This window comes from Myotis nattereri, assembly GCF_964212035.1.
Source record: "Myotis nattereri genome assembly, chromosome: 3".
Classification (NCBI taxonomy): domain Eukaryota; kingdom Metazoa; phylum Chordata; class Mammalia; order Chiroptera; family Vespertilionidae; genus Myotis; species Myotis nattereri.
This window is the reverse complement of record NC_138077.1, coordinates 81,370,982-81,659,339: the sequence shown is the minus strand read 5'-3', so window position 1 is coordinate 81,659,339 and position 288,358 is coordinate 81,370,982. Positions and strand designations below refer to the sequence as shown.

Here is a 288,358-nt window from a genome sequence, read left to right as displayed (position 1 = left end):
CGAAGTTTCAATTGCACTGTACATGCATGCCCTATGAGGACATTCCCCATAGTGTATGTAAACCAATAAGTATTTATTGAAAGATTTAAAAATCCTGTATGTGAACTCAGCATGACTTATCAAACCACTTTAAGTCCATTTTAACTTGCAGCAAGCCACAAAATGTGAATTAATACATGTCATAAAAATTCACAATTAGTAAACCTTAAACTTCTATAAAGAATTTACCCCCAGTGATCCCATTACAAAACCTGCCATCTGTTTAGTAACAGATTTTTAGAATTGGAAAACCTGGATGCACTTTTTTAACTTGAGGAAAAAAATTCATCTTTGATAATTGCAAATTTCTAAGCTTTGTCTTTTCTTACCTTAAAGGCTCAATCTCAAGATATAGTTCCAACAATAGGATTCAGCATAGAGAAATTCAAATCATCCAGGTAATTCACTTTGTTATATTTGTGACTAAGAAGCTGTGGGTAAAAATGATAATATTAGATCTTTCTAGTCATTCCTCCTATTCTTAGAAAAAGTACTTTGTTTTTTCAGGAGTCCATAGGTATTAAAATATTTATACCAATTCCTGTGGATTATTTTTTAGAATTTAGACCAGCCGTGGGCAAACTACGGCCCGCGGGCCGGATCCGGCCTGTTTGAAATGAATAAAACTATTGAAAAAAAAGACCGTACCCTTTTATGTAATGATGTTTACTTTGAATTTATATTAGTTCACACAAACACTCCATCCATGCTTTTGTTCCGACCCTCCGGTCCAGTTTAAGAACCCATTGTGGCCCTCGAGTCAAAAAGTTTGCCCACCCCTGATTTAGACTTTAGACAAATGTTGATAACCTCACTAGCAAAGAAAACATTTTTTTTATGTTACTCATTACAAAATCATATTTCTATTCAACAAATTTATGTTATAGCATTTGTACTTGAAAATTGGCCCAAGTTGAATATTGTATATTCAAAAATGACTTCTTTTTTTTTTTTTTAAGATTTTTTATTGATTTTTAGAGGGGGAGGGAAAGAGAGAAAAAAACACCAATGTGAGAGCAGAACATTGATCAGCTGCCTCCTGCACGCCTTCTACCAGGGACTGAGCCCACAACCAGGACGTGTGTCCTGACTGGGAATCGAGCCAGAACCCTTCAGGGCATGGGAGGGCACCCACCCAATTGAGCAACACTGGCCAAGGCTCAAGAGTGGTTTCTTTTGTTGAAAGCGATTTAAAAGTTTAAGTAAAAGTTACACTTTAAAGTTAGTAGCTTATAATATAGTCATGGTTTTTTTGTTGTTTTATTTTTTTTAGTTTGTCTTTTACAGTGTTTGACATGTCAGGTCAAGGAAGATATAGAAACCTCTGGGAACACTATTATAAGTAAGTATAATCATGAATGTTGGGTATGTCATAATAACAAATAATGATTCGAAATCCAAGTGATCGCATGGGCTGGGTTGCAGTGTTTATTTTTTATATACTAGTGCATTTTCTAATTTTATTAAAAGGACAGTCATACTTCACATTATTTCTCATATGCATGAAATCTTTTATAACTTTGGGCTTTTGCATGTGTTCTTCTCCCTCTCTCTCTTTTTTTTTTTTTTTTAAGAATAGTTTATTGGCCCAGCTGGCGTGTCTCAGTGATTGAGCATTGACCTACAAACCAGGAGGGGAGGTCAGGGTTCAATTCCCAGTCAGGGCACATGCCCAGATTGTGGGCTCCATCCCCAGGGCGGCGTGCAGGAGGCAGCCAGGTAGTGATTCTCTCTCATCATTGATGTGTCTATCTCTCCCTCTCCCTTCCTCTCTGAAATCAATAAAGATACATATATTTTTTTAAAAATTGTTTATTGCCCTAGCTGGTTTGCTCAGTGGATAGTGTATCAGCCTGCGGACCAAAGGGTCCCAGATTCAATTCTGGTCAAGAGCACATACCTTGGTTGCAGGCTCTTCCCTAGCCTGGGCCCTGGTCGGAGCTCATACAGGAGGCAACCAATTGATGTGTCTCTCTGACATCGATGTTTCTCTCTGTCTTTTCTTCTCTCACTCTCCCTAAAAATCAATGAGGAAATATCCTCGGGTGAGGATTAACAAAACAAACCAAAAAAATAGTTTATTGGTTTTTTTAGAGAGAGAGGAAGGGACAAGAGAGAAACATTGATGTGCAAGCATAACATTGATCGGCTGTCTCCAGCACGCCCCCTACTAGAGATCCAGCCTTCAACCCCGGCATGTGCCCTGGAATCAAACCAATGACCTCTTAGTGCACGGGTGATGCTCAACCAACTGATCCACACCAGCCAGGATTGCTCTGTTTTTAACACCTAGTTCTACTATACTCTGCTGCTTAAGGTTAATATAGTCATACTTTAAGGCAGGGGTGGGGAACCTTTTTCTGCCAAGGGCCATTTGGACATTTATAACATCATTCACAGGCCATACAAAATTATTAACTTAAAAATTAGCCTGCTATATTTGGTCAGACATTTAATTAACTCACCCCTCATGCCTTGACAGGGCCAGACCAAATGATTTCCTGAGCATTATTCAGCCTGCAGGCCGAATTCCCTACCCTTGCGTTAAGGACTTGCTCAAAAGTCGCCTCCTCTATGAAATTTCACGATTTTGCCCAGTTATTCTGTCCCAGTGCTCACACAGTAGTTTCACATCTCTGTAATCACACTTATTACATCTTAAAGTCTCGTGAACTCCTCTTCAAGGGCAGGCATTATTTTTCCTTCAGATTATTTCAAGGCCAAGTATAATGCTGGGTGTATGCGTCAGTAAATATTTATTGAATAAATTCAGTTAAAATAACAGTACTCTTGACCCATTTGTTCTATAAGCAATTCTAAAGATATTTGTCAGCATATGCAAATCAAGCACTTGCTACTCACATTAGATTAACAGCTGTCAAGTTACTAGCATCCAGATGTGTTACACCCTCTCAGGGTTTCTATTCAGTGTTAAAATGAATTCATTAACTTCTAATATTACTAGGACTCTTCATTTAAAGGCAGTATAACTCGCTTTTAGAATCTGAAACTTGTAAGCAATATATCTTGACTAAATGCCTCTTATGAATACTTGCCTTGAAATGGTGTGTGATGACTGCCAGATCAGATTTTGATTTAGATTGGTTAATTTTTCCTGCTAATATGAGAACAGACATTTTATTTCTCAGATAGGAACCCAGAAGATTTACTTCAGATATTTTTTCAATGAATATTTTAATAGATTGAAGTCCTCTTTAAATCAAATATTGATCCAGAGGACCTCTGAGGTAGAGGGAAAAGTGTATTTCAGATCTGAGGGTCAGTTTGGAAAAGGGAAAGTGGCATGTGTGGTATCTTGCATTAAATTTCCTGGGGAAATGTGAGTTTATTATTATTTTTTTTTTTTAAGAAACCCTGAGTTTTCAGTATAGAAATTTTAATTCCTGCTTCAATTAGTGGTTTTAGAAAAATTATTTTTAAAATTAATGTATTTTCCCTGGCCAGTGTGGCATAGTTTGTTGGGCGTCATCCCATGTACCAAGGTTGCACGTTTGATTCCCAGTGAGGACACATGCCCAGGTTGCAGGCTTAATCCCGAGTAGGGGGCATGCAGGAGGCAGCCAGTCGATATTCCACTCTCGTATCGATGTTTTTCTCTAAAAAATAAATAAAAACATGTTTATATAAATAACAATTACATATTTACTTTAGCTACTTTTTAAAAATAATTTTTATTCTAATTACTTTATAAAAAATAAAAAAATACGTAGAAAATAATAAAACAAGGTAACTTTTTTTTATTTTAACTCCCTTCAAAATTTTTTTGGAAGAAGTTACTGGATTCATGAATATTATAGATAAATTGTAGGTTAAATAGTGAAATGGTTACTATCGAGTTTACAAAAATAGTAAATTTATTTTTTGTGTCTCTATACTTTTTTGATTATTAGAGAACAAGTGCATTTTGAGCTATTAGACTAAAAGATTTAAAAGATTGTTTTTGAAATATACAATTTACACTTTACATAATTGAGGAAGGAGCCTTCTAATATTATACACTATACATACTTCTTGTCCTTTTTCAGTTGACATTCTATAAGGGAAATCAGGAGAAACACACAAAGATTGTAACTCTAATGGCTGCCTATTATTATTCATATACTTGCGCCAAAATTTGCTCAATCGTTTTTTTATTTGGGTAGGAAGGCTATTCTCAGTTTTTGAAGATTATAAACAATCCCTCAATTAACATCTTATTGCATAAATTTTTGTCACGCTTTGTTTTTCCATAGAGTAAATAGCAGAAATAAAATTACTGTCTCAAAGTGATTGACTGTCTTTAAAGCTCTTGAAAGATATTTCTAGTTGTACCAGTGTAGTATATGACTGTGATAATCTGCATTTATTTTTTTAAGTGACAGGAGAAAGTGGTATTCAAAAGTTGTGTTAGCCTGGCCGGTGTGGCTCAGTGGTTGAGCGTTGACCTGTGAACCAGGAGATCAGGGTTTGATTCCCAATCAGGGCACATGCCCGGTTGTGGGCTCGATCCCCAATGTGAGGCATGTAGGAAGCAGCCGATCAATGATTCTTTCTCATCATTGATGTTTCTATCTCTCTGTGAAATAATACAAATATATTTTTTTAAGTATTTTTTAAAAGTTGTTTTAGTTTTATATTTATGTGATTAATAATGATATTGAACTTTAAAATCTTAATTTATGACTGAATAAGTGATTGACAAAAAAATATCAATGTCCCATAAATATATGAAAAGTTATTGAACTTCACTAGCAATTCATGAAATGCAAAGTAAAATAATATACTGTTAGAATTGCAAAAATTGAAAAGAATGATAAGGACCATGCTGAAAGAGGGTAGGAAAAATGCTGGGAGTAGTATACATTGATACAGCATTTCGGAAGGGCAGTTTATCAATGTTTATCTAAAACTTTAAATTTTATATATACTCCTAGAAATTTTATTCCTAAGAACAGATCTTTCAAATGTTAAGAAATTATAAAATGTATTTAGAAGAATGCTTATCTTGAAGTTTTTCATAATTATGAAAATTAGAAATAACTTGTAAGTCCAATGATAGAAGATTGACAATATTTGATAGCACATCATGCAATGGAATACTTTACAACTATTAAAAGAAGGGGTGAGGAGGGAAATCAGTGATTTTTGAAGTGCCACTGTGATCTGTAAGTGAACCCTTAAACTAGTTCAGTGATTAGCTATCAGCTTAAAAAATAAAATAGAGTAAAATAAAAGCTATTTGTAAGTATTGTTTCAGGGGACCTATTTCAAATATATTTACATATGGTTATGTGTCTGTTGCATCTTAATGTAAAATGTATGTCTCACTATGGTTATGGTAAAAATTATTTGAGAAACACTAATGTAGAGCGTTAATGTTTCATATAAAAGTGGTTCAAATTATACAGTGAAAAAGGTCAATGTACATATATATCAAAAAGGCAGTGTATAAAACAGGAGCATTCCATTTGTATAGATGTAGATATTGACATGTGACTATACACAGTGTCAAAATTGATTTACACAAAAAATTAATAATGGTTATATCTGTATAATGGATTGTGGTTTTGTAATTTTTTTAAATTATGAACTAACAAGTCATTAAATTTACCCTATTATCATCTAAGTGAAAATAAATTATGTTATAACCACTAATGATTAATATATTAATCACTCATATGAACTAATAAGAAACAGTACCAAAGCCTATAATGATAAATACACATAGGATATGAAGAGATAATACACAGGTTACGACATGCAAATGGAGAGCAAACATGGGAAATTGGGTAAGTTTATCTTATAATTTTTGTCATTCTTTATATTATACAGAGATGGACAAGCCATTATTTTTGTCATTGATAGTAGTGATAGATTAAGAATGGTTGTGGCCAAAGAAGAACTTGATACTCTTCTGAATCATCCAGGTATGTGTGTGTGTATGTGTGTGTGTGTGTGTGTGTGTGTGTGTGTGTGTGTGTGTTTACATAGGATGTTCTGTCTTTGGTGTTGGCAGAAAGTATTGCCTGCACTATACAATTAACTTTTCTTAAAAACTTTATGCATAACTCATAATATCTTTAGCTATAGCACCATATGTTTTTTAAATTGCAAAGCTTTTTGCAGTGTTTTTCAGGTCGGTGATATTTATTTTCCCCCAAATAAAAACATCCTTTTTTCTGATTGTATAAATAACTAGAGGCCTGTTGCACGAAGAGATTCGTGCAAGAGGCCTTCCCTTCCCTTGGCTGCCGGCACCGGTTTTCCTCTGGCCCCCGGGACCCAGGCTTTCGCACTGGCTGGGCTCTGGCCAGAGCCCCACCCCCCAGGCATCAGGCCTCCCGGCTCCGCTGATCCCGGGCCGTGAGGACTCATGACTCTGCCGATCCTGGGGCCGTGAGGACTCATGACTCTGCCGATCCTGGGCCGTGAGGACTCATGACTCTGCTGATCCCGGGCCGTGAGGACTCATGACTCTGCCGATCCTGGGGCCGTGAGGACTCTTGACTCTGCCGATCCTGGGGCCATGAGGACTCATGACTCTGCCGATCCCGGGGCCGTGAGGACTCTTGACTCTGCCGATCCCAGGGCCATGAGGCCTCCCGGCTCTGCTGATCCCAGGGCCGTGAGGCCTCCCGGCTCTGCTGATCCCAGGGCCGTGAGGCCTCGCTGCTTGGCAGGCTTTGGGTACGTTTGGCTTCGCTCCACCGCTTGGAGCCTAGTATGCAAATTAACCGCCATCTTTGTTTGCGGTTAATTTGCATATTGCCCTGATTAGCCAATGGGAAGTGTAGCGAAGGTACAGTCAATTACCCTTTTTGACTTTTATTAGATAGGATATGTGTCAATAGCAAATTATGCAGATAGAAAGAAAGAATAAGGAAGAAAGTGAAAATCCATGTATCTCAATACTTATCAAAATGATTTTGGTTGCCATCTTTTCATGCATGTATGTATGTAAGTATGTGCAATCACAGCATTTCTTACATATTTATTGTGGGAACTCTTTTAAAAATTCTTTCAAGATATCAATATTAATCATTTGGTATTTTTCTTTCAGACAATTATATATGCCATACCATACATCTATATCTACTATCTATATGACACGCACACAGGCACCAAAAATAGATTGAACTGGGGCAAAAGTAGATTTACAGTTGTGGGTACTCAAAACAGTTTATTCTTATATTACTAGAGGCCCGATACATGAAGATTCGTGCAAGAATAGGCCTTCCTTCCCCTGGCTACCAGCACCGCCTTTGCTCTGGCCTGGAGCCACCTCCCACCTCTCGCCTTGTCACATCAACTTGCATATTCCCTCCTTATTGGCTGTGGGCCCTGCCATCTTCATTGTGAAGTGGCAGTTAATTTGCATATTACTCTTTAATTAGATAGGATTATTTATTAACTAGAGCAGTGATGGCGAACCGTTTGAGCTCGGCGTGTCAGCATTTTGAAAAACCCTAACTTAACTCTGGTGCTGTTTGTCACATACACAAATTTTTTGATATTTGCAACCATAGTAAAACAAAGACTTATATTTTTGATATTTATTTTATATATTTAAATGCCATTTAACAAAGAAAAATCAACCAAAAAAATGAGTGTGCGTGTCACCTCTGGCACGCATATCATAGGTTTGCCATCACTGAACTAGAGGCCAGGTGCATGAAATTCATGCACAGGTAGGATCCCTAGGCCTGGCCAGCAATCAGGGTTAATCAGGGCCTTTCTTCCAGCTGCCAGCCAGGGCCTTCCTTCATTCCTCGCCGCCCCCTGGTGGTCAGCGCACGCCATAGCGAGCGATCGATCGCCCGGTCTCCCTGTCAAACTCCCGTGGGGACACTTTGCATGTTAGCCTTTTATATATATAGATTATTGTATTTCCATACAAACAACTGTATTACCTGCTTTTGTCCCACCCTGTGTAGGGTTGGGGACTATGAGGATTGTCATTGTTATTTACTAAAATGGGATTATATTTTATACACTTTTCTGCATCTTTCCATTCTCAAGTAACACTAATAATGGAAATCTTTTCAAATCAGATTGCATATATTGCATCTAGTTATTTTTTAATGGTGTCTAATATGCCATTCTATGAGTGAATCACAGTTTATTTACCTCTTGATGGATATTCTTTCTTTTTTTCACACTACAATGTTCTAGTATGTATTGTGGAACTCAACATTTCTAGCCTTACTCAAGCCTGGAAAAAAAGGTTTTTTTAATCTTTATTATTGAAAGTATTAGGTATGTCCCTCATTTTCCCCCACTGATCTCTTCAAGTCTTCCCTGCCACCTGCCCCAGGCCTTCACCACCCTATTGTCTGTGCCCATGGATTATGCATATATGCATGCAAGTTCTCTCTTTTTTTAATATATTTTTATTGATTTCAGAGAGGAAGGGAAAGGGAGAGAGAGATAGAAACATCGATGATGAGAGAGAATCACTGATCGGCTGCCTCCTGCACACCTCCCACTGGGGACTAAGCCCACAACCCATCCATGAACCCTGACCAGGGGTCGAACTTTGACCTCCTGGTACATAGGTCAACACTCAACCACTGAGCCATGCCACCTGGGCTGCATACAAGTTCTTTGGTTGATCTCTTCCTACGTACCCACCCCTGTCCCTTCCCTCTGAGATTCCACAAGAAAAAAAATTTTTTAAGTGGTCTTTGTGCTAGGACTTTTAGAGAAGCATGGTTGTTTAAAGGAAGTATGGATATGTTTAGAAATGAATCAGAAATAGTGTGGTGTGCCTTCTAACAATTCTTGCTGTTTAACCCCAATACCTTTGGTATCTTTATCACACAATCTCAAGCTTATTCAGATATTTTTTAGGGAAATTATCCAGCCTTACTCTTTATGTGACTTTTTCACTTAAAAAAATTATTGGTCTTTTATATGGGTTGGGAATACATTTTTTTTCATCTTTATTATTGAGAGTATTACAGATGTTTGTCTTTTTTCACCCTCATCACTCCCTTCCACCCAGTTCCCAACCCACCCCCGACCTTCACTGTCCTATTGTTTGCGTCCATAAGTAAAGCATAAATGCATATGTTCTTTGGTTAATCTCTTACCACCTCCTGCCTTCCCTCTGAGATTCATTAGTCTATTCCATGCTTCCATGCCTCTGGTTCTATTTTATTCATTAGTTTATTCTGTTCATTAGATTCCTTTTTCGTTTAGTTTGGTTTTTAGATTCAATTGTTGATGATAGATACCTATTTATTGCCATTTTATTGTTCATATTTTTTTATCTTTTTCTTCTTCTTAAAGAATACCCTTCAACATTTCATGTAATACTGGTTTGGTGGTGATGAACTCCTTTAGCTTTTTCTTGTCTGTGAAGTTCTTAATCTGGCCTTCAATTCTAAATAACTTTGCTGAGTAGAATAATCTTGGTTGTAGGTCTTTTCTATTTATCACTTTGAATATTTCTTGCCCCTCCCTTCTGGCCTGCAAAGTTTCTTTTGAGAAATCAGCTGATAGTCATATGGGCGCTCCCCTGTAGGTTACTAACTGTTTTTCTCTTGCTGCTTTTAAGACTCTGTGTATTTAACTTTTGGCATTTTAATTATGATGTGTCTTGGTGTGAACCTCTTTGGGTTCCTCTTGTTTGGGACTCTCTGCACTTACTGACTTGTAAGGCTATTTTTTTCACCAGGTAGGGGAAGTTTTCTGTCATTATTTCTTCAGATAGGTGTTCAATATCTTGCTCTCTCGCTTCTCCTTCTGGCACCCCCATGATGTGAATGTTGGTACACTTGAAGTTGTCCCAAAGGCTCCTTACACTATCTTCATATTTTGGATTTTTTTTTCTTTTTGGTCTTCTGCCTGTGCCCTGCCTGGGGGCTCACAGCACAACCTATAGAGTGATCTGCAGATGGCTGCTACTTATGTTTGGCTTGAAGGTGCCCCGGAATGACGAAGCTGTGAAGCAAGGCAGGCTGGTGCTAGTGCCAGGTCTTGGGCCTCTTATTGCGAGATATGGGGTATGCTGGCGCCAGCTGCTACATGTTTGAGAGATTTTAGGAAAATCTAAAGCCTGAGCCAGAACAGGCCATTCCTTCTTTTCCCTGATTTGAGGATTTTTTTCTTTGTCACTAATTTTTGACAGCTTCATTACCAAGTGCCTTGGAGAGGGCCTCTTTGGATTGAGGTAACTAGCTGTTCTGTTTGCTTCTTAGATTTGAGGATCTAGTTCTTTCCATCGATTTGGGAAGTTCTCATCCACTATTTGTTTTAATAGACTATTCCATGCTCTCGCTCTCTCTTCCTCCTCTACTTTCCTATGATTCTAATGTTAATTTTTTTATGGAGTCAGGGAGGTCTCATAGGGCTATTTTGTATTTCTTTATTCTCAGGTCTCTCTCTTCTTCCCTCTGCATCATTTCTTGATTCCTGTCTTCAATATCACTGGTTCTTTTCTTTAACTGGTTGGTTCTGTTTTCTATGATCATTAGCTCACTCTTAATTTCTTGCTTCATTTCCAGGATTTGTGCTATATTCTTTTTTTAATTCAATTTCTTTGGAGAAATACTCATTTTGTTCATTGATTTGTTTTCTGAGTGAGCTGAATTGCTTGTCAGTATTTTCTCACATCTCATTGAGTATTTTCAGAACTTCAATCTTGAAATCTGTCATTCAACTCACATAATTCCATGTGTTCCAGCCTGTTTTCTGGGGATTTTTCATTTTCTTTCTGGTCATTGTTGTTGTGGTGGTTCATGGTGTTCACTGTTCTCTTTTGTTTTCCCATTTATCTCTGAGGAGGCCTTTCTACTCTGCTCCAGTAGATGGCGCTGAATTGTAAGATTTTTATCCTCTCTGGCCTCACAGTTTTGAGCCTCTGTAGCTTCCTTAGGGCTGTACCACCTTGGCTGCTTGGGGGTGAGGTTTGTTTTTCCTTCACAGTAATGATGACCCCTGACCTCCACAGGTCCAGCCCAAGCACCCCTTCTGGGGTTCAGTCACAGAGGGAAACTGTGTTTCTGCTGCAACAGCTCTTGGCCTACAGATAATACGCTCCTGGAGCCAATTCCAAGGGCAACAGGAAGTGAGATTTGGGAGTGCAATCAGTGCCAGGGCTCTGCTATTTATTTTATTTGTCTGAAAGCCCACAGCCAGTCCCAGCTGTAGGGAGCAACTCTGTAGGGAGGATGTCTGCTGACTCGCAGCTCATGCATGCTCAAATCTCATTCACAATGCACCCCCACGGTTCAGACACTCTCTCACTGTTTATGTGGGTGACCACACAATGCCGCCACTCCAGGCTACTCCAACAGCCAGCCACTTGCCAGGTTAACTCTCTATTTGTCTGACTGGCTGAGGAAATTGCCCATAACTGCTGCTGCCAGTTCCCAGCTGCGCTGCAGACACGCTGCTGCTGCTGCTATGCTGTAGCCGTGTTCGGCTTCTCTCACTTCTCATCTCCCCGCTTATTCCAAGGAGCCCACCTTGGTTGTTCCAGTGTGCAGGTCTCCCCAGCATGCATCCGTGTTGAGCAGGGACTTCTTTGTTGAATTATAGGTAGTTATTTTGTTAACATGTTAGGGGGAAAGGAAGATGTGCCCTTACACCGCCATTCCTCTGATGTCGGTCATCTGTTTTCTTGACTGGTGATTTCTCTCGGAATATGTGATTCCACTCTTAGCTAGTAGGCTTTGTGCTGAAAAAAAATCCAATGATAATCTAATGGAATTTTCTTTATTGGTTGCCATCTTCTTTTCCTGGCTGAATTCAGCCTTGAGAATTCTTTCTTTGTCATTAATTTTTGACAGTTTTAATATCATGTGCCTTTTTTGGATTAAGATAATAAGGTGTTTTGTTATTGTCTTGGATTCAAGGATCCGGTTATTTTCATAGGATTGGGAAGTTCTCATCAACTATTTGTTTGAATAGGCTGTTTCCTTTCCCTGCTTTTCTTCTGGTTTACCCATTATTCTTATACTAGAGGCCCGGTGCATGAATTTGTGCACAGGTGGGGTCCCTCGGTCAGGACGGTGATCGGGACTGATCGTGGCCACAGGAGGTTGGCCTGCACGGGAGGAACCATTGGGGCCAGCCGGCTGGGGGGGTGGGGGGGCTGCAGGAGGTTGGCCGGCAGCCCCGATCAGGGTCATCAGGGCCAGCCGGCCAGGGGGAGGGACCGCGGGAAGTTGACTGGCCAGGGGGAGAGGCCACGGGAGGTTGGCTGTGGAAGTGCACTGACCACCAAGGGATAGCTCCTGTGTTGAGTGTCTGCCCCCTGGTGGTCAGTTCGCATCATAGCGACCAGTCATTCAGTTGTTTGGTTGTTCAGTCACTTAGGCTTTTATATATATAGACTAGAGGCCTGGTGCATGAAATTCGTGCAAGGGTAGGCCCTCGCAGCCCTGGCCGCCTTGGCTGCCTCTCAGCCCTTGCAGCCCCAGCTGCCTTGCACCGCCCTTCTCCTTGGTTGTTCTGGAAGGTCGTCTAGACCAGTGGTTCTCAACCTTCCTAATGCTGCAACCCTTAATACAGTTCCTCATGTTGTGGTGACCCCCAATTTCATTGTTACAAATTAAACATAATTAAAGCATAGTGATCACAAAAACAGTATGCAATTATATATGTTTTCCGATAGTCTTAGGCGACCCCTGTGAGAGGGTCATTTGACCCCCAAAGGGGTCGCGACCCACAGGTTGAGAACTGCTGGTCTAGACAGTCATTCCACTGTTCAGTCATTCGGTCAATTTGCATATCACACTTTTATTATAGACTAGAGGCGCAGTGCACAAAAATTTGTGTACTCGGCGGGGCGGTCCCTCAGCCCGGCCTGTGCCCTCTCGCAGTCTGGGACCCCTCGGGGGATGACCACCTGCTGGCTTAGGCCTGCTCCCCGGGGGGATTGGGCCTAAGATGGCAGACATCCCTCTGGCAGCCCGACAGCCCTCGGAGGATGTCCACTTGCCAGGGGGGAGCAGGCCTAAGCTGCAGTCAGACATCCTTAGCGCTGCTGAGGAGGCAGGAGAGGCTCCCACCACCACCGCTGTACTGGCAGCTGTCAGCCTGGCTTGTGGCTGAGCAGAGCTCCCCATGTGAGAGCGCCCTGACCACCAGAGGGCAGCTCCTGCATTGAGCGTCTGCCCCGTGGTGGTCAGTGTGTGTCATAGAGACCAGTCATTCCCAGTCTTTCTGCCGTTAGGGTCAGTTTGCATATTACCCTTTTACTATATAGGATAGAGGCCTGGTGTATGGGTGGGGGCTGGCTGGTTTGCCCTGAAGGGTATCCCGGATCAGGGTGGGGGTCCCCACTGGGGTGCCTGGCCAGTCTGGGTGAGAGGCTGAGGGCCGTTTTCAGGCTGGCGGGCAACTGAAGCTCCCAGCCTCTTTTTTTTTCTTTTTTCTTTTTATTCTGGGTTTTATTTACCTTCTATGGCTGTCACTGGAGCTGAGAGCCAGCTCCAGCTCTGAGGCCCAGCTCCAGCTTGAGGCTTCAGCTGCTGAAAGCTGGTATCTGGGGTTTGTTTACCTTCTATAATTGAAACACTGTTGCAGCTCCAGCTCTGAGACCTTGGCTGGCTGAAAGCAGGTATCTGGGGTTTGTTTAGCTTCTATAATTGCAACATTGTTGCTTCCAGAGCTCAGAGCTGGGCCGTGGTAGGCGGGGAACCTTGGCTTCCTCCATCACTGGAGCAAGCAAGCCTCATGTTCGCTTCAGCTGCGTGGCTGCCAGCCACCATCCTGGTTGGCAGTTAATTTGCATATCGCCCTGATTAGCCAATGGGAAGCGTATCATAGGTACGGTTAATTACCCTATTTGTCTTTTATTAGATAGGATTGCTCTTTCTAATGTAATCAGATCATTCTCTTAGAGTGCTTTTTTTTACCTCTCGATTCTCTTCTTCCACCTAAGTCATTTTTAGATTTGTATATTCTATGTCACTAATTCTTTCTTCCATCTGGTCTCTCTTAAGCTCACTAGTTTACCCTTCACTTCATTTAGTGAGTTCTTCAGCTCCAGAATTTCTGTTTGATGCTTTTTTATAGTAGTTCATTGATTTTTTTTAATCTTAGTTCATTCACTTGCCTTTCTGAGTTTTCTTGTATTTTGTTGAGATTTTTGAGAACTGAAATCTTCAATTTTCTGTCATTTAAATTACATTCTTCTCATGTCTTTAATTCTATTTTCTGGAAATTTTTCTTTCTGAATCCCCTTGTTATCTTGGTTACTCAGTGTGCTTGATGACTTACTTCTCTGCATGGGCACCCCTGAGGAATGAAAACTGTTTTGTGTTGTGTGTTTTTTAACCCCCACCTGGGAATATGTTTTTATTGATTTAAGAGAGAGAGAGAAGAAGGAAGAAAGAAAAATATCATGTGAGAGAAATGTTGATTGGTTGCCTCCCACAGCCTTAGGTATATGTCCTGACTGGGAATCAAACCAGCAACCCTTTGGCGCACAGGATTACACTCCAACCAACCCAGCCAACAAGCCAGGGCAAAAACTGCTTTTTGAAAAACTTTAGACTTAAACTTAGAAGCCCAGCGCATGAAATTCGTGCAGTGGGGGTTGGGGTCACTCAGCCCAGCCTGCGCCCTCTCGCAGTCCGGGACCCCTCACTTCTTACTACTCGCCTGCTTGCTGCTCCTTACCACTCAGCTTGCGGCTCCTCAGCACTGCCGCAGATTGGGAGGGGCTCCCGCCACCACCACTGCGCTTGCCAGCCATGAGCCCGGCTTCTGGCTGAGCCGTGCTCCCGCTGTAGAGTGCACTGACCACCAGGAGAAGCTCCTGCATTAAGCCTGCCCCCACGTAGTCAGCGCACATCATAGCTGCCGGTCGTTCTGGTCGTTCCACCATAATGGTCGCTTAGGCTTTTATTATATAGACTAGAGGCCCGGTGCACAAAAATTTGTGCATGGGGGGGGGGGTCCCTCAGCCTGGCCTGTGCCCTCTCACAGTCTGGGACCCCTTGGGAGATAATGACCTGCAGGCTTAGGCCTGCTCCCGGGTGGCAGAGGGCAGGCCCAATCCCTAGGTGCAGCCCCTGGTCGGGCTCAGAGCAGGGCTGATTGGGGAGTTGGGGCGCCGCCCGCTGTCATGCACAGAGCAGGGCGGATCGGGAGGTTGCGATGCCACCCTCAGTCACGCTCAGGGTAGGGCCGATTGGGGGGTTGGGGCACCGCCCCCTGTCACACTCAAGGCAGGGTCGATGGGGAGGTTGCGGCGCCACCCCGTCACGCACAGAGCAGGGCCAATCAGTGGGTTGGGGCTCCGTACCCTGTCACGCACAGAGCAGGGTCGATCAGGTGTTGGGGAGCTCCCCCCTGTCACGCACAGAGTAGGGCCGATAGTGGAGTTGGGGCACCGCCCACTGTCACACACACAGCAGGGCGGAGCACGGGGTTGGGGCGCCGCCCTCTATCACCCATAGAGCAGGGCCATTCAGGGGGTTGGGGCGCTGCCACTGTCACACTCAGGGCAGGGCCGATTGGGAGGTTATGGCTCTACCCCATCACACACAGAGCAGGGCCCGTTGGGGGGTGGGGGCGCTGCCCTCTATCACCCACAGAGCAGGGCCGATCAGGTGGTTGGGGCGCCGCCACTGTCACACAAAGAGCCGCAGGGCGATCAGGGGGTTGGGGAGTTCCCCCCTATCAGGCACAGAGCAGGGCTGATCAGGGGGTTGGGGCGCCTTCCCCTGTCACGAACAGAGCAAGGCAGATAGGGAGATTGTGGCCCCGCACCCTGTCACACACAGAGCCACAGGGCAATCGGGGTTTGGGCGCTGCCCCCGTCACGCTAATCCCGGTGCCGGGAGGCCTCTCAGCTCCGCTGATCCCAGTGCTGGGAGGCATATTACCCTTTTACTATATAGGATAGAGGCCTGGTGCACAGGTGGGGGGCTGGCTGGTTTGCCCTGAAGGGTGTCCTGGATCAGGGTGGGGGTCCCCACTGTGGTGCCTGGCCAGCCTGGGTGAGGGGATGATGGCTGTTTGCAGCTGGTCACACACCCTTCAGGGTCCCCACTGGGGTGCCTGGCCAGGCTGGGTGAGGGGCTGAGGGCTGTTTTCAGGCTGGCGGGTGACTGAAGCTCCCAACCGCTCCTTTTTTTCTTTTTTTTTTATTCTGGGCCAGCTTTAGCTGTGGCTCCAGCTCTGAGGCCTCTGCTGCTGAAAGCAGGTATCTGGTTTGTTTGGGTTCTATAATCGAAACACTGTATCAACTCCAGCTCTGGGATCCCGGCGGGCTGAAAGCAGGTTTCTGGGGTTTTGTTTAGCTTCTATATTTGTAACAATGTTTCAAACTGCAAGCTCAGAGGCCGGCAAGGCAGGCGGGGAACGTTGGAGTCCTCCGTCACTGAAGCAAGCAAGCAAGCCTCATGTTCGCTTCAAGCTGCCTGGCTGTCGGCCGCCATCTTGGCTGGCAGTTAATTTGCATATCGCCCTGATTAGCCAATGGGAAGGGTAGCGGATGTATGGCTAATTACCATGTTTCTCTTTTATTAGATAGGATGTTACGCAGGTTGATAAGTAGAGGTATTTCCTTTGTTTTCCAGAATGTGGTACTGAAGCACAAGTTTTCTCTTACCTGCACTGCTGGGGCTCCTGGGATCTCTGTGGATGTCACCTCCACTGGTGGAAAAGGCTGCATATTCCCTTTACCACCTGGTCAGCTCAGTCTCGGGGCTGCACTCCTGGGTATAGCAAGTGGCAGGGTTTGAACCTTCTTTGATTCCTTGCACTACTTTCCTGAAGCCAGAAGCCCCCAGCTGCCTCTATCAGGTGATTCTGCAATGGGTGAGGGATGGGTGGGCGGGATGAGCGGTTCGTGCCTGTGGTTCTGCTCTTCCTCCTGAATTTAGACCCGTGTCTACAGACTACTTAGGCTGGAATGGTGTTTTTTCCCCCCAGCTCTTTCGACATTTGCCTAGTTGAGGATTAAAGTGCCAGATAGGACACGGGGTTAGGGTGGACCAATTCCTGCACATGCAGAATCCCTTTGTTCAGTGCCAGCCAGCTTCAAGCACAATGATTTTTTTTTGTACTGTTTCTCTGACCCTGGGCTCAGCCTCGGTGTGTGCCAGCCACCCAGGTCTGATTGCTGTCTCTGCCCTCGAGTCCAGTCTGCCCAATGGGGGCTGCACCCCAACCCTTCACTGCTATCATGCCTGCTGGGGTCCCATCACTTCTGTCTCTGTCCTTCTCCCTACCATTCTGTCTCCACTGTTTGCTAAATTAAGTCCACCTTCAGCTGTCTCAGTGCACAATTCTCAGACATGTTTGTGTTTTAAACAGAGAATCCTTGGTTGAATTATAGCTGTCCCACTTCAGTGAGAAAGAACTGGAGATCCTCTCATGCCAACATGATGCTGGCCTTACCAGTTTTGGTTTTTTATTTTCTTTATGTCCTCATCTGATTTTGTATCAGAGATATAAAGGCTTCATAAAATGAGTTGGAGATTATATACTTCTTTTTCTCTTTATTTTTTATTTTTGGATTTGTGTAGAATTGCTCTTATTTCTTCCTTAAATGCTAGATAGAATATAGCAGTGATATACCAACATCAGTATTTGGTGTGTGTGTTGAAGGAGTGAGGGGCGTGAATTATGAATTCAAGTGCTTGAATGATATAAGACCATTAAAGTTATATTTATTCTCCGGTCACTTTTGGTAATTTGTGACCTAATTTATTAATGTACTATCTAAGTTGTCAGATTTATTGGCATAACATTGTTTATAACATCCTCTCCTTATCCTTTTAATGTCCACAGGATCCATATGACATATCTTCTTTCATTCCTGGTATTAGTAATTTATGTTTCCTCCCTCTCTTCTTGTTCAATCTTTTTAAAAGTTTATTGGTTTTATTAATTTTCTAAGAACTTCTGGCATTTTAAATTTCCTTTTTTGTCATTATTCTCTCCTCTTGATTTATTATGAACTGTGTCTACTCCCTTGTATTTCATTGTCTCTTTTTCAGATGGAAGTGGAAAACATCGATTTTATCCCTTTTCTAATATAAGCGTTTGAAGCAATACATATTCTCTAAGGATTTAGCTACATGTCACAAATTTCAATAACTTTTTTTTATTATCTAGGTCAAAGTATTTTCTAACTTACCTTGTGAATTCTTCTTTGACCCTTGGAATCTTTAGTAATATATTATTTAATTTCCCAAATAATTGGGAAATTTGTATGTCTCTTTTGTTATAGATTTTTAATTTAATTCCACTTGATCAAACAACGTTCTATATGATTTCACCCTTCAAAATACGTGGCCCAGTATATATGGTCTAACTTGATTTGTGTTTCATCTATGGTTGTGGATTTCTTTGTATTTCCCTTTAATACTGTCATATTTTGCTTTATGTGTTTAGAACAGTGATGGCGAACCTATGACACGCGTGTCAGAGGTGACACGCAAACTCATTTTTTTGGTTGATTTTTCTTTGTTAAATGGCATTTAAATATAAATCTTTGTTTTACTATGGTTGCAAATATCAGAAAATTTCTATATGTGACACGGCACCAGAGTCAAGTTAGGGTTTTTCAAAATGCTGACACGCCAAGCTCAAATGGTTTGCCATCACTGGTTTAGAAGCTTGTTTATTAGATACAAACACACTTAAAATTGTTTTGTCTTCTTGATTAATTAACCACTTATAATTTTACTGCCTTTCTTTTTCTTTGATGATACCCTTCATCTTTTAAAGCTACTTTGTCTGATAGTAGTATAGCCACGCCAGCTTTCTTTCACTTACACGTAAGCATGTTTCCTTCCATCCTTCCATTTTCAGGTAGTTAGTGTGTTCAAATTGTGTTTCTTATAAACATCATGTAGCTATCTTTCTTTTTCTTTTTATCTATTCTGACATTCTCTGCTCCAGAATAAGTTCCAGCTGGACTAATAGAAATGTAAAAATTACACTATTACAGTAGCAGAAGAAACTATGGGAGATTTTTAAAAATAATTTTGGGGCAACAGAGGATCTTTCTAACTATAATACAAAATCCAGAATCCTACACACACACAAAAAGGAAAGAAGGGAGGAAGAGGGGGGAGAGAGAGAGAGAAAATATGAATGACTATGACTCCATAAAAAGTTTTGAATTGCAAAATGGACCATAAGCAGTCAAAGGCAAATGACAGACAAGAAAAACTATTTGTATTTCATGTCATAACTACAAGACTTACTTCCTTACTACTTAAACCTTTTCTACAAATCAATAAGACAATAAAGACTAATAGAAAAATGGGGACATGACATGTCAAACTTGTTCATAAAAAAGGAATTATAAACATATTTTGAATATATAGATTCTTGACTTTTCTCAGAACAATGTAAGTAAACACATTCTCATAGTACTTTTTACCTATCACTGAAAACACTCGTATACAATGTTGTTTAAGTGTGAATTGATACCATTTTTAAGGGAAGGCAGTTCTGTAGATAATAGCTATCTGTCAGAATATGCAATTTATATATCCTTTGACCCAGTAATTCCATTTCTCAAATTTATCTAGTAGACATACTGGCCCATTTACAAAATGTTCTGCAGTTTATTCATCACAGCATGGTTTATAGTTGTAAAATTGGCAACAACATAAATATATGTCAGTTGAATCCAGTTAAATAAATTATGATATATAGCACTAAAAGAGAATATTCCACAATAGTTAAAATAAGAAGAAACTGCACTATATGTACTGATAATGAATAGTCTCCAAGATATGAAATGAAGTGAAAAGCAAAAGGTATAAAAAGTGAGAATAGTCTGCTACTATTTGTATAAATAATCTACACTAATAAAAGAGAAAAATGGTAATTGGCGTACGACGCTACCCTTTTCATTGGCTAATCAGGGCTATATGCAAATGAACTGCCAACTAAGATGGCCGTTAACTGCCAACAAAGATGGCGGTTAATTTGCCTATGTAGGCACAATGCAAGGAGGCGAAAGGGAAAGCAGGAAGAAGCCCCCTGCCACTGACAGTGATTAGAAACCCAGGGGGGAGCTAAGAGCTGGGGGGCAGGGCAAAGGCGGCCCTGGGGCCGCCTTTGCCCTGCCCCCCAGCCATGATCGGAGAATCAGGCACCTTTGCCGCCCTGGCCAGTGATAGCAGGAAGTAGGGGTGGAGAGGCAATGGGAACTTGGCACAGTCGAAGCTGGCAGTCTGGGAGCTAGGGGTCCCTTGCCTGGGCCTAAAGCGGAGCCCACAATCGCGGGGCCGCTGCAGCTGCGGGTCCCCGCTGCCCGGGCCGGACGCCTCAGCCAGAGGCGTTAGGCCTGGGCAGGGGCGGAGCCTGCAACCGCGGGGAGCTGGGGGTCCCCTGCCCAGGCCTAATGCTTCGGCCAGAGGTGTTAGGCCTGGGCAGGGGAAGAGCGGGAGATTGCGGGGAGCTGGGAGTCCCCTGCCCAAGCCTAATGCCTTGGCCAGAGGCGTTAGGCCTGGGCAGGGGCAGAGCCTGCAACCGCGGGGAGCTGGAGGTCCCCTGCCCAGGCCTAACGCCTCAGCCAGAGGTGTTAGGCCTGGGCAGGGGCGGAGCCTGCAACCGCGGGGAGCTGGGGGTCCCCTTCCCAGGCCTGACACCTCTGCCGGAGGCCTCAGGCCTGGTCAAGGGGCCAATCCGGTGATTGGTGATTGGAGGGTGATGAGGGTCAACTCCTCTGGCTGAGGCATCAGGCCTGGGTGGGGGGCGGAGCCGGGGATTGGGGGGATATGATGGTCCCCTTGCCCAGGCCTGAAGCCTGGGTCAGAGGTATCAGGCTTGGGCAGGGGGCGGAGCAAGCAATCAGAGGGAGATGGGGGTCCCCTGCCCAGGCATGATTCCTGGGCCAGAGGCCTCAGGCCTGGGCGGGGTTCAGAGCCAGTGATCGGGGGGAGATGGGGGTCCCCTGTCCAAGCCTGACACCTCTGGCGGAGGCGTCAGGCCTGGGCAAGGGGCCGATCAGGCGATCGGAGGGTGATGAGGGTCTACGCCTCTGGCCGAGGCATCAGGCCTGGGCAAGGGGCAAAGCCAGCAATCGGAGGAGTCTGGGGGTCCTCTGCCCAGGCCTGACGCCTGGGCCAGAGGCATCAGGCCTGGGTGGGGGCAGAACCAGTGATGTTGGGAAATGAGGGTCCCCTGCCCAGGCCTGACGCCTCTGTCAGAGGCGTCAGGCCTGGGCAAGAGGCCGATCCTGCAATTGGAGGGTGATGGGGGTCAACGCCTGAGGGCTTCCAGTATGTGAGAGGGGGCAGGCTGGGCTGAGGGACACTCTCCCACACACACACACCCAGTGCACGAATTTCGTGCGCCGAGCCCCTAGTCTATATATATAAAAGCCCAGCAACTGGAACAGCGGAACGACCAGAGTGACCAGAACAACTGATGGCTATGATGCACACTGTGGCAGTCAACCAGCCTGATCTGGGCCCCAATGCCCCCCATTCCCACCTGTCTGGCCCCCAATTGGCCCCTAACACCCCGATCAGGGGCAGGGTCAGCTGGCCAACCACCCGCAGCCCCTCACCCCCCCCACACCGGCCCGGCCCTATGGGCCCCCATCGGGACAGGCCAGCCAGGCCCAACCCATGCACGAATTTGTGCACCAGGCCTCTAGTCCTATATTTTTTAAAAAAAGCCTAATATGCAAATAGACCAAATGATGGAATGACTGGTCGCTATGACACGCACTGACCACCAGGGGGCAGTCGCTCCATGCAGGAGCTGCCCGCAGACCCTAGGCCAGCCAGGGCGGGTGCCAGCGGGGGCCCCTCGATCGCCCCACTGGTCACCCCGTATATCGGCCCTGATCGCAAGCCAGGCCTAGGGACCCTAACCATGCACAAATTTCATGCACCAGGCCTCTAGTCATATATAACTATTTACAAACATATAAAATATTTCTAAAAAGACTCCATATAATGGATGCTATGGGTTGCCTCTTCTAGGGAGGACAAGTGAATGGCCTGGGACAAAGGTGAGAGGGAGATCCTTTTACTGCACACCATTTTGTGTCTTCTGAGTTTTGAACTATTTAAATGACTTATCTATTCAAAACAGGGAGAAATGTTTCATACACTGTAACAAGTAAAAATATCTTCTTAAAATATTTAGCTTATTACTTATAATACTGTGACTAAAAACTAAAATTGGGATGCAGTTCGTCTTCCTCCTAGTTCTAGTTTGCCTTCTTTGTGTTGACCGAAAAACAGAACAAACTACGTATTTGACCCTTCTTTAGGTGCAGCTCAGTACCTGCTTAATGAGCCCCCAGATCCACTTCTCTTGTCTTTGTTTTAAAACTCCAACCAGAAGGCTTGGAAGAAGTATTTTTTAAATTCTCATATCACTTAAATATGCCTGACAGTTTATGTCTTTAAAAGTTTATATATGTGTGGTATAGAAAGAAGTGATCAGAAAACAATTTTAGTGGCTTTCAATTTTAATGAATTAGGGGGAAATGACCATAAGGCTGGAAGTATGATGAAAGTCTTATTTTCTATTTCAGATATTAAGCACCGCCGAATACCAATCTTATTCTTTGCAAACAAAATGGACCTTAGAGATGCAGTGACATCTGTAAAGGTGTCTCAGTTGCTGTGTTTAGAGAACATCAAAGATAAGCCATGGCACATTTGGTAAAGTTGTAGATTTATTTTTCATTTTATCATTTTGAAAAAATCTCCAAGCTTCGGTGTTTCTTTTCCAAACTCATTTTATAAGTGATCTAACTTGGTAGGATGTAAGCTAAGGATTTTGTTTTATAGAATGTGGCGTTGCAGGTATTTATGAACCTATTACTGTTAAAACCTTTCAGATCTTTTGGGGGATAGAAAAATATAAATAACTCTTTATAAGAATAAACAGCCTACTCACTCACCAACTTCAGCCATGCTGATTTCTATACACTGAATTAGCCAGCTACAATCCCATCTCAAGGCATTTCCACTTGTTACTCCCATTGTGTAAATCATTTTGCAAAATAATGTTCTTGGCTTGCTACTGCAGTCCCTTCAGGAGAGGGACCTCCCCTCATAATTGTCTAAAATATCACTCTGCCTTACCCTGCCTCGCTTTTTCCTTATTAATTTGCTTTTTCTGTTGCCATGTGACCTCTTTTTCTTGTTTTCTTGTTTTCTGTTTTACAGTCTGTCTTCTTACACTAATGCATTAACACCATGAGACTGGGGTTTTATTTTCACTCTGCAACCCCTGAAATAGTAGTACATGGTACTTAGTAGGTTCGCAATAAATATTGTTTATATGAATAAATATAAATGGAAATATTAACCTTGTTTGAACATACTAATAAGGTTGAAATCATAAATAGTATCTGAACTTATTTTACATTGTTTATTAGATAGTATTTTTTAGTGCCTGCTACTGTCATTAAGCTCCCTCTATCCACCACCTACCTCCCCACCACTACAAGATTCCCTTCTCGCTTTTTATAAGATAGTATCTATGGAAAAGGCAGCACACAGAGGCGGAGAAATCCACTGCCTTTAGAAGAAGAAACAGAATATGAAGTGAAGACTTAGTAAAGCTCAGAGAAGAACGTGAAGAGCTAACCTTGGTGCTGAAAGAGTAATAGTACAGAAGAGAGCTGAGAAAACCCTTGAAACTCCTCAGTATTCATGATCTCTACCCAGGAGTGAAACACTGCATATCTCAGTTAAACCCTCCTTACTCCGGAATCAGAAGAAAAGTTGGTGTGTCCTAAATGCTTCTTCACTTGGAATTTTTTTTTTAAATATATTTTATTGATTTTTTATGGAGAGGAAGGGAGAGGGATAGAGAGTTAGAAACATCGATGAGAGAGAAACATCCATCAGCTGCCTCCTGCACACCCCCTATTGGGGACGTGCCCGCAACCCAGGTACATGCCCTTGACTGGAATCGAACCCGGGACCCTTCAGTCCACAGGCCAACGCTCTATCCACTGAGCCGAACCAGTTAGGGCTTCACTTGGAATTTGAGGTTCTGTGGTATTTTGTTGATAAAGAGAGGAGGGATTTGGGGATAGAGAAATACCGTAAGATGTAATCTTTGCGTTTCTCTATATCATTTAGGTAAATCATATCTAAATTGGTAATATCTAAAGTAGAATAAATTTTTATTTTTCCATTGTATTAAGTATTGTGAGTGCTTTGATAGAAAGCATAACATTCAAAAACATGGGTGTAATTAGTAAAAGATGCAGTCCTTTTTTAAAAAAATATATATTTTATTGATTTTTTACAGAGAGAAAGGAGAGGGATAGAGAGTTAGAAACATCGATGAGAGAGAAACATCGATCAGCTGCCTCCTGCACACTCCCTACTGGGGATGTGCCCGCAACCAAGGCACATGCCCTTGGACCGGAATCGAACCTGGGACCCTTGAGTCCGCAGGCTGATGCTCTATCCACTGAGCCAAACCGGTTAGGTCAAAGATGCAGTCCTTTTAATTTTGAAGTAGAAGTTAATTTTGCAAGTGGAAAAGTCTCTACTTAAAATAATTAATCCTTGAAATTTAAAAAATTTATTCAGTTGTGACATCTAAATATTTTTCAGTGAGATACAAAGTAATATCCTGATGCTATAAAGATGTGGAATATTATATTTCCAGTTGCTGTGTTTTTTGTATAATTTATAGGAGAATGCCAAGTATTTCTTTAAATTTGCCTATAATTTTGACTTCTTAATTCAAACTGGACAGTTCACTAAATTTTCATTACTGCTTCATTTGTTTTAAGTTTTTTTTTAATGTTTTTGCAATATTTTTTAAACCATGTATAAAATTGAAAATACATTTATCCTTCTTTTACAATTTTAGAGATAAAGGTAATGTACAGTGATGTAGAGATAAAATATTGCATCTCGCCTTCGGTACAAGTAAATTTACTGGCAATAAAAGTTTATAGAGATGTATAGTCAACTCTGATTTTCAGGATCTGATTGCAGTATTGTTCTTCCTGTGTGTTCTTTGACTCAGTCCCTGCTGTGATATGTGTATAGTTTTGCTTATTTACTACCTTGTAAGAGAGACAGATAGTAAAAGAGGTAAATAAATGTATAAAATTTCAGCTGGGAAAAGTGAAGAAAAATAAAGTAGGACAATAAAATAAAAATGATAAGAGATACTCCCTCTCTGGAATCTAATTGAAGTCAGGGAGCAGTTCACACAGGTGTGGAGGAATAGCTTTCCAGGTGGACAGGCCAGCAAGTGGCTCTTGGATGAGGATGTACCTGGTGTATTTCAGGAATAGTAAGAAGTCCATGCTGACTGGAGCAAGAGATCTAGGGCCTTGCTGGACGTGGTGAAGACTTTGCTTTTATTTATTTACAGGTCTTATCATTTATTTGAAAAGAAAGTAAAATTCAAACCATTGGAAATTAGTAGGAAAAGATGCAGGGTTTTAGTAAGGTAGTGACTCCTCCACCAAAAGGGAAGGATTTCCTCATTATGTTACTTATTTGATACTGTAGTTTTACTTGGGACTATAGGTGTATGATAAAATCAATACATTGATCTTTTTTTATATAAATATTTTAGTTACTGATGTTTTGCTGTTGATATGGATAATCCACAGTTTGCTTTGAGTAATTTTGTATCATGGTGTTTGTTTCTGTCTTCCTATTTTAAAATATGTCATATTCTTAATCAGAAATTTCTGATTTGATTAGAATCAAATTAACTCCTTTAGGTTATTTTAGTACATTTTAAAATCATGCTTCAGCACACTAAAAGAAACCCTAATTCAGAAAATCTAATTATGTATACTAATTGCTATTACATGATTATATTTTGAAAGGAAATAACTACTGGATCAGTGAAATGTTATGAGAAACTGTCAGTCTATGTCTTGGAAAAAATTGATATTCAAAAAATCCTTTCTATTTTATTGTCTTAGTTTATAATTTAATTATAATTATTTATAAAATATCACAATAAGGATTTAAGTTCATTCTAAGACTGTGAAAAGACCCCTGCTTTATATACATATCTCAAATATTTCATTTCCTTAATAACCATATGAAGTCAATTATAATATCTCCCCATTTTACAGATGCTAAAACTAAAGACAGAAGAATTAAATAACCTAATTAGATTCCTGAAACCAATAAGTAAAAAACTATTATTGAAATCTACTGGGATTTTTTTTTTTTAAATTTCTACCAGTTTACCAAAGTTATAATTACAGGTTTATACTCTGTAGATATAAAACTCCATTTCAAAAAAAGTCACTGCATCCTGTGGCTAAATTACAACCTAAGTCAAGTATTTCTAATAAATAACTGCTCTTTAGTCATTGGGGCTGAGCAAGATAGGAAGGGGGACTGTGTAAAACTTTTCCACCACTGGAAAAATTACTCAAAGTAATGTCAGTCTGAGTACTGTTCCTAAAATAATAACTTTTTATTGATACACTTTTCCAAATGTCATAAAAATTATGTTAATATAAGTTATGGATAATTTTCTTGCTCCAAGATGCTCAGACTTTTGTTTTTTTATATACATTCAGTTTCATTGCTTAACCAGTTTTGCTCAGAGATGTGTTACTAGAATATATTGATTTGCCACATGGAAAAATTGCAATTATTTATTTTTATAGTTCTACGATGTAATGAAATAGATATATTTAGATGTATTTCTTGTGGATTTTATTTCAGTGCTAGTGATGCCATAAAAGGAGAAGGATTGCAAGAAGGTGTAGACTGGCTTCAAGGTACATCACAAAATACTGTCCGTCTTCAGCCTGTATTTCCTTTCCATTGACATTTTTCTTTCCTTTTATAACATTTTATTTTTATTATATCACTGCCTTTTTCTCCTCTTGTTTCCATTTATTTCTGCTGTCAGAAAATACACTACAGTAAGTATCCAATACCTTGGTTCATTTACTTCTATTACATTTTTCTAAAGGATTTATTTAAAGTGTTTGCTTTTTACAGTCAATATAGTGACAACTGCAGAAATATTTTTAATTTATAGCAATAAATTTCTAAGAGATCTGATAATGGAAAGCACATTTGAAGTTTGGGACAAATGCTAGCCTTACTGTCAATAATTAAAATAAGTTTGCATGGCATATATTTAAAGAATGCCCTACTCCATATATATCTTAATCCTATATAATAAAACCCTAATATGCAAATCGACTGGACAGCTGAACGACCAGTCACTATGATGCACACTGATCACCAGGGGGCACACGCTCAATGCAGGAGCTGCCGCCTGGTGGTCAGTGCACTCCCACAGGGGGAGCACCGCTCAGACAGAAGCCAGGCTCATGTCTTGAAAGTGCAGTGGTGGTGGCGGGAGCCTCTCCTGCCTCCACGGCAACACTAAGGAGCAGGGAGCAGGCAGGGCGGTAAGGAGTGAGGGGTCCTGGACTGCGAGAGGGATTCCAGACTGCGAGAGGGCACAGGCTGGGCTGAGGGGGATCCCCCACCCCCACCCCCCTAAACAAATTTCGTGCGCTGGGCCTCTAGTTTATATATAACATATTTACACAACTTTTAACACTCATATTGAGAATTGTAAATACTGGTATTCTATTGATTTGTATATAGCAGCTGTATTTGTTATTCATCAAAAATAGCTATCATGTTGGTATAAGCTTACTATATCAGGAATAAATTAAGATATATTATTTTAAGGCAGGGAGGGGGGGTTAGAGATCAACCAAAGGACTTGTATGCATGCATATTAGCATAACCAATGGACACAGACACTGGGGTGGTGGGGGCTTGCCCTGAGGAGGTGGGAGTGGCAGAGGGGAGGGAGGCTCAATCCGGGAAAAAGGAGCATATGTAATACTTTAAGCAATAAAAAAAACAAAAAGATATAGTATTTTTCCTAAGTTTACATTGTCTACTAGTTACAGGAATCGCTGGAAGCACAGTGGCCCACAAAGAGCAGTAAAATGAATGAAACCGAGTTCTTTAGGTTCAGGACACTGAGAGTCAGGCCAAGAAATTTTTGCTTATGAGCAGAACAACTAAGGGTCATTCCTATTAGGCATCTCCCTGCTCTTAATAAGGGTGAACAACAATATATTATAAATTCAGGTTTTAGTCTTGGGCTACCAACTCTTTCTACCCTAATCTTTTTTTTAATTCTCACTTGAGGATATGTTTTTATTGTTTTAGAGAGACAGGAAGGGAAAGAGAGAGAAACATCGATGTGAGAGAGAAACATTGATTAGTTGCCTCCCGTGCACACCCCAGCTGGGGATTGAAACCACAACCTAGGTATGTGCCTTGACCAGGAATGGCACCTGCAACCTTTTGGTGCATGGCAAAATGCTCCAACCAACTGAGCCACCAGGCTAGGGCTCAACTAACATTTTGATTACCGCTATGTGTGATTCTTTTTCCTCTTCTGCATGTCATGCTGAATCTTTGAACCAAATATTAAGTTTATGTCTGGACAAGCTTACTATATCAGGGAATAAATTAAGATATATTTAGCTGCTTACCCATACAATGACATAATATTTCTTTGGTTAAAAGTACTAAGTGTACATCTGATAAATATTTTTCATGTATTAGTAAAATATGGTATTTTAATTAACTGCACAGGCTATTATCGGTTTTTCTCATTTGTAGACATCATGACAGTTACCAATAAAGTGCAAAGAACACCCTGGCCAGTGTGGCTCAGTTGGTTGGAGCATCATCCTGTACACCAAAAAGTTGCCAGTTTGATTCCCAATCAGGGCACATACCCAGGTTTGGGGTTCAATCCCATATCGGGATGCATGTGGGAGGTAACCAATCGATCTCTCTCTCTCTCCCCCTCCCGCCCCCCTTTTTCTCTCACTCTCTTTCCCCCCTCTCTCCTTTCCTCCTTCCCTTCCTCTCTAAAAAAATAAAAAAGAAAAAAACTAAGGAAGTTAAAACAGGAGAAACCAAGATGGCGGCATAGGTAAACACCTGAAATTGCTGCCTTGCACAACCACTTCAAAAATACAACTAAAAGACAAAACGGACATCATCCAGAACCACAGGAAGGCTGGCTGAGTGGAAATTCTACAACTAGAAGGAAAGAGAAAAGCACACTGAGACTCAGAGGAGGTGCGGAAATAAAGTGCAGAGGTATGAAGGCGCACTGGAAAGGGCTGGCAATTGAGGACACGGTTGTCTTTTTCAATCAGGAGGGAGTCTCAAGCTCCTGACTGCTCTGAACTCCAGTTCTGGCTGAGTCTCTGGGGACACAGACTCATACAGGGAGAAACTGGACTGTCTGGAAGCGGGTGGAACTCATGGGCGGCTTTCTCTCAGAGGTGCTTGCAGCGATTACCATGGGACCCTGAGACGCGGGGTCTCTTAGGGCAGGGCTGAGGATAAGCCCTGGCTGTTTGCTCCACCCTGTTGATTCCCTGAGACCCCGCCCCACCCAAGCTGCTAGCAGAGGCTTTTGCATATGAAAGGCCTGGCCCTTTGCAATCTAAAATTACCTAACAAACTGCAGCTGGGTCAGAGAGACCTAGAACTTCCAAAAGAAGGCCCAAGGCCCCACAGCAGCTTGCATTGCTTCACAGCTGGGCCTCATCTGGGCACCTCCAAACCCTAAACAAAGAAGAGGAATCTGCAGATCTCTCCGTAGCTCCTGCTGGGTAGCCTCAGGCAGAGGCTAAATTAGCACCTCCTTAGACATCCAAGAGCCAGTGTACCCAGTGGTCAGAGTGGGACCATCCAGATTACAACTCCTCAGATCCATAAGGGACACACTCAGGAGGCAGACTCAGTGAGCATCAAAGCCCCACTGAAGCAAGTCTTGCCCTATAAGGTTGTCTCCAACACAGAAGTTCTCTCACCGTAGACACAGCTGATTCTCACAATCAGTTGGCCTGGAGGTCAATTCATCCCAGTGATACCAACTACAATCAAGGCTTAACTACAACAAGACTGTGCACACAGCCCACAAGGGGGTGCACCAATAGTGTCCACCTCAGGTAATCGGGGAGGGTGAGCCACTGGGCCCTATAGGACACCTAGCACACAGAGCCACTCTATCAACACAGGGATGCAGCCAAAATGCGGAGACAAAGAAACAGGTCACAAATGACAGAAATGGAGGAAAGCAAACTACTGGATATAGAGTTCAAAACCACTGTTAGAAGGTTTTTCAAGAATTTTCTTGAAACCGCGATAAATTTAGTGAGACCCTCAATAAGTCTAGTGAGACCCTCGAGGATATGAAAAAGGACCAACTAGAAATTAAGCATACACTGACTGAAATAAAGAATATTATGCAGAGTTACAACAGTAGACTAGAGGATCACAAGAATCAAAGATTTGAAGTATGAAGAAGTGAAAATCACCCAACCGGAAAAGCAAAAAAAAAAAAAAAGAATCCAAAAATATGAAGGTAGTGTAAGGAGCCTCTGGGACAACTTCAAACGAACCAACATCCGAATTATGGGGTTGCCAGAAGAAGAGAGAGAGCAAGATATTGAAAACGTATTTGAAGAAATAATGACAGAAAACTTCCCCTACCTGGTGAAAGAAATAGACTTACAAGTCCAGGAAGCACAGAGAACCCCAAACAAAAGGAAGCCAAAGAAGACCACACCAAGACACATCATAATTAAAATGCCAAGAGCAAAAGACAAAGAGAGAATCTTAAAAGCAGCAAGAGAAAAACAGTTACCTGCATGATTGTCAGCTGATTTCTCAACAGAAACTATGCAGGCCAGAAGGGAGTGGCAAGAAATATTCAAAGTGATGAATGCTAAGAACCTACAACCAAGATTACACTACCCAGCAAAGTTGCCATTCAGAATTGAAGGTCAGATAAAGAGCTTCACAGATAAGAAAGAGCTAAAGGAGTTCATCACCACCAAACCAGTATTATATGAAGTGCTGAAAGGTATTTTTTAATAGGAGGAGGAAGAAGAAAAAGGTAAATATAAAAATTAATGAACAACAAATACATATCTGTCAACAAGTGAATCTAAAAATCAAGTGAATAAAAAATCTGATGAACAGAATAAACTGGTGAATATAATAGATTCAGGGGCATAGAAAGGGAGTGGACTGACAATTCTCGGGGGGGAAAGGCCTGTGGAAGGTGCGGGAAGAGACTGGACAAAAATTGTACACCTATGGATGAGAACAGTGGGTGGCAGGGGTAAGGGAAGAGGGTGGGTTGGGAACCAGGTGGAGGGGAGGTATGGGGGAAAAGGGAAAAACTAATAATCTGAACAATAAAATTTTTTTAAAAAGTTAAAACATTAAAAAATAAACTGCAAAGAACATTCTAGTCATAATTTTATAATTAAGTGAAACTTAATTGAGAACCTCTAGTGATTCTAGAATAACTATTAGGATTTTTCTGTGAACACACCAAGTTATTTTCTTGGATTGTGGTAAAGAATTAGTGAAAGTTAAGGAACTGATTCCCACATAAACATAGGTTGCAGAGGAACATTCCAGAGAAGACACCAAAAGCATATTTTCAGCCTTAATTCTTATTTACATGTGCGTATTGCTCACAGTGAAGATATAGCATCGATCAAACTCCACTGTTGTTCATAAAGTAATTCAAAGCACAGTAACCACTAAAAATAGGTTGATACAGTCATCTGAATTTTACATCACAGACCTCTCCACTCTATCATAGTTCTCTCTTTCCTTTATTTTTATTTTTATTTTTTATTTTGTAACAGTGAGGCCACTAGGTGTCAGTAACAATCCAACATCACTGTGCCACTTGCCAACTCTGGCCTTGTCACCTAATTTTTGTGTCTGACTTTCCTGATTCATTATCTTTGCATCTTACTTCCCAAGTCTTTATAAGGAGAGTATGTTGTTGGAAATACTTTTGTGCCCTTGTGTTGCCATATTTTTTTATGTAACTGTTACAACAGTTTTCTGCAAGGTTAGCTAGTTGTCCCAATTTTATGTAGGCATCATGGAATAGTAGTTAAAAAGCAGTTGGGCTTTTGAGTGTAGAGATTCATTCCACTACTTATTATTAACTAACATCTCTTTTGTAGATAATTGTCTTCATCTGTAAAATTGAAAAAATAAATGTAAAAATTGTGGTACAGATTTAATGAAACACTGTATGTGTTAAAATCACTGCCATTAGAAAACACTCAGTAAATGTTAAATGTACCCTTTTACCTAAATGCTCTATTTAATAACGAAGGAAACTTTGTACGTAGATTAAAAAGTATGTTGGTTTGGTTTTGAATAGATCTTCTGTTCATATTTCTTATGTAATAGCAAATAGTTTGCAATTTGATGCTCCTCTCTCTCTGGATTCAAAAAAAGGCAAAAACCTATTTTATAAAATAGCTAACAGCATACAAGAGACTTGTCTGTGCCTTTAACTAACTTATTAGCCAAAAGTTTTTATGTAAATCTATCTGTGAAAGATATTCTGAGTTTATCTCTTCATGTTACTTCCAAAATTCTAAAATTTCCAAGCATTATAAACAAGAAGGCCCTTGGACCAATTTCTTTCCTTTTTCTTTTTTTTTTTTTTTGAAAATTGACTTTCCTATTTATTTTATTGTTTTATTTTGTTTTTAATTCTTTATTGTTGAAAATATTACGTATGTCTTCTTTTCCCCCATTGACCTCTCCCAGCCCGCTCCTGCCCCCCAGCACAGACCCTCACCCCCCTACTGTCTGTGTCCATGGAATATGCTCATATGCATGCATACAAGTCCTTTGGTTGCTTTCTTATCCCTCCCCCTGCCCCACCTTCCCTCTGAGGTTGGATGGTCTGTTCAATGTTTCTATATCTCTGAATCTATTTTTCATCAGTTTATGTTGTTCATTATATTCCACAAATGAGTAAGATCCTAATATATAAAAACCCTGGGTCAGAGGCTCGGCCAACCAGAAGTCAGTCCTGCAGTCAGGACTGGGTTGCCATGGCAACCCAGTGCTGCCTGCTTCCCCTGCAGGTGTGGTGCCCCAGCACTAACTGCTGAGGGGGCTGCGAATCAGGGCCAGAGAGGGGCCTGAAGAGAGAAACAGGGACTGATCTGTTGCCTCTGTGGCAGCTTTTGATCAGCACTTGCCTCTCTCTTTCTCTCCCAGTCTGGCCAGCAGCCACACCTCCATTTCTCTCCAGGCCTCCACCTGGGCTGCTGATCAGCTCCGCCTTTCTGATCAGGCCCCGTTGATAGGTCCAGAGATGCTAACTGGCATAGGAACTGACCAATCAGAACAGAATTTGGGTGCTATGAGGAGCAAATGGCTGCCTAGGAGGTGAAGCTTTTGATGCTGACTGGCATAGAAACCGACCAATCAGAACCAAATGTGGGTGCTGTGAAGAACGAATGGCTGTCTAGGAGGTGGAACTTTTGACACTGACTGACATAGGAACTGACCAATCAGAACCAAATTGGCCAGCAAAGGAGGGAAGTTGGGGGCGAGATCAGGCCTGCAGGAGAGGGCTGTTGGGGGCAAGATCAGGCAGGCAGGGGATGGTAGTTGGGGAAACCGGGCCTGCAGGGGAGGGCAGTTGGGGGCGAGATCAGGCTGGCAGGGGCGGGCTATTGGGGGTGAGATCAGGCCAGCAGGAGAGGGCTGTTAGGGGTAATCAGGCAGGCAAGCAGATGCAGTTATGGGCAATCAGGCAGGCAGGCAGGCAGGTGAGCAGTTAGGAGTCAGTGGTCCCAGATTGCAAGAAGGATGTCCCCCAAGGGGTCCTCAATTGGAGAGGCTGCAGGCTGGGCTGAGGGAACCCTCCCCCCACCCCTCACCCCCCGTGCATGAATTTTGTGCACTGGGCCACTAGTTATGTGATATTTATCTTTCTCTGACTGGCTTATTTCGCTTAGCATAGTTTTATTATTTAGAGTTGAAGGCTGAAATTTTAAAGATAGAATATTAAATGAAGCATTTTATGCCATGATTCCATTCTTTTTCGGAAGGATCCAGTATGAGTTTTTAGTTAAAAGTCCTTTTGAAAGCTTAATGTAGTGGATGAAAATATCCTCACACCATGGCACATCATTAATAACAGTCACCACTGAAAGCAATGGGAGAGTCTACAAACTTCATGAGAAGAAAAGGAGGTTTCGTGAGAGGATACGGATACAGAATAGCATCAGACTTTTTCAGTAGCAACCCTTGGAAGCTGTAACATGATAGGGCAGTGCCTGGAACAGTCAAAGAAGAAAGTGGGATTGTTCTCAGGCTGTATCAGTGACTGTGGAATTAAAACATCTTCAGCCATGCAAAGTCTTAAGAATTTACTTTCTGTACCTTTTACTAACGTAGCCACTGAGAGGAGTGCTCCTCAAAAACAAGGGAGTAAGCCAAGGGAAAAAGGGTGGGGGGTCCTGAAAGAGGAAAATAAGCACTAGGGGGCGGGGGGAATCCCCTGGATGATAGTGGAGATCCTAGAATGATAGTGAAAGATCTCTTGTGAAAATAACTGGGCAAGCAGAGGAAACTGGTCCAGATTAGAGAGTTTGGGAAGGCTGTAGTGAAATGGATGGACTCTGTACTGTGCTTCATAATAATAAGGATTTAAACAGTGTAGAGTAATGGGATTGAAGTGGTATTGGGTACATAAAAAAGCAGAGAGGCAGAGCTGGAGATAAGGAACAATTCTTAACTCCAGGGAAAACAAATGTAGTTGAAGACAGGAAAGGTAATCGAGGTATGCTACCTGTCTCAGCTGTGACCAGCACTTACAGACTCATTATATTGATGATGACGACATTACTTGGTTAGGAGGATGGGAGTATTGAAAGCATTATGTGGGTTGCAGATAGCAGCATAGAGATACTTAAGAACTGAGGCCTCATATTAAATGGAAGAAACTGGTATTTCAACAAGTAATACAAATATTATTTATTGAGAAAGAGGTAATGACCTAAAAGGGAGTTGGAAGTAGTTGCCTATGAAAGGGACGGAGATGAGGCAAGGGACTACTAATTTTTATACATCATATAGAACTAGTTAACTGGCTCAGTGCATATACAACTGTGACAAAAATAAAAACTATAGTATGATTTGTGCTTTTTTTAAAAGTATGTACATAGATTTCTACTGTGTTATAGATTTGTCTCAGGTTATGTTAAATAGATTATGTCCTGTAGAGACCGATAATGTCTTTCTGTTTTTGTTATCAGATCAGATCCAAGCTGTGAAGACATGAAAAGATAGTATTTGGAAACCTCAACAATTGTCAATTCAAGGAATATATCTTAAGGCAAACTGAATACATTAATATTTTTAAAGATGTTGGTGCATCTAAGAATACTTTATAATCTGCTTTCATTTATAGACTCTGAATAAAGTTTATAAGAATATAAGACTTAATGTATGCTAATCTGGCCATTAATTATATGAAAATAAATCCTCAGAAAGGATCCCCAGAATATCAACCTCTTGGTAAAGGTCTACACTTACTCGTAATGAGAATGTTAAAATCCATCTCAATAGCTCATCGTGAATTATGATATCTTTAATGTATTTTTAATTGTCTTAAAAAAAGCTTATAGCATGACTGCAATGGGATTGTGCTTGTGAAAAAGATCTTTAAATATTTATAAGGGACCATGGGTGATAAATGTATATTAGATTTTTACTATATGTCACCATCAATAAAACATAAAATGTAATGTACCAACTAGTGTGCTTTGTTTATGCTGAAATAATGCTGTGTTAATATGGTATTTGGTGTTTTACTGTCAAATATTTGTCAACCTGAGACCAAGTTATGCTGAAGTTATTTATCCAGTGAATAAGTATTGGATAGCTCTACACCTGTAGTAGTCTGGCACCATCCTACGCAATGGTGATAGAAGATAAATTAAACATATTCCTTATCCTCAGAGAACTTAAAATTTAATGAGGCAGAATTTTAGAATTTTTTAATATATATAATTTTTTATCTCATTGCTGAATGAAAATATTTTATCCTAAGACTAGGTCATTAAAATTGATGTGCAATTCTTCAATAATTATAACTGACTTTCTTTAAAATTCCTCCAGTTTACTATAGCACTTTGTTGAAATAGATTGTGACTGACCAAACTTTTTTTTTCTGAACAAAAACTGCTACATAAATGTTCTTTAGAATTTTAGACATATCTCAGGTATCCACAGTATGCAAATTGTATTATTCTCAAAACTTAGAGACCACTTAGAATTATGAACTCCAGAAGCTTTGATTTTAAATTAATCACTGGGAAACTGTAGAAAGCTGCGGTGTCAATTCTGGAAAATATTGCATATAAAGAAAAACTGGAATGTTTGATGTGTAACATCTTAAACATACTTAGCTGTGGAAATGATATAAAACAGAGGCAAAAGGTGAGCATTAAAGATGTGACGTAATAACCGGTAGTGGTATGTTCAGAAATTTGAATAAAATAATTTTAAAACTACAGTAAAAGTTCTGTAATATACTTTCTCACAGTCCTGAAATCCCAGTGACTTGGAATTTGTCAAGTTCAAAGTTATCCAGGATATTCTACTGGTTCCGCATTTTCAGCTAGCTTGCCAGCCTTTCATAAACTGTTTTGATGAGGATAAAAAGTGAGACTCATTAATTGAGTGGACTCACATATAAAAAGGACATTATGAAAACACTGAATGTGATTGAACAAAAAAACTAGTATTCTGTAACTATTTTAGGAGGATGCAGTACAGTAACAACACTAATAGTTACTACTCTGTGATCACTACATTTTGAGCAAAATATCTCACACATGATTTGTATCACTTAATTCTCACAATAGCCTTATGTGAGACGTTACATTATTTGTTTTATAGATGAGAAAACTGATGCCTAAAGAAGTTAAGTCATTTGGTGAAGGTCACAGAGCTAGTAAATGGTGATGCTAGGAATCAGAACCATTCTGTTTAAAGCAGATGATTCAAGAAACAAGAATATTACAGATATTAGAAATATAGGGGTGTCTGCCATAAAAATAGTTAAAAGTATTGAAAAGGTTCTCACTGTGGAAGGAGACCAGGATGGGGATGGGAGGTGGTCAGAGATAAGGGACTAGTTTTTTGGTTTTTTTCTTTTTGCTTGTTTTAAGTCTGTTAACACTTCAGATTTTAAATTGTGGGCATAAATGACTGATAAAAATAATTCTTAGTTGATAATTAATTGCTATCCCACAAACTAGCTCGTACCTATGCAAATATTTAGGCAAAAAAGAGAATATTTTTCCTTTGATTTCATGTTCTCCAAATATAAATATCAATTCTTACTCTCAACTTTTAAGTCAAGATTATGTAGAAGCAAGTTGGGCAACAATAGCCACACGATGCCATGTAAGTGTGTACTAGTGTAAGCTGAGGTTATTGGGTTTGTATTTAACATACAATTAATATTTACTGCATTCTAAAGCTCAAGCAGGTGCTTTTTCATGTTTAGGCATCACTGTAACAAATTTTACTTTATAAGCTCTCCAATTCAATATAACACCTCATAAAGTGTTCAAAACATCCTGTTATATTTTTGCATTTAAATATTTATATATGGCCCTATTCAGCTTGTGCTTTGTAAATCATGAAAGGGCTGAGTTTTATATATTTGTTTTCATTTATAGGTTGCCAGCTTAAAATTAGGAATTGTCTCCTGATTCCTCAAGTCATTTTTTTCCTTTGGAATTTTTGGCACACCACATTGTTATTTACTCTTGCAAATAGCTATGACAGATACATTCTGCATGTAATTCTCGCACATTTAAAATACTGTAGTATTTTAACTGACTTTGTACATATTTTCTGCTTTCTGATTATTCCCTCAGTTTAAAAAATAAAAGTGATATTAAAATTTCACTTAAATGGATGTTAAAATAGGTTCTTATTTCTGTGCCTGAAAAAAAAAATACTATAATGATTGGAAAATGGTTATAGTACTATTCTGTCTGGGAGAAAGCTGCCCCTCCTGCTCTCGCCCTGATGCCAGATAATTCAGTTCCTCCCCATATGTCCTCGGTGCCTTTCAAGCTGCTGTCCAAGCACTGGAGCTCAGAGTGAGTGAGTCTAAGTTTGTGCTTCGGCCCTTTAATAGGAACTTCCTGGGACTCCATGAGCCTCTGTCTCCCTCAGCCTCAATTCCCACTGGTGTTTATAGCCAAAAATTATGGGGACTCCTCTTCCTGGCACTGACACTCTGGACTTGGGGCCTGGTGTAGGGCTGGGACCTTCACTCCTCAGGAGGAATCTTCACAGCTGAGATAGCCCTCCTGATCTTTATCCACCACGTGTGGGTGGGGGACAAGACTATTTCAGGTTTCCATCCCTCCTACCGTCTCAATGTGGCTTTTTTAACTCCCTTGTTGTAGGACTTCATTCAGCTAGGTTTCAGGAGTTTCTGAATGATGGTCGTTCTGTACATTAGCTGTAATTTTAGTGCCGTTGTGGGAGGATGCAAGTACCACATTTACCTATCCTGCCATCTTGACCAGAAGTCTAAAGCAGTGGTTCTCAACCTGTGGGTCGCGACCCCTGAAAATACATCCTGCACATCAGATATTTACATTACGATTCATAACAGTAGCAAAATTACAGTTATGAAGTAGCAACGAAAATAATTTTATGGTTGGGGGTCACCACAACATGAAGAACTGTATTAAAGGGTCGCGGCATTAGGAAGGTTGAGAACCACTAACGCATTTTTTTTTAATATATTTTATTGATTTTTTACAGAGAGGAAGGGAGAGGGATAGAGAGTCAGAAACATCGATGAGAGAAACATCGATCAGCTGCCTCCTGCATGCCCCCAACTGGGCATGTGCCCACAACCAAGGTACACGCCCTTGACCAGAATCGAACCTGGGACCTTTCAGTCCACAGGCCGACGCTCTATTCACTGAGCCAAACCAGCCAGGGCCACTGAAGCATTCTTTAAAAAAAAGAAAGTAAAAAGGAGAAGCAATAGATACTATATGCAGCCCCAAAGCCTGGCATTACTTACTGTCTGGTGCTTTACATAAAAACTTTGCCAACCAATATCATAGATGATGGAACTGAGGCAAGAGAGGTTACAACTTGCCTACAGTCATAGTGCAAATAAAGAGAGAACCCCAGCTTTGAGTGTAGACAATCTGGCTGCAGAATCTGTATTAACTTCTGAAGGCTTATCAAAAAGCTATAGACTCAAATGGCTGAAAAGTCATGCTCTTTTCCCCCCAATAAGATTGACATAGTGGACTTCTAAAGTCTTTTTCCTTCCTCTTCTTTATTAATCCTCACCTGAGGCCATTTTTTTCCCCACTGATTTTTGTGGGGGTTTTTTAGAGAGTGGAAGCGAAGGGGGGAGAGAGAGGAAGAGAAACAGCTAGAAAGAAACAGCTGTGTGAGAGAGACACATCGATTGGTTGCCTCTCACACATGCCCCCACCAGGGTCTGGGATCAAGCCTACAACCAAGGTACATGCCCTTGACCAGAATTGAACCCAAGGCCCCTCAATCCGCAGGCTGATGCTCTATCCACTGAGCCAAATTGGCAAGAGCTTTCCTTCCTCTTTAAATGGGTGGCAGCAGATGGCGTAGATTCTGAAACAACAATTGTATTAATGTATTTAAGTGAATCACAGAAACATTATCCCCATGCATCTGGCTTAGACTTTAGCTTTCATGATTTTTACCAATATTTTGAGGTAAATGATAACTAGTGTTGATGGTCTTGAAATGTATATGGTAAAATATGGAAACATTTATCATTCAGGTTATTCATGTGCATTTTAAGTTAGGTGACTGACCACAAGGAACAAACTATACCTAGAGAAATACCATCCTATATAATAAAGAGGTAATATGCAAATTAACCCTCACACCCTCACAAGATGACTGCCTACGACCAGGTTGGCAGGGGAGTTAGTGAGGGACAACCAAACGACTGAACAAACTAGCTGTGGGGGGCGACCAGGCTGGCAGGGGGGTTAGTGAGGGATGACCAAACAACTGAACAGCAGGCTGCGTGGGGCAACCAGGCTGGAAGGGGGGTTAGTGAGCAATGACCAAACGACTGAACAGCAGGCTGCATGGGGCAACCAGGCTGGCAGGGAGGCCATGAGGGGCAACCAGGCCGGCAGGGGGACAGTTGGGAGCGACCAGGCTGGCGGGGGTGGGGGGGGGGCGGCAGTTGGGGGTGATTAGGCCAGCGGGCGATGGAGGGGCAGTTGGGGGCAACCAGGCTGGTGTGGGAGACAGGGGTGACCAGGCCAGTGGGGAGGGTGCTGTTGGGGGCAACCAGGCCAGTGGGGGAGGTAGGGGCAACCAGGCTGGCAGGGAGGGGGCAGTTGGGGGTGACCTAGCTGGTGGGGGCGGGGGGGCAGATAGGTGTGATCAGGCCAGCGGGGAGGAGGGAAGTTAGGGGTGACCAGGCAGGCAGGTGAGTGATTAGGAGCCAGTGGTCCAGGATTGTGAGAGGGATGTCTGACTGCTGGTTTTGACCTGGGATCGGGCCTAAACCGGCAGTCGGGCATCCCCCGAGGGGTCTCGGATTGGAGAGGGTGCAGGCTGGGCTGAGGGGGACCCCCTCCCCGATGCATGAATTTCGTGCACTGGGCCTCTAGTATATCCATAAAAGACTAGGCACAGAAATCTCAGCATATCTATCTCTCTCTCTCTCTCTCTCTCTCTCTCTCTCTCTCTCTGTCTCTTGTGTGTATGTGTGTGTGTGTGTGTGTGTCATTCTCTTGCAAAAGTTCATAAGTCCTTTCAAATATTTCGTGAAATGCCACATTGTCGTAGTAAAATGCTAGTAAAATGGGTTTATGTTTACTCCAATTGAATGAAGTCACTAATGTTGGAGTCAAAGCCAAGTTTACATTCAGGCTCTGTTTACTTAGGCTCAGTGCAGTGTAACAGTGTCAGGATGCACCATCCTGAGGTCATAAGAAGCTCACACTTCACTCACTTCAATGATTACAAACTTTTCTCCCTGGGCTTTCTTGGGCAGATTTATAGACATATCTTACAAGCATACCTATTACTCTTACTATGTTCAGAGTTTGCTGTTTCATTTTTAGTTGTCTGTAACTTTTTTTTTAGAGTATGTTTATTAAAGCTGGGGACAGTGAGACAAAGAAGGGCTTTAGGGTAGAACAAGCAATGGCAAAGAGCCTAGGCCTGGCTGCTTTGGCTCTTCAGAAACATTATGGGAAAGAAGTGAGCCAAGGTGGGGCTGTGGTCAGCTCTCTGGAAATTCAGAGAAAAGGGGGCCTTGGGAACAGGTTCAGGGAGGTGACCCCTTGAGGAGCTTCTGCTGCCAATTGCTCTCCAGGTTGCCAGTCTCATGGGGTTCTTTAGAGTTTAGGAGATGGATGCCTGTGGGGAAGAAGAAAGGGAAGGGAAAGGTGCTGGAGTGCTCCAGGGAGGGAGAGCGAGCCTATAACTCTTAAGTGTGATACATCAGTCTTCATCAGCTCTTGCCATTCCTTAGAACTTTAGTCTGCATTTTTGAGATCCTGGATTATTAGTATCTTAAATACTGTCCACTAATTCAGAGAGTTAAATTTATTGTTTCACAAAATACCATTAAAATTGTTCTTGTTTGTATTGTGAAACCACATACTGTGAATAATTTCATTTAGCAGGACAAGATTTTTAAAGAACAAGTAACAGCGAAAAAACCAAGATGGCAGCATTGGTAAACACCAGAAATTTCTGCCTCGCACAACCACTTCAAAAATACAACTAAAAGACAAAACGGACATCATCCAGAAACACAGGAAGGCTGGCTGAGTGGAAATTCTACAACTAGAAGGAAAGAGAAAAGCACTGAGACTCAGAGGAGGTGCGGAAGTAAAGTGCAGAGGTATGGAGACGCACGCAGAATGGGCTGGCAAATGAGGACGCAGCACATGTGGAGCAGGCTGGCAGCTGAGGAAGCGGCGCACGTGGACAGGGCTGGCAGCTGAGGACGCGGTTGTCTTTATCAATCGGGAGGGAGTCTCAAGCTCCTGACTGCTCTGAACTCCAGTTCCGGGCGAGTCTCTGGGGACCCAGACTCATATGGGGAGAAACTGGACTGTCTGGAATCGGTCGGAACTCAAAGGAGGCTTTCTCTCAGAGGTGCTTGCAGCGATTACCGGGACACTGAGACCTGGGGCCTCTTAGGGTAGGACTGAGGAGCAGCCACAGCTGCTTGCTCGGCCCTGTTGATCCCCTGAGACCCCACCCACCCAAGCTGTGCGCAGAGCCTTTTGCATATGAAAGGCCTGGCCCTTTGCAACTTGAAAATTACCTAACAAACTGCAGCTGAATCAGAGAGACCCAGGACTTCCAAAAGAAGGTCCAAGACCCCACAGCAGTTTGCATTGCTTCACAGCTGGGCCTCATCTGGGCACCTCCAAACCCCAAACAAAGAAGAGGAATCTCTCCATAGCTCCTGCTGGGTAGCCTCAGGCAGAGGCTAAATTAGCACCTCCTTAGAGAACCAAGAGCCAATGTACGCAGTGGTCAGAGTGGGATCATCCAGATTACAACTCTTAAGATCCATAAGGGACACACTCAGGGGGCAGACTCAGTGAGCACCAAAGCCCCACTGAAGCAAGTCTTGCCCCAGAAGGGTGTCTCCAGCACAGAAGTTCTCCCACTGCAGACACAGCTGATTCTCACAGCCAATTGGCCTGGAGGTCAATTCCTCCCAGTGATACCTACAACAATCTAGATTTAACTACAACAAGAATGTGCACAAAGGCCACAAACGGGTGCACCAAGAGTGTCCACCTCAGGTAATTGGGGAGGCTGAGCCACTGGACCCTATAGGACACCTAACACAGAAAGCCACTCTATCAACACAGGGAAGCATAAAAAATGCAGAGACAAATGACAGAAATGGAGGAAAGCAAACGACTGGATATAGAGTTCAAAACCACACTTTAAAGGTTTTTCAAGAATTGTCTAGAAACCGCCGATAAATTTAGTGAGACCCTCAAGAAATCTAGTGAGACCGCTGATAAATTTAGTGAGACCCTCAAGAAATCTAGTGAGAACCTCGAGGTTATGAAAAAGGACCAACTAGAAATTAAGCATACACTGACTGAAATAAAGGATATTATGCAGAGTTCCAACAGCAGACTAGAAGATCGCAAGAATCAAGTCAAAGATTTGAAATACGAAGAAGCAAAAATCACCCAACTGGAAAAACAAAAAGAAAAAAGAATCCAAAAATATGAAGATAGTGTAAGGAGCCTCTGGGACAACTTCAAGCGCACCAACATCCGAAGAAGAGAGAGAGCAAGATATTGAAAACATATTTGAAGAAATAATGACAGAAAACTTCCCCTACCTGGTGAAAAAAATAGACTTACAAGTCCAGGAAGCACAGAGAACCCCAAACAAAAGGAATCCAAAGAGGACCACACCAAGACACATCATAATTAAAATGCCAAGAGCAAAAGACAAAGAGAAAATCTTAAAAGCAGCAAGAGAAAGACAGTCAGTTACCTACAAGGGAGTACCTATATGATTGTCAGCTGATTTCTCAACAGAAACTATGCAGGCCAGAAGGGAGTGGCAAGAAATATTCAAAGTGATGAATAGTAAGAACCTATAACCTAGATTATTTTACCCAGCAAAGCTATCATTCAGAATTGAAGGTCAGATAAAGAGCTTCACAGATATGAAAAAACTAAAGGAGTTCATCACCACCAAACCAGTATTATATGAAATGCTGAAAGGTATCCTTTAAGAAGAGGAAGAAGAAGAAAAAGGTAAAGATACAAATTATGAACAACAAATACACATCTATCAACAAGTGAATCTAAAAATCAAGTGAATAAATAATCTGATGAACAGAATAAACCGGTGAATATAATAGAATCAGGGGCATAGAAATGGAGTGGACTGACTATTCTCCGGGCGGGGTGGGGGGAAGGGGGGTGGGGCGTGTGGGAAGAGACTGGACAAAAATTGTACACCTATGGATGAGAACAGTGGGTGGCAGGGTAAGGGAAGAGGGTAGGGTGGGAACCGGGTGGAGGGGAGCTATGGGGGGAAAAAAGAGGAACAACTGTAATAATCTGAACAATAAAGATTGAATTAAGAAAAAAAAAAAAAGAACAAGTAACAAATATTTCCAAGATCCTTATATCAGCATATATTTTGTGAATGTTAGAAGTTGTTTTTTCTGCCCTGACCAGGTGGCTCAGTTGGTTGGAGTGTTGTCCCATACACCAAAAGGTTATAAGTTCAATTTCTGGCCAGGGCCATACCTAGGTTATAAGTATGATGCCCAGTTGGGGTACGTACAGGAGGCAACTGGTTAGTGTTTCTCTCTCTCTCTCTCTCTCTCTCTCTCTCTCTCTCTCTCTCTCTCCCTCTCTCCTGCTCTTTCTTTCTCTTTCTCTCAAAAAATCAATAAAAACATATCCTCAGGAGAGGATTTTTTAAAAAGTTGTCTTTTCTAATATTTTAATATGAAAGATCTATCACAGGACTAGTTTTTAAATGCTAATGATTAAAACGAGGTGTTGGTGCCCTAACCAGTTTTCTCAGTGGTTAGAGCATTGGCCTGCAGACCAAAGGGTCCCAGGTTCAATCCCAGTCATGTACCTTGGTTGCAGGCTCCTCCCTGGCCCAGGCCCTAGTCGGGCTCATGCAGGAGGCAACCAATCGATGTGTTTCTCTTACATCAATGTTTCTCTCTGTCTTTCCCTCTCTCTTCCACTCTCCCTAAAAATCAATGGAAAAATATCCTTGGGTGAGTATTAACAAAACACACACACACACACACACACACACACACACACACACACACACAAACATTCACACACACATATTCACACACACACACACACACACACAAGGTGTTAGCTTTAGAGGCAAGAGGCAGTATTTTTCTGCTATTTAGATCTCTGGATATAGCAAGTAAAATATTCAGTATTCGTCTCAGATCTTGTCTTTGTGGGAAATGGGAAGAAACTTAAGGAATAGTTCTTTGTAAAAAGAGATCAGGACAAGCCTGGGGCTTCAACTCCGTGCTAAGTAGACAGCTTCTTAATCTTTCTATGAATAGGGCTTGTCCTACAGTGGAATAGCATTCAGGCAGCAACTGTGTTTAAGAAGCTTGCAATTATAGTTCCTTTTAATATAACATCAGAATTACCAGCACCATAGAGAAGACCTTATTTAGCTTTAAAGGTTATATAGTACTCTGTCTTTAACTTAATTATATCCTTAGTTTCATTAGATTCATTTAAGTATGTATTTATGTATTCCACCTCTCAGAAGCACTGAGAAAGAGTATCTACATCCTAAGGTCACTTCATAACAAAATGAAAACCCATAATACTAAGGGTATCTTACTCAGAGAAAACCTTGAAATTATTCAGTTATCTTATTTTTTATTTTTTTTTCTTTAGTCCTACTTCAAATTGTTCTTCAAAAGGCCTAAATTAATATCAGTATATATGCATCTACTAAGATAGTCCACTAATCAGCTGCAATCAGAAAAGAATAATTTAATTGTGTAACTACCAGTGTAAACTCTTTAATTACAAAGAAGGAACCTAAATCTTTATCTTCTATTACTTACAGAGAATAGTATCGAGTGGGAGGGGTTAGGGCAGTGGTGCCCTGGATAAAGCTCTGTCTGATCTAGGCTAACTTTCAGAAAAGTCGGTATTTAAGACAGCTTTCAACTCTGCGTAGCCACCGAAGAGCAGATCTCTCTCTACTAGTACATGTGCTTAACCCAGTAACCCTAGGGCACAGCCTGGAAGCAGAGCGTGAACACATTAGGGATTGACATGGCTCTGCATGATAATGTGAAGCTCTTCTCAGACTAGATTATTTTTAGAAAAATGTCTTTTTCTCAAAACTTTTCTAGGCTTTGACTGTTTATTTTAAAAGAGGTGTGCATGAGCTTGGTGTGCAAGGGCAACAACTGTTTTGACTATTTCAATATTTATTATAATTCTTTATTGAGGAAGCTGATGCATTTCATCTTCCTTTCTTGACTAGTGACCTCAGCTACTCTTGTCTTAAATATTCACTCACCATCTAAGATCCTGTTCTGCTGATTTCTATCTGAAGTGTTTTCTAAACACGTCTATTATTAGTTCCTAGGGTTTCCTGTGAAAAGTCCTAACTTATTCTATTAAATTGAACCACGTGTCATTGCCATTTTTGTAGGCCCAAAGTGGCTGATGATAGCACTTTTATATAGTTAAAATCACCTAAAAACATCTCAATGGCTTAATTCTCCAGGACCAAGGAATTTCATTGGTAATACAGGCAGCCAGAACCTAGCCTTGCCCGGAAGAAACCTCTGGTGAACAATATGACTACAATACTTTGTCATTTCATGCCTCAAACCTAGCTTCTAATCTAAGAGATTTCTTAGCTCTTCCAAGTATTGCTTTAGACATGTTTTATGGGCCATTTCAGATTATCACAGGCTCAGCATCTCTTTCAGCTGCCACTCCTTGTGGGCACCAGACAGTTACTTGTAGGTGTAACTTGATTGTGCCTCATATCTCTCATTTCCTGTTTTAGAGCTTTCCTATTGTTGCTCCCTTGTCCCCGCAAGTATCATTCATACATAAGCCCATCAGGGGAACCACTGACCAGTGGGAGACAGGAGCCAGTGAATAAATTCTTCCTGCTTTCTGTTTCCCATCAATCATAGATGGTCTTGAGACCCACTATATATAACTTCTGGGGTGGTTCCTCTGAATCTAACACAGCCATGGGCAAACTACGGCCCGCGGGCCGGATCCGGCCCATTTGAAATGAATAAAACTAAAAAAAAAAAAAAAGACCGTACCCTTTTATGTAATGATGTTTACTTTGAATTTATATTAGTTCACACAAACACTCCATCCATGCTTTTGTTCCGGCCCTCCAGTCCAGTTTAAGAACCCATTGTGGCCCTCGAGTCAAAAAGTTTGCCCACCCCTGAATTCTAACAATTAGTCATACTTAGCAGCAACCAGCTCCGTAACACATCCTCATATTACCTCTCTCCTGACCTGCATGCATCATTCTCCTTTTCCATAACCTTACTCCCTACTACACTAATAGCACAGAACCCTTCTGCCCTAGCAGTGCTTTCTGAGGAACACAGGTAATGTCCCAACACTAGTTCTCAAACTTTGATCAGGGTCACTAATGATAAATACATACGCTTAAGTTTGAGAAGCATTCTCCTAGAGCTTCTTTTTTCTCTTTTAAAATAGATTTTATATTTAGCACAGTTTTATGTTCACAGCAAAACTAAGAAGATACAAAGATTCTGCACAGATTGCTAACCCCAGACACGCACCGCCTTCCCTACTACCTGCACCCTGGTGTCCTGGAATGTTGAAGCACATAAACATAACCCAGTTGATCAAAAGCCACCTTAGAATTTATGGTTCTGGGTAACATGGAATCAGCACACTCCACCCTATCTCCCCCACTGAATGCATCTACAAACCCTATGCAGACCAGCTATTTGAATGCATGGACCAGCTACTTGAGGGATGTGAGAGGTAAAAAGTAGCAGGCACATTGAAAAAGCCCAGGAATTTAACATGCCACCAGGTCACCAGTGAGTTTGACCATTTTTGTCCTTTGGTATCCCCTCTAGCTGGGCTTAAGGCTGCTTAAAACCCACAATTGGTCGTCTGTGCAGACAGAGCTCCAGGAGAAATTCTCTACTTCCAGCTCAGAGTGAGCAAGGAGTCTCCTGGTAAGGAAATACTCCATTTTTCTTTTCTATATTTTGTTGTGCACCAGCCCCCAAACAATCTGAGGGTGTCAACAGCAGCAACAGCAGCAGCAATGGGGAACCCACGGACAGCTCAAATTCTGAGTAAGGGGAACCATACTCTGATCAGAGGAGCTGTGGTCCCAAGGGAATGTGGTAAATCCTCATTACTTGTGTTCTCTCTGTCTTCCCACTGCTTGGCCCAGATAGGACACATTCACCGGAAGTGTGTGGCAGAGTGGGGTACGTTAAGCCCCAGCTTTTTAGATGGAAGATCGAAAAAGGGGAACCCAGAGAACTGGAAAGATTGAAGGAGGGAAGAGATCAGCAAAGCAAGCCCATGAAGTTGTTTATGGATTCTTAGCCTTACCCTCAGTGTGGGTCTGAGTCTAAATAGCCTACAGACTTTGAGAATGAATTAGTTTAGAATATGACCCAAATCCAAAACTGGCCACTGGGTGGCACATACATGGCCTAGATCTGAATAAAACTGAAAAGGTCTTTTTTAAACAGATTACATTGAAACTACAGCTCCAACAAGGCTGGTTAGAACTTTTGGCCTGAATCCAGGTTGAATGACTGCTAAAACAAAATTCTCAACAATCTCCATTTTATTTAAATAAGACACGGGCTCCCACAAATTAAAACTCAAATGCTCAGTATACAGTCCAAAATTACTAAATATACAAAAAAAAACACAAAGCAAAACAAACAACAACAAAAAAAAACAGGAAAAACACACAGGAAATGAAAAGACAGCCGAGATCAATGCCAACATGACACCAATATTGGCATTAGCTAACAAAGACTTTAGAACAGCTATTATAAAAGTGCTCAAAGTAAAGGTGAACATACTTGAAATAAATGGGGAGATAGTCTCAGAATAGAACTAGAAGATATAATAAAGAAATAAGTGAAAATTTTAAAACAAAAATACAATAATGAATAAAAACTCACTGCATGGGTTCAATCACAGAATGAACAGGGGCCTGTGGGACAATATAAAAAAAGTTTGGGTTCTCGTTATTGGTGTCCAAAAAGCATAGAAAAGAGTACAGAGTATTAAGAATATTTGAAGTACTAATAGCTGAAAACTTACCAAATTTAGTGAAGGGCAAAGCCTACAGATTTCAGACGCTCAGATTGAAAGCAGCCAGAGAAAATGACACATTACATATAGGGAAACAACCATTCAAATGACTGCTGATTTCTCATTAGAAACCATTATGTTTATAAGGAAGTGGCACACCATTCTTAAAGTACTTAAAAAAAAAAAACCTGTCAATCCAGAATAATATATTCAGCAAAATATCCTTCAATAATGAAGGTGAGATAAAAACACTGTCAGAGTAAGAAAAGCAAGAACACTTATTGCATCAAACCTGCGCTAAACAAAGTTCTTCAAATAGACGGAAAATGATACCAGAAGGAAACAAAGGACATCTTGTGTTCTTTAAAATTTGTTCAACAGTTGAAAACATTGTGTTATGGGAGTTTCAATGTATGTAGGTGTAATATATAAGACAACTACAAAATAAAGGGAAATAATAAAGGATCAAATATGGTGCTATCATAACTCTTGAATGGGAACTATAATTTCTAAGTAGACTGGGAAAGTATGTTTATTATAATATCTAAAGAAGCCATACTAAAGAAAACTACAAAGAACTATAGTAAAAAAAAAACAACTAAGGTTAAAATGGAATACTGAAATACATTCAAATGATCCAAAAGAAGGCACAAAAGGGGAAGCAGAGTAACAAAAAAAATTAAGGGAAAAACCAGGAAACATATAATAAAATGGTAAACCTAAATTTAGCATATCAATAATACATTAAATGTAAATGGTCTAAACATACCAATTAAAACAAACAAATTAAATAAATAAAAGCATTACCAAACTATATACTCTCCACAATAACTCACTTCAAATATAATGATATAGGTAAGGAAAAAGGTGGGAAAAGATTTACTATGCAAACACTAATCAAAGAAAGCTGGAGTGGCTCTATTAATATCAGACCAACTAGAGCAGGGGTCCTCAAACTACGGCCCACGGGCCACATGCGGCCCGCCGAAAACATTTATCTGGCCCGCCGGGTGTTTTTGCCGCAGCTGCCTGTCCTGCGTAGCAGCCGACTCATCCCGGGCCCGCAGTGCGCATGTGTGGAATGTCTGAGGGACAGTGAACTGGCCCCCTGTTTAAAAAGTTTGAGGACCTCTGAACTAGAGCAAAGAAATGTACTAGGAATAAAGATGGGCATTACATAATGATAAAAAGGTGAAACCACTAAGAAGACACAATTTTAAATGTGCATTTACCTAAAAACATCTTCAAAATACATGAAGAAAAATTGACAGGGCTGAAAGAAATAGATCCATTATTATAACTGGATACTTTAATACTACTCTCCCAGTAGACAGATGATTGTCAAGGAATAAAATAACTGAAAATATCATCAACCTGCTAGTCTAAATGACAATATATAACGCTCAACCCAACAGCAACAGAATAGTACTTTTTTTTTAAGTGTATGTGGAATATTCACCAAGACAGACCAGAAAACAAACCTTAATCGATTTAAAAGATTTGAAATCATACAAAGTATATTTTCTGATCATGAAGGAATTAGACTAAAAATCACTAACATTTAAAAATCTCCAAACACTTAGAATTAAACAAAACACTTCTAAATAATTTATAGATCAAAGACAATGATTCCAGGGAAATTAGAAAATATTTATAACTAAATGAAAATGCACCAAATCAAAATTTGTGGGATGCAGCTAAGAGCACTCAAAGAGAAATATATACATTAAATAAGAAGGGTAAAAAAATTTTCAAAATAATCTACATTTCTATGTTAAGAAAATAGAAAAAGAGAAGCAAATTAAATCTAAAGCAAGCAAATGGAGAGAAGCCATAAAGATTTTAGCAGAAACCAATGAAATTGAAAACACAATAAAGAAAATTAATGAAACCATAGCTGGTTCTTTGAAAAAACCAAAATGAAAAACTACCATAGCTTTGAAAGGAATTCTAGGCCTTGGGTGGGCCTTGCTTTGATTCACACGTTCTGTTGTCCTCTAATCCTGATTTACTTATTAGGTGATTCTCCCTGCAAGAAATAGAAGGCACTCTTATAACATAAACCAGCCTTTTATTTTTAAAAAGATAAAAAACTAAGAAAAAGACTCACTGGCAGGTTTGCACTACTATAAGACATATTCTAGCCCTAACCTGTTTGGCTCAGTGGATAGAGCTTTGGCCTGTGGACTGAAAGGTCCCAGGTTCGATTCCAGCCAAGGGCATGTACCCTGGTTGCAGGCACATCCCCAGTAGGAGGTGTGCAGAAGGCAGCTGATCGATGTTTCTAACTCTCTATCCCTTCCTCTCTGAAAAATCAATAAAGTATACTCTTTTTTTAAAAAAGAAATATTCTAGAAGTATGAGCAGACTGTTGAACCTCAGAGCGAAGTCAAGGGAGCGTGGATGGGAAGAGATCAACCAAAGAACTTGTATGCATATATGCATAACCTATGGACACAGACAATGGGATGGTGAGGGCCTGGGGGGATGGGGGGAGGGACAGGAGTGGGCTGGAAGAGGTTAATGGGGGGAAAGGAGGACCTATATAATACTTTAAAAAATAAAGATTAAATATAATAATAAAAAATATTCCTCAGGCTGAGGGGAAATGATATCAGAGGAAAACTAATTCTTAGGAAGTAATAAAAACCAGTGAAATGGTAAATATAAAAGACATTTTTTTCTTTAATGTCTTTAAAGTACAAGTGAATGTTTAAAGCAAAAAGTATAGCATATTCTCATGGGTTTTATAATCTACATGTGTAACATAAATGACACTATGGCTCTGCAATATAACTGACAAGGGAATCATAAAGGACCTAAACAGTTATAAAATGTCTATGTTTTACATGAACTGATACAATATTATTTCTAGGAGACTGTAAATTAAGGATGTATATTGGCATCCTTAGAACGACTGTTTTAAAAATGTAAAGAGGTATGTTTTAAAAAGCCAAAAAATTAAATTTAAATTCATTAAGTAACCCAAGTAAATATCACCCATTATGGGACAAATTAAAATCATGTACCACCAGCCACGAGAATATCATAACATGAACTGTAATCATTTTGCCAAGAATGCGTAGCCTGAATCTAACCACAAGAAAACACCAGACATCTACAAATGGAGGGATGTTTCTGCTTCAACCCCCCAAAACTATGGCCTGAAATATTCAAAAGTGTAACCGTCATGAAAGTCAAGAAAAGACTGAGAAACTTGTCCAGAATGGAGACTAAAGAGGCATGACAACTCAGTGGGACACGTGATTCTGCTCTGACGGACATTAATGAGGCAGTTGGCAAAACCAAAATGGGGTCTGAGGATAAGATGGTTGGGTATAGCAATATTAATTTCTTATTTTGAGGGTTGTATTGTGGTCATTTAGGATTTTAGGAGATTGCTCATGTTTGTCAGAGTTACACATCAAAGTATTAGGGGTAATGGAACATGATTTTGACAACATTCTTCCAGATGACTCAGGGAATAAAAGAGTTCCTTTGTACTATTGTAATTTTTCAATAAGTGAAATAATTTCAAAATAAAAATTATCTTTAGATAAAAATAATTTTATATGAAATAGTAATCTAGAGCAAATGCCATTTTACATAAGAACCAGAATAGGCTGAAACCAGTTTGGCTCAGTGGATAGAGCGTCGGCCTGCGGACTGAAAGGTCCCAGGTTCGATTCCGGTCAAGGGCATGTACCTGGGTTGCGGGCATATCCCCAGTAGGAGATGTGCAGGAGGCAGCTGATCGATGTTTCTCTCTCATCGATGTTTCTAACTCTCTATCTCTCTCTCTTCCTCTCTGTAAAAAATCAATAAAATATATTTAAAAAAAAAAAAAGAACCAGAATAGAATACAGTAAATGCATAATTTATTTTCAAAAAGAAAGTCTGAGCCCTAACCAGCTTGGCTCAGTGCCGTGGTCGGCAAACTGCGGCTTGCGAGACACATGCGGCTCTTTGGTCCCTGGAGTGTGGCTCTTCCTAAGCCTTAGGAGTACCCTAATTAAGTTAATAACAATGTACCTACCTATATAGTTTAAGTTTAAAAAATTTGGCTCTCAAAAGAAATTTCAATTGTTGTACTGTTGATATTTGGCTCTGTTGACTAATGAATTTGCCAACCACTGGAGAGTGTCAGCCTGCGGACTGAAGGGTCCCAGGTTGGATTCCGGCCAAGGGCAGATGCCTGGGTTTGGAGGCTCGATCTCCAGTAGGGGGCATGCAGGAGGCGGCCGATCAATGACTCTCTCATCATTGGTGTTTTTATCTCTCTCTTTCTCTCTTCCTCTCTGATATCAATAAAGAAATATACTATATTAAAAAAAAATTAAAGAAAGTCTGAAATTGTCTCACTCTTATAAAAGTCAACTGCCTAAATATGTTGATAATTTCAAACAGTATGGGAAATGTGACTGTGTACTTATGATTTGATTTTAATTACAGAATTCTTGATCTTTGTAGATTTAATATTAGACAATACAGTACTGCTGCCAATTTTTAGGGGGTGAGGGGCAACACCTTAACCACTAATCATAAGGATGGACCAGGTGCATTTTGGATTTTACAATACTGCTATCAACCTGACAAGCTTTAGAGTGAATACTGTGAGAAAGGCAATTTGTATAAGAATGTCAAACAGCTGTCAAACTGCTGGATTCTTGTATACACTTGATTTTGGTCCTAACTTAGATATTTGGTTAGTAGTAAGACTTCTCTAGCCTGACTTACTGGTTTAACCTGTCTCAGCCAGCAGTTGGCAGCTGTAAACATGTTATGTAGCTTGCTTCAGGATCAGAGCAGCAGTTTCTCTGCCTGCATATTTTTCATACATTATTATTGTCATCCACTTTTTACTTGTGCAATTATTTTAAAGAACGTAGCAAAGAGTTCACTTAAAAGCAGTTTTATATTAACATACCAAAGCCATTGAATATCTTTGTTACACATAATATTTGATGATTCAAAATATAATAGCACCCATTTACTGCAGTATTTCCTCCCCAGTTCAGACAGAAACAAACTATTGTTGGCCCATATTGTGTGCACTCATACGGGGCCTTGATGTTGCTTTTGGCTACTGTGAGATTCCTAACATAAATCTGTTTCAATAGGTGTTTTAACTGGTTGTGGTTGTAGAATTTTCTGACCCATGCTCTGGAACTGTGATTTGTGAAATCTGTCAATGAACCCACAGTATGTATTCCAATCACCAAATACAGGGCGTGGAAGCAGTCGATAAATGTATGTTAAGTGGGTGAACGTCTGAAAATAACCTCTCAGATGGGGTATTGTTATTTGTTTGTCTTTTTGTTTCTAGATATATATTCCTCCACCAACTTTCCTAATCAAATTTGGAGCACCTACCACGCGGTGGTTCTCAACTTTCCAAATGCCGAGACCCTTTAATACAGTTCCTCATGTTGTGGTGATCCCCAACCATAAAATTATTTTTGTTGCTACTTCATAACTGTAATGTTGCTACTGTTATAAATTGCAATGTAAATATCTGATATGCAGACGTATTTTCAGAGGTTGCATCCCATAGGTTGAGAGCCGCTGCGACTAGAGGAATAAACACTAGGTCAATCATCTTCAGTTTCTAGGTCGTTATTCAGAATTTTCCATTATCTTGGTTTTTTGTTTCATTTTGTTTTCTGAACTGCAGACTGATTAATAGACTTTTCAGTACATATGTAAATTTTTAAGTTCTCTAACTACCTTCCTGACCTCCTAAGGAAGAGTTTTGCCAGTAGCCACTTGTTAAAGTTTATTTTAAAGATACATTTTTTTTTCTAAGCTAGATTGTGTTTTATTTAAGCTACAGAGACCAAATACACCTACATAATGTCCTCAAATGGTAGGGAGAACTGGAGTGAAATGGCCGAATGCAAAATGAATAAGTTAATTATGTTCTCCTCAGGCTGCATGTGGCTGATAGTGTTGTAGGGACAAATTCTATACTGTGTCAGCTACTTCACTTAATGATGTCATTTGATAACTGATGTACATGACTGATCATTTGAAATGGAGTTCTTGTCTAACCAGATGAAAGTTGAATCATCATTTTTTTATTTACTTAAAATTAATATCAATTGTGAGGTTCATAAAAACGATTATTTAGTGCTTTCTAGACTTGATAATTCAAAGTAGTATGCCAATACATTTACCTGTATGAGAAGTAAACCAAATGATATGTGAGTATAATGGAAACTGACTGCCTAGAGGTGCTTATTTGTGGAACTGAAAGAAAAATAAGTAGAAGATAGAATATAGAAGTAAATGAAACTTTTGAATGGTTAATATGAAATCAATTATAAGAATTATCTTTTTACTTTGATATTGGAGTCAAAATATTCCTATTGTAAATTCTTGTCTTCTGTTTTATTTCTTTTATTAAGTAACATTTTTTTCTTTTCCAATGAACGTTGACAAGAAGGGGTGAAGAAAGAGTTCAGTTGCTATAGGGTGCTTTTGTTTATTATTTGCAAAACCATTTAAATTATAGTTTGATGAATGTTTTTAAAGCCTTCAAAATCAAAGTGGGATCATTGAGATATGTACTTGCTACATTTCTTAAAAACATCAAAATTACATACTCCATACTTATCCTACATACAGTAACACTTGGCTTTATAAGCTCCATGTGGATTTTTTGTTACTACATTTAGCAGTATTTTTAAGTAAATTTTTAAAAGTTTGTTAATGATATTGTTTCATAATGAAATATTGAAGATTTCTATAGATGAATATGTCAAGTTTATATTCAGCACCATATTCAGTACTTCACCCCAAGTGATAAGCAAAGTGAATAGACTTTTTCTTCTATACAAAGAAAACTCACGTAAGGGAAATAATGCTAATCTCAATTTTAGATTAGGCGAAGTCCCCCTGTGGAAACTGTGGTCCGTCTTACATGTCAGCAAGTATCATTTCCAGCTGCTTTCTCTGTCTAATCAAAACATTTGCTCACAAGAACAGCTGCTTCTATGCCTTGTTTTTAAAGTTTGCAACAAAATGAACTGAGAACAACATGTACATAGTAAGAAAACTCAGGGTTCTGGGACATGTATGTTCTAAAACTTCAAAATAAGAAAAAAGGAAGTCAATTCATAAGCCAATTATCTGTTTACTCTAAAGCTTTATGTTTCATGAAACCTAAATAAAATGTATAATCAACACTGATCTAGTGCACTTCAGAAATGTATAAAATAATTGTTCTTTACAGAATATATCCTTTTAAAATTGTATGTCAGATATGCATAATACCGTATATAGCTTATGCACTGAGGTAAAATATTTTGGAAAAACAGGATGTAGAAACTGAATTTCTCATATAGTAATACTTTATTATTCTGAGTCATTCTTTATGTCATGCTTATGAAGCTCCGTTAATAAAAATTAATATGCTACATGACTTAATATTTTAGATAGCATTTGACTCAAACAAAAGACACATTGAATTGGTGTAAATAACTACTTTGGAATACATCTTATAATCTAAGTTTGCTAAAGAAACCCTTCTCTTTATATGTTTCAGAATACATTGGTTGGTATTAGTTAAATTTGCACTATTTGAGAAGTGTGTAATTGTTGATGTTAATGTCATATTTTCGTAAAGAACTCATTTTTTTGTAAGTATCATCATCATATCAAGTAAAGGAAGGAATAATTTAGATCAATTTAACACATCTTCATTTTAGCATTAAAAGATGTGTGTTTGAAAGATCTCAATCTCCACATATTCTAGAAATAAAAACCAGACAAATAACACAATAAAATTTCATGCATCCCATAGAAGTCTGAATAACCATTACTTAAAAATGTTGCCATCTGCTCTCATTGAAGCAGCAAGACTAAGGCATTTCCCCCTTACAATCACGATATTCAGAATGTAACAAAATGAGAAATGCAAACATCTCCCTCCCCCCCTTTTCCTATTTGCTGTGATGGTTCTTAATAAAAACTTCAGCTACACAAACAAAGGAAAGGGGAGGATACTCCCCCACCCCACCTCCTAATTGAGCGCTTAGATCCAGTAATAGCTTTTTGCTGCCCTGGGCAGCGTGACATTGCCTCGTTGGCCTCGCACAGCCATTATCCTAGGAGGCAGCTAGTGAAGTGTCCCAGTCCATCTGCTTGCTTTTCATGGGCTGGTGCTTTCCTTGATGTTGACAGCTGTCTCAATATTCCTGGGCCACCTGCCACATAGTAAGTACTGTGCTCTGCGATAGATACAGAAGTTTATCCCCCCGATGGGCTTTTCAGAACAAAAAGCTTAGCATTTCTAAACTCCACTTGCATCCGTGTTTAAATGCTTCCGGGACCAGCCCTCTCAGTATTCGCCTACTTCTGAGGTGTATAGTGTTTGTGCTTTGGGAGTTACAGTGTGAGGGGGTTCAGGTTTCCTGCCATAAGCTATAGAATTGCAGGCTTTCTGTGGAAGTCACAGTGGTCACAGATAAAGAGAGCATACTGACAGTTATCTCCTCTAGTAGCCTTCCCAGGGACCTAGACCAAGTGGGGGTCCATCCTCTATATTCCCTTAGAAAGATTTCCCCTTTCAGACCCTCTTTGCTCATGTTTTCTCCATCAAACATGCTCCTTGAGAGAAAGCTTGTGGTCTTACTCATTATTGTATCTTCAAAAATGAGCATGCATCTGATACAGAGTTGTCACTCAGGGACAGATCTAAGTTTTGTGGGATCTGAAGATTTTTACAGTGGGGGAAGTCATTTTTCAAGAAAAAGGATATAAAATTAAAAATAAAAATTAGATGATAAAGTGGATTGAAAAATAAATCATGCAACTTACCAATTTTAAAAGATTGGTTAATATCACAAGTATCAGAAAGTCTAGAAAACAATATTTTTTCCATTAACTCTCCTGCCTACCTCTATAATACTTTTTCTTATACACACACTTTGACTAATTATAAAAAGAACGTTTATCAAAATACATTTCATTTTTAAAATTGAGCTATCAGGTGTGAAAGTGTATATACATTTTATTGAGACACCCTGCATTTTTGGTAATACACACTTTGACAGATTTTCATATGATGATTTTTAATATCATTTCCTAAACATATAATGGAAAGAATTCAGTCTTTCCTGAAGTTTGTTGAGCATATTTATTATTGGTAGAAGGGCTATGTAAATATGTAACACTATATACTCACCCTCTGTTTGTGATACTGCCACAGGTTTATGCCTACAGACGAGAATTCTGATAAATTCTATTTTACACAATTTTTATTTAAAAGTTTGGTGCACTTACAGTTATAAAACTAGTGTATGCTGCATTATTGAGCATGTTATTGTTATGAAATTATATCAATTAAAAGTGGTTCTTCCTTTTCTTCTTCTTCTTCTTCTTCCTCCTCTTCTTTACCTTTCAGCAAAAAAAAAAAAAAAAAAAAAAAAGTGGTTCTTCCTCTTTCAGTTTTGTCTTTTGATGCCTATAATAATTTTCCACAAGTCACCTTTTGCTATTGTATATTTCAAATCTTGTTTCACCGCTATTACCCACATATTTTCAGAGTTAGGGGCCTTACAATATGTTTATATCTTGAACAGGATTCTTGGTCCTACATCTTGGGTGGAATGCTCTGTGCATTGCACAGAAATAAATTGGAATTTATGTAGTAACTTTGGAGAAGTTTACAACCACATAAATATATCCCGCCAAATCCAAACTAAATGTTTTCCCTACTGAAATTCCCCAGCAGGCCCCAAAATGCTTCTACTAACTCCAATACCACCTGATCCTCAGAGCAGTGTGATGGAGGGAAAATCCAGTAGAGATTGTGATCTTAGTCAACTGCAGTTAAAACATTTACTTTTGTGAATTTCACAAAACACACGTGCATGTGATCACTTTCCCGGGTTCACATTGCAAAAGTCTGTGCTAATGAGGGGCCTTGAACTTCAGCTTCATCAACTTCACAGTAAGTGTGCTTCTCCTGTTGGGACTCACTAAATGTCTCTGAACAACGGAGTGCAGACAGCTGGGCTAAATTAGCATCTCTCAGGTCCTCACAACTCTACAACATCTTTACAGACTTCCTAATGCAGTCTCAGAATTGAGTGTTCAGAAATGCTTTTTCTGAGTTCACAATATAAGGATGTCCGTCATCTAAGAACTGATAAACACTAGACAAGTAAATAAACAAAAACTTAGTAGCCACTGTTTTATGGCTTTAAGACAGTTTCCCTTAATGGAGGCTTGGCACCATGCGTGTTACAATTCATTTAAGCACTTTGTTCTACCACAGAATGGAAATTAGGTAATCATTATTTCTTTCATGAATTAGTTCCTTTTCAGAAAAAAAAAAATATCATGGGTCTATATTGGGCCCAACTGTTTAGTTTAGGGACCTCTAATAACATTTACATTATCTTATATGGTTGCATACTATCCATTACTGGAAGGGATTCTAGCTGGATGACCATTCACATTATTTTCATATTCATACTCTCACCACCAGCACTGCTGAACATTTCTATATGAAGGACTTTACACGTCAAGATTCTGATGCCTTCTCACTTAGCAAGAATAGTGACTATTGAAGAAATATGACTATTACAGCATTTTCCTTGAGAGCTATTTTTTAGAAAAATTCTTTTTAAAAAATACATCTTTATTGATTTTTAGGGATAGAGGAAGGGAGAGGGATAGAAAGACAGAAACATCAATGAGAGAGAAACATCATTGGTCAGCTGCCTCCTGTACACCCCACCACCGGAGATTGAGCCCACAACCCAGACAGATGCCCTGATCAGGAATCAAACCAGTGACCTCCTGGCTCATGGGTCAATACGCAACCACTGAGCCACATTGGCCAGGCAAGAAATGATTATTCTTAGAGAAATATAATTTTAAAATTTATTTTATTGATTTTTTAGAGAGGAAGGGAGAGGGATAGAGAGTTAAAAACATCAATGAGAGAGAAACAATGATCAGCTGCCTCTTGCACACCCCCCACTGGGGATGTGCCCACAACCAAGGTACATGCCCTTGACCGAAATCAAACCTTGAACCCTTCAGTCCGCAGGCCGACGCTCTATCCACTGAGCCAAACCAGTCAGGGTGAGAAATATAATTTAGAACTGTAATTCGGTAATTACTCTTACTAGCTCACACCCACTTTTATCCCCAGAAAGACTTTGTGAATAATCCTCTCTCTGGATAGGCCTTAGGGATAAGGCCTGCTTTGGTCACAGTACAGTGGGGGAGACATCTGGTAGTCATTTAACATTTTGTGAGGAGATAAATTATTCTCTGGGCCTTCCAGCTGGAAGAAACAGATCATTTCGTACTCTTCCTTGCTTCCCAGGCTTCCTGGTAAGTGGGCCTTCAATGGAGACTCCCTCCTAAAATAATAATAATAATGGAGACTCTCTCCTAAAATAATAATAATAAAATGGAGATTCTCTCCTAGAATTGGGAACTTCACTTGTCTTATTCTAATGTATTATTCTAGCTTTTTCCTATTCTCCCAGACTTTCAGGGAAGGAGGGAAGATTTGCAAAAGAGAACACAGTCAATCTTGAGGGATAGTCTGAGATAAACCCAGCTGAGGGAAAGTGGGCGGGTTTAACTTGGATGGGTTAAATGGAGCCAGAACAAATTAGGGGGAGTGCCTTGGGCTCGGCTGCAGTTAGTACAGTGGTTCTCAACCTTGGCTGCACATTAGAATCACCTGGGAATCTTTTTAAAATCCTGATTTCTGGGCCTCATCCTCCAGAAATTCTGTTTCTTTGTTATGGGATGGGGCCACAACATTAGTAACAAAGAAACAGAATTTCCAGAGATGAGGCCCAGAAATCAGGACTTTAAGAAGATTCTCAGGTAATTCTAATGTGCAGCCAAGGTTGAGAACCACTGAGTTAGTAGAAGCTGAAGTGCTTCTAGGAGGCAGCTGTGGGTGGCAGAGAGGCTCCACAGCCACCAGCTGGTGCTGACGTGACCTGGAGCTTCCAGACGGCCAGTCTACTCATAAACAACCCTCTCCTCCTCCAGCACTCCAATGCCAGCGGTGGGATGACCCTAAGATACATGGCTTCCCCTTCCCAAGTCAAAACTGCCTTGGACATTTCCTTTTGATTTCATCCTCTATAATAATAAAAACATAAAATGCTAATTAGACCGGACATCCCAACCTTCTGGACAACCTTCTGGACAAAGGCGGGGCTGCAAGGGAAGCCTGGGTCCTGGGTGCCAGAGGGAAGCTGGTGCTGGCAGCCGGGGGAAGGAAGGCCTACTCTTGCACGAATTTTGTTCACCAGGCCCCTAGTCTTACCTAATAATAGGCAAACATGTAAATTAACCATCCCTCCACTATGCTCACCAGTCAATCAGGAGAGTATGCAAATTAACCCAACAAAGATGGTGGTTAATTTGCATATGTAGGGGCGAAGCGGTGGAGCCGCGAAGACTGAAGGCTCCAGCCGGAGCAAAGGCCTGGGTCCTGGGTGCCGGAAGAAAATTCTCTTCATGCAATGGGCCTCTAGTATATAATAAAAGGCTAATATGCAAATAGATGGAACAGCAGAACAACTGAACAACCAGTCTCTATGATGTGCACTGACCACCAGGGGGCACATGCGGAACATGGCGGACGTCATTCGCAGCGGGATGATGGAGCAGGTGAGCGGGGGCACCAGACCAAGGCAGGGCACCGGTTGCTGTCATTAGGGCAAGCCTCTGGTGGTTACTGGAAATTCTTTGCTCCTGTGCACCACGGTCTTGCCCAGCACTCGCACCCACTGCCAGCGCCTAGTGCCAGTCCCGATTGCTCAGCGCTGTCAGCAGGTGCAAGCGGCGACTGCCAGCCCTGATCGCCCCTGAGGGCTTCTCCGCCTCCCCCTGCTCCTGAGGGGGGTTTGGAGCAGCAGCCACCGCTCACACCCACTGATGGCACCAGCCCCACTCACACCCGCTGCTGGCGCTGGCCCCAATTTCTCAGCACTGTCAGTGGTGCGAGTGGGGCCAGCACCATCAGCGCGTGGGAGCGGAGGCGGTGGAGTGGTGGCAGCCGAGTGGTGGCAGCGGGAATGGAAGACAGGGGATGGAGACCATGGTGGGAGGGGCCAGGCGGGGGCGCAGAGGATGGGCTGAGACCTGCCCCTGTGCCCACCGCAGTCTCTTGGCCCAGAGTTCCTTTCAAGGTGCACAAATTCATGCATTGGGACCCTAGATTATTTATATATGGTTTTTAGTGAACAAGCATGCCATATCACGTCTCTGATTTCTACACCTTTTAGGGGTAGTTTGGCTTTAAAACAAACCAAAACAAAACACCTGGGTGAATGGGCTACACTGTTTTCTGTACTGGTGACTAGGGTTTTAAAAACCAAGAAAACCCATACTACTGCATTCATGAAATGTCAGAGCAACAAATGCTACATGATACCATTTATATGATGAATCTGAAATAGTCAAGTTCATAAAAGCAGAGAGTTGGAATGGTGGTTGCCAAGGGGAAGCGGGAACAGGGAGTATTAGTCAACGGGTACCAGGTTTCAGTTATGCAAGTCCTAGAGCTCCACAGTACAGCACAGTGCCTGTAGTTAACAATGCCTGTTGTCTACTTAGGATACGCTGAGAAGGCCTAGCTTCTATGAAGTGTTCTTATCACAAAATATAATAACTAATAATAAATAAGGTGGGAGGAAACTTTTTTGAGGTGATGGACAGATTGATTTATAGCATAGATTGTGATCTCTAGACTCATCAGGTTGTATACATTAATTAGGTACAGGGTTCTTTTTTGTACTTATAAATTTTTTCATAAAAGCTAAAAAAAATCCATACTACTTTATTGTTTCAGCACTCACAAGTTTGACTCACACTTGTTTTGGTCATGGAGTGTGGGAAATTTAAAGCACGCCTGGGTTAGGAAAGTTACTCCCCGCGTACAGTAGGCCAGCCCAATAGGAGACCTAGACAGGCCCCCCACCCGCCGAGGCACTCCGGTGCGGGAGTGCACCAGGTGCTCTCACAAACTTCAATCATAAACCTTTCAAATGTCTGAAAATTCCTCGCAGTGACTGGGGGTAGAAAACATATCAGTAATAGAAAGTCAAACTTGAACGCAAAGCCTAAACTCCTTTGTGCCAGATGCCGGGAGACCTGCGTCGTCGCGGTGGCAGGTTCCTGGGTTAGTTTCAGGCCAGCGCCTCCAGCCGCGACCCCTACAGCCCCGGCCGACCTACGCGGGGACGCGGAGGGGCGGAGTCTCGGGGGCGGGGCGGGGCGGGGCCTCGGTGCTACAGCGGGCGAGGGGAGGGCGGGGCCTCGGCGGGGCGGAGCCTGGGGCGAGGGCGGGGTCTAGGAGGGGCGAGGCCTGGGGCGAGGGCAAGGTCTCGGAGGGGCGGGGCCTGAGTGGGGCGGGGCGGGCAGCGGCCGCTGGCTCCTCCCTGGGGCGGGGGCGGGAGGAGGAGCCGCCGCGCAGCGCGAGGAGCTGCCGCGCGGGGAGTGGTGGTGCTAGCACCTCTCCCGCCCGGGATGGACGGTGCCGCGCCGGCCGCCGAGGCGGTGTAGCCCTCGCCGGGTCCCGCGGCGCCCGGCCGGGCTCCCAACTCAGGACACCGCCTCGCCCGCTCATTCCCCGCAGACGGCCCGGGCCCGGCCGCCGCGCCGGGGTGATGTCCGGCGGCCGTAGGAGGGGCGGCGCCCCCTGGCACAGCTTCTCCCGGTTCTTCGCTCCCCGGAGTCCTTTCCGGGACAAGGAAGAAGAGGAGGAGGAGAGGCCAGGGACGGGCCACCCGCCTGCCCCGGGCCGGGGCGCTGCCAGGTGGGAGTCTTGGGGGCGTCGGGGGAGGGGGTCCTGCGCTGACCTGCCGGACGGGGCTCCCAGCCTGACGCCCGCCGCCAACTGCACTTGGACCGCCACTTTCTGTTCTCCTTTCTCCGCTGCTCAAGTTTCCTCCTCCTCCTCCTCGCCCGGTTCCCGGGCCGCACCTCTCTCGGGTTTGTTAAACGTGGATGAAGTTGGTGGCGCGCAGCCGGGTGCGCACCCCCTGGGCCGGCGCAGTCCGCTCTCTTCCCTCCGCCCCTCCCGTCCGGGTTCGGTTCCCGGTCGGCGCCCGAGCCTGCTCGCCGCGTCCGGGGCAGGGGCGCGCCCCGGTGCCCCGCCGGTCCCGGGAGCAGCCGTGAGCCGGCGAGCCTCCCCGGCGTGGAGGGGCGCGTCCGAGCGCTGGTGCGGGGAAGCCTCCGAGCGCTTCCCGCAGCTATTATTTTGCCGGCTTATTTAAATGTTCTCAAAAACGATTAAAAAAAAAAAAAGAATTGTGATACCGGGTCCCCAAGACTTAATCAATTTATAAACACCTCGCCTGTTTTATTTACCATTGCCGGGACGTAAATGATGCCGCCTTCTTTCGTTCTTTCCCATCTTTCCTCGGAAACCTGCCCTTTACCAAACAGCCTCCAGGAACGGTACTCGAACTGCCTTGGTTTCAGTAATGAAAACGTGTTCCTTCCCTGTAATCTTTCCTCCTTCCTCCACCTGCTATAAAATCTATGTGCTTGGTTTTGGGGGGCTGTTGTGTTGTATTTGACGCGTCTCACTGAAAGAAAAACAAAAAACAAAAAAACAAACCAAACCTTTTCCCGAGTCTTTTCCCCGTCATTGAGGAGGGAGAGGGGTTAAAGTAAATACAACTTCCCATTTTAGATCGTTGGTGCGAAGAGAGGCTGAAACGCCCTCCCCGAGCCTGCGCTAGGCGAGTGTGTAACCCATGTGATTACAAGGACGGGCCCCAGATAGCTTTGTGCGCTTCAGGTTTTAAAGACTTGGAGGGCTTCAAGGAAAAGCGGATTTCGAGAATCAGAACCCCCTGACTGAGCTGGTCCCATTAGTATTTAGTTTTGTGATTTGATTCTAGTCGGCTATGTGTTCCCCAGTTTCCCTGCTTGTGGACCATTTGCATTCTGGCCACCTGTTGATAAAATCCCACATCTTTCCAAGAAAGCTCCTACTAAATTGGTAGACTTCTCGGGGGAAGTTCCTGCTCTTATTACCCTGACTGTTAATGGAGAATTTAAAATTCAAAGTTACACAGTAGTTAAAAATAGTTTGGAAGCCTGACTGGGCTCCACCAGCATGTCAGATCTGCTGGTGTGGGCAGCCTGCCTGTGGTGCCTGGCATCACTGGACAACACTGAACAGTCAGGTAATGTGGGAGAGGAGTTTAAAAGAAACCCCAGGTAGACTCCACAAACTGGGAAACTTGAGCCCTGTTAGAAAAGAATAGGTGGGCGGATTCAGGTTCATATCAGAATTGCCCTGAAACCCTGCCTGCCTTTCTCCGGGATTTGGGCTTTTAGGCACTTCTCACGTCTAATCTCCTCTCTGGAGCTAACCACTCTACTACAAACTAGTCTCTTGCCTACTTGCCACTTCCCTATTCTCATTGTCTCCAGATAGGCACAGACTGGCTGACACTGAAAATGTTAATTGTGCTTATTTGAACACTAATTTTGTCTTCATCTTTTATAGAGTTTGCCAGATGTTATGGGGAGAGCAGATAATCCTTTGTGTGGGTGTTTTACCTTTTAAGAGAGCTTAAATCTTTCTTTTCAAGGATATAAACACAAACAAAGCCTTTATTGAAAGTTTAATGAAACAAATGGAAATGCTTAGTGGTACCAAATGTCCTAGTAACCCAACACCCCGGTGTTAACAAGATTGGAAACAGAATTGCGATTTGTCACTGTGATCTTATTTCAATCTGAAAGGGTATTTTGGCTGTGTCTCTGAGAGGCAGTAAAAACTTTTAGTCCTAATAGGGGCCAGGTTTACCTTATGTGCTGGTGATTTTAGAGGCAGAGGGGTCCATTTAGCAGACATGCAGTATCTGGGAATAGCGATGCACAGCTTCCATGGTGTGCTGTAAGTTATTTGCTCTCCATGTGCTGTGAACACATCATTTGTGTGTTGAGTTTGCTGTTGTTCTAGTCCAGTGGTCGGCAAACCGCGGCTCCCAAGCCACATGCGGCTCTTTGGCCCATTGAGTGTGGCTCTTCCACAAAATACCATGTGCAGGCGCGCACGTACAGTGCAATTGAAACTTCGTGGCCCATGCGCAGAAGTCAGTATTTTGTGGAAGAGCCGGTATTTTGTGGAAGAGCCACACTCAAGGGGCCAAAGAGCCGCATGTGGCTCGCGAGCCGCAGTTTGCCAACCACTCTAGTCTCATTAACCTTAAGCAATTAAAGAAACATGTTAGCTTGAACACTGTTGTATATACGAATTTAGGTGTGGGCATTCCAATTGCTCGTCAGCCCTCATATCTTGGGTGGTTGACCAGATCCAGAAAGTGCTTATATTTTTATTTTAGATTATACAGGAGTTGTCAAGAGTAGGCTTACAGTTGTTCATATGGAAAATAATACAATAATAAATAAATAATAACAAGAATACATACTCTGTTTTGCATATTCACACCTGTAAACTTACTTTCGCCCACGCCAGTATAGAAATGAAAACTGCAATTGAAGTTTTACATAGGAAACTTGAAAAGTCTGAGTTCTGTGGCTCCCAGTTTGAAAATCACTGCTGTAATGTTTAGCCCAGTTTATGGCACACAGGAACATACTCATTAGAAGTAATAAGGGAGAATACGGAGGGCTTCATAGTAGAGGTTTTAATGGGGCCTTCAAGGCATTAGTGGTGTTTCTATAGGTAGAGAATTGAGCCAGGAAGATAGAGATAAATTGGGAACAGGTCTTCTAGGCTGGGCAAGGGCTAGCAGGTGGTTACGATCTGTTAGAGGCTATGCACATTAGTGAGACAGAGTGAAAAAGGTGGTAAAAAGTTAGATTGAAACTGGTTTGTAAAGGTCTAAGAGATTCTCAATTAATAATTTAGAGAATTTTTTTTGCCTGGCTGGTGTGGCTCAGTGGTTGAATGTCAACCTATGAACTCCAGAGATCACGGTTTGATTCCCAGTGAGGGCACATGCCCCGGTTGTGTGCTTGATCCCCAGTGTGGGGCATGCAGGAGGCAGCCGATCAATGTTTCTCTCTCATCATTGATGTTTCTATCTCTTCTCCTCTTTTCCTTTCTGAAATCAATGAAAATATATTTTTTTTTAAAAATTGGAGAATTTTTGCAAAAGCCTGTTAAACAGATACTGCTAAAATGTGAAATTTGGAGGATAGCTGCCTACTAATTTTCCCCGCTTTTGAGAAAATGCTCCACGCTGTTTCTTTTGCTATCTATAATAATAATAAAAGCATAATATGCTAATTAGACCAGACAGCTGAACGACCTTGTGGACATCCTTCCTGATGAAGCTGTGGCAGCGGGGGCAAGGCAGAGGTGGTTAGGGGTGATCAGGCAGGCAGGAGAGCAGTTAGGGGTGATCAGGCAGGCAGGTGAGCAGTTAGGGGCGATCAGGCAGGCAGGTGAGCAGTTAGGGGCGATCAGGCAGGCAGGCGAGCAGTTAGGGACAATCAGGCAGGCAGGCAGGTGCGTGGTTAGGAGCCAGCGATCCTAGATTGCGAGAGGGTGCAGGCCGGGCTGAGGGAACCCCCCCTCCATGTACAAATTTTGTGCACCGGGCCTCTGGTATCATATATGACAGACCTGTTTATGATGAGCTCTATGCAATGTTTGCAACTCAGGAGGGGGAAAGGAAGGTGAGAACAGCATTTTTCAAGGGCTGACTGTGCACTTCTGGACTGGTACTTTTACTTAGAGCATGTCATTTAAACCTCACCCTCAGCCTGGAAGGTTGGAATGCTTACCACTATTCTGACAATTAAGGAAACTGAGGGCGGGACAGTTCTTACGGTAGACACTGTTGGTGGTTGGGTGGAGCAATTCTCTTTTTTGTTAAATTTTTTTTATTGATTTTTGGAGAGATAGAAACATCAGTGATGAGAGAGACTCATTGATCAGCTGCCTCCTGCACGCCCCCACTGGGGACCAAGCTCTCAACCCAGACATGTGCCCTGACCAGGAATCGAACTGTGACCTCCTGGTTCATGGGTCACCACTCAACCACTGAGGAACACTAGCCGGCCTGGAACAATTGTCTTTTGAACTGGACTCTTCTGTCCTTGGCAAAACATTTGGCATCTGTGACCCCACCCACTAACTGCCAGCAGCATCCTCCAGTCATTGGAATAATCCTGAACACCACCCAGGTGGGTGGAAGAGAGTGATTTACCCCAAATTATGAGAGGAATAAGGTCCAGGGAGGGGTGAGATTGGAACTTAGGTTTTTCTAACTGACTCCAAAGCTCCGATATTTTTTCTCACACCAGGCTTCTGAGCTCCTTCAAAATGCATTAATATTTAAGTCCATTGGACCTTTATTTCTTTTGCTGTAGGATGGGTGACAGTATGTACCATTTTAGATATGTTCTTTTGGGCTGTTCCTTTGAGTGTCCCAATATAGTGTTATTGATAGAAGGTAAGACAGCATCACTAGACTCAAAGATGGACTGTGTCATATTTATCCTGGTGTCTCCTTTGCCTAGGTCGGGTGAAGAGTGAATCTCTGTTTGTTGGTGGAGCATTAAAGCACTTAGGAGTGGTTTTCAGCTAGGGGTAGTACACACCCCATCTTTAAGCATTTAGAAACATGGAGGATCTTAAATGTCTCCAGACAGTGTTTGCCTCTCAGTTTAAAGTTCAGAGAATTTTTGCTTGTCACCATAGGTGAGGGTGTTAAATGGGTAAAGCCAGGATGCTAAATGGCTGGTTATGTAGGAGATATTCTTATAAAAATGGTCACTAGTGCCCCTGATGCATGAGATCTGTTGGCCTTCAAGTTCAAGTGTTGACCACAGCTTCAGTTATATGAGGAAGGGAGGTTTGTTCTCTGAATGTTCACGGTGACTCTATTTCATAGACTTGAAAGCATTTTAGAAGACTAGAGGTGTGGTGCACAAAATTCGTACACTGGTGGGGGCGGGGGGGGTCCCTCAGCCCGGCCTGTGCCCTCTCGCAGTCTGGGATCCTTCGCTCCTTACTGCCTGCCTGCTCGCTGCTTCTTACCACTTGGCTCGCTGCTCTCTAGCACTGCTGCGGAGGTGAGAGAAGCTCCTGCCACTGCCGCTGAGCTCGCCAGCCATGAGCCTGGCTTCTGGCTGAGTGACGCTCCCTCTGTGGGAGCTCACTGACATTGAACATCTGCCCCCTGGTGGTCAGTGCGCATCATAGCGACCGGTCATTCTGGTCTTTCCACTGTAACAGTCGCTTAGGCTTTTATTATATAGACTAGAGGCCTGCTGCAAAAATTTGTGCACCAGTGGGGTCCCTTGGCCTGGCCTGTGGGATCGGGCCGAAACCAGCTCTCTGATATCCCCCAAGGGGTCCCGGATTGCGAGAGGGCACAGGCCAGGCCGAGGGACCCCACCGGTGCATGATTGGGGCCAGGGAGGGACATGGAAGGTTGGCCAGCTGGGGAGGGACTGCAGGAGGGCTCCAGGGCATGTCTGGCCTGTCTTGCTCAGTCCCGATTGGCCAGACCCCAGCAGCAAGCTAACCTATCGGTCGGAGCTCTGCCCCCTGGTGGTCAGTGCACATCATGGTGACTGGTCGACTGTCTGCCCCCAGTGGTCAGTGCACATCATAGCAAGTGGTTGAGCTGCCTTAGCATATCATTAGCATATTACACTTTGATTGGTTGAATGGATGACTGGACACTTAAGCATATTAGGCTTTTATTATATAGGATAGGGTAATCAGTAACTAGTTTAGACATATCTATGTGATGTTGAAAGACCACATCAGCAGTCCAGACCTGCAGTAATTAAAGGAGACTAGAAAATTCTAGAAGTACTCAGTGGTGTGTTTTTCTCAGAATCTTGAGCTCCCAGGTTAATGGAAAGTACAGAATCTACTCTTGGCAGCAGAGTAGAAATATAGGCTGTTTTAGAGAGTTGAAACTGTGGAGGTTTTTTTCCTTTTGGGGTTAGCAGGGTGTATGCCAGATGGCTAATTTGAAGATTCTGTTTCTTGCTGAGGGCATTCCTTGAAAACTAACTCAGTTGTTCACTAGATGTGTTACAGAGTGTACATGTACCTCCAATTGGCCTGCAGTAAATTTACTCAGAACTTCTAACTATATTAAAACAATTATAACATTTTTGGGTAGGGTTTTTTTTTCCCATTAAGAAGGTAATAGCAAATTTTGTAAAATAAGAGGAAAATATTATTCTCTCAAGATAAAATATTTCTTAACTAGAGTTCTGATGAATATCACTGAAGCCTAGATATGCTAATACAACTATGCTAGCAAGAAAACACGGGTTGATGTAAAGTTAAACTCGGGAAAATAATCTGGGCTATCTCCCAGATTATTAAAAGAGCATCAGCATGAAATAAAAGTTAAAGAAGTCATATTTATTTTGAGTCATTTCAGTTCATTAATTTGAGTGGTTGTTAGGGTCTAGTATGGTGCTAAGCAGTGGGGATACAAAGAGGAATGAATGACCAAAACTGTCCTCAAAGAGGTATTAGTTCATGGAGATAAACATGTGCATGTCTTTTCTCAAGATGAGCTCATTTTAAGCCAAACATGTTTTTGGTGTGTGTGGCTTGTTTGGTTTAGAACATACTGTCAAATATTGTGTGAGAACTTCACTGAGCTTTCAAAATATTTTCTCACATTATTAAACCATTTTCCCTGAGCATGGTTTCATTTGGATCCTTTGCCAACCCAGTACAGGGGGCAATGTGATGGAACTGTGCCCGCAGGTGAGGGGCAGCTTTCCCTCTGTCCCTCCTGCCTGCTGCTCCTTGACGCTGCAGGCTGAGCCAGTCCTGTAGATGGAGGCAGACAAGCACACCCTTTCAGGAATCAGCATGCCAGGGGAGTGGAGATCCTTACACTGATAGCTGGATGTTGATAGAGAAACAGATTGAAGTTTTGCGACCAAAATAACTCAATTCTTAGTATTTATTTAGTTGGCAGTATTGAATGGCCAGGTAATGGCACAGTTCCAGCAGGACTGCGCCTCACTGCTGAACCCCTGAGAGTACTTAACTGGAAGTATCCCAAAGCAGTGGAACAGCTGTTTGCCTGGTCAGGTGTTTTTTTGCCTAACCAGGTTAGCGATGACAAAAACTAAACCACCAAATATATATCTTATATGTGACGGAAAGACTTCGTTTTCTTTTCCCCAAGAAATAAAATGGAGAAAGCCTCTTGAGTGGCATTCTTTGAAGTAGAAAAAAAAAAAAAAAAGCTAAACCACCCTTTCTTGAAGCCTTAATAAGACCCAAACCCTGTGCTTGGGGCTTTAAATACAGGGTGGACAAAGGTAGGTTTATAGTTGTTCCAATGAAAAATGATACAATAATGAATAAATAATAATATGAGAATAAACTGTTTCACATATACTCACAACTGTAAAACTTCTTTTGCCCACCCCTTTATATGTATTCACTTAATTCTCAGAGCAACCTTATGAGAGAGATATCTTTACTCCATTTTACAGATACATAACTTAAGTCCTGGAGAAGTCTAATAGCTAATCAGAAGTGTCGAAGCATCTGTGATAGAGTCAGGAGTCAAATTTTCCTTCCTGAATTCGAAGCCTACAGCATGATGTGACGGCTTCCTCTGCTTAACTTGGGAAGACCCATAAAAAAGTCTGGCTTTAGAAAATGGTTTTGAATGCAAATAAAGGACAATGGCATGCTGCTGGATGTCTGTCCAGATGGCCTGGGCAAGTGTTCTGTACAAAAAAGAATCTACAGTCCTAGCAATTGAGAGAAAGAAAAATAAAATGTATATATTTATACAATTTATAAATTTATATTTAAACACAGAAAGGGTCAATCTTCTCTAATAGAGATACAAATTGAAACTATAGCAAGATGCCATATTTCACCTATTTGATGCGCATATGAGTTTGATATGGGGATGCTCATACACTGCTGGTGGGAGTGTAAATTGATACACCTCTTGGGAGGGAAATTTGATGAGTTCTGTCAATACATTCATGTACTCTGACTCAGCAATTTCCCTGTAGGCATCCCATGAGAAATATGCAATTTGCAAGCAGACCCAAAGTTGCTTTTGCAAGTTTAGTCATTGTAATGCAGTTTTAATAATCAGAAGGTGAAAAATAAAGTCAAGTCCCATCAGTAGTGGACTCATTGATAAATCATGGTACATCCATGTAATGGAATATTATTACACAGCAGTCAAAAGTATGGAGAAACCTTTTTATGTGCTGATAAGGAAATATCTCCAAGATACATTAAACTAAAAAAAAAAAAAGCAAGAAGCAAACCATTGTGTATAGTATGTTCCTATTTGTATATAAAAAAATGAAGGTATGAAAAACTATTACTAGTGTTGTGTGAACTATTTAGAAGGGATAAAAGACTGGGTGAAGAATTGAGGAAGAGAAGGGAGACTTCATTTTATACCTTTTTATATTTAAAAATTATGTGAATTACTTGAGAAAAAAATTGTTTAAAACCTAATGAATATATGTGTATAAAAGAGGAAAAGAAAACCAAAGAATGTATGACCTGCATTAGCAAAAATTCCCCAAAGAAAGAATGAATTCCATTAATTTGTTCAAGTGAGAAAAGTTACAATTAAGGCTATAAATACATGGAACTAATATTTATAGTGCAGAATGATATTTTGATACTTTGATATTTTAACACTTTCTACAAGTATGAGTGAGGTTTATATAGTAGTAGTCTATAATGTGAAACTGAGTGGAGTTAACAGAGCCTCAAAAATATCAACTCAAGGTGAGATCCCTTTCATCTGCTTTGAGGAAGCAGTGTGACCCTGGCAGGTCATTAGCCCTTTCAGATTCTGGTTATAAAGTGAGGGAGGTGGTCCTCATCTCTAAGGTCTCTTCCAACTTTAGCATACCAGCGAAAACTCCATAGGGTACAAAATAAAGAAATATGCTTTATACTTGGTAGATCAGGAGGATTTTTGTTTTACTGGAAAAGTCACACATGAAAATGCATTGGTTAATTCCTCTATATCAGTGGTTCTCAACCTTCTGGCCCTTTAAATACAATTCCTCATGTTGTGACCCAACCATAAAATTATTTTCGTTGCTACTTCATAACTGTAATGTTGCTACTATTATGAATCGTAATGAAATATCTGATATGCAGGATGGTCTTAGGCGACCCCTGTGAAAGGGTTGTTTGACGGCCAAAGGGGTCTCGACCCACAGGTTGAGAACCGCTGCTCTATATGATCCTGTCATTTTCATCATTTGATTGAAAACCTCACCAGTGTTTACCAAGAATTCATTTAGTACCACTTGCACCAGGCACTGTGCTAGTCCCTGGGAATCTAGCAGTGAACACAGTGCAGCATGGTTTTTGCCTCAAAGCACTAATGCAGATTGTGGGGAAGGCAGACATTCCACAAATCTTTCTTCTTGCTAAAATACGCGGCAAGGTGATAATGCAGGGCCTGTGGAGCATTTGGCAGGTGTGGGCCCATTCCTGAGACTCTCCTCTTAGAGGGAGCTGTTTTAATCTCATTTAATCTGTTTCTTGTGTTTCTGTACATGTGTCTAAATAATGCTTTACTAACCTTTCTTTATATATAAACTTTTGACATTTATATTGACTTCTGGTTATGGTGGATGAGGACTAGCTATTTGGCACCTCTTCCCACTTCCCTTTACTCATCCAGCCAAAATAATTATTAATTTTGGGATTAAATCAAAAGCCAATCTTTAGGTTTATGTAAAATAGTTTTGGTTTCATTATTGCAGCATGCTATTAAGGAGGGTGATTTTTATATGCTCTTTGTGACCAGTAGCACAAATGGCAGTGCTGGAAATGACACGAAAATGCTTCCGAGTGCTCTCACAAATACTAGTTTCATGAAATTTCTACCAAATGTATGTTAGAAATTTTCTGCTTCACTCTTTGTATTAAAATTTATACAAAACATGGATACTATCTTAGTGGGAGATCATAATTTTTTATGCCATGCTTGTTATGACAAGTAATGAAATATTTAAAATTTTGCATTTTGATAAGTGGGAATAAGTTAGGTGATATGTAAACTCTCCATCTTTTATTGTCTTGATTGTCAAAGCACCAAGGAGCAGCCCTAACTGGAGGGCTGTACTGTGCTATGTCAGTCAAAACTGAGAATTCATGTAATACTTTTGATTTTTCTATTCCAGGCAGGCAGGTACGGATTTTATTTGGCAATGATACAAAGAAGTTACCATTATATATTTCTACTGTTAGTATTTTGTATTTGTCTAGTTTAAATTTATTCCTTGTACTTTTCCACAAACTTGTTATTTGTTTTTTAAAATCACCTACAATACTTTGTATTTTTTGTCTATTTTTAATAATAATATATGCTTTTTATAAAACAGGTATGAAATTACAAGAGAATTTTTTTAAAAAGCACAACTCATAACCCTACCCACTCAGAGATAAGTACTATTCTTTTAGATCATTCCCTTTGTGTGTATCAACACCTATACATTTTTTTAAAATATATTTTTTATTGATTTCAGAGAAGAAGGGAGAGGAAGAGAGAGAGAAATCAATGATGAGAATCATTGATTGGCTGCCTCCTGCATGCCCCCTACTGGGGGTCGAGCCTGCAACCTGAGCATGTGCCCTTGACTGGAATTGAACCCAGGACCCTTCAGTTTGCAGGATACCGCTCTATCCACTGAGCCAAACTGATTAGGGCTACACCTATACATATTTTTACAGAGAATTAAAGGTTTCTTCAGTATTTTGAAATTTGAATTTTTTCACTTAACAATGACACTGTAACATTTTCTACAATAGTGCATATATTTATAATAATTATAAAAATAATTTAATCCTTTAAAAAGTCTTAGATGTATCATCACTTTTCAGAATCTACTTGAAATAACTAAATGTGCCTCTGTTTACATAGGGTTTGTATTCTAATGGAGAGGGCAGAAAATAAGCAAGTGGTATAAATTAATGTATAATGTACTTGGAAGTAATTAAAGCAGAGCGAGGGAGTAGAGCATGATGGAGATAGTGTGTCTGGAGTAAGGGTGTAGTTAGGATGGTCGAGGAAGCTCCCTTTACTGAGTAACATCTGGATGATGTTTGGGAGTAGGGCCTGAACAAATGTGAGGGAAGAGCTCTCCAGGCAGAGGGAACAGCCATTTCCAGAATGGAAGGGAGAGTGGATGTTGATGACGTGGGGACGGTAGGCAGGGGCCAGGCTATGGTAAGGACTGGAGATGTTATTTACTTTATTATTATCATTATTATTATTATTATTATTATTATTATTGATTTTAGAGAGGGAGGAAGGGGGAGGGAGGGGGAGGGAGGGAGAAAGGGAGAGAGAGGGGGGAGGGAGAGAGAGGGGGGAGGGAGGGAGGGAGGGAGAGGGAAGGGAGGGAGGGAGGGAGGAAGAGGGAGAGAAACATCAGTTTGAGAGAGAAACATTGATTGGCTGCCTCCTGCATGCACCCTGACTGGGAATGCACCTGCAACCTGGGCATGTACCCTGACCAGGAATCGAATCTGCAACCGGCTAGGGCTCGTATTTACTTTTTGAAAGTATCACTTGGGCATGGGTGTGTGTGTGTGTTGTCTCACATAGATTGTTACTTTATTAGTGTCTAGAACCGTGGTTCTCAACCTGTGGGTCACGATCCCTTTGGGGGTCGAACGACCCTTTCACAGGGGTCGCCTAAGACCATCGGAAAACACATATATAATTACATATTGTTTTTGTGATTAACCACTGTGCTTTAATTATGTTCAATTTGTAACAATGAAAATACATCCTGCATATCAGATATTTACATTACAATTCATAACAGTAGCAAAATTAAGTTATGAAGTAGGAACGAAAATAATTTTATGGTTGGGGGTCACCACAACATGAGGAACTGTATTAAAGGGTCGCGGCATCAGGAAGGTTGAGAACCACTGCTCTAGAAGAATTTACACAGGAGAAAGGATTTGAACTGGAGGTTGGAGGTGGGGTCAGCCTTGGCCAGGCTCTGGGAAGGCGCTGCAGCGTCCCTCCCTCAGGGCAATGTGTGGAATGGGATATGAACAAGTGGCCCATTTTAGGAGGCAGCTGGAATACTCATTGAGGTCACATCATAGCAAGAGATTCAGGGTATTAATTCTTGGGAGGTGGGTCTCAAATATTCAGAATCTGAAAGATATGAGGGAGAGGAGAATAGAGCAGATAGTAATGCCCTGGATGGGTAGACAGCGCAGGTACACATCACACACACCGCAATTCTCACTCGGTACCAGCCGTGGGCAAACAATGGCCCACGGGCCGGATCCGCCCGTTTGAAATGAATAAAACTAAAAAAAAAAAAAAAAGACCGTACCCTTTTATGTAATGATGTTTACTTTGAATTTATATTAGTTCACACAAACACTCCATCCATGCTTTTGTTCCGGCCCTCCCGTCCAGTTTAAGAACCCATTGTGGCCCTTGAGTCAAAAAGTTTGCCCACCCCTGCTCTGTACCCATGATTGAATTGTGATTGTGGTCTTGTTTTGAGGGCATGAGATGAAGGATGGGAAGTAAGTTAGCTTCAAGGAAGACACCTAAATTATAGGAGAGCGGCCAACATGATGAGGAAAAGGCCGTCAGAAAGTCTAAGATTGCAAAGCAACAGAGCTTCATAATCATGCCTATTACCTTTCCTCCCTTCCCCTGAATTTTCTCCAAAGAGTTCTGAAATTCCAGTGCCAGATGTTTGAGCTAAAATACATGCTGTTTGATTGCTGCTTTTAGTTACCTTTTAATTTGGAGCCCAGAAATAGTGCCATAACCACCTGCTCTATATTCTGTTAATGGTCATTAAAAAAATACAAGTCCTACTCTACTGCTCGCTGTCACCGTGTAGGAATGGATAGCTTTCCAGATGGTCATTTGTAAATCAATGTGGAAGTCTCTCTTTATGCTGTAGAGGCCGGATGGGGATCAGGCCAGTGCAGAAAAGTCTGTTTGATCCATGATGTACAGCAGTATGTCATTGGGCAAGGAGAATGCTAGGCTAGCATGTGAAGCTGTGTTTCTAAGAAAAGCATCCCCGGATTAGTGTAGCTGGTCCTCAAAGCCTGAGCAGACCCTTCAGGAGGGTGTGCGGATAGAGTCCATATAGGATTTAAAGACCTCATTGAAGGCTGAGAGGGTAGAGTCTAAGGCAGTGGTCGGCAACCGCGGCTCGCAAGCCACATGCGGCTCTTTGGCCCCTTGAGTGTGGCTCTTCCACAAAATACCACGTGCGGGCACGCACATACAGTGTGATTGAAACTTTGTGGCCCATGCGCAGAAGTCGGTTTTCGGCCTGGGGGAGTCTATTTTGAAGAAGTGGCGTTAGAAGAAGTGGGGGGGGGGTGGACATATAGAGAGGATGAACGAAAGGAGATAGACGAAACAAATATACAAGACGAGTGTGGACGGGAGAGTTGGAAGGGGTCGACCTCAGCGAATGTACCTCAGTCAGATTGAGGACGTTTTTAGCGAAGGCCAGCTTAGGAGTACCCTAATTAATAACAGTGTACCTACCTCTATAGTTTAAGTTTAAAAAACTTGGCTCTCAAAAGAAATTTCAATCGTTGTACTGTTGATATTTGGCTCTGTTAACTAATGAGATTGCCGACCACTGGTCTAAGGGAACAGAGGGTAGGCCCAGAGGTGGCCTCAGTGACTTTACAATAAGGGACAGTCAGAGTTTCTGCCTCTTTGTTTTAATGCGCTGGTCTTAATACTGGTTTTGAGTTGTTTCTTGGTCATAGTCTGTTCCTTTACCACAGAAGCCTCAAGGTTAGTATACCTATTTCTTTTTCCACTCACCCTGCTATTGAAGGATCATATGGGATTTTAGGTCTGGCTGAGAGCTGGTCTGACCCTTTCAATTTACATATTGGGAAAATCAGATCCAGAAAGATGCGCGTTCTCTAAGGGGCCATCCCTAAAACAGAGACGTCCTCCTCCCCTACACGTCTATTTTGAGTTTCTGCAAAGCATCTTGCTACTAATGACAGTGGGAAAGGGAGTGAATAGGTAAAATACCTCTTCTTGTTCCATATTATTTTTTCATTTAGTCCTTCAGAGTAAAGTCACGGACTGATGTATGACTCGATCACATTTAAAGGGAAAGCCAGATTCTGGGTTTCATCATAGGAGTTGTGTCAGTGGACTCAGAGGCGAGGAGCAACATGCCAGGAAGAGAGGCCATCGAGAGAGATGTTGCCTAGTGGACCCGGCCCCCAGAACCAGCAGTTTTATGTTAGTGGGGGAGGAAGATGTGATGGAGAGATTTGCCCCAATTCCCTGTCCCTGTCTCCAACAACATTGCCGGTTCCTCTATTGCAGAATGCACTGCACAGTGGAAGTGAAAGTCTAGGGTGGGAAGGTAATTGCGGGCAGCTGAGTGGGATGGGGAGGAAGAGGGAAGAGAGAGCCACAGCAGAGGCGGCTGGGAGTGGTGGGCAGTCCCTGGGACAGCGGCCTGGGGGACTGTTGAGATGTCAGGGCACTCCCAAGTCAGGGACTGCCTTCTATTCGGTGACCTTGTGTTTAGGGATGCTCAGAATTACTGCCAGTGATGTCAGCAGCTGGAGTCTGCCTCCTTTCCTCTCCGGAAATGGCAAGGAATCGGAGACTCCCACGTCTGTGGAGAAGCGGGCAAACCTCGGGAAGGCGGGTACAGAAGCTGTATTCAGTCCTTTAACATTTCCAGATTTTTCTGATGCAGCCACAGTAATGCTGTGAGGGAAAGGCAGGGTCAGAGGCGGTCCCCAGCAGCTGTTCCAGGAGGGGAAGGAGGGAAGAGCTTTCCTCTCCCTCGCTGCCTCCGTCCTCCCCGAGTGCAGGGTAGGCACTGTTCCTGCGTGTCTCTGTTGGCCATGCAGGAGTTGCGTTCTCACCACAAGAGGCACTGACTGGAGAGGCCCGGCAGCAGGCCTGTGCTGCGGTCCGGTCTGCGGCGTGCACTGATGACGGGACTTTTCCTTGCTGGTCCCACGCCAGCCGTACTTGCGATGCTCAGCGTGCTCATCAGGGCAGCGGCTCTGCTAGGACCAGGGGCTTTGCCGGACTTTGGTGTTGGGAGATGGGTAATGTTTTACAGGAATGAGTTTTCTAAATAACTGATATCTACCCTTTAAGTATCCACACATAACACATGCAGATATTAAATGGAGAGCCTTCTGACCAGATCCTTCTCTTCCCTATACATGTCTCAGCTGTTGGTTTTAGCTGAGTATAGAAATGTGGTCAGAGGGCCACCTGCATCAGAGCAACCCAGGGAGGGGAGCCGGTTGTTGAAAATGTGGGTCCCTGAGCCCCACGCCAAGTGGTATCCTTGACAATCAGGCCCAGAAATCTGTTTTATAAATACAGTGGCCCAGGTGGTTGTGGGGCATCCAGATAGGGTTCTGAAGGAGTGAGGACACGGGTTTTGTCTGGTATGATCACTGCTCCACCCCTAGCACCAAGAACAGTGCCTGACACCTAACGAGTATGCTGTACATACCTGGTGAGGGAGTGAGTACAAGTATATGTATTTGTGCCATTTTCAGCTGCTTCTCTGCAATCGGTGAGGGAATCTTGTTAGAATTTAATGAAAATTAAGAATATAAAATGTCTTAAGTGACAGAATAGGGGCTTTCCTCTTTGTAAATTATTTGAACTCTAGTATGTTATATGCCCCTTTTTCCATGGCCCCGAGGTTTATTTTAGGTCTGGCATGAAGTAGGTAAATGCTTAATGGCTGTACTTTTGATTCCTGGTTTTCAGCTCTGTTCTAAATAAGATTGCTTCAAAACTGAAGAGCTTCTGTGTTACTTTGACCTTGATATTCAGCTGGGTTATTTTAAAAGATTAATTTCCAAAGTTCAGTTAACTAAGTAAGATGGAGCTATTTAAAAATTCAGGGTAGTCTTTTTTGTGCCTACGTGTGGTTGTGAGCCCTGCCCCTCACCCCCTGCTATGAGCAAATTGTGTGCTTTCTAAAAATACTGCTATTGAAATATTACCACGTCCCAAAGGGGGTTAAATTGTGAGAACAATAGAAATGCCTTGTCATCTTTCACAGGGTTTGAGATTATCGGAATTTGACCATGTTTCTCTTTCCCTCGTATTTTTAAGGGTTTGAGAGTACCACTCCAAACCTTTGAGTCTCTTATTTATTTTTTTTACCAAGCAGATATCTAAGTATCTATTGTTTAAAGTATCTTTATCTACTCTATTCTGATTTTTTGGTGTTTTGCTTTTAAGTCAACTAAAAATTACCTTATTCCTGTTGAGTAAATTTCTTTCCCAGGCTCCACTTTAATCTTTATTCCTTTAGAGAAAGATGATGGAGAATATGAGTTATACTACATTCTTTCAAGGTGTGTGTGTGTGTGTGTGTGTGTGTGTGTGCGTACATATATATACATACACACATCCATATGCGCACACACACTTCATTAAGAAAAAGAGAATATTGTGTATTATTACATTGTTCCCTGATTAAGGTAAGCAGGCACAAATGAAGAACCTCTTTGATACAAAAATTTTTTTTTAACAAAGGGTAGTTGAGTGCCTTTATCATAGCAGGCACAAGGCTGGGCTCTGAGCTGGAGACATGAATGTTATAGTTTCTGGATTTAATGGCTTCAAATTCTATTTAAACAAATGGACAACCAACCAGTATTGGCCTGACCAGCGTGGCTCAGTGGTTGAGCTTCGACCTATGAACCAGTTCGATTCCCACTCAGGGCACATGCCCCGGTTGTGGGCTCAATCCCTGGTGGGGGGCATGCAGGAGGGAGATGATCAGTTATTCTCTCATCATTGATGTTTCTATCTCTCCCTCTCCCTTCCTCTCTGAAATCAATAAAATATATGTGTGGGGGTTTTTTTTTTTGGTTTTTAAAGAGCAGAAATGTATGTATGAGGGGAAGTGGGAGTACAAAAAGAGTAAAATAGAACTAAATTGTAAATTGTATAGGGTTAAGAGTTGGACAGGGTGGGACAGGTTGTTGCAGGAGAGGAAAGTGACTTACTGGCATGTGAACTTGGCATATTCTAAGAATGGGCAGGGGTTCTGTGAGCCACATCATGAATAACTAACTAACAGTATGCTAAGGACTTGGTTTTATTCATCAACTGATAGAGACTTGCGGAAGGGTTTTTTGAATGGCAGAGTGTCATGATCAGATTAATAGGAAGAATGGATTGAAGCAGGGCAGTCCGGAACATTCCAGAGAGCAAGTTAGAAGGGACTCTCATAATCTAGAAAAGAAGTGGGGAAGCTCTAATTGAACCAGTGATTTTTAGTTTGTTTTTCTTTTCATCCTCACCCGAGGATATTTTTCCCGTTGATTTTTAGAGAGAGTGGAAGGGGGGGGGGGGGGGAGAGACACCAAAGAGAAATATCTATGTGAGACAGACACATCAATTGGTTGCCTCCTGCATATACCCCAAGTGGGGCCAGGGATCGATCCTGCAACCGAGGTATGTGTCCTTGACAGGAGTAGAGCCCAAGACCCTTCAGTCCTCCAGCCAACACTCTAACCACCAAAAAACCCGGCTAGGGCTGAACCAGTGATTGTATAGCTAATCCAAAATTTTAAAATGTGTTTTTTGCTTTAAAACTCAACACATTCTGAAATTTTGGTTTAGCAATAAGATTCATGAAACTTAAATACAATATAAGTTTCAGAAAGTTTTATGAAGTGTCAGGTATTAACTTCTTTGCGTGATTTTGACTTTAAATTCTTCAGCTGTTGGCTCAGTACAGAGTAACTTATGTGCTGACCTACAACAGTGGTTTTCTGCTATTCAGTGTATGTTCTCAGCATGGAAGTAATTACAGCTACTAGAAAATACTGTGCTCTGCCTTAGCCCATGGTCCCAAAGCTGCCTTTTCTGCAGAGCATTTGTATTGGAAAGAAATTTTTACCATTTCACTTACAATCTCACCAAAGCAGTAAGTTTCTAGAAAGCCCTGAAAATACTCTAGATAAGCAGTTTCAGGAATCTGAAAGCAGGAACTAGGAGACTGAAATTAAATGCTTGTTGTAGGTATAGGTAGATTTTAGGTATGTCATGTAAAATTGATTGTAGTTAGACAATACACTTATATCATCAAGGTCAGTATTCTTTTTAAAATTATGCCCCAAATCTTTAAAGTATGCTCTTTTTACATGTATTTTGCCAAGCTCTTTTTTTTATTTCAGCTTAAGTAGACCACTATCAATTGACATTTAATTTAAAAAACAACAACAACTGAATTATAAACAACCGTGGCAAAAGATAAGGCTAGTAAAATAGAAAACAAAGATATAAGCATCCATTTACTGTAAAAATAACTATTTAGACATTTTTACTTTATAGATATGCATATGAATATAGGTCACAATTCTGTATTGTACATTATTATTTTATTTTCTACTTTTGTCTCTGTTTTTTCCTGTAGGATTTCCTTATGTTAAACACACAGTTCTTATCTTGTTTACATGCTTGCTTTTCTTACTGACTTTTAAAAGGGTTCAGAGCATAGCTGTATCTAATAGCCCATTTATTCCTGCATAGAGTCTGAGACCCAGTGACAGTTTAATCCCTTATATTTTCCAGGTGTTCATGATCTTACTAACTTTTCTTTGTTTTTTTGATCACTACCATTTGTTCCCTGACTCTGCATAATTGAACTGGATTTTATGGATGGAAAAGCTAAGGAGCATAAATTGCGTCCTCTCTTTCCATCCCGTCTGGGTTGTGTGGCCTTTACCTGATCTGAGCTGTTGCCACCTCCTCACCTCCTCCTCTCCATCCCCTCTCCACCAAGCCCCAGGATCCCGTGATTCTCCACGTTCTGTCACTCCCCTGCTTTAGGCTTGTCCCTGCCTGACTGCTAGTAGGACAAAGGTCACATTCTGTCCCAGGTCAGGCAGGTTCTTCATAGTCTGGCATCCACTAACCTCTGGTCTCAATCTCATCTCTAGCCTGTCACGAGTCCCTGTGCTCCAGTTTCATATTAAAAACAAACAAACAAAACATGGTTTTCCGAAAATGCCATATTCTGTATTACCCCCTGCCTGTGTACCTCTTCTGTGGGCACTTTACTGAGCAGACAGTTGTTCCTTGAATCCTCAGTGATCCGTAGCATTTTGTTCATTCAGCAGTTATAACTTGTACCAGACTGAATTATTAGTTTGTGTATAGTTTTACAAAGCCCCTGACCTACTTGTTCTTACACCCTCCAGGCCAAGCACAATTCCCAGCATATCAATTCCCAGATACTGTCGAAAGTGGAGCTACTTAATTTGTCTAGGGTTATGAAAGTATGAAAACAAGATAACATATCAACTTAGAGATACAAATGTTTAGACCTAAAATGCATATGTGCCTAATAGCCACATTAGTTTATTATGCCACTTGAAAGGGCATCTGTGAAAGTATTCCAAGCAAGACAATTAAAATGGACTATTTTGGAAAATCAGATTCTTAGGGAGCCATCTGGGGCACATCTGGGGCTAGATAAACCTGCATCTATTTTGAGTAGTCCCCTGATTCACTAGGTGACCCTACATGTTTATAAAAACTTGCTGAGTAGAAATTTATTTCAAATAACACTTGGCATAGGCATTCAAAAAAAATCAGGCTATGAAGAACCTTAATATAAATAAAAGCAGAGTGCTAGTTCTTTCCAAGATTATGATAGTTGTACATTGGTGCTCATTCCTGTGATGCTGATTATCAACATAAGAAAGTATAACGCACAATGGACTCACAAAAATTTCTGAAGCCTGGATGAGCGTTTTTTTTTTATTTCAATTACAGTTGACATACAATATCATTATTTTCAGTTGTACAACATTTTGATTAGACATTTATATACCTTACAAAGTGATCCCCCAATAAGTCTAGTAGCCCTCTGACACCACACATAGTTATTACAATAGTATTGACTATATTCCCTGTGCTGTACTTTACATTCCCATGACTGTTTTTATAACTGGCAATTTGTACATCTTAATTCCTTCACCTTTTCTGGATGAGCATTTTTGAGTGTGTTTTTCAAGTGTAGATATCCAAATGAACATATTCTTAGTATAACAATTTGTATATGAATCTTTTGAGCAGTGCACATAGAGAACCTTTCAGTGTTCGCTTTAAACACGGAAACTGTCTTATTTTAGTAATTATTTTTATTTCAAAAGAAACTGTGGTTTTTATTTTTCAGTGTTGAAAATGAGCCCATGAGCACAAGTCAGAAAAAGGAAAATGTACTTTCATCAGAAGCAGTAAAGGTATAGTTTTAAATACATGTTTTATGTCAAGCAAATATTTTTCTTAATTTCTGCTCATTCTTATTTTTTAGATTCTGTCATCTCATTTTATATTCCCAAAAGAGCACTTTATGTGGAAATCCAGCCCAGCTCTGCCAGACATTTGCATCTGGGGGTGGGGTAAAGTGGGGGGAGAAGGGCACTGAAGGAGTTGAAAGAGTGGGGGGTTCTTATCCCAGCTTGGCCACTAACTGGCTGTGTAGCCTTCACCTGAGATGGTTAACTTCTTTGTGCCTTAATTTTCTAATCTGTAAATTGGATCACAGCCTCTTTCTCTAGGAAGATCTTTCATTTATGTTGTGTTTTCTCAAATGCTGCTGACAACTAAAGGTGTTTTTGAGGGTAGAAGTTAACAACATATTCTCACATGGCATTAGTATGTAATGATATATTTGGTCAGCTCACATATGAACTGGCTTTCTTTGCTTCTGAAGTGTATAAGCTGTACACCTCCCTAGATAGTTATGGACAAGTGTGGTTCAAAAAACTTGAAAATCACTAAACCTTGTAACATTTCTTTTCGCTCATGCGGATTTTCTATAAATTAGATGTTAGTCTTGTTTGGTGATGTGAGGCCAGGTATGTGGCCACATTTTGGTAGCCGTCCAACATTCGTAGAGTTTGATCCCAGTTACTTTCTTTATATCTGATTTGTGACAGTCGGTCAAGGAGAAAGGGCGTGCTTTCCAGGGATTTTAGGGTAGCTTAGCTTGGTCAGTGGAAGGACCAGAAAGTCATCTGAATTCTTCATTACTAATGTGGGCACTTTTAAACATTATGTAAGGTCCAAATGCAATAGATACGGTCAAGATAAAGCTGTTTTCATTCTTTAGTCCTGCCTTCCCCATCATTGTAAACAATGACAATATTATTTGAAAGAAAAAAAATCAATATCTGGGTTTTGTTTTAGAACTTTAATGAAAGAATAAATCAGGATCACCTTGCTTCCCTTATCTTTCTTCATTCCCTTGTGAGTTTGGCTACAAAATCCTGCCCCCAGGTTTTATAACACCTCCCCCCTCCCCTTTTGCAATCAGTTGTTAGCCAACCTGCTGCTTTATCACTGCACATACTCTATAGCTTTCTTTCTCTCCTTTTTCAAAATTCTCACTTCCAATTTAAAATGCTCACTTCCAGTGCTATACAGGCAGCCTTGCCCTTGAATGGCTTCACCGGAGGTGTTACTTGTGAGATCTCAAACTTCGAAGTTTCTTTGGCTGCCACTTCTTGTCATTCCATCTCTTAATCCCTCATGGCTTCTGTCCCCACCCTTGACCTTCACCAAACCTTCCTGTTCTTGTTCCCTTCTCCCCTCTTGGTATCTACTTGTTTCTCTACTCAGCCTGTAACCTAGAGTGTACTACTTCAGCTCTAATCTCACTGTGAAAAAACAGTCTCCAAACTTGGCCTTCAGGCGTTAATTTCCAGTAGTGCTACTTTCCACCTGCTGAGATTTCATCTAGAAAGCCACATCTTTGTGGATTCAGTAAATATATATGGTGAGTGGGTATAGTGGCGAGGCCTCCATGATTACAATCTTTTCTATCCCTTCTTGTTTTGAGTGCCCAGGACAGTTCAATTTGGGATCTAGGCCCCCAAGTAAATATGACTCATAGTCATGAGACTTTTTCTCTTTATGATTTGAGGCCTATAAGGTTACTTATACCCGGGCAGTCCAGCTAGCCTATAATAGAACAGGCGCCATGGAACTCTCACAGGGGTAGTCTGAGCATTTGGCCTATGCATCATCTTTGGACATCATTACAGTTTTAGTTCTTAAAATATCACTTATATGCTATACAGTCGTGTGCCACTTAATGGCAGATACATTCTGAAAAATGCACCATTAGGCGATTTTTGTCATTGTACGAACATCACAGATGCACTTACACAAACCTGGGTGGTAGCCTCCTGCACACCTAGGCTAGACGGCATCGCCTATTGCTCCTAGGCCGCAAGCCTGCACAGCATGCTACTGGACAAAACATAAGACGAAATCAACTCAGTCCAAGATGATGTAATCAGGGTATGTAAACACCACATGAGATTGCTGCCAGCGTAACATGACATACTCTTTTTTTTTTAATATTGATTTTAGAGAGGAAGGGAGAGAGAAAAATAGTAACACTGATTTGTTTTTCCACTTATTTATGCATTTGTTGGTTGTTTCTTGTATGTACCCTGACGGGAGATTGAATCCGCAACCTGTCGTACCAGGACAGTGCCATGACACACTTTTACAGCAACCTTTTTTTAAAATAAGAAGAAAGAATGCACTCTAAAACAACAATAAAAAGTATAGTAAATACATAAACCAGTAGCATAGTCATTTATTATCATCAAGTATTATGTACTGTACATAATTGTATGTGCTGTACTTTTATACAACTGGCAACGCTTACAGCAGCATCATCACAAACATGAGTAATACATTGCCCTACAATGAAGGCTACAATGCCAGGTAATAGGAATTGTCAGCTTTATTATAATTTTACGGCACCACTGTAGTATATGCGGTCCATTGTTGACTGCAACGCCGTTATTCAGTGCATGCCTATACACATTTTGCTGTTTTGCTAACATTAGAGCTATTTGTTACACTTGCATCTGCTATTCCACTGTAATATGAATATTTTTTATATTAACCAGGTTGTTATATCTAGCTGGCAAAACTTACAGGTAGTCCACATTCTACCTTTATTTCTCTGTGGGTTCTACAATCTTCTATTGCAGCTTTAGACTCTTGCTGCTTTCATGTCTACTGTTATTTAAAAGAGGGACAGGTTTTAAAGCCCTGCTCCCTTCTACCTACATCAGAGGAATAGTCATCCCTTTCTCCCTTCTAAGGCTAAACTCCCTAAAGACGCCACCAGTAGTACTGTTCACATAATTCCTGCCTTCTCTTGGGCCTTGTCTTGACTGCATCCATCCCTCCATCTTCACTGGCTTCTTCTCTTTCTCTCTAAATATATAAAACACAATTGTATTGTGTTTGTTTTATTGGGGTTTTTTTTTTCATTTTAGGGATCTGGGTTTCTTTCAGTCTATTTTTTTCCTCACTCCTACCTGTTACCCAAACATTTCTTATGGAAGTCAGTCTTAATCACTGTTTAATTCTTTTTTTCTCTCTGCCCTCTCCCCCCTCCCTCACTGTTTAATTCTTAATGCTTTCTCTTTTTTTAATCTTTTATGGTGTTTTTTTAATTTTATTTTGTTGTTGCCAGAATCACAGATGTCTCCTATTTTCTATTTTTTTGCCCCACTCCACCCAACCCTTGCCCTACCCCAGGCCTTCCCCATGCTATGTCTGTGTCCATGGGTTATGCATATATGCACATATGTTCTTTGGTTAGTCTCTTCCTGTGCCCTCTCCTACCAAACCCCTCCCTCACTGAGATCTCTTGTTCTGTTCCATACATCCATACCTCTGGACTTATTTTGTTGATTAGTTTATTTTATTCTTTTTTAAAAATATATTTTATTGATTTTTTACAGAGAGGAAGGGAGAGGGATAGAGAGTTGGAAACATCGATTAAGTGCCTCCTGCACACCCCCTACTGGGGATGTGCCCACAACCAAGGTACCCGCAACCAAGGTACATGCCCTTCACTGGAATCGAACCTGGAACCCTTGAGTCTGCAGGCCGATGCTCTATCCACTGAGCTAAACTGGTCAGGGTTTATTTTATTCTTTAGATTCTACATATACGTGAGATCATATGATACTCGTCTTTCTCTGACTGGTTTATTTCGCTTAGCATAATAGTCTTCAGGTCCATCCATGCTATATCAAAGTGTAAAAGGTCCTTTTTTTATAGCCACCTAGTATTCCATTGTGTAAATGTACCTCAGCTTTTTTATCCACTCATCTACTCATGGGCACTTGGGCTGTTTCCAGATCTTAGTTATTGTAAATTGAGCTGCTATGCACATAGGGGTGTATATAGTCTTTCTGATTGGTGTTTTGGGTTTCTCATGATATATTCCCAGAAGTGGGTTGCTGAATCAAACAGCAGATCCATTTTCAATTTTTTGAGGAATCTCTATACTGTTTTCCACAGTGTCTGTACCAATCTACATTCCCACCACCAGCAGCATACTAGGGTTCCCTTTTCTCCACATCCTGACCAGCACTTAACATTTGTTGATTTGTTGATGGCAGGTCTGAAGTGGTACCTCATTGTAGTTTTAATTTGCATCTCTGTGATGATTAGTGACCTTGAGCATATTTTCATGTGTCTATTGGCATCTGTATGTCCTCTTTGGAGAAGTGTCTATGCAGGTTCTGTGCCCATTTTTTAATTGGATTGTTTGTCTTCCTGGTTGTGAGGTGTATCAGTTCTTTGTATATTTTTAAAGTTAAACCCTTACCAGATGTATCATTGGCAAATGTTTTCCTATCAGTAGGTTCCCTTTTCATTTTGTTCATGGTTTCTTTGGCTGCGCAAAAGCTTTTTAGTTTGATGTAGTCCCACTTGTTAATTTTTTTCTTTGTTTCCCTTGCCCTAGGTGATCTATCGTAAAAATACTTCTACATGAGTGACTGAGATTGTACTGCCTTCTTTTTTAAAAAAATATGTTTTTATTGATTTCAGAGAGAGGAAAGGAGAGGGAGAGAGGCATAGAAACATCAATGATGAGAGAATCGTTGATTGGCTGCCTCCTGCATGCCCCCTACTGGGAATCGAGCCTGAAACCCAGACATGTGCCCTGAGCGAGAATCGTACCATGACCTCCTGGTTCGTAGTTCGATGTTCAACCACTGAGCAACACTGGCCCGGCTTTACTGCCTTCTTAATGCTTTCTGACTCCTGCCTTTCCCCTAGTCCTCTCAGGCATGGGAAACTTGGTACTGTCCTGGCGTATGTGTTATAGATACTCAAGTAGTTGTTAAATGAGTGAAGGCCATTCCAAGGATCTGGTGGCTTTTTGTTAACCACATTCAATGCCTTTTTCTTAAAAAAAATTTTTTTTTAAATTGATTTCAGAGAGGAAGGGAGAAGGGAAGAGAGATAGAAACATCAATGATGAGAGAGAATCATTAATTGGCTGCCTCCTGCATGCCCCCTACTGGGGATCAAGTCCCAAACCCAGGCATGTGCTCTGACCTGGAATCAAACTGTGACCTCCTGGCTCATAGGTCAGTGCTTAACCACCAAGCCACACCAGCTGGCGGGTCTCTCAATAACCTTTTCTTAAGTTCTTATTTTATTTCATCAGTTGGGACACTTGATTTTCCAAGTCTTGCCTCCTTTCCAGAAATTTTCTTTTTTATCTTTGCTTCCATGATATTGTACTTTCTGGTTTCAATTCCTGCCTCTGGCCATTTCCTTCACTGATTCTCTTCTGGCTAAATTTCCATTCATGTAGATGTTTCTCTAAAACCCTCAGCCCTCCTCAATGTCAGTCTTCTAAAATAATATTTTCTTTTTTAAAAAAAAATATATATTTTATTGATTCTTTATAGAGAGGAAGGGAGAGGAATAGAGAGGTAGAAACATCGATGAGAGAGAAACATCGATCAGCTGCCTCCTGCACACTCCCCACTGGGTATGTGCCCGCAACCAAGGTACATGCCCTTGACCGGAATCGAACCTAAGACCCCTGAGTCCGCAGGCCGACGCTCTATCCACTGAGCCAAACCAGTTAGGGCTAAAGTAATATTTTCAATGTTATTGCTTCATCTTTTGGCTCTTAGATCTCTACCCAACATCCCTCTTGAGCTCTAGAATTGATTGTCAGCATTTCAGCCATTTCCATACAGATTGCTTTTGATACCTCAAATCCTGTCTGCCCCAAAGTCTCAGTATCTTCAGAGGTGTTCTCCCTCTCTTTCTCTCTTCCTCTCTCTTCCTCTCTCTTCCTCTCTCTCCCTCTCTCTCTCTCTCTCTATATATATATGTGTATACACACACACACACACACACACACACACACACACATATATATACACACACACTAGAGGCCCAATGCACGAAGATTCATGCAAGAATGGGTCTTCCTTCCCCTGGCTGCTGGCACCACCTTGGCTCCGGCTGGAGCTGCCTTTCTACCTTCATTCTGGCCCAGAGCTGCCTTTCTGCCTTGCCACACTGCCCAGAGGCCGGGAGTGGCTGGGGCGGTGCGGAACACCTGCATCGTTGCTATGGTGATGATGCAAGTATCCTGCCCCACCCCTGGCCGCTTGGTGCCCACATATTCAAATTAAACCGCCATCTTTGTTGGGTTAACTAGCATACTCACTCCTGATTGGCTGGTGGGCATCGTGAAGATACAGTCAATTTGCATCTTTCTCTTTTATTAGTGTAGATTATTGTAGGTTTGGTTGGGAGGTAGAAGTGGTGGAAGATACAGAGGATTGTTAAACTACTTGAGATGGAGAAGAACCTTGGGCTCAAGTATTTCATTTGAAGGGTTTCATCCATACTCTTTACTTTTAACCCTGCCCCTCACACTGCCTTCAGTGGTGCTTAGTGTCCTTAGATATGAGCTTTTTCAGGTTGTCTGTGGGTGGACTGTTTGGCGTATGACCAAAGTCCCTGTTGCAGACACAATGGTGGAAGCTTTCATTGGTCAGTTACTGTGACTCCATCTGCCTTTGTCTTCTAAACCTTTTCTTAAATTTCTTATCTGCCAATATCTACTCTCTTCCTTTCTTTGTACTTATAGCTTGAGAAAGCAGTCCCTTTACTATCATTTTAGAGTGTTTTGTATAAGAAACAAAATCAATATGTGTGGTCTATCTACAGTGTTAATCAGAATTTTTATCTCTTTATAGTAGAAGAAAGTGAATCTCAGATTGTCACTTGACAAAACTTGCACTGTGGGGGAGGCAAGAGAATTCAGATGCAGTTCTATACCATCATGTGTCCCATTTCTGAACATAATTTATAAGATACATTCATAAACTAAACTTGTCAAAAAGAAATCCTATTGAAAAATTAAAAGAGCTGTGGCAGTAAGTCTGTTTTCAGAAATGAGTCATGAGCTAAATAAAATGAATTAAATCTGGACCATAGGTTATAGATTCTCCAATCCAGGCCTAAATAAATTGATAATGATTAGGTTTATTCTCAATAGATTGGCATCTGCTTTATATGAAATTTAACTCTCATCCCACTTTAGAATTGTTGCTTATAACTAATCATACAGCTTTGATGAAGGTTCTGGCGCCTAATGAAAAACAGTGGCTGATATATGCCTGTGATGTTTCTATGGATGGATCATCAAGGGGTATCAATCTAGTACACATTATTGATAGTTATTTATCGTTCATAACACTTACGTTTAATCTTCCCATAAGTAAGTCATTTATTGCAAAGAACTACACACTTTTTTTATTGTTGCCACTGTTTATTGATATATAAAGATATGCCTGGCTGATGGGGTTCAGTGGTTAAGCATCAACCTATGAACCGGGAGGTTGCGGTCAAATCCCGGTCAGGGTGCATGCCTGGGTTGTGGGCATGATCCCCGGTAGTGGGTGTGCAGGAGGCAGCCAATGTATGATTCTCTCTCATCACAGATGTTGCTCTCTCTCTCCCTCTGCCTTCCTCTCTGAAATCAATAAAAATATATTTAATAATTAAATTAAATTAATACATAATAAAAATAGAAGAATTGTAGTTCAAGATCATCTCGCTGAGGAAAAATAGTCACTAATTGTTCTTTAAATTAATGCCTATATTGAGAATACAGTAGTGTTTAGTAAGATAAACATATCAAATATATGCATCTGTTCATATTTTGATTTGTATAACTCTTCTTTCCTTATTGGTCTTTTTCTTTTTTTTAAATATATTTTTTATTGATTAAGATATTACATATGTGTCCTTATCCCCACGTTACCCTCTACCCCCCCCCCCCGCTCATGTCCTCACCCCCCCGTTGTCCGTGTCCATTGGTTAGGCCTCACCCCCCCATATAAGTCCTTTGGTTGATCTTCCCCCCTTACCCCCACCCTCCCCTACCTTCCCTCCAAGGCCCGACAGTTCCTTATTGGTCTTTTTCAACTCTTTCTCAGCCAGAGGTGAAACGGTAGTCAAATTAAATGTATTAAATGTTCTCTTGGTTAGGGGAAAATTTGTTACTGAACTAATTTTAAAAATTAATTATGACCTTAATAAGTGCTTGCTATTATTTTTCTCAGTGATACAGATATAATAGCAGCAATATGATATCAATTTAATACAGAGATTTTCTGTTTCTTTTTTCAAGCACACAAACACTTTAAAATTTTTTTTTCAATTATAGCTCTGGCCAGTGTGGCTCAGTTCGTCGAGCATTGTCCCATGCACCAAGAGGTCACTGGTTCTATTCCTAGGCAGTGCACATGCCTGAGCTGCATGCTCGATCCCAAGTTAGGGGGTATGCAGGAGGCAGCAATCGATGTTTCTCTCTCTCTCCCCCTCTCTCTCCCTCCCTCTCTCTCCCTTCCTCCCTCTCCTTCTCCCTCTCCCTCTGCCCTTCCCTCCATCCCTCCCTTCTTCCCTCCTCCCTCCCTTCCTCCCTCCCTCTCCTTTCCTCTCTCTCACTCAACAATCAATAAAAACATTTAAAAATTTTTTTCAACTATAAATTCTTGGAATTTTGTGTATAAACAGATTGAAGCAGAGCTGCCCTGTTTCTGATAGGAATGAATTGCCTGGGGCCCCACAGTCAGCCACTATTCTCTGCCTCTGCCAATCATAGCACCTTTTTGGAACAGTTTTAAAATTATATGTACATTGATGGGAAGAACACAGTCTTTGGAATCTGACATATCTGGACTAAAATCCCAGATCTTCAAGTGGTGGCAGCTTTGTAACATTGAAAAATATACTCAAACTCTCTGAACTTTGGTTTGCTGATCTGTAGTAGAAGGTGCTCAGTCCTTATTTCATCAGGATGTTGTTGAATTAATTGAGGTAACGTGTATAGCAGTGCACTATGCCTGATAAGTAGGAACTCAGGAACAGCTGTCTTTTTGCCATAGAAAGTCTAGCTGAAACTTTGCAATAACTCTTTGCTTGAGAGTGGTACTGATTTTTTCTGGATGAATAGTATAGAAATCAGCTATTAGAAACATTGATTCTCTATAATATTTGAAAAGTCCCCACCGCTGTTGCTTTGTGAAGCCGGAGTGCTGTCAGGATGCCTGAGGGGGAGACTGCACTGTGTCACTGTGCAGTTCAGGTGGCCAGAGGGACAGCCAGGGCTTCATCCTGTCAGTGTGGCTGGGGCCGGTCTGGGGCCTTGATATCTCAGAATTTGGGGGTGTTGGATATATTGTGAGGTACCTGGTTTTGATTTGCAGCAGCGCCAGCCTATCATAGGCCTAGAGTGGTTCTACTTTGTGGTGTGATGGAGTCCCTTATCAAAGTGGAAACTAGATGAGTCATGCACATACTCTAGATTTCTGGGAATAAATTTACCTCCATGAGTGCCAGACATGGAGAACATTAAAGGGGACTCCAAAAAGCTCTCATAGAATTAAAAACATCTCTTATTCTGGCCCAGCATCTTTATACCATGACAGAAAGGAATGGCTTTTCCCTGTTCTGTCATTTTGTTCCTTCCTCTTCTCACCTTCCACACCTGCCCTGGGGGATTTGGTTGCTATCTACACCTGAGCCCAGTGGTTCTCAACCTTCCTAATGCGACCCTTTAATACAGTTCCTCATGTTGTGGTGACCCCAACCATAAAATTATTTTCATTGCTACTTCATAACTGTAATTTTACTACTGTTATGAATCGTAATGTAAATATCTGATATTCAGGATGTATTTTCATTGTTATAAATTGAACATAATTAAAGCATAGCGATTAATCACAAAAACAACATGTAATTATATATGTGTTTTCCGATGGTCTTAGGCGACCCCTGTGAAAGGGTCGTTCGACCCCCAAAGGCGTCGCGACCCACAGGTTGAGAACCGCTGCCTTAGCCTATGACAAAGCTCGTATCTGTCCCTCCACTCCTGAGCTTCAGGGTGATAGAACCAATTTGTGGACTGGCCTTTCCTGGGAATGTTACTGGGTATGAGATTGGACATACTAAAAAAATTGAGTTCTGTGTATTTCATCTTAATTTCCTTTTCTTTCTGAATTCCCTATCCTGCTAAAGTGTGCCACGAGTTACTCAATCTTCACATCTGGGAATGATTCTGTAATTTTTTTCCCTCCTCTTGTGCCAAGGCCCATCAGCAGCCCTTCTTTCCATACCCATTGCTACATGTAGCTCAGACTTTTCTTACTTAGATCAGCAGTTTTTACCTATTATTTTCCCCTGACACATATGATAGATGACTGCCCTGGGTCACCTGGGGTTAAGGGTGCCTACTTAGCACACTATATATAACTATATCATCTTATCAGAAATTACATGGATATGAAAAATTGAAAGTAACACCACAGATATATAACCTTGATTCCATTCTACAGCATTTAAAAAAAGTGAGATTTTACCTCTTTAATCAATTTTGTAACAAATTACTTGTGACATCTCAGCACTGATCACAACACTGGTGTCATGACATGAAAGTTGCAGGAAACTTACTCGTTATGTTAAATGATAACCAGCTTAGGGCAAAATAGGTGATGGCCAACCTGCTTACCTGTTCTAATTTTTTACTGAGAAAAAAAAATAATTATGTGATAAAAATAAAATGCTAACTTTCAAGCAAAATTACTTAACAAATAGCTCATTAACATTAGTGGTAAAATCCATTTACTGAAAAATATTGTTGAGGCAAATATGTCAGTAGTCTATACTGAGTTCATCAGGCAACCAACCACAAACCAAATTCATTATGATAAAGGTAAATAAAGAGTGATTTTTATTCAAAATTTAGCACTACGTAAACTATAGGTAACTCAAGATATCAGTAATAATAAACTGATAGCCCTAACTGGTTTGGCTCAGGGAAAAGAGCGTCGGCCTGCGGACTCAAGGGTCCCAGGTTCGATTCCGGTCAAGGGCATGTACCTTGGTTGTGGGCACATCCCCAGTGGCAGGTGTACAGGAGGCAGCTGATCGATGTTTCTCTCTCATTGATGTTTCTAACTCTCTATCCCTCTCCCTTCCTCTCTGTAAAAAATCAATAACATATATTTTAAAAAAAAGTTCAGATTCAAAAAAAACTGATAATAAAAACTTTCCTCAAAATTGAGGAAATTTCAACTCTTGATGGTGGAATTTCAGTTATTAACAAATTTGCCAAGTAATATGTTGTAGCCAGATGTCTTAGAAAACAAACTAGAATTCTCTAGTAAGCAGCTGGTTTTTATATATGAATACCAGATTTTAGTAACTGTTAATAATTGTAGGTAATATTCCTATTCATGATGAAAGCATGTGAAATTGTTGCCTTCACCTTGTGGTGGTGGCAGGGAAAACAAAAGATCTTCGGGTGTCCATTGGAAGATCATATATAGACATTTTCCATCCTAAAAAACTTGAGTTGTAGTAGGAATTTCCCAGTCTCAAGGGTTGAGAGATAAGTGGTGTCAGCAGAAGGAATAACATGTGCAAAAAAAGAAGTGTTATGGTCAGAGAGGGAGGGAAGGAGAGAAGGTGGGGCAGGGGAGAGGGGGAATGAATGAGAGTGCATATGCTGGCATTGGACATTGCAGGCATAGCGAGTGACAGGAGATGAAATCGGAGAACACAGGAACTAGATCCAGCAAGACCTTGAATGCTGTGCTAGGGAGTTTGGATTTTATCCTGATGGCTCTTGGAGGCCTTTAAGGTGGTCAAATTTGAATTCTAAAAGATTGCTCTGGCCTTTGTCTGGAGGTTAGACTGTGGGATTGGAAACAAGTTAAGTCACTGCTGGCAGTCTTCTGGGGACAGGGTACAGTGTCCTGATGTTCTGTCTGACTTATTTAACAAATGGGAATGTTGTAGTTTACAGAAAATGGAAGAATGGAGACATATCATGGTCAGGGTCCATTGGGATGGACTGAGTTTGAGGTTCCAGTGAAGCATGCAGGTGGATATGGAAGTCTGGTTGATAGCTAGATACACAATCTGAGCTGAGAATACAGGTCTGGGAATCATCTGATTAATCGAATCTGGGAAATGAGATTTCATGAGGAGATAATGAAGGTATCAGAGAAGCACGATATATAAGGGATGGCTGGAAGAATGCGAACTTGAAAGAGATAGAGTATTCCAAAAGGAAGAAGGGAAACCTCAGAGTGTTGACGTAGGAGCCAAAGGAAGGCTAGTTTTCAGGAAGAGAATCAGTCACACATTCTGTAAACACATCATGTAAAAGCAGGACAGAAAAATAACTTCATTGAATTATCGAGTGGGGGCATTGTCTCTGAGACAGATAATGGTCACGGCACGTTGAGGAGGAAGCCAGAATGCCGGGGCTGGAAGAGTGATTGGGAGGAAAGGGACGAAGATGGCGAGGCTGCTAACTCCTGTTTCAGTAGCTTGGCGGTGAAGAGAGGGAAGGCTGCGAGGTGGGTTTACAGAGGGGCAGGTGCTGAGCTGAGGTTCCTGAGGAGATGGGAAGAATTATGAAGTGGTGCCCTGGTGAGGAGTCCTTCCCCCCTTCATTGTGAGGGTGAGTGAAGGATTTACAGGTGCTGCAGCTGTGGTACAGGTAGGGGGGAGGTGGAGTCAGAGCTAGAGGGAGTGTCTCCATGAAACAGAAGGTAGGACCCTCTGCTGAGCAAGCGAGTGGGATAGTGGAGGAGGTAGCTTAAGGGAAGTGGGAAAGGTTAAAAATAGCTGCTGTGGAGAAGGGGGGAAGATTGCAGACTGGTTTCCAGCAGGGGCTGTAAATTGTGAATTGTTGGCAGCCTGAATCTGCATAGCTGTGCATATTCCTGTGGGTTTCTCAGGCAGGGCTCATTCACTCATATGGAAAAGATCAAACTGGAATTTTTCTGGGTGGGGATGACCAAGGGACAAATAAAAGAGGCTTTGAGGTTATTGGCCTCAAATTAGATGTTTGGATAGAAAAGGTAAGAATATTTGTAGGAACTGAAAGGGATAAAGTAAGAAAGGACAGATGCTGTGAAGAGGCAGGAGAACTGATGGGTACACCTGGACAGTGGGTAGGAGAGCTGGGAAGATGAGAGGCTGTGGACATAGGAATGCCTGCACATGAAAGTCAGAGGTGGGGGTGGTTATGGGCACAGACAGCCCAGGGTTGGCCAAAGGGGCAAGCAGAGGCACAGTGAAGTGGAGGTCATTTGAGTTGAGGGCACTAAGGAACTGGGGTTAGGATGTTCTGAAGGATCATCCTTACTGTGAACAATGGAGGCAGAGCTTCAGGGGTGACCAGGCCAGGTACTTGACACAGTAAAGGAAGAGTTCCTGGCCCTCCCCTGTTTTCCACGCAACATACTCTTCCTTTGATGACACTCTTAATCCCTTGACCTTCTTGTCCTTGTTCCCTGTGCCAGTCACCATGTTGGGATAGCACCTGACACCTGCTGGAGGCTAGTTGAAGAGGTGACAAAGAGATGCCAGTTGGACCCACAAATCAGTTCTTACATCGCTGGAATGTAGGCTTGGTGAAAGCAGGCCTTTGGTGTATTTTCTTACTGCTGCATCTAAGCACCTAGAATAGTTTCTTGCTGTCCGTTATTAAACGAGTGAATACTTCAGAGTTTACATGGACCCTAACTGCTACTTGGTATACCTGCTTTCAGCCTGTGGTAGCCTTTCCCAGAAACACTCTTCCAAGTCTTCTCTAGGCCCCAGCTCCCCCTCTGTGACCCTCCTCTAGCTTGTCATCCTTCTCTCACCTTATTGAGGCCAGGGCCACTGCCAGGCCTTTCTCATCGTCTTTGTCTTTTCTGCTTACGAATTGCTGACTTTAGCCACTTTCTTACCACTTTACTTGGAAGAGGAAATGTTCCTATTCTTCTTCAAGGCTAATACTTTCCCTTTATTATAAGTATTAGATGCACAATGTAATATTTAGGCTACGGATCACAGAACTGTACACTTGAAACCTATAGTTTTACTAACCAATGTCACCCCAATAAATTTAATTAAAATATATATAATACTGAAAAAAGTGTTAGAGACTATAGTGGTCTATCTCATTACCTTTGCTTTTCTTTCTGGAACCTGTCATCCTTTCTTACAGTCACTTCCTCCAATAGGTATAGAACGGATCCACAAAACAGGGACAAAAAGCCATTTTTTGTGTGTCTTGGATCTTAAACTATAATCTTATGTCTTTCATTTTTTCTGGTTAAAAAAATCTCTCAAAAGTGTTCCTTCCATTTGTGGGCTGTTCCTGTTTCCTTGCTACTTACTGCTTACCACCCTGAGTTTGGGCCTGTGCTCACAAATTCCTGAGCTGTTAGGACTATTTCTCCTGCATTCCAGGGCTTCTCTATACTCTTCTTTCCTTCATTTATTAATCCAACAAATATTTGAGCATTTTTGGCTCTTACTGTCAGGTACATTTCAAGGTATTAGAGATACTGCATGACTGAAACAGACAATATTCCTTGCCCTTGTGGCTTTTATATACTAGAGGAAGACACAGGTATTAAATAATATGTATGTGTATTTGATACTGGCAAGAAAAAATAAGAAAAATAAAGCAGAGAACAGAGATGGGCAATTTCAGAGCAGAGGGGTTTATTCTTTTAAACAGGGTGGCTGGAGAAACTTGCAATGAGGAGATAAGTAAAGGTCTGAAGGAGGTGAGGAGCAGTGAGAAACATTGGTATCTGAGGGAAAAACATTCTAAACAGAAAGAAGAGTAAATGCCCAATCAGGAGTGTGCCTGACATTTTTAAAGACCAGTGACCAGGAGAATGAGGACTTTGTTGACCTCACGGTGGCATTTGGCATGTACTCCTCTTTGCTTTTGGAAATAATCTTTGTCCTTATGCCTTTGGAGACCAGTATTCTGGAGGGCCTCCTCCGTCTCTCTCACTGATTTCTTCTCTTCTTTGTGCCCGCCTTTAATCTTGTTTCCCTACGGTTCTTTGGTTGGTCCCCCTTTACCCTACTGTATTACCAATTGCATTCTTAAACTGTGTTCTGACTGCTTACTAGATAGCTCAACTTGCACATCACCAGGGGACCAAAAATTCAACATTTCACAACTAAATAGTTTGTAAACAATCCCCCCCCCCCCACACACACACACACAAAGGCACCTCCCCTCATATTCCTCTTATTCATTTTTGGCTTAACTACTCAAATAGTTGCTCAGTTTAGAAAACTTAATCGTCTGTGACTGTTATCCCTCAGCCATCACTTTTAATTGGTCATCTTATCAGCCTCAGTCTCTATCCTCTGTGCCCCAATCTTCTCCAGCCACATCCGGCCATAATAAACAAACCTCACACTTCTGTACCTTTGTACCGTACATGCTATACTTTGTGTCTAGAATGCTCTTTTGGCCTTCAGGAGCAAGCTCAGGTGCTACGCTTTTATGCAGTGTGTTCTCCCCATCCCCAGCTCAGCTATTGTGTCTGCCATGTGTACATACCTCTCGTGAGTCCCACACCGAGATGTGAAGATGTGTATCTTACTAGACTGTAAACTCGTGAGCCGCAGCTATCTTATTAATCAGTGTACCTAATGTTTTCCTGTATTTCCTTGCCTTGGGCACAAGCCAAAGAGAACAGATGAATTTGGACCGAAGGGCACTACTTTACAATATATGGAATATGAAGGAAAAAAATTTTTAATTCCTAAGATACATATGCCTTCATCGGTAGCCTTTCTATTTTATGTGTAGATTACCGACATCGTTGAGAACAATTGGAGCCGATGTTTCACTGGTGTTTGCTTGAACGCCAAGTGCTTGTATTCCACTCACTCTTTGGAACAATGGCAGGCAGCCCTGCTGGCAGGCTGAACTTCATTGTTGTCTAAGCCGAGGGCAGCGAGCAGCTGTTTCAGATCAGACTTAAAATTTTTAATTACATAAATAATGCATTGTGTTTACTTGGAACAACAGTATTCTTTTCTGCTAGTTTTTGTTTCTAAATTTAGATACTTCTTTCTGGTTGAGGGGATTTTAGTTATTGTTAAAAATTTCTCATAAGATCATTAGGGGAAGACTAAGCAACTAAGACATTTTAGGGAACTGGAAAAAAGTTCTCTGTAGTAAACTTAAGATATAGGAATTCTGGAAAAGCAAAGAAGCTAAAAGTTTAGGGGAAAGAGAAACCAGTGATTTCTCTATCACAGTTTAGAAACGAGTCTGTTATACTGTGAAAGGAATTGCCAAGTGAAAATAATTTAGGCAGTGAAATAAATACTCTTTTTGACAGTAATTATTTGTCTTGAGGTTTATTGATAGTTAAAAAATGTACTCTCCTTGTTCTCTTAATTCTCCCTTTTTAAAACCATCGCCCCAATTTTATAAGACTTTGTGAATCTCTAAAGCTTTTTAAGAATATAGGGTTGGGCAAAAGTAGGTTTACAGTTGTGAGTACACAAACACAGTTTATTCTTGTACTATCATTTACTAATTACTAGTAGCCCTGTGCACGAATCCGTACGCCAGTAGCTCGCCACCGCCCTCCAGTAGCTCTCCGCCCACTGCCCCACTCTCTTGTAGCTCCCTCCACCCCCCACCCCCACCCCCATAGCTTGCTGCCCTGCCCCCTCCTGTAGCTCTCCGCTGCCCACTTGTAGCTCGCTGCCCCACCCTCCTCCTGATCCGTGATCCAGTTGTTACGTGGTTGGTGGTTACACTTCACGTTGTAACGACCATTTGCATATTACTTCTTTATTATATAGGATTGTATTATTTCCCACATGAACAAACTGTAAGCCTGTCTTTGCCGTACCCTGTATTTATGATGTAATGAGTAGCTACCCAGGATGAGCAGTCATTCACACTAATTATAACAAAAAATCACGGTTCTATTCCTGTTATAGTGTTCATTCATTTGGCTCAGGGGGAAATATTATGGTTGGAATTAAAGGGAATAATGGACAAAAAATATGTATCTTACATACACATGAGCATTTTCCAATATCACCTAGCGCAGTGGTCGGCACTCTGCGGCTCGCGAGCCACATGTGGCTCTTTGGCTCCTTGAGTGTGGCTCTTCCACAAAATACCGACTTCTGTGGATGGGCCATGAAGTTTCAATCGTACTGTACGTGTGCGCCCGCATATGGTATTTTGTGGTATTTTGTGGAAGAGCCATACTCAAGGGGCCAAAGAGCCGCATGTGGCTTGCGAGCCGCAGTTTGCCGACCAGGGACCTAGCGTATCTTGCCCTGCCACACAGAGAGGCTGTTTATGCAGTTTATGTGAAGGGAGGGCACAGCTAGTTTATAGTGTGGGCTCCCATAATGACAGAAGGTTGGCTGGATGAGATAGAGAGCAGTGGGACCAAGTTCCAGTTGAAACTAGTAAAAGGTGAGACTTTTAGTGACCTCAGAAGGCTGGTGATATTCTAAATGTAGAGACTCACACAGTATGTTAAGGTCCTTACACAGGGAAAAATGCTATGTATTTACTCAAAAATATCCTGACACCCAGGGTGGGAACAAACTTAAAATATTGTTTGCTCAAAATTAGTTTCCTGGTCTAATGGGTTCTATACATTTCTCAGCCTTTCATAGGCTAAGTTTTATTAGTGGTTAGTGGAATACTCCTTTAAACTATTTTCGAATTTGGATTAAAACAGGGAATGAGATGAGCAAATAACATTATGATTACAAGGCTGTTGCCTTCTTGAAGATCAACTCCTTACAATACTTTGTCATGTGAACCTGCAGTGCCCCAAGGTGGTTTTGCCTTTGGTGTCCTGATTTTTTCTGAGTCACACTTGAGCTTTCCTTTTGTAAGCACCAGCGAGCATAACATCTGACAGATACTGTCGGGTGCACATTCCTTTTACAAGTAGGTGTGAGCATGTTGGCAAGGCAGGGTGACTTGGTATACTGGCCTAAAGCTAATGAAGCTTTGGGGAAGAGTGTGCGATGCCACGCCAGCCTGCCCTTTGATATAGCAGTTTAATCTTTCCTGACACAGAATATGCATGAATGAGTTTGTTTTACTAGTACCTAGTTATGGGCAGGTAAAATGCACTTCTGAAAGTATTTAACTCTGCAGGAATCCCTGTGTTGTCCATGGTTTGCATTAATGTGCATATCAGAACTTTGTGTTGTACCATGAAGAGCTTTCCTCTGAATTGATGTACCATGTTGCTGTCTTTCCTCATCTTCTTAAGGAAAACCTTTACATAATGTGGAAGCTTGTGGGTTAACGCAATGCTGAAGTGATGAGGTCTATTTGGGTGTTATTTGTCTAATATACCGAGTGTTTGAAAGTAGTGTCCATTAGCTTTGTAATAAGAACAGCTATATTTAAATACACATAAATTTTGCCAAAATCTGTTCCTTTACTTATCTCCCCATACTTAATCCCTCACTCTTCTCTTTTTGTACCCTGACCTCCAGTCGTATTAAACATAGAGAAGGGGAGGAAGGGGAGAGGGAAGAAGATGCACAAGCATCACAAAGTCACTTTGTCGGTCTCCTACAGGGGTCACCTCCTCCGGGAAGCATCCCTGAGTTACCTCCTCTGCCCTCACTGCCACCAGATCTGGGCTGGGTTTCCCAGGTGTGCTGTACCTCTCTCTTCATGACATTGACTATGTAGCTTTGTTAGAGTTGAGCTGACTGTGCTCTTCAGCAGATTGTAAACTTCCCAAGGAAACAGAAACCACCAGTCTTATTCATAAACACGTCCCTGGGTCTAACGCAGAATGTATCCTGTACTAGGTTATCAGTCAGCCTGAGTTACTTTTTAGTGATGATGCTTGTTATTCTGTTTTGTTTTCAAAGATTCCCCAAAGTGAGCACAGAAGGAACCATGCTGAGAAGCTAATCGCTCTTCCAGTGCCAGGAGATTCCAAAAAGCCCAACGACCTTCCCAGTCCTACGTCAGATGGCAAAACAGGAGAAAGCGATCGACAGCCAAAAGAAAGCTTTTTTCAGTTTCTTGGTAACTTATTCAATATCTCTGGAAAAGCGTCTCTTGCTGAGGCCAAGCAGTCCTCTCTGAAAGATGACCATGACAGAACTGAGAAGGACTTCCGAAGTCCCAGGGAGCATCAGGAGGAAGGGGTCAGGGAGGAGAGGGAGATGTGCAGGGGCTCCCCGGGAACCCAGGCCCTGCCGGCAGGAGAGCAGGAGTCCAGCTCGGCTGCACCCTCAGATGCCTTTTCTTTGGATACCACACAAGACAGCGAACAGGAAACCAGTGACTTCATAAAGTAAGTTTAAGTTTTACTTGAGCCAAAATCTGAGCTTTTGGATCTAGCTTTTGATCCTTAGCTCTACTTTCAATTAAAGAGATTGGAAAAAAGTATCCTGTAATGTTCCTGGTAGTAGGTAAAAAAAGTTCTGTGATTCTGTGTACTGTACATGTAATCTAGGGCCTTTTGAGCTATTTTAGGGGGTGATACTAATACCTTTTAGGTAGGTGCTAACTTTGTTATCATACAAGGTTTACTTCTAATGTAAGATTTCTTGAATATGAGTGTTTTCTGTTGTCTGAATTTTTCCTGTATTAGAACAGGCAGTGTGTTCAGTGTCTTCTTTGGGGAACAAATATGGTCCTAAGGTTTGTATTCATATTCTGTCAGTATCTTTTCTTTGTGGAGTGTAATTTTAGAGGTTCAGAGAAGAAATTGAATGGGCTCTATCCCTAAAACTAGCCTTACGAACCTTTTCCACAACTCCAAGAAACTGAAATCTTGCACAGATTCAAGGAGCATTTCGCCACCCCTATGTTCTTTGCTTGATTAACAAAGCCACTAATTTGTTTTTCCTGGTACAGATGAGCTAGAAGGAATATTTTCTTTTTTCTTTTTCTTTTTTCTTTTAATTAAATCTTTATTGTTCAGATTATTACATTTGTTCCTCTTCCCCCCACCCCCCCATAACTCCCCTCCTCCCAGTTCCCGCCCCACCCTTCGCCCTCACTCCCCACCCACTGTCCTCATCCATAGGTGCACGATTTTTGTCCAGTCTCTTCCCGCATCTCCCACACCCCTTTCCCCCCCAAGAATAGTCAGTCCATTCCCTTTCTATGTCCCTGATTCTATTATAATCACCAGTTCATTCTGTTCATCAGATTATTTATTCACTTGATTCTTAGATTCACTTGTTGATAGATGCATATTTGTTGTTCATAATTTGTATCTTTACCTTTTTCTCCCTCTTCCTCTTCTTTTTTTTTTTTTAAATATATTTTATTGATTTTTCACAGAGAGGAAGGGAGAGAGATAGAGAGAGTTAGAAACATCGATGAGAGAGAAACATCGATCAGCTGCCTCTTGCACATCCTGTGCCCGCAACCCAGGTACATGCCCTTGACCGGAATCGAACCCGGGACCTCTCAGTCCGCAGGCTGACGCTCTATCCACTGAGCCAAACCGGTTTTGGCCTCTTCCTCTTCTTAAAGGATACCTTTAAGCATTTCATATAATCCTGGTTTGGTGGTGATGAACTCCTTTAGCTTTTCCTTATCTGTGAAGCTCTTTATCTGACCTTCAATTCTGAATGATAGCTTTGCTGGATAAAGTAATCTTGGTTGTAGGTTCTTGGTATTCATCACTTTGAATATTTCTTGCCACTCCCTTCTGGCCTGCAAAGTTTCTGTTGAGAAATCAGCTGACAGTCGTATGGGTATTCCCTTGTAGGTAACTGAGTTTCTTTCTCTTGCTGTTTTTAAGATTCTCTCTTTATCTTTTGCTCTTGGCATTTTAATTATGATGTGTCTTGGTGTGGTCCTCTTTGGATTCCTTTTGTTTGGGGTTCTCCGCGCTTCTTGGACCTGTAAGTCCATTTCTTTCACCAGGTGGGGGAAGTTTTCTGTCATTATTTCTTCAAATAGGTTTTCAATATCTTGCTCTCTCTCATCTTCTGATGTTGGTACGCTTGAAGCTGTCCCAGAGGCTCCTTACACTATCCTCGCATTTTTGGATTCTTTTTTCATTTTGCTTTTCTGGTTGGGTGTTTTTTGTTTCCTCGCATTTCAAATCATTGACTTGATTCTTGCGCTCCTCTGGTCTGCTGTCAGGAGTCTGTATAATATTCGTTATTTCAGTCAGTGTATGCTTAATTTCTAGTTGGTTCCCCAATATAAGATCGAGGGTCTCATTAGTTTTCTTGTAGATCTCATTAAGTTTATCGGCGGCTTCTAAACAGTTCTTGAGAGACCTTAAAAGTGTGGTTCTGAACTCTATATCTTCCATTGACAATTTTGTCCTGTTTCTTTGTCTCCGCATTTTGTTATGCTTCCTTGGTGCACCCCTTAGTGGTCTTTGTGCGCAGTCTTATAGTTAAACCTTGATTGTTGTAGCTAATACCAGGGAGGGTTTGACCTCCAGGCCAAGTGGCTATGAGAATCAGCTGTGTCTGCAGTGAGAGAACTTCTGTCCTTTAGGGAGGTGCTAATCTAGCCTTTGCCTGAGGCTATCCGGCAAATGCCTCTGTGCAGGGCTTGGGCGGGGCGGGTCGCACAGGATCAACAGGGTGGGCCAGAGAGAGCAGTTATGGCGGCTCTCAGTCCTGTCCCCAGGGGCTCTGCCTCTCTGAGTCCCAGCACCCGCTGCAAACCTCGGAGAGAAAGCTGCACTCGCTCTGACCGAAGCCAGACAGTCCCGCTTCTCCCGTTTGAGTCTGGGTCCCTAAAGACTCGCCTGTATCTGGAGCTCAGAGTCTGCGACTCCCTCCCGATTGAAAACGCCAACCGCGCCCTCTGCCACCAGCCCGCTCAGCGCACTGCGCACCTCAGAATTTGACTTCAGCACTGCGCCTCCTCTGAGTGTCCGTATGCGTTTCTCTTTCCTCCTAGTTGTAGGACTTCCACTCAGCCAGCATTCCTGTGGTTCTGGGTGATGTCCCTCCGTTTTTTGGTTTCACTTTTGAAGTAGTTGTTCAAAGCAGCAAACTCCGGCGTTAACCTATGCCGCCATCTTGGTTCTCTCGGAATATTTTCTTTATTTTTAAATTACAGTTGATATCCAATATTATATTAGTTTCAGGTATACAGCATGGTGGTTAGACATCTATATCATTTCCTAGAGGCCTGATGCACGAAATTCGTGCAAGAGTCGACTTTCCTTCCCTGGCTGCCAGTACCAGCTTCCTTCCAGCACCTGGAACCCTGGCTTCCCTTCGGCCACCAGCAGGCACTGGGACCCGGGCTTCCCTCGCAGCCCCGGCTTCATTCGGAAGGTTGTCCACAAGGATGTCTGGTCTAATTAGCATATTATGCTTTTATTATAGATGAAGTGATACCCCCCAATAAGTCTAGTACCCACCTGACACCATACATAATTATTACAATAATACTGACTATATTCCCTATGCTGTACTTTACATCCCTGTAACTATTTTGTAACTACCAATTTGTACTTCTTAATTCCTTTATCTTTCCCCTCCCCCCCAAACCCCCACCCATCTGGCAATCATCAGCTTATTCTGTATCTGTGAGTGTTTCTGTTTTCTTTATTTTGTTTTTTGGATTCCACATATAAGTGAGATCATATGGTATTTGTCTTTCTCTGATTTACTTCACTTAGCATAATACCTTGTAGGTCTATTCATGTTGCTGCAAATGGTAAGATTTCATTTTTTTTTTTTTATGGAAGAGTAGTATTCCATTTTATATGCCTGGCCAGTGTGGCTCAGTTGGTTGGGGTATTGTTCTGTAAACCAAAAGGTGGAGGGTTCAATCCCCTATCAGAGCACTTACCCAGATTATGTATTTGATCCCCTGTCAGGGTGCGTTTGGGGGGCAACCAATCTATGTTTTTCTTTCTCTCCCTCTCCCTTCCTCTCTCTAAAGAAAATTTTTTTAAAAAAATTCCATTGTATATATGTACCACTTCTTTATCCAGTTGTCTATCAGTGGTCACTTAGGTTGCTTCCATATCTTGGCTATTGTAAATAATGATGCCATGAACATAGGGATGCATATATCTTTTCACATTAGTGTTTTGGATTTCTTTGGATAAGTACTCAGAAGTGGCATAGCTAGGTCATATGGTAGTTCTAGTTTTAATTTTTTTAGGAACTTCCATATTGCTTTCTATAGTAGCTGCTTCCATTTGCAATAGAAGGAATAATTTCTACCCCCAAAAATGTTTATAACAATGTTGAGTCCATTAGATATTTTGTGTAACAAAAATATTCAAAACTAATAAGGAGCCCTAGCCAGTTTGGCTCAGTGGATAGAGCATTAGCCTGCAGACTGAAGGGTTGCGGGTTTGATTCTGGTCAAGGGCTGCCCGGGTTGCAGGCTCAGTCCCCAGTAGAGGGCGTGCAGTGGGCAGCTGATCAATGATTCTCTCTCGTCATGGATGTTTCTATCTCTTTTTCTCTCTCCCTTCCCTTCTGAAATCAATAAAATTACATATGTGTGTGTGTGTGTGTGTGTATATATATATATATATATATATATATATATATATATATATACATACATACATACAGTGGGGCCTTGACTTACGAGTTTAATTCATTCCGAGACCGAGCTCTTTAAGGAGATCGTTAAGGAGCTCGTTAACTCAAATTACTCTGTCAACTCAATGCAAAAAATCGGCGGAGAGACAGCTGGTATCTCAAAAAACTTGTTAGTCGGGACACTTGTAAGTCAAGGCCCCACTGTGTGTGTGTGTGTGTGTGTGTGTGTGTATTTTTTTTTTAAACTAATAAAAAGACCTGGCCAGTTTGGCTTAGTGACTAGAGCATCAGCCTGTGGACTGAAGGGACTCCAGTTCAGTTTTGGTCAAGGTCACGTTCCTCAGTTGCAGGCTCCATCACTGGCCCCAGTCAGAGCATGTGTGGGAGGCAACCAATCAATGTGTCTCTGACATCAGTGTTTCTCTCCCCCCCCCCCCCACCTCCTTTCACTCTCTCTAAAAATCAATGGGCCGAACCGGTTTGGCTCAGTGGATAGAGCGTCAGCCTGCTGACTGAAGGGTCCCAGGTTCGATTCCGATCAAGGGCATGTACCTTGGTTGCAGGCACATCCCCAGTGGGGGGCATGCAGGAGGCAGCTGATCAATCTCTCTCATCGCTGTTTCAAACTCTCTATACCTCTCCCGTCTTCTCTGTAAAAAATCAATAAAATATATTTTAAAAAAAATCAATGGGAAAATGTCCTCGGGTGAGGATTAACAACCAAAAAAAAAACCCTAATAAGGATCTGTTTTATTTCATTTTTTAATATATTTTTATTGATTTCAGAGAGGAAGATAGAGGGAGAGAGAGATAGATCTGTTTTATTTACTTTAATTTAACCTCTACCTGAGAATTATTTTTATTATTTGAGGAGCTCATCAATAATACTATATAGGTGATAACTTAGGACTGTTTAGTTCTTTGTGGTCTCATTTTTATGTTAAAATCAATAAAAATGGAGTAACATACTAAAAACATACAAAACTAAAAGTAGCTAAATGTGAATTTTATCTTGGGGAGAAACAATGTTCTAAGCATGATAGCAATGGAAAGCAGGAAATGAAAGATCAGTAAAGTGGATTACTTACAATTTTCAAACTCGGTTATGTCAAGCAATATCATAACCAGTGATACATTAAATTGGCAAACAAGAAAATTATATATGAAAAATGTCAGACCATGCTTTAACTGATAGGAATTTTAGACACTAACTTACAAATAGAATAAATGGGCAAACAATATAAACAAATCATTCAAATAAAAGAAATACAGACTGCTAATAAATAAGTGGAGAAAACGTATCCTCACTAGCAATCAAAGAAATGCAAACTAAAATAACTTTTCTCCTACTAAATTGATAGCAGTGATAATAAATGATGGTACTCTGTTTGTCATGTTGATAATGTCTAATGCAGTTGTGTACTGTTAGGAGTGAGGGCACACTGTAGGGCAATGTGTATCAAGAACCTTAAAAAGCGTGTAGATTATCTCCAGTAATAAATGTGTTTACTGAAACTTTATTTATAAGAATGTATAATTACAAACAAATGTCCAATAGCAACAACAACAACAAAAGTTGAATTGGGTCCGTTGTTCATAAAGAATTGTCTGAAGCAGTGCTATTGTAGATGTGGCCCCAGATCAGCAGCAGCAGCAGCACCTGGGAAGCATTAGAAATGCAGATTATCTGATCCAGACCCACTGACTCAGCATATCTGGGAGTGAGACCCAGCAGTGGGCTACCTCTCCAAGTGATTTTGGTTCCAAGGTGATTTAAAAGATGGTGGGGATTTTGAGCCTGTTCTATGGGTATTGGATAGAATGGAAACTTTGTGCTTTTTCTTCTTTGGTTTTGATTAATAGGTCATTAAACAAACCAACAAAAAATTAATTTCCATGGTTGAAAGTCTTTTTTAAAGAACAGTTTATTAGACCATTGCTAGCAAAAAATAGAATACCTGTCTTGGGGCATGGAGCCTAAAACACCAGCAGCATGGCTAGGTAGGAAGGACACATCCATCATCTCCGATGGATGTGTCCTTTGTAAGCACTTTTATACATCAAACACGGGGAAGGGGGAAGAAGGATCACGCCATCTGAAAGAATGTACATTAGCTGTAGGAAAGGGGTAGGAGGAGGTGCCGTGGGCAGCTCTGGGATGGGCGCAGCCCACTCCTGTGGCTTGGTGGTGGGCATCAGCCTGGCAAGCCCCCGTTTAGGCAAGAAGTGGAGGCTCCTGGGGATCGATGGTGCTGACTAAAATTATCTGTGGAAATAGCCACCTGGAATTTAATCCAAAGTTCCATCAGATGTACAGAAATAGCAGTCTTTTGTCAGAACTGGTCCACAGCTATTAACAGGCTAACTCTTCTCTCTTTCACTCTCTGGGCTCTGTAATTGTAATTTGGAACATTTCAGAATTTTCATCTTGACAGTCAGGTTTACTTCTTTGGTACTGAACAGTAGAAAATGGAAGAGGATACTGTGCCTCTTAATTCTTGTTGGTAAAGTCTTCCTTGTTAACAGATTACTTGTTTAAGGCAATTCACCAGAACCACCTCAGCAAAGAAAGGCGATTCTTTTTGTTATTGTTTTGTTTTGTTGATTTATTTTTATCTTTATTTTTTAGAAAGAGAGAGGAAGAAAAAGCGATAGAGAGATAGGAACATCAATTGTCTGTCTTCTTCATGCCCCCTACTGGGGATCACCCACAACCCAGGCCTGTGCCCTGACCAGAAATCAAACCAGTGACCTTTTGGTTCATGGGTCTATGCTCAGCCACTAAACCACACTGGCCTGGCTGTTGTTGCTTTGTTTTAATCTATATTTCTTTTTTTAAATAAGGAAACAAAGCTCAGAAAAATATGTAGCATCCCCCAAATCATACAGTTAATAACAATTAATAATAGAAATTAATAACAATAGGAACAGCTGGTGGAGACTGTGTAAGAAGTTTCCAAGTCCTCAAGGGCAAACACTGGCTACGGGGCCTAAGATCCCTGGGGTGGACCAAAACACTCCACCGTTCGCCACAGCTATGGCAGCGCTGGGGCCTTTCCTTTTCACAGAGCTGGGAAAAGGGATCCTTCCGAGGAAAGGAGACCACTGGACAGTTTGGCTGCGATAGCAGGCTTCTTCCGGCCAGCCTGAGAATCAGATTTTGAACTGTAGTTTTAGTAACTCCCTGTTGACAGTTTTTAATTTGTTTAGGAATTATAAAAGTTGAATACCATTTTGGTTAATAGTTTATTTTGACAGTATGGGTAAGGACTGCTTATAACCAATTTTAGGTATTATGTAAATAATATATCTGGAGAAGCTATTTTTTAATCATTTGAGTATCTGCATTTTAAGTATTAAAGTTGTCTCTTTGGTTCTGTGATATGAATTTATTGCAAGCAAGGATATATATTGAATTTTTATTGAAATGAGAGTATTTCAGATATAAAATATTATTTAACATTAAGAGCCTATGCTTTTGAAATTCCTATGAGACTTCAGTTTTACATACATAAAATTTTAAATTTATTTTAAGAAAGAATAATTAACTGAAGGTTTTACATTGTCTTTCTCATATAAAAATGTCCCTAATTTTTTTATAGTTTTTTTAAGAATCAGGTGTATTAAAAAGTGTTAATAATTTAATTTAGACAAGTTAATAAAATAGCCTGTGCTGCATAATGCTATCACTATCATATAAACATATTTTTTATCACTGTGAATCACAATTAATACAGAATTTAAACAAGTTATTACCTATATTTTAAAGTATATTTGAAAGAAATCCTCATCAAAAGGCATTGTAAATGATTTTATCTTTATGTAATTAAAAATAATAAACAGCTTTGTAGTTGTATGTATAGTTGACTGTGCAAATTTACTTTTTAATATCCATATGGCCTTTAAATATACCTGTTGAGTAACAATTTTTAGATTCTTTTCTATATACTAACTCATGCTTCCAATGTCATTTATATAGGAAGCTGCTTCTTTGTTGGGTTGAAATGCTTTAAAAAGTTCTTTAATTCTTATACTTTCAAAAGATTTATATCCACAATGAGAATTTCTATTGTCAAAGCTTTACTGTAATTTGAAAAAACAAACTGCTGGTTTTATAGCTTTTCTCTACATAGAAAGGTGAAAACCCTTCCCTATTATGAGATACACGTCACCAGAGTTTCTGGGATTACTCTGAAGGTGTTCTAATCATATTTTCTGATACTCTCATGCTGTTTGTGTTTTGTTTTTTGTTTTGTTTTGTTTATTCACAGACAAGCAGATGGTAAACCAGAGAGGCCTTCAGTAACATATGCAACGTATCGAGGCCCCAGACAAATTAGGAAATTTTTGAAGCAACAGACTGTGTTAGAAACTGTGAATCCCTTGGACAGAGAAAATGAAAGTTCTGACTCTAGTACGAGCACACATACTGGCCCTGGAAATGAGATTGAGGCTGGGATGCGGTCATCTTTGTCATCATCTCGCACAGACATAGCTATGAAAGGACATATGCATGGAGACCTATTAGAAGACTCTGATTGTAGCAGAATAAGTCTCAACACAGAAAGCCATCTGACAAACAACCCAGACTTGCTGAAGATTGCTTCTTCTAAGGATGTTTTAAATAAAAATGGCCCTGGGGGACCTGAGGGAAGTAGGCCATCCCCTTCTTCTGTGACTAACTCCAGCTTTGCTGTTGGAGAATCTGACTCACAGCAGCATTTAAGTCATGTGCTAGTTTCTCAGACTGACGGAAATCTAGTGTGTTCCGCATTGTTTACAGGAAGTTGCAGCGGCACAGCCCCTGGCCGTCCAGGCTTTCAGAGGATAACTCCTCCCGAGACTGCAACAGAAGAAAACAGCTCCATCGGGAGTGATGGGAGCCTGGTGCAAAGGGAAGAGCATGTCGAGCCTGAGCACCCTGCTGTTGCTGACTTGTCTTGTAGTAAATCTGATGGAAGTGACAGTACCCAACAGGAAAGTACAGATTTTCCGTGTCCAGATAAATCCATCAGGCATGAAGACTTGCTGTCTCCAGAGAGTGAGTGTTCTGACACGCCAACTGTAGGTAACTCATCACAACAGGCTGCCAGTCACACCGCTGCTCTTCCAAGACATGCTGTGACAGGCACTGAACTTGTAAATGAAGGAAACAGGTTGTCTGCCCGAGATGCACAGAAAAATCCAGCTGTTACAGAAATCAGGCAAGAAACAGAAACTGTCTTAGTTGGTGAACCCACAGCGTCAAGTCACGCAAACAATGCAGAAGATGGAATTGAGCCATTACCCAAAGATACTGACCAGTTGTCTATAGCAGAACCCAAAAGCCTTGATTTGGGGCCACATGGCAAAATGCCTCATGCTCTTAGAATCAATCAAAAGGACCCTGCTGCTGTAAAATGCATCAGTGAGTCACCAGGTGTAGCCTGCCTAGAAAACAAAATTACCCCTGACCTGTCCTTCAAACGTCATAGAAATCACATTTCAGACTCTCTTCCCGACTCTGAGAGTTTTCAACAAACTCAAGTATCACTTGATACCAGAACCTCTCTTCCCCTTGACTGTGAAAAATCAAAGTCCAGTGCTTCATCTCCCCCCATTGTTCCTGGAATTAGTATGCTGAGCAGGTTGGATGTGCCTGTTTTAAAGAATGAGGGGTCTTCTGTGCTCATTGAAACAGGGGATGTCAACATTGTTGGTGTTTCCAATGAGCCTGGTGAGTGTCGAGAAGAAAATGTGGCGAATCACATTGACGCTGCAGATGGGAAGAGTCCTCTAGCTTGCCTTCACCCTGTGATTCTTGAATCCAAGGATGTTCTTCCTAATAGTGAAAAATGCCAGGTTCCACTAGACCCTGAAACCAGTGACACCCACCTGAGGGGGGTGGACTCGAGATTGGAGGATGAAAGGCTCTTTGAGCATCACAGTTCCATTTCCTCTCAGGACCCTCAGAAAGCAGAGTTAATGCGTCCAAACAGCGGAGCAAGGAAAAGCACTGTGGACAAGTCTGGCTCTCTTTCCTTGGACACCAAAACTAGTAACGCTGCTAAAGTTTTCTCAAAAGCTGAAGTCAATGGTCAGAGTAGTGTTCCTGTGGAGTCGCATTCTGGAAGAGGAAAAGCTATAGCCCTCTCCGAGATACCTGTTTCCCACACAGACCCTGGAGACATTTCTCAGGATAAAATTTCTTCTCCATTTGAAATGACAGATGTGCCAGCAAAGCCTATCTTATCAGAGTTAACCTCTCCAGAGGCTGAACAGGACCAAAGTTGTCAATTGGTGGATCATAATGAGCTTAAAGAAAAATACTCAGATGCTGGACTTAAAGAGAATTGCCAAGCGGAGGTTTCTCCTTCTGTCTCCAGATGTCAAGGTGTAAAGGAAACAGAGGTAGAAGTGCTGGCTTCTGCTTCTGCTTTTCTCAGAAGTAATACACCTGGGATTTTACCTCCCATTCATGATGAAAAAGCCAACACTTATGTGAGTTATGAACCTTCAGATATTTGTGGGACTCAAAAGATTTCAGGTTTCTCAGACACAGCAGAACTCAGCCTAACTAATACTTGCCCCAAATGCCAAGAAACTGACAGCACAAAAGTAAATTCACCTTTTCTAGGTTCTGACATCACTTTGGAAAAAAACACTTTTGCACCTGAAGATGCAAGCGTTCTCGGTGTTCCTTCTGTGCTCAGATCCGAGAAGGAAGCCTCGTCTCAGGGAAAGAAAGGTGGGGTTGACAGCATGCCTTCCTCTAGTAAGGCCGAAGGAGTCAGCATGGTCACGAGTTCACATAATCCCCTGGATAATTTTGGTTCTGCAGAAGTTGCTATAGATACCACACATGAAGGTGCCTTAACTAACCGGCTGTACCCTGATAGCTCTTATTTGGAATTGGAAGCATCTGTACCAACAGGGGCTGAAGTGACCTCCTTTCAGGGACATTTGGGTAATCGTACTGGGACGGTATCTCTGGATTTCCCAACTGCTGCCCCGTTTGACAGGCCCATGGAAGCAGAGGCGGGAGCAGTTGCTGGGGCCTCGGCGTCAGTTAACAGCTCCCGCCAGCAGTGTTCTGAAGCCTCTGCTGAGCACCAGCTCGGGGCCCTCAGAAGCGGTTTGCTGAAAAAGGCTGACACGTTGATCGGCGAGGTCTTTGATTCTGTTAGGAAAGACCTGAAATCCAAGCACACAGTTGATACCTGCCAGGAGCATCTGGCCAAAGACGGCATCATGGACCCTGGCGCCCTGCCAGAAGGCACGCCTGAGGAGAACCCAGCGAAGGCGCCACTGCCGGGGAGCCAACTGACAGAGCTTTTGGAAGAGCAGGACTTGGGAAACATGGCAGGAGTCCAAGGGGAAGAAAGGGCCTGTGTTTCGCCTGCACCTGGTGAGGAGAGTCTCCTTTTTGATTCTGATAGAATGGATGTATCTTGTTTGTTAGAAGATCAAGCTAGGGAATTAGTCAGTGAGATTATTAATTCAGTCCGAGAACATATAACAAAGGATGCTTTTGAAGATACTGAGACTACCTGGGATTCTGAACTTCAGGCTAATACTCCAAAAATGCTGAACAGTGATAGTGTTAAGCCTCCTGTAAGGGAGTTGGTGGTATCAAAACAGGTAGTAAATCAAAGCACATGTGAAATTAGTGAACATAAAGTATTAGGTAGATTCTTCTCTGTAAGTAACACAGAGTCAATTAAAGGAAACGGAGCTGGACAGTCTGATGGTATAAACTTGCAGGAATCAGATACTGTTTTACTAGCTGAAGACTTTCCCCGTAAAGGGTCAGATGATAGGGTAGAAACACATGTACTTCTCAAGGAGGACTCTAAAGAGAAAATGGAAATAGAATGTGTGAATAATCAAAAAACTGGGACAGAGGATACTGGAACTCTTGTATTAAATGTCCGATGGCCTCCATGCGCAAATGATGACATCCATTTACCTGGGACATCCAGAAGCAGTTTGTCTGATAGTCTTGTGTGTATGCCTGAAAAGGGCTTGCCAGCACACAGTAATAAGAGCATACCCCTTGCAATGTCAGAAGTAGGGCAAGTGCACAAAAAGGATGCTGAAGGAAATATAGGAAACACTGAGCTTATCCCTTCCATGTTAGAAATAGGAAAAACAAACCGAAAGAATGCTGAATATAGTGTTATGAAAAATGAGGCAGTCCCCCTTATGTCAGAAATGGGAGGAACACATAAAAGGGATGATGAATTGAATGAGACAAAAACTGAGCCCACAGCTGGCAGTTTTAAAATGCAAGAAGTACACCAAATGGATGCTGAGGGGTATCATGAAAAAACTGAGGGAATACCTGCCCTTTTAGGAATGGAAAAGGCATGTAAGATGGGGGATACTGAAAGGGATATTGGCAAAACTGACGTGATGCCTGTTATGTCAGAAGTAAAAAATATCTGTCAAAAAGATGCCGAGGAAATTACTGGAAAGACTGAAGTGATGTCTGTTAAACTGGGAATGGAAAATATTTGCCAAAAGCATGCTGAAGGTGATGTTGGCAAGACCGGGGTGACAGCAGTTGTGTCAGAAATAGAAAATATCTACCAAAAAGATGCTGAGGGGTTTACTGAAAAGTCTGAAGTGATGCCTCCTGCATCAGAAATAGAAGACATTTACCAAAAGGATGCTGAGGGAGATATGGACAAAACTGAGGTGATGCCCGTTGTGTTTGAAGTGGTAAACATCTACCATGAAGATTCCGAGGGGGTTGCCGAGAAGACTGAAAGGCCTGTGTTGGGAATGGAAAACAGTTACCAAATGGATGCTGAAGGAGTTACTAGGAAAACTGAAAAGGTGCCTTTTGCATTGGAAGTGAAAAAAATACCCAAAAAGGCAGCCCCTGCCTCTCCAGAAATGGGAAAAGCATGCAAGAGGGATGCTAAAGAGACAGTTAGAACGATTGTGTCCATGCCCTCTATGATAGAGATGGAGAGAACAGCCCCAGAAGATTCTGATGGGACTGTCAGGAAACACCAAGTGTTACCTGCAGTGGTAGATGTAGGAAAAACATATGGGACAGGTCTGGAATTGCCCGTTACACAAGCAGAGGCCATGCCTCCCATATCTGAACCTGAAAAAGTACCCCAAGATTATGCTGAAGAGAGTATTGGAGAAATGGAGGAAGAGCCCACTGAAGTAAAGGAAGGCTTGATAGCACGTGACAACCGACTTGCTTCCTATTTCAGGGGATATGAACCGCCTACGTTAAGTAAGGATTTTGAAGGCTACCCTGCCTTAGCAATGCCAGAATTTCAACCTGTGGATACTATAGAAAGGCTAGACAGAAGAACAGCTGTTACTGCAGTAGATAACAAAACAAGAAATCTAGGAGATGGTTGCGATAAAAGAGAAGACTCTAACTTAGCCTTCATTTCTCAGGCTGAACAGGAAAACCCTTCCTTCACTATATTGTATGAAGAACCCCTTCAAGGTGAAGACAAGTGTGCTCCTGCTGAAGTGAGGAGAGCCTGTCCCTCGTTTCCTGATGCACCCCCTGGCAGCATACCTGTTGTCACATGTGAAAGGTCTGAGAGTAGAACTGACCTGGTCCATCATTTTGAAAGAGGTACTAAATTAGGTGAGAACTTTGATAGTGATAGCTCAGAAATGTTCTTATCAGTAGAAGCCAAAAGGTACAAAATTTATCCCTTAGCTTTGTCTCCCATCTATGAGGATGACAGCTCTCAGGAGGACATTCTATCCAACGAGGTCTCACCTGGTCATTATGGCTCCACAAAATCTAGGGATAATGCCAACCAGCCCTCTTCTGTTTTATCGCTTCTCCAGTCGGTGTCAGAGCGCTTAAAGATGAATTTTGATGAAGAGGAGAGGCAGGAGTTAGGGGAAGAGGAAGAAGAGTCATTGCATAAGGGAAGTCTCAGAGCTAGCAGGAGGGAATCCGTTGCCTTCAAGTGGTCAGATCCTTCCATCACGTTTGACTCTGATGATGACCAGGAAAGGACTGGAATTTCTATGAATTCATCTGTGAAGGCAAAGGAACCTACAACCCCCAATCTGCAAATTGGGCTGTGGCCAGAAAAGGCCCCATTTCTACAAAAGTCTGACCTTACTTCTAAACTACATTCTTCTGTAAAGAGTGCTTATCATCAGTATTTGCAGACTTCCAAAACCCACTCCTCAGAAAAAGGAGCCCGATTTGGTGGGACTTTGCAGGAACCGGCTTCAGAATATTTCCGTGCTCAAGACAACTCAGGCAGATTAAGCCCATTCATAGAGGTAAGTCATTTTGATTATTAACTAGTGCTTAAGTGAAGTAGTGCTTGGGTCATTAAACGACCTAGAAATTTAAGAAAAATCAATGTTTTGATGTGTAAAGATTGTTTTTAAAATTATCAGAGGTTAATTTATTCTTTGGTTGAACTGTAGCATAAGTTATGTATTTTTAGCTAAGTTGTTACATTGAGAAAAAGAATTTAGCTCAAAATTTAAAGGCAGAGAAGCAAGTTATTTTCCAGTTCTTTGCTATATTTAGTTTTGTTTTTAATTTTTAATTGATTTTTAGAGAGAAAGGAAGTGAGGGAGAGAGAAACATCTATGTGAAAGTGGAACATTGATAGGCTGCCTCCTACATGCCCCCTATGGGGGATCAAACCCACAATCCGGGCATGTGCCCCAACCAGCAAGGGCAGTTGTTGTTTTTTTAAATCCTCACTGAGGATATGTGTGGTTTTATTTAATTATTGATTTTTTTAGAGAGAGAGAAAGGGGGATGGAAAAGGAGAGGGGAGAGAGAAGAGAAACATCGGTGTGGGAGAGGAACATCGATAGGCTACCTCCAACATGCACCATGACCAGGAACTGAACCCACAACCAAAGTATGTGCCCTGACTAGGAATCAAACACATGACCCTTTGGTGCATGGGACGACGTTCTAACCAACTGAGCCACACCAATCAGTACTATCATTGGTTTTTAAACTAAATTAAGTTACAAGATTCTGAATTTCTCTGACTATATGTGAGAAAAATTGATACTTTTGCCCAGCCAGTGTGGCTCAGTGATTAAGCCACAGGAGGTCATAGTTCCATTCCCAGTCAGGTTTGGGCTCCATTTCCAGTGTGGGGTGTGTAAGAGGCAAGCGATCAATGATTCTCTCTCATGATTGATGTTTCTATCTCTCTCCCCCACTCCCTTCCTCTCTGAAATCAATAAAAATATATATTTTTAAAAATTGATACTTTTTGTTGAGCTTATGTATCTCAGGAAAATATTTCATAGTAGTTGGAAATATTTTAAATACTTAAAAATATTTTAACTGTTTGCTTAACAGCCTCCTCTTACTTTAGTTGCTCATGTTGTTGTTCATTCAAAGCAGGGCAATGAACAGCCTAATTCCAAGAAAAAGAGCTGATAACATTATAGTTGGAAAATTTTTTGAAATTCAGTTACACTTTTCTTTGACTTAGAAATGTTTAAATGGCTAATGTAGAATATTCATTGAACATGGGACTTTCCTTTCTGGCATTCTCAAGACTATGAAACTTTTTCTAGGGGTCCAAAGCCTGTACCTTTACATGGAATAGCCTTAGGAGCAAATAGTAATACTTGAATACCAACCAACAGCTTGCAAGGCAAAGTCATTTTTAAAAAATGATTTAAATAAGTGTTTTTTTAATGCCTCCCTGTTGTCTACCAAATCAAGTGGAACCTCCTCACTCTGTATTACAAGGCCCCCAAATTCTATTTGTGCAGCCTTGCCTCCTTATGCTCTGGTTCACACGCTGTGTTTCCTACCAACATATTTCTTCTCGGGTTCTCTTCCTGGACTTTTTTTCTACAGCCATATTTTTTCACTTATTGAAATTCTGTTTTTCAAGGTCTTCTCCATCCCACTTCCTCAGACAAGCCTCTTTCAAATCTTCTCCTTCACCCACCTCCATGCTGGTGCCATTTGCCTTAACTTTCATAACCTGGCATTTTCTTTCACAACCTGGTATTTTACCTGTGGGTTTAACTTAGCCCCCCACCCCTTAGAAGTGTCATGAGAGTGCAATCAACTATTTCTCCCTTCCAAGCCATAAGCTTCCTGAGGGCAGAGACAACACATTTTCCTCTATTTTTACCTTTACTTCTTTGTAACACCTAGAGGTACACCTTGCACATTATGTCACCGAGTAAATGTGGGAAATTTGATTTGTGATGGCTGAGAAAGTGAACAATGTATCTTTCCAATGATGTTTCTTAAGGCTTACTTCTTCCACGTTTATTATTTCAGAATGTTGACATACAATCTCTGAGGTGTAACCCAAGACCTGGAAAGGTAAGCATAAGTTTTTTTTTCTTTCTTTTTATTTTTTTTATTTTGTATTGATTTTAGAGAGGAAGAGAGTGGGAGGGAGAGAGAGAAACATCGGTGATGAGAGAGAATCATTGATCAGCTGTTTCCTGCACGCCCCACACTGGGGATCAAGCCGGCAACCCGGGCTTATGCCTTGACCAGTTCATAGGTCAATGCTCAACCACTGAGCCATGCCAGCTGGGCAGCATAAGATTCTTACATAGACTAATATATAATATGAAAAATATAGTTACTATTAGGCTTAAGGAGTTTTAAGTAAAGACTTTGAGCTGAGTTAGAAAAGGATTATTTTATTTAAGGATTTAACATCTAAAGTCATGTCTACTTTATATACTCAGGATATTTTATTTTCTAGACTCTAGGACTTTTGACAATTTTAAATGCATTTTTAAAGTTAGTTATTGTGCCTGTTTTCTATATGTTGCAGATGGTTATCTATGATCTCCACGGAAGTAATTATAAACAAGAGGTCTACTGTAGTATTCTCGATGCTACATCATGGACCTTTCCAAATGGGGTACTGATAAGAGTTGTAAGAGGCTGGTAAGAGATCTCTTAGAATTTTATAGCACCCCCCCCCCCCCCCCGCTAAATTAAATGTTTGGTTGCCATTTATACTTTGGTATTTTTTTTTTATTAAAGTCACATTCCCTTTCCCCTCTTTTTTGACAGAATATTTTGAAGCATTATTAGTGTTTTATAACTTAGTTAGAGGCCCAGTGCACGGATTCGTGCACCATTGGAGTCCCTCGGCCTGGCCTGCGGGGATCGAGCCAAAACCGGCTCTCCGACATCCCCCAAGGGGTCTCAGATTGTGAGGACTCCCTCCGCTCTGGTTCCGGGTGCGTCACCCAAGAACCACAGCTGCCAATTCACTGCAGCTCTGCAGCTCCTGCGTTGAGCATCTGTCCCATGGTGGTCATTGTGCGTCATAGCTACCAGTTGGACAGTCGCTTAGGCTTTTATATACATAGATTGTTCTGTTTCCTGTGGCAGCAAATACAGGCTGTTCTTAGTGCTTAAAGCCAACAGTAAGTGGCAAGAGCTAATGTATACAATATAACAATCAGTACCGTTGTGTAACTGCATTATTCACAGGACAGATTTGGCAAGTTGAGCTGAAGGCTTCAGTTGAATGAAGCATAGTTTTGAAAATGAGTTTGAAGTTGGTGGGATGCTAAGAATGTGAAAGCCACATACTTAGTCATTTGTGCAGCTGACCTGCTCAAAACATGAAGGATTCTTTGTATGTTGTCAAAATGAGGGGGGGACCTCACTTGTTCTTATGGACCATATCCCATGGATATGTCGAGCCAGGACTTCTTTGCCCAGTATTTGAGTTACCCACTGGTCAGTAGTCATGTTGTAAGCATTAAGTAGTGCTGGCTTCATGTAGTAAAATGGGACACACGTCCTCTGTTAACCAGTGACAGGAAAATTAGAGTAGAAGTGGAATTTGGAATTGTTAAGCTACTGCTTTTATTATAAATTTGTAACTTTGTGTGTACAACATCTATAAAGTGCATATATACATATAGGGATAGGCATGGATTATAGTATTATTTCAGGAAGTATTACTTCCAAGTTTATTTTTTCTTATACTGTTTGTACTTAAACTAGCATATATATCATTTCAAAAATAGGATTTTATGCTAATAGTAGAAAATCACCCAGATTTAAAAATGCAAATAGATAAAATGGTCTATGACTTTTCTTTTGCTTTATGCTTCATTTCTTAGAAAATCAATTATAACTGATCATGCTTTTTTTTTTCCCAGCTGGATTTTATATGAGAAACCACATTTCCAAGGTCAGAAATGTGTGTTAGAAGAAGGAGAAAAGGTACTAAATCGTGACTGGATCCTTCAGAACAGAATGCATCCACAGAGAAACTTTGTATTGGGTTCTATCAAACGTGTTATAAAGGTAAGAGAACTGTTGATTTCTTCTATTTTTTATTTTGTTTTGTTTGTCACGTAGTAAAGCTGTACTTTGGCCTAGCAATGTTTAGAAATGGTTGCCATAATTTGTGCTAATTTCATTGATCTTTGTTATCTATAATAGTAAAAGCGTAATATGCAAATCAACCAAACAACCGAACAGCAGAATGACTGTCCAAATGACCTTCCGGATGACCGCACTATGACACCCACTAGCACCAGGCCAGCCAAGGCGGGTGCGATGTGATTGGTTGGGGGCCCAGCCATCGCTCCATGATCACCCTACAAAGGGAGGCCCAGGCCACGAACCGGTGGGCTGCATCAAGTGGGCAGGGCCTCCCTCTGCAGGGGTAATCCATTGAGGAACCCGGCCGGGTGGGTGGATTCTACCTCTTTGGAGTGATCAATCGTGGGGCTCCCAGACTGTGAGAGGGCAGAGGCCAGGCTGAGGGACCCTCCCCCCGCCCCCCCCAACCAAGTGCACGAATTTCGTGCACCGGGCCTCTAGTATTAATTATAATATTTCATATTATACATATTAAGTGAATGCTAATTTAAAGTATTAATTGTAATCTGGGCCATAAAATCGTACATGATATTATATATATACTAGAGGTCCAGTGCACAAATTCGTGCATGGTTGGGGTCCCTTGGCCTAGCCAGTGATTGGGGCCAATCAGGGCGGGGGCGGGGGGACTGGACTGCTGGGCGGAGGGACCACAGGAAGTTGGCCGGCCGGGGGGAGGGACTGTGGGAGGTTGGCCGGCCACGGGAGATTGGCTGTGGGAGCACACTGACCACCACGGGGCAGCTCCTGCATTGAGCATCTGCTCCCTGGCGGTCAGTGCACGTCATAGCAACCAGCTGACTGGTCATTCGGTTGCTTAGGCTTTTATATAGTTTTTTAATAGCAGTAGAAAGATATCATCAGGTATCTTTAGGAAAATAATTGATATTTCCAAATATCTTTTTTTTAGTACAGTGGGGCCTTGACTTACGAGTGTCCCGACTAACGAGTTTTTCGAGATACGAGCTGTCTCTCAGCTGATTTTTTGCTTTGAGTTGCGAGCTAAAATTTGGGTTATGAGCCAGCTTTAGATACCCAACCGCTAGTTGGCACAGCGAACGTCACAGTGAACGCCACAACATCAGCCCAGCATCACGTGTCTCACTCATTCACTTTAAGATTTGACATACGAGTAATTTGAGTTACGAGCTCCGTCACGGAATGAATTAAACTCGTAAGTCAAGGCCCCACTGTGTAGATTTCTTCTCCTTTGTGTAGTTCTGAGAGAGAGAGAGAGAGAGAGAGAGAGAGAGAGAAGAAGAAGAAGAAGGAGGAGGAGGAGGAGGAGGAGGAGGAGGAGGAGGAGGAGGAGGAGGGAAAGGAAGGAGAAAGGAAGGAGAGAAATAAAGGGAGTGTTAGGAGAAGGAAGGAATGGGGAGAGGAATCGAAGGTGCATTGCCTATTTTTATTTTCTGTTTAGAAAATGTTATTTCATACTAAGATGAGAAGTCTTTCCGTATAAAACACATTTTGTAGGTAGCCCTGTGGTGGTTTAAGGAGTGAATTAGTGATAATGACAGATGTCAGATAAGGGAAGCAAGCTCCGTGTTTCTTAAAGTTCCTTCAGCAGTAACATAGCACATGATTTAGTTTAATTACTCCTATGGTACTCAAAAGACTTTTTTTTCAAATTATGGAGATTTCTTTTATATGCTTAAAACGGAAAATTATGATATGAATTGATGTTATTAAATTCTTGATAATTGTAGGTAGCATACCAAAAAACTCATATTATCATAAAGGGGTGTCTGCATGTATTTCTGCAAAACTATAACAAACCTGTGTCTACAAATATCTGTGTCTGCTTTTTGACCCAGTACTGTGATGGGTATTGGGAATAGAAAAACAAGTGAGATACAGTCTCGTGCTTCAGGTTATTCAACGTCTAGGGAGAGACAGTGGAGCCACACGACCACATGATGTAAGAAGTTATCTGCAAGGCCCAAGGATGCACAAAGCAGAGACACCTGCCTGGAGGGGGTGGCACCAGATTGGAATCTTGAGAAAATAAACAGGAGTTGGGCAGCGGAGGAAACTCAAGGGAGTCCTGGCAGGGTGTTTTTGGTGCTGCAAGGAGATTAATGGTTTGGCATAAAGGACAGTGTTTCTCTATAGGGCTCGCTTAATTAGCTGACTCACTAGAAATTCCTTGAATGAATAATTAGTTTGTAGGTGGAATCGGCCAAGATTTAAATAACATGGTTTTGTGCCCTCCTTGTGAGTGTCAGGCACCATGCCAGGCCTGGTGAGGAAAGAAAGATGAATAAGATGTTGTAAGCAGCTACCTCCTAACCCACTCCACCCAATCAAACAATAATAAAATCAAACAAAAAAAACAGTCTGTTAAGAATGTCTATAAAGCGGTATTTGCACATCTGTCATTTGCTTAGAATATACTATAAGAAAGAATAAGTCATGCTTGCATTTTTTCCTTCTTCCATTGTTTGTTCTTGGAATCTTATTTAAATTGCAGTGTTAGTGCCCACATATCTCAAACAGGCTAGCAACTTTCAGTGAGGAAGGAAAATAAAACTATTGAGCGTTGAATGGAAAAGGCATTAGCATTGTTCTAAGTATTTAACAAAGTAAGAATTGAGCATCAAACTGCTTCCTTTCTCCAACAGTGTCAAAATGCTGGTTATGGATAACTTTACTTTCATGGTGGCCATTCCAAATTCACCGAGGCCTACGCCAACTTATCTTGTTTCATCATCTTTTAGATGCTGTACTCAGACTAGTCAAAACTTTAATGTTCTTTAAAGATAATACTTCCATTGGTGTTTTTCACTTTGCTGTGAATAGATCAGGTGCCATCCATTATTGTGGAATCTGCTCTAACGTCATCTCTGCCCCAGTGAAAATAACTGGGGGTGGGATAGCAGCGCAGTGAGTCTTGAGTCAAGTGCTTTCTTTCCTCAAATAGAGGATATGAATATTGCAAATTATACTGTGTTTACCATGCATTTAATTTTTTTTACGGAATGACATTTTTCTTATGGTCAGAAGTTACATAGGTTGTGTCCTCATTAATGAACCAAGAAGAGAGATGTTAGATCAGTGACTGAAGTATTTATGTGAGGTGGAGACAAGTAGATTTTCGTACTGTTCTTTTTTAAAATGCAATTCATTCCCACTCTTTTTCTATCCTGCAGCTTTGTCTCCCTTCCAACTAATTGCTTTAATAGTCTAAGCTGGCAAATTTCACCAAAATATATTTGTAAAGTAAATCATGGCTAGAAAAGTCTGGAAGGAAGCCATATAAATGTTTCTTTACTGAGAGTAAACTGTTTATTGTTGCTAGGCTACTGTAAAGCACCCTTCGGTCGCTAGTGTTTACTACCTTTGACCATCTAGAATTATGCAAGTCTTGCAAAAGACTTTATTTCTTGAGTAGACACCATAAAGAAGCTAGAACTTAGTGAAAAATTTTTCAGTCAACTAGAGAAAAAATATTGATCCTCTATTAAAGACAGTTGAGAGCTTAAGCGTTCTTATTTTTGTTTATTTTTTCATTTTTTTTAGCCATTGTCATGCATGTTCCATTATGCTGTTTCCTTCTGTGTTGTGGTGGACTTGAATGCCTCCTAGCTTTTTCCCTTTTAAAGTGCACCACCCAAACATTGTTTGTACAACACAATGCAGAGGAAGCTTGTTTGTGTGAGACACTTAGTTCTATGCTCTGTTCCTGCCCCTCAAACCCCAGGGGATCATGAGTATGGCACAGTTCTGTTCCTAGAACTCTATTATTCACAGCAAACAAAAGAGCCTTGAAGATTGACAGGTGACTGTTCTGGACATTTCTGGCTGTTTTTGAAATGAAACTTTAGAAGGAAATAAATTTTTATACTTTAAAGAATGTTTTAGGTAATGGCTTTTTACTGTATTGCATTTTAGAACTAACTTTCTGAAAATAAAATGTATCAATTTGCTTGCTTTTACATAGGGAGAATTATTAATAATGATTAATAAGAGAACTCAGTTTGGAGAAAGGTTAAAAAATTAGAAATTTACAGTTTTAAAATTGCAAAATTGATTGTGATAAAAAATACAATTGTTCAGTAAGTGTCACCTCTGATTGTTAACTGCATTTACCTATTTTATTAAAGTATAGTCATCATTTGAATTTCATGATGACCTAGATGAGAATTTTGCTGCTGAAACTTAAATCATAGAATAAAACACCCACGCCTACTGAGATAGACTGTGTGTTCAGAAAGAAGCACATCTGTACTTTCAGGAAGGGAAAATAATTGTGGTTTTGATTCCCTAAGAAAAGTTGAGGTCATTTTTTACTTAGAACTTGACTATTTAAAGACTAGAGGCCCGGTGCACAAAAATTTGTGCACTCGGAGGGGGTCCCTCAGCCCGGCCTGCGCCCATTTGCAGTCCAGGACCCCTTGGGGGATGTCCACCTGTCGACTTAGGCCCACTCTCCGGGGGATCAGGCCTAAGCTTGCAGTCAGACATCCTTCTGGTAGCCAGGGAACCCTTGGGGGATGTCCGACTAAAGGCTTAGAACCCCAAGGGAGCTCTGATGAGGAAGCTGGGGTGACAGAGGAGCCACACTGTCCTGCCCTGCCACCCTGGGTCGGGTTGCACATGGGACACCCCGGCGGACTGGCGGATCGCTGCTGCCCCACCCGGCTGCCCCAGGTCGGGTCGCACACGGGACGCCTGCCGCCCCGGGTCGCAGATAGCAAGCCTGGATGGTGGCAGGGCAGGCGGGATGGCGCTGTCCCGCCCTGCCTGCAGTATGCAAATTAGCCACCATCTTTGTTGGCGGTTAATTTGCATATCACACTGATTAGCCAATGGGAGGCGTACCAAAGGTACAGTCAATTACCATGTTTGTCTGTTATTAGATAGGATTTTCATAAGTAAGAGTACAGAGGATTATCTCTGTAATTTCAATGAGGGAGACATTTACAAAGCATAGTGAGGCCAGAGAGGGAGTGAAGAGAGCGTGGAGACCAGTATGACCGAAGAGTTATGGAGATTAGTATAGATTGCTGGGTTGGTACCATATTATAGAAAGGGAAACCAATATAAATTTGATGTGCTTGGGTCTTGAGCCAAGGAGTGTCATGAGGAAAGTGGTGTTCTAACAACCCCAGCTGTATTAAGAGTGGCTGGTACTTGACTGGTGGTATAGGCCCATAATCGAAGTCTTGGCCTTGATGAAGGACTTTGAACATGGGAATAGATAAGAAATAAACACAAGTGAAATTTTAAGGAAGGTTTGACAGACGTGGTGACAGTGGATGTGTGCTGGAATGTAGGTCAAATTTCCTAATGCCTTTCTTCTTCAAGTCAACTTGTACTAAAGAAAATAAAATGCCACAAGTAGAAAAACAGATTTCCTTTACCCTCATCTCTAATTCCTACCTCTTCTGTCAATGTAAATTAGATGACACACTGAAGGTGTAGTACCTCTCTGCTATTTATTTTTTAATGTTGCTCATGAGATCAGCTTTTACTTAACCTTTCCTCCCTGTGGCTCTGTTGTGCTTCTAAGAAGGAAGGCTTACAGGTGTTTGGCACTCAGATAGTTTGGTAACTCTGAGCATTGCTTCATGGAACAAGACTTCTAAAAACAAAGCAGAATATATTGGAGTAATACTTTTTCAAACACTAATATTTATAATTTTCATCATATCAGCATAACTTCATAGAAAAATGTATTGGTTGCCAGATAGGAGGGGGTTGGGAAGATGGGTGAAAAAGTGAAGGGATTAGGAAGGACAAATTGGCAGTTACAGAATAGTAATGGGGATGTAAAGTACAACATAGGGAATATAGTAAAAAATATTGTAATAACTATGTATGGTGCCAGGTGGCTTCTAGACTTATTGGGGAGATCACTTCATAAATTATATAAATGTCTAACCACTATGCTATACACTAAAACTAATATAAAATAATATTGAATGTAAACTGTAACTGACAAATGTAAAAAATTTTTTTTTCAAGACGAAAAATTTACTTTAAAAAACTGGTATGGGGAAACAGTATTTCTTTTATGTTGCCCTGTGAAGAAATTTAACTGAGCAATGAGAATAGTTGTAACTGAGTGTCCAGGGTGCTGGAACACTGGACTGTGTGTTTCTTAGATGATTTCAAAACCAACTTTTTTTCCAGGATTGCAGTATTCCGGAGATAGAACTTTGCCTGCAGTCTGACCCACCATGTTGTCCTGTCTGCATACAGCGAGCGGTCCCTAACTTAGAAGAGCTGGATATCCCCAAATACGTGTCCTTCACTGTGAAGTCTGGAGTGTATGTATCCATTTCTCTTTATTTCAGTGAGTGATGGCCACCAAAGTTAACTTTTTGTTTCATATTTCAGTAAGTGACACACATATTTCTGAAGTGTAAGTTCATTTCCTTGGCGCCCCTGGATACCTAAGAAAGACTGCTGCGGGGACGGAACAGATTCTCTCTCATTGGCTCCTATTAAGTCTTTGCTGTATGGCTCCAGGAGCATATACGGTCTCACACACCATTCTCGGTCAATCGATGCATCCATCTTTTTTTCTCCACCAAATTTTAGGACTTAGAAATAAAAGTGTGTCCTGGCCTAAAATTCTGCAGCCTGAACTACTTCTGGAGCGTCTCAGTGCTAGTAGTTGCTGAGTGCCTCTGCAGTGCCAGGGACATGGTGCCTTTTTGTTTATTGCTCCTCTATGCCTTCAAGGCAGGTGGAGCTGTGCTCATGTTATAAATAAGGCAATTAAGGGGTTGGGCTCAGGCTTGGCGTTTCTGATTCCAAAGGTATCTTCAGGAGTATGGGTCTGAGTTTAGTTTTAATTCAAAGATGCTGTGATGCCTGGTTCAGCATGGATCTCTCTTGTTTCATTCACTGTTTTCATCTGCTTTGACGATGGTGCTGTAGAATTTTGGGGTCATTGTAGGACGTCTTTCTTCATCTTCCCCAACCATGGATTAGAACTCTTGGGCAGACCCAGGAATTAACCCTATCCATGAGCAATATCTGTAATTATCAAATTTAGGTGGAAGCTAGATGAGTCTTTGGGGAATCTTATTCACATACTGCTCCTAAGGCAGCCAGTAGAACTGATAACTGATTCTAAAAATGTAGGTCATGCCGAAACCGGTTTGGCTCAGTGGATAGAGCGTCGGCCTGCGGACTGAAAGGTCCCGGGTTCGATTCCGGTCAAGGGCATGTATCTGGGTTGCGGGCACATCCCCGGTGGGAGATGTGCAGGGGGCAGCTGATCGATGTTTCTCTCTCATCGATGTTTCTGACTATCTCTCTCCCTTTCTCTCTGTAAAAAATCAATAAAATATATTTTTAAAAAAATTAAAAAAATAAAAATGTAGGTCAAAGTTGTAAAATGCCTAGTGGAATCCCTACCTCTGATTGCTCCAGTTTTCAAAAGAATGGAACATGGTGGCATGGAATTGATACTTCACTTATATTCTGCTTGACTTGACGTATTGGAAATTTTTAATGCTTGGAAAACATATGGTAGACTTATTACAGGATCGGTAGTGTTTGAATGTAAGTACTTAATAGCATGTTAACTTGTTGTTTCTTGTTGGCACAGTCACTTTGAGTGAGTTTATTAGCATAATTCCATGATGGATTTTTGTTTTGTTTTTACATAGCCCTTTTAACTTTTACAGAACCAGACTAAGGTATTCCTGTTATACTTTAACCAGTCATTCCTTTCTTTCTAGTTGGCTTGCCTACCCAGATATTAATTTTAAGGGGCAAGCTACAATTTTGGAGGAAGGCCATGGACTCTTTGAGATTTCTGCAGCAGAAATGAAATCATTGCATCCACTTCAAATGGTAAGCAAATGTAAAAGGAAACATTTTTCCAAATACCCATGAATCCAAAATTAAATAGCTCTGATGATTGCTCATGCATGTCAGTCCTGAGAAATGAATGTGAATACTACTGAACTAACAAACTATGAATTCATTGTTTTTCTGTTTCTTTATATTGTAGAGAATATCCATGTGAGAAATTTTAATTTTTTCCCAGAAGACAAATGTCTAATTTATTTTGTGCTAACTTTATAACAGTACATGCAATTTCTTTATAAATGTTCTGTGAAATTTTTGACTGTTTAATAAAGTTTTGAATTTTTTATGCTTATTATAAATTACTAATAAATTATACTCTTCAATTGTAGTAATGCATGCTAAGCTCAGCATTAGTAGTAAATGGGCAGTCTGTCACTGGTGGCTTTCTTAAAGATAAGTACCTTCAGTGTTTATTTTCTTGCAAACATTTTTATTTGAGGTGCAAAGTGTTAATTAAATGTTACCTGTGTGATAAAGGCATATTTGGTGGTTTTGTGCCTTTTTGAAAAATTGAGAACAAACTAAGAAATTTTAAGAAATATTATAATGTGGGACAGCATTAGAAACAAGTAGATTATAGAATTAGTTCTTTTGTAAGAAGAAAGGTACTTTTTATGCTCTACAACAAACTCAGAGGCTAACACGGGCCAAATAAACAAGGCATGTGGCCTGTAGGCCATGAGTTTGACATGCTTGCTCTACAACCTTGAAGCCAAAAAAACATTAAGTATGCTAAAAAGTATTGACAGAATGTGGAAGAGGAAGTGCTCTCTCTAATTTAAAAGCCCAAGCAATTGTAGAGAAGACTTTTAGTAATAAGTGCTTTAGAAATCTCTTCTGTCAAATGAGGTTTTTAAATCTAACAATTCCACTCTTATTTTTGGACTTGGGATTAAATCTTTAATTACTCATGTGTGCTTAGGACTGAAGTTCTGTTTCCTTCCTTGTTGTTGTTGTAATCTGGAAAGTATAATATATATGTTTTTTTAATCTCAGAGAGGAAGGGAGAGAGAGAGAGAGAAACATCAATGATGAGAGAGAATCACTGACTGGCTGCCTCCTGCATGCCCCACACTGGGGATTGAGCCCACAACCCAAGTATGTGCCCTGACTGGGAATCAAACCATGACATCCTGGTTCATAGGTCATTGCTCAACCACTGAGCCACACTGGCCAAGCTGGAAAGTATCTTTTAATATCTCCTACCCCATCTACATTGATGTAGAGAAGTCTGGCTTGATTTTAACTATTATAGAGTTCTGTTCTTAAAATTTAAATTTACCACAACTTAAATTTAACTGGTACATAATCTTCAATAATCAGATTTTTATATAACCTATATATGTATGTCACATAGTTACTTTCAAATGTTTTAAATGTTTATATATTTAACATTAAAATTTCTTATTATCTTAAGGGTGGACTAAAAGTGGAAATGCCCATGAACTTAAAGGTAAGTTTGGAACAGGCTGTTGTAGTAGGCTAAAAAAGATTGAGTATTAATTTTTTGTGTAATTTGAACTGTTAAAATTGAAAACAGTTACCCGAATATATGTTATCAATGCCCAGCTTGTGAATGTTGGGGTGGGGGGAAGTGACTGCACAAAAGCCCAGGTCTGTATTGAAAACCCAGTCAAACCCAATAAGCACCTACTGACACGTGGAAAGGTGGTAAGTTTGATTTTTGTTTGAGGTGGGGTATAGGTCGCAGCTAGATATTCAGGTGGAGATACTTAGCAGGTGGTAAGTTTGATTTTTGTTTGAGGTGGGGTATAGGTCGCAGCTAGATATTCAGGTGGAGATACTTAGCAGGCATTTGGGATGATGCTCAAGGAGATCCAGGATAGTTAGAAGGTGTAGATAGCTCTGTCAGGTAGATGGCAGTTTTTAAATCATGAGTATTTAAAGGGAAGGATAGAGGCGATGAAAACTAGAGTGGTAGCGGTGCCATGATTAAGCACATTTGGGGAAAAAAAGGAAGAAATAGAATTATAAAATGTGTTTAAGGAGAGATCAGAAGATAAAAGTGCAGTGAGAAAAGCTGCCAACAGGCCTCTGTGTAATGAGGGCACGGCACCTCCAGGGGCAGGGGTGGGCAGCGATTGATCCATTCTTTCCTCCAAACAGACACACAGCATCCAAACCTCCCATTTGGGGGCTTCCTAATTTGTGGAATTGACTACCATTCTCTCTAGATGGAGTCTTTTGGAACTCAATATCTGAGTGTGTCTAAAACATTTTGGCTGTATGATGGAATCACACATATCTGAGTTTTAAAAAAATACTTATGCCTGGGTTCCACTCACAAAGGTACTGGTTTGGTCCTGGGTGTGGTCATATTTTGCAGAGCTTCCCCAGTGATTCTAACTTATAACCAAAGTTTCAGACCGGGGACCTAGTAGATGCAGAATTCGCTGGGACACACCCTGAGTAGCTCCTGTCTCAGTTTCTTTGCTTGCTGAATCAGAACTTCGGTGCAACAGGCTGGGTCTGCCTTGGACATTGCAGTCTGACAGGTTGTAGAAGTGTATGAATGGAATGGCTGTCATAGACAGCCACAGTTTTCAAGGTGCTAGATGTCAGTTATGGCTTACTCATCAAAGGATTATCGCTTCTTTCTTATTTTGGATGTGTTCGGCATATGTATTAAACCCAAATAAAATTTCATTACTTCCAATGCAGCAGCTGGTGAAGAATTAACAGGTAGAAAACTGCAGGAGCAGTGCTACATATTTACTTCAGTCTGTATAATTTTATCAGGTTTTTAAAAAAGAGCTACGCATAACCCATAGACAGGACAATAGGGTGGTAAAGGCTTTGAGGGGAGGGGAGGGCAATGGGGGATACAGAGGGGACATGTGTAAAACTTACAGCAATAGAGGTTTATGAAAAAGAAAATAATAACAAGAGCTATCACTTGCTGGTTCGCTGTGTTTGAGCACGGGATCTTACTTGCCAAGGCCATGTGTTGCCAGGTGTGCACAGATGATGCCATTAGCCACAAGTAGGACCAAGTGCTAGTATGTGGGTAGACTAGCGCTGTTATCCCTTCCACATACTAAGGGCAGCTCATACTTGAGAATAAAGAGCATCAAAATAGTGGAAAAGAAATACTCGTACCAATCCAAATTTAAAGTAAATGAAATGCTGCAAATTTATTTCCTTCTACACTTACCTCCTCCCCCCTAATTTAAATCAACCATGGAGTAAAAATACTATAACTTTTTCAATCATTTTTTATTTTTAGGAAGTTTTCTACTTAGACTCAAGAATTTGCCTGTCTCTTTCTTCTCGTTAAATAGTAACGACCATAGAAGCAGCGTTATAAGAAACAGCATATGTTTTCTCAAATCCATAGATAATTTATTATTATGCCCTGGAACCTCAAGAGAGCTTTTATTTCTTACAGGGGACATTCCATAAGTATAAGGAAGGTTTCTATTAAATTCTAACCACAGGGATAAACTTAGAAAGATAATTCAAGAACCATTTATAAGAGAGTTTTTCCTATGAGAGGGTCATAGGATTTGGATAACCAGAACAATGTGATCAGACTTGAGTATATGAATATAAGAGAAGTATACTATTAAGATATTTTATCATTGTGATGCTAAAGACTCATTTATGCCTTGTAACTGTCAGACACTGTGCTCTAGTGTAAGTATATATTAATGAAAAAACAGACCATGATCCTTATTCATGGTGTTGTCTTTAATGTGTATCTATTCTAAAATATGAGCATTTAAGTACTTTCCTTTCATATTTTTCAGGTTATTATTTATGAAAAACCTCACTTCCATGGACAGGCCAAAGAGTTTAGTGAACATATAGATTCTGTCCCTAATTTTTTAAAAAATGATGAGGACTTTCATGGAATTGGATCTATTCGTGTCATCGGTGGAGTGTGAGTGTCATATTTTCAATAGTTGATTTAGTCTGTTTATGAAGATCAGTACAGAAAATGTGCTAAGCAAAGCAAAAACCACCTGCCTTAGTCTGAAGATATAAATTCCTTTGATAATATGGGAAATAAAAAAATATTAGCTACTAGTAGCTTCCTGTGAACTCTTGGCATTACAGATTTTGAGGTAGATTAAATAGAAAATAGTTTCCAAAACTTCAGCACTTAGTATTACTAATCACAATACAGAAATAAGAATTGCAAATAAAATTATTTTCTTAAAGATTATGAACATGGATGAGAGCCCTAGTTTTTCTGTTTGTTTGTTTTAAATATTTTTATTGATTTCAGGGAGGAAGGGAAAGGGAGAGAAAGATTGAAACATCAATGATGAGAGAGAATCATTGATCGGCTGCCTCCTGCACGCCCCATACTGGGAATCGAGCCCACAACCCAGGCATATGCCCTGACCGGGAATCAAACCATGACCTCCTGGTTCATAGGTCGACACTCAACCACTGAGCCGCACTGGCCAGGCTTAAAGTATTTTTAGTGAATATTCTGTCCTATAGCTTCCTTACACACTCTGATCTCATAGGGTCAACACAACACAAAATAAAAAATCTCTTCTGTTGCTCTTAGTTGACTCTGTGCTGAGGACACTGACAGTGAGCCCTCCCCCATTAAGAAGTAGCCTGGTTGTCTGTTTCAAAGTAAGGCATTTTGATATTGTTAACCTGTGGCCCCGAACTGCATTTGGAAGCCCCCAAAGAACTCCTAAGTATAAACCCATTGTAGCCATCATTGTGCTAACTCAGTCTGAGTCAGCAGTTACTGAGGCAGGAGCCCCAGGAAATCTGTGGCCCGACTGGGCGGTGCCTTCTGTATTTGTGTCCTGGCAGGTAAAACCAGGGAGAAGCAGCTCTCATAGCTTATTCTCCATTGTCAACCTAGTACTGATCCCTCCAGATACTTTGTTAGTCTCTCTGTTGATATGTTGGTCTAGATCAGGGGTGGGCAAACTTTTTGACTCGGGGGCCACAACGGGTTCTTAAACTGGACCGGAGGGCCGGAACAAAAGCATGGATGGAGTGTTTGTGTGAACTAATATAAATTCAAAGTAAACATCATTACATAAAAGGGTACGGTCTTTTTTTTTTTTTTTTTTAGTTCATTTCAAACTGGCCGGATCCGGCCCACGGGCCGTAGTTTGCCCACGGCTGGTCTATTTGGAATTTTGGTTCTTTTTTTTTTTTTGGTTCATTTTAATTTAAGCCTTGGTACCTCTTGATACTTGTGCTAATATTGTATAACTTATTCAGGATACTCTAGCAAAAGATGCTATTAAAATACTTTATTCATAGAAATTAAATGACATATAAGATCACTCAGGCATCTACATTTTAGAGACTTAGAATTTGCTATTTCCAGCAAAAAAATCAAGCGGTGGCCATACCACCCAAATTGGAATTATGAGAGACTATGCAATATGCTAGATAGGTGGGTCATATCCATAATTAGTCTGACATTTTGGTAATCATCTCTTTGTTTTGTTTTGGTAAAGATATTTTATAAAAAATACATTTATTTTTTCTTTCAATTTTATTTTGTAATTATTTTTGAATTTTAAATTTTTATTAGGGGATTGAAGAACAAATATGCCTTGGACAAGCACATTTCTATTGTGGTTGTATTTATTTGTGGTGTCCTCTGATTTGTGAACACACATGCTTCTTGTTAATCCTTTGCTAAATATTTTTGCCTTTTCTTCCCTCTGGGATCCAAATATTTTTCCCATTAACTAGATTGTGATTGTCATTGTTTTTTCCTATAATTATTTTATAAAAATCTCAAAATATTATGGCTTACAATACAACGTGCATACTATCATTTTTATATGGCAACTGCAGAGAAAAATGTGATGTCCCCATTGAGAGATAAACAGCTAACTTCATTATTTTTTTCTGTGTTTCTACCATTTTTCTCTTTTGTCAGCTGTTTATATGTGGTATATGAGGGCCCTTCGTCATCTCTCTCCCATCTTGAGGGATCTGGGGAAAGTGAGGTTGATGTTTCTTAATTTTTCTCAGATAACATTTACATTTTAATATCTCAGATGGATATATACGTTGAATCTTAATCAAATCTATTCAGAAAAACTGGGAAGAAGATTTTCAACTGTCATATGAAAATTTACTGATCTCTTCTTTAATATTCTTTAATATTTTCATAGGCAACCCACCTAGAAATACAGAGGACACCAACTGAGCCATTCTCTGTTGGTCCTCTGTACCTTTTATTATTTGTCCCATTCAAATGCATTAAAAGCTTGCTTTGAGTAGCCTCATTTATATAAAAGAAAGCTTAGAATTTGAAAGTTCTTATAAGATTTATTTTCACATAATAGCTTAAGAATAAAGTAATGCTAGTTTCTGTACACATTACAAATATATTAAGATGTGTAAGACATGTTTATTCCAACTCAGGTGCCCCCCTTCCCCTGCTGTACGCACACCTGCAGCACAAAGTGAGGAAGGATTCATGATTGCTGAGCAGCTACTGCAGTTTTGCACCCTATGGAATCCTGTGGAATATTTTTTATATCTTCACAACTATAGTAGAGGTGGAGAAAGGAAACAAACAGTAGCCTTACCAGGCTTCAGTTTGTCAAACTCCAGAATTCAGAAGTCCCCAACCCAGGAGCCCAAAATAGTCACCCTTGGCATGTGTCAGGGGAGCGGGTCCCACTCTAGTCGCACAGTGTGGCTGAAGGGAGGGTTTAAGCGCGTCAACACACACTGTGACCCGTCTTTGCCCACACTGCGTTAGCTACGCCGGTTACTCCGTAAAATGCAAGTTTCACGGAGGAGCTTAATGCCTAATGGTGATTATCAGTGCTCTAGTGACAGTTGTAGATTAGAAGTCAAGAAGCCTGGGTCCCTGAAACGTACTGATAAAATGGAGGGAGCAGCACTTCCCACCATGAACACCTACAGAAGTCTGCATGCACGAAGGCCACCAAGGCTAATACCAGCTCGGTCGCACTTCCCAGTTTCTCTTTGCCAAACCCCCGCGTGATGTGTTTTAGAGCTGAAGCCTGGTGAGAGGCTCCTTTGATCTAAACCTAAATGCATGTGTAATATAGTAATCATGCTGTCATTCCAGAGGGCTTCATCAGTACAACAGGAGTGACTATCTTTGCATCTCAGTGTGGGTTTGTAACTTGTCTCATTGCCTATTTGTGCTTTCCATTATTTTTAACTTGGTAAACTGTTCTTCGACCATTTTGAGATGTGGTATCAGGCCACACCACATGCATTAATGAGCACTGCTTTGTTGTAATTCTGTAACAGTTGACCTTTTGGTGGGAGAGACTACAAACTATAAAAATTATTGATCCATGGAGCGTATACCATTTGTCTTTGTAAATGGTAACAAACCAAATATGTTGCTTTTTAAAACACTGTGATGTGCAACGGGGTGCTTTATCATGATTTTTTTCCTTGCGTTCTTGACTACAGTTTTACGAATGAATGGCTCAGTTGGTGTCCTCTGTATTTCTAGGTGGGTTGCCTATGAAAAAGAACATTTTAAAGGCCAACAGTTCTTGCTTGAAGAAGGAGATTTTGAAGACAGAAATGCTTATGGGGCATTGAGCGGCCCCATCTTGTCTTTCCGGTACTTACAAGCTGTGAGTTAGCTCCCAAATTCTTAATTTCTCTCTTTATTTTTCTGTAAAAGTTGGACATGACCTCTGATACAACATGAGGTTTTAACATCTTTCTAAAACCTGAGGGCACTAAACTGAACTGCTTATGTGACGTGCCTGTCTTTTGTTTGTTTGTTTTTTAATTGAATTTATTGGGGTGACATTGGTTAATAAAATTATAGGTACAATTCTATAATACATCATCTGTTTATTGTGTGTTCACCACTCCAAGTCAAGTCTCCTTCCATCACCATTTATCCCTTTACCTTCTTCTACCTCCCCCCACCTTGCCTGTTTTTCTAACTGCCATGATTATTTCAGAATACTTGTATTTACTTTTCACCTATTGATTGCACATTTTTGAGCACCTGCTTTGATAGCTGTATTGTGCCAGGTGCTGGAGATACAGTGGCCAGAGACTCAGCCCTGCCCTCATAGAGCAGGCAGTCTGATAGGGAAACGACGCTTACAGCAGTGTTTGATGTTGTTTGACGGTGATTGGCTTGAGCACAAAGTACTGAGGGTACTCAGAAAAAGGTCAGCTACTCCTATTGGAAGTGAGAGGAAGTGAAGAGGACGGCTGAGCTGAAATTTCAAGTTCAGGAGTTAACAAGTGAAGAAATTCAGGACAGGGTGAAGGGGAAAGGTAGGTGCTGTTTCAGTAAGAGAGTAACACATATAAAGGCAAGGATGTAAGCCAGTGGTTCTCAGTTTGGGGTGATTTTACCCTCTAGGGGCCATTGGCAGTGTCTGGAGAAATTTAGTATTGTCGTGATTGGGGGCGGGAGCATGCTACTGACATTTAGTGGGTAAAAGCCAGGGATACTGCTGAACACCTACAATTCAAAGGGCAACCCCCCTTACCCCACCTCCCACCCCCAGCAAAGAAGGAATCTTCTGACCTAAAATGTTTATAGTGCTGAGGTTGAGAAACTGCCATATTAAGTAATGGGGGTGGGGGGGTAGGGAATGCAGGTAAGTCGGGGTATTAGGGAGAACTTTGGGAAGATGAGTCCAGAGGCAGATAATGCAGGGCCTCATATGCCATGTTGAAGAGTTCAGTTTTTTCTTTCTTAACTTGATAATGAGCCACTGATGGATTTTAGACCTAGCGAGTATGATTAGATTAGTGGTTTAGAAAGATCTTTTTGGTGACTGTATCAAGAAATGGCATGGTGTAAAGGAAGTCTGGAGAAAAGAAGACCAGGACCTTGCAGGACTGATGAAGCTGTAGAGAAGCTGATGAAGCTGTAGAGAAGAGGCGGTGAATGATAGAGTTCTGTAGGATACCAGGCCTTCTCAAATGTGGCTCATTTCTCTGGCCAGCCCTGCGGACTCTAATATGCTCAGAGGGGCATGTTTTCTTACGATTGAGGCATTCCCACTGCAGTCTCTTTCCAAAATAATCTGTACCCATATGAACTCTAAACTCTGGCATAGTGAAAGCCCTCTTGGAAGGAACTGATAATGAAGTGAAGGGTGGTTGTGGGTCCACGTGGACTGAGCACAGGGTGAGCGCAGAGGTTGTGTGCTCTGGCCCTTCTGGTCTGTGTGTCAGGGCCAGCAGCAGCTCTGCTGCAACCCCTCACCTGGCCAGACAGGAGGAGCCAGAATGGGAACAAAGGAGCTTTTTGTGTGTGTGTGTGTGTGTGTGTTGTTGTTGTTTTTTTCCATGAAACATCCTTGTCCATAAGAGTTGGAAACCAGTTCTACTTGACAGAAATACAGGGCAATCCACTGAAGACTGGGCACTGAGTTTACTTGAGTGACAGGCAACTTTTGAGGTATTTAGTCCACAATATACAGTGACCAGTGGTTTTCTCTACCTAGCCACTCCTTACCTGAGCACTAAAAGGCAAGCAAGCCCTAACTGGTTTGGCTCAGCGGATAGGGCGTCGGCCTGCGGACTGAAGGGTTCCAGGTTCAATTCCTGTCAAGGGCATGTACCTTGGTTGTGGGCACATTCCCCAATAGGGGATGTGTAGGAGGCAGCTGATCAATGTTTCTCTCTCGTCGATGTTTCTAACTCTCTATCCTTCTCCCTTCCTCTCTGTAAAAAAATCAATAAAATATATCTTAAAAAATAATAATAAAATAAAAGGCAAGCAAGACAAAACAAGATAGTCTTCAATATTTTTTTAAGGTTGTTGACCCCACTCTTTGAGTAAACTGTGGGTCATGATTTGATGCATCTTCCACCTTGTATCAAAATTTTCTTTTCCCTCCTTATTTCAAAAAGAATTGAGTGGAAGCATTGCTGATCCTAGAAATGTTTAGAAATGAATGTGATGATATCTTCCAAAGATGACTGTGACTAAAGCAAGCTAACAAAAAAACAAACCTCATCTCACTAATTAAAATCTACCAATAGTAGAAGACATGAAAATATATGAATACTATAACTGTACAGGGTGGGACAAAAGTAGATTTACAGTTGTAGCCACTTTCGAGTGCAATAATTATTTTGTATTATTATTTACTTATTGTATTTGAAAGTAGATACAACTGTAAACCTACTTTTGCCCCACCCTGTAGAGCTACATAATTATGAAATATTTGATATAGACTGTGATAATCTATATTGGAAAAATTGGCATGTTAATTAGTGCTGCATACAAAATTTGTGGCATTTACAAAAATAAGTAAAAGTACCCTTTCAAGAAGATCTTCTCTTTAAATTCGTTTTTTTTAAGTTAAAAGGTAAGTTATTAAGTTATAGTTAAAGATGTTTTCATAATCCTCATTATAATATTCTAACATTTGTCAAGGACCTTACTTTCATGCTTATACTTAATCTTCACAAAGGCATACATACGTCCTCTCAGTCTTACAGATTCAGAAACTAAGGACCTGAGAGATACTGTGCCCGAGTGTAAAGCTGTGAGTTAAGGGAAAATCTGCCTACTCTGGAGCCTATCCTATATAATAAAGAGCTAATATGCAAATTGTCATCACGCCCTCACGCCATCACATCATAACGGCTCAGACACTCAACACCAGGGGGAGAGGAATGGGGACCAGCCAGGTACAAATGAGCTCATGAGAGAGGAATGGGGACTAGCCAGGCTGCAGCCCGAGAGAGGGACAAGCCGCCTGCCCCCGAGGGGTCCTGGATTGGAGAGGGTGCAGGCCAGGCTGAAGGGCCCCCCCTCTCCTCCGTGCACGAATTTTGTGCATCGGGCCTCTAGTGCCATATAATTCCTTTTCCTCTTTTACAAAATGGTTAGACTAACACAGCACTTAACAATGGAAAACTGGATCTCATTCAACCGGAGGTTTATTGGCACTTCATTTGTGGCTGTAAAGATATGTCACGTTGCAGACAATACACATACATATAATAAGTAATTATTTACATGAACTTTCAGAGAGTTTACTTATAAACTTATGTCCACAAAATATTTTCAGATGAAATATATGAACAAATCTGTACATATTTAGAAAATTTAGAATTTAAATATGTTTATATTATGAAAATGCTTTTAAAAACTTGCTTATCAAGTTTTACTTAAAAATATTTTAAGTAAAGTATTTTAAGTATATAATGGGAGAGTTCACTTTAGTGAGGCATGCTTGACATGTAAAGAGTTGTGCATATTTCTTTTTATTTTTTTGTTTATTTTTTATCCTCCCCTGAGGATATTTGTTTCATTGATTTTTAGAGAAAGTAGAAGGGAGGGGAGAGACAGAGAGAGAAACATCAATGTAAGAGAGACACATTGATTGGTTGCCTCCTGCACACGCCCAGACTAGGGCAGGGATTGAGCCTGCAACCTAGGTATGTACGCTTGACTGGAATCAAACCCATGACCTTTCAGTCCAAAGGCGGACACTCTAAACACTGATCCAAACCGACTAGTGCCACCTGTGCATATTTAATGAGTTTGGGGATAAATTACACCTGTGAAACCATCTACCACCATCAGAGCCATAAACATATTAGTCATATCCCCAAATTTTCTTCCATACCCTTTATTATTACTTTTTTATATGTGATAATAAGGTCTACCCTCATTGAAAATTTTAAGTAATACAGTATTTAGATATAGGATTTAAAGCCTTTGTCACAGACCTACATAAGTAGGAGACTCTCAGATGTCTCTAACCTTAGAAAGAGTGAAATGCTACATTTTCAGATCTAAGTTGAGGTAATATAAAATAAACAAAAGGACAGAAAACTGCATAATACAATGCAGTTTTCTAATGTCTTGGCTCCAGTATGCAGAACACTCTGGATTCTACTAAGGTCAAAACCGGGATGAGTTCCTTAGGGATAATGTGATCTGTGTCCCAGCGTGCTTTGGAGAGTACAACCAGAAATGTGTTCCTAATTCCAAATGAGTCAGGCAGATGTGTTGACTTGGAGTTGAGTATTTTTTTAAAAGGACAAGACCAGAAGGAATATAGCAGTAGACTTCAGGGATTAAGGAAGGAGTTTTTATTTTTTGGCTTTCTCAACGAAACTGTCTTGATAGACTTGTTTTCCACTAGCTTTTTTATTTGTTTTTGTTACGATTTCCAGATTTGGGGCCCCTTTTCAAATCTCTGAAGCCAGGTGGAATGCAGAGGAGGTCTTTCTCCTAAAGTAATGGGTATGCTCAATCTCCACTGGTGTCCCATGTCGCATCATCCACGGGGCTTGTAGCGCAAAAGCTCTGGCACCCAGTCAGCTGAGGGATGTTATGGAAATTATAAATAATCAAATTACTGATCGTTAAGGCTATTTGGTCCTGCGGCAGCTGCTCATTCATTTTCTTAGCAGCAGGAGTACTGTACTGAGAAACTGTTAAACTATCCCGATTTTTCAATGGATGTCAGTGCTTTGAAAAAATAAAGTGGAATATAGAGTTGAGGTCATTCCATCATTATTCATTCTTCTCGAGCTGTAAAGCCCCATTTAAATCAGTATGACTTCCGACGTTATTTAATTGTGCCCAATAAAGTGGGATGGCAGTGACCTGGTAACCTCGTGGCTTACTCAGGATGTTGTAACTCTGAGGGCCTGTTGCAGTTACCTCCAGAACAAGACAGTTACAATTTTTTTGTTTTGGGGTGTGTTTTCTTTGGGTGTGTTTTCTTTAAATATTTCATGCCATGCTTTGTACACATGACCCTGGAGGTTTAGCTCCAGATGATTGGAGTTGGCTTAGAGTTAGAACTCTGCCTGGAAGGGGCACCATAGTGATGGCAGCTAGTCAACTAGATCAGATATTGTATATTTGGTAGGTTTCAGGAAAAATGCAGAGAAGCTCAAAACTAGGAGAGTGGTTCAGAAGGGTACTTACAAAAGACAGAAGGAGAGAGCTATAGGCACCAAAAGCCAAAGCTGGAAAGAGGAGAGCAATGCTACTTGGGAGATTCCCATGGCCCTTGGTAGACAGAGCAGGAAGGATACACACACTCAAGCCATGAGAGTAAATTTTTTAAAATATATTTTTATTGATTTCAGAGAGGAAGGGAGAGGGAGAGAGATAGAAACATCAATAGTGAGAATCATTGACCAGCTGCCTCCTATACGCCCCACACTGGGGATTGAGCCCACAACCCAGGCATGTGCCCTGGGAATCAAACCATGGCCTCCTAGTTCATAGAGCGAAGCTCAAGCACTGAACCACACTGGCTGGGCAGGGAGTAAATTTATTTGTGAATGCATACACTGTCAGCACTTGCACCTGGCACTTTTGACAGCAGATTCCTCCTCTGTTTGGCTCTGGGCTACATTGTGGTCAAATGGCCTGTCCCTCCAGCCTGCTTCCCAGTTCACCCTCCTCACTATGGTCATCCCCCACAACCCACACAGTTGATTTGTGCAAGTCATTGCTCAAGTAGAGCACATCACATAGTAACACAAGTTATTTTCATGAAAAGGCACAAACACATTAAGTATGCACATATCTCTATTTTTGTCTTTGTCCCATTTGATTCCAACATAATATAATGAATGACATATGGTATATTTCAGTTTATCCCTGCACCCCCCTTCCTGAAACCCTAACCCAGAGTAGAGTAGGTAATAGAAGCAGAGTTGGAGCATTCCAGAGTGACCAGAGAAACAGAGGGAGGGGAGGAGGGATGAAAGAAAGGAGGGAAGGAGGGAGGGAGGAAAGGAGGGGAGAGAGCCATAAAATTGAGAGCTGATAAAAGACCTTCCCATTTTGTTTGGGCCTGACTTGGTAGGTGGCTGTTGATACTGGTTCCCAACTGCCTCAAGCTAGTTATGCATTCTCAGGTTGCAAGAGACAAAGCCATGTTCATGCTGGAAGTGTATGCTGTCAGTACAGCCAGGTGTGTTGATGTGACACCCGGGCTATACACTTCATCTTTCAGTTAGGAGGCTTATTCAGGGGACTTTAAGGCAAGTCACTTACAGGCTATTAAAGCCTTGACTTCCTCATCTCTGTGTGTGTGTATAATATTGATATAATGTATTAGTATGTTATATCAATCTTCTATATATACTAGTGACCCAGCACCCAAAATCGCGTGAGACCCAGACCCGCAGGAAATAGTGTGAAACCCAGGACCCCAGACCCCGCCACGCCGCGGGGCAGGCGGCTTGTCCCTCTCTCAGGCCGCAGGTGCAGGTGCAGCCATTGGCGCCTGGGATCGCGGGGCGGGTACTTGTCCCTCTCCCGGGCTGCAGCCTGGTTGGTCCCCATTTCTCTCTTGTGGGCTCATTTGTGCCTGGCTGGTCCCCATTCCTCTCTCCTCAGTGTTGAGTGTCTGAGCCGTTATGGCGTGACAGTGTGAGGGTGTGATGACCATTTGCATATTAGCTCTTTATTATATAGGATAGAAGGATAATATGCACATGTCCTCTCAGGAGTTTGAATGGAGACCGAGAGTTCAGTCGTTCACTATGATGTGCGCTGACCACCAGGGGGAGGCTCAGAATGAAGGAAGGCCCTGGCCAGCAACTGTGGAAGGGAGGCCCCGGCCAGCAGCCAGAAGGCCCTGACTGGCCCTGATCACTGGCCTACATGTGCACAAATTTCATGCACCAGGCCTCTAGTTTTTATATATTACTCAGTATAATTATATATCACTCTGTTTCTTAGTTGTACAATGGGGATGAAAGTAATATAATCTCATTTGATTGCTCATTTGAAAATAATGCACATCAAACTCATGGCCAGTAATAAGTGTAGAATATATTTCACTGTTAGCTTGTTAAAAACTCTTCATAATTATATTTATTCCATCAAGTGGTAGATGCATAAAAGTTTATCTTGATGCATCTTTTGGACATTTACGTTGTCTACAGCTCTTCACTATTACAAACAATGCATCTTTGCATATAAATTGCCTACTGTTTAGTTTCTTTAAAAAGCTCAACTTAAAAAAGGTGGGGATTAATTTCAGGCTCAAAGAGTGTGAACAATATCAATCTCTTAAATATATTCTATCTTATTTTCTAAAATAGCTGTCCGGTGTATGTTTCCACCAGGAGTGTTCCCTAACAAAACTGAGTTTTAAGATCCTTCTTATCTTAATTTTAAAAGTGAAAATTGTGTCAATTGTTTTATTTTGAATTTATTTTTATTAGTGAAATTCAAAATAAAACAACTGACACAATTTTCTTATTTGGTTTTAATTTTTTGTGAAATGTCTGTTATTTGCTGACTTATCAATTTGGGTCTTAGAGTTTTTCTGATAATTTTGTTTCAAACATGTCTGATTAAAACTTTTTACAATTTTCTCTCAGTTTATTTTTTTTTTAATTTTTTAAAATATATTTTATTGATTTTTTCACAGAGAGGAAGGGGAGAGGGATAGAGAATTAGAAACATCAATGAGAGAGAAACATGGATTTAGCTGCCTCCTGCACACTCCCCACTGGGGTTGTACCCACAACCAAAGTACATGCCCTTGACCGGAATCGAACCTGGGACCCTTTAGTCTGCAGGCTGACACTCTATCCACTGAGCCAAACCGGTTAGAGCATTTTCTTTCAATTTAATTTTTTAATAATTTTTTCTTTTGTCAAGCACTTTATTTTCCCCATTTCATTTAAGCACATCAAATCCTCCCCCTTATTGCCCATTTTGTTTCATGCAGCTTTTGATCTTTAGGCATAAGTGAGACTTTAGTTTCCTTTACAAGTAGTGTTGCATAGGGTAGCCTGTAAGTCCTAGCAATTTACCAACTGTTAACTAATTTCAACTTATATAAAAATGGTATGTTTTCCTGATTAAAGTAGAAATTGAGGCTTAGTTTTTAAAACTATTTAGGAATAGTGACTATTACAATTGTTCTCAATACCATTTAAAATTCTTCCTGGAGCTGTGTTTGTGAAAATTATCTCACAAGTATGTGAAAATTGTGCAAAGATTTAGCAAGCCATAAAACAAAATTCATGCATTTTCTAAACTTTTCTCTTCCTCCTCTTAGAATTTTATAGAGTCTTCCATCACACTGTTTGAATCTGACCTGGAAAGTGGGAAGTTTATTGACATTAAAAATCAGGACATTTCTGACTTAGAAGAAACGGGCTTTGGCACTGAAACAAGATCCATTCATGTTAAAAGTGGAGTGTAAGTTGTCTCCTCCCTTGAGAACCTTTAAATGTTCTCTGCTGTTTAAAATTGTTGGTTGCTCGATTCTACATCACCTCTGTTCTTTTTCCTTTTCCCCCTACTAGGTGGGTTGCCTACCAGCAGAAGTTTTTCTGTGGAGAACAGTACATTTTAGAGAAAGGGAAATACAAATGCTTTTTTGACTGGGGAGGATCAAATAACATAATCATGTCAATACGACCTATCCAACTGGTAAGTTAAAAGTCTGGACATAGCTAATGCCAGGGGCATGGGATGGCATACAACAGAATGTGTGGAACAAGCTTTTTCAAAGTGAAATTGTTGATCTATGTTGCATGTATGTGTAGAGAAAATGAAATAGCATAAGAATTTCTGTGGACTCTGTAGAGACCTTGTGTGTGATATTAGCACATGGATGGAGTGGCTTTGTAATGTGATCAGTTCATTCACTGAGCAGCATTTATTTAGTGCCTCTGCTGTGCCAGACACTGTGCTGATCCACTGGAGATAGATGGATAAGACTGCCCTGATGGGTCTCAGTCTCTGAGGAGATAGTCATACAGACAATTAATTATAGAATGATTAGTGAGAAAATGAAATGTGTAGGCAGTGCGAGGGGAGCAGGGGAAAGGAAGCACTCAGGACCTGGGAACTTGGGGACCGTGCCACGGAAGGGAATACACTGGGTGAAATCTTAAGGTACGGAGGGCAGAGAGGGCATTCCACAAGGAGCCTGGGTAATAACAAACACTACAGGGCAGTCTGGGTGCCCACGAGATGGTTTGGGAGACGGAATGGTGGGAAGTTCAGACGCTTTTGTTCTAATGGGTATTGGGGCACATTTTTCTTCCAGCTACAGTATTACTCAAAGTGAATTAGTAATAAATACAAAATTACTGTAAGAGAATTCAGTAAGTTATTTGAGGGTCCTGGCCAATTCAAAAAAATCTAGTAAATTGGCTAGACCTTCCTCCCTGCCAAGGATATTTTCGGAACTTTTGAGAAGACTACTGATTATATGGTTACAATTGTTTTAATGTTTTATTTAATATTTTTTTCAGGAACCACTTGGGATAAATGAGCCTCCACATTTGGTATGTTTAAAAATAGCCTTACCTGGGGATTGTTAAATTGTTTGCTAAAAGCATCTATGCCCTTTCTCTCTAATCCTTGTTTCCTTCAGATAACGTGTGTGTGGCTGTGTGTCAGGGCGGCTGCGTTGTGCTTGGTACCTGCACGCAGAAGAGCCCATCTTTGTTGCTGGTGGTTCTGGCCTGGATGTGTCCCGGCTCCTGTTTTCTTCTGATAGGGATTCAACTCTAACCACTGTGGGGTCATTTTGAATGTCTGCCACTCTGCTTCCCTGTCGCCCAGCCGTTCTTGAGTGTTTTATCCTTATTCAGCACATAGAGAAATAGCTAGCTGTCTTGACATGCTTATTATTCCTAATGTATTCCTAATGTATTTCTAATACCAAAATCAGATAGGTCTTAAAAGCGCTATTAAAATTGCAACCTTCTTTATTTCTAGTGGTAGTGGTTTGAAGGATTGGGGATTACTCTGGAGCCTAAGTTTTGTTTATTATCCATTGAGGGCTAGAAATTGTGCCCCCCCCCCCGTTTTTGTTTTTGTTTTTACTTTTTTATTGAATTTATTGGGGTAACATTTGTTAATAAAACTATATAGATTTCAGGTATACATTCCTATAATACATCATCTGTATATTGTATTGTGTGTTCACCACCCCAAGTCAAGTTTCCTTCAGTCACCATCTCCCCTTTACCCTCTGATAATCACCATAGTGTTGTCTGTGTGAGTTTTTTGTGGTTTTTGCTTAATCCCTTTACCGACTTAAGCCAGTCAGAGAAAGACAAGTGCCATATGATTTCACTCATATGTGAAATCTAATGAACAAAATACACTAACAAAATAGAATTAGACTCATAGATAGAGGAAAGACTGGCAGCTGTCAGAGGGGAGGGGGCTGTGGGGCTGGGTGAAAAGGTGGAACAGAAATTGTGCTCATTGAGTGCTTCTGATAACTCCGTGAGGTCAGGGTTAATCTCATTTATTGATGAGCAAACTGGGATTTAGAATTTGTATCATTTCACACAATCACAAAATAGGCATTTTCTAGTATCTGACACTACTTAGCCACATTTTCAGGATTTTACATCAAGAAAGACATTGCATGAGAGGAGCAAGATGGCGGCGGTATAGGCAGACGGGTCCCAGGTCGTGTCCCGGAGCAAATGGAGTGAGCAGCTGAAACTAGTAACATCCACCCCGAATTGGCGAAATTGCTCAGCTGGTGAGACACTTTGCAGCTGGGAAGAGCAGAACTCCCTTGGAAAGTGCCTGGTACGTGGTGCCTTGTTGTGTTGTATTTTGTGCCTTTAAATCAACGCAGCAGATCCAAGCAACAGCAACCTCCTGAGCACCAACACCCCCTGCTGAGGAACAGCAGCTGTACGTGAAACCTCGCCCCACCAGCCAGAAGAGCCACCACAGCTGTGAACAGCACCCACCAGAGGAGCTGCTGCCAACTGAAGAGCAGCTGCTACCGCAACCGCCCAAAGAGCAACCACAGACCAAGGAGTCACTGCCACCAAGGGAGCAACCACTGAACGACTCAACGTCTAGATATGTCAGTGAGATCAAACATGGGTAGACAAAGAAACCCCCAAAGGAAAGAGAAGGAGGACTCTCCAGAAAAGCAGCTAAGTAATACAGAGGCATGCAACATGACAGAAAAAGAATTCAGAATAAGGGTCCTAGAGTGCATAAACCGGATGGAGGAAAAAATCGACAACCTCTGCAAGAAGCTAGATGAAACAGATGAAAAAATCAACAACTTAAGTAAGACCCAAGAAGAAATGAAGAGTGATATAGCTGCAATGAAAAACTCCATTGAAAGTATCAACAGTAGACTAGGAGAAGCGGAGGACCGAATTAGTGAATTAGAAGACAAGGAAGCAAAACACACCCAAAATGTACTGCAATTGGAGAAAAAAATTAAAAGACAGGAGGAGAGCCTAAGGGAGCTTTGGGACAACATGAAACGAAACAACATACGAATAATAGGGGTACCAGAACAACAGAAGGATGAACAAGGATTAGAAAACCTATTAGAAGAAATAATATCAGAAAACTTCCCTGAGGTGGGGAAGAAAAAAGTCTCACAAGCCCAGAGAGTCCCAAACAAGGTGAACCCGAAAAGACCCACACCAAGACACATCATAATTACCATGGCAAACGTTCAGGACAAAGAGAGAATCTTACAGGCTGCAAGAGAGAGACGGAAAGTTACATACAAGGGATCTCCCATTAGATTGTCAAATGATTTCTCAACAGAAACACATCAGGCCAGAAAAGAATGGACAGAAATTTACAAAATGATGCAAAGCAAAGGACTGAATCCAAGAATACTCTATCCAGCAAGGCTATCATTCAAACTTGAAGGGGAAATAAGAAGCTTCACAGACAAAAAAAGGCTAAGGGAGTTTATCACCACCAAGCCAGCAATGCAAGGAATGCTAAAGGGACTGGTATAAAAATAAGAAATAAAAAGCTCAGAAAGAAAACAGCCACACAAAAACAGAAATGGCTACAAACAAGTACCTTTCAATAATAACTTTAAATGTAAATGGACTAAATGCTCCAAACAAAAGACATCGAGTGGCTGAATGGATAAAAAAACATGACCCATACATCTGCTGTCTACAAGAAACCCACCTCATTAGAAGGGACTCACACAGACTGAAAGTGAAAGGATGGAAAAATATCTTTCAGGCAAATGGAAAGGAAAAGAAAGCTGGGGTAGCAATACTTATATCGGACAAAATAGACCCCAAAGTGAAGGCCATAACAAGAGATAAGGAAGGCCACTTCATAATACTAAAGGGATCAATACAACAAGAAGATATAACTCTGGTAAACATATATGCACCCAATGCAGGAGCACCCAAATTCATAAAAAAACTCCTGGAAGATATCAAAGGAGAGATCGACAACAATACAATCATAGTAGGGGACTTTAATACACCACTGACAACACTGGATAAGCCCTCTAGACAAACAATCAGCAAAGATACAGCAATCCTAAATGACTCACTAGATCAGATGGACTTAATAGACATCTTCAGAACACTTCACCCCAAAGCCAGGGAATATACATTCTACTCAAATGCTCATAAGACATATTCAAAAATAGACCATATATTGGGTCACAAGCAAAGTATCCACAAATTCAAGAAGATTGAAATCATAAAAAGCGTCTTCGCAGACCATGATGGCATAATATTAGAAATAAACTACAATAAAAACAACCCAAAATACTCAAACACCTGGAAGCTGAATAGCATGCTATTAAATATTGATTGGGTTACCAATGAAATCAAAGAAGAAATTCGAAACATCCTGGAAACTAATGACAATGAAAACACAACAATCCAAAACCTATGGGACACAATGAAAGCAGTCCTGAGAGGGAAGTTTATAGCTCTACAGGCCTATCTCAAAAAACAAGAAAAAATGGTAGTAAATCAGCTAACTCTACAACTCAAAGAATTAGAAAGAGAACAACAAGAAAACCCCAGAGTGAGCAGAAGGAAGGAGATAATAAAGATTAGAGCAGAAATAAATGACATAGAGACCAAAAAAACAATACAGAAAATCAATGAAACCAAGAGCTGGTTCTTTGAAAGGATAAACAAGATTGACAAACCTCTAGCCAGACTCACCAAGAAGCAAAGAGAGAGGACCCAAATAAACAAAATCAGAAACGACAGAGGCGAAATAACAACAGACCCCACAGAAATACAAATGATTGTTAAAAAATACTATGGACAGCTCTACTCCAACAAACTAGACAACCTGGAGGAAATGGACAAATTCCTAGAAAAATTCCATAAAAATTCTAGAAGAATCCAAAGGCAACAAAATCTCAGACATCTGCCGAAGCAATTTCTTCACTGATACAGCTCCTAGGGCACTTGAAACTAAAGAGAAAATGAACAAATGGGACTACCTCAAAATAAAAAGCTTCTGCACAGCAAAAGAAACCATCAACAAAACAACGAGAAAACCCACTGTGTGGGAAAACATATTTGCCAATGTCATATCTGATAAGGGCCTAATCTCCAAAATTTATAGGGAACTCATACAACTCAACAAAAGGAAGATAAACAATCCAATCAAAAAATGGGCAAAGGACCTAAATAGACACCTTTCAAAAGAGGACATTCAGAAAGCCAAGAGACATATGAAAACATGCTCAAAGTCACTAATCATCCGAGAGATGCAAATCAAAACAACAATGAGGTACCATCTCACACCTGTCAGACTGGCTATCATCAACAAATCAACAAACGACAAGTGCTGGAGAGGATGTGGAGAAAAAGGAACACTTGTGCACTGCTGGTGGGAATGCAGACTGGTGCAGCCACTATGGAAGACAGTATGGAGTTTCCTTAAAAAACTGAAAATGGAACTCCCATTTGACCCTGTGATCCCACTTCTAGGAATATATCCCAAGAAACCAGAAACACCAATCAGAAAGGATATATGCACCCCTATGTTCATAGCAGCACAATTCACCATAGCTAAAATCTGGAAACAGCCTAAGTGCCCATCAGTAGATGAATGGATTAGAAAACTGTGGTACATCTACACGATGGAATACTATGCTGCTCTAAAAAGGAAGGAACTCTTACCATTTGCAACGTCTTGATTGGAACTGGAGAGCATTATGCTAAGTGAAATAAGCCAGTCAATAAAGGAAAAATACCACATGATCTCACTCATTCATGGATAATAGAGACCATTATAAACTTTTGAACAATAATAGATACAGAGGCAGAGCTGCCTCAAACAGATTGTCAAACTGCAGCGGGAAGGCCGGGGAGGGTTGGGGGGCAGGAGGTAGGGGGGTAAGAGATCAACTAAAGGACTTGTAGGCATGCATATAAGCATAACCAGTGGACACAAGACATTGGGGGATAGGGAAGGCTAGGGGACTGTCTAGGGCGGGGGGATAAAATGGACACATATGTAATACCCTTTGTAATACTTTAAGCAATAAATTAAAAAATATATATAAATAAATAAAATAAAAAAATAAAAAAAAAGAAAGACATTGCATGATATGAGCAGTACAACTATAGAAGGAAGAGAGATTGAGAGAGATAGCTTCTTCTGTCTTTCTTTAAACAACAAATTTGGAACATTTTCTGTCAAAAAGCCAAATATATTGATTAATTTTAATTACTTGACATTTGCTAGCTTTACATAATGCTGAATCCTTCTCTTTGAGTGTATGTTTTTCATGTTCACATCACTGTTTATATATTTTAAATCAGCTTAGTTTACCCATTCACAGTGCTTTCAGGTTTCATTTCTGATTAACTCAGGCCCATTGGGAACATTTCCTTTGGTAAATACAGGGTCGGGTAAAAGTAGGTTTACAGTTGTGAGTTTGAGAAGCAGTTAATAAGGCTATTGTAATAATTACATGTCTTTTCCCAAAAGAACAGTTGTAAACCCACTTTTGTTCTACCCTGTATAATCGAGCTGTTGTATTTGGAGACACTTCCTGCCAAAATATTTATTTTGAATCTCTGTAAACTTCAGCTGTGGACTCTTAAAGGACTTTTTCACATGGATCAACATAAGTAGTTAAGGGGTTAAATAGGGATGATCCCTAACTGCACATCTCTGAGTCTTAAGAGCAAATAGAAGTCACATTCTTTTCAGGTCTGTTTCCCTCCTACGTCCCTGTCCTTTGTACGGACTTCCTTGTTTGGGGTGGATTGCTCAGAGGGTTTCTTCATAGTATTTCCAGTCCAACTTGAAGAGAAAAGGAAGCAGCAGAGAACGCCCAGTGGACTTGGCCCACTTCGTTTTTCTGGCTATGGCTCAGCTATTGCCTTGTGAAATAAATTTCTGACAGGTGGATGGTAGCTGGATATTTGGTCACATGCAGACAAAGCCTCCTTAATTGACCCAGTATCAAAGGTCTTATTATTTCCACTGGACCAACGTTCCAGAACGTTCTGGTAGCTTTTGGATTGGCTGACACGCTGGTTCCACACAGTAATTAGAAAGTGTTTTTATTCTTTACAAGTAGCTATGATAGCCAGACTGACTATGCAGATGCTGTGTTCAGAGGAAGTCGTCGTTTTCTCTGTCTGTGGAATAAGTAGGAAGTTACATCTCAAACTTCAAGGCAGAGATGGAATTTTTTTATAATAGTGATTTGAAAAGGAACCTCAAGCATCCTAAGAAAGGAAAAACCAGAAAATGTATGTGGATAAAGATCAATAGACATCATGAGAGTTATGCTAATAAAAATATTCTTGCTGCCGAAACCGGTTTGGCTCAGTGGATCGAGCGTCGGCCTGCGGACTGAGAGGTCCCAGGTTCGATTCCAGTCAAGGGAATGTACCTGGGTTGCGGGCATATCCCCAGTAGGAGATGTGCAGGAGGCAGCTGATCGATGATTCTCTCTCATCGATATTTCTAACTCTCTATCTCTCTCCCTTCCTCTCTGTAAAAAATCAATAAAATATATTTAAAAACATATTCTTGCTGATGTGTAAGCATGTCATGATGAGATGTCTTATTTGGAACATGGGAACAACACCTCCTTGTATTGAGAAGATTGTTTTTGATTGAAGCTCAGTCACCAAGTCTAATTGCCAACTCAAAGTATAAAGGAGCATTATAGAGTTCTTCATATTCAGCAGGTGGCATTTTATTTTTATTTTTCCCCAAACAAAACAAAAAAGCAAACCATGTGGATTATGTTCCTAATGTCTTCATCACCCCACACCCCCAGCAAGTCCAAATCAGAAATTTCACTAAATTAAATCTTACAACAGTGTGTTTAGTTTTCAGGGAGGTTGTTTTCAGGCATCATTCTCTGGAAATTCTAACCCAACCAAGGACTTTGCTTTCTTAGAATCTTTTTCAAGTCTATTGCAAATATAATTAGAAGTTTGGATTTCTTTCACTATTGAGCCGTTGTTGAATTTTATGCATGATTCTGGCTGAGAAAAAGCGACTGGATATTTATTTTCTTATATCATATAATTTTGCCACATTGAATTTTAGAGTGATTGCAGGATCTTTAATAGTTGTGATTACTGTTATCATTGATGGGGAAAAGGAACAACAGTTTTAGTCAAATATCATTAAGATTCAAGAGCAGTAGAGAAAAACACTTCTTCATGGTACTGTGACTAGATCATCTTTATAGAATCCACAGGTAGAAACACTCGGGAAGTACTCCACCAAGTAAAGACAGCCTTCTAGGAGTAATCAGAGAAGTACAGTTATTGTAGGACATGTAATCGGAGGGGAAAGTACATAACACTACAGGATGAGGCAGCGTGATGCAGCAGAAGATTGCAAGCAAGACTTTAACAACCAGCGTGTTTGGAGGAGGTCCAAAGGGCAGCAGAAAGTCTTTTTTAGACAGGATAGAATGTTTCTCACGGAAATTACTTTAATGTTGGAGTAAATACATTCACAATTATTCTGATATGGATAAACTGAGCACAACTTCTGTGTTTGGTCTTGAGTGGGGTTTTTTTTGTTTGTTTGTTTAAAAATATATTTTATTGACTTTTTTACAGAGATGAAGGGAGAGGGATAGAGAGTTAGCTGCTTCCTGCACACTCCCTACTGGGAATGTGCCTGTAACTCAAGTACATGCCCTTGACTGGAATCAAACCTGGGACCCTTGAGTCCGCAGGCTGACGCTCTATCCACTGAGCCAAACCGGTTAGGCGTGGTCTTGAGTTTTTAATTTATCGTATTAGATTAAAGACCAACTGCATTTACTCTTATATACCATAAATGAAAAGTATATAGTAAAAAGCATTTCTGCAAATCTTCATAAAGCAGTGATAATTTGTGCCTTAAAGGACAGTCTAAAGGAGAAATAAGATAATATATGAGAAAAGGCACCTTGCAAACCAATGGTACACTGTATTTTTTTCTTTTTCTTTCTTTCTTTCTTTTTTTTTTTTTTTGCTTCCATACAGTTCCATTTGTGGGGCTGGTAGGAATGGAGCTGTGCCCAGATGTCACAGAGAGCTGGATGTGGTTTGAAATAAACTTTTGTTTATCTGACTACTTGCCTGTGTTCTAAGCAAAGTATCTGCATTGTTTTATACATTTGTTCTACATTATCCTTGGAAGGAAACTAAAATAGTTATCCGGCCAGTAGTACACAGGACTTAATTTCACCAAGTTTCATTACTATAGTTTATAAATGCGGTGCTGGTTTCTGTGTGGACCGTCCTCAGAAAATTATGAGAATTGTTCTATTATGAGGCATTTGTAAGGTAGTCAGAATGAAGTGTTACTGTGTGTGTGTGTGTGTGTAAATTTCAGTTAATGCTTCTAAGTATGAACACTGAGACTAGAAAGTAGAGGTGGCTACTATACATACCATCTGAAGTATGTTTACCTTGCATTGTCAGTTGTCCAGGACTTGACATTTCATGGTGAAACATTGAAGTATAAATTACAAGCTCAACAATATGAAAATAATTAAACAAACTGGAAATACAATTGTGAATGAAACAGCCATGATCTCTGTTCTCATGTGGCTTTTTCAGTTCTTATTGTGAATTGAGGTAATATCTACATATAGGAGAAATTGCATTTTTTTTAAGTTAAATGTGATTTACTTTTAGACTCGTGTTTTATAAACCTTTAAGTTAAAATATACAGCCTGGCCCTGGCCAGTGTGGCTCAGGTGGTTGGATGTCATCCCATGCAAGGAGAGGCCACTGGCTCGATTCCCTGTCTGGGCACTTGGCCAGTCTGTGGACTCAGTCCCCAGTAGGGGGCGTGCAGGAGGCACTGATTGGTGTTTCTCTCATTGATGTTCCTCTCCCTTTCTCTCTTAAATCAAAAACATTATATATTCTGAAAAACCACTATCCAAAATACATGCTCTTATCAAGGAATTTAGGGGCAATTTCCCTGGGCATGAAAAATTATTCTTATACAGGAAATTATTCCAGAAGTCTGTCTCATTTCGGCTTGTTTTTTGTTGCTATCCTCTGTGTGCACCAAAAGGACGGTGGTAGAAACTTGCTAGATCACAGCTCCTAGTTGTAATGCTCCAAATACAGCCTGGTTTCACAATAGGAAGTCGTGTTGCGCAAGCCGCAGTCGGTCGGGGAATTGGTTCTCTCACCTCCCAGGTTTTGGCTGATCTTTGAAAGACTAAGCAAGGCCAAAGCAGAATGACATGGTCAAGAAAGAATTCCTCAGAATGCAGGGACCATCAGCCTCTAAGAGGGCCCTGGAGAGGAAGGAAAAAGGGAACATCGGCTGCTCAAAGAAGCCTTGTTCTCCATGACCTCGTGAGCAGCAGAGAGGGCGATGCTGCAGATAGTTCATTGTGATGCATTCTTACCCCAGCGCAGGCCTGTCTGTGCAGGGTGGACCTGTGGGCCATGGCATTTCAAGGCTCTGGTGGATTATGGAATATTTATAGGGCTCATTAATTTTGTCTCACCTATTACAGATCCAGGGTCACTTGTGTTGCAGATATGTATCTCTGGTCTAAAGGAACTTATTGTTGGGATTAAGTTTAAGGTAGTCTAATCAGTAAACTGAATCCTGTACCCTGAAATGCATGACACGGACGTCTCTCTTCGCCATAAGTTTTCCACTAATCCTGTCATCGCCATCTCCACTCTCACAGGCAGCTCATGGCACTGTGGGTGTGTGCTCACGTTCTCTCCTCCCTCTCATTAACTGTGGATCCTGAAGGCTTGGAAAGGGGAGAGGCATATCAGCCACCCCTCATACTAATCCAAATCTCCCTTGTGTTTAGCACTAAACTGCTTATTATTTCATACCCGTAGTGTCATGACGGGAGAATAATTGATACAATGGATAAGGACCACATCTTAGTGGAGGAGGGATTCTGGTTTACTCTTATAGGTAGAATTGTTTTCTGGGCTTCTGTGCCCAGTATTTTGTGCAAGAGATAGATGAAAAAGGTAAATACATGATGACATTCCTGAAAACATGTATGGGGAATAAAATGTGAATTTTAGGGAAATGTCATCCTTAACATGGATTAATTGATAATATATCATGAATCTAATATTTCACTGAATTTTTTATAAGGCCATGAAACAAAGTTTGCTTTTGTGATTATATATCAAACAGTTGTTTTCTGTGTAATTGTTGTGTTGTGTTTGTTTTTTAGCTCAAAGCATTCAGTAAACCAGGGTTCCAAGGTGAATGTGTAGATTTTACCAAAGAAATTTCTGATTTGACTTCATTCACTCCATGTTCTTTCAAAGTTCTTCGGGGCTGGTAAGTATACTTATTGAGTGTTTTTTACTGTTGTTTAACAACTAAATTTCTTTAAAATTTACAGATATTTGACCTGTATTATTTTTTGCATACACTGTGAAATAAAAATGTTTTTATTCATTGATGGGCTGCTAAATAGCTTATATTAACTTTTTCCAACTCCTGTTATGAGCCATTGTGTAGCAGAGAAACAGGATGCCAGTTAGCCTGCTTCGGGAACATTTGGGTGATTTTTTCTTACTGTTACATTATTTTCTAAATATTTTGAGTGTTTATATTGTATGTTTATTGTGTAGCATAATAGAGTGCTATAAAAAGATTAGTGCTTTTGTTCAGATAAGACTCCTAGATTAAAGAAAAAATTTTTTTGTTTAGAGTATTTATCATCCCCATTTCATAGATGCAGGTCCTGGTTCAGAGTTAGTGTTTCCCCAAGATCAACTGAATGTCAGGCCCAGTGTGGCTTGGTCGTTTTTTATTAAGTCCTATGTTCTCCCAACAGCAGCAACATACTGGATCTTTCTCACATGCATCTGAAATCTGAAATTGTGTATAATTCTCAAGATATATAATCCTTAGCATGGATAAATTGATAATAGATACATCATGAGTATAATATTTCACTGTAGTGTGTGTGTGTGTGTGTGTTGACTTTTTATTGTGGTAAAATATACATAACATGAAATTTACCATTTTAATTTTAGGTGTAGATTTGAGTAGTGTCTCTATGTATCAAATATCTACCTAATAACTCATCAAAGTCACTTTATTTGTTCTTTAAGATAACCTTGGATTCATCAATTCTCCTCTCTCTCCTGAACCAGTAGAGACTAGGATCTCTTGTTTTCCATTTGAGGAACTTCAGTCTCCTAATCAACCCGCTCCAGTGTTGTATTACTTCCTTTGGTTACCACAAACCAATCATTGCCCATTTATTTGCCCCAAAGTTCAGTTTAATATGTTTACTACTCTGCTTTAAATTCCATAGCCACTTTCTAATACCAGTCAGATGTTCAAAGTCTTCCAGGATTTACCATCAACTCATCTCATTTTCTCTATCCATCCTCCAGTCTGCCCTTACCCTGCCCCCATCCTCTCCTCTCCCAACATTTACTCAGCTTACCCGCCACACCAGGGGTCAGCAAACTTTTTCATCTCTGAGCCCTACAGGCTGTTCCCCAGATACTCCACAGCTACTGTAGCGCAACGGCACTGTGGACAATACATAAACGGGCGGGCATGTCTGGGTTCCACTGAGACTGTTTATGGCCATTAAAATTTGAATTGTATATAATATTCACATGTCATGAAATACCCTTCTTTTAATCTCTTTAAACATGCAAAACCAGTTCATTAAAAAAAAAAAATACAAGAACCATGGTGATTGCTTCATTACCTGGAATGCTTGAAGGAGCTGGATTTGAGCCACTCCCATCACTTCCACCTCTGTAACCTTAAACATACTGGGTTATCTCTCTGAACCTCAGTTTCCTTAGCTGTAAAGGAGGAATAATAATAATACCTACCTCAAAGGATTCTTACAAGGACTGAATAAATGATATATATGGAAGGCTTACTTCATGCCTGACACATGGAAACCCTTTGACAAATGTTGGCTATACATTGCTAATTACATAGAAGATATGACAGTAAGTTAGGATGTCACAGAGCATTTCTGTGGTTTTCCAAAGTTAACCTGGTCTAGCCAAACTACAGTTCTGGTGATCTTAAAATGTAGGGTTGCAACTTAAACACATCAAAACTGAAGTAGTAACAGCCAATTCATTAATCCCTTAGCTCCGTCCTTTCAAAAGGGTATTTCTTAATCAAGCTTTGATGACTTCTGAAGTCAAGTCCCTCAAGCCCATTAACTGTGACAATAATTCAATATCCAAGATTCTGAAGGGTTTATTTCTTTTTTATCATCTTAATTAGCTGTCAGGTGTGCAGGTAACAGACTTTATATACTGTTGTGTAATTTTAGGAGTCTAGCTTATAGCCCACCCAGACTGAAGGACACACTCATTGTTAAATAAGGATACAAATTTTTATTTTCCCCAAAAAATAATGTGTTCAAGAGCTTAATAATCACTACAATTTGATCCCAGAGGTTTGTACTTGCAAGCACTAAATGAAGTTAATGTCATTAGCTTAAAGCAGATATTGTCTTTCAAATTTCAGCTCTTTCATTTGATAAGTTGGGGAGACCTTGGGCAAATTGAACTTCGTTGTGTTGCCTTTAATAATATGGTTTTATTCCCTGGCCAGTGTGATTTGGTTGGTTGGAGTGTCATCCCTATACCAAAAGGTGGCAGGTTTGATTCCCGGTCAGGGCACATACCTAGGTTGCAAGTTCAATCCCAGGGGCGTCTCTCTCTCTCTCTCTCTCTCTCTCTCTCTCTCTCTCTCTCTCTCCTTCCCTTCCTCCCTCACTCTCTTTTTCTCTCTAAAATCAATAAAAAACATAGCCTCAGGTGAGAATTTAAAATATATATATAATATGGTTTTATCTCATGGAATCTTTGAGGACGCGGTGAAATAGTATACACACACACACACACACACACACACACACTAATAAAAGACAAAGATGCTAATTGACCATACCTTCACTATACCCTAAGCCATGCCCACCAGCCAATCAGAGTGACTATATGCAAATTAACCCAACCAAGATGGCGGCCAACAGCCACAGAGCTGGAGCAAGCAGGAGGCTTGGTTGCCCGGGTGATGGAGGAAGCCAAGCTTCCCACCTGCCCTGAGCTGGCTGTGGCCTCCACTCATGGCAACAAAGTTTCAATTATAGAAGACAAATCCCAGATACCTGCTTCCAGCCAGCCTCCATGGGAGCTTGTGTGGCTGGGGGTTGTGGCCAGCCTGAAAACAGCCATCAGCCCCTATACCCAGGATGGCCACACCCTCATGAGGTAAGGGTCCCCGCTCGGGGGCTTAGCCAGCCTGAAAACGGCCCTCTCAGCCCCTCACCCAGACTGGCCAGGCTCCCCAGCAGGATCCTCCACCCTGAAGGGGCTGTGGCCAGCCTGCAAACAGCCATCAGCCCCTCACCCAGGCTGGCCAGGCACTCCTATATAATAAAAGGGTGATATGCAAATTGACCCTAACAGCAGAGCAACTAGGAATGACTGGTCACTATGACACACACTGACCACCAGGGGGCAGATGCTCAATGCAGGAACTGCCCCCTGGTGGTTAGTGCGCTCCCACAGGGGGAGCTCTACTCAGCCACAAGCCAGGCTGATGGCTGCCAGTACAGTGGTGGTGGTGGGAGCCTCTCCCGCCTCCTCAGCAGCACTAAGGATGTCAGACTGCAGCTTAGGCCTGCTCCCCACTGGCAAGTGGACATCCCCCGAGGGCTCCTGGGCTGCCAGACGGATGTCTGATTGCCAGCTTAGGCCCAATCCCCCAGGGAGCGGGCCTAAGCCAGCAGGTGGTCATCCCCCGAGAGGTCCCAGACTGCGAGAGGGCACAGGCCGGGCTGAGGCGCCTCCCCCCCCCTCGAGTGCACAAATTTTTGTGCACCGGGCCTCATACACACACACACACACACTAGAGGCCCTGTGCACGAAATTCATGCACTCAGGGGGGTGGGGGGCATCCCTCAGCCCAGCCTGCGCCCTCTCGTAGTCCAGGAGCCCTCCGGGGATGTCCAACTGACGGCTTAGGCCTGTGGGAAGCAGGCCTACGCTGTCAGTTGGACATCCTTAGCGCTGCCGCACAGGTGGGAGAGGCTCCCGCCATCACCGCTGCACTCACCAGCCATGAGCCTGGCTTCTGGCTGAGCGGTACTCCCCCTGTGGGAGCGCACTGACCACCAGGGGGCAGCTCCTGCATTGAGCATCTGCCCCCTGCATTGAGCATCTGCCCCTGGTGGTCAGTGTGTGTCATAGTGACTGGTCTATTTGCATATTAACCTTTTATTATATAGTGTGTGTGTGTGTGTGTGTGTGTGTATGGTACTAGCCTATGTCTAGCACATGGTAAGCAGTGAATGATAGTGGTAGCTGTGTTTTTTAAAGTGGTGATGGGCATTTGCTGCTGGTCAGCACCATGACTTCAATGCCATGTCCCTGCCCCAATGGACATACACAGCGCAATGATGAGCCGACACCGGAGGCTGATGCAGTCTGATGGACTGTCTCATGGCTTGTGTTTGCAGCTGGCTCCTGTATTACCAAGAGGACATAACTGATAACCAGTGTGTGTTAGAAGAAGGCCTCTATGCTGACCTTACTTCTTGTGGCTGCCCGACATCTGAAGTCAAGTCCCTCAAGCCCATTGACTATGTAAGTACTTTGCTGAATGCATAATTATAAGACCTTTTCTTGTTCAGCTTAATTACCATGAATGAGAATGAGAAAAAACAATAGATGGGCAAATATAGAAAGTTGAATAATTTAATTGTGGATTATAAAAATCAAGATTCACTCATGAAATCCAACCAAAATGTAATATTGACATGTTCCTTTTCTTTTCTTTTTCTTTTTTTGTGAACAGGAATGTTAAACTCAGGGACTAGAGCAGGGGTGGGCAAACTTTTTGACTCAAGGGCCACAATGGGTTCTTAAACTGGACTCAGAAGAAGGAGCTGCGGCTGTGTTTCCCGACGTTGCCATGTTAACACTGCTGCTGGTGAAGGAGCGGAGGGGAGAGCAAGAGAACCCTCCGCTCTTTCGGCTCCGTGGGCCGGATAGAACAGCCGAACGGGCCGGATCCGGCCCGCGGGCCGTAGTTTGCCCACGGCTGGACTAGAGTAACATAGGCTTAGGTTTAAATCCCAGTTTGATACTTTAACCAGTTTGGGTGACATTGACAAAGTTATTTAGTTTTCGCACCTGTAAAAGGCAATAACTTTATAAGGACACTGGGATATTAAATAAGATGGTGCTTGTAAAATACCCAGTGCGTGGTGAGCACTTGATAAATGTTAGCTATTGGTATCATGGTTTTAATTGTTATAGCTACTGAAAAAAATAATTGATCTTTTTATTATTACATAAATCACATCATTTTTCTGCTATTCAGGTTTACAATATTACTGTAGGGCATGGCCCATTACTGGTATTGATTTCAAACCTTGTTTTGGGGAAAATAGGGCTTTCCTGCATGGTGTGTGCAGAATTATCTAGGTCATCTTGGAGGCCCACATTTATGGAGCAAGTGTTTCTGCCTCCTATCATATTTACTCAGAATTTTAAACATGAGAAAAACAGGACCACAACTGGGATGTCAGTTCTGGCCTCCTAGTTAGTAGGGTCTATGCAAAGGAAATGTGAGGATCTGGGATATCTTCACAGTGTCTAGTCATGGTGATTCCCTGGGAGCATTTGGTCCAAGAGAGATTAACAGGGAGATGACTCAAAGCCTTGCGCAGCAGCAGGAGCCATCAGACCTTCAGCCGGAACTGGCTTCAGGGATGACGGCCATGCTCAGGGTCTGGTCCCAGGCTAGGCAGTATAGTCTTATTTCACAAGGCATTCCTGGATAGAGTATTCTTGGTATCAGGCTAAGAATAGAGTCTTGGCTGCAAACCAACAATAGAAATAGAATCCTTGGTCTCTCTCAGTGGCCCCTTAGACACCAACTTGGAAAGATTAAGTGGCTACTGATGCTTCCTGTCTGCAGGAGGAAAACTGGTAGAGAAAAAGAATGTGGGCTGGTAACTCTTTCCCACTATTGAAAAGGCATTGCAGAGTAGTCCGCACGTCCTGGGAAAGGAATTTTCTTAGTGATTTTTAGTGGTCAAACCATCAGATAGGCACTTATTGGGTATTAACTCTAAAAGCAAAGTATGTAGGTCTAATAAGAGAGTACCATCCTGAAAGGATTTTGTAGGGCTAATTCAGTGAGCTAAGCCAACTAATTTCTAAGGAGGGCATTTTAGAAACAGTCAAAATTAATGAGTATTACTGTTTTTCTTTGAACAGTTAGAGTTATTTTATATCCCTGAAGAAAAATGAATAATTTAAGTTAGTAGTGAAAATAGAGAACTGTTTTTATGTAAGTTGTGCGGTTGCACGTCCCCGTTTTGGCTCAGGGGGATCCAAGCAGGGTAGGCGAAGGTGCCTCCTGGGAAGGATTTGAGAGCTATAGCCTCTTCACTCCAAGAGCTGATGAAAGAGTATACTCAGTTTATATAAGGAAAGCACATTCATTTTCTTAATGCCTTTGCATGGCATGTTTTAAATCTTTGAAAAGTTTTGTTGAAATGTGCTTAGGCAATAGGTCTGGTGTGGAAAATGGAAGTAATATGAGGTGGGTTTGGCATCCCAGCAAAGACCCACAGAGGCTAGGAGGAGGCCTCAGCAGGTAGCGTTTCCTTGATGGGGTCAACCATGCCTCACCCTGGAGGCCCAGGCCCAAGTTGATCAGACCTGGAGACTGGTGTATAAACCACAAGGTCAGCTGGTAATTTGTATCAGGTGGATTCCAGTGATGGGAATGCTTAAGAATTTTGTCTGGAGCATTTTTCTGTCTCTCTGAAGAACACAGAAACTGAATTAGTCATCAGAAGGTTCTTTATTGAGCATAGATTGAGTACCATGAGGTAGATGTCTTGATATGCGCTTACCTGGAATAGCTCTCTCCACAAGAGACTTCTCCCACACCCCGGGGTCCTGCTCACTTTCTCTAGATTCTGCGCTACCTTTCCCTGGAAAACACACAGCATACTCAGCCTAACCTGCCCTCTGATTCCTTCCGCATCCCCTCTCCTCCTACCATGTTCTCCCTTAGGGGTTGACACACCTTTTCCTCTGTATTTGTTAATACCACTTCCTATGCCACAGTCTACTGTGATTGTAGATTCATTCTAGGAAATATGTCTGTCCAATTGAGTTGACTTTACATAAATATGAAGTGATCCTTTGATTTTGCTTTTATTAAAATAGAATTCTGAGGGTGTTGCCTGTGTATAGCTGGCATTCCCCGACATGCTGTGACTTAATGTAAGTGTCATAATGGTATAGTACTGAGGAGTCTGAAGATTTAATCTTTAAACAAGATCAGTGTGTTTGCAGCAACACTGCTCCAGGCTGATTGCTAGTCGTGCAGACATGCGAGATTCTGAGGTCCATGGGTGCGTCATTTTACAGTGAAGAAAGCTGGGAGCATAGTTTATCATTGTGCTTCTCACTAAGGTGACCTTGGGCAAATCACTTATTTTGGACTCAGTTAGCTTATAAATAAACCATTAGAACAGGTATTTTCAAACCTCTGGCAGCCTTCAGCTTTGTTGCAAATATGTGTTTTGGGAATATTGCTAATTGGAAATGAAAAAAAATATATCCAGCCTCAGGACTCACGTGGTCTGAGGGGATAAGATGGTGTGTTAGCTTTCAATAGGATTATACTATTTATATAACAGTCCCCAAAACATTGGGTTAGGAGCTGGAGGTGGGTGGAAAACCTAAATAGAAATTTTTTGACCTGGTAGTGTTGGGGTAACCTCTTTTGTCATGTTTCTGTGGGAGCAGCCAACCACAGTTGCTTCTGTCGAGTGTCCTCGTGGCTGGGCATGGAAATCGGCCTCCTTTGAAGTAATAATCCAATCCTGGCAGCTATGAGCAGGCACAGCCAAAGAAACATCATCAGAGGCTGTAGAAAAACTTCAAATGAAATTACAACAGTGATGACATAAATGATCTTAAGAAGTGGAATGGGAATTGGCAGTCATTCTGTGCACTGCACAAGGTGTACAGCTTTGAATAGAAGACTAAGTCCAGCCACAGAATAAAAAGGAAGCAGTAATTTATAAAGTCTGGAGGAGTTTGGTTACTATTGACTTTGCAGCCGAGCCCACATATATTTAATAGTACTAACTATTGTGTCCATTTTGAAAAGGAAAGCCAACAGAAATCTTCAGTAAACATCAGCTTCCAGATGAGACATTTGAAGCATTAGCCTTTAAATTTGGGCAAAAGATAAAGATCTGTACTCTCACCACTTCTAGTCAACATTATTCTGGAGTCCTAGCCACAATAATAAGATTAAAACTACAAAAAAAAGTAGAAAGGAAGAAACAAAATTGTGTAGAGTAGCTACTACAGATAATTTATTAGGGTTAATATGAATTTTTGTTTAAGTTGCAGAATACAAAATAAATAGCAGTTCAACCATAGGGTATTCAATATGGGGAACATTATAAAAGTTTTATTGAAGGACATAAAAGATGGAGGGATATAAATTTTTATAGATGAAAAAACCCAATATTGTAAAGTGGTCTTCCACCAAATTAATACAATTTCAGGCAAAATGCTTACAGAAACTTTTGTCTTTTTTTTTAATCCTCACCTGAGGATATTTTTCCCATTGGTTTGTTTGTGTGTGTGTGTGTGTGTGTGTGTGTGTGTGTGTGTATATATATATACACACACTAGTAGCCTGGTGCACAAAATTCGTGCACATTAAAAGGGAATTAATTGCCCTAACTGGTTTGGCTCAGTGGACAGAGCATTGGCCTGCGGACTCAAGGGTCCCAGGTTCGATTCTGGTCAAGGACATGTACCTTGGTTGCGGGCACATCCCCAGTGGGAAGTGTGCAGGAGGCAGCTCATCGATGTTTCTAACTCTCTATCCCTCTCCCTTCCTTTTTGTGAAAAATCAATAAAATATATTTTTTTTAAAAGGGAATTAATTAGCAGAGATATTTTAATATTGCTATTTGCCCTTTCTCTATAATAGAAGTGTGAGAGATGAAAGGAAATTAGTACAATGTATATGAAAATAATATATAAATTTATTAATAAATAAACAGTAACAAAGGGATATAACAACAACAGAGGCATGATATAAAAACGACAAAAACATGATATGAAAACAACAGTGATGCAAACAATGACTGATAAAGTGATTAAACTTATTCTAATATCTCCCTGTACACCACATTAAGAGTGAAAACACTTTCAGAGTGCTTGACTAATTTCCCTTTATGATGAAGTACTTAGAACTTGAACTGTAACATCACATGCTCTTCAAACTCGAGAGAAAGCAACATATAACTGACCATGTGCAAAAACGGGTTCAGGTAGGAACATGCCTACTCTGTCTAGAGTTTGTCCTTGTGATTTATTAATAATCATCACAAATGCTGGCATCACGGGAACCATTGTCGAATCAATTTAAATGGGAGGCCAGTGTCAGATGGGGACAAAATAATTCTTGGAATCAGAACAGCCTCTCCCTCTGCAGATCCTGTTAATACTTCAGCTTCGATAATGTTAGGTTGTAATCTTTTGATAATAAATCTGGTACCATTACAAAGACCCCATTTACTATTGAGATTTCTTAATAGCATGATGATTGCACCCACTTTCAATTTTAATTTATGACACGGCATTCCCGAAGGAGTAATACTATTCAGAAATTCGATGAGGAAATTTTCCTTTGTTTCTTTGTTATGGGGTGGGGCCACAACTTTAGTAACAAAGAAACAGAATTAAAACTTTATTGTGGGGAGCCGCTACAGTGTTTTGGACAGGTTCAAGCCTTGGACTGATGAGAGGGCACAGTCCTCTCATTGCCACGTGCAAGTCCCAGCTTGGAGGGCAGGGCCCTCCCAGCACAATTATAGCCAACAGCTATAGTTGTAAGCTTGAACCTATGGTCCGAACATGTGGCCGCACGTACCTGAGTGATGTGGGCTTGATAGAGTTCAGGTGCATGTAGTTGAGTAGGGTTGAAACCCAGGAGAATGTTTGTAAAAATCTTGGTCACGCGTAGCATCTGCTATAAAATAAAGGCGTGGCTGTGGGCTTGGTCGCTGTCTCTCAGAGAAGCAGCGTCCTACCAAGACCCGGCTTTCATTCTCTTGTCTGTCTTTTCTAAGCCTTTCAGCTGCCCCACTCAGGTTCACCCCTTTCTGGCGCTGGTGCGGCACACTTTAGAAAGATCTGCCTCCATGCTCCCAGGGTGGGTTCCTGCCTCAAACTCCGCCCTTACAGGAAACAGCTCCGGGAAACAGCTTGGGGGAGGGCTCAGCTGTTGCCAAGACAACCCCTGTAGGACTGACTTCCTTCTGCTCTGTTGCAACTGTTCGTCTGTATGTGATGAACACCACCCATGGTTTTTTTTGTTGTTGTTGTTGTTGTTTTTTAAATATATTTTATTGATTTTTTACAGAGAGGAAGGGAGAGAGATAGAGAGTTAGAAACATCGATGAGAGAGAAACATCGATCAGCTGCCTCCTGCACATCTCCTACTGGGGATGTGCCCGCAACCCAGGTACATGCCCTTGACCGGAATCGAACCTGGGACCCTTCAGCCCCCAGGCCGACGCTCTATCCACTGAGCCAAACTGGTTTTGGCACCACCCATGGTTTTTATATAAGTAGATAAAGAGGAGTATACAGAGGAGAGGAGAGGAGGGAGGGAGGGAGGAAGGGAGGGAGGGAGAGAAAGAAAGGGAACAGGAATGGAGGGAAACATCAGTGTGCCAGGGATCAAACCCACAACTGAGGTACGTGCCCTTGACTCAAACCCACAACTCTTTGATCCAAGGGCCAACACTCTAACCACTGAGAAAAACCAGCCAGGGCACTTGTCTATTTCTAGAGGGTAGCAAACATACGAGCTTAGCCTAAAGTTAATCTGAAAAAAAAATAGGGGTCCAAAATAGCCAAGATATTAAGAACAACAGGCAGGATTGTGTGTCCTACCAAACATATTTCATCATACAGCCTAATAACTAAGGTCCTGGGTGCTGGTACCAAAGAGACACAGAGTAGTGGAATGGGACAGTATAGGAGAAACTAACCTACATAAGTAATGGGACTTGGAAACAGCATTACAATGATGCTGTTTATGAACAACTAGCCTCTGGGATCAGGCCGAAACCGGCTCTCCAACATCCCCCGAGGGGTCCCGGATTGCAAGAGGGCACAGGCCAGGCCAAGGGACCCCACCGGTGCATGATCAGGGCTGGGGAGGGACGCAGGAAGTGACCAGACAGGGAGGGACTGCGGGAGGGCTCCAGAGTGTGTCCAGCCCATCTCCCTCAGTCCCAATCAGCCAGACCCCAGCAGCAAGCTAACCTATCTATCGGAGCGTCTGCCCCCTGGTGATCAGTGCACATCATAGCAAGCAGCGGTTAGGTGGCCTTAGCATATCATTAGCATATTATGCTTTGATTTGTTGAATGGACGACCATATACTTAGCATATTAGGCTTTTATTATATAGGATTAAATAAATAGTGTTGAAACAGTTGGCCCATTACATGGAAAGAAAGATAGTTCGATCTTGCTTTACTCCAAACATAAAAATAAGTTCCTCAGATGGATTAATGGCAGCCTAAATGTGAAAAACAAACTTTAAACTTAGAAGAAAACATAGGAAACTACCGTAATGATATTGTAGTGGGATGAGTTTAATCACAAGACATACAAGTCAGTAAATGGCAAGTGTATTTAGTGTCCTATTGCTACTGTAACAAATAACCACAAAGTTGGTGGTTTAACAACAGAAACTGTCTCAACGTTCCAGAGGTCAGAAGTCTAAAAAGGGTCTTACTGGGGTAAAATTAAGTTGCTGGCAGGACTGTATTTCTTCTGGAAGATGCTACAGGAGAACCTGTCTCCTGACCTTTTCCAGCTTTTAGAGGTCCCCAGGATTTCTTGTCTCATGGCCTCTTCCATCTTCAAAGTGCATCACTCTAACTTCTCTCTGTCTTCTATCTCTAACCCTCCTCTTATGTGGACCCTTGTGATTATATTAGACCTATCTGGATAATTCAGACTAATAGCCCCACCTCAAGATTCTTAACTCTTAATCACATCTGCAAGTCCCTTTGACCAAGTCAGGTAACATATTCACAGGTATCAGGATTAGGATGTGGGCGTTTTGGGGGGTTGGGGGTAGACGTGAGAGAACATTAATTATTCAGCCTACGTCAGCAAGCCACAGACTAGGAGAATGGATTTGAAGCCCTTATAACCTGCAGAGATTTAGTGTACAGAATATTTTAAAAGATCTTTCCAATCAAATAAGAAAAAAGAAAACCCTATTTCCAGACTTGGCAGAGGATATGAATAGGCAGTTCATAGAAGAGAGAAAAAATGGCTGAGGACATTCAGAGGGTGTTAAACCTCACTAGTGATAAAGTAAATGCAAATTAAAACAATAATTAGGTCACATTACCTCACTTTAGATGCAAACATTTAAAAATCTGAGGACACCAGTGCTAGAGAAGTGGGATTATTCATTCACAGCTTGTAGAAGGAGTGTCAGTTGTGATGGGGAGAGGAAAAATAAGGATGTTTGTTGCAGCATTGATGGATGAGACAAACTACGGCACATTCGTATGAGGAAAGGCAATACAGTAGTTGCAGTGAGTGAAGGTGTGAGCTGCATGCGTTACTAAAGTATGTTGCAGTAAGATAAATGTAGAGTAAGATACATTTCTATGAAATTTAAAAACAAAGGACACATAACCATTAGTAATGCACTGGAAGGATTCACATCTTCAGCACAGTGGTTTCCTCTAGGGAGTGGGAATTAAAATTCAGCTGCACCTGTTCTGCTTTGCTTATTAATACAACTAGATACAACTATCCTTATAATAAAGGCCTAGGTGGCATCGCGTGATGTCATCACAGGATGGCTGCCGCAGCATCGTCACAAGATGGCCACCACAAGATGGCCGGCAGGGAAGGGCAGTTGTGAGCGATCAAGCCAGCAGGGGAGGACAGTTGGGGGCAATTGGGACAGCAGGGGAGCAGTTAGGCGTCAATCAGGCAGGCAGGCGAGCAGTTAGGAGCCAGCAGTCCCGGATTGTGAGGGGGATGTCCGACTGCCAGTTTAGGCCTGATCCCCCAAGGGGTGCCAGATTTGAGAGGGTGCAGGCCAGGCTGAGGGACACCACCACCCCCTCCAGCCCCCTGCATGAATTTCATGCACCGGGCCTCTAGTAGTAAAAATAAAATGTATTACTTTTGGGTGTTGGGTACATGGTCATCTATATGTTATTTATTCTTTTTGAAATGTATTAGAACTTTTTCTTTAAGTGGGGGAAAGGAAGACGACCAGTTAGAAAGGTAGAGCTGTAATGAGACTGACTGTCTGAGCCAAATGAGAGAGGTTCTGCCCAAGGATCGCAGTTCACCGCCGAGGGGTTTGGGTTGGGAATCTGACAGACCGGGTGTGTTAGCCGAGAGACCTGGCAGCTCTAAGCCTCAACTTTCTCTTCCAATAAAATGTAAGGATTAAGTGAGCTATTGCATGTTAAGCCTTTAGCACATGATAAGCACTCAATATTACAACAGCTCATAGACAATGATTAGTATTTGTTGTGCAACATCAAAATTTGAAAGGTTGAAGGTATTTATATGATTTTGTTCTAAACAGAACAAATAACTTTTTTTGCCAGCACACTGGTATTTCTCTGCACTGGAATGGTATTGGAGGTGTACATTATGGTTACTTGCCTTGAATTCAATCCATTTGCTCTAATTTTTTAGTCGTGGTTCATTTGGCAAAGATTGGAGTGGATGATACTGTCAGGTTGTACAGTCATGGCTTCTCTTAATGGCTGATTGCTAGATATTTTAAAAATAATATAACATGTTATATAAAGCATCTAAACAATTAACATACCCCTGAACTACTATCAGCCCCTTTTCCATACAAGCCGTGATTTGAAACTCAAAGAGCTGACAGTGCCAAAATACAAGTCTGTGTAGTTCTTAAAATGTGAAAAACTAGTAGTTGCTTAGATTTAAAATTTTTATCCAATTCTATTGAAGATGTGTTGATATAAATGTAGTCCTTCCAGCAGAGTACTTTGCCAGGGTCTCAGAGCTTTAAATTCAGGGGCAGGCACACTTGTTAAGCTGGTGGGGTAGGGAGGATCAGGGTCACACAGAGAGCCCAGCCGAGCAAGATGAAGTCAGGTGCTTCAGATAATAAATATCACACCTGACAATTGGAAGTGTTCCACATGATACAGTCACTGGTGGAACATGCCAGAACCATCGTGCAGGGGTTAGAACACAGGTTCGGGGCCATACTGTCTAGATTTGAATGCCGCTTTTCCACGTACTGTGTGTGACCCGTGCCTGGCTCTTCCTCTGTGAAATGGGGACGATAATGGTACCCACGCCAAAAGGAAGTGTATGAATTGAATGAGTGAATACAGTTCTGCAACCCCTTTTCTGAATGTATTTTGGGAGTTGGAATTTTTTATATTTTAAACAATCATGTGGTTCACGTATGGCATATAAGAAAACACTCCCAGAAAGGTTCTGGGCAGCACCCCATAATTAAACACATTGCTGTTTCTGTAGCAAAATATATTTATAGCTACACAAGCTGGATAAATATTATCAATAGTCTTCTACTTATTCAGATCAGGTTTTGCTGCCAAATGAATTAGGAAAAATAATTGGGGTGTTAGAGCTTTTTGGATTTCAGAACTATAGATAAGGGATTATGGATGGATGTGCATATATATACACACACACACACACACACACACACACACAGACTAGAGGCCCGGTGCACAAAAATTTGTGCACTGGCGGGGTGGGGGGGTGTCCCTCAGTCCCACTTGTGCCCTCTCACAGTCTGGGACCCCTCGGGAGATAACGACCTGCTGGCTTAGGCCCACTCCCAGGTGGCAGAGGGCAAGCCCAATCCCTAGGTGCCTGCCCCGCAGCCCCTGGTCGGGCTCAGAGCAGGGCCAATTGGGGAGTTGGGGCGCCGCCCCCTGTCATGCACAGAGCAGGGCAGATCAGGAGGTTGTGATGCCACCCTCAGTCACGCTCAGGGTAGGGCTGATTGGGGGGTTGGGGCGCCGCCCCCTGTCACACTGAAGGCAGGGTCGATGGGAGGTTGCGGCACCACCCCCTGTCACGCACAGAGCAGGGCGGATCAAGGGGTTGTGGTGCCACCCCTGTCACATACAGAGCCGGCCGATCAGGGGGTTGGGGCTCTGTACCCTGTCACGCACAGAGCAGGGCCCATCAGGGGGGTTGGGGCTCCGTACTCTGTCACACACAGAGCAGGGCCGATCAGGGGGTTGGGGAGCTCCCCCCTGTCACACACCGAGCAGGGCTGAGCAGGGGGTTGGGGAGCTCCCCCCTGTCACCCACAGAGCAGGGCTGATCAGGGTGTTGGGGCGCCGCACCCTGTCACACACAGAGCCGCAGGGCGATCAGGAGGTTGGGGAGCTCCCCCCTATCAGGCACAGAGCAGGGCTGATCAGGGGGTTGGGGTGCCTTCCCCTGTCACGAACAGAGCAGGGCAGATAGGGAGGTTGTGGCCCCGCCCCCTGTCACACACAGAGCCGCAGGGCGATCAGGGGGTCTGGGCGCTGCCCCCGTCATGCTGCTCCAGGGGCCAGGAGGCCTCGCGGCTCCACTGATCCCAGTGCTAGGAGGCATATACCCTTTTACTATATAGGATAGAGGCCTGGTGCACAGGTGGGGGCTGGCTGGTTTGCCCTGAAGGGTGTCCTGGAACAGGGTGGGGGTTCCACTTGGGTGCCTGGCCAGCCTGGATGAGGCGATGATGGCTGTTTGCATCTGGTCACACCCCCTTCAGGGTGGGGGTCCCCACTGGGGTGCCTGGCCAGTCTGAGTGAGGGGCTGAGGGCCGTTTTCAGGCTGGCCGGTGACTGAAGCTCCCAACTGCTCCTTTTTTCCTTTTTTATTCTTGGATTTATGGCTGTCACCGGAGCTGAGAGCTGGCTTTAGCTGTGAGAACTCGCTGCTGAAAGCAGGTTTCTGGCTTTGTTTACTTTCTGTATTTGAAACTTTGTTGCGACTCCACCTCTGAGATCCTGGCTGACTGAAAACAGGTTTCTGGGGTTTTGTTTAGCTTCTATATTTGTAACAATGTTTCTTAGCAGCTCAGAGCCCAGCAGCGGCAGGCGGGGAACGTTGGAGTCCTCCGTCACTGAAGCAAGCAAGCCTCCTGTTCGCGTCAGTAGCCTGGCTGCCAGCCGCCATCTTGGCTGGCAGTTAATTTGCATATCGCCCTGATTAGCCAATGGGAAGGGTAGTGGATGTACGGCTAATTACCATGTTTCTCTTTTATTAGATAAGATAGTGCCTGGCACATATTAAGTAGTATATATGTTAGTTATTATTACTATTGTTGTTATTTAAAATATTAGTTTAGTTTATGGGATGAGGAGAAGTAATGAGGATTTTTTTTCTTTTTTTCTTATTGCAAGTCCATTTACAAAATGTATTCAAGTATTTTTGCTTAACTACATCCTCCCTTGAGAAGCTGTATCCTCTTTGCATGGCTTAGACTTGACCCAGGAGGAATGTCCTGTTACTGCTGACACCTAAGAAGAGTCTTTGGCCCCGAATGGTTGGCTATTTTCTAAGTTGGCATGTACTGAGGCCAAGAGATTTGTCAAGCTCAAATTGTAATTAAATTCTGTTGGTTTTTATTGTCCTTGGATAGTTTAGATTACTATGGTATCTTCAGTTGCGACTACTATTAATAGTTCACATCTCTTCCTACTTTCATGTTTGAAAGTGCGTCAGAAAAATATGATTTTAAAATAGTTCTTTAGCCCTAGCTGGTTTGGCTCAGTGGATAGAGTGTCGACCTGCAGACTGAAGGGACCCGGGTTCGATTCCAGTCAAGGGCACATGCCTGAATTGTGGGCTCGATCCCCAGTGGGGGGCCTGCAGGAGGCAACCAATCAATGTTTCTCTCTGATCATTAATGTTTCTATCTCTCTCTCCCTCTCCCTTCCTTTCTGAAATCAATTTTAAAAAATATATTTTAAAAAAACACACAAAATAATTCTTCAGCACTCTTTATTTCTGAATGATTACCTATTAACCGCACTCCACATTAGAGCTTACGGTATGTCAACCCTCATAATCTTCCTAACCTGTAAGTACATTTATAAATGAAGTGTATTTATAAATTTAAGTATACCTATAAATTAAGACCATTGAAATTAAAACAACTTAAATAGTTTAAAATCAAGTTAAGTATATTTTACTAGGGGCCCAGTGCACAAATTCGTACACTTTGAAAGGAACTGTGGGCCGCGAGGCTACGGTAGGCACAGGGGCAGTCTCAGCCCATCCTCCGCTCTTCTGCCATGTCCTCGGTCCCCTGTCTGCTGGCTGCCCCACTCCTGCCGCTCCCATGTGCTGACGGTGCTGGCCCTACTTGCATCCGCGGACGACGCAGAGCGATCAGGGCCAGCACCAGCAGTGAGTGTGAGCGGCAGCTGCTGCCCTGATCACCCCTCAGGAGCAGGGGGAGGTGGAGAAGCCCTCAGGGGCGATCAGGGCGAGCAGCCGCCACTTGCACCTGCTGATGGCACCAAGTTCACCGAGTGATCAGGACCGGTGCTGGGCACCAGCAGTGAGTACGAGTGGTGGCTCCAGCGCTGGCAGCAGATGCGAGCAGGGCTGGCACCAGCAGCAGGTGCGAGTGCCAGGTAGGACCACAGCGCACAGGAGCAAAGAATTTTCAGTAACCACCAGAGGCTCGCCCCAATGACAGCGACCAGCGCCCCGCCTTGGTCTGGCATCCCCACTCACTTGCTCCACCATCCCACCGCAGCCAAGCCCACCATGTTCTGCACATACACCCCTGGTGGTCAGTATTCGTCATAGCAACCAGTTGTTCCAGTTGTTCTGCCTTTCGGTCTATTTGCATATTAGCCTTTTATTATATAGGATACCTCTTCAGGGAGGGAATGAGTTTAAGCTTAGAAACATTAGGTGTTCTTAAATGAAAAGTTTGAGAGGTTCAACCACATGAAGATATCTTGTTGTTGCTAATAATGGAGAGTGGGATATCTGCATGAGTCAGTCAGTCCTATTTTTTCCTTAGTTAATGCTGTTGGTTTATGTTCTCTGCCCCTTTGTATATTGGGTCTCGTAGTGCCGCCTTAGTGATTTATATAAACTCATAAAAATATTATCTCAGTGATTTTCTGCAGTTCTTTCTCAAACGCCCTGCACTGTCATTTTAAAACCATTTCTATGATCCCTGCCATCAAACTTCCTGTTGTTTTCTTTAATATAAATTTCTAGATATAGAATTGTTAGATCACCTTTGAGTTTGGGAATGAACTCTATGGCATTAAAGGACAACAATAGCCTTTTTAAAAATGTCTTTGTAAGCATTCTGCCAAAGGAAGAGGGACAATGCACACAGGTACTGTTTTTCTTAGAATGATGCTTAGCATTTCAGTCACATTTTCATAATCTTTTAACTTTTTCCTCTCTATGATTTAAAAGTTACATCATGTCAGCCATTAAATGCCTTCAACATAGTAGGTGTCTGTAGCTCTTACCACAGCAAACCCTGCTCGGGCGAGTGTTGCAAACCCTGATGGTTACTTATGAACCTGCCCAGGCTCCTTGCCTGTCCGCCCTTCCTTACGAACTAGTCACTCAACAAGTAGTAGAGAGGTGAGGAGGGAAGCTGAAATGCTTTTTTAAAAGCTGAAGGGTGAAGATGTAGACAGAGTTCAATAAGAGAGCTAGGAGCTTACTGTGGATGATGATTGTCCACTTGTTTTCAGGCACCGGTTCCAGTGGGTAACTTACTGCCGGCCGCCGGTCCAACCCACTGCTGTTCTGGACTCTATAAACGGGCGGGCGCTTCCAGCTTTTATCTTACAGCAGCAGCAGAGGCCCTGGTCCTGCCTGCGGTCGCTCAGTGACTGGAGTTGACTTTCTGTTCCTGACCGTCTGGTGGCATTTCCTGAGGGAAATCAGTGTTCCTGGCACCTCTGCGCTCCCAGCTAGCTGCCTCCCTGTCCCCGTGATTAGTGCACTCTTTTCCAGCCTCCTCTAATCCCTAGCTCTGCGCGGTCCAGTTCCGTAGCACTGGCCACGTGGTTGTTTACATTGGATGAATAATAAAACCAACTCGGGCCCGTGGTCACAGGAGCCAGGTGCTCCGGGGCCAGCAGCCTCGTGTGGAAGAGCATGCAGGCCAACATCCTGTCACTGCAGAAAGTTCTGTGGGCAGTGCCTCCGACCTTCCCTGGTCAGCAGGTCGCTCTGCCAGATAACGTACAAAAACAGCTCACACACGTACCTGTGTTTAAAACCTGAACATGTTGTGGCCTTCTTTTCCTGCCCTTTTATTCATGGACTGACTCCCAACAGAGGTTCCGGACTGATGGATGGGCCTCTCGGTCCTTCCCTGGAGCCGTCCTAGTGGCGTGTATTACTCAGCTCCTTTCTGTTGCACTACCCCCTTCACAGCGCTCACAAGCACCGCACAGGCCTAGCTCATCTCCCTTCCTCCTCAAACTGTTCCCAATAAATAGACGGTCCACCCCATCTGCGGTTCCTCGCCACGCACTCCTCCGCCATAACAGCCTGGACTCCACCACCGTCTCCAACAAGCCGCTCAAACAGGCGTTTGTAGGTCACTAGCTGCCTCCTGCTTGCCAAACCCGGACAGCCTCATCACACTCACCCTCTCCCTCAGTGTCCCAGAAGCATTTGGGACCCAGTTTTCCCTTTCCGTGATGTTTTCTCTTCTGGCTGTCCTCGCCTGGCCACGTGTTCCATCAGCCCCCCTCCCCCCCATATTCCCTGTCAGCGCAGTTCTGTCCTCCTTCCCCTCCCTCTTCTCCCCCACGCCTGGCTCCAGCCACTGCCCAGATTCGAGTGCCCAGACTTGCAGTCTCCACGCTAGATTTTTCCCTCAACTCCAGATCAGAGGTCCAGGTTTGCTGAGTATCTCAGTTAAGATTACCCGCCTCTGTCTCAACGTTGAAACATTCACTTCAAGTGAAGTTCTTAGCTCTGAGCATCTTTCCCCTCTAGGTTTCCTTATCTGTGACCAGTTATCCCACCCTGTCCCCACCACATCTCTTCCCACTTCTCACTCCTTTCCCTCACCCATTCCCTTTGTCTATCATGTCTCTCTTCTCACTGGCATGGTTTTCCTGGCCGTCCTTATTCACCAGTCCTGACCTTCCATGCCCGCCGCCCCCATGGCAGGTCTGGCTCTTTGCCTTGGCCTGAGAGACGGCCTGTGTACTGCTATTTTTACGTCATTCTCTATTTCCTTTTTTTTCTTAATATATTTTTACTAGAGACCCAGTGCATGAAATTTGTGCACGGGGGGTAGGGGGGGGCGGTTGGTCCCTCAGCCCACCCTGCACCCTCTCACAGTCAGGGACCCTTGGGGAATGTACACCTGCTGGCTTAGGCCCGATCCCCCTGGAGGTCAGGCTTAAGCCGGCGGGTGAACATCCCTCTTGCAATCAGGGATACTTCGCTCCTTACTGCTCGGTGGCTTGCTGCTCCTTAGCGCTGCTGCGGAGGCAGGAGAGACTTCTGCCACCACCACTGCACTCGCCAGCTATGAGCCTGGCTTCTGGCTGAGCAGCGCTCCCCCTGTGGGAAGGCACTGACCACCAGGGGGCAGCTCCTCCTGCATTGAGTGTCTGCCCTCTGGTGAATATCTCAGTTAAGATTACCCGCCTCTGTCTCAATGTTGAAACATTCACTTCAAGTGAAGTTCTTAGCTCTGAGCATCTTTCCCCTCCAGGTTTCCTTATCTGTGACCATCAGCGCACATCATAGCAACCAGTAGTTCTGGTCATTCCACCGTAACAGTCACTTAGCCTTTTATTATATAGATTGATTTCAGAGAGGAAGGGAGAGAGGGAGATAGAAACATGAATGGTGAGAGAGAATCATTGATCGGCTGCCTCCTGTACATCCCACACTGGGGATCAAGCCCTCAACCAGATATGTCTATGACCAGAAATCAAACCAGGACCTCCTGGTTCATAAGTTGATGCTCAACCACTGAGCCACACCTGCCAGGCAATTCTTTTCTTCACTCATGTTGCCAGATGCAGTTCCTGAAGGCCATTTATTTAAAAGTAGTCACAAACACACATATATATGAAAACATATGCATAATAATTACCAATGTAAATTTTTGAATAAACAATATATTCCCATGGTTTAAAACCCAAAAAGTAACAAAAGGCATGCAGTAAAAAACTTGGCTCCTACTTGTGCCCTGTATCTTCTCAGATCCTATCCTACTGAAGGGTAGTCATGGTTTTATATTTTTTAAGAACATTTTTAATATACATACAAGTACACAAATGGGGGCAAAAGTAGGTTTACACTTGTGAGTATACAACTTGTATTATTAATTACATTATTTTCCATATGAACCTACTTTTGCCCCACCTTGTGTACATGTGTATAAGTTTTCCCTTTTTATCATCATAACATAAGAAGTATGCTATTTTACACTATTCTTTTTTTAAAGATTTTTTAATTGATTTTTTAGAGAGAAAGGAGAGGGAGAGAGAGAGAAGCATTGATCTGCTGTCTTCTGCACTCCCCCTACTGAGGATCAAACCCGCAGCCCAGGCATGTGTCCTGACTGGGAGTCAAACCAGCAACTTTTTGGTGCACAGGACAACACCCAACCAACCAACTGAGCCACACAGGGCTACACTATTCTTCACTTAGTATTTGCTTCTAAAAAATCAGTCTTATAGCCCTAGCTGGTTTAGCTCAGTGGATAGAGAGAGCATCAGCCTGCAGACTGAAGGGTCCCCGGTTCAATTCCAGTCAAGGGCACAAGCCTGGGTTGCGGGTTCGATCCCCAGTTGGAGGTGTGCAGGAAGCAGCCAATCAATCATTCTCTCTCACCATTGATGTTTGTATCTCTCTCTCCCTCTCCTGTCCTCTCTGAAATCAATAAAATTATATTTTAAAAAATAAAAACTTACAGATATTTCATAAAGATCTCATTTGTATAGCTATATAGAATTCCTCTGTGAATGTATCATAATTTATTTAACCAAATCCTCTCTTGATGAACATTTAACTCATTCCCCATCCTTTGCTATTCCTAACACTTGTGCAAGGAAGAACACGTTTATAATTCATTTTGCTCTTGTGCAAGTATATGCGCAGGTCAGCTATGAGTCAGTTCTTTGCTGACCTTGCACAGTGCCTGCTGCTGGTGCTTCACTTCTCATGTACCAAGTTACAGATCCTCAGCCCAGTCCTAGTCCCCAGTCCTCAGGCCTTCGAGGACACCCCACTGCAGCGGTTCTGTCTCCACCTGTCAGTATCGGAAGAGAATCATGCAGCTCAGTGGACAGTGGCAAGCAGTGGGAGCAGGTGACACTGTGGCCTGTTGGACTCTAATCTAGTTAAACGGCTCGACTTGCTCTTCCCCTAGCACACCCCAAGCAGGTTTTTTTTTTCTTTTTTAAAGAATAATTTGATTTTTTAGAGAGAGAGGAAGGGAGAAGAGAGAAACATTGATGGGAGAGCATAATGTCAATTGGCTGCTTCCTGCACGTTCCCCTACTGGTGATCGAGCCTGAAACCTGGGCATGTGCCCTGCCTAGGAATGGAACCAGCAACCTCTCGGTTCATGGGAAGACACCCAACCAACTGAGCCACCTCCCCAGAGCACCCCCCCCCCTAAGCAGCTTCTGTCTCCCTCCCTTCCCACAGAGTGCCCTCCCTCTCCTCTGTCCTGGCCCCTCCAGATTCATTGCACCTTATAGCCTGAGCTCACACGCTACCACATCCATGAAACTGCCTTGATTCCTACTCCTTTCTGCTAAAAGTGTTCTAGCCTTCCACCGAGTGCTCTCACAGGCCACCTCCTGTCCTCCCTGAATTAGGTTACAGAACCTGAGTTGTCCTAAGTTAGCTGCTAGTTAGTAATGCCTGGAACACAGGATGGTGCCTTGCTTTGATTTCTTGTTTGTTTTTGTTTTTCCTTATCATGGGTCAGTGTCCTTTATATATATATATATATATTTACAGAGAGGGATAGAGAGTTAGAAACATTGATGAGAGAGAAACATCAATCAGCTGCCTCCTGCACAGCCCCTACTGGGGATGTGCCCGCAACCAAGGTACATGCCCTTGACTAGAATCAAACCTGGGACCCTTCAGTCTGCAGGCCGACGCTCTCTCCACTGAGCCAAACCGGTTAGGGCATGGCAGGTCTATTTTTAAGTGTTTGAGCAATCTCCAGACTTTTCCATTAGTGGCCATACTAATTTACAGTCCTACCAACAGTGTACAAGGGTTCCCTTTTCTCCACATCCTTGCCAGAACTTGGCCTAAGGTTTCAAAAATTTGAAAAACAAAAGAATTAATTTGCCTTAATAAATAAATGTTGAACACACTCCACACACCAAAAAATAGAGAAAAACATTTTTGACTCACAAGAGACTTTAAAATATTTACCACAAAATAGACCTTAATTACTTTGATTTCTCGTCCCCCAAAAGTCTCCTAGCATAGTGTCTTGAATGGAAAAGAGTAATGTTGATGCTGTTCTTGTCTAACAAGAAGGTTTGGGGGACACTTTCAGTGCAGAAGTCACCCCTGTCCCTGTGCATGTGGGTTGTTATCGCTAAATTAAAAATGCCTCCTTCTCCCTCCTAGGAATGTTTTTAAGAACCTAGAGCCATAACACCTGTGTTCTTAGTGGCTGCTCCTGTGCCTCCTGAGGAAGGAGGGTGTCATTCTGTCCCATGTTTATTCTGTTGCCAGCTAAAAGCATGGGCAGGATCAAAATGTCCAAATTACAGCATAACCAGCCCTTAACATGTGATTGGAAGCAGGTGTCCATTTTTATTATGAAACTAGAGGCCCGGTACATGAAATTCATGCACAGAGGGGGATTTCCCTCAGCCCAGCCTGCACCCACTCCAATCAGGGACCCCTCGAGGGATGTCCGACCACTGGTTTAGGCCCCTGTGGGATGGGGCCTAAACTGGCGATCAGACACCCCTCTCACAATCTGGGACCGCTGACTCCTAACCACTCACCTGCCTGCCTGCCTGATTGCCCCTAACCCCTCTGCCTGCCTGCCTGATCACCCCTAACCTCTCTGCCTGCCTGCCTGATCACCCCTAACTGCCTCTGCCTACCAGCCTGATCGCTCCTAACTGCCCTTCCCTGCTGGCCTGATCACACCCCCAACTGCCCTCTCCTGCCGGCCTGATCGCATCCCTAACTTCTCTCCCCTGCTGGCCTAATCACCCCTAACTGCCTTCCCCTGCTGGCTTGATCTCGCCCCCAACTGCCCTCCTCTGCCAGCCAATTTGGTATTGATTGGTCAGTTTCTATGCCAGTCAGCATCAAAAGCTCTGCCTCCTAGACAGTCATTGACTCCTCACAGTTGACCCAGATTTGGTTCTGATTGGTCGGTCTCTATGCCAGTCAGCGTCTCTGGGCCTATCAATGGGGCCTGATCAGAAAGGCGTGGCTGATCAGCAGCCCCAGTGGAGGCCTAGAGAGAAATGGAGGCCCAACTGTTGGCCAGGCCAGGAGAGAACAAGAGGTAAGTTCTGATCAATGGCTGCCACAGAGGCTACGGATCAGACCCTGCCTCTCTCTCTGCAGGCCTCTCTTCGGGCCTAATCTGCAGCTCCCTAGGCAGTCAGTGCTGGGTCAGGGCACCGCAGCGGCCCCAGTCAGAGCTGGGTTGCCACGGCAACCCAGCACTAATTTCTGGTGTTTGGTCGAGCTTTCGGTTGTTACTACCCTGGCTCTTTATTATATAGATTAAGATTGTTTTCTGAAACATCAATTTTAACTTTAGGTTCCATTGATTTTTATTTATTAGAATTAATCTCGCCAGTGCAGGTCTGGCTAGAACATCTTTAGAGGGTACAGCAGAAAACCCTAAGAAGTGGGGAACTGGGTCCTGCACTTGCTGATGCTCCCTTCTTCTTGTCGGCAGGTCTTTGAGGAGCCCTCCCTCAGCCTCTTCGCTCTGGAGCACTGTGAGGGCAGAGAGCTGCACCTCGAAGAGGCCGTGAACTCGGTTCTGAACAAGGACCTGCACTTCTACACCCAGTCCGTGTGGATAAAAAGTGGACAGTAAGTACGGGAGGAGGCCTCGGCCTGCTTCCGCCACTGCGTGGGACAGAGAGCAGTGCCTTTTATTCCCCCTCCACTGCTGTGTTGGATCTGACACACTCCTCCTCATCTTCTCTCTCAAGTAATCACAGTAGTTTCTGTTCATGGAGGAGACAGTGGGCCAGGCCTTCTGGGCAGAGTCTTTGGGAAGGAAGGGCTGCCATGTGCTCAGTGCTTGTGTCACAGGGCAGGTCCATGAGGTGACTGCAACCATTGAACTCACGTTCCTTTCAGAGGAAATTTAATTAAACAGCAGCTTGGTGCAGGCCACTGGCTGCTTAAGACAAGTGGCCACTTATTTGTTCGCCGTGTTTTGATTTGACATTTCCTTCGTCCTAAAGCTGTTTGCTCCAGGGCACTTGTTTCCTGCTCAGTCCCTTGGTTTGACTGAGCCTGCCTCCCAGCATTGCTGCCCTCCTCCTGCCCTCCCTCTGCCCTCCTCCTGTCCTCCTCCTCCTCCTACCCTTCTGCTCCCCTCCTCCTCCCGCCCTCCTTCTACCCTCCTCCCACCTTCCTCCCGCCCTCCTCCCGCTCTCCTCCCACCTTCCTCCCACCTTCCTCCCGCCCTCCTCCAGCCCTCCTCCCGCCTTCCTCCCGCCCTCCTCCAGCCCTCCTCCCGCCTTCCTCCCGCCCTCCTCCAGCCCTCCTCCCACCTTCCTCCCGCCCTCCTCCAGCCCTCCTCTCACCTTCCTCCCGCCCTCCTCCAGCCCTCCTCCCGCCTTCCTCCTGCCCTCCTCCTGCCCTCCTCCTGCCCTGCTCCTGCACAGCTGGTGTTGGGAACCAAATGTCCACTAAGGGAACACACAGCCCTCTGTGATTAATGTGAAGAGGACTGTTTTTATTTCTTGTGACTTTTAAATTTTGTAATAATCAATTCTTTATATTTAAATATCTGGGGGTTGCCAAAACTGGTTTGGCTCGGTGGATAGAGCATCGGCCTGCGGACTGAAGTGTCCCAGGTTCAATTCCGGTCAAGGGCATATACTTTGGTTGCGGGTACATCCCCAGTAGGAGGTGTGCAGGAGGCAGCTGGTCGATGTTTCTCTCTCATCGATGTTTCTAACTCTATCCCTCTCCCTTCTTCTCTGTAAAAAAATCAATAAAAATATATTTTTAAAAATAAATAAATAAATAAATAAGTATCTGGGGGTAATGAAAGCGAAAAAAGCCAAGAATATAAATTGATTTGAAAATTAAGTCAACTGTTATAAATAAATGGCTTTTGCATTATTCACAAGTAATAGCAGTTTATAATTTTCTGCAAAGCATTTCACATGGTTTGGTGTTCATTAAATATAAATTAATTTACTCTGAGTATAATAACCCCCATATTATATTCCAGTACATTATTTAACACTTAACTGTAAACTGAATTCCATATCCCTGATTATCATACCTTTCACAGCATTTTTATACATTTCTTTTCTTTACATTCCTAAGTGGAACTGGTATTTATGGACTCATCTCAGAAGACTTGACACCATCTCATTTCATTCATTTGTAGAGAACTGGTGCCATTTTCCCTTGACCTTCTTATTTCTTTTCTTTTATTATCCACCTACTCTCACTGTTCAGGACTCTGTAAGAGATGGGTACACAGCGTAAGGAATGGGTAAGGCTGTCTGAAAGGTTTCCTAGGCTACAGATGGCTTATGGAATACTGCGTCATGCACAGCCAGCTACCTACCCTCAGTGGCAGGTTTTGTTTAGGGGGTGGTTTTTTTAGTTTTTTGTTGTTGTTGTTAATCCTCACCCAAGGATATTTTTTCCATTGACTTTTAGAGAGAGTGAAAGGGAGGAAGATGGGGAGAGAAAGAGAGAGAGAGAGAGAAACATCAATGTGAGAGAGACACATCAGTCGGTTGTCTCCTGCACCTGTGATTGAACCTGCAGCCCAATTACATGCCTTTGAGTGGGAATCAAATCCAGGACCCTTCAGTGTGCAGGCTGATACTCTAACTACTGAGCATACCGGCTAGGACAAGTTTTTGGTTTTGTTTAATCCCCATATTATTCCATATCTCTGATCTGTGATGGTAATGAGGGCCATGCTTTAGTGCACCATCCATCACAGCTTTTCAACTGTGCAATTCATTTAGATTGATATATAATGAGATAGTTTATTAAAATCTTATGAAGGGTGTAGCCTGTGTGGCTCAATGGTTGAGCATTGAGGAGATCACAGTTTGATTCCCTGTCAGGGCACATGCCTGGGTTGTGGGCTTGATCCCCAGTGTGGGGCGTTGCAGGAGGCAGCCAATCAATGATTCTCTCTCATCACTGATGTTTCAATCTCTCTCTTCCTCTCCCTTCCTCTCTCTGAAATCAATAAAAATATTTTTTTAAAAGAAATGTTATGGAAAATGAATTTTGGAGCTGGAGGGGACCTTGTTTGGAAGCGGAGAAACCAGAGTCCTAACAAATCCAAATCTTCTGAGCCCCTGTCCAGTGGGCTTTTTCCTGATCATCGCTGCTTTTTCTGTTAAAAAATAGAATTACATAGTTTTTTCTTTAAAATATCTACAAAGCCAGATGTTATAGAAGGAACCCTAGCTGCTGTAATGTAGGGACTGCCTTTTGTTTTGAAGTCCCTCACTCTTTCTTTCCTGCTCTCATATAGGTGGATAGCTTATGAAGGATCCAATTTCCTAGGAAGACAAATCCTACTCGAACCCAATGAGATCCAAAATTGGACAGCATTCAGCGGGTGGAAAACCATTGGTTCCCTCCGTCCTATGAAGCAGGTAAGGAGAAAAGAACCACGCCATCCAAAATAGCTCCATTTTCTAGTAGAAGTGGCATAAACCACACCAGCATCTGAAATAATGACCATTTCACTTAGGTTGCCATTTATGTAGCAGGGCGAGTGGCTTAGGGAATACTGTAGATTTTAACCAGTTCTTAAAATTCTGTCTACGGTCAGTGTTGGATTGTAGCTTTCAGTCCAAAGTCTTAGTGACCATGTTCCCGTTTCATAGAAAATGAAGGAATTATAAGCTCTGCAGCAGGCAAATGGAACGAGAATGAACTCTGAGACTGCACTCGTTTTGCTCTCTAAGTATTTGGACTTTCCCCCACTTATAGAATACCCGGGTGGGTCCTGGCAGTTTAATCCAAGTCGCATCTACTGCACTAGTGCTTGTCCGTCCTCTGCTCAGAAGCTTCCCCTGCACTGAGAGTGACCCGCTCTTCCCTGTGGCCTGAGGGCCTAGCTCCGCTGCCCCTCCCTTCTCCTGGCTCACGGTCTCCTCCCTCTCACGGTGTGCCCCAGGCTCCAGCATCCAGCTGTCCCACTCAGCTCCAGGCACAGGTTTGCCTCTGTCAGGTTCTCCTTCATTGGTTGCCTGGCTGCCTCTTACGCATCTCTCTAAAGTCAGATTGCCTGCCAGGTCCTCAGATGCCTCTGTCTCCCTCTCTGCCAACCGAAGCCGGATCCTAAAGACCTGGTTCTCCTCCAAGCCCCTGCATGCGATTGTAACCGTGTAGTTATGGTCAGAGTGGTGCTCTCACTCTGTTGCAGCCTGTGGAGGCTTTTTGCACTGCCCCAGTGCCTGTCACAGTGTAGGAGCTCAGGGACTTATTTAACGAAGGAATGAAAGTGAAAATGGATGAATGTTTGACATTATGTAAAGAATTGTGGAGGATGAAGGATAGACATGACTTCTGCCTTTGTAAAGCTTCATTTTGAGGGGTAAAATATCCAACTCAAAATCTATAATAAAAGGGTAATATACTAATTAGACCAGACATCCTTCCTGACAAAGCCAGGGCGCCAGCCGGGGGAAGGCCTACTCTTGCACAAATTTTCATGCATCGGGCCTCTAGTCCTATATAACAAAAGGCTAATATGCAAATTGTCCCCTCGACCAAAAGTTCGACCAGGGGGCGGGGCCGGCCAGCCAACCACCCATGGCCCCTACCCCCTGCCAGCCTGGCCCAATCAGCCATGATCAGGGTGGACTGGCAGGACCCCACCCATGCACAGATTCGTGCACCAGGCCTCTAGTAATAACATAAAATGCAAAACTGTGTGATCATCCAGAAGCCACAGGCAGTGCTGGTGCAGAGAATGGCAGTGTGGACATGTGTGGGAGTGTGGCAGGTTTTAGGAGCGTGGGGAACCACAGGCTGTTGGGTCAGATGGTCAACAGCTATGCCATTTGTCCTTTTCTCTAACCCCTTAGAGGCTTTTCTTACCTGATTCCAACAGTTCTTTAAGGCGGGAGTTTTCCCCCCCATTTTCTAGATGGAAAAATAAGACCCAGGGAGATAAAGCAAATTGGCAAGAAGCATTCAAGTGTCAGAAGCTGGATTCGAACTAAATCGATTGTGCTCTAAAATCTGTTCTTAGGCATCCGCACTCTACTCTCCTTCAAAATGAGATCCGTGTTCACAGAGCGTCACCCTATGTTCTAGGCACTGAGCTCAGCGGAACAGTTGACATAAGTGCTGAGGCTGTGAGGTTCAGGTCTGACACACTGTTAAGTAGCTGATGGCAAGTAAAAACCTGGCCTAATTGGCTGCCCGACCAGCGTGGCTCAGTGGTTGAGCATTGACCTATGAACCAGGAGGTCACGTTTTAATTCCCAGTCAAGGCGCATGCCCGGGTTGCAGGCTCGATACCCAGTAGGGGTTGTGCAGGAGGCAATCAATGATTCTCTCATCATTGATGTTTTTATCTCTCTCTCCCTCCCTCTTCGTCCCTAAAATCAACAAAATATATATATATATTTTTTTAAACTGAACTAACACATGCACACGCACACACCTTCATTCCCACCACTCTGGGAGTTCCGTTGGTTCAGACTGTAGCCCTGTCACCTGTAATCAGTGTGACTTTGAGCTGGAATGTCACCTCATCTCTTAGCAGCTAGGACTCCTCACTGGTGAGACGGTGACCACAGTCCTTACGTCTCACTAACGCTGTGAGGATTAAATAAGATACATGAAGAACTGACACAACTCCTGGCTTGTATTGCTGTAGTAACACATTTATCTTGCAAGTACCATTCACATGGCCCTGGGGAGAATCAGAGATGCTCTTCTGAGAGATCCCGGACGTCAGTGGGCTCTCCTGGCAGAGTATGTGGTACAGGGTTTCATGACCTTCACATGCTTATTCTTCCCTCCTGGCCCATGGGACGATGGGTAATCGCATGGGAAAAAGCAAGGCAAAAGTGGGACTTCCGTGTAGTTTTTACCAACCATTCAATAATATTTAATTCTGTGCTGTTAGAAACTTGAGAATATTTCCCTCGCTTCTGAAAGGTGATTCCTTACTGGGGAAGGAGTCCCTGCCCATTGCTCAGGGCCCTGAGAATTAAAGAGAACTGGAACAATGGCCTCTCGCTTTACAGAGAAGCTTTCTGACAGTTAACATTGTTATTCTTGCATTGTGCTTTAGGAAATACCTGATTCCTATTCTGGTTAAGCATTTAATATCAAAATAATATTTTAACAGGGATTGTTTTTCCTGTTGTCCATTTAGGCCACAGCTTTAAAACCCAGCCAAGGAATTCTGGTTCTAAAACAGTACTGTAGGCCTTACTGTCCTTTTGGTAAGGCTGTTAGTACTGCTTTAATTCATATTCTTGCCTGGAAAGTTAGGAATAATTACAATGCGATTCTCTTTGAGGTTGGGAATTGGGAAGTCACTGAAGCACTTACAATGCGCATCAGTGTTTTACAGTCTAATTACAGAGGAGTCAGTACAAGTATGCAATAAGGGTAATTAGTGCCTTGCTGGAGTTAATTGATTAAACCTGTGATGTTTGTTCCTAACATAATTGGAACTCTGTCCTCTGTGAAGGTCATGCCTGATTTCTTACATGTACAAGGTAAGGAAACTGTAATAAAGATATAATGAAGCCTCAAGAATTAATAATTGGCCCTAGCCGGTTTGGCTCAGTGGGAAGAGTGTCGGCCTGCGGACTGAGGGGTCCCGGGTTCGATACCGGTCAAGGGCACGTACCTCGGTTGCATGCTTCCGGCCCTGGTCGGGGCATGCGGGAGGCAACCAATTGATGTGTCTCTCTCACATCAGTATTTCTCTCTGTCTCTCCCTCTCCCTTCCACTCTCTCTAAAAGTCAGTGGCAAAAATATCCTCGGGTGAGGATTAAAAAAAATAATAATTGCAGTGGGAGACCAGGCTGGATTATGGAAATTTAAATATGTTACTATCACATTAGGAACGCAGAAATTATGGTTTGAAACATGTAAAACAATTGTCAAGTAGGGGTCTTTTTCACCTGCTTTCAATGACCAGATAAAAATGTGTCTATTAAGTGTTCAAAGTGTTCGTTTCCTTAGAAAGGCTAAACATGGCAGCAGTTTACCAGAATTCCAGAGGCTTTGCACTGATTTCCCACAAATGTTGAGATAGAATAGTCGTTGCTGGTGTTGCCGTGATACCTTGTTGCATCGACCTGGCACTTACGTTTCTTAGCAAAAGTCCTCCCTTATTAGATAACAGAGCACTTGTTAGTACTTAGCAAGGTTCTAACTGGGATGCAACACCTGACCCAGAGTCAGGGTGCTGCATGTGCTCTGTTACCCACGAAGACCGGAGGCCTAGGTTCCGGGACTGAAGACCAGCTTGCATGCAGCCTCAGTCGTGTGCTGTCCTTCCACCATCTCGCTGAGTCTCAGCACACTGGCGCCTCTGGGACCGCCGCTCACTCCCTGCCTAAGGGTAATGTGTGCTGTTCAGCACAGGCCTTAGGCTTAGAGCATCATGGTGAGGGAGGGCTTGGGTGCAGACAGACCATGCTTCTCCACCTCCTTTTAACCATTCTGATAAAATTCAGGTCATAGTTATACTTGGTTAAAGGGTTGTTCTGGTTTTTAATACTGACATAATAGAGTAGCTCAGAAAGCATTTAGTATTTAGTTTTTTATATTACTTTTAGAACTACCTTGCAGTGGTTCTCAACCTTCCTAATGCCGCAACCCTTTAATACAGTCATGTTGTGGTGACCTCCAACCATAAAATTATTTTCGTTGCTACTTCATAACTGTAATGTTGCTACTGTTATGAATCGTAATGTAAATATCTGATATGCAGGATGTATTTTCATTGTTCGCGACCCACAGGTTGAGAACCGCTGCTTTAGAGGCTAGTCCTAGATTTAATATTTTAAAACTGTCTATATTCCATATCCAGGGGATAAAGTCCTTTGTTACCCAGTTTTTTAATAAACAGTGTAAAGGTCAACAAAGTGTAAATGTAAACGAGGAGATGACGACAGCTCCTAGGGTGCTCGGCCACCTGGGTCTTTAAGACCTCCCACAGCAGCCACTTGGCACTCAATCACAGCTCAGGACAGCGTGTCTGATGGTTGCACGAAGCTGCTGCGAGGTCCTCGTAGGGAGCACCTGGCCTATTCCTACTCCCCTGCCTCCCCAGACAGTTAGAGCGTAGCAGCTATTGAATGAAACTTGTCAAGTCCCTAATTCCACCCCCGTGCCACACAGAATTCTAGAGAATGAAAGTATTACCTTTACTCTTCTAAAGGACATTTTTCAGAAAAATATAATAGAGATTGTAAGTTGGAGCTTTGTGCTCAGTGGTGTAAGGATTTGCTAATAGGAAATATTAATTTATATATATTTGCTAAAGGGACTGAGTGAAACTGACAGGACCACGCTAAATCCCATCACCTCTCCCTTCCCCCCTCCAAGCCTCCCCTTGGGAAGGACGGATCTCCACATTCAACAGGTTTTTCCTAAATGCCTGTTTCTCCCTGTCGCAGCCTGCAGTGTACATCAGGATCAAGAACCGGGCCCAGAAGGAGTACCTGACAGCCATTGGAAATGCCGCTGACGCCCGGGCGAACTCTGTGTGCACCACCCCCTACAGCGGGAAGAACACGCAGGTCTGGCACTACTGCCGAGGACTCTTCAAATCCAAGGTAACCAGCGCTCATACCAGGCCCCGCTGATGGGTTTGGGCTTGTTCTTTTGGAAACCAGAATCTTGTCAAATCTAAAGGCGTGAAAAAATAACAGAACTTCCTAGAAACAGTTTGTCCCTAATTATATAAATACTGGTGTTGATACATGAAAGTGACCGGACTTAGAGAAGTGTCTGATCTAGAAAATTGAGTTTCTATTTTAAAGTAAAATCTAAGATCACACACTGTGATTTAAATGGTTCTTTAGAACCAATGGTGACAGTCACTGGGTTCAGGTTGGGCAGTGTGCTTCTCAGGTGAGGTGGTCCTTTAAAGTCCAGATGGAGGAGAAACCAAGATGGCGGCACAGGTAAACACCGGAAATTGCTGCCTCGCACAACCATTTCAAAAATACAACTAAAGGACAAAACGGACATCACCCAGAACCACAGGAAGGCTGGCTGAGTGGAAATTCTACAACTAGAAGGAAAGAGAAAAGCACACTGAGACGCAGACGAGGTGCGGAAGTAAAGTGCAGAGGTACAGAGGCGCATGTGGAAAGGGCTGGCAATTGAGGACACGGTTGTCTTTTTCAATCGGGAGGGAGTCTCAAGCTCCCGACTGCTCTGAACTCCAGTTCAGGGCGAGTGTCTGGGGACCCAAACTCATACAGGGAGAAACTGGACTGTCTGGCATCGGTCGGAACTCGAGGGCGGCTTTCTCTCAGAGGTGCTTGCAGCGATTACTGGGACACTGAGACCCGGGGCCTCTTAGGGCAGGGCTGAGGATCAGCCATAGCTGCTTGATCCACCCTGTTGATCCCCTGAGACCCCGCCCCACCCAAGCTGTGCCCAGAGACTTTTGCATATGAAAGGCCTGGCCCTTTGCAATCTGAAAATTACCTAACAAACTGCAGCTGGGTCAGAGAGACCCAGAACTTCCAAAAGAAGGCCCAAAGCCCCACAGCAGCTTGCATTGCTTCACAGCTGGGCCTCATCTGGGCACCTCCAAACCCCAAACAAAGAAGAGGAATCTGCAGATCTCTCCATAGCTCCCGCTGGGTAGCCTCAGACAGAGGCTAAATTAGCACCTCCTTAGAGATCCAAGAGCCAGTGTACCCAGTGGTCAGAGTGGGATCATCCAGATTACAACTCCTCAGATCCATAAGGGACACACTCAGGGGGCAGACTCAGTGAGCACCAAAGCCCCAATGAAGCAAGTCTTGCCCCAGAGGGGTGTCTCCAGCACAGAAGTTCTCCTACTGCAGACACAGCTGATTCTCACAGCCAATTGGCCTGGAGGTCAATTCCTCCCCGTGAGACCTACAACAATCAAGGCTTAACTACAACAAGACTGTGCACAAAGCCCACAAAGGGGATGCACCAAGAGTGTCTACCTCAGGTAATTGGGGAGGCTGAGCCACTGGGCCCTATAGGACACCTAACACAGAAAGCCACTCTATCAACACAGGGAAGCATAAAAAATGCAGAGACAAAGAAACAAGTCACAAATGACAGAAATGGAGGAAAACAAACTACTGGATATAGAGTTCAAAACCACACTTATAAGGTTTTTCAAGAATTGTCTAGAAACCGCCGATAAATTTAGTAAGACCTTCAATAAGTCTAGTGAAACCGCCAATAAATTTAGTGAGACCCTCAAGAATTCTAGTGAGATCCTCAAGGTTGTGAAAAAGGACCAATTAGCCGAGACCGGTTTGGCTCAGTGGATAGAGCGTCGGCCTGGGGACTGAAGGGTCCCAGGTTCGGTTCCGGTGAAGGGCATGTACCTGGGTTGCGGGCACATCCCCAGTGGGAGATGTGCAGGAGGCAGCTGATCGATGTTTCTCTCTCATCAATGTTTCTAATTCTCTATCTCTCTCCCTTTGTCTCTGTAAAAAATCAATAAAATATATTTTAAAAAAAGAAAGAAAGCAAAAAAGGACCAACTAGAAATTAAGCATACACTGACTGAAATAAAGGATATTACGCAGAGTTCCAACAGCAGACTAGAAGATCGCAAGAATCAAGTCAAAGATTTGAAATACGAAGAAGCAGAAAACACCCAACCGGAAAAGCAAAAAGAAAAAAGAATCCAAAAATACAAAGATAGTGTAAGGAGCCTCTGGGACAGCTTCAAGCATACCAACATCTGAATTATGGGGGTGCCAGAAGAAGAGAGAGAGCAAGATATTGAAAACCTATTTGAAGAAATCATGACAGAAAACTTCCCCTACCTGGTGAAAGAAATAGACTTACAGGTCCAGGAAGCGCAGAGAATCCCAAACAAAAGGAATCCAAAGAGGACCACACCAAGACACATCATAATTAAAATGCCAAGAGCAAAAGACAAAGAGAGAATCTTAAAAGCAGCAAGAGAAAGAAAGTCAGTTACTTACAAGGGAGTACCCGTACTACTGTCAGAAACTATGCAGGCCAGAAGGGAGTGGCAAGAAATATTCAAAGTGATGAATACCAAGAACCTACAACCAAGATTACTTTATCCAGCAAAGCTATCATTAAGAATTGAAGGTCAGATAAAGAGCTTCACAGATAAGGAAAAGCTAAAGGAGTTTATCACCACCAAACCAGTATTATATGAAATGCTGAAAGGTATCCTTTAAGAAGAGGAAGAAGAAGAAAAAGGTAAAGATACAAATTATGAACAACAAATACACATCTATCAACAAGTGAATCTAAAAATCAAGTGAATAAATAATCTGATGAACAGAATAAACTGGTGAATATAATAGAATCAGGGGCATAGAAAGGGAGTGGACTGACTACTCTTTCGAGGGGGGGGGGTCAAGGGGGGAGGCATGTGGGGGGTGGGAGAAGAGACTGAACAAAAATCGTACACCTATGGATGAGGACAGTGAGGAGCGGGGGGTAAGGGCAGAGGGGTGGGTGGGAACCGGGTGGAGGGGAGCTATGGGGGGAAAAAAGAGGAACAAATGTAATAATCTGAACAATAAAGATTTAATTTAAAAACAAAACAAAAAACAAAAATCGTACACCTATGGATGAGAACAGTGGGGGTGGGGGGGTAAGGGCAGAGGGTGGGGTGGGAACTGGGTGGAGGGGAGCTATGGGGGGGGAAAAAGAGGAACAACTGTAATAATCTGAACAATAAATATTTAATTTAATAAAATAAAATAAAATAAATAAAGCCCAGATGGAACTGGCTGCCTTTGGGATTCCAAACCCGGTGGTGCCTTCTCATTTTCAAAATGAAGTAGCTAGAGAAGAGAGAAGCTGTCACTGGGGAAAGCCTAGGAAATAAAATCCGGGTTTCTGTTTCTCTGAGACCCCTCCGTGTCTGATGCTGTGGGGAATAAAAGTTTTAAAACGTTCCAAGTGTATTGTATTATCTCGCCGGTGGCTTGTCTACTTTTATCTCATGCTTCACCCAAAATGAAGAGCATTAAGAAAACTAAGTTCTTCGAGCTAATACTTGTAAGCTAGCAGGGACTTAACACGTAATTCCAGCCCAACGAACATTTATTGAACATCTGTTGTCAGATGTAGGCATCTCTTTAGAAAAAATACCTCCATTTCAGGTTTATTTCTATACTGTTTCCTCCCCTCAGGGATAACGAAGCTTTTTGGAAGCTTACTGAGGTTATAATTATGCTGTGCACAGTATTCTCTTCAGAGGGGACAGAGTCGCTCACGGCCTGTGACTTGTCCACATGGAGGAAGGGCCCGCGTGTGCTCGCCCTCTCGGGAGCATGCGGCCCTCCCGGGCCTTTCCCTCTTCTGAGCCCCAAGGCCCTTCTTTGCTTCTGTGACTTGTTCCCTGAGCCTGAACAGCCCCGCTGGCTCCCTTCCACTACCTCTGTAACTTGCTAAATAAACTTTCTCTTGAAGTTTGAAAAGAAAAAAGAAAAGGGACCCAATTCAAGGTATTTTAGCAAACACAGTGCTACCCATGCATTTCTTAACCCTGTAGGCCAGCGACACCTGCCTGGATGTGATTGGCGGCCGGGACACGCCAGGAGCTAGAGTAGCCCTGTGGGCGGAACATGGGCAACTGAGGCAGAAGTGGAGGCTGAACAGAAACGGCACCATCAGCTCCTATCTCAGCGACCAGCTTGTCCTCGATGTGAAAGGTGGGCCCGCAGGGAAACCCCATGAGTCATGTTTCTGGATTCCATTTTAAGTTAAACCTCTTCCCGCTCTTGGGTAACGAAAATCACTATGTATAAGAGAGAGATGAAGTCATTTTAAATTATGTTTGGAAAAAGTTAAGATTTGCTGTTTTAACAAACAAAACCATTAGCCACGTGGATCAAGCAGAAGCCTGAGGACACCGCCTGAGGCTCTGCTCATTGATGCAGCTGAAAAACTTACACTTGTCATGCGGGGATCTTTCGAACATTTTTACATTTGAATATCAAACCATAAAATATAAGGTTTCTTAGAAATAAACATCTCTAACTTTTTGCTATAAATTGCTCTAGTCCAGTGGTTCTCAACCTTGGCTGCACATCAGAATCACCTGGGAATCTTTTTAAAATCCTGATTTTGGGATGAGGCCCAGAAATCAGGATTTTAAAAAGATTCCCAGGTGATTCTAATGTGCAGCCAAGCTTGAGAACCACTGCTCTAATCCTTAAAAGCCCTCAGCTGAAACCTATGGGAAGTATTTAACCTTGTTTTTTCATCCAGCAAGGTCAGGGCCAGCACGGTCAGGGCTGCCGCTGCACTGGGTAAGTCGTAGCCACTGTTGATGTAGAAACAGAACAGTGCCTGGCACTCAGCCAGAGTCTCGAGCACCTGGTTCTCAGGCTCCGGGCGGGGCGGGGCACACCTCCCGTGTATCACCTGTTACAGCTCTCGTGATGAGGTGAAGAATAGCTCAGCCTGTGTAAACTCAGGTTCCCATTTCAGCCCGCTTTGTAATGACATGCTAATCGACCCAGACCTCGGGCTGAACAATAGCTGGTGGACACAGTTGCGCACCTGTGTGAAGACATAATCTTTTCTTTTGGAATTTCTATTCTAGGAGGAAATTATTATGACAAGACCCATGTCATAGTAAACCAGCCCCTGGAGGGGAAAGAAACGCAGAAGTGGGACATTGAAATCCTGTGAGACTCGGCAGCATCCCTAGAAAGAGCCAAGGGGGAAGCGCCGTGCCTCCCCGGACAGGAAGCACCACCGGTGCTCACCACCGGGAGCTCAGCATATTCTTGCCAGCTGCTCCGTGCCCCTGTGAGGAACGGGTCATGATTTCTGGTTAAAGGTTCTATTCCTGCTTCATCTCCAACATGGGTGAGCAAGTCTACCGACGCCGGTGTTCTCTCTCCGTCCACCCAGTATGTTCCGTTCCTGACAGCATCATTTAGGACGCTGGCGGTGCTGCCGACCTGTAGGTATTCACATCCTACTACATGTGTGGATGAGTCCAAGGTGCGGGGAAGTAAATTCTTATAGGTTGTGAATAATTTTCAGCAATATTTGAAGAATAGTTAATAAACCTATTAAGCTGCTGTATTAATAGCTAAACCTTAAAGGTTTTCTATTGAGGCTTTTATAACTGAAGCACCATAAGTATTCATACTTGTAACTGACCCCAGGGAGGGACCTGAACTTTATCAGGAAAAGGGCTCAAATATGGAGTATTGTCTGTGGCCATCCTTTGCTCAGTCCTTCAGACTTAAAAAGCACAAATCACCTGACTATCCTTGCACTCTAAGTATTAGCAAGACACCCTGTGGGCCACAGGACTCAGTGTCACCTGTCCTGGTGTGAGACCTCCCCCTCGGTTTCACCTGATCTGCCCTCGAGAAGGGTTTATTAAAACTGTTTCACCTCCATAGAAGATGGTCAGGTATTTATTTGCCTGATAAAGGGAAGTTTCACATGTTCAAATTAAAACCAAGTAGTAGTTGAGACTTGACTATACCATTTTACTGTAAGTAAAAGTGGAGTTGATTTTTCTACGAAATAGAAAACTCAGTGTTCCACTCCCATTTTAAATAGCTTTTATTTAAGCAAAATCAGATAGGATATCACCTTGGGCTTAAAGTAATCATTACCACCTTTAACCATACAATTCACAAGCATTTTTCCTTCCTGAGCTGGTTTTAAACTGAGAGTTGGAGATAACTGTTCCCTTTATCCCCAACTTTTGCCAGAAAACAGAAAAATGTCCTATTTTTTACATAGAAAGATTAAGTTCTCCAGTGGTATTTTTTAAAATATCAACCTATATGCACTTTAGAATATAAAGTAACAGTGAATTGTTTAAACTCAAAGACCCACTATTTTGAGAACTTTTTATAGAGACTTGGTCTTTCCACGTAGATATCATTGGGGTTTTTCCTTTAATCTCAGGCTCTTCTGTCATCTTTCAAGCAGCATCTGTAAAACTCCCTCACGCCCATAGACATGAGTGCCTCTCATTAGTGTGGCAGCATTATTTAATGAAACTTATAGGGGTAACTTTATTTTAAATGGGGGCTTGTGTATACAAAAGGTATGTATATTGTCATTGTAAAAAAAAAGTTAAAATTTTTTTCTTCATGTTAATTGCTTAAAAATTTTACAGAGCCAATGAGGCTCTTTAAAGAAGTTTCTTCCAAAGAACAGAGACAAAGCCAGGTAACAACTTCTAAATTTAAATGATACCTTTATTGTCGTTGTGCCTTTTCTACCACACTGGATAAATAAACCTGTCACAAGTACGGTTTTGCCACTTTCTAGGACACGGAGTAATGTGCCATCCTTTCTTTAATGCATACGACCACTTGTAACCGGTGGGTCTCCTGTTACCAGAACACATGCAGTCAAGTTGTATGTAACCATCCCTCCAGCCCTGTCTGCTACTCAGAGCAGCAGGGGCCCCCAACATATAAATGTTTGCTTTTCCTGTGTATGCAGAATCCTAGACACGGTGCGTAGAGGCGCTAGACTACCTGGAGTAAACATTCTGTCCAGAGAGACAAGGCCAGGCTCTCCTTTTCCTCATCTGTAGCAAGTTTCAGGTCCTTGACAGAAATCGCTGAGCTGCTCCAAATTTGCTTCAGTGCATCCACATGAGATAAAGGAAAACGAAGTCCATGAGCCTGAAAAAGGATAAACCAGTCAGATCATACTCCACTTATGTCTCTCCAGGGGCACTCTCATATAAACTCCCAAAACTCTTCGTATGCCGTTATTTTTGACGCCCTTCAAAGTATGAAACTTGTTTCAGATGGGCTAGGCCAGTGGTCAGCAAACTCATTAGTCAACAGAGCCAAATATCAACAGTACAACGATTGAAATTTCTTTTGAGAGCCAAATTTTTTAAACTTAAACTATATAGGTAGGTACATTGTTATTAACTTAATTAGGGTACTCCTAAGCTGGCCTTTGCTAAAAACGTCCTCAATCTGAGGGGTTAACCTCAGCAAACGTACCCCCACTTCTTCTAACGCCACTTCTTCAAAACAGACTCGCCCAGGCCGAAAACCGACTTCTGCGCATGGGCCACGAAGTTTCAATAGCACTGTACGTGCGTGCCCGCACGTGGTATTTTGTGGAAGAGCCACGGTCAAGGGGCCAAAGAGCCGCATGTGGCACGCGAGCCGCGGTTTGCCGACCACTGGGCTAGGCTATGCACATAGACTATAATCAGATAACTTACAGAATTTGCCAATTCCTGTATGAAAACTCAGACTTGAGGAAAGACATCCTAACGTAAATGCTTAGCATTACATTACACCTTTCCTGCACATCCAGCTAGTGTCTGCACGTCACAGAACCATGTGACTCGCAAGGGCTGTCAGGTGTATGGAACGTTAAGCCCGCACTGCAGTCATAATGAAGCACATTTCCCATAAATCAGAGGGAACAGACTCCCAGCCACCACCGACCGAAGGAAAAGCATCCACTTCAGGTTGGAACGAACCTCTGTTTCCTCGCTCCCCATCATGTGTGTCTCTCTCCTGTTCTGTAAGGAGTGGTAGATGTAAACCATCTTTTCTTGAGTTTCATCCTTTAAAAAGAAAAAGCATTAAGTCATCAACAGAATTTAGAGGGTTTCGTTACTAGGAGCTTTTTCCAATAACATGGGTCAACAACCAAGAAAAATCTTAAAACCTCGGTGCTTTAGTGAAATTTATTGACTACTGTAAAGAATCCTTTGGGCAAAATGTTGTGATATGTTGTGTGTCTGCCTATTACTTCATTACCGTCCTCACAGATTACGATTTGTTTGTAGCAAATAACAGATGAAACAGTACACCTGCTAGAGCATCTTCAGAAACCTGATTTCATCCAAAAGCAACCATTTACATAGCAACCTAATGAAATACTCAAGTTTCTTCACTTAATCACACCTGCACTTTTTTGCATCAAAATTTGACATGAAAATTATGGCGTGAACATTACCTCTAGAGAAATACCAGCTGTGTGATCTATAAAACTTTCATTCCAATTACAGTGGCCTCCCCAACGGCCTCTACGTCCCTCCCGCTCCCTCCCACACAGTGCAGCTCAGACTCTGCCAGAGCCTGCCATTCCCCGTCGCCTTAGGTAAAGCCCCAACACCTTGGCCTGGGAGAGGATGGCCCCAAACTGATGCATTAGCAGAGTGACGGCGTTTTTCAATGAAGATGTGTACTTTTGAGGTGTTGTGTCTATTAGAAACCAGCCCCCCCAGGTCTGGCCCTGACGGCTGGAGCAGTCTGTTCATCTGGGTGCCCCCATCCCTCCAGTCATCCCTGAGGTGCCTCCCGAGAAAGCTGGCCAGGAGGAATCGGGTGAAGCCTTGGGCCTGGGACAGTTCCAAGGGTCTCTGGGTTGTAGGGGGAGCTGTAACAAGTGCAGGGGGTCCAACCCAGACCAGATGGAGCCCAGCAATTCATTATCTCAAACTTTTCCAGCTGATTCTACGATCAGCCAGTTTGGGGAACTACTGGGTCACGTATGGAAAGTAGAATATCTTCCCACAGGACAGAGATTTTTTTTTTAAGAAGAAACATGAACAAAACTGTATGTAAAGACAAACCTGCACAGTTTACAGGACGGAAGAGGGACTGAGGTAGGGAGACGCATGGACAGGGTTCAAAGTCGTCTGAGCAACATGGCCTGAAACCCAACTCGGGGCAGAGACCAGACAATCACTATGTGAGGGCAATTAAAAGGGTTCTGTGGGCCTCCGTGTTGCTCAGTGGTTGAGCATCAACCCATGAACCAGGAGGTCGTGGTTCAATTCCCAGTCAAGGCACAGGCCCAGATTTCGAGCTCGATTCCCCAGTAGGGGGCAGGCGTGCAGGAGGCAACCAAGTGATGATTCTCTCTCATTGATATTTCTATCTTTCGCTCTCCCTCTCTCTGAAATCAGTTTTTTTTAGAAGGATTCTGTGGGAGATGAGGGCAAGCAGGCCCTCAAATGCCCACCAGGAAGGGAAATGTGGAACAGTGAGGTTTGGGCAGTATCGCCCTAAAGCAATGGCAGGCACTGAGCTGTGAGAGCAGAGGGACTGCCAGAGGGGAGGGCGTGGCCACCTGTCAGTCTGAGGGAGATGCCCTGAGGACGGAAACCTCTCCCTCCTGGATACTCACAGACCCACCCTGATCCGGCATCACCGTGAGGACGATGTGGTCTTTATAGCGCAGCCTCACGATGCTGTCCAACCTCGGCAACTGTCCACCTAGACAATCCAGACAAAAAAGCAGTTTTCAAAAGCGGGACCCAGCAGGATCCAACTAGTCTGCAGGTGCAACTGTTTAAGGAACACATTGACTGACAATTTGCAGTGAGTCCAATCAGGGTATTTACTTACTGACCCTGACATTTATAGTGATGATATATATAGTTTACATCCTTATGGAGCCCATTCTCATAGTGAGGACAGATATAAGATGAGCCGATAAGTACATTAAATAGACATAAACAGCGGAGACGGGCCCTGCCCTTCTGCTCAGAGCACTCCGCCTCCAGTTTATCCTCTTTTGCTGCTTATTCTACATGTGGACGCCAGAAGGAGCACCTGCGTTCAGACTGCACCACCCCATCAATTACTAGTTGCGCGACTGGCAAATAGTCTGTGTAGATCGAGCATGGTGTCAGGTAGAAGCCACCTGGTAACGTTCACAGGGACAAAAATAATTTTCAAATTGACTTTAACTTAGTGAAAAGGCAGCCACTACAAGCAGACTAGCCTACAGGGCCCTCTTCCCTGGTAAGGGATCACAGCTTTATTGACTACAGTGGCTAAGATAAGGAAAACTAGAAAAATATTCTGGGCCGTTTTCCGAGACTCAGAAAGCTCTGTTCTGTTAAAGATTAAAATATGTGCTGGTAAAACATTTGCTATTTTGAATAGATACAATCAAAAACAAATCCTAAACTTCCCCCAAAGATATAATAAAAATAGAATCAGTGTTAGAAGGGATTGTTTATTCCAGTGGTTCTCAGCTGGTGATAAACAAGGCTTCTATAAAAGTTGGTGAAGATGCTGCTCTCGCTCAGCCCCACTGAGGAAGAGGCAGCCCCTGGCCCCGGCCTGGCCATGGCCTCCCGGTGTTCTACAAGAGTGAGGCGGCTCCAGAGACCATGTAACACACAGGCCGCGCTGACTGAGATCAAGACGAACAGGACTGCTGCAGACACGTCAGGACTCAGGCAAAAGAACATCGTCCACACGGCAGAAGTGACCAGACAGCTCCTGTCCTGGCGAAGGAGACCGCTGCTGATTTGCCCGTCGTCACATCAGTCCTCCTGCCATAGGCTCAGATGTACGAGTCCCAGTCACAGGATCCCCGACTTCCCGACAGCACCTAACCCAGAGCAAAGCCCTTTGACTGAGATGCCCCATAGCTCCCAACAGTGTGTGTGGGCCTCTGCGCTGCAGCAAGTCAATAAACCCCAGTGTGTCCGACCACAGGAGTTGGTGTTGCTGGTCTTTGCTACAGAACATGGAAATCACCACCCCCCAGAAGTGTGTTAGGTCATTTGCAGCCTAAACCTGTCATAAAACAGTCACCTGGGACTTGGGGGAGGTCGGTGATCACCTGGGGCATTCTCCCATTCCACCTGCTGAACGGCAACGTGCTCCCCCTCCCAGAGTTAATTCCAAGGAGAATGTCTCGATGTTCAAGTCCTTAAAACGTCCTGACGACGGCTTTTACCCGAGTACCTGTGCATACACATATATCTCCCCCAAAATCGGAGCTCTCATTCCCCACGGGCAGGGACTCGAGGTCTGTGCACGTGACCGTGAGGTACACGAAGCTAAGGCGTGCGTGCAGCTTGTGTTGTCCAACCACACACACTAGAGACAGGCCCAGCTCCGTGGAAATTCTAAAATGCTCCAACGTTCCACCTGCTCAGAGAGGCCACCCAGAAAAGCCTCCGAATACCACATTGGCCCTGACCCCGAGGAGAAGACGGCAGCTCACCTGGCGTGGAGAGCGCTGCTCCGTCTCCCACGTGGAAAGGGGGGAGTCTGTTCATGACAAAGTCCTTCTTCATGTCGGATGAAAGCAGCTGGTTGGTGCCTTCCAGGTGGTCGGCAAGCGTCCTCAGAAAGCCACTTAATCTCCTCCTCGCATCGGCTGTGGTTTCCACCTGCTAGAAACGGAGGAGAGTCCTGGCCCAGAATCCAGCAGAACCTGGGGCCTCGGTCCGGTCTCCAGAGCAGCCCCTGGTATAGACACATCCACATCACCCCCAGAGAGTGGGGACTGAGGAGACCGGAGCCCCTCTGAACAACGTCCCATTATTTCCATATAACCACTGCCCATCTGAAGCTGCCTATTGTTCGCACACACAAAAATCCATTTTCAGGATTTTCCCTGGAAATGCAGTCTGGGCTCTAGCCTCTCGGAAAGCAAATCACTGTCCGAAGGTGACTGCGTCAGACAGTGAACACACCTGTGCCCAGTTCAGCACTTGTCCACCCTGGGTTCACGCATCTTCTCAAACCAGCCAAACGGCTGCTTGCCCAACGCAAACCCAGGACGGACAAGAGCGCCAGGGAAACGGCAAGGCCGGGCCCCCACCGGGCTCTCCTAAGCAGAAATCTCACGTGCGCTGGCTGCCCCTGCAAGTCCAGCCACGTTACTTATGCAGCGTTCACTCAGCCAGCACTCCCACAGGGCCCGCTCCTGCCGCCAGGAGCACAGAGAGGCCGTCCGCACAGCACCGTGGCTTCTCGGTCACACAACGTGCGGCCCTCCCGTGCGTCCTCAACCACCCGGCTCTGCGGGGTCAGCGCAGGAGAAGGGACGATGGCTCGATGGCTCGTGTGAAAAGGGCCCTGGGGGCCCTGGATGTCGGCCACGGCGTCAGCTGCCGGGGCTGTGAGCCCCCCCTTCCCCACCTGCCTTCCCCTTACCAGGAGCAGCTGCCGAGGGATGCCGGCCCGGAACGCCACATCTTCCTTTGCAGCATCAAACACAAGCCCCGAAATGGTGTCCAAAAGGAAATCTCCCCACGAACTGGAACACGCACCACCAACAACAAAACCACAGAACAAAATACACAGAAACCACTGATTACTAGTAAAGCCAGACACCACAAATGGCACCTCCCTGCACTCCAGGCCCCGCCCAGGCCCCCCCTCCCTGCCCCCCCATTCCCTCCGTCTGCGTGGCCCGCAGGCACACCTACACGCTGGTCCATCCCACTGTCCTCCCGCCCCTCCCACACTCCCACGGGCAGTCAGCGGTGGGAAGGGAGACTTGATTCATGATTTTAAGAATTAAACATATACTGTCATGAAGTAGAAAGTTGAAGGGACCAATTTTTTTAATGTTTTTAACTGTAATAAGTGTCTGTGAGGAGAGCTTTGTAGGAAATTTTAACAATCATCATAGGATCAAAAAAGTTTTATGTGCAAAAATTCCAAAAGCAATACATTTAGGGTACCAGCAAGATCCCCGGACTGTGTAATTATCTGCAGTTACACGTTACCTTTTCCTGCGCCCCTTACACAAGAGTAAAGAGGAAAACATCCGTCAACATCCATTTCAAAAGAACTGCTCTCACAACTTGCTGAACTCTAGCAATGGCTTTACTGGGGTAGGAGGTAGAAGCCAGTGGCCAGAAGTAACATCTGGGGAGGCGATTCAGTGTTCAATTACCTGTGCTCTCTCAGGGGCATTTAGAATTGGCTCGCCCCTAAAAGTGCACCCGTGTGAGAAACCACTCCCGGGGGTGCCCTCTTTAAACGCCTCTTAGCTGTTTAAATTTTCCTGTGTCACCAGCGGGTGTGGCTGTGTGCGAAATGGAAATTCACCGTGTGAAGCTGGCTTCGCACTCAGCAAGCAGAATTAACACATACTTCCCGACAAGCGGCCAAGGAGGACAAAAACCACAGGAGGGCATGTGCCCAAGACATCCACTACCCCCTGGTGGCCTCCCGCTCTGCGACAATGTCACCCCAACCTCACATCCTGGAACTGGAGGAGGCGTGCCGACCTTCCCCGGCACAGAACACCCCCCCCCCCCCCACCCGGAGGAGTTGAACTGCGTTAAACAGAGCTGTCTGCTCTTCGAGTCAGAGTGGGTCTTGGGCCTCTTAAGGAGTTCACTTTGGTAAAACAGCCAAATCACCTGCTGCTGTCCCACCAGCAGGCCCCAGTGCCCCAGAGAGGTGCTGGGAAGAGCCCCCCCCCCCACTCCCCCGTGCCTTAAGGAGCACCAGGCCCAAGGCAGGGGACACCTCCAGGGTGCGGGGGCCTTGAGTAACGTTTCCCCTTCTCACTCAGCGTGGGTGACGCCCGGCTTTGCTTAGTGCACCCTCTCTGCTCCACGAGTTTCCTCTGCAAACCTGGGATACAGTTTATCGCAGCCTACCTCCCTCCTGCACCACTTCCAGCGTGTAAGCCCACAAAGGCCCTCCATGCAATGCCTGTACTCCCAGCGAGCGCAGGGCCTGGGGCCCGCATGCTGACAAATTAATGGCTGGTGTTTAAACGGGGTTTGAGCTGGCAAGGCTGATGCTATTAGGAAATCATTCACAAGGTGCCACTGCCCAGGGCCTGTCATGTGACAAGGCACCTGCCGAAATGGAACATGGAACTACTCTTAGGTCTGACTCCTCCAGACTGCCTTTCCCGCTTTAATTCCTACAACTGTAAGAAGTGGGAGCCTTCACAGAGACCCAGAGGTTTCGATGGTAACGGAGTTTCTGTTTGGGTAATGAAAATGTTTTGGAACCTGATAGTGGTGATGGTTGCAAAACAGTGTGAGTGTACTTGATGTCACTCAACTGTACGCTTAAAATAGTTAAGCCCTGGCTGGGTGACTCGGTTGGAGTGTCATTCCGGACGCCAAAAGGTTACAGATTCAATTCCTGGTCAGAGTACATACCCAGGTTGTGGGTTCAATCCCCGGTCAGGTCAGACAACCTAACCATTTTTCTCTCTCAGATCAATGTTTCTCTCTTTCTCTCTCTCTCTCTCTCTCTCTCTCTCTCTCTCTCTCTCTCTCTCTCAAATCAAGGGGGAGGCAAAAGTAGGTTTCAGCTATTCATATGAAAAGATATGCAGATTATGGTTATTACAACAGCTTATTTATTAGAATAATGTACTCACAATTGTAAACCTACTTTTACCCACTCCTGTATATATTTTACCACCATAATAATATTTTACAGAGAGACAGACAGACACACACACACTAGAAGCCTGACTCACTATCACAGCCATACCTGCAGCCATGGTTCCTTCTTCCTAAACTACGGGAGCCATAATTTGGAAAACTCCCAGTGTCATACAGTCGGGTTCATGACATCTCCAGGAGGAAGCCCAGGCCGGCCTACAGCACAGGACACTCAAGGACTATGAAGTCAGCAAAGGAGCCTGAACCCCGGCTTGGAGAAGTGCGAGGTGGTGGCCTGAATGCCACCTGAACGTGGCTGCTGTGAGCCACAACTCGGGCTGTCCCAGGACGCCAGGCGGGGAGGCAGGGTGCTCACCTGCTCTGGTAGGTGCTGATGGTCAGGTGAGTGGAGTGGGCCAGCCCCGGGGGCGTGTCCGCTTGATGGATGGTCCCTCTGGGAAAGTACAGCAAATCGCCAGCCTAAAGGGAGGAAAGGAAGAGGGGGAAGAGTTAACAAGGATAGCTTCTCCCTCTTCTGTTTTACGGAGACAAACGCAGACTGAGTTTCCGTTCTCCATTCTAGAAACCTCTCCTAGAGGAGCACGGGCTCCTGGAGGCCTGCGGGCCACTGTGACCCGTCCTGGCTTGGCTGTCAGAACCTGGAGTCGCTTTCTTTATGCACAAACTGAAACCAGATAGACCTGAAGCTACTCCGCCCAGACCCAGGGCCAGGGAGGTGTCAGGGCCGGGGAGCTGCTCCCTCTCCACCCCGTGGGGCTGAGAAGAACAGGCTCACACAGCAAATTACCCTTCCAAAGTCTCAGTGTCTTCATCTGTAAAATGGAGGCAACAGCCCCAAATCTCACAGGATTTTTGGAGGGATAAAGGAGCTCTCCGGCGATGCTGGGTGGGCTGTTATAACACGGTTTTCCCGCCAGTCCCCGCCAGTCTGTACGCTCTTCCAGGCGCAGCCTGTCTCCATCTGTATTCCCAGAACCTAGACTACCAGGGCACCCAGCACACCTGACAGACTCGAGAAATATTTGAATGAAACACCAAACAACCCCTCACCTGAACCTAAAAATAGAAGTAAAGATCAGGTACTTCCTCAGGCAGGTGAGCCTCCCCCACCCTGTCTGGCTCTCTCCCGACCCACCCCTGCCCTGAGCCACCTCCTAATCCCACCTGATGAGGGCACAGTAGCAGCTGCCGAGGAGCGGAGAGGGGCTCTTGAGAGCTGCTTCCCTCCCGTCTGCAGCCACGGGAAGCAGTCGGGCTCACTGGGTAAGAGCTTAAGCCGGTGTGGCTCACTGGTTGCATGTTGGCTCATGAACCAAGAGGTCACTGGTTCGATTCCTGGTCAGGACACGTGCCCAGGTTTCAGGCTCCCTCCCCAGTGTGGCATGCAGGAGGCAGATGTTTCTATCTCTCTACCCCTCTCCCTTCCTCTTTCTCTAAAATCAGTAAAAACATATATTTTTTAAATGCTTTAAAGAAATATCAGATTTAGCCCAAGCTGGTTTGGCTCGGTGGATACAGCATCGGCTTGTGGACTGAAGGGTCCCAGGTTCGATTCTGGTCAAGGGCACATGCCCGGGTTGTGGGCTCGATCCCCAGTGGGAGACATTCAAGAGGCAGTCGATCAATGATTCTCTTTCATCATTGATGTTTCTATCTCTATATTTAAAAATTAAAAAGAAAATATCAGATTTAAAACTTTTTTAAAATGTTAAGATCTGCCTTAAAGCAAGAAACAGTATACAGTTATTATATTCAAAGGGCTATCCCGGAGGCTTACTTGCCACGAACCCAGCTGACCGGGAAATCAGTAGTTCAAGTCCATAAATGCTTTCCTCACAGTTAGAGCTAGCGTTGCTGGGTGTTTCAGTGCCAGCCCTCTGATGAGGCCCTCACATACATACTTCATTCATTCATTCATTCACTCATCCCACAGACACTGACTACCACTTCCCCGCCCTCCCCCCACGCCAGGCACTGAGCAGCACATAGACCTGCCTCGTGCAGTACATTCCAATGAGCAGGCGTTTGGCTTAGATTTTTTAAAGTAGCAAATAAATAATGTCAAGTGGTGGAAATGCAATGCAAGCACAAGCAGCAGCAGAGGAAGGAGGAGGGGCCGATGCTGATGGAAGGGGAGGCGGGTGTGCCTGGGGTAAGAGGTGCTGTTTTATCCAGAACGCTCAGGGGAAAGGCGCTCTGCTGGAGGGACAGCTCAGTAGAGACTTTAGGAAGTGAGTGGGCCAGCCATGTGACTACCTGGGGAGAAAGGATTGTGGTGGGGTAGGGAGGGGGGGAGGGGAGGGAGTGCCAAGGTCCTGAGGCTGGAACTTGCCGGCACATTGGAGGAGCCCCTGGCAGGCCAGTGTAGCTCAGGGTAGTGAGTGAAGGTGGAAGTGATGGGAAGGGAGGGGAGAAGGCAGCAAAGCAGCCAGACTATAGGCCTTCCGGGCGGTTTTAGGGCTGGGCTTTTACTCTGGGTTTAATCAAAGTCACTGGAGGGCCGGGCAGAAGGTGCAGCGGATCTCAAGGGACCACTGTGGTGGTTATGTCAGAAAAGGAAACACCAAATAGGAAGTTTTTGTATAAATCCATGTCCAAGGGGTTTGTCCTAAACAAGAAGAAAAATGGTGACACATTTATAGAGGGGAGGAGGCTGGGACAGGGTGGGACATGATTTTTATTTGGGAAATATGAAATTGTCAACACCTTTTACCTTTCTAACTGAGACTATATAAGTCTAGAGTCTAAAGACATGGACTAGAGATACAACACAGCATTTAAGATACGCCAGTGTGGAAGGCATTTAATCCGTGGACGTGGCCATGGATTGAGAAAAGAGGTCCAAGAAATGACCCTGGCCCCTACCCTGCGGAGGGGGGAAGACTGAAGACAAAACCACGGAGAATGACGAGCAACAGTCAGGAAGGCGGAGAAAGAACCATGAGAGGAGCGGGCGCCTCCCGGACACACAGGGAAGAAGGCGAGGGTCCCAGTGTCACATGCTGCCAACAGGCAGACTAAGGTGGGGACTCAGGGTTGACCCTGTCCCTGGCCGCGGGGAGGTCACGGTAACCTTGAGAAGGGGGCTCTGGAGGAATGGGGGAAAGGAAAGCCTGCAGGGAGGGGCTCCGGAGGGGGAGAGGAGAGAAAGCCGAGGGCACTGTGGCAGGGCCCCAAAGATGTCTGTCCTCACCCCAGCGCCTGTGCATAGGCAGGTCACACAGACAATGGCAACAAGTGTGAACGACGGCTGCGATAGGAATCAGGCTGCTGACAGGGCGGTTTTCTGGATTGTGCAGGTGGGCCCCCAGCAATCGCAGGATCCTTATGGGCGAGCATTGGCAGGGAGCACCGGAGAGAAGGCAGCACGAGAAAGACCAGGCTGCCGGCTGCTGGCCGTGAGCCCAGGCTGCAGCGGCCTCTGGGGAGGGAAAGGCCCGGAGCTGACCCGCCCCGAGGCCTCGGGAGGAATGCGGACCGAGGACACCTTGATTTCAGCCACAGGAAATCCCCTCTGGACTTGTGAGCTGAAGAACAGTGAGAGAAAGTGTGTTGTCTCCAGTCACTGAGTGTGTGTGATATTGATAAGCAGCAATATATTGACATATACCCATCTCTTCCAGGAATGTCATGTGAGGGAGGCATCAAAGTAATATTTTTCAGTCGTTACAATCTGCAATGTCAATACTGTGGTCTGCGTGTTAATAAGGAGACAGACTTACATAACTCGCCCGAGACACGCGGCTCCTAAGTGCCGGCGGAGGGACTCACTCAGGGCTGTCGGACTCCCCAGCCACAGTGCAGTCCCCGTCACGGGGCGAAGCCACCCCAGGATCCTGAGCTGGGCAGCCGTGCCACACAGGCGGCCACCGGAGGCGGGGGTGAGAGGGCCCTGTACAGCCCCCGCCCACCGGAGGGGCCCAGCTTTTCTACTGCATATACTGGGCATTTACGCACAGTCACGTTTGAGGGGTTTCACTGATTAAACTCGCACGTGCACAAACACCTGGGACAGCCCTGCGCACACGCTGCCGTCCTGCTCCTGCGGGAGGCGCGGGCTTCTAAGGAGCTGTGATCAGGGTGACCAGTGGGCGGAGCGCCATCTCCTCTGTCCGGCCCCAGCGGCCTTGAGGACCAGGCGGAGCCCAGCCCTCTGGGTGGGGCAGGGAGCCAGTCATCAGTGTGGGTAACTCAGCCCCGCCTCAGAGACCAGGGGCCGCTTAGCCTTCGGCCTAAAAATAATCAACCAAGAGCCTCGATAAACATGCTTCCCCAAGACCAAGGACTGCCAAACTCCCCCTGTAAAGGGTCAGGAATATTTGTGTCAGTATTTGTGGTTTGTGGGCCCCATGGTCTCGGCAGCAACTAGTCAACCCTGCGGGGTGACGTGAGCGCAGTCCTGGACTGGACCTAAGGAATGAGTGTGGCTGGGACCCAACAAACTTATTTATGTAAACAGGCGTCAGGCCGTATGCTGACCCATGGGCCACAGTTTGCTGACTGCTGACCAAGAGCATAAGAAGTGAAAGGTACCCTTATTGTTGTGTTTACTGAAGTCTCCTGCAATACAGGCGCCCATCCTAAAAGGGGAGGTTGTTCCCCCAGTTACTGGCAGGCCGGCAAAGATTTTAAAATCAAGAAGGGGCCACAAGGCATTGAGTAATAACTGGACACTAATTATAACTTCAACATACAAGAAATTTAAAAACATAGTAACTATGTACAAGTATGCCAGGCAGGCAGAATCCCTGGAACGGTCTGAATGAACTATTATCTTACTGACACGGAAAGAAATTAAATCTATGTTTTGTAGGAAAAGGTACAAAGCTTAATGATGGAGCTGTCTTATCCCCTAAGACTGCTTCTCACCCCACCTGCTGGGGTTGGCGGCCACGACCCTGGACAGCTAACTCAGCGGTTCTCAACCTGTGGGTCGCCACCCCTTTGGCGGTCGAACCACCCTTTCACCGGGGTCGCCTAAGACCATCCTGCATAACAGATATTTACATCACGATTCATAACAGTAGCAACATTACAGTTATGAAGTAGCAACGAAAATAATTTTATGGTTGGGTCACAACATGAGGAACTGTGTTTAAAGGGCCAGAAGGCTGAGAACCACTGAGCTAATTGCTCACAGACAGGCTTTCTCAGCAGCAGGACACCAAGGAGCCAGGGCAGGATCAAGCCACCCGGCCTCCTCCAAGGGCCATCGTGATTACTGCTCTTCTGGTGGCTACATGCAGCAGCGGGGGAGAGTGCAGAGTCGGCTGCAGTCAGGAGGAGCATGGGCCACTCTGGAACTACCAGTAGGAAAACGGGGGTCCCTGGCTGGGCTCTGCCTCAGCCGCCTACACCCAGTGCCAACGCCCCTCCCCCCCTGCCCCCCCTGCCCCCCCCCCCGCCCAGACCTGGCACAGCTGCCCAAGACCAGCCTTCCACGTTTACTCGAGAGAGAAGTCAGAGGACAGCAAATTCATGATTCACTCCTGCTGGACGTGGACAGTATGTGGAGATTACATAAGGTCACTTGGGAAATGAACTTAGCGCCTCCTTGGCTCACTTCAGCCAGTTACCAGGAGCCTTTGGAAGCCGCAGTGCTGGGGGGAATGAGCGGCCGGCCCCGAAACCCTGGGACACACTCCCACGGGACCGCGAGGGGGTCACTGAGCCTCAGACCTGAACTTGTCTCGGGAGGGGCGCCCACAGCGGAAGGCCCATACCTTCAACGTGAACTCGTGTGCCGGCCTCCCGAGCCTGTCCTCCGCCTCCAGGCTGTACTCGCGCGCCAGGGGCACCGTGGGGTGGTAGAGGCGCCAGTGTTTCTGCCCCTCCAGCTGCAGGATGAACACCTGGGGAGGGAGAGCCACAGGCCCGAGGTCAGAGCTTCCTCGCAGGCGGGTGCTCCCGAGGGAGCCTCTGGGGGCCCAGATGGATCACCCGTTTCAGATAAAAAATAGAAAGGAAGATCAGACACATTTCACTCCGCACTGTGGCTTTGGCCTTTAGAGGGATACCATTCCTCTCCCTTCCGCGAGGCCTCGCCGCGTTCTCTACATCCCACGACACACCACAGTCTCATCCCTTCAGATCTCCGACCCGACAGCTTACAGCCCATGGTCTCTCGCGGCAAAGCCGAGCTTCAGAGATGACTGGATGTCTAAGATCCCGAATGTAATCTCTGGCAGGTAGAAAAGCTTTAAGGTTTGTGTTCTTCATTCAGCCAAAGATACCTCAATACTCTGTTAAAAAAGTATTTTTAAAGAACCAAGACCTTTTGGAAAATGCACTGATATCAAATTGCTCTTAAGGGAGAAAAAAATGACTTGTTACTAATTACTCTGTGATCACACCTTGTATTGGTACAAAAATAAAACTACAAAATACCTAAGCCAAAACGCTAAGTGTTTCTGGCAGCTCCCGGGGAGTGAAATCAGCGCTTGTCAAGGTGCCAGCGCTTCAGGGAAACCATGACCTTCATCCAGCTGCCCCTAGGTTTTCACAAACGGAAAACTCTATGTATTTCTGGCAGCGACAGAAAAAGGACGAAGTGAAAGCAGAGGTAAGGTCTGCCCTGTGGCTTCGCCTTATTAAGGACCGTACACTGCCAAGAGAGAAAGCCAATCACACTTTTCTGTAGATAAACGCAACAGAGGGTGTGGCCCTCCTATCAGTCGGCGGAAACGACCCGTCCCCTCGGGGAAGGAGCAGGAAGGAAACCGTTGGGTGGACGTGGTTTTGGCCCAACATCCAGGTGAGGCCGAGGTCTCCAGAGACGGCGCAGGAAGAGTGGACAGAGACCTGGCCCAAGAGGTGGCCTGAGCCCTGACCCCCATCCTGACCCGACAATCAGCAACTCCTCCTTCCCCCGGCCCCACAGCGCTCTCCCGCTCTCACCTCGACGTCATCATAATGGGGCGGCAGGCCCTGCGAGCCGGCAGGGGTTATGTACACATTCGAGCCAACCAAGGAGCCAAAGTAGCATTCCAGCTTCTCCTGGATCCTCCAAAGTTCATCCTTCAACAGGGGAGGAAAGGGGGAGGGGAAAAGTCCATTAACAGTAAGACGGGCACGTGTTCTCATTTGCTTACAGTCTGTACTGAGCTATTAGCTCCCAGATCCCGAGAATTAAGAAGCGTGAAAGAGCCGACACCTCTGCCCTCGATAATTTTCTGCGCGAGGACTGGCCCCACAGAAAAGCCTGGAGCGCAAAACCGAGACTGGCAAGGCAGGCGGGCTGGGACCCGGCAGGCCTTTAGGCAGGGAGATGACAGGATCCAATTTACATTTTTATTGTATTTATTTATTTATTTTTATCTTTGTTGTTGAAAGTATTACAAATGTCCCTTCCCCTCCAGTGACTCCCTCCACTCCACTCCTGCAGTTAACACCCGCCCCCCGCTCCCCCCCAACCCCAACCCCTGCAGGCCTTCACCACACTATTGTCTGTGTCCATGGGTTATGCATGTGTGCATGTAAGTTCTTTTCTTAATCTCTCCCTTCCCCCCCTTCCCTCTGAGTTTAGTCCGTCTGCTGCTTGCCTCCATGTCTTAGAAGCTCACTCTGGCTACTGTGTGGAGAATGGACTGTCGAAAGCAGGAGATACCAGTTGGGAAGCTACAAAGGCAGCAGTGAGGAGAGGAATGAGCGGGTGGCGGGAAGGGAGAGGGAGTGGAAAGGTCAAGACGCACTTGGAAGTAGCACTGCCGGGACCTGCTGATGGGCAATTACCCCCGGGCTTTTGCCTTGGACAGTGAGTTAGCTCCCAGCTCCATCCACTGAAATGGGGAGGACTTGCTAAAGAACAGCTTTTCGAAGGGGGAAAAGGAGTTCTCTCTTAGAAATGTTTGAGTTTGAGCTGCTAGAACCCCCGTGTGGAGACGCCCTTAAGTGAGCTTCTGGCTGCCTCCGTCTCAATTTCCGGCAAGAAGTAAGGACGAGAGACTTACATTTCGGAATTCCCCGCACAAAACTGATATGTAACGGGATGGGAGGAGAAACGACAACCTCACTGAAAACGGGTACAGGCGGAGAAGGGGGAAAGGGGCCGAGTACCTGCCCCCTCTCCCGGCACTAATCCCCTCCTCAGGGTATAAGCCAGACTGAGGGGCGAGGGGAGCCACACATCCCTGCGAGAGAGAAAGGAACCAGGCTTTCCCACGGCAGCTGTGGGGCGGGGGCTGAGGCCACATGGACATCTGCACGGCTCTGCAGCCTCTCCCTGGGCAGATGCAGGCCGTAAGGGAGGCAAGTACAAGAAGGACCCGACCACCGTGATGCTACTCTGCCTGCCTTCAATTACAAGGAAGGGGCAAGCCCGACAGAAATGTCTGCCTTCCACCGAGACAAGAGCCAGCCCACGGAACTTTTAACGCCAGCAACATAATTTAGGTTTGCAGCTCTATGCCACCCAACCCTGTCCACCCTGCATGTTGGACATTTTCTAACAATGCGGCCAAAAGAGAACACAGAATCTCCTCATTTGAGATGCATTTGAAGACCAAACAGGCGCTCGCTCGCCCTGCTCAAGTGGGCAGGAGGCAAATCACCAGGAGACCACAGGTTCGCCCCTGAGCTGGTCTGTGGCCACCTGTTAACCCTTTAAACACAGGAGGATTCCGCGGGGGGAGAACCTGTTACCTTAAATCTCTGAGGCTGGTGAAACTGAATTGTTGCCCTTTTCTGATCAAAATCTTTTCTCAGCTGGAGGAAGTGCACTTTGCCATCTTTATTTAAAACCTTCTTCTTCCCGTGGACACAGCGGCAGACATTTACGTCCCGGCCATAGTACAGACCCCGGCCGCACAGGCTCTTCAGGTCTGAGAGCCGAAACAGGGCCTGGTAATACGCGGCCAGCGCAGGGTCCTCTCTCTGAACGAGCAGCGGCTTCTGCTCCCAGAATTCCTTGAAGAAAGTCTCCGTCTGGACGGGCGAGATTAAACTTTCAAAGAAGCCACTGGGGCTGTCGAAGTTTAAAGCGAGGGGCGCCCCCGCCGCCTCCGCCTTCGGCTGTTTGCAGGGAGCAGGCCCCTCTTCCTGCCCAGTCCCCGCGGGCTTTGCTTTCTTGGGCATCGTCCCGTCTTCCAGGCGAAGCTGTGAGGGGAGGCAAACCTACCAAAGAACAAAGAGCTCGTGTTGGTGTTCGCAGTCAGGCACGGCCGTGGCCGCAGGAGACGCTGTGGGACCAGGCCTTTTCCTCCGGTGCAGCCTGGAGCCCACACACCATTCCTCCCGGCCAGGAGTCTACCTGCGGATCCCACATTCCTCTGGGGACAGCACGCTGTCCATGCACACAGCACTGCTGTGGATCCTAGTTTGTTTTTCGGGAAGCATAACTATCCCGACTTAAATGATGCGACTCTCTCAGCAGCTCCCCGTCACAGCTCAGCCTTCGGCCACTGACACAGCAAAATCAAAAATCCTTTTAATCTGGCTTCAACCAGCACCGGGTCCCAAGTCTAATGAGATGTACTCTGAGTCACAGACACTTGGCTGGAGAGCCACCAACAGCGCCCACTCCAGGCGCCCCGCACCACAGCGCCGCCCCATCTGCCGGCCAGGACGCCCACGGCCACATCCCGGGTGTGGTGTCAGCTGGCGGCCGGAGCAAGAAGCAGCCTGCTCCCAAGTCTTCCTCAACCACGTGAAACTCCCACTTACAAATCTCAGCTTAGGCCTGAAAAGTGTCACTTTATCAGAAACCTCTCTCCCATTAGAAAAACTAATTACAAGCTGAAAAGTGAAGGCTAAAGGTAGTTATATCCCAAGTCTTTAAAAAGCTGTAAGTTAAACATAACAACATACCCACATCACAAACCTCTACCACAGCAGCTCCATCTCGGACGTACACATCCCCTGGGCGCTAGGCCTGGCAGATGGGCAGATGGGCAGACGGACAGACGGACGGGCAGAGGGTGGAGGTTCTCACAGTGCCCAGGCAGGGGGGCTGCTGGCCTGCAGACCGCACTGCAGGAGCAGGAGCAGCAACACTCGCAAGCACTGCCAAACCTCTCAGAACTGCCCCCAAACCACAACTATGGTTATCAAGCAGGTGGCCTTCGTCTGGGGTTCAAAAATGGTAATTCAAATTAGATGAATTTCCTGAAACTGCAAATTTCTATTTAAACTTTTATTTTTTCTAGGAGGCGGTGGTGGGTTCATTGCTTTCACCGGATTCTTAAAGGAGTCTCTGTCCCCAAAAAAGGTTATAAAAATCTGCACTTACAGCCCTAGACGGTGTTTCTCCATAGTTAGAGCGGCTGCCTGCTCACCAAAGGGTCAAGGGTTCGATTCCTGGGCGCATGCTTGGGTTGTAGGTTCGATCCCCGGCCCGACTTGGAGCATGTGCAGGAGGCAACTAATTGATGTCTCTCTCTCTCTCTCTCTCTCTCTCTCTCTCTCTCTCTCTCTCTTCCCTCCCTCCAACTCTCTCTCTAAAAAACAAAAATCAACGGAAAAAATATCCTTGGATGAGGATAAACAAAAAATAAATTTTAAACATCTGCACTTATAAAAACCAATTTTTCCCAGAGACCAGTAACTTATTAGTGGATGCTATGGCTTCCTATTTTGTTGGGCTATCCGAATTGCAAGAACACTGTTTTCTGCTCCTCTGTCATTATAACTAAGCTGTAGTTCAGCTACAACGTGGACTAAGTACAATTAGCGGTCGGGCCTAGGAATAAACCCTGGAATAATTTGTTACATGTTGCAACAACTAATTTATTAATAAACCTTCAGAATACAACCCAACTGTAAACTGAACACAGTAGGAAGTGGAAACGTCAAAATACAAAACTCTCTAGTGACCTCATTTTAGCTTCTAAATTTTGTGCCCACAAATAGCTCAGATCAAGCGCTTTTGGTGGAGAAACACAGGATGATGGAAAACTAATAAAAATAGACACTAAAAGCTTGCACTGGAGAGGTAAGGGCTTAAGCTTAGAAAAGAAATTAACTTTTAGTGTTTTATAATGTGTCATCAATGAGACAAAAATTTGCTGAAAATGTTTCCTTTTCCTTTCAAGTTTTCCAGACCGTTTTGATTTCTCAACCAAAGAACCCAGGAATTCAGAGAAACAAAGTATTCCTAGTACTGAGACCCCAGACATGAAAACGGATTAGCACAGAGCACTGCTATCCTACGAAAGGCCAGCTTATGGCAGACCTCAGGGAGTTTTTACTTAGGAGCATTCCCACCACTGTTTAAATGTTAACAGTGACTCACTATGGCCCTAGCTCAGGGGTGGGCAAACTTTTCGACTCGAGGGCCACAATGGGTTCTTAAACTGGACCGGAGGGCCGGAACAAAAGCATGGATGGAGTGTTTGAGTGAACTAATATAAATTCAAAGTAAACATCATTACATAAAAGGGTACGGTCTTTTTTTTTTTAGTTTTATTCATTTCAAACGGGCCGTAGTTTGCCCACGGCTGCTAGCTGGTCTGGCTCAGTGGATGGAGCACTGGTCACAGACTGAAGGGTCTCTGGTTTGATTGAGGTCAAGGGAACATACCTCTGTCAGGCACTTTCGGGAGGCAACCAATCAATGTGTCTTTCTCACATCCATGTTTCTCTCTATCTCGCCCCCTCCCTTTCACTCTCTCTCAAAGTCAATGGGAAAAAAAAATGAGGATTAACAACAAAAAAAGAGTGACTCACTCAGACTTAACTGTTTGTGCAAACAATGTGTTTTATACTGAACATCTGCTTTCCTTCTGGGAGTCTCGGATTTTTTATTATTTTTTGGTTAATCCTAACCCGAGGATATTTTCCACTGTTTTTTCAGAGAGAGTGAAAGGGAGGGGGAGAAACACATCAATTGGGTGCCGTCCCAACTTGCCCCAACCTGGGCTGGAATCGAGATACAAGCCCTTGATGGGAATCAAACCTGGGACCCTTCAGTCCACAGGGTGGACGCTCTATCTACTGAGCCAAACCAGCTAGGGTGGGAGTCTGGGAGTTTGTTACATATTGCAACAACTAAGCTTCCAGGCAAAGGATGCTTAGGTGACTAGCCCCCAATTAACAAAATATCCTGGGCGCTGTCTAATGAGCTTCCCTGGTTGGAACTGTGTAGCTGCCACCACTAGTGGCTGGAACATTACGCACTTGGTCCCCTTTTGCTATATTCAGTCAGCTGGGCTTCTTAGCCAGTCACTGAACCCAGGGATGCCCTGGCACTCTGCCCATATTTAATCTTTAAAAACAGATTGGCTCAGAAGGTTTGCATCATTAAAAGTACCCTAAGATGAAAAAGTAGTTTCACATTCAGTCACACATCTCTTAGCCCCCACGATTGGTTAGCTTATAATGTAAGGATGTCAAGAGCAGGAAGATGCAATTGAAAGGCTTTTCTTTAAGCACAATATATGAACACAGTTATATAAGCACATTCCTCAGGAAGTGTGCTCGGACAGTGTGCAGAATACTAATGCCAAAAATATAAACACAACGCATTTTTTCCATCTACAATCACTAACAAACACTAGCACTGCATAACAAACGCCTTTGTTAGAATATACATTTCACTATTTATACTGCCAAAAGTTACATCACGTATTGTTTCTGTGTTCACAATGAAATGATTTGAGGCTCAGTTCACTGGTACCTAGCTTAGAAGTTACTGGGAAAATATACCGTTTCTCTGATTCTCACACTATCCATGTTGTAAAATAACAATTCTTTTTAACAGCTTTTGAGAAGTGGACAGATGACATTCCACACCACACTGAATGTACCAAAAACTGCAAGATGCATCACCATTTCAGAAATAGCTAAAAAAGACATATCTTAGGATCTAAGAAATATGATAATTAAACAACAGAATGCTTTGTACAGAGGAGTACAGCCCACACAGCCTGCCTATAAACCTCACGGACCACCCAAGCAGAAGTGAGAATATTTGTATAAAGCTTGGGGGGGGGGGGGCAAGCTTTTAAAAAAACAATTTATACAAATTCTAAACCATTCTTTTGTACACCTAAAATAACATAATGTTCTATGGCAATTATATTTCAATTAGAAAAAGTAAAAAAGCAATTATACAGTTTGAATTGACTATAATCATTGCAATGTAAAATTATTAAATCAAAAGAAACATTCACAATTCACATTTTACTGCCAACAGATTTTAATTTAAAAACAAAAACACACCAACTAATCTAAACAACTCTGAAGGATTAAAACTCTACAAGAAAGTCAATACCCATTCTACGGCCAACAAACACAACCAGAGCCTTCCTATTGTTACTAGTAAGTGTCCTAGCCTTGTCTACGGGAAAGTACTGACAAGAAGCCATAATGCAGCTTCTTTTTATTTAAAAAAATTTTTTTTATTGATTTCAGAGAGGCAGAGAGAGGAGAAACATAAATGATGAGAGAGAACCGTTGATCAGCTGCCTCCTAGGCATGTGCCCTGACTGGAATCAAACCCTGGCCTCCTTCCGGGTTCACCTCAGCCGTGGGCGTCTTTACCATCTCTGCGCCCCACCGCTGGGCCACGCCCGCCCGCGCGACAGCACGGCCTCTCCAGGGCAGGGCCCCTGCACACACCCAGAACCTAGCAGAGAGGCACCCCCGAGGTCCCAAGAAATGTCTGCTGAATGCATCTGCTCCCCGTTTTCCTCTTTTGTATATAACTTTAGAGAAATATCTCAAAAGCTTTGCAGAAAACAACGTTGGGGGAGCCCAGACGGTGTGCGCAGTGGGGACTGTTCTGCTGGCTGCTGGCCCTGGGTGTTCAGCAGTGTGGGCGGCGCTGGGTGCCCGTGGGTGTCTGCGCTCCAGAGCGCATCCCGCAGCGCGGTGGGGTCAGGAGCCTCGTTAACACACACACGCCTCCGGGCCGCATCAAACCTGGCAGCCGGGCCGGGGACCTGCGCTAAGACAGTAAGTTCCACGCGCGCACTTCAGATCCACCAGCAGAGAGGGTGGCGGTCCGGCAGCTCAGGTAAACGCGCACCACGCCCGGCAGAGCCGCTGGGCGCCGTAACAGCCGCCGAGGCCACGGAAGTGCCTGTCGGCCCGGGAGGGGAGACGGGCCCCTGCTGACCCAGCGCTGCGACGGGCAGGTGTTGGTTGTCAGGTGGTGCCGTGGCTGTCTGTCCAGCTCACGGACTGCGCCTCGCTAATGTGCTTTAGTGATCGTGACGTTGCAAAGCAGGAGGCCAGCGAGGCAAAAGCCATCCCGGCGACGGTGGGAGAAACCGGCTCCCCCGCCGCCACCGGAGGCCCGAAACCAAAGGCCGCCCGGGCTCGGCGAATGCGCGGTCCTTAGGCCCCCGCCTCCCGGGGCTACGGTCCCGACGGGGCGCAGCCGGTCTCTCTAGTCTAACCTGTTGGACAGCCCCACGCGGGGCAGCTGCGCTGGACACATGCGGTGACCAGTGGACTGTTAGGAGGGGAGGCTGCAAAGCTACAGTGGGGGGGGGGGGGGGGGAGGACGGACGACAGAGACGCCCCAGCCCGCGCTTCCCTCCGGCAAAGCCGGGCTCGGGCCCCGGAGGGCGGGGCTCAGCCCACGTGGCGGCCGCTCGCACCCGGCCCGGCGCGGCGCGGAGAGCCGGCCTCAGCCTCCAGACTTTCCGGGCGCCCGGCCCCAGCTCCGGGCCGCCGGCGAGCACGTGGGCTGCCCCCGGAGCCCAGGCCCCGCGGGTCCACGCCGCCCGCCCCGGCATCGCACAGCAGGTCGGCGGGCGTGCCCAGCCCGCAGCCACCCGCGCCCGCTGACCGCCCGGCCGCACCGAAGCCCCGGGCCGAGCCGCGGGGAGGGGTCCCCCTTCCCACCCGCGCCCGCTCGGAAGCCCGGAGGACGCGCCCGGCCCTCCCGGCCCCGCCGCTCCACTCACCCGCCCGGCCTGTTGCGCGCGGCCGCGGGGCGGGGCGGGGCGGGGCGGGCGGCGGGCACGCGCTCCCGGGCGCGCCGCGCGGCGGGGTGGGTGCTTCCGGCGCCGGGTACCCTCGCGTGTTCGGTGTTGAGCCCACAGGTTTCTGTCTTTGGTGTAAAAGGAAATAAATTGTTTGCTTTTTTTTTTTTAGTTGGGGGCGAGATGAGGCTCTGGACTTGGGAATACGCTCTAGCACAACCTTGTTCCTCTCCTGGGGAAACTGAGGCCGGGAGAGGGAAGCGAGTTTCCCAGTGCGGGGAGCTGGCGGTGCCGGTGCGCCCGCGGCTTTCCTCTGAGCTTCCTACGCGATGAACTGCAATGTATATCCCTGTGCTCCCAGAGAGAGAATTAATCCTGGTTTAAAGGATACTGGAAACTTTCTGTTACTGTGGCTATAGAAACAGCAAAAGCGATTGTTAAGTAATCTGGGCCTAAGGCTCTCCTTGGACTCTAATGTGGGAGGGGAGGCCGAAGGAGTGAGCCTGTGCTCGGCCTGTACCTGTAGACAGAGAACCACCCAAAGGAAGTGACTAAATCTGTCAAGTTAATTGGGACCTATGGCTGCTTCTTATGGTCCAGGGACACATGAGCAAATGGGGACAAAGCATATGCCCGTGGCTTGTTTCAAAGTAACAATAACAGGAAGCCTTGCACTGAGTCCTTCCTTTCTGGGAGGCACCACGCACTAGGTCATTGGTTCTCAACTTTCCTAATGCCACGACCCTTTAATACAGTTCCTCATGTTGTGGTGACCCCCAGCCATAAAATTATTTTTGTTGCTACTTCATAACTGTAATTTTGCTACTGTTATGAGTCGTAATGTAAATATCTGATATGCAGGATGTATTTTCATTGTTACAAATTGAACATAATTAAAGCATAGTGGTTAATCACAAAAACAATATGTAATTATATATGTGTTTTCCGATGGTCTTAGGCGACCCCTGTGAAAGGGTCTTTCGATCCCCAAAGGGGTCGCGACCCACAGGTTGAGAACCGCTGCACTAGGTGTTTCATAGGTGCCACTCTTCATCCTCACCACCGCTGTGATCACCGCCACAGGACAGTTGAGGAAACTGAGTCAGCAGAGATTTTTTTTTTTTTTTTTTTTTTTTTTTTTTTTTTTTTTAAATATTTTTTATTGATTAAGATATTACATATGTGTACCCTCTACCCCCCCTCTCCCCACTCACCCCCTCACCCCCCCATTGTCCGTGTCCATTGGTTAGGCCTATATGCTTACATATAAGTCCTTTGGTTGATCTTTCCCCCTTGCCCCCACCCTCCCCTACCTTCCCTCCAAGGCCCGACAGTCCAATCAATGCCTCTCCGTCTCTGGATCAGTCCTTGTTCATCAGTTTATGTTGTTCATTATATTCCACAAATAAGTGAGATCTTGTGGTATTTATCCACTCTCCAGTTCCATCCATGCTGTGGCAAATGGTAAGAGTTCCTTTTTCTTTTTCCTCTTCTTAAAGAATACCTTTCAGCATTTCATATAATGCTGGTTTGGTGGTGATGAACTCCTTTAGCTTTTTCTTATCCGTGAAGCTCTTTATCTGACCTTCCATTCTGAATGATAACTTTGCTGGATAAAGTAGTCTTGGTTGCAGGTTCTTGCTATTCATCTCTTTGAATATTTCTTGCCACTCTCTTCTGGCCTGCATGGTTTCTGTTGAGAAATCAGCTGACAGTCGGATGGGTACTCCCTTGTAGGTAACTGACTGTCTTTCTCTTGCTGCTTTTAAGATTCTCTCTTTATCTTTTGCTCTTGGCATTTTAATTATGATGTGTCTTGGTGTGGTCCTCTTTGGATTCCTTTTGTTTGGAGTTCTCTGCGCTTCCTGGACTTGTAAGTCCATTTCTTTCACCAGGTGGGGGAAGTTTTCTGTCATTATTTCTTCAAAAAGGTTTTCAACATCTTGCCCTCTCTCTCCTTCTGGTACCCCTATAATTCTGATGTTGGTACGCTTGAAGTTGTCCCAGAGGTTCCTTACACTATCTTCATATTTTTTGAATCTCTTTTCTTTTTTCTTTTTCGGTTTGGTATTTTTTGTTTCTTTGCATTTCAAATCTTTGACTTGATTCTTGGGATCCTCTTGTCTGCTGTTGGATCTCTGTAAAGTATTCTTTATTTCAGTCAGTGTATGCATAATTTCTAATTGGTCCTTTTTCATGACCTCCATGGTCTCACCATACTCCTTGAGGGATTCATTAAATTTATCGGCGGTTTCCATAAAATTCTTGACAAACCTTATAAACGTGGCCTTGAACTCTATATCCAGTCGTCTGGCCTCCTCCGTTTCTGCCAATTGTGACCTGTTTCTTTGTCTCCGCATTTTGGCTGCTTCCCTGTGTTGATAGAGTGGCCTGCGCACCGGGTGTCCTGTAGGGCCCAGTAGCTCAGCCTCCCCAGTTACCTGGGGTGGACACTCTTGGTGCACTCTTGGTGCCTCGCTTGTTGTAGGATCACTGGGAGGAATTGACCTCCAGGCCAATTGGCTGTGGGAAGCAGCTGTGTCTGAAGTGGGAGAATGGTCCTCCTCTGACCACTGGGTACAGTGGCTCCTGGATCTAAGGAGGTGCTAATTCAGCCCCTGCCTGAGGCCACACAGCCGGAGCCTCCACGAAGAGGCTCAGCTGTGAAGCAATGCAAGCCGCTGCGGGGCCTTGGGCCTTCTCTTGGAAGTTCCGGGTCTGGCTGGCCCGGCTGCAGTTAGGTAATTATCAGGTTGCAAAGTTCTGGGGCATTCCCATGCAAAAGCCTCTGCCGCAGCCCGGGTGGGGCGGGGCCTCAGGGAGTCAAAAGGCCAGAGAAAGAAGCAATGGCTGATTCTCCGCGCCCAGAGTCGCGCGTCTCAGTGTCCCGGCAACGGCTGCAAGCACCTCTGAGGGAAAGCGGCCCCCCAAGTTCGCCCGCTGCCGCCTGAGAGAGCAGCCTCTGCCCGTATGAGTCCTGGGTCCCCAGAGACTTCCCAGAACCGGAGATCAGAGCAGTCGGGAGCTTGTGATTCAAAAAGACAGCCGCGTCCTCAGGTGCCACCCCCTTTCCGCGCGCGCGAGCCGCCGCGTACCTCTGCACTCAGCCTCCGCAGCTCCTCTGGCTCTCAGCGTGCTTTTCTTTTCTTCTAGTTGTAGAAATTACACTCAGCCAGCCTTCCTGTTGTTTTGGACGATGTTTGCTCCGTCCTTTGGGCTAATTTTCAATTGTTGTGGGAGGCGACTATTTCCCGGTGTTTATCTATGCCGCCATCTTAGTTTCCTGAGTCAGCAGAGATTAAGTCACTTGCACAAGGTCACACAGGCAGGAAGTAGAAGAAACAAGACTGGAGCCAAACCAGTCAGTCAACTGTAAATTCTTTTTCACTGTGTTCTACCTCCCACTGTAACCCACACGCTCCCTGTCAGATTCCAGTCAGAGAGACTCAGAATTCACATCAAATTTAGCCCTTTAAGATGGGGGGACATCACCCTGGCCAGTTGGCGCAGTGGATAGAGCATTAGCCTGCAGACTGAAAGGTCCCAGGTTCAATTCTGATCAAGGGCACATGCACGGGTTGCAGGCTCGATCCCCAGTGTTGGTCGTATAGGAGGCAGCCAACCAATGATTCTCTCTCATTGCTGTTTCTATCTCTCTCTCCCTCTCCCTTCCTCTCTGAAATCAATAAAAATATATTTAAATAAAAAATAAAATGGGGGACAACTGTAATACTGTCAACAATGTTTTAAAAATAGCCCTTTAAGAAAAAACTACCAAAAAAAAAAATAAAGTACAACCACCTCTAATCTACTTGACATGACATATTGGTAATATACTTTGCTCTTCATTTTTACTATAAATATCTACTCAAGATAATAATATACAACAGTATTGATGTTACAGGGATTCAGAAAATGGTGAACTCTCACACATGTCCTTCACGTGGGGCAGCAGTATTCCGTGAGAGAAGTCCCAGTGTCAGCACAGAAAACCATGGGCCAGCACATCAAATCCCGGGATGTCCGACAGAAGTCAGCTCTGCGCGGGAAGAGCAGACATCTTGCAGAGGAGCTCCCCTGGGGCAAAATTAGTCTTTCAACATGTTCTCTGCGATATTTTCATTATAATCCAGATGTCTTAGCATAGCAAGCGAAACATCATGCTCCTTCACCTTTAAACCTAAATGCAATGCATGCCATGTCTGTAAAGAAAGGGAAGAGGGAGGGAAAGCGAGGAAGAGGGCACTGGAAGGGAGAATAGCCCATTATTTTGTCCTGGGAGTCTGTAGAATCTATGATCTCCCTAATGTACTCTTTGAAGTACTTTTTCTTTATTTTTAGCTTTAAGACCATTGAGTGTAAAAGCTCTTCCAGAGGGCACGAAGCAAACTACGATCCAGTCCCCAACTTATTTATTCCAAAGTGGCATCAAAAAGTCAGTCATTTTGTTTCTGAGATTTTTCTCTCATGAAAACAATATCATAGGTAGCTCAGTCCTGCTGGCCACTGGACCAGCACTACTCAGTCTCCCTGAGGGACTGGTCATGGCCCAGTCCTGGGATCCTCAGCAGGTGGGTGAACCTTAGCAGGTGCAACCTTCCCTCATGGTACCGCTTTGAAATTCTTAATCACCTAATCTTTGGTTTGGTTTTGTAGGTGAAGTGTGTTGGAACAAGGGAGCATGCACTGGGCCTTGCCACCTGCAGTTCTGCCTCCTGCCCTGTGGGAAGGGGTCTGTGCCTCCTTCCCCATGCCCCGCCCCCAGCCCCGCCCCTTGCCTACAGCTGTCCCCACCCCTGGCAGGGCCTGTCCACAGATGCAGAATGGGATGGACACACACCCCACAGGGTTTCTCTGCCCTGCACTGGCAGCGCCACGGTGTGCTTGGAGGGTTACTGAGCTGGAGCAAGCCTCCTTTCACAGTGACTCACTCGCCATTCAGTGTAAATATGACCTCATCCAAGATACAACCTAATTAACAAAACATGTTTTAAGTTATTTTGGGATGGTGTGATTGCTCTAAAAATCCCTTTGATCTGTGGGTTTATGTTTATAACAGTTCTTTAAAGTGCGAAACGCTTGAAACGTCAGCATTAATATTCTCTGAAAAAGTAAAGTAAATGAATGTGGATGCAAGCACTTCCTTTCTCAGTTTGCCTTGTTCAGTTAGCTTGTCATTTTGGAAAGATTGGTACCCATGTGTCACTTCTCCCTCCCCCCCCCCCCATTGATTTTTAGGGAGAGTGGAAGAGAGAGGGAAAGGCAGAGAGAAACATTGATGTGAGAGAAACACACCGATTGGTTGCCTCCTGCAGGCTGGGGAGGAGCTTGTAACCAAGGTAAGTGCCCTTGACCGGAATCAAACCCAGGACCCTTTGGTCCGCAGGTGATGCTCTATCCGCTGAGCCAAACCGGCGAGGGCTATATGTCACTTTTATTTTTTTTTATGTTTCTTTTTTATTTTTATTGCTTAAAGTATTACAAAGGGTATTACATATGTGTCCTTTTTTCCCCCCCCCTGCCCTTGATAATCCCCTGGCCTCCCCTACCCCCCAGTGTCTTATGTCCATCGGTTATGCTTATATGCATGCATACAAGTCCTTCGGTTGATCTCCTACCCCCCTCCCTCCTGCCCCCCAACCCTCCCCGGCCTTCCTGCCGCAGTCTGACAATCTGTTTGAGGCAGCTCTGCCTCTGTATCTATTTTTGTTCATCAGTTTATAATGGTCTTTATTATCCATGAATGAGTGAGATCATGTGGTATTTTTCCTTCATTGACTGGCTTATTTCACTTAACATAATGCTCTCCAGTTCCATCCATACCGTTGCAAATGGTAAGAGTTCCTTCCTTTTTACAGCAGCATAGTATTCCATTGTGTAGCTGTACCACAGTTTTCTAATCCACTCATCTGCTGATGGGCACTTAGGCTGTTTCCAAATCTTAGCTATGGTGAATTGTGCTGCTATGAACATAGGGGTGCATATATCCTTTCTGATTGGTGTTTCTGGTTTCTTGGGATATATTCCTAGAAGTGGTATCACAGGGTCAAATGGGAGTTCCATTTTTAGTTTTTTGAGGAAACTCCATACTGTCTTCCATAGTGGCTGCACCAGTCTGCATTCCCACCAGCAGTATACGTCATTTTTAAAGGGCACAGACTTGTATACCAAACTTCAGAAAGTCTTATTACCTCATAGTAGGAAATATGTTTTTACAATGTTGCTAAAGACACGGCAACTTTCATCTACTTTTAATTGGCTAAGGCAGGGAGTACTCAACTATACACTTTTGTAGGAACCTTGGAAGCCCTCTTGTAGAAAATGTTTCTATAATGTACTGACCCTAGAATTTAAAGTAATAGCTCACCTTTCAAATGACCTAATTAGTAATAAAACCTAGATCAATGTTTCAAACAACAAATTAAGTATCAATATATTCCAAAGAAAAGTATTATTATTTTTCTCAGTGACTGTGAGATCTCTCTTCCAGGCTTGGCCCCATCATAGAGCAAAAAGTATGAGTCAGCAGCTGACTGAAACGGGAGACCACTGGCAGTGTTGAACTTTAACTGAGCCCCTGGGTACTCAGTGGAGAAATCCACCTACCCACCTCCCCCATCATTAATTTGTTTTCTGAGACCTGACAACCATGCTCTCATAAATTCTGAGCTAAGACTCACCACTCTCTTCCTCAGTGAATGTGACTCCCTTGTCACCTGCCTCTGAATGTCTAGGCCTCTTCCTTGGAAATGTTCCTCATTCATGAAAGTCCTTCCTATGGCCATAGCCTGGTAAAATCTTCTCCTGAGTTATCCAGGGCATCTTGTCTTTTACAGTGTCTTTAAGAGGAAAAAGAAGGTTCAAGTTTTTGTTAAACGGAGGAATGTCAACATAGCAATTGGGAAGTGATATGACTTTAAAATTGACCAGGACTTTAAAGCAAGGTTTTATTTTTATTTATTTATTTATTTTTATTGCTTAAAGTATTACAAAGAGTATTACATATGTCTCCTTTTTTTTCCCCCCGCCCTTGACAATCCCCTGGCCTCCCCTACCCCCCAGTGTAAAGCAAGGTTTTAAAGCAAGGTTTACAAGGACAAAGTAGGTGACTCCATCCCATAAATGAGTTAAATTTAATATAGTAACATGGACTGCTTTACCTACGGCCTGCTGGAAATACCAGCAGCACCAGGTACAGAATTGTACTTGAAGTAGCAATTTCCTTACCACCTCCTACTCTTGATTCTTTGAGGATGTTTTGTGTGTGTGTGTGTGTGTGTGTGTGTGTGTGTGTGTGTGTGTGATTTGAACAGGCTTATAAGTGGCACAATACAAAATGATAGAGGGGAAAAAATAAACTAAAACTGAAAAAGTTTCTTCAACTACAGAAACCTATCCCCCAGAGCCCCTGGGAGACACGGCAGATTCTAGTTGCAAACAGGGATTCTTACGAAGGAAATAAAGGCTGAGGTTTGGATATAGCTAGGAATTTCATTTGTTTCTGAAATAACTTTATGTCTAAATATTCTATATGTTGCTACTTGCAACCCATATAATAGCATACAATAGGAAATAAAGCAAATGTCCCCCAGGAGGAGGCGGGTTAAGTAAACTAAGGTGAACCCATTCAGTGGACTGCTCTACAGCATTAAAAGTTAGTTTGCAGCGGGCTGGTGTGGCCCGTGGTTGAGTGTCAACCCATGAACGAGGAGGTCACAGTTCAATTACCGGTCAGGGCACATCCCAGTAGGGGCCACTCAATGAGTCTCTCTCATCATTGATGTTTCTATCCCTTTCTCCCTCTCCCTTCCTCTCTCTGAAATCAATAAAAACATTTTTAAGTTAGTTTGCATGGGAAAGAATGGCATAACAATTGTTTATGAAAAAAATGTAAAATAAAAGAAACTTGTTTATGATCCAGAAAAGAAAGTCTGATTACAAATGGCTTAACTTAGATACATTTCTGAATAGAATGCAGTTCAATGAGTCAGGGACTAGGTCCATATTTCATTTCTATATCCCCAGCACAGTGTTCATTATGATATGTGTTTAAATTAATAAATGTAAGTAATAAATGTTTCCATTTGAAAAAATACGTTATGCACAGGAAAACTCTAAGACCATACATTAAAATGTTAACTGTTTAATTCTGAGTGGATGATTCTTCTTTTGCCAATTGGTATTTTAAATTTTTATAATGAAATTGTATTCATTTTTTTAACCAGAACAAAAATAATGAAATTAAGTTAAAAACATACCTCTTTTTAGCTTTTCCAGAGCAGTTCTACAAAAGAGCCCATTTCTATATTTAGGCAGTTTAGAGTTGACTGGCTGTTTCTTAATCTTAGAAAGCAGTGTATTTTCTGATATCCTTGCATTTGATCCCAGCTTACCCCTCAGTGAGCAATCACACACAGTCCGTTACGGATTGTGATCAGTAAATGAAGTGAAAATCAAAATGAGGTAACCATTACGTGCTGTCTGTCACTCATGCGTCTCCCATGTAAACGGCACTTCATTCTGCTTGAAATAAGAACTCAGCCAGAAACTGTGTTGCTCCCTGACAGAAATGAAGCTCACAGGAACCGCTCTGTCCTCATAGACTTCACAAGCCACCACCAATTTGAGGAGAAGAAACTGGCTAAAATCCTGGGAGCTCGTTCTGAATGCTTTAATAATTCCCTAGAGCAGTAAACAAATGTTATTTCTCAGTGTTAGAAATTTATCACTGAAGAATACAATGCCTGCGTGTCTGGACATTAACAAAGTTATGTTTGATGGGCCAACCACTGTGCATGAAGGCTCAAGAGCAACGCCGGGTGTGTGTGGAGAGCGAGAGATCGGCCCTGTAGCCGAGATGGCCCCGTGTATTCAGCCACGCGTCTGACTGAAAACTGTGAAATGGTGTGCCCAGCGGAAGCATCGGACACCCTGAATGTGATAGGTCGAAGCAGAAGAGAAGCAGCAATGTCAGAAGAACCAGAGCTGGAGGAAGGGAAGAGTGTAGATTCTTTCTATCTACTTACAGGTTTGTCCTTTAAAAAAAAAACACCAATTATATACAGAGTATATCAGAATCAGAAATGTTAATCCAACTGCAGTGCTCTGCTCAAATCATTGCAACAAATTCCTAAAGAACCACCTAAAATATTACTCTGTTCTGTCTTTTAAAAATATAGTCCTATGAAAATACTGTCCCCTTTACATCAGGCTTAAAAACTGTTAAATAGTTATAAATTTTACTTATGGTCTATCTACAATTAAATGGAGAAAAGTTTTAAATAAATTATATTAGCTCAAGTTTGGACAGTTTCCTAGAAAAATATAGCCCTTGGACAGTTTTGAAAGAATTGGAAAAGTTGTATCAATAAATAAAATGAGCCTGGCCAGCATGGCTCAGTGGCTGAGCGTCTACCTATGAGCCAGGAGGTCACGGTTCCATTGCTGGTCAGGGCATATGCCGGTTGCAGGCTCCATCCCCAGTAGCTGGTGTGCAGAAGGCAGCCCATCAATCATTCTCTCTCATCACTGATCTCTTTCTCTCCCTTCCTCTCTGAAATCAATAAAAAAAATTTTTTAAGAAAATGAAATATCTCAGAATTAACCCACCCATGAGAGAAGTCATAATCGAAAAAGAATTTGCTTTTAAATCTTTTTTACCCAAGGGTAACATAAGTTTCTGGAATGCTATGTCATTCATGGCAGAGAATCAAGACCAATGTTATTGGAAACAAGGAAGAAGTTATTTGCCTCTTTACCTGACATGAAAGAATTCAAATCAATTTGGTTTACTTTATGGTGAAATAAATGACAAAACACTGCAAGTAATCTCTGTTTTTATTTTCCTTAATTCAATCCCAGGAATCAAAATAGGAAGGGAAATATTTTATACTTCCTATGAAGGCCTTGTCTCTAAATGGAGTCTTTTTCACAAAATACTCGACACAAAAGTATGCACACTGCCCATCTACAACATGAATGTGGATCATTGGAGGTTTTTCTACTTAACAAACGTCTATTTAATACCTACTGGACCTGATTTACTTGGTTCAACCAAAGTTACCAAAGGTCACTATGGGATAAGTACATTTTATTCGGTTTGTTCCTCAGCACCACGTCTGGAGGCATCTTCAGTTGTCTGTAAATTGAGAGCCCACATCCCTTCATGGGTGTCATTTTCCTTCTTTTGGTTCCCTTTTCAGAACTCAGGAGGTGTGCCTACCTCTGCTCTAACACCCATTACGTCTGTCACTTCGTACAGCTACCAGCTCACTGTTCTTGCAGGTCAATAAACATTTGATGAATAAAGTAACTAATGAAATACCTCCAAAAGCTATGAAAACTATACTCAACTACAAAACATACGATGCCATTGCAGTGTGACGTATTATAAGTGGGGCCTTGACTTACGAGTTTAATTCGTTCCGTGACGGAGCTCGTAACTCATATTACTCGTATGTCAAATCAACAGTGAACAAGTGAGACACGTGATGCTGGGCTGATGTTGTGGCGTTCACTGTGACGTTCGCTGCGCCGACTAGCGGTGGGGTCTCTGAAGCTGGCTCATAACCCGAATTTTAGCTCGCAACTCAAGGCAAAATATCAGCCGAGAGGCAGCTCGTATCTCAAAAAACTCGTTAGTCAGGACACTCGTAAGTCAAGGTCCCACTGTACTTTAATATTGGGATGGGAAGACTGAGCAAAGTTTATAGTTTTTTGTAACCCTTGGACTCCATAACATAAGGGGCATGTTAATGCCATAAGACAAAAGCCACGAGGGGAGATGGTGGAGGGAAGGTCTTTGAGGAAGCTCAGCTGTGTGAGTGTCCACAGTACACCTTCACGCTGATGTTCTTCCTGGGGAGGATTCAGCTCAGATATTTTGGCACTTGGCTACCACTAAGGAACAAGTCCCCTTATGTTATAGTCACAGTCCAGTTTTATTCCCTAGTTAAATACAGAAAATTTACATTTAGAAAGAAGGGGGTCCAGACGAGCAGTTACAAAGCCCTTCCCTATAGAATTGTTTTTCCATAATACGCATGCCTGTGACTCTCACTGATGGGGCCAGATCCTCCTAAGACCTTAAACGCTCCTGGATGTAAGTCAGTCCACTTTCAAATCTTCTGTAGGCAGGAGCCTTGGCTGCTGACTCTCAGCTCTGTCTAGCACTGTCCAATTCATAGTCAGCTGTTGTTTGATATACTCTGACTCTAAAACAAGTTTTATGTGTTGGGAATTTCTCTTCACTCATATATACCCCAGTAAAACAAATTAAATGTAATAGACACAATGAGAAATAAAATCCGTGAACAGGTGTCAATGACATGGCTGTTCTCCAGAGTGATTCTACCAACGTGCCCCCAGGGATCTTCTTCCCTTTATCCGGACGGGCTGCGCTGGGGCTGCCTGTGACTCTTCCTCGGAGAGGCTTCCTCAGCGTGGAGAGAAAAGGAGCCTGGGCCATGTCAGTCTCACTGTCATGGTAACATCCATCAAAGGCCATCGCCTTAACACTGTACATTCCAGAAATCTGATAAAAAGACCTTTGTTAGTAAGTCATGAAAATGGCTTTATGAATAGGAATTACAGTAAAACTCTAAACAATCAAGATTTAAAAACAGTTTTAATAAATGCTAAGAATGTTTGCTTATTTTAAAGAATTCTGGTTTTGCTTCTGGTGTCTGGCTAAAAGCCATCCATACATATAAAAAACCAGGGGCCGTGGCGACCGAAATGAACAAACGACCGGTCGCCATGAGGTGGCATTGATTGGCGAGCGGGCTGAACTGCTGACCTCTCGGTCCCTTCCCCCCACCCCGCCCCCCCCCCCCCCGGGCTCCCGCGGGCGATGGGGGCTCCCTCCCACCTCCCACGGGTGGTGGCTCACTCCTGCCTTCTGCAGGCACCGGCGGCTCCCACCAGCCTCCAGCGAACCACCACTGCTGCCCACTGTAGCCAGCGAACTAGCCCAATCAGGGGGTGGGGCTGGCCAACCTCACGGCTGCTCCCCTCACCAGCCTGCCCCTGATCAGACTCTCCCATCCTGATCAAGAGCAGGCTGCACAGAGCCTGGACCCTTCCTGGCAGCCCCGAGTCCCTGGGGCTGAGAATTCTAATGGCCCTGCCCAGAGAGTAGAGGTGCCTGAGGGGCAGGAACGGGGACCACAGGCCTCCAGGGAGCACCGCAGAGTTGGCAAGGAGAGGAGAGGGCCTGTGAAGGGGGAGAAGGTAAAGCCAGTGGACATCAGCCCAGAATCCAGCCCTTCCCCCCCAGAGGCAGCAGGACCTAAACCCAGAACCCCAGCCCGAATTAGAAGAGCCCAAGGGAGGCTTCAGGAAGCTCTACACAGAGCTGCGCATTGAGAATAAGAAACTTTGTGAGGCCCTGACCCAGACCATGCTGCAGCTGGCGCAGCTCAAGGTGGAGCTGGAGCGTACCATGCAGAGGCAGGAGCGCTTTGCAGAGAGGCCGGCCCTCCTGGAGCTGGAGAGATTTGAGCACAGGGCCCTGGAGCGCAAGGCCGTTGAGCTGAAAGAGGAGATGAAGGGCCTGTCCAACCTCCCGGCTGACAACCAGCACCTCAAGGATGAGAACGCAGCCCTGATCCGCATCATCAGCAAACTGTCCAAGTGACCCCGGAGGACTTTCCCCGGCACCCGCATTTATACAGCTGCTTCTGCCAAATTCACCCCTTCCCCTGTGTGAACATGAGTGGCAGGGCTGCTGGGGAGTCTCTGAGAAGCCATAACCTCCCCTCAGGACCTCCAGGCTGGGAGGGGAGGACAGAGCCCCCAGGAGCCAAGGAGGCCATCTGAGGCCAGGATGGAGAGGGGAGGTTGAGCCAGGCTGGGGGACCAGGGCTGCAGGCAGGACCAGGAAGGACCCGAGGACCAGGAAGTGCCAGGACCAGAGTGGTCACCCAGAGGTCCCCTTTCACGTGTGCTGCCACCAGTCACCCCTCCAGCCCCTGAGTAGGGATCTGAGAATGTGCCAGTCATCCCACCAGCCTGAGCCAGGTGAGCCTGTATATAGGGTTCGTGTGCAATAGGGAGGGATGTCTTCTATTTTTTTGCTGCCCCCTCCCCGATGCAGTTGAGGGCGATCAGGCCGGCAGGGGAGGGCAATTCTGGGTGATCACACTGGCAGGCAGAAGCAGTTAGGGGCAATCAGGCAGGCAGGCAGGCAGGTGAGCAGTTAGGAGCCAGCGGTCCCGGATTGTGAGAGGGATGTCCGACTGCTGGTTTAGGCCCGATCCTGCAGGGACATCCCCTGAGGGGTCCCAGATTGGAGAGGATGCAGGCTGGGCTGAGGGACACACACATCCTGTGCACAAATTTCCTGCACCGGGCCTCTAGTCTATAATAATAAAAGCATAATATGTTAATTAGACCAGACTGCCAAACGACCTTCCCAACATCCTTCCAGACAACCTTCTGGATGAAGCATAGGCTGTGAGGGCAGAGGCAAGCCGCTGCAGCTGCGAGGTCCGAGCCTCTTCCACGAATTTCGTGCATCAGGCCTCTAGTTTCAATAATAAATGGAAAGCATTACCTTGGACATCCATTTAATAGGGGTTTAACTAGTTTTATAATTTTTCCTGTAGAGATATCTGAGCATTATACAAACAAATGTTACAAAACTGTAATGTCAGTGTTTTGTAATTCAGTCCAGGCCTGATAGACTGTTGCCCTCAATGCCTGTTTTCCCCCGAAGGAAACAGTTTCAGGTTCCCCTTTGTTTCTGAGTAGTAAGGCATGTCTGGCATAAGTTGGTGAGTTGAAATTGAACATGATTTATCAGAAGAGCAATACAAGCCAGTTGGGTTTGTTTTTCAATGTATTTGTCCTCTTTAGAGAAAACATAACAGTATGCCCAGTCTGTGTGTTTTGTCCAGAAACAATAGTATCATCTGGTGATCCATTTATGCTTAAATTTGGGGTGGGGGTCGGTAATGATTCTAGCTGCTCTCTTAAAAACGCAAATTGGCTAAGCCTTTCCATTTTTGCTGAAAAGCACCTATAAATGATGCTTACATAACCCAACTAAACAACTTGAAATTGGCTTATTTTTTGGAAGGAGTGATTTTTCAGCGCTTTGTGGGTCCAGCGCCTGGATGAATCTGAACTACCATTTCCCTTTAAGGTTTTACTCTGAGGGAGACGGTGGTGCTCTTTGGTACAGAGCAGCTGATACTAATTGCTTTCTGAGAAAACAAAATCACTTACTGATCTATAGGGGAGTTTAAAATGAACAAATATGAACAAATAGGCTACCACTGGATGAACTTATTCAGAATTCATATTAGAGGCAGCAGAATAAATTCTGCCTGTGGACTGAAAGGTCTCAGGTTCGATTCCGGTCAAGGGCATGTACCTGGGTTGCGGGCACATCCCCAGTGGGAGATGTGCAGGAGGCAGCTGATCGATGTTTCTCTCTCATCGATGTTTCTAGCTCTCTATCTCTCTCCCTTCCTCTCTGTAGAAAATCAATAAAATATATTTTTTTTTAAAAAAAACAAGAACAGAAAATTCTTTTCCTTGTCAGACATTTTCCTCTGTCAACTGTTACTTCGCAGATTCTCTACACGCACAGTATGGGCAATGGGTCGGCAGCACGGGGGGCTGGTTAGCAATGCAGAGCCTTGGGTCCCACGCCAGGCCTCCTGAATGAAAACGGTGACAGGCCCCCTGGGATGCGTACACACCCATCACTGCACACTTGCCTGTGAGCTTCGGGTTGTCTCACCCTGTGTATTCATCCTGAGATGGGGTACGTACATGACAAGAACACAGAATCACATGCTTTCAACAAAAGAAATTGCGGCATCCGCAATAAAGCAAAAGCAGCTCCTACTGCTTTACCTCAAAGGTTACAAAATGAAAGAATGAAGTTGGCATTGCAGGAGAACTGAATTGCCTTTGCAGTTCTGCTGGCTGTGAAACATTCGATAAATCACTTTACTTCACTAAAACTCTGCTTCTTCACTTCTTTGTATACTAGAGGCCCAGTGCATGGGGTCCCTCGGCCTGGCCTGTGAGGATCAGGCCAAAACCGGCTCTCCAAAATCCCCCGAGGGGTCCTGGATTGCAAAGGGGCGGTTCTCGGGTGAAGCTCCCAGAATCAGGTTCCCTCCTCTCTGGTTCTGGGTGTGTCAGCCGAGAACCACAGCTGCCAAGTCACTGCAGCTCTGTAGCTCCTGTGTTGAGCGTCTGCCCCCTGGTGGTCATTTTGAGTCATAGCTACCAGTTGGACAGTTGAATGGTCAGACAGTCGCTTAGGCTTTTATAGAGAGAGAGAGATTTTAATTGATTTCAGAGAAGAAGGGAGAAGGAGAGAGACATGAGAGAGAATCATTGATCGACTGCCTCCTGCATGCCCCTACCTAGGAATGAAGCCCATGACCTGGGCATGTGCCCTGACTGGAATGGAACCATAACCTCCCAGTTCATAAGTCGACGCTCAGCCACTGGGCCACATCGACTAGGCTGCTTCTTCATTTTTAAAATAAAGACTATAATCTCCACAAGGGCTACATCAGGAAGCTAATATAAGGGTTCAGCTGGAGAAGAGAACATAAAAACATTCTCAAGCCCAGCCAGCGTGGCTCAGTGGTTGAGTATCATCGACCTATGAACCAGGAGGTCACGGTTCGATTCCCGGTCAGGGCACACATCAGGCCTGTGGCCTCGATCCCCAGTGTGGGGCCTGCAGGAGGCAGCCAATCAATGATTCCCTCTCATCATTGATGTGTCTATCTCCCTCTCCATGTCCCTTTCTCTCTGAAATCAATAAAAATATATATTTTTTAAAAATTCTTGAAAGTATGACATGCTCTCACTAGAAATATAAAATAATGTTTTGGGTGTGTAAATGCTCATATAAGAATTTCTTAAAATCATGTGTATGAGTGTGTACATATATGCATAGTTCCATATATAGTTTCTTAAGCATATGCTAGCAAACGAATTAATTTGGTCAGTTGGGTGTCTGAAGTACAATGTTGTATGTCAGTTCTCATAGTAACAGGGACTGGTGCCCAGTCCTTGGTGAAATGAAGCAGGTAGAGATCCATCTATGCCTCTGTATTAAGCAGTGTCACAAAACCATGTCATCACATTTAAAACCCAGAGGGCACCTTATTCCCAGTATCCCTTGAGGAGAAGAACCCCCCTTGTGCGCTCCCACTCTCCCGAGAAACGAAGAGAAAAGGAAGCCTCGCTCTTGGTGGAGAGAAACATGTTATTTGTGGGGGCACAGTCCGGAGTCAGGGAGACTCAGCAGCAAATCCTGGCTGCTCTGGAGCCTGGGACTTTGGCCAAGTGACTGCCCACCTGCCCCCATTTCACTTCCATAAAATGAGGGTGATGGAGTGCTGACCTCTTGGGGTTACCTTGAGAATTAAATGGCCTAATATATGTGAGGTGGCTAGCACAATGCCAATACAGAATAAATACTCATTAAATGTTAGCTGTTATTATTATTATCATCATCTGCTTTGAAAGGATGTGGTTTATACATCAACCCCTTTTTTTCAGTGAGGGGTGGCACCTTGATGAGGGATATGCACTTTATACACGGGCTGGCAGTGCTGTCCGGATTGCGCTTCTGATGAGGAGCTTTTTCACTTTCTTAAAGGGATGTGGTCATCCAGGCAGTACCCTCCCGGCCTTGCTGAGCTGTTCCCGCTCTTCCCCTGCGGTGAGGTAGCCCCGGACTGCAAACTCAATGACTGACCTGGACGCAAAGAGGGAGCTGACCCGGGGTGCGTGCAGGGCCCTGATGTAGGACACCTGGGCCTGGAGGCGCTCACTCCAGGGACGCTGGTGGACACGGTCAGCTCCGTGGTGATTCCTGCCATCTGAGAACAGCGACAAGCTCAGTGACACGAGCATTCGGTGCCTGGTCCTGGTGCCGCTGCACAGGAGCGGAGATGTTTGCAGGACACTGCCAATCTGCGGTCACGGGGCGGGGTGGGGAGGCCTCCCTGCCTGCTAACTGTCCAGAGCGTTTCCTTCTCTCCATCAGAAGACGCCCCAGGCTTTCGGGACTGGGTGCTTCTCGCCCGCAGATGGGCCTCTTCTACACCCCAGAAAGGGAAAAAAGATGTCCAAATTTTGACATATTCTTCTAGGGAAGAAATTCCAAAATCACCTCCACGGCCCTTCCCCGGCATTTGGCAGCTTTCACTGTTAAGGAGTTGTCTTCGCGTCTCCCTTTAGTCTTGCATTCTTCGAGGGTTAAAGATTGCTGTTCTCCATGTTTTTCCTTCCTGCAGAACACTGACAAGCCAGCATGCTTGCTACACTTTGTCCCTTGTTTCTGAAACCACGCAGTTCAACTGAGATTCAGAATCAAAGTGCGCCAGTGGAGGTTCCTCTCCGTGTAAATGTTTACTAAGCAAAGTGCTAAAGGCCAGTGACTATCCTCTTCCCCTCTCCCCTTGTAACCTCCCCTCTCACGTGCTCTCCCCTTCCTTGTCCCACCCTCCTCTCTCCTCCCCTCTCTTTCCCTCTCCCCTCCCTTTCCTTTTTCTTCTCTTTTCCCTTCTTTTTTCTTTTTCTTGTTTGTCATTTTTTTCTTTTATTGTTGTTTGTTTGTTTTGTGTTTTGTTTTCTTTTCCTTTTCCTTCTCATTCTCTGGCATGAGCATCAGAGACAAGAGGTCAGGGTTCTGGGGGACAACGCAGAAGGAAGCGACTAAGGTTTCTTTAATGAAATGCTGGCCTTGGAGAAGGCTATTCTGTGTCTGCACTAATTTCCCAGAGGGACACTGCCAGCGCAGTGCCTGGAGGGCAAGTACAGCATTGTAAATATTTGAAATGTACGCTGGCTGGCGTGGTTTTATTTCTCAGCTTCCCACCAGGGAGGTGCAAATGGGATCCTTAATGATTTTTATAAGTTGTGAGCACATTTTAATGTCAACAGACAGAGTCCCGAGCAGCAGGAGAGCTCTGTGATTTACTCCTAAAGCATAGGCACAGCATGCGGACAGCTTTCTCCAGCACATCGCAGCCCTTTCCCCGTAACCGGCCAGTCCTCGTCTGAGGGAGGCCCCATCACAGACGGTGACAGCTGGACAGAGCCATTCAATTTCAAACAAAGTTTCTCTGTCCCATGATCAAGACACCTTGGCAATCTGACAGTCACCATGGGAGGGCCCGAATCTCACCTTCACACTGATTTGAACTCCAGAAAGAGAAACCTAAATGCCATCCGGCTCCTACCATTAAGTGCAGGCCACCGTCTCACTGAGTTTCAGGTTCCCCTAACAATGGTAATATCCACAATTTGCACATTGGTGGATGCTGTTTGCACTCCTTGCTACATAAATATGGAGATGTGACATTTTTATTGACATTACAGATGTATGTATAGCTGAAGCCAAGACTGTTAAATAAACATGCTCGCCTTTATGGAATGTTTACTCACCACCGACTTAGGTAAACATCAGCCACGTGTTGCAGGAAAGAATCATGAGCTGAGCCCTGATCGGGGCTCAGTGGTTAGAGCATCAGCCCGCAAACTGAAGGGTCAAGGGTTCGATTCCCCATCAAGGGCGCATACTTTGGTTGCAGGTTCAATCCCTGGTCTAGGTCGGGGCTCAAACGGGAGGCAACCAATCACTGTGTCTCTCTCGTGTAGATCTCTCTCTCTCTCTCTCCTCTTCATCCTCCTTGTCCTCCCTCCTCCCTCCCACTCTCTCTGAAAAATCAATGGAAAAAATGTCCTCACTCCTCGGGTGAGGATTAAGAAAAAAGGAATCCTGAGCTGAGAGTGGCTCGGTAATTAGCCTGAGTTTTGTCAGGGGCAGGACTGAAACCTTTCTTGCTGAGCATAGAACCCATGCCCTTTACATGCAAACCTGCTGCCTCTCATTCGGGACCTGCACAGGGAATTTCCTTTGCTTTTAAGATGCGAAGACAATCTCTATAGACGCAGCATCTCTGAGACGAGACGCTGTGAACTGAGTGTAGAATTAGGTCAGGAGGCATGAATGCCCTTGTGCTTCTCGGCAGGTCAAGCGCCCGCCCCCCTCAGGGCCTCGCTGGTAACACTGAAAGCCTCCCAAAGCGATGCTCCTCCTCTGCTAGCTTCTCCGCTAGTTTAAAACCTTCACAGGTCTCCCCTTGCGGCTTCCCTGTGACATGGAACATAGAACTTGATTTTTTTTTAAAGACAATAACATGGAGCTTAATGGACAAAATGAGGGCTTAGAACAACATGAGTTTACATGCCAGATACAGCTTGACATGTCCTTTAAACTGATGACTGTTTGGACCAATAAAAAGGAACTGCATTACCTATATTTGCCAGAGAGCGATACATTGTCAGCCATCTTCTCTAAAAGGTTGCTTTGTCCAACTCTTTTACTATAGCTTTATTTATTTTGAAACCAGCATGCCAGGTTACCCTTGTTTAAAATGAGCAATAAAAAAGAAATAGAGCCCTGACTGGTTTGGCTCAGCGGATAGAGCGTCGGCCTGCGGACTCCAGGGTCCTGGGTTTGATTCCAGTCAAGGGCATGTACCTTGGTTGCGGGCACATCCCCAGTAGGGGGTGTGCAGGAGGCAGCTGATCGATGTTTCTCTCTCATCGCTGTTTCTAACTCTCTATCCCTCTCCCTTCCTCTCTGTAAAAAATCAATAAAATATAATTTTAAAAAGAAAAAAGAAATAGAGTGGGACTGTGGAGTAAAGGTAAGGACACTGACATACGTGTTCCTCAAGCAACAGAACTGGGAGTCAAGGAGCACAGCCGCTACATTAAACACAGTCTTGAGCCGCCCCTAGAAATGTGTTAGTCTTGACAAACAGTATTCCTTCCAAACCCATTACAGTTAACATCTCAGGAAAGGAGTTTTGAAGTATATGAAGTGACCATTTAGACACAGAAAGGTCCTGTGTTGGGATAAGAACGTTGTCTCCTCACCCACCAATGCTGCTAGCAGGGTTATGAGACGGTATTTAGTCAGGCCCATGGGTCTCAACTCCCCTGAGCCCTTGTGGTGGCACCATATTAACTCTTTTTAAAAAAATCTGTTTTTATTGATTTTTAGAGAGAGAGAAAGGGAGAGGGACAGAGAGATAGAAACATCAATGAGAGAGGAACTTCATCGATCGGCTGCTCCTGCATGGCCCCTACTGGGGATCAAGCCCGCAACCCAGGAATGTGCTCTGACCGGGAATCACACCAACAACCTATTAGTTCCTGGGTTGACGCTCAACCGCTGAGCCATACCAGCTAGGCCACATGAACTCTCAAGGACATATTAACCCTACGGGGTCCTAAAAACCCTTTAGTCTGGGGAGAATTCTTTATCTTTGTGTTTCATTGGCCATTCTTGTCGCGGAACATGATGGAGAGGCTCTCTGGCTGGTTTGGTAGCAGTAGGGCGTGCAGGCATCACCAATGAGTCACCCTTCAGGAACTGTGTTGTGGGTAGCACTTTTGAAGAGAAAAGTTATCTACACTCACTTGGAACTGAGTAAAAATATTTCCCCTGTAAGTCTAGGCAGAAAGAAAATATGAAGTGATGTGTGGGAAAGGAGGAGAGGCTGGCTAGCCCCACACGGTTATGGCCAGAAATAGACAATTGTGTCCCACAAAGGCAGTGCCCGAGTCCGGGGCCTCGAAGGCCTGGTTACCTCTATGATGGTTAAAGCAGAGACTCCTAACTAGTTACTTTTCCAGGCACAGGGCATACCCCCTGGTAGTAGACGACATGAGTGACTTCATGAGTGACTGCATGCCTGAAAGCTTTAGTTGTCTCTTTCTGATATCTGTTTCCTAGTAAAGGACCCCCTTACCTAATACATGGCCCATGAGGGGCATATCCCGTGCAGAGGGGCCAAGTGAGAAAGATGGAGGCAAGGAAAGAAGGAGGGAGCTGGGAGGGAGAGAAGAAAATACAGTATGCTCCTCCTTCCATGAGGGTTAAAATATCCTTGACCATCCCAGCCTACATGGCTCAGTGGTTGAGCATCGACCTATGAACCAGGAGGTCACCATTTGATTCCCCGTCAGGGCACATGCCCACTTGTGGGCTCGATCCCCAGTAGGGGGCGTGCAGGAGGCAGCCAATCAATGATTCTCTCTCATCATTGATGTTTCTATCTCTCTCTTCTCCCTCTCCCTTCCTCTCTGAAATCAATAAAAGTATATTTAGGGAAATATATATATTTAAAATATATATATATATATATATATATATATATATATATATATATATATATATACACACACATATATATATACACTAGAGGCCCGGTGCATGAAAATTCATGCACTGGAGGGGGTGTCCCTTAGCCCAGCCTGCCCCCTCTCATAGTCCGGGAGCCCTCAGGGGCAGGAGGTGACCCAACGATCAGGGGAAGGTGATGCCCCATCACACCTCTGCTGCTGCCACTGCCGGCAGCACAAGCCTCAGCCGGCCCTGGTTTCCTGAACCTCGGGCAGCCAGGGTGGCTGGGCAGCTGACATCCGAGGCTTGCCTGCACCTCAGGCCGGCCCTCGGCAACTGGGGGGCCTAAGGGGACTGGGGAACTCTGGAGGCAGGCGCGCGAAGCAGCCGGGCCCACCTGGGGGCGGGCCCGGCCTTGCCACATGCCTGCCGCCCCAGCGGGGCTGAGGAGACTGGGTGCTGCCATCTTGTGGCTGTGGGCACTGCCATCTTTGAGGGAATCGCAGTCAATTAGCATATTCACTCCTTATTGGCTGTGGGCACTGACATCTTTGAGGGTGGGACAGTTAATTAGTATATTCCCTCCTTATTGGCTGTGGGTGCTGCCATCTTTGTGATGGCATGATGATCAATTAGCATATTCCCTCTTTATTAGATAGGATGTGTGTATGTATATTTATATATATATATATATTTTTTTTTTTTTTTTTAAGTAAAGACTTGAGGGTGGTAGGAAGCAAACCCCTGAGAGGATAGCAGTGTTGGACTACTGCAGTTCTCTTCATTTAAAGCGGGGAGACACACTTCTGATTTGCATATTATTTTACATAAATCTACATAGCAATTTCCTAACCCTGAGGAATCACATGTAGATGCAAGAAGCACAGAATTTCAGGGACAACCTAAATGCCTTTCAGTGTCTCCATTCACCCCAACCTGCCCTGGAACCAGCTTTAATTGCCATCATTGCCCAGTGTAAGAGCTGAGCAGTCAGCTTCAGAAATCTAATTGAAAATCGTGTTCATTAACTGCTAGAGGTGGAATGACTTTCTCATCCTGTCTCAGGGCTGGAAAAGTGCCTTTAATCTCCTGCCGGGGTCTACACTGCCCCACTGCCATACTGAGGTCAGGGCACAGCTGCCCCAATGTGGAGTAACAGCCACAATAGTGTAATTATTCATTCAGATGGTATTTTTTCCCTTGAAGCATTAAATGCTTGTAGGTTGAAGCTTTTAATAAGGAAAGAGGTGAACAAAGTGTTAATATTAATGACCATTTATGTCTTTCAACTGATCTTTTGAAGTATGCAATTTGTGAACATTAAGAAATCACCCTTTCTGGAATGAATTGTGTGCTAATTACAATGATTGTGAACCACTTATAACCATCTTCTCCCTCCACAGAGCATCAGAGGGGAAAGAACAAAATCAGTGTAAATGAGGGCGTCCGCCCTGATCCAGCCTGGAAGACACTCGGATGCTCATTAAGTAACATCTTATCTAAGTGCTCAGCTTGGCCTCTCCCACTCTGTAGGGCTCAATTATGGCTCCGTGAGTCTGCATCGGTTCCTACAAAGCAGTGCGTGTGACAGTGGCATAGGGCATGTCAGATGGAGCACGTAAAAACACCGGTATGGAAACTTGAAATCTCTACACTTGAAATCTCTTTCCAGCTAGAGTGCCACAAAATTTCACTGCTGTTGATTCTGATTTGGGCATTTATGTTAAGCCCTAATTTCTAACTAGCAATAGTGTTTAGTGTTTCCAAATTCAAGCTCCCCTCTCCCAAGAAGTAATTTATTAAAAAACCAAAAGCATAGTGTGAATTAGTTTGAAGTTTCTTTCTTCTATGATGTAAAGGGAATGGACTTGGGCAAACATGGGGGTTCCAAATTAAGGAAAGGGACCAAAAAGAAAAGGTCAGATTCAAACAAAGAACTGCAGCATATATATATAAACCAGAGGCAAAGGAACGCGAGGTGGGATTTTCTTATTTTCCCATTAGAGAGAGAGAGCAGGCCTTTCCCGAGATACCCCTGTCCTCAGTTTATGGCTGTTTTAATTGCTTAGGCCAGAAATATTTCCATCTGCCTGTGGCATTTCTCTATCCTCTGTATAAGTAAGATAAACACCCTGGCGTCTTCAAGTCTCTATCTATGCATTCCTCTCCCATGGACCCTCCTTATTCCTAAAACTCCCTCAACCTGCCTATTTTGTCCCTAAAATTCATTTCACATTTATTCGCTATGACAAATGAAATAAAACATTTTATCTGAAGGAAAAGATTCACAGTAGCCACTAGATCCTTGGATTGCAAGATGGAATCCAGACAGCTAGGAATTCAAAGTGGGGGTTGAAGGAAGGAGTAGCCACAAACTGTTTTTATTTCAGAGTCTCGTGGGCACCATTAATTTATCCATGATTAATCTGGAAAAAAGTAACCAAACAATTATGTTTCTTTGCTTCTTGTTAGAATTCTATAAATTCATGTTGATAGCATTGATTAATTCATGCTGATCAAAAGCACAAATTGTGGCCACATCCACACACATATTTGTTTGGGTTCCCTTTTCACATTGGTTGCAAGGAAGCTTAAAGCCAAATTTTTGGAACATGTGTAGTACTTCTCTGAGTGCCATTCTCTAATAACCACCTGCTGGATTCTCTATAATCCCTTACCCTTGCTGTTGTTTTTCTCACACATTTCTAATTCATATTATCTTGCTTTATTCCACAATAACTGTGATACCAATCTTATTAAAACCTTACTAAAATAAGGCAATAACTAACGAAATGAACAAAAATGAAAAGATACCTTTTATGAATAAGTAGTAACATTAATTTTTCCATGATAAATCCAGTGTATTTTGAGACTAAATTATTCAAAACACAGAGACTACAGGTTAAAAATTATAAAACAAAATCATAGAGAACCCTTTTACTAGTCTCGGTAGTAATCTCTTAGGAAGCTCATGATAGAAACATATTAGATGGATAAGGTCAATATTTAGGCATTAAGCTCAAGACACACCAAACTGGCAGGCGACTCCTAGTATTCTATTCTCAGTTAAGTGCTATTACTTTTCTCTTCCCTACCTGTTCTGAGGTTCTCTCTTACTACCAGTTGATATGTTTCAATGGCATTAAACAATTTCATTACCAAGGATAATAACAGGTACGCTATATAGTATATTCTAAAGTTAAAATATATACATACTTTTTAAGCTGCTTATTGTCTTATATTACCACTAGAGGCCCAGTGCATGAAATTCATTCATGGGAAGGGATGGGGAAGGTGTCCCTCAGCCCAGCCTGCACCTTCTCCAATCTGGAATCCCTTGGGGGATGTCCAACTGCCAGTTTAAGCCCAGTCCCTGTGGGATCAAGCCTAAACTGGTGGTTGGATATCCCTCTCACATTCCAAGACCGCCGGCTCCTAACTGCTCGCCTGCCTGCCATCCTGGTCGCCCCCTAACCGCTCCCCTGCTGGCCTGACTGATGCCTAACTGCTCCCCTGCCGGCCTGATCTCCCACAGCTGCCCTCCCCTGCCTCGACCTGCCTCTTCCACCCGGACTAACCTCCTCCCCACCGTGGAGAGCTGCAGGACCCCCAGGCCTCACCACACGGAGTGGCCACTGGGCCCCACCTCCACTGTGTGCGTGGCCATCTGTGGTGGCCATCTTGTGACTATGTCGCATGGGGATGTGACACCACCTAGGCTTTTATTATATAGGATAGCATAGCCCCTCTTTGGTATTTATTGTGAGCAATTAAGAGTTTTAGTTATGGCTGTAGAGTAGAATAACAGCATCTCTGATGTTACAGCTTCATATACTTATTGGGGATTAAAAGGGAAAAGCTGTAAAAGCACTTCATAAAGAAAGACACTGTTACTATGTATGGTTTTAAGTCTTGAAATAAATGTAGATAACAAGATTCTTTTTTCATGTGTAAATTCCTGATTTTTTTTTTTTTTTTTTTTTTTTTGGTGGGGGCAACCAGGCAAGAGAAATGTTTCTCTGGCTCATGGCTCTTCAGGGAAGGTGAGGCCAAGGGAGGTATTGTGGATAACTATTAATGCTACACAAACCAGGTACATTTTAATCTAATTCTTTTTCTTCTTTAAAAAAGCAACATTCTGTTTCTTAAAAATGTAGCTACACTGGAATATTAAAAATTTCAGTGCATTTAAAAATTCTTAAAAGTTTATTTCTGTGCAGTGTGTTTTTCAGTGTAAGTATTCTATCTTGCTTTAGAAAGACTCTAAAATATAACCAAAAGAAGGTAAAAGGTCAACGAGTATCACACTTGCTTGGTAGGACTCAAGAAGTCTGACGAGCACAAATAGAGTAATACTGGAGTCAATGAAATGGCTTGCTGGTGATGTTAGAATTTTTAAGAGGATAGTTGAATATATACTAATGGATACTTATGCCTCCAAATCAGAAGAAATTTCATTGCTATTATTATTATATATATTATATATATTATGTGCAGGAAACAATACTTCTGGATTTCTATGCTTCATATGTAGCATCACATTTTAATAGCATCAAAGTATTATTTATAATATTTTATGTGCCAAAGTTATTTCATCATAACAAAACTAAAGTGGAAAAAGCTGTAAACTATACTTTAATATGTATCATTGTTCATGGCATGCATTTTTGTTTAAATATTGATTTAATTGAAGACTAAGAGCTTCAAAATACTGATTAAAAACATATATTTACTTATATTAAGAAAGACAAAGAAAGAGGAGAAGGAGGAGAAGGAGCAAAAAATATCCTATATAATAAAAGGCTAATGTGAAAATAGACCAAACGGCGGAACAACCGAACAACCAAACAACAGGTCACTATGACGTGTGCTGACCACCAGGGGACATGTGCAGAACATGGCGGGCATTGGCCGCAGTGGGATGGTGAAGCAGGTGAGTGGGGGCACCAGACCAAGGCAGGGCACCAGTGGCCGTCATCAGGGTGAACCTCTGGTGGTTACTGAAATTCTTTGCTCTGCATGTGTGGTCACACCCAGTGCTTGCACCTGCTGCCAGTGCCTGGTGCCGGTCCTGATCACTTGGAGCCATCAGCGGGTGTGAGTGACAGCTGCCGGCCCTGATGGCCCCTGAGGGCTTCTCCAACTCCCCTGGCTCCTGATGGGCAATCAAGGACAGCAGTTGCCACTCACACCCGCTGATGGCACTGGCCTTGCTTACACCCACGGCTGGTGATGCCCCACTCACACCTGCTGCTGGCGCCAAATCCGCTGCTCACACCCACTGCTGACGCTAGCACCGCTTACACCTGCAGCCGGCACTGGAGCTGCCGCTCGCACCAACTGAGGGCATCCAGTGCCAGTCCTGACCGCTCGGCACTGTCAGCGGATGCAAGTGGCAGCTGCTGGCCCCAACCGCCCCTGAGGGCTTCTCCACCTCCCCCTGCTCTGAGGGGCAATTGAGACAGCAGCCACTGCTTTCACCCGCTGACGGTGCTGGCCCTGCTCTCACCCGCTGCTGGCGCCGGCCCCAATCACTCCATGCTGTCAGCGGGTGCGAGTGGGGCTGGCACCATCAGCATGTGGGAGCAGCAGTGGTGGGAGTGGGGCTGATGGCAGATATGGGACTGGGGGTGACGGCAGGAGGGGGTGGGTGGGGGTGTGGAGGATGGGCCGAGACCCACCTCTGTACCTACCACAGCCTCGGGGCCCACAGTTCCTTTCAAGGTGCATGAATTCGTGCACTGGGCCCCTAGTATCAAAATAACAACATAGTTATCTCTATAAGGTGGGATTACAAAGGCTTTTTCTTTAAACTTCTCTAAATTCTTTTCAAATTATCTACCATTTATTCATTCATTCAACCATAGGTATTGAGCATTTACTATGTGCTAGAGATATATGAATGATCAAAACAAAAAACTATCCTATCTAATAAAAGACAAAAAGGGTAATTGACTGTATCTTCGCTACGCTTCCCATTGGCTAATCAGTGAGATATGCAAATTAACTGCCAACCAAGATGGCGGCCGGAAGCCACGCAGCTGAAGTGAGCAGGAGGCTTGCTTGCTCTAGTGATGGAGGAAGCCAAGGTTCCCCACCTGCCACGGCCCAGCTCTGAGCTCCGAAAGCAACAAAGTTTCAATTATAGAAGCTAAACAAACCCCAGATACCTGCTTTCAGCCGGCCGTGGCCACGGAGCTGGAGCCGGCTCTCAGCTCCAGCGATGGCAACAAAGTTTCAATTATAGAAGGTAAATAAATTCCAGAATTTAAAAAAAAGAAAAAAAGGAGAGGCTGGGAGCTTCAGTCGCTGGCCAGACTGAAAATGGCTCTCAGCCCCTCACCCAGACTGGCCAGGCATCCCAGTGGGGACCCCCACTAAAGGGGCTGTGGCCAGCCTGAAAACAGCCATCAGCCCCTCATCCAGGCTGGCCAGGCACCCCAGTGGGGACCCCCACCCTGAAGGGGGTGTGACCAGCTGCAAACAGCCATCAGCCCCTCACCCAGGTTGGCCAGGCACCCAAGCAGGACCTCCACCCTGATCTGGGACACCCTTCAGGGCAAACCAGCCAGCCCCCACCAGTGCACCAGGCCACTATCCTATATAGTAAAAGTATAATATGCAAATTGACCCTAACAGCAGAACGACTGGGAATGACTGGTCACTATGACACACACTGACCACCAGGGGGCAGACGCTCAATGCAAGAGCTGCCCCCTGGTGGTCAGTGCGCTCCCACAGGGGGAGCTCTGCTCAACCACAAGCCAGGCTGATGGCTGCCAGTACAGCGGTGGTGGTGGGAGCTTCTCCTGACTCCTCAGCAGCGCTAAGGATGTCCGACTGCAGCTTAGGTCTGCTCCCCACTGACAAGTGGACATCCCCCGAGGGCTGCCGGGCTGCCAGAGGGATGTCTGATTGCCAGCTTAGGCCCAATCCCCCGGGGAGCAGGCCTAAGCAAGCAGGTGGCCATCCCCCAAGGGGTCCCAGACTGCGAGAGGGCACACGCCTGGCTGAGGGACCTCCCCGCCCCCAGTGCACAAATTTTTGTGCACCGGGCCTCTAGTGTTACTTATAAAATCAGAAGAGCAATCAGTATTATTATTATGAATAGTATTATCTGCATAGCACAGAATTATCTACATAGCACAGAATCCCAAGCAATGTAGACACATCTATCTAATAATAGGATAATATGCAAATTGGTTGGGACACCATCATGTAATGACCGATCAGCAGGCTGCGTGCGCAGAAGGAGCGGGTGGATGGGGACTTGCAGCATTGGTGGGCGGAGACTTGCACTGCCTGGGGATATGAGGCTCACGTCCCCGACCCTGGCAATGGGCCCTGGGATGTGAGGCTCACGTCCCTGCTCCTAGCAAAGGGAAAAATAGCAATATTAAAATATTTCTTCTAATTAATTCCCTTTTAATGTGCACAAATTTCATGCACCGGGAAACTAGTACTGGAGTAAAGCAGAGCACTTCTTCAGGATCTAAATAACTGAATAGCTGTTGATCCCAGAAAGTCCTTGAGCTTCTCTGTGATGTAAATTTTGGTTTCTCTCTTAATGAGACAGGTTTTTAGATAACAACTTGATAACCTCTGTCCAAGGAGGCCAGTATGGGGAGAGTAGGATGTGCTGAAATGTTAGGGGTAGTGGGCAAGGTCAGAGACAGCTGGTCCTGCTGAGAAGCCTGAATTTTAATGTGTGATGGAAAAGCACAGGGTGGTTTTGAGCTAGGAAAGAATTGTGATTTCTTTTCTAAATATATTTTTATTGATTTCAGAGAGGAAGAGAGAGGGAGAGAGAGATAGAAACATCAATGATGAGAGAGAATCTTTGATAGGCTGCCTCCTGCATGCCCCCTACTGGGGATCAAGCCCACAACCCAGGCATGTGCCCTTGACTGGAATTGAACTCAGGACCCTTCAGTCAGCAGGCCGATGCGCTATCCACTGAGCAAAACCAGCTAGGGCAAGAATTGTGATCTTTATGTTTTCAAAAGATCACTCTGCTGCATTGAGAGTATTCTGCAGGGGCCAAGAATGGAAGCAAGGCTTCTGTTAGAAGCGGCTACATGAAGAAAGGTATGATGTACCAGAGGTGGAGCTGGCCACCTGTAAAAAGATATTATTGGCCAAATGGGACCCTTGTTTGGATTCAGGTCTCTTCACATGTTGCTTTGTGGACAGTGGGTGCACTGTAATTCACTAGTGTTTATGAATTGTCCACATAAAAGACTTCACCTGTGCTGCTGTGGAAGGCAAATCCACTGGATGCACTGAACTCCTCAGTGAAGAACGAGAAAGGGAAATATGCTCATCGGTATTTAAGCACCTGTTTCCACTTCTCCGGTAAAGCATGAGATCCTCTTCATTGTAGGCATCTGAAACAAGAATATAATATTCTTAGAATAAGCTCTTATGAGGTCTCTGTATCCTCAGTGCCTGGCCCAATGCCATGTATATGTTAGGCACCAAAACATGGTTGCCAATACCCACAGCTACAAAAATAAAAAATCTCCAAAAATTAGGCCCTCATGACTACCATAGTGTGGAGGTTTTTCTTATGCCCACATGATGACTTAAAATGCTACCATGGCTGTGTGCATTGAGTGACATCACAGCAGTGCTTCACAGTCCACTGACCTGACCCCGATCTCTAGACCTCTTTAGTTTTATCCTATATAATAAAAGCCTAATATGCAAATTTCCCCTCTATTGGGAGTTTGACTGCTCGCTATAATGTGTGATGACCACCAGGGGGCAGCGTGAAATATGGCAGGCGTCGGTGACACAGCACTGGCAATAGGGAACAGTGGAGGCACTGCCAGCCCCGACAAACCCTGATGAGAGTGGGACTGTGACCGGATGGTGGAGCAGGCAAGCAGACAGTGCCAGGCTAAGGCAGGTGCAAGCGGGGGCCCAATTGCCCTGCAGAAGGCGACCGGTGGCTGGCAGGCTCTGATCACCAGATCCGGGTTGGGCCCTGGGCTGGGACAGGGAACTGGGGGTGAGTGGTGGCGACCAACCTCCCATGGCACCCAGGCAGGGGGCTGCGACCTCCCGGTGGCTACCTGGGGGCAGAGGTGACAGAACAGAGGTGCAGTGAGAATGTGGGGTGTCCACAGAGCTCGCTCTCACTCCCCCTGGAACCTTCGCCTGGAACACCAGGCTCACGTGCCGGGAAAGCCCCTGCACTCAGGTACCAGGTGCCCATGAGGAGCCCGCCCCACGCCCACACAGCCTCTTCCGGACCAGTTGGGCTCCCCATGGATTTGTGCAAGAGCCGGTCTGTGAGGCTGGCTGGGAGAGAGTGCTGCCCCCCTGGCTTCCGTGCAAAGCTGCTGGGCAGCCCAGAGGCCCACACTGTGCCCCAGCCCACAGCGTCTAGCCACACACACCACATCTTCTCGTGGGGACTCGGGCGCCATGACTCAGGCAGAGGGGGCCACGCAGGGCCCCAGGTGCAGCCCAGGGCGCAGAGGTTAGCTGGAATCTGCCTTTCCTCACCAGACGCTCATGCTTCAATCTCGGGTCAGGCCTAGAGACTGTGCCTGTGCATAAATTTCATGCACTAGGCCTCTAGTCCTATCTAATAATAGAGAAACATGGTAATTAACCATAACTTCGCTACCCTTCCCATTGGCTAATCAGGGCAATATGCAAATTAACTGCCAACCAAGATGGCGGCCAGCAGTCAGGCAGCTGAAGCGAACAGGAGGCTTGGTTGCTCCAGTGATGGAGGAAGCCAAGGTTCCCCGCCTGCCGCTGCTGGCCTCTGAGCTTGCACTCTAAGAAACAATGTTGCAATTATAGAAGCTAAACAAGCTCCAGAAACCTGCTTTCAGCCAGCCGGCAGCTGCAACAGTGTTTCAATTATAGAAGCCAAACAAACCCAGACCTGCTTTCAGCAGCCGAGGTCTCGGAGCTGGAGCCGAGCCTCAGAGCTAAAGCTGGCTTTCAGTTCCAGTGACAGCCATAGAAGGTAAATAAATCCCAGAATTTAAAAAAAAAAAAGAAAGAAAAAAAGGAGAGGTTGGGAGCTTCAGTCACCTGCCAGCCTGAAAATGGCCCTCAGCCCCTCACCCAGACTGGCCAGGCACCCCAGTGGGGACCCCCACCCTGAAGGGGGTGTGACCAGCTGCAAACAGCCATCATCCCCTCATCCAGGCTGGCCAGGCACCCAAGCAGAACCCCCACCCTGAACCAGGACACCCTTCAGGGCAAACCAGCCGGCCCCCACCCATGCACCAGGCCTCTATCCTATATAGTAAAAGGGTAATATGCCTCCCAGCACCAGGATCAGCGGAGCCGCGAGGCCTCCTGGCACCGGGATCAGTGGAGCCTCCCAGCACTGGGATCAGAGGAGCCGCGAGGCCTCCTGTCCCCTGGAGCAGCGTGACCAGGGGCAGAGCCCAAACCCCCTGATCACCCTGCAGCTCTACCTGTGACAGGGGGCGGGGCCACAACCTCGCTATCCGCCCTGCTCTGTTTGTGAGAGGGGAAGGTACCCCAGCCCCCTAATTGGCCCTGCTCTGTGCATGACAGGGGGCGGTGCCCCAACTCCCCAATCGGCCCTGCTCTGAGCCCGACCAGGGGCTGCAACTAAGGATTGGGCCTGCCCTCTGCCACCCAGGACCGGGCCTAAGCCAGCAGGTCGTTATCTCCCGAGGGGTCCCAGACTGTGAGAGGGCACAAGTGGGGCTGAGGGACCCCCCCCCGCCGCCTCCCCCCCCCCCCCCCCCGCAGCCAGTGCACAAATTTTTGTGCACCAGGCCTCTAGTAGATCTATAAAATTCTAAAATGAGCCCTAGCTGGTTTGGCTCAGTGGATAGAGCATGGCCCTGTGGACTGAAGGGTCCCAAGTCCGATTCCGGTAAAGGGCACATGCCCGGGTTGCAGGCTCGATCCCCAGTGAAGGCAGGGGGCGTGCAGAAGGCAGCCAATCAATGATTCTCTCTCATTGTTGATGTTTCTATCTCTCCCTTCCTTTCTGAAATCAATAAAAATATATTTTAAAAAAATAATAATAAAATAAAATTCCAAAATGAGTTGAGCTCATAAAGAATTTTCTTCTGTAATCCAATAGTGTTCCTGGTATAAAAGTTTCCAATGGATTTGGGAAGGAGGAAGGAGCATCTGTGTAGGAGACATCCATTGAGATTCCCAGCATTGTAGCCTCATTATGAAAAAGTGCAATCAGTTTTAAGATGCCATATCAAAAATAGCTGATCGGTGAAAGTGATTGACAGGAGCTGGCTCAGATGTCCTTGACAGGGCTCTGATTAGTGAACCTATGTCTACAACTGGTTCTTAGAGGGGAACCCAAGTGCACTTAATGAAAGACTGTGACTCATATGAGAACATAAATTCCAGAGTTTTCCAAATTCAGAAAGTCTTTGTCTTTTGTCAGTTTCCATTACTAACTGTTGTGGTCCAACCCCAGCAGGTCCAGGGGTTCCCAACGGTGTGGACGGAGTTGGCGAAGAAGGAATGACAGGGAGACAGCGTTCAGTTGATCAGCAACCTAGCCAGGTTCTCTAGCCAGGATCTCCAGCCAAGTTCTGTGCTTATTGTCATGTAATCTGTATGTATACCAGCTGATTTTTTTTAAAAAATATTTTAGTGATTTTTTACAGAGAGGAAGGGAGAGGGAGAGAGCGTTAGAAACATTGATGGGAGAGAAACATCAATCAGCTGCCTCCTGCACACCCCCTACTGGGGATATACCCACAACCAAGGTACATGCCCTTGACCAGAATCGAACCTGGGACCCTTCAGTCTGCAGGCCGACGTTCTATCCACTGAGCCAAACCGGCTAGGTCTATACCAGTTGATTTTATTTTATTTTTTTTACAGAAATCCTTTAATTTTCTTTATTTCACACATTAAAAAATGAAACACACTATACAAATGGTTTTCAGAGCAGATTACACGCGGGTCCATTCAGACTCCTCTCAAAGTGCGGCCGACACTCAGTGCTGCGGAGACGGAGGCAGCTGTTAGCACGTAGCCGGTGTATTGATCTAGATGCAGTAGCACGCAGCCCTCAGCATGACGGTTCATTCTCCTCTGTTCTTAAATTAGGTTAAATGGCGCCGGTGTCCATATTTACAGACTTGAAATGTATCGATCCTGAGCAGTTCTGATGTACATGAGACCGGCTGCTGGGAGTCTTGGTCTCAGCTTAAAAAGGGAGGCCAGAGGTGCAGGCAGCTGCTAGGAGCTGGTCGTCATCCTGCCCACCAGGGACACTGGCCGCGGTGGCACAGTCAGGCCCTCTACAAGGGTTAAGCCAAGTAACTGTAGGTGTCCTTCTCACCATCAACTCGCTCCAAATATTCTTTCTCGATCAGAATGTCAATGCATTTCTTGATGACCGGGACCCGTGGCTTGAACCGTGAGGACAGCTGAGTGAGCACCTCCCCAAGCAGCTGCTGGTGCTTCAGGACCTTCCGCATCTTCATGATCCTCACAATCGCCGCCTGGGTCAGCAGCTTCCGGTCCTCTTCAATATTTTTGTGTGTGGTTTCTTGTTCCTGCTTCTGTTCCGTTTTCATTGGCACATTGATGTTAACCCTTGATTTCTTATTTTTATAACCAAGATATAATTTTATTAAGGTATCTGGCTTCAATTCCACCTCATCCACACTTGCATTTTCATCTTCCAAGACCAATAACTTCGACTTCAATAAAATCTGTAGGACTGGTGCCAAAATGTCCATTTTGATTTGAGTGCTGTCCGTCAGCTGCTGCACCGCGTAAGCATCTTCCGTGTTGTATTGAAGCAGGATCGCCATCTGGAATGTAGATGCCTGCAAAGTGTATCTGTTCTTGAAGCAGTTTGTGACCAGCTCTCCTTTGGAGAGTTGGTACAACCACGTCAGCTTCCTGCCGCTATGATGACTAGCGTAGAAAGCAGTGAATCGCTGGTAGCTACGTTCCAGCTCTGACGGCAAGGCGAACGTGCAGGACTGCTGGAAGGGCCACGAGACGGAGCTCAGCACCTGGAGACGGAAGTCCAAGTCCAGTGGCTCTGAGTTTGTCAGGTGCTTTTTGAACTGTTCGTTTAAATCTTTGCTCACGCCAATGTCCTGAAACATCCGCTGAAGTTTAGAGGTATACTCAAACCCACAGTCTTGCTTTAATTTGGAGATCATGCTTGCTTCGGCATCATCGCTCGCACTGTTCTGGTGCACGAGTCTTTTGGCCAGCATCTTCGCATAGAACTTCTGGAACACATCCTTGTCCTCTATGTACTTGAAGACAACCATCACTTGACTGAGTGTATCTTCTAGTTCTGCTTCTTCTGGGTTCTTGGAACTCTTCTTCAACAAGGAGTCACAGTATCGAGCCAGCAATTCGGGGGACTTACTGGACGACTGAGCCATCTTGGTGACAGCATTGTTGTTTATGAAGCGCCCACAAGCCTTGTCCAGGGCGGCCACGAAGCCCGCGTTGTTATTGAATGCTGACATGACCAGGGCGTTGTGCTTTTTATGAACATCCAGCACTGTCTGCACGTACATTTTGGGATCATTTAAAGCAGCTTCTCCACACTTTTCAATTGCTGCAAGACCCTGATTATGAATATGTGTCTCCAAAAGTTTTTTCAGTTCTCCTAGGCCGTCCTGGATTCGAGATACAAGATTATACATGCGACCCAAATCTTCGTTTTTATCAGCATCCAGCAAGTTCTGAAACTCTGTGTGAAAGATCTCCAGGTGCTTCTCGATGAGCACCTGCTCGCACTTCCTCGCTAGCTCGTCCTGAGTGCTTTCGTGGAGGTAGACCTGCACTCTCCGTTGCTCCTCGAGCAGACAGGCCTCTGCCTTTTTCATGTATTCAGTAACTGGGCTCTGCTGCAAGAATTCAGTACTCTCTCTCGTATAAAATTTCTCTGTATCAGCCAAAAACTGAGACTCAAAGGATTCTTTATACACTGTTAACGTAGGACCCTTCGCAAATGCATCATCTTCATTCAGCCCCAATTCCACATAAGACTGTACAACTCCACTAATCAGTCCTGTATTGATGGTTTCACCATTTCTTTCCTTTTCAATCAGTTTTAAAAGAGCATTGGTTACCTGTTTGTTCAAGGGCCTGAATAGACAATCTCTCCAAGTCACCAATGCGAGAGAATAGATTTCATATATTCCTCTTTGTCCTTCATCACATTCACGGCGAACCCAATATCTATTGAGGTAGGCACAAATTCCATTCAGAACTTTGCTGGAAAACCGGTAATCTTCCCACTGCTGAGTGTAGAAATTCAGTACACTCTCATCCATCAAGTCTTCTCCATCCTTAAGAAGATTTGTCAAGTAATTCTTCAAAAATTCTTTAAGTTGTTTGTATAACTCCAAGCCAACAAATTGCACTTGCCCCTTTTTCAATTTAGAAGGAGGGACGCCAGCCCCTCGCGTTTGGTTTGACTGGTGAACATTCGTGCAATAGCTATAAACATGAGTGTAGAGCTCCATGTATCTGGATTTTGCCATACTCTGTCCGGTGTACACCTGCTGGATTCCGGCTCTGAGGTCATCCCAGATCTGGTCAAGGCCATTCTGCTTCAGTCCATGGGGATTCTGACTCCTGTTCGATGACATTGTGAGTAATATTCTGAAGTTGTCCAGTGCAGCAATCCTTATCCAAAGACGGAAAACTTCCCCTACTGTTGTTGATGTATTTTCCCTCCACGTTCTGTGTGGTTCAGGGTTCGGGGTCTACTGATGGGTACTGGGGTGTTGGGGTCCAACCCCAGCAGGTCCAGGGGTCCCCAAAGGTGTGGACAGAGTCGGCGAAGAAGGAATGACACGGAGACAGCGTTCAGTTGATCAGCAGCCTAGCCAGGATCTCTAGCCAGGATCTGCAGCCAAGTTCTGGTGTTATATACCAGTTGATTTTAATCCTATCTATTCTATTACAAAGGTTAGGGTGTTTCTTATCTCCATTCCAAGGTTACTCTATTGTTCTATTAAACTACAAGGAAGTAACTGAAGGAGATTATCCTAAGTAAAGATTATGTAGTTTAAGTGTGATTGTTCGTAGTTAAAGTGATTAATTACCCGCCTGGCACTTAGTTAAGGGATTTTATTCCCTCCCTAACTCCAGGGAAAAATCCCCACCTGGGGAAACAACCTTTCTCGGAGAGGTGACCTTGGTTAAAACACATAGTGCTTGCCGAAACCGGTTTGGCTCAGTGGATAGAGTGTCAGCCTGCGGACTGAAAGGTCCCAGGTTCTATTCCAGTCAAGGGCATGTACCTGGGTTGCGGGCACATCCCCAGTAGGAGATGTGCAGGAGGCAGCTGATCGATGTTTCTAGCTCTCTATCTCTCTCCCTTCCTCTCTGTAAAAAATCAATAAAATATATTTCTTTAAAAAAAATAAATAAATAAAACACATAGCGCTAAGAAGGGGAGCAAACATATTAAGAACAGCATGCCGTTTACACCAGGTCCCTTGAAACATATGCTGTGCAGATGTTTCTTCCCTGCAGTGACTGTGTCAAGCAGCAAGGATGGACCAGCTTCCGGCAAATAACATTCACAAGAATGCCCCTATATAGGGAGCTGTTTCTTTATAACCATTGTGGAAACCGAAAAATATATTATTATGAAAGCATAACTTTTTTTTCCTGGATCTTTTCGAGTGACAATTTGCCATCATCCTTGTAAAGGAAAAAGAAAGCAACTACATATTTTGAATAAATACATTTATTAAACCCTTAAGAGCATGCTTATTTCCATTCAAGTTTGCGATGGTGTGCTCAGGTCGTGGGTGTGTATTGTGACAGGAAGTAAGACTTACAGCTTTCCAATTCAAGGGAACAATTCTGCCTGTCCAGAGGAACCCTGCTGGAATCCATAAAGCACATGGCTGAAACAGTCATCCTAGAAAAAGAAGAAGGAAAGGGAAACTGTAGATCATTGAACCATATGGCCAACATGCAACTCTGAATCTCCCTCACTACTTGCTGTTTCCTGTGCATTTCAGGAATGATGCAGAATAGGCATTGCCATTTTCTATCCGGAAATAAACCCAGGAAGGCGGATGATTTGCCTGAGACACGGAGTTCACAGGTGAATTCCTCCTCGACTGATTGTTGCTGATCTCACTATTTCCTGGTCAGCTCCCTCTGTGTGTTCTGGCTTCCAAGTCTTCAGAGAAACACACTTCAAAGTGAGAATACTTTCAAATAGATTTAAATATTGTCTGCCTTTTGGAAGACCCAAACTTAACTAGTTCCTAGTGATAAAGGCTGGGTGGTGGTAATCAAAACCTATGGGTGAAGGTCTTGCTCACAAACCAGGTTTACCTGAGGAAATTCTCTTTCCAGAAGAGAGGAAAAAGCCCAGAGCATTTTCAATTATACATTTATGAACACAATGCATAATTCAGGTGCTATTAATTCAAAAGGCTTGCATACTGATGAGGACTGTTTTTCCACATTTTATATTCTGCTAGATTTTCCTGGCATCAGGCAGAGGCTGCGGTGCTACGATCCTACGTCAGAGTAGAAACTTTGTACCCACAATATCAGATCAGAGGTGCATAAAAGGCCCCTGAGCGAGTCTGCAAAAAACAAAGCCAACAGCTGCTCCCACCACGGTGCCCTCCAGTTAATCCGAGAAGGGGAACTATTTTATCTCCAGTGGGTTGAATTCTACTTTCATTAGTCAGTTAGCAAAATGCCATGCCAGGCAATGTCTGGGTGACTCCGTGGCACAAAACGTACTCGTTTTGCCATATCCCTAGTACTTTAAAGTGGGAAGGACCTCGGAGTCTTTGAGTCTACCTCCTTCATGGCACACAAGAATAAATTTACAACCGAGAAGGCTGGGTGGGTAGTAGTAAAGAAAGCATTATTCACAACATTTGTTAAAGAGCAGTGAGGAAGACTATGGAGGGGGACTACAATAATGGGGCTTTTGAATAAGGGAGAGGATGGGGCACGGCTCCAATATAACAAAGGAAAGTGACCATTATAGCCAAGGAGCAGGATGGGAGTCAGTGGATAGAAAATTACTCAGCGGCCCCGCTGGCTCCGTGGTTGAGTGTTGATCTATGAACCAGGGGGTCACAATTCCATTCCTGGTCTGAGCTGGGAGCTCAATCCCCAGTAGGGGTCGTGCGGGAGGCAGGCGATCAACGATTCTCTCTCATCATTGATGTTTCTCTCTCTCTCCCTCTCCTTTCCTCTCTGAAATCAATAAAAATATGTTTTTTTTTAAAAAAAAAAGAAAGACAAGAGAGCACATGCCTGTCACTCGACCTCCAACCGTCAGCAGGCGCCGCCCGCCGCTCCTCGAGCCCCACCCCCTCCGGGGAAGTTGTGTCATCACGCTCACTAGCCCGCCCTTTCCCCATGCACTTATATATTGCTGGAAGCCGGTCCATCCTTGCTGCTTGACACAGTCGCTGCAGGAAAGAAACATCTGCACAGCATATGTTTCAAGGGACCTGGCATATATGGCATACTGTTCTTAATATGTTTGCTCCCCTTAGCACTGTGTGTTTTAACCAAGGTCACCTCTCCGAGAAAGGTTGTTTCCCCAGGTAGGGATTTTTCCCTGAAGTCAGGGAGGGGATAAAACTCCTTAACTACGTGCCAGGCGGGTAGTTAATCACTTTAACTACAAACAATCACGCTTAAGCTACATAATCTTTACTCCCTGGAATGGAGATAAGAAACGTCCTAACCCCTTTGCAATAGAAATTGACAGGATTAAAATCAACTGGTATAAATACGGATGTAACAAGACAATAAAAGGCAGAACTTCGCTGGAGATCCAGACCAGAACTTGGCTGGAGATCCTGGCTAGAGATCCTGGCTAGGCTGCTGATCAACTGAACGCTGTCTCCGTGTCATTTCTTCTTCGCTGACTCCATCCACACCTTTGGGGACCCCTGGACCTGCTGGGGTTGGACCCCAGCAATATATCTGGATTCTTAGAGCGGACTCAGAGCTCCACAGTGCTCTGCACGCTTAGCACACGCGGGCCAGCTCTGCTCCCTCTTCCTCCCCTGACACTCGCCTCCACCGCCACCCGCCTCCGCCTCCGAGGAGTCAGGCAGTTCCAGATGGCCGCCAACGCCAAGCCTCCGCATCTGCAGGAACAGTCGGAGATGGAAGATGCTGATAATTCTGGAAAGAGTGTACACGAAGAAAATGGAGAAGTATCAGAAGACCAATCTCAAAATAAGCACAGTCGTCACAAGAAAAAGAAGCATAAGCACAGAAGTAAACATAAGAAGCATAAACATTCCTTAGAAGAAGACAAGGATAAAAAACGTAAACATAAGAAACGCAAAAGAAAAGAGGTTGTAGATGCTTCTGACAAAGAAGGTTTGTCTCCGGCAAAAAGAACTAAACTTGATTTAGCCTTGCTGGAAGACTTGGAAAAACTGAGAGCCTTGATTAAAGCTGAACTTGATAATGAGTTCATGGAAGGAAACGTCCGGTCAGGGATGGGGCTCATATTACAAGGTTATGAATCTGGCTCTGAAGAAGAGGGGGAAATTCATGAAAAGGCAAGAAATGGAAATAGGTCTAGTACTAGATCTTCCACTACCAAGGGGAAACTTGAACTTATGGACAATAAAAATAGTACAAAAAGGCGAAGTAAAAGCAATCCAAAGAACGGACTAGACATAGGTCTGATAAAAAGAAAAGTAAGGGAGGTGTTAAAGAGAAGACAACTAGGAGCAAATCAAAGGAGAGGAAAAAGTCTAAAAGTCCATCCAAAAGAAGTAAGTCTCAAGATCAAGCAAGAAAGTCAAAATCTCCTACCCTTAGAAGGCGATCTCAAGAGAAAATTGGGAAGGCCAGATGTCCTACTGATGACAAGGTTAAGATTCAAGATAAAAGTAAGTCAAAAGATAGAAAAAAGTCCCCAGTTATAAATGAAAGAAGTCGTGATCGAGGCAAAAAATCCAGATCGCCAGTTGACTTAGGAGGTAAATCCAAAGACAGAAGGTCACGGTCCAAAGAGAGAAAGTCAAAACGGTCTGAAACTGATAAAGAAAAGAAGCCAATTAAATCTCCCTCTAAAGATGCTTCTTCTGGGAAAGAAAATAGGTCACCCAGTAGAAGACCTGGTCATAGTCCTAAAAGAAGAAGTTTCTCTCCAAAACAACGGGATAAATCCAGAAGAAGTAGATCTCCACTTTTAAATGATAGAAGGTCTAAGCAGAGCAAGTCACCTTCTCGAAATCCGTCTCCCAGGAGAAGAGCTGAGAGCCGATCCTTGGGAAGAAAACTAAGAGAACCAGAAAGGAGACGACTTTCTTCCCCAAGGGCACGACCTCGTGACGATATCCTCAGTAGACGCGAGAGATCAAAAGATGCCACCCCGATAAGTAAGTGGTCTCCAACCCGAAGAAGAGCAAGTAGATCTCCCATTAGAAGGAGGTCTCGCTTCCCACTCAGGCGGAGCAGGTCTCCTAGAGGAAGAAGCAGGTCCCCTCGGAGAAGGGACAGAGGTCGGAGAAGCAGATCACGTTTGAGAAGGCAGTCTCGATCACCTTCAGAAGGTGGTCGTAGAAGTAGAAGCAGAAGCAAAGTAAAGGAGGATAAATTTAAAGGAAGTCTTTCTGAAGGAATGAAAGTTGAGCAAGAATCTTCATCTGAAGATAACCTCGAAGACTTTGATGTAGAAGAAGATGAAGAGGCCCTAATAGAGCAGAGAAGAATACAAAGGCAAGCAATTGTTCAGAAATATAAATATCTTGCTGACGATAGCAATAGGTCTGTGCCATCTGAACCCAGCAGCCCCCAGAGTAGTACTCATACACGGTCACCTTCTCCAGATGACATTTTGGAAAGGGTAGCTGCTGATGTTAAAGAGTATGAACGGGAAAATGTTGACACATTTGAGGCCTCGGTAAAAGCCAAGCATAATCTAATGACAGTTGAACCAAATAATGGGTCAGCTCAGAAAAAGCTGTTGGCACTTGATATGTTTACAGAATCTGATATGTTTGCTGCATATTTTGATAGTGCTCGTCTTCAGGCTGCTGGCATTGGAAAAGACTTTAAAGAGAATCCTAACCTCAGGGATAACTGGACTGATGCAGAAGGCTATTATCGTGTGAACATAGGTGAAGTGTTAGATGAGCGCTATAATGTGTATGGCTACACTGGTCAAGGTGTATTCAGTAATGTCATACGAGCCAGAGATATTGCAAGAGCCAACCAAGAAGTGGCTGTAAAGATCATCAGAAACAATGAACTCATGCAGAAAACTGGTTTAAAAGAACTCGAATTCTTGAAAAAACTTAACGATGCTGATCCTGATGACAAATTTCATTGTTTGCGGCTCTTCAGACACTTTTATCACAAACAGCATCTCTGTCTCGTATTTGAGCCGCTCAGCATGAATTTACGAGAGGTGTTAAAAAAATATGGTAAGGATGTTGGTCTTCATATTACAGCTGTAAGGTCCTATAGTCAGCAGTTGTTCTTGGCATTGAAACTCCTTAAAAGATGCAATATCCTACATGCTGATATCAAGCCAGACAATATCCTGGTTAATGAATCAAAAACTATTTTAAAGCTCTGTGATTTTGGGTCGGCTTCACATGTTGCGGATAATGACATAACTCCTTATCTTGTCAGTCGATTTTATCGTGCTCCTGAAATCATTATAGGTAGAAGCTATGACTATGGCATAGATATGTGGTCTGTAGGTTGTACCTTATATGAACTCTATACTGGAAACATTTTATTTCCTGGCAAAACCAACAACCATATGTTGAAGCTCGCCATGGATCTCAAAGGAAAGATGCCAAATAAGATGATTCGGAAAGGTGTATTCAAAGACCAACATTTTGATCAAAACCTCAATTTCATGTACATAGAAGTTGATAAAGTAACAGAGAAGGAGAAAGTTACTGTCATGAGCACCATTAATCCAACTAAGGACCTGTTGGCTGACTTGATTGGATGCCAGCGACTTCCTGAAGACCAACGTAAAAAAGTACACCAGCTAAAGGACTTGTTGGACCAGATCCTAATGTTGGACCCAGCTAAACGGATTAGCATCAACCAAGCCCTACAGCATGTCTTTATCCAGGAAAAAATTTAAATGAGATGAAGAAGCTCCAATGGTTTGAGTAATTAAATACAAAGACTGAAGAAATTTCACAGCAGTTTATTAATGTAAATAAATTTATAAATATCTCTCCATCAAATTTGAGGAAGCATGATATATTTGAATTAACACCAAGGGTGATGTTTCTTTTAGAAATGATAGTTAATCTGTTTTGTGTCTTATGTGAAATTTCACTGTAGAACTGTTTTAACTGCCAAGACTGCACAAAATTATAGTGCTAATGTATATGGTTGCAGTTCACATAAAAGACAAAAGCATCTTGTTATAAAATAAGTAGTAATGCTGGGTGGTTGATTTATTTTTAGCAGACTTGGCTTCATTTTGGTCTTCAGGTAAAATGGCCAGAATAAATGCTGTTTATATTTACATTTTCCTAGGTGTGTGTGTGTAGGCCACAGCAGCATGCCCTTGGTGTAGTCATTGCCGAAGGGGGTCTGTTCCTTCGTGAGCCTGCCTGCAGGGATGGTCTCCTCTTTTAAAGCAGGTTGTGTGCAACATTCAGTACACTGAAGGTAAGCTAAACCATCAACATCACTGGTGTTTTAAGATGTTATTTTATTGGAACAATGCCGGAAGCTGGAACATCCTTACTGCTTGACACAGTCGCTGCAGGGAAGAAACATCTGCACAGCATATGTTTCAAGGGACCTGGCATACTGTTCTTAATATGTTTGCTCCCCTTCTTGGTGTTATGTGTTCTAACCAGGGCCACCTCGCCGAGAAAGGTTGTTTCCCCAGGTGGGGATTTTTCCCTGGAGTTAGGGATTAACAGGACTAAGGAAGGGAATAAATCAGTAAAATCCCTTAACTAAGTGCCAGGCGGGTAGTTAATCACCTTAACTACGAACAATCACGCTTAAGCTACATAATCTTTACTTAGGATAATCTCCCTCAGTTACTTCCTTGTAGCTTATCAGAACAGTAGAGTAGTGACCTTGGAATGGAGATAACTAGCCCTAACCTTTGGAATAGAATGGATAGGATTAAACTCAACAGAACTAGATGGAGATGGGATTTTTGGCAAAGGTCAGATAAGAAACTATGGACATGAAACAAGGAACTGTAGAACGTCAAGGGAGGACCCAAAACATACCATGATGTGACTATAGAGGCATGCTTATAGGATCAAATGGTATAAATACAGATGTAACAGGAGAATAAAGAGAGAACCTGACTATGCTGATCAACTGAACGCTGTCTCTGTGTCCTTCATTCTTCGCCGACTCCGTCCACACCTTTGGGAACCCCTGGACTGCTAGGACTGGACCCCGGCAGAACAATTGACAAATGAGGGATATTAGCTTTGGGGCAGAATTCCCTGCATGTGTGATACGTGATCTTGTTTTATTTTTTGGCATTGCAACTGTGGCATAGTTACAATTTCTGTTCTGGTCATCACATTTAAAATTGGAAGAGTATGCACTTGATGAATAGAGTGCCTTCAGTGTACTGTTTCTTATTAACTTTAATTTTTAAAAATCAACTTGCTATAGACTTTATATACATTTTGTTAATTGCAGTTCCTAGTGAGATAGAAACAATGCATAGTTTTCATTTACTAAATTACAAATGTTGAGGCATAATTCTGAAAGTCCTCATATTTAGAAGTTACATAGACAACCTAATGAAATTTTTAACTATTTGTATAACTATTTGTCTATGTAACTTCTAAATATGAGGACTTTCATTTTGAAAGTGTACTGCTTTATGGTAAAAGTGCTTTTCATTTGTTCATTGTTTTCATTATTTGTGATATGTTGTCTTTAAATACAGGCATAAACCTTCCACTCTTGAACAAAGCAGCTGCTTTTTAAAAGCGGTAATTGCTTCTTTACCTTTATTTCTTCTGTAAATGAAGCTTTCTTTAAGAATGTGACTTTAAAGTGTTGTCTATTGCACAAAACAGTTGACACTCACTTATTGTAAAGTGAAGATTGTTCTACTGCATGTGAAGTGGCCATGCAAATTTCTGTATGTTCTCAGTATGCATCACTAGATAATAAAGTCTTTTGTGAACAAGGGGGGAAAAAAAGACAAATAGCTTCAAGTAAATAAAACCCAAAAGATAGTCTTAAAGAAAAAAAGAAAGATAGATAGAAAGAAAGAAAGAAAGGAAGAAAGAAAGAGAGGAAGGAAGGAAGGAGAAAAAAAAGAAAATTACTCAGAAGAAACCTCAGGGATCAGGGGAGATCATGGCTAAATGGATCTAACAGGATTGTTGCTGAAGGCAGGCCTGGGTGACCAGACATCACCTTGGGCGAGGATGAGGACCCTGATTGGATACGCAGGGTGATCAGATACTGAGGATGGGGGATTCTGGCTAAATTGACTTGTCAGACACAAACACAAAAAGCTCAAAAGGCAGGGTCTGGGGGAGGAGAAAGATCAGAGGAGCCTGAGTAGAGTTTGGTCAAGAATAGTGTTTTGTCAATAGATGGAACCAGTTGACCTGGCTCTGGGCTTGGACTGGCTCTGCTGGTGGCTAGAATAGCTGTGCAGACATTAATGTTGAGTTCTCCTGTGTTCTGGGACTCCCCAAGATCACTCTCGAGTTCAGTGATTAGCTAGAAAGAGTCACAAGAACTCCTCAAAGCTGTTATCTCAACAGTTATGTTTACTGCAGTGAAAGGATACAGATTAACATCAACAGTGGAAGAGGAGCCTGGTGCAGGGTGTAGGAGAGACCAGGAGGATTTTTCACTTGTCCTGTTCTGATGGGGTTATGTGGGCAGTGCTGCATTCTCCCAGCAGTGGTGGGCGACAGCACCCATGGAGTATTGCCAACCAGGGAGGGTCCCAAACCTTAGGGTTGAAAGAATCCCGTGAGGGCTGGCACATCGTATCGGTATGGCAGTCTGCTGTAGCCCAAGGCCTTGTTAAACAAAGACACTCTAATCAGACAGGATGTTCCAAGGGCTTAGAGGTTACCTCCCAGGTGCTGAGCCAGGGCCCAGTCTTTTTTTTTTAATATATTTTATTGACTTTTTTACAGAGAGGAAGGGAGAGGGATAGAGAGTTAGAAACATCGATCAGCTGCCTCCTGCACACTCCCTACTGGGGATGTGCCCGCAACCAAGGTACATGCCCTTGACCGGAATCGAACCTGGGACCTTTCAGTCCGCAGGCCAACACTGTATCCACTGAGCCAAACCGGTTAGGGCGGGGCCCAGTCTTTGGAATGTGCAGGCTGTGGACAATCAACTAAGTTACTTCTTTAAGGAACATCCTTTCATTGAAATAATTAACTTAATACGGTTGATTCCTAGTGAAGCTTAACTCCAGTACTTATCAGACCTACTTTACTCCTAATTTAAAGCACTATTGAAAGTAGTACTTTCCTTCATTGCATTTTTTAAAACATTGACAGCCTTCATGAAATGTCTGGCAATAGCAGCTTTGTACTTCAGTGAACAAGGTATTTTTAATGAACAAAGAGAATCTATGGCCACTGAAACAAATTACCATAAACTTGGTGGCTTAAAACAACGGAAACCATTATCTCACAGTTCTGGTGACCAGAAATCTAAAAACAAGGTGTCAGAGGCTCTGGGGCAGGGGGGGAGGGAGGGGACCTTTTTTCTGCCAAGGGCCATTTGAATATTTATAACATCATTCATGGGCCAAACAAAATTACCAACTTAATAATTAGCCTGAGGTGGGGGCGGGGGGTGGGTAAGGGGGCAAGATCAACCAAAGGACTTGTATGCATGCATATAAGCATAACCAATGGACATAGACATTAGGGGAGTGAGAACATGAGCGGAGGGATGGGAGGGCAATGGGGGGATAAGGACATACCTTAATCAATAAAGAAAAAACTCTGCAAATAAAAAACAAATTAGCGAGAAACGCCAGGATGTGTATGAAGAGACACCTAGTTCAGAGTTGCTGCAGCACCAAATGCGTAGCAAGGAGTGGTGGGCAAGACTCGAGGGAGAGGTCTGAGCACTCGGATTTTATCTTGGAGGCGTTGGGATTCCTTTAAAGGATTTTCACCAAGGAATATTCTGGTCAGATTTGAGCTTAGATCAATCACCGTGGCAATAGAGAGGAAAATGGAATTGACAGGGATAAGATTGAAGTATGTGGAGAACAACAAGAATGCAGACACTGATTGGTTCCGACTGGAGTCCAACAAGGAAGGGACTCGGTGGTTTGGAAAATGCTGGTACATCCATGATCTCCTCAAATATGAGTTTGACATCGAGTTTGACATTCCTATCACATATCCTACTACTGCTCCAGAAATTGCAGTCCCTGAGCTGGATGGAAAAACAGCCAAGATGTACAGGGGTGGCAAAATATGTCTGACTGATCACTTTAAGCCTTTGTGGGCCAGGAACGTGCCCAAGTTTGGACTAGCTCATCTTATGGCTTTGGGGCTGGGTCCATGGCTGGCAGTGGAAATCCCCGATCTGATTCAGAAAGGCGTTATTCAGCATAAAGAGAAATCATCTGAAGGATCAAGCCACTGAGGCTGGACAGGGGACCTTTGAGAGGCTACGTTCCTTTTTCCTGTGTGTCCCTTACTCATCTAATGCTTCCCTCACACTCTTTCACCCACAACTGTTATCAAGTAGCTGCAGCAGGCATTGCTGGAAAAAAAACCAACAAACAGTATTGCTACGAATGTGTAAGGCTACGCAGGGAGGGGAAAGCCTGGGGCTTTGAAAACCCAAAGGTCACTTATATCCCCTCCCCAGGTGGGGCGATGTGAGGTCCTGGAGGGACAGCGGGTGGCGGAAAGTGGGTCCGTGGACCTTTGGTTTCTGGAGATAACTCATCAATAAAAGCTGCTTCCTCTGGTAAAAAAACAAACAAACAAACAAAAAAAAAACAAATTAGCTTGCTATATTTGGTCAAACGTTTCATTAACTCACCCCTAATGCCTTGGCAGGGCCAGACCAAATGATTTCGAGGGCCTTATGTGCCTGGGGCCGGACATTCCCCACCCCTGCTCTAGGGGGAAAATTCATTCCTTGCCTTGTATCCCTTCTGGCCGCTACCAGCATTCCTGGGCTGGTGGCTGCATCACTCAATCTCTGTCTTAATGGCCACATTGCCTCTACTTTTGCTTTATCATTTCAATAGGGTCCCAACCAGATAATCCAGGAAAATTTCCCTATCTCAAGATGCTTAACTTAATCACATCTGCGAAGACCCTTTTCTGCCATATACAGTAATCTTGATAGATTCCAGGGACTAGGGTATGGGTATCTTTGGAAGAGCCATTTTTTTCAGCTTCCTTCAGGATCTTTCTGAGATTTCTAAGACACGGAAAAAATTAAATTGCTTAGATTTAGTACCAAACATTTTTTAGAATTGCTTATGATAAGCTACTTAGGATTCATTAGGCTAAAATGACATATGGAACATTAAAAATGGAGAACTGTGATAGCACAGTGCCAGAACTAATGTTTTGAATAAAAACACATGAAAAGGAAGTGAGAAAATAAGCAGGAACTTAAATGATGACTAGACCTTCCCATGGAAAATGAAGGAGATAGTTAAGAAAAGTATTCAGCTAATCCAAGACTGCTTGGTGGGGTGCAGAGATGGGGTGAAGTTGGTGAGGAGGAAAAACAATTTTACAAACCTATAAAATTGTGTGCCAGCCAGAGCCAGTTTGGCTCAGTGGATAGAACGTCTGCCTGCGGACTGAGGGGGTCCCGGGTTCGGTTCCAGTCAAGGGCATGTACCTTGGTTGTGGGCACATCTCCAGTGGGGGGTGTGCAGGAGGCGGCTGATCTATGTTTCTCTCTCATCTATGTTTCTGACTCTATCCCTCTTCCTCCCTCTCTGTAAAAAAATCAATAAAATATATTTTTTAAAATATAATAAATATAAAATAAAAAAATTGTGTGCCAGACCTTTAAGGGTTTCCATAATTCATCTCCACTCTATTTGTCCAACCTTATTTCCTATCATTCTCCAGCATATGCACAGAGTGGGTATAGTTAGACTAGGAAACCATTCTTTAAAATCTAGAAGTTAGCCCTGACCAGCATTCTCAGTGGTTAGAGCAGTGGCCCTCACACCATAGCATTGAGGGTTCGATTCCCAATCAGAGGCACGTACTTGGGTTGCAGGTTCAATCTCCAGCCCCACTTGGGGGACATGGGGGAGGCAACCAATCCGTGTGTCTCTGTCATTCTCATGTTTATGTTTCTCTCTGTCTCTGTCTCTTTGTCTCTCTCTCTGTCTGTCTCTCTGTCTCTTCTCTCTCTCTCTCTCTCTCCCTCTCTCTCTCTCTCTCTCTCTCTCTCTCTCTCTCTCTCTCCTTTCTACTCTCTCTAAATATCAATGGAAAAAATATCCTTGGGTGAGGATAAACAACAAAAACAAAAAATCTGGAAGTTAAACCAGGAAAAAAAATCACATCTTTCACTTGTGTCCTAATTTCCAGCATCACTAAACAGACAGCAGTGTTGAGTTTAGTGTAAAGTAAGACCAGCTTTGGTGTAGACCAAACATGTCAAACTCATGGCCCGCGGGCCGCATGTGGCCCACAATGAATATTTTTGCAGCCCAGCCAATATAACAGTATATTAGAAACGTTTTAATAAAAATTTTGTAACTTAATTTTTACAATATCTTGTTATACATAATTATTAATCTTGAACTACAACTTTCGCTAATAACTAATTACTATTATCTTGTTGCATTCATTTCCCTTATGCTCCTTATGCACAGGTGCACCATTTCTCTCCACTAATACTAGCAGTGAATATTTTAGCAGCCGATTGCCTTGTCATTAGTCTTGGGCTGACTTGTTTGGTGTGCGCAACAGGAAATATTTCGCTTTCGGAGAACAAGAAAAACAGGTTCATTTGCGTTATGCTTATTAATTTGTGCAGTTATTCAGTATCTGGTAAGTTAATGTTCAAGAAAAAATATTAATTTTTATTAAAATATTCTATTATTTTATGTTAATGATTACTCATTTATTTCAGCCCTTTGTGTTCAACATGTCTCTATCGAAATAAACATACATTTCTATGAAAATTGAAGCTTTTGCTTTTTTGCGGCCCACATAAACATAAACCTTGTTTATTTGCCCCATGTTAGCCTTTGAGTTTGACATGCATCGTGTAGACAGTCGTGGGACAGGAAGTCCAAGGCACAGACAGCTCTCCTCTCCTGAGACTGAAGAGGGCGTTGCCATCAGGGTGTATGCACAGCATGGTGTTCTCCACAGTCATTTCGTGGATGAAGGATCTTTTAGAATAGACAAAAAAGGTATCAGGCACCCAAATCTTTTTGATCAATCTATGATCAAAAGTCATGCTTTTGTTTGTCATGCTAGGGAAGGAGAGCTTTTCATCTTTCCAGTAATCCTATCTAATAAAAGAGAAACATGGTAATTAGCCGTACGTCTGCTACCCTTCCCATTGGCTAATCAGGGTGATATGCAAATTAACCGCCAGCCAAGATGGCAGCCGGCAGCAAGGCAGCTTGAAGTTAACCTGAGGCTTGCTTGCTTCAGTGACGGAGGACTCCATGTTCCCCGTCTGCCGCTGCCAGCCTCTGAGCTTGCAGTTTGAAACATTCTTACAAAGATAGAAGCTAAACAAAACCCCAGAAACCTGCTTTCAGCCAGCCACAATCTCAGAGCTGGAGTTGGAACAGTGTTTCGATTATAGAACCCAAACAAACCAGATACCTGCTTTCAGCAGCAGAGGCCTCAGAGCTGGAGCCAGAGCTAAAGCTGGCCCAGAATAAAAAAGAAAAAAAGGAGCAGTTGGGAGCTTCAGTCACCCCCAGCCTGAAAACAGCCCTCAGCCCCTCACCCAGACTGGCCAGGCACCCCAGTGGGGACCCCCACCCTGAAGGGTGTGTGACCAGCTGCAAACAGCCATCATCCCCTCACCCAGGCTGGCCAGGCACCCCAGTGGGGACCCCCACCCTGATCCAGGACACCCTTCAGGGCAAACCAGCCGGCCCCCACACGTGCACCAGGCCTCTACCCTATATAGTAACAGGGTAATATGCCTCCCAGCACTGGGATCAGTGGAGCCACGAGGCCTCCCAGCACCTGGATCAGCGTGACAGGGGGCAGCGCCCAAACCCCCTGATCACCCTGCAGTGTGTGACAGGGGGCGGGGCCACAACCTCCCTATCTGCCCTGCTCTGTTCGGGACAGGGGAAGGTGCCCCAACCCCCTGATCAGCCCTGCTCTGTGCCTGATAGGGGGTAGCTCCCCAACCCCCTGATCGCCCTGCGGCTCTGTGTGTGACAGGGAGCGGCGCCTCAAACCGCCCCCCCCCCCACGGGCCCTGCTCTGTGTGTGACGGGGTAGAGCCATAACCTCCCCATCGGCCCTGCCCTGAGTGTGAGAGTGGCGGCGTCTCAACCCCCTGATCGGCCCTGCTCTGTGGGTGATAGAGGGCGGTGCCCCAACCGCCCCCTCCCCCCCCGCCACGGGCCCTGCTCTGTGTGTGACAGGGTAGAGCCATAACCTCCCCATCGGCCCTGCCCTGAGTGTGACAGGGTGCGGCACCCCAACCCCCTTATGGGCCCTGCTCTGTAGGTGACAGGGGGTGGCGCCGCAACCCCCCAATCGGCCCTACCCTGAGCATGACTGAGGGTGGCATCACAACCTCCCGATCCGCCCTGCTCTGTGCATGACAGGGTGCAGTGCCCCAACTCCCAAATCGGCCCTGCTCTGAGCCTGACCAGGGGCTGCACCTAGGGATTGGGCCTGCCCTCTGCCACCTGGGAGCAGGCCTAAGCCAGCAGGTCGTTATCTCCTGAGGGTCCCAGACTGCGAGAGGGCACAGGCTGGGCTGAGGGACCCCCCTCCCCCCTGAGTGCACAAATTTTTGTGCACCGGGCCTCTAGTCTATATATATAAAAGGCTAAGTGTCCATCAGTCCGACCAGTAGCTATGATGCGCACTGACCACGAGGGGACAGATGCTCAACGCAGGAGCTGCCATGATGTGCACTGGTCATTTAAAAATAAACGGCACTGTGCTCTCTTTGGCAGAACATATACTAAAAAATAAACGGCACCACGAACCTGGCACCAACAAACCAACACTCAGCTTCCCCCAAGTGGGACACAGATCCCACCACCACCCTGGAGCGACAGCCCACCAAATTGCAGCCAAGGCTGCCAAGACCCCATGGCGCAAAATGTGGCCTACAGCCCAGCCCAGCCCGGAAACAGTGGCTGTGGGCGCCAGGTAATGATGTGATGTAGCAACGCCCAGCTTCCTCTCCCCAGCGACTAGCTTCCTTGGAGTTTCTTCAGCCCAGGAACCCAACTTGCTTTATACCCAAGTGCAAACATTTTACAGGTCAACCAAATGTTTGTGAAGCATTTTCACATGCCTCATCTCATTTGATCCTCACAGAAGTGCTGGAGTAGGTAGATAGGAGACTCAGTGGAATCCTATTTTCCTTTCATTAGCCAGAAAACGGAGATATAGAAAGATTAGAAACTTGACCCGACTGAAAAGAAGTAAGAAATGGTGAAACTTGAAAATGACTTCAGGCTTTCTCCTGCGCAGAATATAGTCAAACACTGCTGCAGTTAAATATTTCACCCTTTGTTCTCCCTGTGTGATCTACGATAATAATCTGCTCCGTGTTGATATTTACTGCTGTGTTGCTGACAATTACCTGAAAGAGAAGCTGGGGTGTTTCACTGGGCTGGAAAAAGTTTAGCTACATCAGAAAGCAGGTCTAATGAAGCAAGTTTATTTTATACATATGAAAGGCTAAGTTGACTCACACATGCACAATACATATAAAGCTCTCGCTGGCACCAATTGCACATGTGTGTTTCAATCTGTCATTGTCAATCGTGAATTTGGTTGACACTTCTATTATAGAGAAAGGGCGAATAGTGATATTAAAATATTTCTTCTAATTAATTTCTTTTCAATGTGTACGAATCCGTGCACCAGGACACTAGTGTCTGAGATAAAAAGTCATCGTAAAATCCTAGGCAGAGAGAAGAAAAGACAAGTCAAAGGCAGTAAGAATATGGTTCAGGCCCTAGCCAGTTTGGCTCAGTGGATAGAGCGTTGGCCTGGGGACTGAAGGGTCCCTGGTTCGATTCTGGTCAAGGGCACATGCCCAGGTTGCGGGCTCAATGCCCAGTGGGGGGAGTGCAGAAGGCAGCCAATCAATGATTCTCTCTCATCACTGATGTTTCGCTCTCTCCCTCTCCCTTCCTTTCTAAAATCAATAAAAATATATATTTTTTAAAAAAGAATATGGTTCAGATTGACCACTCAACACCATTAGTCCAGACTGTCTGCTGTGGGTGTTAATGGCCTGTAAGTAAATGGCTTATCTTATATTTCAGGTAGATTCAGGTTGAAGCTAGTGAGCTTCAGTTGCAAAGTCCCTCCCTCACCTGGACTCCAATAAATGTTGAGAGCTCCTGGGAAGCAGAGAGTATACAACTTGGGGGAGGAAAGCCAGTTACAACTGGGAAGAATTTCTACATAAGCTCTCTGGAGCATCACCTAAAGAGGTCTCAGAAGAAAAGCACCTGAAACTCCATGCTCTAGAACAGGGGTGGGCAAACTTTTTGACTCGAGGGCCACAGTGGGTTCTTAAACTGGACCGGAGGGCCGGAACAAAAGCATGGATGGAGTGTTTGTGTGAACTAATATAAATTCAAAGTAAACATCATTACATAAAAGGGTACGGTCTTTTTTTTTTTTTTAGTTTTATTCATTTCAAACGGGCCGGATCCGGCCCGCGGGCCGTAGTTTGCCCATGGCTGCTCTAGAATCTTACTTTGATTTCTTTTCTCGTTGTGAATAAATACTTTCATAACTGATTTTGTGTCCATAAATCTTATTATGGTTGTTAAAGAACCACCCCTACCCCCAAGTTGAATAAACCACAGTCCCACAAAAACCTGGATGCAGCATTTATTAGAACTGGTAGTGGAAGGAAAGTTGTCAGAGGTACTGGGACAGAGGCAATGATTTTTTGATGCATGAGAGACAGACAGGACCACGAAACGCTGGTTCTAAAATTCAGGTGTGCAAAAGAACCACCTGAATCTGTTAAAATGGCACGTTCCCCAGAAGGAAAAAGACAAGTAGGAAAGGAATGAGAATTGGAATCAAGGGCAGAAAGAAGTAGGTAGAAGAAAGTAAAACAACCACCACTTTATTAGCAAAGTAGGAAAAATAGACAACATACATAATTAAAATGATGTGTGGAAATACCACTGATTTTGACACTATTGAGTCTTCATCCTTTCAGAAAAAACCAGCACCTCCTGGAGAAACTTAGCATGTTAACCTCTGAAATGCTGGCAATGCTTTCAAGCTGGACATCTATTCCCACTGGCACTGAAACCCCTTCCGCAAGAAGAATGGGCAATATTCTGAGAAGCGACTAAAATTATTTTCATTCAAAGCAGAGAGAGCAATGTTGAAAATATACTTTCAAGATTTTTAAACAACACATTTCTCCATTACCTACTGATTTATTGTCGGGGTCCAACCCCAGCAGGTCCAGGGGTTCCCAAAGGTGTGGATAGAGTCGGCGAAGAAGGAATGACATGGAGACAGCGTTCAGTTGATCAGCAGCCTAGCCAGGATCTCCAGCCAAGTTCTGGTCTCGATCTCCAGAGAGGTTCTGCTTAGGATCTCCAGCCAGGTTCTGTATCCATGTTGTCTTGCTAGGTTCTCCAGCCAGGTTCTCCAGGTTCTCCAGCCAGGTTCAGTCACCAGGTTCTAGTCAGGTTCTCTTGCCAATTTCTGTAGTCAGGTTCAGTCCAGGATCTTTTGCTATGTTCTCTCGCTAGGTTCTGTCTCTAGGTTCTGAGGCCAGTTTCTGTCCAGGATCTTTTGCCATGTTCTCTCCAGCGAAGTTCTTCTGTCTCTAGGTTCTGTGTAGGTTCTGTGCCAATTTCTGTCTCTCTCTCTGTCTCCTAAGTTCTGTCTGCTGTTGTCTTGTTTCAACTGTATTTATACCAGTTGATTCCAATCCTATCAATCTCTATTCCAAAGGTTAGGGCGTTTCTTATCTCCATTCCAGGGAGTAAAGATTATGTAGCTTAAACATGATTGTTCGTAGTTAAAGTGATTAATTACCCGCCTGGCACTTAGTTAAGGGATTTTATTCCCTCCCTAACTTCAGGGGAAAATCCCTACTTGGGGAAACAACCTTTCTCAGAGAGGCGACCTTGGTTAAAACACATAGTGCCAAGAAGGTGAGCAAACATATTAAGAACAGTATGCCATATATGCCAGGTCCCTTGAAACAGCAAGGATGGACTGGCTCCCGGCAATTTATTATACATTCAGTTATAATAATAAAGGCACGTGCCTAAATAAATGTTATTCCAATAATCATTACACATTTGCTTGGGAACAATTCAATATTTTCCCTCTCATAGTATACTTACTGTATAAAAGTGGTGTTTCCAGTTTTTTGTTTGGGGGTTTTTTGTTTTTTAACTAGTAGGATGAAGCAAACATTCTTAGAAATGCGTTTGATGAGAGTATACTAAAAGTCAGAATTGGAGCAACTTCAGACAGAGAACTGCTGAGCTGTGCTTGCAGTTGAGTCTCAGAATCAGGTTCATGGGCCCAGAGAACCTGAATGATGATGCAAGAGAATCCAGTCCAGCCTGAGACCAAGCCATTTCCTTGTTACACCTCACAAAGGGTCTCACCAGGTCCTGTGTAAGAGATGCTGATGTTAATAACCTCATTATTCACACCCGGGCTGGAGTGGCTCGGTTGGTTGGGTGTCGTCCCATGCTCGGAAAGGTTGCTAGTCCGAAACCCAGTCAGGGTATTTGCCCAGATTGCAGGTGTGACGCCTGGTGGGGAGTGTGCAGGAGGCCACCAATGGATGTTTCACTCTCTCATCAATGTTTCTCTCTCCCTCTCCCTTCCTCTTTCTCTAAAAATCAATTAAAAAAATATCTTTAAAAACAAAAATAATTTCATTATTCAGTATTGTATATGAAATTTAATGGACATATATGCTAAAATATTTTATATAGTTATACATATAGTCTTCATATGTTTTCTTTTCATAGAGCCAGTTCTCAATTAAATTTTATTGTCTCTGTGTAGTCTTGAGTTGAAAAATACTTTCTTTTTTTTCTTTTTTTAATTTTATTTTATATTTAAAGCATTACAAATAGTAGTACATATGTCGAAAAATACTTTTAATTATTGTTGAAAAATAGAAATCTTGCTCTTTTTTAGCACTGGCTATTTCAGTCAATATTCTGGGATTTCAAAAAGTCAGGACAGAAAAGCTTCTTTACTAAAAATCAATGAATGTCCAGGTGTGCCACATGAGACATATATGTGCATATCATTCAATAAAGCACTGAGTTATTGTAAATACACAAAACATTATAAAACAAGATGTGCCTTGCCAGTCCCTGTCCAACATCTGTGACTTCCCCATTAATTGGCTCATATTGCCTTCACTTTACCAACACAGGTTCCCTTTCCTCTTTCATGAGTCCGACCCCTCCATCTCATTCCTCCAGCTGGCCAGGCACTGGGCCTGCCACTTACATATACTTCTGCTTCAGGTTCCAGGAATACCTTACCTGCATCTTAACCACCAACTGCTTCCAGCCACATTGGACCAATTGCTTTCTACAGCATTAATAATGACAATTCTGTAAATAATGTTGTTCAGTGATACTATGATTAAGCATCAACTTGGTAACAACTCAGTATTACTTCTTTGTAGGATTCAGCTCTGATGGTTTCTGTTTGCCTCTTCTCTGTAATTAGTAGAGATATCAAAATAAAAATTCATACTTACCTGGCAGGGGAGATACCATGATCACGAAGGTGGTTTTCCCAGGGTGAGGCTTGTCCATTGCACTCTGGACGTGCTGACCTCTGCAATTTCCCCAAATGTGGGAAACTCAACTGCATAATTTGTGGTAGTGGGGGACTGCGTTCATGTTCTCCTCTGAAAAAAATAAAATATAAAAATTCATGGGAAGATCTCATGCACGATTCTACTTGCCTTTCAGTATGAGCAACTCTTCCCATTAAGTCCATTACTCCAAGGGAATGAAAGGTTTGGAGAGGTAGCACAATGTTCTGAACAAAATTCTAGCATTAGAGTCACAGCCTGGAGTTTGAACCCAGCTCCCTACTCATACTGATCTGGGGTGAGTAACATCCGAAGCTTAGTTTCCTCATCTGTAAAGCCCAAGTAGTTGTATCACCTTGGAGGCTTGTTTGAAGATTAGAAGGAATACACAGTAAACTTAATAAATGACACTAAATGAGTGCTAATGCTACTGCAGTTAGGCCAAAAATGTGAGCCTACCCCTAGAAATGCAAGCAGCTACTCCCAGTCCTACACTCAAACATTTAAATAATCAGGCCATTGCTCACAGAAAAATGACTTAGTGTCTCCTGGCCAGTGTGGCTCAGTTGGTAGAAGCTCATCCATTCAAATATCTTAACAACCCACTTATTCATTATCTACTGGATCAGTAATACATACAACAGCATGAATAGTAACTATTTCATAAATACTATTAACTCTATACAGAAAACATTGGAAGCATAGTAAAAATTAAATAACTATTAACCATTATGCTTATGGTGTTGATTTCCCAGGATCACTTATTAGGTAGTAGCACACACATCTATAGTCCTTTTTAAAAAACATGGTTTTTTAAATTTATTTCAGAGAGGAAGGGAGAGGGAATCATTAATTGGCTGCCTCCTGCACATTGGACCGAGCCTGCAACCCAGGCACGTGCCCTTGACCAGAATCAAACCTGGGACCCTTCAGTCCACAGGCCAACACTCTATCCACCGAGCCAAACCGGCTAGGGCTATAGTCCTTTTTAAATATATCAATCTGGTTTGTATGCACTCTGGAATAAGGAAAGTTAAATGAAAGTTACACAACTTATTTATATAGTGAATTTAAAATACATTATCTGCCCTATTTGGTTTGGCTCAATGGATAGAGCGTCAGCCTGCGGACTGAAGAGTCCCCGGATCCACTCCAGTCAAGGGCACATGCCCAGGTTGCAGGCTCAATCCCCAGTAGGAGGTGTGCAGGAGGCAGCCAATCAATGATTCTCTCTCATCATTGATGTTTCTATCTCTCTCTCCTTCTCCCTTCCTCTCTCTAAAATCAATAAAAATAATCTATAATAATAAAAGTGTAATATGCAAATCAATCGAACAGCCCCACGACCTTCAGACAAAGTCAGGGCTGCGAGGGCCAAGTCAGCTGGGGTTGCGAGGGCCAAGCCCCTTACACGAATTTCGTGCATCGGGCCTCTAGTAATAAAATAAAATATATGATCTAATATATTACACTGTATCTAAGTCCTCATTACAGCTGTTTGCTAGTCAGAACCAACTTTAGTGGCAGACCCAGTGGCTGGCCAGCTGTACCATATATTTATTTCCCGTTTTACAGAGGACTGAACTGAGCATTTAAGGGATTTGCAGAAGTTTGGCTTTTACTTGGCTTTGCTAGGTAGAACCGACTTCAGCTCCATTTGAATAGGAGGGAACTCATGCTTAGAGAGGTTAGAGACCTTCCTGAAATCTAAAGCTCCCTAAGGCAGGAATATGGTCAGCTCCCAGTCTAGTCCTCCTGTTTGACTATTCTTGACTCAGTAGCCAGTATCTAGATGCTAAATTGATTTCACTTTAAAGAAACAAAGAAAGCATCATCTATAAGACTAAAACAAACAAACAAAAAAGCCCTTAGTTGTGGGAAATGGGAAAGGTAGAGAAAACATAAATAAGGAAAATGAGCCACAATTTATAACCCAAGTTAAACAAAAAGCTCCCCTAAATCTATATCCTCCTGTTTCCACATAATGAGTCGATTAATCTTCCAACGCCTTCTAAAAGTAAAAAACACTGCACAGCAGCTGGTTTTAATGTTAAAGCTAATTAGGAAAACACATTAAGGCAAGAGAAGTGCTGAAGTTACATTTAGCTCAAGAGGAAAGAAGTCTGTGCATTTGTTTGTGTTATGGACAAGTGTAAGAAAAGCGAAGATAAATTAAAGCTTGTCTTTAATATCCTGCAGCCTCATTTCCTCAGGAAGGCAGCCTTGAGAGAACAGAGAAATGGGTCACTGGTGTTAAGAAGCTGTCCTGACCAGGATAAGAGAAGGTTAAGGACTATATTTCACAGAGCTACCAGACTGGCACGTCGTCTGAATTTATGGATTTTTCTGCCTGAACACACAGGCCATTTGGACACCATTTAGCCCCAATTGTCAGAAAAATTTCTTAATCGTGGGATGATTTGCCACCTGCCACTAAGTAGCACATTTTAATTGCATTTTTAATAGCCCCACAAAGTAGCCTCAGGGAAAAAAAATTTTTTTAAAAAGCACTCTCACTTAAAAACAAAAATCTTTATGTGTATCTGTAGCCCATCAAGAGAATTAAAGGTCAATATTATGTTTTTCTGGAGTGTGGGGATGATACAGGGAAGGAGGATGAAGGCATAAGTGTTTTAAAATAAAAGCAGTGGGCACAGTAATCTACAGCAGTGTTTCTCAAATTGTAAAATGTACTCACCTGGGGAGCTTGTTAAAATGAAGATTGTGTCAGAAAACCTGGGAGGGGGCCTGAGTTTCTGCATTTCTAACTAACTCCCAGGTGACTGCTGCGGGTCTGGTCCTGGAACCACTTTGAAGGACAAAGCCTTTGTTTCAAGGACAGTCTTCTTTCTCTCAATCTTTCTGCCTTTCAGCAGTCCTAATATAGACCCATAAAGACCCTTTCCTCTGGATCAGGAACTCATGTGATTGGGGAACCTAGCCTGACACGAATTAGGGCAGCTTTGTGAGCTGGTGTTAAAAAGAGCATGTGCATCATTTTGAGCATGTGCTGCTCAGGAAGTGCCAGATCCAAGCCATTCCTGTGAGATTGGCGCCCCTTGTGGCTGAAAGGATCCATAGCTGGGCAACTTTATCAGGCTTTTCCTAAGATTTTTGCCAACTAAATGTTGCTAGGAAAAAGAGTTTAGACACTTAAAAAAAAATTTTTTTTATAGAGAAAGGGAGGGAGGGAGAGAGAGAGAGATAAAGACATCAATGATGAGAGAGAATCATCGATCGGCTGCCTCCTGCATGCCCCACACTGGGGATTGAGCTCAGAACCTGGGCATGTGCCCTGACCAAAATCTAGCCATGACCTCCTGGTCCATAGGTCAATGCTCAACCAGTGAGCCAGGCCAGCTGTGCTAGACACTTTTTATAGAATCATAGAGACCACGGTACAGAACACCTGGGTTACAGTGGTAGAGTAGATTATTGAAACGATGGGAAAATTTGGTTGGGGGAAAGAAACTGATCTATTGAGAATGGTAGTTAAGTCCAGCATATTTAGGAGAATTGTGGTAAGGATGACACATTTGAGACGTAGTGATCTAAAGAAAAGAGGAGAAAGAAATAATAGTCTTAGAAGTAAAAGACACATCTTCAAACTTGATTAATTTTTGAGGCTTTTAAAGTCTTAAATTAGACTCAATAACTGTGAGAAATGCTCTGTAAAAACAAATTAAACTCACCAAGGTTTAATCTGATGCTGATCATCTAATTCAGTAGTTACCAAATATGGTCCTCAGACCACCAGCAGCAGCACCACCAAGGAATGTATTACAAATGCACGTTTTGGGCCCACCCAGATCTAGTGAGTTAAAATTTGGCGGGTGGGGCCCAGTAACCTCTGTGTTAAGAATCCCCCAGGTGGCCCTAGCCAGTTTGGCTCAATGGATAGAGCATTGGCCTGCAGACTGAAGGGTCCCAGGTTTGATTCCTGTCAAGGGCATCTGCCCGGATGCAGGCTCAATCCCCAATACGGGGTATACAGAGGCAGCTGATCAATGGTTCTCTCTCATTGATGTTTCTATCTCTCTCTCTCCCTCTCCCTTCTTCTCTGAAATCAATAAAAAAATTTTTTTTAAAAAAGAATCCCCAAGGTGGTTCTGATGGTCACTAAAGTTTTAGTCACTAATTTAATAAAATCAGAGCCACATCCTTAGAATTGCAACCCAATGGATTACAGGAAATGTTTACAAAAAACAAAAACCCTCAACATAACTAGTTACCTGTTGTACTTTATTTCACTACAACATAGTGAGAATCAGGTTCTCCACCCGCCCTAAGTTCCGAAGTGTTAGTTATCAGAAGGCTGAACCTGTCCCACTGCGGGACGATCCTGCCTTCCACCCGCACATTCCCTTTTCTTCGATCCACACCTCTCATATTCTGAAAATGTCCAGTCAGGAACTGTGGGAGCGGGAGACTTAAGTCCAGGACAGAACATCCGGGTGGGTTAGCAGGAAGGCGGAGGGTTCGCCACACCGGTGTATGTCTGGGAACCGTGGCTCGCTTGGTGATGCGCACATTAAACTATCTGAGGGAGGAAAGACTTAGCTCCAAATATGCACCTCTCACATTGTTGGTGCTCTTGTTCCATCATTAAGAAGGGTTCAGGAGTCTGGAGAAGGCTGTAGATTAAATAGGAGTCCAGAGACAAAATTTTGAAAGGCATTTGGGGGTCAGAGGAGGTAAGCTTAAAGCAGCGGTTCTCAACCTGTGGGTCGCGACCCCTTTGGGGGCCGAACGACCCTTTCACAGGGGTCGCCTAAGACCATCGGAAAACACATATATAATTACATATTGTTTTTGTGATTAATCACTATGCTTTAATTATGTTCAATTTGTAACAATGAAATTGGGGGTCACCACAACATGAGGAACTGTATTAAAGGGTCGCGGCAGTAGGAAGCTTGAGAACCACTGGCTTAAAGGCAACTAACTAAGATCTAAGTTCTCCTCGTTTCAGGACCCCATGCTTTTTATTAACACAATTTGTCCTGAGGCGAGGCAGAGATATACACTTCAAAGGGTCAGGTTTATACAGAGGCATTGTCAGATCGAGTTAGCCTACGGCTGTTCAGGTGTTTGGACAGTAGGAGGCAATAACATGTAGATTAAAACGCCCTTTAGCTGTCTGGCAGCCAAGCAATCATCCCTTTCAGGTTTGGGGAAATGCCCTCAGCCATTCCCAACAGGTGACAACATATGTGACTCAGCCTTTGTTGAGTCCCCAAGTTCCATCAACCTTTTGCTGAAACTCTTGAAATTATGACATGCTGGAATTGGCTTCCGGCATCACATGGCCCTCTTCTGCCCTCCTGACCTGCTGTTGCACTTTGCTTCCACCGCCTTGAGCAAGAAGCAAGAAAATTTCTTACCCTCTCTAAGTCCTCATTTCCACACTGGAACATTAGGGACTGGGACAGCGTCTGCTTCCTAGGGTCACTGTGAGGGGGGGGGGGGGGTGCACACTGCCTGGCACACCAACATTTAGCTCAGTCTTAGCTGCTGCAAGTGACTAAAAGGAAAAAAACTCAGTAGAGTTATCTGGAAGTCGGGCATTTGGCATTCTAGTGCTTCCATGATAGCCAGGTGCTCCAGGTTAAAAGAATATTCAGGAAGATTCTTATGAATAGCATCATGTAATCCAATGTATAGGTTTTAGTTGAAACAAACTGGTGTATATAAGCAGGAAGTGTACTTTTGGTCAAGAAAATATCATTATAAAAGGCTTTTTTTTAAATTAATGGCCTTTACTTGCGTCTTGGTCTTAATTGCTTCCAATTTTCAACTTCATTTTGTAAAGATAATACTCACCCCAAGCCCCGCTGGCGTGGCTCAGTGGTTGAGAGTCGACCTATGAGCCAGGAGGTCATGATTTGATTCCCAGTCAGGGCACATGCCCAGGTTGCCAGCTTAATCCCCAATGTGGGGCGTGCAGGAGAAAGCCAATTAATGATTCTCCCTCATCATTGATGTTTCTTTCTCACTCTCCCTCTCCCTTCCTCTCTGAAATCAATAAAAATATATTTTAAAAAAATACCTTCAAATCCAGGTCTCATTGCAAAATCATGGTCCTCAATGTGGAGAAGTTGCTCATATTTCAGGGGCCTCATTCTGGTTTCTTGCTTGCTGTCCCTCCAAAGGGGGAAAATACTTTGGAGATACATATGCTTCCGGAGGTTTTGAGTTAGGTTAGACTTCAGCGTCAACACAGTATCCTCTGAAATATATACATGAAAGCTAGTTTTCTCAGTTCATATTACACATGGCCAAAGCTCTGCCAACATTTACTCTTTATTAGATAGGGTGGGTCAGGTCTGATACACCAAACTTTGGAGCACCTCAAATGAAACACTGCGTTTGGATGTAATGCACTGACAGGCAATGTTCCTCAGAATGTGATTTTTAGACCAGGAGAGCCTGGCCACTGCCACCTGGGTGGAGGTGATCAAAATTCAGATCCATGGACCCCATCCCAGATCGTCTAAACCAGAACCCCAGAAAACAGGACTTAGGAATCTGCATCAAACATGCTAAGTGATTCTTGGAGTCATTAAAGTTAAACTACTTTTTGCCCTAAGACAGTTTAAAAAAAAAAACACCTGCAAAATTGTAAACTGATGAAAATGGTTTTACAAAAATAAAAAGGAGCAGAAAGTATACATACAGGTTGAGATTAGAGGTAGAATCTCTGCAGTAGGTTCTAGAACTTGAGGGGTGGCAATGGAAATGGAGAGAAATCCAAAGAAAAAAATGAATGGATTTGGCGACTGATTGGGCCTGATGCCAAGTCCAGTTCTGAAGTAGGTGCAATCCGTTTTCACCTACAGGCCTCTAGAGCAGTGGTTCTCAACCTTAGCTGCACATTAGAATCACCTGGGAATCTTTTTAAAATCCTGATTTCTGGGCCTCGTCCTCCGGAAGTTCTGTTTCTTTGTTACTAATGTTGTGGCCCCACCCCATAACAAAGAGGCTACTAGGCGAATGTAGTTACTGTGAATTCCTGATATGCTTTTGCATTAATAAGTGTCTTCTCCAGCAAAGAGATCTAAGTTTTAACATGAGACTGGTGGATGCAATTTCTTAACTTAGTAAAGTGACTTCGATGGTGGGAATTTCACATTCTGAAGCGGATGGTTGAAGAAATATGTCCAGGCTTATGGGCCCCTGATATTACCCAATATGTTCTTTCAGTGGGGACATTTCAGGCTGAAATGCTGAGAGATGTATACATGCATTTTTGCCATTGATAGAAATGGGGATGTTAGAGAAAGAAATCTGTTTTGGGTAGAAGACAATAAATTTGATTTTAAACAAATTGTCATTGTATCCTATGAATAATTGAATACATAGAACTACTGTATTTCTTCCAAGGGTATAGAATTAACTAGAAAATCTCTTTCAAGGAGCTAGAATGAACTATTTATTGAAAAAGTAATAGCAGCCCTAGCTGGCTTGGCTCAGTAGATAGAGCGTCAGCCTGCAGACTGAAGGGTCCCAGGTTCAATTCCGGCCGAGGGCACATGCCTGCGTTGCGGGCTCGATCCCCAGTAGGGGGTGTGCAGGAGGCAGCTGATCAATGATTCTCTCTCATCATTGATATTTCTGTCTCTCTCTCCCTCTCCCTTCCTCTCTGAAATCAATAAAGAAATACATATTTTAAAAAAAGAAAGAAAAAGTAATAACAGTTCATTTTTATTAAATGCCTATTATGTTCAAGACCCCATACCAGATGCTTTTGTAAATAGTATTTTCTTTGATATGCATCTGAATCACCTGGACTGCTAGGCCCCACACCTAGAGTTTCAGATTCAATAGTTTTGAGGTATGAAAATTTACATTTATAACAATTTCTCATGAGAACCACTGGAAAATAGTAGACATTTAATAAAAGTTAGTTATTATTTTAAGAAAAATGCAGTGCAACTTTGGATGGAAAGTCATGAAAATTTGCAAACTCCTTTTTTTTTTTTTTTAAATATATTTTATTGATTTTTTACAGAGAGGAAGGGAGAGAGATAGAGAGTTAGAAACATCGATGAGAGAGAAACATCGATCAGCTGCCTCCTGCACATCTCCCACTGGGGATGTGCCCGCAACCCAGGTACATGCCCTTGACCGGAATCGAACCCGGGACCCTTGAGTCCGCAGGCCGACGCTCTATCCACTGAGCCAAACCGGTTTCGGCATGCAAACTCCTTTGGTAATAAAATACAACTAAGTGGCACATCACTAATGTGTCATTCCGGAAGCATAACTCTTCCTGAGATTGGAAAGGATAAATCTTAGTTAAGAATCCCAAGATTCTGAACACAGAGCCTGCTATGAAATGCACTCTGAAAGCACATGTTCTTACCGGAGGGCTCTTCTGATGCACAGTGAGATGTTCCACATTTATTTACATTTGAATTTATTCATACCACATCTGTTTCTCAAAAAGGATTATGCAGCTTATATACTATTTAAAAGAATTTTGAAAATCTATGTACTCCACACGTATTTAAGTAGACATCTACAATTTTTTTATCAAAAATGTTTAAATTATTTAAATATTGGTCATTTGAAATAAAACTTATATTCCTCCTTTTAAATGTATCCATTGAATCTAAATACTTTCATTATGCATTTTTAATTACATAAATAATCTCCTCTTTAAAAATCAGAAATTTAAAAAAATCAGAAATTTTATTTCATTCTTTGTTCTCTTTAAACTTGCATTTCCATGTTATTCCTTCATTTATCACCCCATTATACTTCTTTTCAAGGAAATACATATACACATTAAAATAAATTTTAAAGCTTTCATAACTATTACAAATGGGATAAATGTAACTCATATACATGTTGATAAATACTTATTCAATTATGAATACATTTTTATTGGAAATGTAAATCTTAATGAAATGATGGTACATTATCTACAATTATTTCTTGTATCCATATATGGATATTACTCATTGCTACAATGAAACCAGGTCTAGCATAAAGTCTATTACTAATTTTTACTTTAAAAGTTATTTTTATTTTTTATTGAGATATAATTAACATCCTATATAATAAAAGCCTAATATGTAAGTTGACCGAACTGAGGAATGACCAGTGGAACAACCAGTTGCTATGATGTGCACTGACCACCAGGGGGCAGGGGCTCAATGCAGGAGCTTCCCGCAGGCCCCAGGCCCCAGGCCAACCAAGCGGGTGCCACTGGGGGCCCCCCCAATTGCCCTGCCCAGCGGGGGGCAGGGCTGGTGAGCAGGCAGCACCAGCAGGGGGCCCAAATCACCCCACTGATTGCCCAACAGATCAGCCCTGATTGCCAGCCAGGCCTAGGGACCCTACCTGTGCACAAATTATGTGCACCAGGCCTCTAGTAATATTATATTAGTTTTACATATACAAAATAAAGACCATCTGTCACCTGGTAACAAAATAAAGGTTTTTTTCTTGTGATTTAACTTTTAAGATCTACTCTCTTAGCTACTTTCAAATATGCAACACAAAGTAATCCTTCAAAAGAACCAAGATGGTAGCATAGGTAAAAGCTTGTACTCACTGCCTCCCACAACCACATCAAAATTACAACTAAAATACAGAATTGCCATCATCCAGAACCGCCTGAAAGCTGGCTGAATGGAAATCCTACAACTAGTGAAGTAAAGAAGAAAACACATTGAGACTGGTAGGACGGGTGGAGGCACAGCACCTATATGTGCTGCTTTTTTAATTGAGAGGGAGATTGTTTCTGTGGAGGCCCCTGTGTGGAGCAAGGGGTCCCAACCCCACACAGATCCCAGCCCAGGCTCCCAGAGCTGGGAAGAGAAGTCCCCATAACTATAGGCTGTAAAAATGAGTGGGGATTGGGGCTGAGTGACACAGAGGCTGCTGGAGACTCAATTGTTCTTAAAGGACCAGCACATGAACTGAACTTACAAGATCCTGCTTCCTCTGAGCTCCAGGACCAGGGTTAGGTTCTGGGGGACCCAGACACATACAGGAAGGAACTGGGTTGTCTGGCATCAGGGCAGGAACTCAGGGGTGACTTTCTCCCAGACAAAGGTGATTGCAGGGGTCATTGTTCCTGGGCTGTGTTCTCCCCTGTTATAGGGCTGACTGGCAGCCATTTTTGTTTGCTCCATCCTGGTGATTCCCTGAGACCCCACTCCATCCAATTGGCAGCCCCACTCAACCTGTGTGAAGCGGCTTTTGCAAATGAATGGCCTGTCCTAGCTCAGGTTTCACACTTCGCTAAAATTTCTCAAACAAGCTACAGCTGGGTCAGCATTCCACAAACCTATCAAGAAAAGGCCCAAGACCTGGCACTACCACAAGCCTGCATTGCTTCAAAGCTGGGGCTTGCTTGGGCACTTACAAACCCAAGTAGCAACCATCTTCAGATCTCTCTGTAGCTCCTGCCAGGTCGCCCCCGTCAGTGGCTGAATTTACACCTCCCTGGAGATCCAAGAGTCACTGAACTTGGTGGAAAGCATCAGATCATACCAGATTACAACTCTACCCATCCATAAGCAACACACTCAAGGGGCATACTCAGTGAGCACCAAAGCTCCACTGAAGCAAGTCCTGCTCCATAGGGGCATCTCCAGCACAGCAGCTCTTCCACAGTAGTCACAGCTTGTCCTCCCAGCCAATGGGCCTGGAGGTCAATTCCTCCCAGTGACACCAACATCAATCAAGGCTCAAGTACAATAAGACTGTGAACACAGCCCACACAGGGCACACCTCAACTAAGGTGACTGGGAAGGCTAAGCTACTGGGCCCTACAGGACACCTGCTACACAAGGCCACTCTACAAACTCCAGGAGATATAGCAACTCTACCCAATACATAGAAACAAACACAGGGAAGCAGCCAAAATGCAGAAAAAAAGAAACATGTCAGAAATGAAAGAAAGCAAACTACTGGATACAGAATTTAAAACCAAGGTTATAAGGCTACTCAAGAATCTTCATAAGATCTGCAAGGAACTTAGTGAGACTTTCAAGAATCTTAGTGAGAATGCCAAACACATGGAAAACAACCAGTCAGAAATTAAGCATATACTGACTGAAATAAAGAATAATATACAGAGATTCAACAGTAGAGTAGAGGATTCTGAGAATCAAATCAACAATTTCAAATATGAGGAAGGAAAAAACACCCAATCAGAAGAGCAAAAAGAAAAAGAATCCAAAAATATGAAGATAGTGTAGGAGCCTCTGGGACAATTTCAAGTGTACCAACATTTGCATTATGGAGTGCCAGAAGAAGAGAGAGAGCAAGCTTTTGAAAACAGAAAATTTCCCCTACCTGGTGAAAGAAATAGATTTACAAGTCCAGAAAGCACAGAGAGTCCCAAACAAGAGGATCCCAAAGAAGACCACATCAAGATACATCATAATTAAAATGCCAAGGGCTAAAGACAAAGAGAGAATCTTAAAAGCAGCAAGAAAAAAGGCATTAGTTACCTACAAGGAATGCCCATAGGACTGTCAGCTGATTTCTCAACAGAAATTATGCAGGCCAGAAGGGAGTGGCAAGAAATATTCAAAGTGATGAATAGCAATGACCTACAACCAAGATTACTTTACCCAGCAAAGCTGTCATTTAGAATTGAAGGTCAGATAAAGAGCTTCACAGACAAGAAAAAGCTAAATGAATTCATCACCACCAAACCAGTACTACATGAAATGTTGAAGGGTATCCTTTAAGAAAAGGAAGAAGAAAAAGATAAAGATAAAAAATATGAACAATAAAATAACAAATATGCAACTAGTTACCACATACATTATATCCCATGACTTATTTATTTTATAACTGAAAGTTTTTACTTTTTTGCTCCCTTCACCCTCTTTGCCCACCCGCTACTTCCTGCCCCTGTTCTCTATCTGTAAGCTTAATTTTTGTTGTTTTGTTTTTTAAAATTCACATATAAATTAGATCATATGATATTTGTCTTTCTCCGTCTGCTTTATTTTACTTAGTATAATGCCCTGAAAGTTCATCCATGTTGTCACAGTTGGCAATATTTCAATTTTTTTTAATTAAACCTTTATTGTTCAGATTATTACAGTTGTTCCTCTTTTTTTCGCCCCATAGCTCTCCTACACCCAGTTCCCACCCCAACCTCTGCCCTTACCCCTCCCACTGTCCTCATCCATAGGTGTATGATTTTTGTCCAGTCTCTTCCTGCACCCGCACACCCCTTTCCCCCAAAGAATTGTCAGTCCACTCCCTTTCTATGCCCCTGGTTCTATTATATTCACCAGTTTACTCTGTTCATCAGACTTTTTTATTCACTTGGTTTTTAGGTTCACTTATTGATAGATATGTATTTGCTGTTCATAATTTTTATCTTTACCTTTTTTTTCTTCCTCTTCTTAAAGAATACCTTTCAGCATTTTATATAATACTGGTTTGGTGGTGATGAACTCCTTTAGCTTTTTCTTATCAGTGAAGCTCTTTATCTGACCTTCAATTCTAAATGATAGCTTTGCTGGGTAAAGTAATCTGGGTTGTAGGTTCTTGCTATTCATCACTTTGAATATTTCTTGCCACTCCCTTCGGGCCTGCATAGTTTCTGCTGAGAAATCAGCTGACAGTCGTATGGGTACTCCCTTGTAGGTAACTGAGTTTCTTTCTCTTGCTGCTTTTAAGATTCTCTCTTTGTCTTTTGGTCTTGGCATTTTAATTATGATATGTCTTGGTGTGGTCCTCTTTGGATTCCTTTTGTTTGGGGTTCTCTGCACTTCCTGGACTTGTAAATCTATTTCTTTCACCAGGTAGGGGAAGTTTTCTGTCATTATTTCTTCAAATAGGTTTTCAATATCTTGCTCTCTCTCTTCTTCTGGCACCCCTGT

General features: G+C 43.5%; 7 protein-coding genes across 9 annotated transcripts in view; 4 read left to right on the top strand and 3 right to left on the bottom strand.

Annotated features, from left to right (window-relative positions):
• The window catches only part of ARL6 (ARF like GTPase 6), a 51,131-nt gene extending 14,761 nt beyond the window's left edge, over positions 1 to 36,370 (top strand). Inside the window, exons 3-8 of one of the 2 annotated variants that reach the window (XM_081086749.1) lie at positions 376 to 437; positions 1,313 to 1,381; positions 5,872 to 5,966; positions 22,523 to 22,652; positions 26,670 to 26,742; positions 35,111 to 36,370. In XM_081086749.1, coding sequence (XP_080942875.1) covers positions 376 to 437; positions 1,313 to 1,381; positions 5,872 to 5,966; positions 22,523 to 22,652; positions 26,670 to 26,742; positions 35,111 to 35,128 — 447 coding nt within the window. In that variant the 3' untranslated portion in view covers positions 35,129 to 36,370. The remainder of the gene's footprint in view (positions 1 to 375; positions 438 to 1,312; positions 1,382 to 5,871; positions 5,967 to 22,522; positions 22,653 to 26,669; positions 26,743 to 35,110) is intronic. The other variant, XM_081086750.1, reaches the window with a different exon arrangement.
• Positions 36,371 to 63,393: 27,023 nt separating this feature from the next.
• CRYBG3 (crystallin beta-gamma domain containing 3) lies at positions 63,394 to 196,637 on the top strand (the record flags this gene model as incomplete). Its single annotated transcript, XM_081086732.1, has 22 exons — positions 63,394 to 63,542; positions 83,936 to 84,002; positions 102,829 to 103,259; positions 111,732 to 117,723; positions 119,723 to 119,767; positions 120,234 to 120,349; positions 121,585 to 121,732; positions 127,952 to 128,088; positions 129,514 to 129,628; positions 131,064 to 131,099; positions 133,417 to 133,550; positions 137,112 to 137,238; positions 145,648 to 145,790; positions 145,898 to 146,024; positions 146,855 to 146,887; positions 157,033 to 157,142; positions 161,320 to 161,446; positions 181,856 to 181,995; positions 184,655 to 184,778; positions 189,787 to 189,945; positions 193,878 to 194,037; positions 194,934 to 196,637. 22 exons carry the CDS (start codon positions 63,394 to 63,396, stop codon positions 195,020 to 195,022), a joined length of 8,709 nt encoding a protein of 2,902 aa, XP_080942858.1. The 3' UTR covers positions 195,023 to 196,637.
• On the bottom strand, positions 195,899 to 219,360 carry RIOX2 (ribosomal oxygenase 2). 2 transcript variants are annotated; one of them, XM_081086743.1, is made up of 10 exons: positions 219,338 to 219,358; positions 213,129 to 213,599; positions 211,386 to 211,505; positions 210,212 to 210,340; positions 204,844 to 204,947; positions 202,258 to 202,360; positions 201,320 to 201,491; positions 199,481 to 199,569; positions 197,823 to 197,909; positions 195,899 to 196,998 (listed from the first exon to the last, which is right to left on the bottom strand). In XM_081086743.1, exons 2-10 carry the CDS (start codon positions 213,558 to 213,560, stop codon positions 196,840 to 196,842), a joined length of 1,395 nt encoding a protein of 464 aa, XP_080942869.1. In that variant the 5' UTR covers positions 213,561 to 213,599; positions 219,338 to 219,358; the 3' UTR covers positions 195,899 to 196,839. The 2 variants fall into 2 exon arrangements, 1 of the variants encoding a protein (XP_080942869.1); XR_013995685.1 differs by having other exon boundaries at positions 195,900 to 196,998; positions 199,489 to 199,569; positions 219,338 to 219,360.
• Positions 219,361 to 230,601: 11,241 nt separating this feature from the next.
• Positions 230,602 to 281,617, bottom strand: GABRR3 (gamma-aminobutyric acid type A receptor subunit rho3; the record flags this gene model as incomplete). The annotated part of the gene is given in 12 exon segments (XM_081086005.1): positions 230,602 to 230,719; positions 230,721 to 230,745; positions 230,748 to 230,813; positions 230,816 to 230,888; positions 236,018 to 236,217; positions 248,787 to 248,843; positions 248,846 to 248,926; positions 256,355 to 256,437; positions 268,789 to 268,997; positions 272,536 to 272,563; positions 272,908 to 272,992; positions 281,545 to 281,617. Coding segments are annotated over 12 exon segments (1,098 nt in total).
• Positions 252,405 to 255,151, bottom strand: LOC308516019 (cullin-1-like; the record flags this gene model as incomplete). The annotated part of the gene is made up of 1 exon (XM_081086741.1): positions 252,405 to 255,151. One exon carries the CDS (start codon positions 255,149 to 255,151, stop codon positions 252,833 to 252,835), a length of 2,319 nt encoding a protein of 772 aa, XP_080942867.1. The 3' UTR covers positions 252,405 to 252,832.
• Positions 258,674 to 261,633, top strand: LOC308516018 (serine/threonine-protein kinase PRP4 homolog; the record flags this gene model as incomplete). The annotated part of the gene is given in 2 exon segments (XM_081086740.1): positions 258,674 to 259,175; positions 259,178 to 261,633. Coding segments are annotated over 2 exon segments (2,958 nt in total).
• On the top strand, positions 265,716 to 266,468 carry LOC308516884 (ubiquitin-fold modifier-conjugating enzyme 1-like; the record flags this gene model as incomplete). The annotated part of the gene is made up of 1 exon (XM_081087980.1): positions 265,716 to 266,468. One exon carries the CDS (start codon positions 265,716 to 265,718, stop codon positions 266,133 to 266,135), a length of 420 nt encoding a protein of 139 aa, XP_080944106.1. The 3' UTR covers positions 266,136 to 266,468.
• Positions 281,618 to 288,358: the final 6,741 nt, after the last annotated feature.

Excerpts from the sequence above, each read along its gene's own strand:
- RIOX2 (XM_081086743.1), bottom strand. The coding sequence starts at position 213,560 with ATGCCCAAGAAAGCAAAGCCCGCGGGGACTGGGCAGGAAGAGGGGCCT. Across the intron at positions 204,948-210,211 it reads CACACGAGTTCACGTTGAAG|GCTGGCGATTTGCTGTACTT; the intron begins GTATGGGCCTTC and ends TCCTCCCTTTAG. Across the intron at positions 202,361-204,843 it reads ATCAGCACCTACCAGAGCAG|TTCGTGGGGAGATTTCCTTT; the intron begins GTGAGCACCCTG and ends TGCGTGTTCCAG.